Genomic DNA, 288,358 nt, shown 5'->3' on the forward strand with positions numbered 1-288,358 from the left:
ATCTGCACCAGCTGGGACTTGTTGTCAGAGCAGAGCTGGCCCAGGCAGAAGCCGTTCCCCTGAGGTAGATCATAGAAAATGTCCAGAGAGGGCTCCTGGACTGAGTAGAGGCGCCCGACGCGTGTCTTCTCCTCCCAGTATGCCACCACGCACCAATGGGCCCGATCGCCAGACTCCTGCAACGCCAGGGAATCTAAAGAAGGAGACAGAGAGAGAAGATGGTGCTTAGAGCTGTGGGCCACAGTGCAGACATGATGACACTAAATAAAATACAGAGATCAAGAAATAGAGAAAGAGAGGAAGAAAGGAGAGTGCATGAACAGAAAGCACAGGCCACACTTTTGAAGTATTACTACTTCACTACTTCTTCCTTATCCCCGTTTCAGGAAATAGAGAATTTGCTTTAGTCGAGGGCCAAAACTAAACTGTCATTTTAATGCAATTTCTGCAGTACAGAAAAACCATGTTGGAATTCCTGGACTTCAGACAAGAGAAGCAACTCAGAGACACTGGCAGGCAAGTGTCCACACGCAGTGCAATATTTGTCTAGGCATTAAATGCTTATCTTCTGTCTGGCTCGCTGTATTTTTGTAGTGGCGTGGCCAACAATGTTGTGACGTCAACCTCGCTACAGCAGCGTGCTTCGCCCTGCTGGAGGAAATTAGAACCTATCTATGAGGTCATGCTCAAAAGGTACAAGGCCAGGGTAACCGAGCAACAGCAACAAGGCGAGAGACTTTCCCATAAACACATAAACTATTCCCCGTCTACGGCGAAGCACATGGTGTTTAGCTGACGAGTAAGGCGGGCCGCTAACTCTCAAACCCTGGTGTCTGAATCGTTGACAAGCGAGGCCTCTCCAGTCTAAAGTTTCCCCTGAGCGTAAAAGAAGTGTAGCATTGGCCATGCTCCAGTTTCCAAACCCCCCCCCCTCTTCCTCCTCCCTCTGCCGTCTCCCTTTAGTGTGCCTCCTGCGCCGTCCCGCTCCCCCTTCATATCTCTATTCCACAGAAATCTGGCTCCCAGCTACTCCCAGCTAGAAAAGTGGGAGCCAGTCAGGCGCAAGGGAAATAGAGGGAGACAGAGAGAGCGCAAGAGGAAAGAAAGAGGGGGCGGGGTGGGAAGAGAAGGAATGCTTTTCACATATTTTGACTGTTACTTTTGTTACTTCAGTTACTTCTTGCTTCCTCTCCTGATTTTTAAGCCTCTCTTGCGCTTTTAAGGTCGTCACCTAATTGCTGCGAGTTCTATCATCTTTTACACTTCCTCTATTCCCACACACACACTCATATCCAGCCTCGCTGAAAGACACATTCAGGGGTTAAGAAAGCTTGAAGAGGGGAAATATATGTGAGGAAAAAAATTAACAGAGCCCCTCTCAGAGCCATTTCAGTTGCACCCGTCTTTCCCATCCGACCCCATCCAGCCTCTCCCCTCCCTCCCTCGTTTCATCTGGCTGTAGCTGTGAATATAACCGGTAATTTGGAAGGTCCCGTCTGAGACAAACTACAACGTTAATGTGGCAGGATCTCTGCCGGCCTGAGCGAACTCACCGCGGCCTGTCATTAGCCTTCATTAGATGCAGGGGGAAGGAGGGGAAAAGAGGGAAGAAAAAGACAACACTGGGAGAAGAGAGACAGAAACAGAGACGGGGGAGGGAGGGGGGGGAGAAAACTGAAAGCATGCCTTCCATAAAACAGGAGCGGCTGTGTGCTTTGAAGTTGGTCAGAGCCGAGCCTCGGGGAGTTTATCGTAAATCCGTCCTCATGGGGTGCAGGGGAAACTAAGTACCCAGCTATCTACCTAGACTAAATGGAGGGAAAAAAGCATTTATCTTTACGATAAGAGACAGAAAGTGTCTTTTGTGTCTCGCACTGATGTCTGAGTCTTCGATCATGGCCGAGCTTTACTCTCAGGTCTGTTTTACATGTATGTACAGGAACAGCTGGGTTTGATAAGGAGAAAGATGCGTAGGACTTTCTTAACAGCTGACAAAGGGTCTGCTGGTGGAGCTCACCTGTGGGGCCCTGTGTGTGTTTGTTATTGCTGAGAGAGACAGGGCCTGGCGTCAGAGGTCATTAGAGCGGCTGCCTGTCTGAGCCTGTCATTGCAGCCTGAAAACACCCTGCTATTCAGGACTACACTAACTGCCCCGCTTCCCCTCCCTCGTCGCCTCTGCTTTCCTCTCAGAAACTCAGCCTAGTAGCAAGTGAGAACCACAGAGGAGAGAAAAGCAAGGGAAGGATACAAAGAAAGGGTTGAAGAGGGAGAGAAAAAAAAAACAGGGAAACACGAGGGGCAATAGAAAGGGTCAGCTAAAAGAGCTGTGGTGTAAGAGTTATTCCGTCTTGCCAGAGACAGATCATAAAAAGTTGATAATAGGCTGAGATCTCCTGACTTTTAGTTCCTAATATGGGTGAAGCTCACAATGCAACCCTATTGCCTCTTTCGTGAGACTCTTCGTGACTGATAAATGTCCTCATCCTCAGAGAAGGAGAACGTACTTCAATACAAATGACATCAAATAAATACAGTTACAGTATTACATCCAACCCAAACTGTGCTTCCAGGTAAACAAAACCAAAGTTCTTTAGTTCAGCATGTCGGCAGAGAGAAAGCGAGACAGGCTGACTCCTCCATCTGTGGGGCGCAGCCTTGTGAAGACTATGTTCACAGCTTGTCCTGACAGCAGATGAGCTTACACCTCATGAGTAATGCTGCTGAACACAGAACCACACACACACACACACACACACACACACACACACATAAACCCATACTCCAACATGAGTGACCCTGTATCAACACACCTTGTTCCAAGTATAAGGCGCATTTCACTAAATTTTAATTTTTAACACATCGTGTGTTTGTGTGTGAGGTGTCTGTGGCTCATGTTCCTCATGTTACAGCCTGACACTATTTAAGGTAGCTCTCACATAGGTGTGTGTGTGTGTGTGTGTGTGTGTGTTTGTGTGTATCAGGCAGTGTCGTCAGAGTGTCTGCGCCGAGTCCGTCTATCCGTCTGAGCGGCATGTTTCCATCAGCTCCAGCCCGTGAACACTTACAGAGCTGTCTGTAGTCTCTGTCTGTACATCTGTCTGTGTGTCTGTCTGCTTTCTGGACGTCTGCCTATCGAAGCATTAGTCCGTCTCTCTGTCTGCCGCCCCACCTGCTCGTCTGGTCTGCAGCCTTTCAGCCTGTGTGACTCGGGCTTCTCCTCGCTGGAGATAAGCGGGCGAGCTGGCAGCCTGGGGCCATCTGTCACTCCAGCCCTTTCTGCTCTGCTCTGCTCTGCTCCAGTCAGTTGCCTGCTGCTGGTCTGTCGCAGTCTGGTTTGTCCCATGGGGACCACACGTGAACCCCCATCCGAAAACACAAAAAAAGACTTTCCCCACTGATCCCCTACAAAATGTTGATAGATCATTGCTGAAAGATGGTGAAGCACTATGGCGTGGAGTGCATCATGTAATAATAATCGCAGGCCTTGTTGAAATCATTTTTTCGCGGTGTAAAAAAGTGCAAGCAGCAGCTGGTGAGAGCGAATGTGGATGTTAGCCATTAGCAACACTGCGCAAACAAAAACACCATACTGCTCCCATGTTTTCTAGGTATTTAATGGATGATCAGCTTATGGTCTGTGAGGTAGAGGGACTGTAAAAATCTGTGATTAAATGAAGCCCAAATGAAATTAGAACAGAGAGGGCAGATTCAGCAAAATAGACACACAATGCTAGCTCCCCTGTGGATTTTAATGGACGCCACGCTAGCAGAGACAATTGGACTTGGTCGAAGGGAGCAGGGACGTCTGAGAGAGGGGAGGGGCGGTGACAGACTGGGTGCTTCTCTCAGGGCTCCAAACACAGTCTGGAAAGGTTAATCATTACCTCTGTCTGACTCCACACACACACACACACTAGGTCACTACTATACTTAGAAGTCAACACAGTCACAGAACTACACGCCTACACCCTCATGCGCACACACACACACACACACACACTTTTCAACCTTCGCTGCTGGACACAACACTATCAACATCGGTAAATAGTGAGGAGGCTCCTGAGAACTGTCTCGTATTGATCCCCGAGCGTCCTCTGTGTGTCTGTGTTTGTGCTCTCTCGGCTCAGACGTGTAATGACCCTGTCGTCATCAGACACACACACACACACACACACACACGGCGGCTGAGGAGAGGAATGGGGAAGGCATGAAGGAAACAGCTCGAGGGGGAAGGAAAGACTCTTCATGGTGCCTTATTTTCTAAGTCAACACCCTCTCTCAAGCCGGGGAAAGTCTATTCCAAAGGTCAAGGGTCACCCTGGAGGCATTCCTTTTGTTCTCGCTGCCACACCGTGTGTGTGTGTGTGTGTGTGTGTGTGTGTGTGTGTTACAGTCTCTAATGAAAGCCTGTACATTGCTCTTATCGTGTTAACGAAAATATTTGGACTCACTGATTTTAATACACAAGTTAGAATCCTCAACAGCAGGATTGTTGCCTTTTGTCTTCATTTAATTTTCTTCTGCAGCAAGAAATTCAATGACAGACAACCCCTTCAGAAAGAGAAAGGTCAACCGTTGTGAGCAGTGAAGATAGCGGAGTGTCCTTGTCTCACATCAATACAACAACATAGCTTTGTACGTTTAAGCCATCGACGGAGCACAGACTGGTTTTTTTTTTATTTTACTGCTGAAAGGTAAATGACTCAGTCTGCTCTTGGAGTGACAGTTATTGGTTACTTGTCGTGCAGAGGAGCATGCAACCTGTAGCCAAAATGTCATTAAATCAGGCTAAATGATGTTATTTATCAGCTGGACTGCACTGAGTACTCCATTGATTTAGCATTGCACTCCTATAACATTGTCAGACTCAGTTTTAAAAATCGTAATCCACTACAGCACAATCAACAATGCTGACTTTTTTTTTTTTTGTGTGTGTGTCATGCATATCTCTCCTTGGCAAAACCCTATGCCTACATTACCCACGAAGCAACTCAACCGAAAACTCAACTTTGAAGAAGAAATGACATATAGTTCCGCCGTGGTAGGTGACAAGTAGACTGACAGATCGATGGTAGCGGGTTTAGCAGCTGACAGAAAAAGGATATGAAGTCTTTCCCCCCACTTCAGGAAGCCTAAATAAACCCTGATGGCAGGAAAACCACACAAGGGAGTGGCACAGTTTTGCTATCTACAGATCTGACTCCTTGCAGACACACAGATAGAGAGAATGAGTTGCAGACACGCCATCTCTAACATGAACCATCCGGCCACGATCAGGAGAAGATAACGGGGAGAAATGGCGCATGTTTTCCCAATGCTTCCATCTACAGTATAATTTTGTCTGAGTGGAATTTTCTGCTGTAATTGCATGATCCACATGTCTTGATGTTGCTCAGGCACTGTGTTTTTCTCAGTTTGAGATAACAGACAGGAAGGTTTCATAATTAATTGGGCGGCATCTCCCATTTGGATCAACATCACCACAAAACTACAGCACAATACTTTTTCACTGAAGGACATTTTATTCCCCTGTAACAACCCCTTCCAACTCCTGCTGAGTTATTATTCCAACACTTCATCACAGTGACCCGCACGCACACAATCGCACAATGATCCCCTACAGCCCAGATTTTCCAGGGTGACAGACAAATAAACACTAGCTAGTTGGACACAGGGTGCCAGGCAGGCTGTAATGATGACATCAGCGCACTTTTGCAAACACGCAAGTCAGACGATCTCAGTATCTCCGAGACATCTACACACACACACACACCCCAGGAGCTACGGACAGATGGACTGACAAGCCGAACAGTCACCCACATTGTTGTGGTGTTAAAACACAGTGGGAACTAAACTAATAATACAAACAGAGAGGCAGGCAACCGGGAGAGCCTGTTGTGTGTGGCCTGAGAGCTTTTTTTTGTGTTGTTACTCTTATTAATAATCATGTGCCTCTGTATGTGCACTGTGGTCTGTGATAGAGTTGTGGCTGCTGACAGGGCCGAGTCTGTCGCACAGATGAAAAGACATACTTTCACACACATACACACACACACACCTCCAGCCTGAGAACACAACAGACAAACTGACTACATGAATGAGCAGGCGGGAGGGTGGAGACAGCAGCACTGTGTGTCACACAAGAAATCTGACACACACACACAAATACACACAGGTTTACAGGAATGTGTCTCCACTTATTTCCATTTCCGTCTTTCTCCTGCTAAAGGGGGGGGTTTCTCCCTCCCTTCCTCTTTCTCCTTCACACACACTCTCCCTATCTTACGTATCTTCAGACATTGAGGTAATGTCAAAATCCGCTTCCACTGAGTGACTGCAAACCAAAACAATGTTCATCTTGTTCTGGGCTTCCCTCCAGCTCTGGAACTGAGCCAAATCTGCATAACCCACCTTTCAGTCAACCGGCTTTGCTAAGATAATGTAAGAACAACAGCACTGAGCATCTCAATCTGAGAAAATCTTCAGTGAAAAACCAAACACATGCAAGCTAGGCACACTTTCCTCAACCCTTGCGTCTCTTTCCCCCCCTCTCTCCATCCTCCACTGTCTCCGCGTGCTGTTTTTTCGATTTGTGCAGCATAATGACACAGGGTGGGGAACAGAGGACGGCCAAAACCAAAATTAAGTCCCTTGCCAAGAGGCGGCTTGGCTGCTGCGCAAGGAGAGGAAGTGGGGAGTAATGAGAGATCCTGGCCCGGCACGGAGCGGCCGGCTCTGCTCTGCTCAGCTTGCTGGCTAACACACAGCCTCCAAATTACAGAGAACAGAGAAGAGCTGCCGGCCATCCCTCCCTCCACCCAAAGCCGCCATCTTCTCTCCCTCTTCATTCCTTCCTCTTACTGTTCAAGCAACAGGAAAATCAAAATTCAACCAAAGCAGAAACTGTTTTAAAGAAAAGAATGTTCACAACTTTCTGCAACAAATCACCTGGCTGGCTACACGTACACTTCCATCTTTGTAGACGTTTAACAATTGTTCAGTTTCTTTCTATCTTCAACTCATCTCCACCTTTCTGGTTGGGGCACTCCAGTGTTTGTTTTCCATCAAGAAGAGGCCACGGCTGCCTCCCTGTCCGCTCGCCTTTTCCTCAAAGACATGAGGTCATATCCTGTGCAGCCCTTTCCTTTCCCTGCTAACCCAAACAAGGCGGGAATGCCGAGAGAGAGGAGGGAGACTGAGGGTGCTCTGTTTCTGTCTCAAGCTGTTGATTACAGGAGGTTGGCTTCCAAAAAAACCTAAAATTGTGTCTTAACATTGGCGATATGCAATTTAAACCTCACTTCCTCCCAAATAACTCATGACAAACAACACACAGGCCTTTTCTCTCACTGGGTTTGCACCAAAAATGGGCTGTTTCTTCAGGGCCTTCCATATGACAGCAGAACTAGTTTGATTTAATGAGCCGAGGTGCCAAGACTAAATTTAATCTCTGTCAGAGCCCCTGATGAAGGTTATACCTCCAACCGATTCACTGGATGACTAATTGAGTGACTGAAGGCCTGGCCGACTGTCTGTCGAGTGAGGTGACTGGCTGGTGGTATAAGAATACAACTCAGCCTAAATTTAACCTGCAGTGGGAGGAAGCGCCTGTGTGACAGTCGGCCGTGCGCCAGGGCTCGCACCAGGTCATTCTATCTGCCTGCCTGTGTATATGTGTTGGTGTGTGTGTGAAAATGCGTGTGCGTGCGTACGTGTCCCCGCCGCCCGACTGGATCCTCTTACACACAAGCACTCCGGGTCAGTCCCCGATGGCACCAGCAGGCACGCCACCGACACACACACACACACACACACACACACACACACACCAATGCTACACATCCAATAAGAGCAGACAACTATAACTTGCCTTTAAAGAAGAGTACATGCATGTACTGTTTTTTTTAGTTGGACTGAAATGTGTCCAAATCACTATTTACCGAAATAAATAAATAAAAAGCACAGAAATCTGGCTTTCAATGTCTGATCAGAAAAATTATCTGTTTACTTAGCATTTGAACAGAGTCTTCCAGATTCAATTAAAAAATCATGCCAATTTAAGACACATTAAACGTGTGAGAAGGTGGATTCTTTTGTTAAGAGGAAAAAAAAGGCAAAACTTGTCTTAAATAGGAAAAGTATTGTTTCAGTATCTGTACCAAAACATACAGGTCTCTTATTTAAGACAACTCTTAAAAAACTTGTTCCAGACCTCTTTGAGCTTGACAACATGGACTTCTGGTGCTACCTGAGCTGCTCATAAACGATCTGGTCTCTAACAAGCTTAAATATTACTTAACACTCCACAGACTCATAACCAACAATCCAGCGCCCTCTTAACCCTGACCCAATCTCTCATTTCCAAATCTCTCTCTTGATCTCTCTCTTCAGTTCCTGGGTGAATTTAAACCCCTGAGCTAAGCCCTAAACCCGGCTCAAACCAAGATCAGAACTCCGACTCCCAGCTCCAGGCCTCCAGCTATCGACTCCCATCTCTTCTCCTCTTCCCTCCTCTCTGCTCTGTTCCAAGCTGATGACGTGAGCCAGCGAGAGGAGCTTTGGAGCTGGTAGCCTGGCAGGCAGCCTAGTTTGCATTTGTGCTTGTCGCTGTCGCAGCTCACTTAACTCCTTCCAGCCTGGATAGTCTTGGCTTTTTCCAGGATAGATAGATAGATGGGGAAAATAAAAAAGGAGAGATGGGAGAGGCAGATGCTATCTCTAACCACATCACATATCACATCAGCTCCATCTGGATGAGGATGTCTTTTCATTTTCCGCTCTTGCTAAGATACAACTCTGTAGCAGGGCAGCTTTACAATCCACTCTAGCTTTTTTTCTGAAAGTCGACAAGTACTTAGTTATTCTAATACAATGCAAAAAAAAAAAGTAAGACCACAACTCTTGCTGACTTTAAGTCTTTGCCACCCTCCTTCGCTCAAAGCCACCCTCCTCTCTTTTCCTCCTTCCTCTCTGTAAATATGTCTGGAGAAGAACATAAAAAGGGCAGAGTGAGTGAATTAGAAGGTCAGCAGCGGGCCTCTGGGACAGCCATGTTTCTTTTGTCAGAGCCCCAGAGGGAGGGAGCAAAGGAGGGAAGCAGGGAGCGAGGGAGGGAGCTTGAAGGGGGGAAAGGAGGAGAGGAGCAGGCTTTTTCTTTGGCTTGCCAGGGAAATCATGAGGGCAGAGCTCTTCGGCCATCCTGCCCCGGCCTTTCTACCTCTACTGCTTTTACTGAGGAGGCCCATTCACTGGAGCGCTGGCCGCCGCTGCCATGTCACCCTCGCCAGGAAGGAAAACAGGGAAGGAGGAGGAGGGGTAGCATGTACGCCTTGCTGAGGGAGGGAAGGGTTAAGGGAGGGAGTATGGGGGTGTTGTTAAGACTCCAGTTCTTTGGTTTCACAGTTTGAACTGGGTCTAAAATGTGTCTTTAGTTAATGATCACAGGGAGAACCTTAGAGTCCATCTGAAGGTGTGGAGGAGGAGAAAGAGACTGATTTTTAGTTCTTCTGTTCATGTAAGAGCTGCTCCAATCTCTTCCCCCATCTAAGGACACACACACACACACACATGCAGGCAGGGAGCCTCACCCCACCCCCCACCACCAAACAAAGGGGGGGGGAATGGGCAGCCAGCACCAACTGACATAAAACAGGCTTTAAAGGCCCAGTAATGAGAACCATCTGAGGCAAAGGAAAGCAGAGAACAGTACAGAGCAATCTCAGGCAGTGGAGAGCAAACTCTTCCTCTCGTGAACACCATCTTATTCTGTAGCCTGCGGACAGGGCGCTGGGTGAGGAAGGCAATGCTGCCAGAGGGGATTATGGGAGAAAAGCTGAGGAAGCCCGAAACACGTCCTGCATGAGAGATGGAAGAAAGAAAAGCGCCTGTGTCTCGCTCTTATCCTCACACTGAGCCCAGAGGAGAGCTAACTGTCCACAAAGACATCCCCTGTATGCACAAACACACCCAAACAAACACTTGCATGTCAATTGAAGCTTCTTTTTTTCTGCCTTTTTTCCCCCCGCAATACCGCACGCACAGAGCATATTCTTCTCCAAACAACGGTTCGGCATGTTTGTCTTCCATTACAACATAACACGGCAAGGGATGAGAGGGAGCAGGGAGAGGAAGAGGAGAAGAGAGGAGCGTTGTTCGAATAGCCAGGAGGGAGGAATTTATGTGGATGTGGGAGAAATACACCACCCTCCTTCACTGGCCTTTTTATTACAGAGGGGAAGCAGGGGCCCCCACAATCACTGCCTCATCATCACAAGTATGGAGAAGAGATGAGTGCGTGTTTGGAGGAATGCACATGAGACGGAAAGGAAAACAGAAGAGGAAAATAATACAACTGGGAAAGGGAGGAACAGTAGAAAAATACCATAAAAAGGGTAGTTTAAGTAGGAAATCTATTTGTACGAATATTTACCTGAAAGCCCCACAGGGGCCGAGTATGTCGTTCCCCCAGTATCACTGGATGAAGGTCCAGAGTCTGGAGAATCTAATGGAGAGAGAAAGAGAGACTTTGAATTAGCACTGTGTGTGTTCCTGTGTGTGCATGTGTGTGTGAGTTCGTGTGCATAAGTGTGTGTGTGTGTGTGTGTGTGTGAAGGGAGAAGGCAAAGCAGCAGCTGTGAGACCGTCAATCACTCCAGTGAAATCAATGCCTAATGAAGACGCTGACGACGAAGCTCACACTCTCACACACATAGAGAGGACTTAGAGATGAGTTTCTTACACCCCTGATAATCCCCCATAATCCACTGCTTCAGGAGGAACGTTAGCCCTGCATCCCTGCATAGATGGGCTGCTGATCTGGAAGGAGCTGTGTTCTTTCTGCTAATGACTGAGGCGAGGGCTTGGGTTGGAGGCCTTTGATCCCCGCTCAATAATCGAACACAGATCAAATATTAGAAGGCTATTATCCCTGTTCTTGTTTTTCTCTCTAGAGGCAGAGAAAAGAGCTGAAAAACACCCACAAACTTGACTGGTTAAAGCTAAATTGGAAATCTAAGTCTTCCCACCAGCAGCAAAGGTGGATCAGAGATGTTTCAACTTCAAAACGATTGTTTGCGGCTGCCTTGGCAGACAGAACTTAGAAAGACCTTCATAGCTGTTCACCGAAAATGTTCTTAAAACTGCACTAGCAGGCAGACAAGAGAGGAAAACTACTCACTCTCTCAGCATTTGAATGCTTAACTCCCACTAAAACTTGTAATGTAGACTAGTTTCAACATGACACCTGAATGGAGCTTTAACAAAACTGCTGTGTATGTTGAGCAGAGCAGCACGCTGCTGGGAGCAGGCTAGCTGCACTGCAGAGCTGGGAGCTTGGTATTCACTAATGATACATTCCTCTTGCTGCACGTCAACACTAAGTCATACCTTCAATCCGTTGGACCAGCGTGTGGTGGTGGTCACCTCCACTCTAACTGAATCATGACTCTTAAAGTGCAGTTTCTCTGATGGACACGTTACAAGCCAAGGCAATGTTCGCTAAGAGGCAAAAATGAACTGAAGTTGCTTTAACGTGAGGTTCATTGCGACAACTACAATGGATGCAAACTAGAAACTGTGAGTAAGGGGTCAGTATGGATTTAATTCACATATTGAGAAGAAGAGGAAGTTGGTATTTCAGTTGAATACTTCCACTCAATGCTCAGCAAACTAATCGTCTCACAGGCCTCCTGTTTGACCAAACATAGCTGCAGTAGCTGTAAAGCAATAAAGACACAGCGACCAGCGCGGTTTCACTTTGAGCCCTCCCCCCCCTGCCAACCTGGGCCGTCCGGACGCGGCCCGTGCCGTTGTGGTCACAATAACGAGATGCACGGGCAAGGCCCAGCCTGCCTCGCTTTCATTGGCTGCCAGCAGCCTGGCCCTGGTCTCCCGGGCAACAGTTCACAGCTGACCACAGGGCTGAGGGGGCATCAGAGAGAAAGAGCCAAACAGTGTGTGATTTATATTCCCCAGAGCTGAAACAAGGTAGCGTTTTACGTCTCAACTGCTTTCATATTGACCGCTGCTGCTGGAGCGGACGGGCACCCTGACACACATATAACCCAACTTCCTGCTCACTGGAATCATAAAACCATCATCATAAAATCCAACCCTCGCTCGCTTCATGCAGATTTTTATAGCGCCTGATTACCTACTAAAAGTTAGCCATGCAGATTTTTTGAAAGAAATGATGATTTAACACAGCCTGATATAAAGCAAATACAGGGAATGGTATAGAAAATTGTAATAGCCTCTGGTAATGGAAAGGAGTCGATGATTGACAGCTCCCCAAGGCCCTGGGGAAAAACTGCACGATAGGCTCATCTGTCCTGTGGGTGTGCGTGTGTCTATGTCTGTGTGTGTGTGTGTGTGTGTGTGTGTGTGTGTGTGTGTGTGTGTGTGTGTGTGTGTGTGTGTGTGTGTATCCTCCAGCCTGTTCCATTGTCCTATTAATATATTGTCTTTTACCTTCCTTCACCAATAGACGTACACAGACAGACTCCCTTGATCGACCACAACTGCAGCTGCACTGACTGAATACTACCAAATAACAAACAGTGAGAGCCTGCTGCAATTTTTCCCTTAAATATTGAAAATACATATATATTTAAAGACAGGCATGTTTAAAAACTCTACCTGGGAGACAGACAAGCAACCTGATCATATTCGCCTTGTTCTGCTCTTTTTGGCAATTCCCACACAGTCAAACCAATTCAACTTTTTTCACTTTGCCCCAAGAGGGGAAACAGGGTGGTAACACGAGTTGTATAATCATTTCCCTTTGTCTGCATCCAGCTTGCATTTCCTATTTACTGGCTTGTTTCCTTTCATCACTGGAATGCTTCCAACTGAACTCATACAAAGACGCCATGCGAGCTCTACTCTGAGACAGGCAGCACATCAGGAGTAGGTACAGGAAGTGGATTTCATCGATGATCATTTTTAACATTTAAGGAAAAATTGTGTTTGTATTCCAGGAAAAACCAGTCAAACAATATTGCTAAAGGCTGGTAAATAAAGACAGGAGGGAGGGTGGCTTTGAAGAACCACAGCTGCAGCTGCAATGACTTCCTATTGTTTCCACTCACTGAAAGCCACTTTCTCCTGACTTTCTCCTGACTAACTGGCTGGCTTGTCGGCTGACAAGTCATTGTTTACTGAGCTTTTCCTGCACTGACAGGCTGTAAGACAGAGGTAAATGAGCCAAGGAGCGAGGGAGAGATTGAAAAAATTCCAAAACTGAGGCTTTAACAGTCCCAAACTCAGGCTATGCACTTATATCTCTGCCACACTCTGACATTAAGAGAAGCTCCAGTCTCACACTATGCCTGTTATAGCCTGAAACTTAAAACACTTCAAAACTGACTTAATAGGCAATGACATAACCTGATGCCACTTTCCTGCACTGTGGAATAGGATGACAACCACAGCAGCACAGGTGGAGGGAGAAAACAATTACGAAAGACCAAAAGCTTGTTAGGGACAAAAAATGTTGGACAAAATTATACATACACAGATGCTCTCTCTCCCGGTTCTTAGAGGAAACCAAACAGAGAAGTGGGACGGTGACACCCACGCACTCAGTCCCACACACTGACACACAAGACCTGAACCTTAATCTGTTGATTCATTCAGCTGATAAAGGCTGGCTGGCTCCAGAGACGCCGCTGTCTGTGCTCCGATTCACAATAGATAGATGGACACACAAACAAACACCCATACAACTCCCCCTCCCCCCATATGACACACACACACACACACACACACACACTATGCCCCTGGTGACATGCCAGTCAGTCTATAGCTGGTATCTCAACTTTGTGCTGCTTTGCCCTGGCTGCCAGCCATGCTAGAACTGCCCAGCCAGCCGGGCGTGCCACTCCACTGTTATCATAAATCACAACATAACATGGAGCCTTCCTATACACACACACACACACACACACACACACGTATGCGCTGCAGGGGCAGTGTGACCATATGCATAAATAATGTCAGACATATAGACAAAACATTAATTCTCATGAATACAAGATCTTGGGCCTGTAGATGTGTATGTTTTGCAACACAAATGTGTTTCAGACAATAACAATGAACATATGAATCATTGCAGGTCTCTTTATTTGTGTATGTCAAGCTCACCTGGTGGTTTAAGATAGTCCATGGGATAGCGCGAATATGGAGGAGGAGGGGACTCTGCATGGAGGAGAGAAAAAAGCAGAGGCATGAGAAAAAAAAAAGGCAGAGATCTAAACTTTATGATAAGATGTGTCATTCTTCAGGGAAAAGGTTTTGTGTCTGTCAGCTCAGCCTGGAGAGGCAGGCAGGCAGGGAGGCCGGCCGGGCGGCTATTGCCTTTCATTGGCAGGCAGATAAACATGGGGCCGCCTGGCGCCAGGAGGGCCACTATCAGCGTCTAGGACAAACTGAGATACGGGCCTCTTTTGGCCCGGGACGCCAAGCAAGCGCGCGCACACACACACACACACACACACACACACACACACACACAAGCCCTGGAAACTTCACCGTGGAAAGACTGTAAAGCCTGGGATGAGTCGCTTTGCACTTTGGAAATGCCAATTGTGAAATGTTGAAATACCAGATGGGCTGTTTGTTTGAGGAGAGGTGCTCTGGAGTTGGAAATACCCTGATATAAATTGGAATAAACAGCTCATAAGTGCCAAAAAACTGGAAAACAAGGTATTTAGCATTCAAAGACGAAATCGAGCCATAAATCACCTTTAAAACAGATTAGATGGCATTTAGTTATTTCAATGTGACATGCCAAGTTTAAATTTAATGACACCTTGCTGCCGAAAAGATGAAGAGGACCTCCTGGCACGCTTTCCACATCGGTCAAGTTTGACCCTATGGAAACTCTAGACAACCGTGCCAAGAGAGGTGATGTCATTTGAATTAGGCTAATTATCCCTTTAAGAGTCTGGTAATTCTTTGACACAATGACACGGTGTCTGAATGTGTGCTTGATTTAAAATTAGGCCCGACCACCAGAGAATTAAAGGCAATTTCAGAACTTTTGTTGTTAAAGACGAGGTTATTCTTATAATCCAGCTCACCGAGTTCACAAAGTCTGCTCATGTGGTGCGGGTTGCAGCAAACGAGCTCTGGGTTGATTTTCCCGTAGGATTCACAGCAAGACAGCCTCTTCAGCTCCGAGGAATGCCTGAGGTCCGGCCACCTGAACACTTTGTAGAGCAGCATGGGGAGAGAGTAAGACTGTTGACCCACTTTGGCGTCCACTTTGCTGGGCAAGAGCAAGCAGGGGCTTCGGGCACCCCCCTTGGACTCCACCGCCTGCAAAAGCACCTCTAATTGTTTCTCTTTGATCTTTTTCAGTATCGAGTGGGTCAACGCCTTCAATTCAGCCTCCGACCCGGCGTTGGACTTGGCCACCTTTGTCGTTTTGCCCATGCAGCAGCCCCCGGAGCCATGCGTCCCTCTATCCGCCTCCCCGTCGCCCTCCACGGGCGCACGGCTCCTCCAGAGTCGCCGGACGAGCCCCGATCGTTTGGTCCTAAACATGCGGGACGAAAAGAGGGTTCCCCGGCTAAAAAACGAGCATGGTGTCCGCAAATCATGAAGATTCCGGGATCCGAGTCCAGGCAATGACAAGCAGCCTGAGAAAATACGGTGGAAAAACTGGGAGCTGGATAAGCAGAGGAAATCTGTAGCATACGCCAGTCTCCGTTGCCTTCTCCTGCACGCTTGATCAACGAAAACCAGCCGATGTTCGCGGGACAGTCAGCTTCTCCTCCGGGGATGAATAAACATCACTTCCAGGCGTTCAAGGCGAGCCGATAATAATGAATCTAGCAGCTCTGTAGCGGCAGGAGAAATCTGTTGGAACACAGCAGCATGTAGCTTCAGTGTGTTCCAATTATTCACTTGGTGATGTGCAGCCCGGCGCAGTGTACTCGTCCCTTTAAAACACACACTCCGTGCCAATTTACTGCATTTAAACCTAATCAAAACGTTTCTCTGTCTGTGCGAATCTACGCAAAATTTGGGACAATCTGGGGCCTGATTACGCCTAAAGGCTATCACAATTATCCCGTGAAAACCGAAGCCCGTCGCTGCTGTCTTCAAGAGCAGTAATCCACAAAATCCTTGATCCGACTGCACAGAGTAGGGCTCTGTAGCGGGCTTGCAGAAGCTTTTTTATCCGTTATCGTCTAACTATGCCACTCGTCTGCAGAGGATGTGGTCTGCAGCCGCGTCCGAAGAGCCAGGGAGCAAATCCAGGACTGAATCTCTAACCCGAGTTGAGTTGCGTTTGAAAGCCAGGGAGAAAAAAAGCGAGAGAGACCCTCGGGTTACGTCCGCTCACCGAGCCTTGTAACCTATTTTAGCAGCCGAATCCTTTAAAATAAAATAATCCAACCTCGTATCTTACTCGGAGTTTCCGTGTCTGAGTGTGGAGGAAAGCGAGCCGACGAGTGATCTCGAGGGGGGTAAAAGGCTCTCTGTCTGTAAATGAGGCGGATGGTTTGGGTGCCCTTGCTCCGTCTCCAGTCTCCAGTGCGCATTGACGCGCCCGGTCACGTGTGTGTCTAGACACCCTGTCGCTTAAAAGAAATGTGATTGTGTAGCGCAAACAACAGATCAAGCAGAGCCCACAGCGCGCGCGCACACACACACACACACAAACACACACACACATAGACAGGCCCACACACACACACACACGCGCGCGCACGCACGCACGCACAAAAGTAGTAAAATGGGAATGGAAAGTAGGAAAGTTTACATTTCCCAGAAAAAGTTACCAAAGTGTAACGTCGAGAATATGAGGACGATGTTGGGGAACTGGAACAGAAAAACCAAGAGATACAAACTCCATTTAAGTTATTTCTGTTTAACTTATGAATGTTATATAAGTGGTCAAACTTGGAACTTGGACAATAAATCTTGTGGAGGCTCTCTGTACTTTTATTAAAGCTTCTTTTCTACACAACTGTTTTACCCAACGAGCTCTAAAGACGCGAAGATTAAGAAAAACCTAACAAAAAATGTGCAGCTTTTGGAAATATTCGTGCCTTTTATACCTGATCCCCCTGATTACCTGAAGCGTTTGATCAGCGTCTGCTCATACTGAAGCAAGCACATAGTTTTTAAAGTGTGAAGTAATGGAGCCGAAAATCAATTAAATTAACATAAATGTATCATCAGCCCCTATAATCCTGTAATAAAAAAATTGCTACTGTCCTGTTGATCAGTCAGGATACTTTTCATTGGGATTTCCTCCAGGACTTTTGCCCTGAATTTAGCCTGTCAGGCAAAGCTTGCGCCACTATTGTACACGAAATAACACGAAAAAAACGAAGTCACTGCAAAACTTTTGCTTTGACCTTGTTCATGTTAGGGTTTTGTGGCTTTTGTAGCAGGAGACCTAATTTGTACCTGCGAGTCTGAACTTCGGGTGAAAAGTGCCAAAATACATGTCCGAAACACAGACGAGAGCGCGCTGCTGCCGCCCTCTGGGCGTTTAGCTTTCTGGTGGGACAAACACACACTGTGGACGCACAAACACACACTGTGGACGCACAAACACACACTGTGGATGCACAAACACAAGTGTGCTTTTAGTGTGCCTTAAACATCAACACAAAAGTCCCAACCGTCTTTATTTATCCAGTAAAACGGTCCATTGGCTGAGGATCAATTTCCTTTCTCGCCTGACAGTAGATCCACGACAAGATCTGCCCACTTTATTTATTCTTTATAAGCTAACTCTATTTTTATTATGACAGTGGTTTGATATGATCGGTTTATTGTATTATGTGCAGTTTAAGTGACAAAGACAAACAGGAACAACCAGTTTAGTTTGTTTTTTTTAAAGAATCTTTTTCAGCCTACAATCACACATAGAACTAGATTAAAAATTAAACACTGCTCTCTTGTTATAAGAATCAGTAACGATGCATGCTGAATGGTTTGGCTCATAAACCAGAGCCGAAAAGCCAATAAAATACATCAAACTCTGTGGAAATGATCTCGCTTGAAACAACAGAGGAGACCCTTTCAGTCAGAGACGCTTCCACCGTCCCTCAGTCTCACTGGGCAGCATTAGCATTTTTTTCTAATATGTATGTGTGTGTCTCCTCCGAAGCCTAATTGTGCTCCCTAGACAGACAGTAGTCCAGGGTGGGGGTGTGTGGGGGGGGGCAGGCAGCAGTAGGATATGTTAATGTGCCAGTGAGCCAGTGTCGCTGCAGGGCAGGGGGGTGGGTGGCTGATAATGATGATGGGAGAGATGTGCGGGGGAGGGAAGCGTGCGTGCGTGCGTGCGTGTGCGTGCGTACGTGCGCGGATGGGGGTAGTCAATAGCTCATCCCCACATTGTCCCAGGATCCCCCACTGGCGCCGTGCAAGAGCGCAACTCAGGAGCCCAAACGGTTCAGAGGACTGCGCCGCTTTTTACGGTAGTCTGGAAGCAATCAGTCAGGGGAAAAGGTCTGTCAGAGGGAATGTGGAAGTGGCTGCAGACGCACATTGTCCCCTCCCCTCTCTCTACATCTCCCAGCCCTTCCGTTTGTGTGTGTGACTATTCTCCAGACTCCAGGAAGTAGCCAATTTTATCTAACCGTTTTCCATTTCAGTCTGGCTGGAAGAGTCTGTCTGCATAAAGGTGCAGGACAGGATTTTATTTAATATCCACGCTACATTCAGCTGCATGTATATATTTTATGGGTCCTGATGTATATTCACATTAGGGACTGTATAGACAGTATTGTGGTGAAGAGGGGAGTGAAGATTAAATTTCACTTTGTACACAGCCTAAGTAAGGCACTCCCACTGCTCATTAGTGTTTTCTGTGAAGCCTCCTCTGGACTGCCCTACCCTCTACAAAACATGTCAAAATATTATGACAATATTAAAATGGTGCAACTTCTTTAATTCTGCGCCTCTGCCCTACTAATAACCTTTGAACACCCCTGTAGGCCTGGCCAGTATGAGGATATATCCTGTAAGATGGTATAAATCACTCAGCCATAAGAGGTTTTGTCATACTATATCATCCCTTCAATATCTCTGGTATTAGTAGGACTTTGTATTGCAAATCAATATGTGGCTCTGCTTAATGACTTAATTAACTTTCTATATGATTGTCACATCTTTCATCAGCTGGATTTGTCAAAAATGGATATTGTTTTGTTCATACACCCTTTCTCTATATATATTTCTAGAAAATCTACTATATTGCATCACAATATACATTTATACCACAAAATAAGATTATATGTCGTCAGGTGAAACAGGGTTCCTGCACATCCTCCATCCGTGTGCAGCTTTTCCCTACAATATCATTGTTAAATAAATGATTTCACAAGGTTTGATATGTGACATGTTTTTAATTCAGTTCTATGAATTTGATTATTTTGAGTAAAAACATTAAAAAGTGTAATTGCTCCTGCTATAGTCTATCCACAGAGCTGATTGAACTGAGGGCATGCAATGGAGTAAAACAGCATTATAGAGGAAGAGGGGAGATTAATATTCTTGATAGCAGTCCTGGCCTTTACTATAATTTATTGACACAATGACTGCCTCCAGACAAGGGGTCATGCATATGCAATTACAGAGGCTTATTCTGTCTGAACCACAGTGCTCCAAATAGGGTGAAGATGGCACAGAGCTCGTCTTTGCAAAGATAAGAACAATAAGAATAAGACAACATTAATTAAAAGAGATAGAGGAGACTTTTTTTTTTTGCCACTCTCACATCTGATATCTTGTCAAGAAAGAGCAAAAACACCCACACAGGTAAATGGCACTGTATAATTGAAAATTAAAAAATCCTGGGGTGAAACACGAGAAGCTGAATGTGCTTCTGATCTCATTTTATTGTGTTGAAAAAAAATCTACCTTCTGTCAGTGTCTCCGGCACCATAATTACAGAGAGAGAGAGGGGATGGTGTGTGGCACTCAAACCTCGATTTTAACCAGAATTACAGTTTTAGTTGTAGATCTACCTCTCTTACACTCTTTAGCTGACCTTTCTGCGAATAATTGGAGGTCAGAGGTCAGGTAACATTTTTAGCTCCTCTTTCCGTCTTAACAGAAGTTAACGAGTTTCATTTTTAAGTCAGAAAACATAGTTAACATTTGTCTTCTTAAATAGTTTCCCATGAAAGTGAAATTGAGTCAAATGTAATCTCAATAATGAGCAGTCGCTGACAGCTGGAGACGAAGCCCGTGAAGGTCTAAAAGCTCATCTTGTGAGTTCACAATATGAAACATTACATAGTCGAGTGACCAGAAAAGCTGCTGAAAATACCCGTCAATGATATTACACCTCAGGGTGCAGGGAGAGACAGATACTGTAGCTACAAATCACAGAAATTGTCTGAATAGCAGCCTTAAAAGAAAAGCAGTATGCCTAGTGATTGCTTTTCATCTTTGATTAATGGTTTGGTCTATAAAATGTCAGAAAATAGTAAAAAAAAAAAAAAAATGTCCATTGCAATTTCCAGAAGATTGGCCAGTTTAATCCATTTTGATACTTCTAAAACATATTAAAACTATCCAAATGTAAATTTTATAAACTAGCTGAACTGAGTGTGTCAATAAAATAAAAATCATATAAACCTTTCTGGGACCACTTTGATCAGGTCAGTATGTAGGTCTGTTATGTGAGAGATGAGAACATGGAACAGAAACAGATCACAGCCTGCAGACAGGAGTTAATCCATAACAAGAAACACCTTAATACATTAATCAATCCAAACTATTCACATGGATCAAACTCAGACCGATGCAACGTGATGCGTCAATGTTTTTTTTTACACCACTACATATCCCCATCATACATTTATGTACTTGTTAAAAATTAATATTTAGTCAGCAGTCATAGGCGTGTATTGAAGTGTAAGGTTAGATATGAGACTCCTGTCTATACACTGTAGTTTGAAAGCCTTTACACTGTGGAGGACTTTGTATAGAATAGGTTGTTTTACAATCACATTCCTTTTGTCTGGTTATGTTCAGGGATTCAATTTGTGACATTTTATCAAAGTAGCTGGAGGCCTTGGTGACCCAGATCTCTTTATAGGCCATTAGTGTGAAGCAATTTTGAAGATCTGCATACCTGTAATTGGTCTACATACAAGAGTGCCAAGGCCAAATGGTGATTGCAATGTCAGACAGTTTCTTCGTCCATCCACGTCCACAACAAGATATCAGAGATAAGGTTGCTCTTAACTATTCACCTGGCTTCGCCATCATGCCAAAATATCTACTAGTACATAGAAAACATGAAAATGTACAAGGCCATGGAAGCACATTCATGTTCCACAGAGGATAAATCCTTTCCGTTTTGATACTCTCCTATATATTTGAGTCTAGAATCTAGACTGGGTCTGTTGGTCCACCACTTTGCTCTAGAGTCTAGATCAAAGTGGTGGACCAACAGGCCCAGTGCCTCCCTTATAGAGCCACACTGCTACAGTGATTCAACAAACTACATCTTTTCTCACCTCCGCTTCTTTATTCCTCATCTTACAGCTTCTAACTTATGATAGAACGTCTAGCAACCTAGAAAAAATTTGGGCAAAGTAATTTGACAACTCAAAAACAGTTCCTGGGTAAAACACAAGCATGAGATAAGCTGCTGTAGAGGTATGTGACTTTTAAAGTATTTCCTACAGTGGGAGGTTGTTTACCTTCTGTAACCCGTGAGTACTAAACTAAGCTGATATCTTGTAGACATCAGTAGCATCACACAGTCTGTCTGTCTCTTCTTTATATCTCTTTGTGAATTTTGGTTTTGTTTTTCCCAAAGACGTTCCAGCCCATAATAAACTCTGTTTTCATTCGTAGAAAGGAATGACAGTGGGTGAAACTGAGTGTTATCTGTTTATTCTTACATTTCTATCCAACTCTCCGCGCTGCTCTCATGCTGTGAGCGAGCTTCCCCCTTGCTGTGACCTGATCCTAAAACCGTTGAGCCTAACGACCTTCCAACGCTGCCGTGGTGATCTGTCATGTTAATGAGTTCCATGTCACTAGGGGCAACCAGTACTTAGTACAGAGCCACTTCAGCAAACTGGTCTCCATCGCCCTACTTTTTACATCACTCAATAGACGATGATCTGGGTATGACCTCTGCATCTGGAGCCACGCAGCACTGGTAGACTGCCTTGCAATCTCACATAGACCTTGAGGAAAATGCACCACCCTCTAAAGAAAATAAACTACCCAACCCAGAATCCCTTGCTCCATCCATCTTCCTGCTGTCACCTGAAACGGGAGCCCATGGTAAGGTGACCCCCACACCATGAAGGAACAAGGAGGGCCATGTCACTTTGTGAAAACCTCGCCTCAACCATCTGGCACTGCGATAATAGAGCTGGGAGCAGGTGAGAGTCGGTGCACAGAGAAAGAGAGCGTCAGTCTGGATGGTTTGTCCTCGAGCACGCCGTCACAATGTAACCTGCCAACGACCCCGTGTTGAAAATGGGCCATTCTTTACATCAAATTGCATCCATTATATTGTCCCTGAGAATGGGAGAATTTCAGACATGAAAATCAATACAATAGAGACGAAAGGCATGAAATTCTCTTGGGAAGTGGGAGCGCCAGCGACACAGTGGGTGCCATTGTGCCATAAACTTTTCCCCCCAAAGTGGTTTCATGCCTCTGTTTCTGCTGCCTCTGCAGCTATGACCACAACAGGCAACAATAAGACATGAGAGACGCATACAGTTTAATAATACTCAATGATACAGATAGAAACAGCATGTGACAGTTGAGTTTTTGGGCAGATTTTCCTTTTGTGCCGTTTGCTGTGCAGAGTAAGAAAGTGGCAAAGAAACGAGCCAATGAAGCACCGATGAAGACCAAAAAGTATAGCTGTATGTACAAATTCTGCACTAGTTATTGTCTCAACTTGCAAAAATCAACAATGGAGCCATCACTGTAGACCAGTGGGGTTGATGGGATTTGCTTTAAAGGAATTTAAAGGAAATACACCTGGCATTCTTGCAGAGAGTTAGATGAGAAGACATATACCCTTTATGTCTCCATGCTAAATATGAAGCCAGTCTGCTTAGCTCAGAATAAAAACTTGAAGCAGGGGGTATCAGCTAGCGGGGCTCTGTTCAAAGGTGAAAGAAGCGGATGTAGCCACTGCGACACCACCCACTCGTTTATGACCTGCTGTTTTGAAGCCTCGAGTTTGACTTTAAGGGCGTCGCCATTTTGGTTTTTTGGAGCCAGAAGTGATGTTCATTCCACGAAGACTACTCTAAATGGGACCATGATTTATCAAATGAGCATTATGCTGTACTGAAAAAGACTTAAAACTGACGGCCGAGACCATAAACTCACAAAGAAAATGTTTACTGAGTTATGTTTACTGATTATAAATCAAGACACAAGCAGGCTCAGTTTCTTATAGACTTCCATACAATTGGCCCTCTTTTTTGGAGCCAGTGGAGTTGCCCCTGCTGGCCGTAAGAAAGAATGCAGGTTGAGGGCAATTCTGCATTGGCATCACTTTTCAGACCCTGTGAAAGCCCTGTGGCATCAATGTGACAGTTAATGACAATGTAATGATTTGTATAATCTTAAAAATGAGAAATTTATTATTATTCTTATGTCTGTGTTTTTCCCTAAAACACTCAGTACATCACTTTGCTAAATAACCATGTGACACTTTGATTGCTTTGATTAAATATTTTTATTTAAACTCCTATTTCCAAAGTAATATTTGCCACAAAATGACAGCTGTTGTCATATTATATGTAATAATATAAAGCCAGTTTCCCACCTGGGAAGAATCAAAGTATAGTACCATCGTTTTTTTTCTTAGTAGTAGTCATTTCAGTACTACTACACTTACATTTGGAGGGGGGGCTGAATATATATATAAAAAAAAAAAAAAAACCAACATACATGAAAATAAATAATTTAATACAAAGTCTCTAGTTAAACATGCAAATAAAGTGACAAATCAAAGAGACAACTGTAATTATGCACAATAGGACAGGAAGTTTAATGACTTGTCCTAATTTAAGTACTTGCCTTGGGTTACCATCTGGGATAAAATGGAAACGACAAAGACAGGGTAAAGTCAAATAAATGGGCTGGAAGCAACAAAGAAATCACATGAATCAGAGCCACGTGTACCGCTAATATTACCCAGGGACTGAAATTAAGCATTAATTAAACTGTAATTTAATGTGGGTTACTGAAGTGGCCACCAAGCCACACTGGTGGACTCAAATCAAACGGGTGGACTGACTCTCTTTTCATGTCACAAACATTAATCTTTCAGACAAACCCACTGTATTCAGAGAACAGTGTTGGTCAAAATAAAAACTAATTTAAGGGATAATCATACTTAAAACTCAATACCATACAATTATTCGTGTAATGTATGTTGTGTCTTCCAAGACATGTGGCCTGTGTTGAATGGCCAGTAAGTTGGAACTATTTCTTAGCATTCGGTGCAGCTGTAGATGAACGCTCACCAGAGCAGTGGAACCCTTAGGTGCATGTGTTTTAATTGACCTTTTCTTTGTAAGCGAGAAAAAAAAAAACGGTAGGATTATCCATCGCCAGTGTCCTGAGCTCCTCACAATGACAAAATGGTTTACAGAAGAGGTGTAACTTGACATGTGCTGTGGAACCAGGTGAAGCTCCTAAAAGGTTAAATAGGTGTTCCTCACAGGACTGACTGTACATGAGTGGGTGCCACTATGCGAACGGTTAACCAGTACAAATGGAGCTTCACAGTGTAGAAGCAGAGGACTTATTATGGTATGAGGGGGAAAGGGGAGGTTGTGTTGCATAAAAAGGAAGAGACACCATTCTGTACAAGGTCGAGGCACTTTCAAAGCACTGTGCACATACTATAAAGGGCACTGTGCACACACCCGTCCAAACACACACACACGTGCCGTCAGTCTTTTTTCTGTATGACCTGTACTGAGCGGGGGATAAAGACACACGCTGACTGCAGCAGCTGGTGCTTCAGCCAGAGTCCATGCTGAACAGCTCGATGCCATGCGGGCTCCAGTGGAGGCCGACTCCAGAGTTGAAGACCAGGGACCAGACATAGGGGATGAAGAAATCCTCCGGCTGGTCTTCCTCGACATACTTAAACTTGAGCTCCGGAAACTTCTATCCACAGAAAGAGAGAGAGAGCGAGAGATGTTGTTAGGATGCACGAAGGAGGTTGCAATCACAATGTGAAAGCTAAAAGCTATTCGACTGAAATGCATTTTTCACAGCAGACATGTTGACTTGTCATTGCAAGAAAAGCACTTAAATTACTAATAACACTTCTGGTTGCGTTGTAAGGGATTACAGTGTGAACACAGTGTGGGCCAACATCCACAACACCAGGACCCTGAAACTAGAGCAGTTAAATGGAATTCAGCAATAGGTCATTTTATTACCCAGACCTGCGCTTTTCTTACTGTGACGTATCAAATTCTTCAGAGAAAAAGGTGATTTGCCTTGCGTAGCTCAGCCACCTGCACTGCTGCTTCCAGTTACAAAATGGAACCATGTCCAATTTATTTATTTTTTTTACTTCAGTGTTGTGTTTCAGCGCATGGCCATTCACAGCCCACCTAAGTGGCTTTCAATCAAGTGAAAGTCGTGCCTGTTACACATTCTTTTTTCCTTCTCTATTTTAGCAGCAAATGTCGGCATCAGTTTAGTTTTATTCTCCCGTTGGGAAATCAAGTATGCAGTTATGATAAGCCAATCAGTCCACAATCACATCAATTTGACAAAACAATACAAATCAGACAATACAGCAAGATTGTGAGACAGGATTTTACAAAAACTGAAAAATGAACATGGTGACATTTTAACAATTTAATGGCGACCACAGTCCAATGACGGTGCTTTGCGTTGTGGCAAAAGTTGAGCAGGGCTCAACTGGATGATTTAATTATTTATTTTTTAAACGTCTGCACCACTTCATTGAAACTAATGAATGGGCTGCACAGAGATATTGTCAGTCCTAACATGTCCTGAGACATCAGTTCCACCAGGACACTGATTTCAGCTGATGTCAACATCTCAAGCCACATTGGATATTTAGAAAGTGCTGTGACCAAACCTGGTGACATGTTACTCAAATGGACGGAGGTGCTGCTCGACAGGAATTAACCTGCTCAGGCCTCTCGGTAATCACTCTTTGTCAGCTACAGTAGCTCAGTGGCAGGTGTAATTCCATCTGTTTGTGGGGTACAATTGCTTACAGTTGCCTGTGGGACACATATCACTCTGTGGTCCTACCACTGACCTCTTAAAGGGCGGGCTAATGTGCTAACGTCACCTTGTGATCCCAGCAGGCCACTGGATATTGACAGCTACTGTTTGGCGAATAAAGCAGCACGACTATTACTCGTGGCTTGTTCACAAATGACCCAGAGATAAATGAGAAAAGCTCTATTACAGATGGGAGTTGATTTGCCGACCCCTACACACAACAAATGAATACATATGCGTGGAATTTGACAAAGCAATCTGTCAGCCATCGCGACCTCACTGTTCAGACCCTAGAAGTGCAAAGTAACATGATTATTTGGTAATAACCACTAGACCCTTCAAGCTTCAGCTCGTCTTGACATGGCTCGTTAATGGACAAAACACTCACTGAGCTGGATCAAGAAAGGGTATTAAGTTTATTCTGTGTTCATACATATGTGTGTATGTATATTTTTAGGCCAATCTGACATTTTGGGAAACATAGCCCAAATTTAATCGATTGATTTACCGTTTCTTCAATAAAAGGTTCTAAATGCAAATGCAAGTATTTAACACTCGGGCTGCAACTAACGACTATCTTCATCATTACTTAATCCTTTGATTATTGTCTTCAATAATTGTTTTATCTATCAAATATCAGAATATTGTGACAAGTGCCGATAATCATTCCTCACAGCCAAGATAGTCCAAACCCAAAGCTTTTCAGTTTCAACTGATTTAAAACAGAGAAAAGCAGAAAATGTGAGAAGCCAGGATCAGATAATAATTCAGTTGACATTTTTGTTTGAAAAGTGACTAAAACAATTATGCAACTAATCAATGCAGCTCTATTCGACACAATCTCCTTTTTTTTTAATACAAGATATTGAGTGCTTCTCTGAAGTCGTGTCTACAGGAAATACTGGAAGTCTTTTTCCAAAGCTGCTGGAAGCCACACACAAACCCACCTAACAGCAGGTTGGTAGCCGAGGAACAGCATCAATAATACAGGGGTACCTCATTATATCCTCCTGTCTACACATGCATGTACAGTATATGCACACACGCAGCCAGTAATCAGTCTGCGGTGAAAGACAGATGCAGAAGGCCTTTATGTGACGGTCCCAGTCCGGTCTATTGAGTCCCGACTGGCTCTATTCACTGCCACACTATCGGTATCATAATGACACAGACAGGGGGGCTTCGGGGTCACAGGCCATATGCCAGGCTAGTGAGGCTAGACAGCACACACCACCGCCATTGTGATGGCCAGACACAATGCAGGAGTTGCGTTATTTGGCTGGTATTTGTGTGTAGGTGACTGTCTCATAGACGAGCTTACCAACTCATCAAATGTTTATATGACACTGATGGTGACAGTTATTCAACCCAGACTCACATTCTTTCCTCAACAATGAGAATATAGTATAGTTTTCATTTAAGGATGGAAATTATTTTGTTTTTCATTGGGAGCTCTGTTGACTCATAACCACAAACAAACCGAAACAGGAGGCAGTTGAGCTGATAAATGTCCTGCCATAATCATCCTGAGAAATGAAACCTAACCCGTTATGCAAATGATGTCATTTAGACACATTAAGCATTAATCAACAAATACTGCTATGTAAACACAAATGCAAACACAAGTGTGGTATTAACATCACTTCTTTCTGAAAACATTAAGGAATTTAAAGTTTCTCTCATTTATTTGCAAATTTCTGGAACAACGCTCCAAAAACTAATCAGATCATCAATATGAGGAACAAATGCTGTAAGCCCTAAATGTCATGTAGTGTTTTGTTACCGTTTTCATGAGAACAGATCTATAGAAATACATAAGGCACAGTAGCTAAATAATGTTGCATATTAAAGGTTTGTGAAAGGACACCAAAAGGATAATATTTCAGTTTATATGCTCAATCAAACCATGACGGAATACGAGGAGCACTTCATCGTGACCTCTGAGTGCAGCATTCAGCTTACAGGAAAAAAGACACAAATCAGAACTGAATAACCACAAATGGTCTTCTCAGCCACTACTGCGTATATTTTAAAGCTTTGTGCCTTTGTAAATATAGCTGCTAGTGGCCTAACATCAGCAATAAAGGCCGAGAATTCCTTTCAACACCTGCATTATCCAACATTTGCTCTTAAAACCAAGCAGGCTCTTCTTTCAGGCTTGTGTGGTTTATTGTGCCATAGAAAGGTTATTGTTGGGAGATAAAGAAACAACTTGATACACATTACTTCCAGCTCCAACATCTAAAACAACCAAATTGATGAATTAAAAAAAAAAAAAAAAAAAGTATCACAAGGTTCTGGTCTGCTGGCCAACTTCTCACCAAATTCTAAGCATGCAAGTGAATGAGCGCGTTTCCTAAGATGCCGCACTATTCCTTTAATGGTAAAAGCTGTTAAGTGTGTGTGTAAAGCAGGCAGCACATAATCTCATAAACTGTCATAAGACTGAAAAGTGAAAATGATGCACTAAAACAAAAATCATATATCCAAATGAAACAAGTGCCTGCTGGAGAAGAAATGAAGAAGTCCCCCATGTACAGCTGACCATTTCCACTAGACACTGATCACAAAATGAGAAAAGAGAAAAATTATCCTTGAATCAAATGGCCATCATTTTTCCTCCTACTTCTATATTGGACAGAACCACTGAGGGATTTGGTGCTGCGGGAAGTCTTGGATATCACTATGTGCCTCACAGCAATATGTCCCCTCTATGGTTCAGTGCTTTCTGGGAAAAATCTCTGGACTACCACATCCCATTCCTAATATCACCCATGTCCTTTATTCTGCCTATGCTGTGGCTTCCTCTCTGTATACGTCTCCTCTGGCTCTCTGTTGCCTTCCCTCCCTCCTCCCCTCCTCTGTTTTGTTCTCAGTCTGGCAGCTGTCTGGGCCCACTTGGCCCAGGCTGATATCAGTTAGTTATAGGTCCTGGCGGGTCAGGCCCTCGCCCCTGAACACAGACTGACTGGCTGGCCTCATATCTTCACTCAGGACTCTGTGTTCCCTTCCCTCCTCTGCACGCTGCTGTGCTGTCAGAGCTCAGCCAGACAGAGAAGAATGTGGCCGAGGAGCAAATAAAACACACACACACACAAACGCACGCACGCACACACACACACGCAGGTTCATGATGATCAAATTCATGGTCTTTATGTACAAATTCTGTAATTTAAAATATTTTGTCAGTGCTTACAATATTCATTCACTTGAAATAACAGCCAGCAGTCATTTCAGACCATGTTTCACACAGTGGTGATTAAGAAAATGCATCCTAATATTTTCAGATAGTTAAAGTCCATTGTCTTCATTTCCAGTCCACATTTGCAGTTTTATTGAAGTGGTCACTGGGTTTTTTTTTTTAAAATGCCAATTTAAAGTAATGGTGTGGATAAATATCATGTGAAAATGTCTAACATCAGCAGGTTCCAGCTTCACAAACGTGAGGATATGTTGCTCTTCTCCGTTTTCTATCAATGTAAATTGATCTACTGGTTTACCATTTTGATCCGGACTGAAATATTTCTTCAAATACTTGACGGATTACCATCAAATTTTGTACAGATTTGTGACACCCTGACGATGAATCCCAATGACTTTGCTGATCCCCTGACTTTTTCCTCTAGCACCATCATGAGGCTAACATTTGGATGGATTGTCATGGGCTTTGGTACATGTATTCATGTATTCAGTATCTTTGGTGATTTACTGACTTTTCCTCTAGTGCCCCCATCTAGTCAAAATTTCTATTTGTTAATACTTTTTGGTTCATTACCAAATGCTTTCAAAACTAATTACGTTCCCATAAGCCTCTGCTAGACTTTGTGTTTAGTGCTATTAGCAAATGTTAGCGTGCTAATGTGCTTAACTACACATTATACCTTAACATATTAGCATTACCATTTTGAGCCTGTTAGTATGCTGACATTAGCATTGAGCTCAAAGCATCACTGTGTCTAAAGTACAGCTTCACAGGGCTGTTGGCATGGCTGTAGACTCTTAGTCGTGTCACACTTTTCTTTATTTGGTTAATTTATGAAATGTTAATGCAACAATATACACTGATAGAACTGACAGGAGCTTGTTTTTGGTTAAGGGAGCTACAAGGCATGAGAAACTAGAATAGTGTTAGAATAATTTCTACAGTAACCTCACAGCAACCCTGTTATTCTTCTTTGTGTCAGATGTTTGCTGAACGCAGGTCTGAGGATGAGTTGTGAAGACAAGTCGGTACTACACACCCATCGACACCATCTCAAACTGTAGTGTAAAAAGACAAGTGTTGTGCTAAAAGAAATTAAGTTTGCACGCTGCGATATTGATTTAAACACTGGAACTATTGGCATAATGGAGAATCACTGGAACAGCTACATATATGCTGGAGGATGATGTTGATTGTAGTTTTAGTGATTATTCTGACTAAGACTTATATTCTTCACCATGGTTTGAATACATATACTCCTCACTATGATTTTACATGTACTCATCACTGGATTGAAGTATAACTGTGTGTATCCCTCACTCATTGACCCTCACTGTACCACATGTCTGCTTTATGCACAATAAGTGCACTTATATTAAAACACTATGATTTTTTAAAAAGGCAACAGAAGGGAGCTAAGAAATAAGGGTGTAATAAGAAGAGAGATCTTAGAATAACAAATAAGAATAAGGTAAGTTTAGAAGATATTGGTGTAAAGCTTATACGACATGGCATATAAAAAAAAAGGAAACATGCTCGTGCCAGTGCAGGTGACTGGAAAGTCCCTCCAATTCCAACTTTAAGGACTACATCATTTAGGCCCTACACCTGACCAATGAACATAATGGTGTAATGTTACAATACAACTTGATTGGTCATTTTAATGCTGTGATGAAAGGAAAACAGGTGGAGCCCCATGGGAATATAAGCTGATGTACTGCCTGGGAGAGCTCAGAACTCTCTGACTGTATGTACTGTGCAGATAGATTGTTCTCCCTTTGCTGCCGGCATTAAAGGATCGGTTGCTGCTCTGAACTCTGACTCCTGAAGACTGTTTGAGTCTAAACAGCTGAGATTAATTTTCCTGATTATTTTTGACTCAAGTTCTGATCTATTTGCCAAAGTTTTCTCGACCCATTGCGCATTGATCAGACAACTATAAATCTGGCCTAGTGGCTTAGAACCCTGGTTCTTTGTCACGTCAAAACGCAGCTTCTTCTTAAGTCAATCCATTGGTCTGTGTTGTCAACGTGTGAGAGAGTAGTGGTGACCAGCCATTAGACCCAGGTACTGAGCAACAGCTGGTAAGCCCCCCCTACTTCCTTCAGCCCGTCCTGAGGAGCCAGAGAGTCTGTAGGCTATCGCAGCTCAATAAGGCCGATTTCAGCTGGTCTGGCTAAACAACACATTCCACAGGCACTGCCCATGAGAGCCACTCAGCCTCACACACCCTAAAAACAACACACACATACACAAAGAATAAGAGAGAGAGACGGTTGAGTGACGAGGCACTGAGGGTCGTCCCTGGGGTATTTACCACCTTCTTTTAACCCTTTATTTCAGTTGGGGCCTAATTTGCATGTCCACGTCTTTGTGTAAATCCTTTTAAGTCCTTAAAGTAAACAGGCTTTTTGTAGTCTTGTGTCTACATTGTTCCCCTCACCTAAAACAACATGGGTTGGTTTTACAAGGAAAATCTAAACAAAATTATTTACTTTACAACTGTCAACCTCGACCAACAGACGGATTTCAAGGCGGCAAATTTAAGCAGTGTCCACACTAAAGGATAAAAGTTCTATTTAAAAGTGAAAGTGACATGTACTTTTGGGTTCTCTCTTTTCTGTTCACCCTGAAATGCAAAAACAAAAAGAGTTAGGAAAATAGCAACATGTCGTCTTCTTTATTTTTATGTGCACAGCGTGTGTCGTGTGGGACAGACGCAGCTTGGCTACTCTACTTAGGTAATTTGGTCAATGAATGTTTCTATTTTTTCTGGTCTCTGTTGCAAGTAAACCAACAGCCAACATTTTCTTCTTTTGAGTCTTGCTGGATTTACTGGAATGATTTGGGTCATTGTCTTGCTGCATGGCCATATATCCACATCAGCTTCAGCTTCGATTTTTGAACACACGGTCTCACATTTTCCTTAAGAGCCCTCTGAGGCAATACAGAATTCATAGTGGATTCTACAATGATGAGCTGACCAGGCCCTGCTGCACTGAAGCAGCCCCAAACTATGACATTTCCACCCCCATGCTTCATGGTTGGTTCAAATGCCATCTTTGGTTTGTGCATCTTCTGTTACTGTGCCCAAATAATTCAACTTTGGATTCATCTGTCCAAAGGACATCGTTTTAAGAGTCCTGGTCTGTCTAGGTGCTCTTTGGCAAACTTAAGGTTTGCCTTTTTTGACAGCAAACCTCCCATGAAAAGCAAACCTGCAAAGTGTCTCCGATAGCAGATGCATGTACCACAGTTTGTAGGCGTGTTGGACACTTCTTTAAGCATATTGCAGTCTGTTCATGGGCTGTAAATTACTTTCTGGACAGTGGAATGGCTGAATTCTACTTGCTTGGAAATCTATCGAAATCCCTTCCTCAGACTCAGGCTTCGGGGAGCTCTTTTGATCTCGCCATAGTAACACCACTCATTTAGTTTGGTTAGCTCTTGATTATGGAAGTGTGTGAGGTTTAAATAAGGCCGGCTTCACCAAAATCCTGTTCTAATTCTGCTGCCTGCTCCCATCACTCACTTTAAATGTCAAAACAGCCAATGAAAAGGAACAGCGGCTGTCATTAACCTATATTTATGTGATTTTATCACACAAAACTGAAATTATGAAATCATGATTTAGTCAGCCGCGCTGTTTGTCCTACTCAGATGTTGACTGTGATGCGGTTTTGTTGTTTGCTAATTGAAAAGAGAATGAACAGAAAGTGATTCAGCTGTTTTTATGTTTCACTGAGGACAGAGGACTCTGGAAATGCTAATGCTAATCAACACAGCACTTGCAAGTTAATTTAACCAAGTTATTTAACCATTTGTTAACTCATACATGCATTTGCATTTACTTTTGACATACACTGCACTATTATCAAACATGAAAATGACCACAGGATAGAATAACTTCACTAAAGAATGAAATACCCAGCTGAAGAATGTGCATGGCTCAACTTGAGCTCGTTTTTTTTTTTTTTTTTTAGAGCGGAACAAACATCCTTACAGCTCTTTCATGTCAGCTGTCTCCGGGCACACACGACCGTTTGAGATACCAATACTCCTTCTAAGAGCTTTCACTGAGTAATTACCAACTTATCGATGATTCCACACAACATTAATCCAACCTATGGATATTTGTGCTGGGGGATGAATGGCAGAATGAGCTCATAAGATGAAGGAGAGCGAGAGCCAGAGAGACAGCTGTTTGTTTGAGCGATGGTACCATCAAGCGGTGAGGACTTCTCCCTGAGGAGACATTGCCCAGATATTCTCTTTGCTTCATGTCCCCCCTGTGGAGCTGAAAAGCACTCAGATGGTGAGGAGTCAATGTGAGACTCAACAACACCTTTGCACAGAAGCATCGACTGGCACACATGGCTGCACACTCATCGACACGCAGTCACTCTGACACACAAATCCAAGCGGTCTGCAAACACACACACACACAGGCGAGAATGACACACTCTCATGCACCACAGACACACATATTCCAACTACTGCTGATTGCATGAGCTTGTGCTGCAGGTAAACCCTCGCTGAAGGACAAGGCAGGGTTATCCACATGGCTCCATGTGTAATTCTATGGCTCTGTGGTCGATTGCTACATTAACGCTCCAAGGTGCTGAATGAGAGCGAGACAGAGAGAGCACATGGACTCGTGGCCACGCACCATCCCTCTTCCACATCGGCCAGCGAGACAAATGCCTTGCAGCTAGCCGCCAAGTATAGAACATGAAACACATGATGAAACATGCAATTAAGAGCTTCTGTGCTGGTGAGGAGACTGCTGGTTACATATTTCCTCACTGATTAATGGAGGAGCACTGGGAAGGGCGGGGGTTAGCGAACCCGCCAGGAGTGTTGGGAGTGTTGGGTAACGAGGCGCGGTGGCAGATTTATGTCCCCACACCCCCTCCCCCTGATCTTATGTGCCCATGACAAAGTGCCCCCTAGTCCCCCATCCCATCTCCTTGAAATGTCATTACATGTTCGCATGTAGCTGGCCAGAAGAGATGGAATGAAGATGGGCATTAATGCTAATGAGAATTGGGCTTTAGCCTTTTGTCTCGTGTCCCAATGGCTCTTTCCATCTTTCCCTCGCTCCAGTCCGTATCCCTATTGCATACCTTTCCATCTCTCACCTGTCCAGACAAACTAATTCTGTTTTCCTCACCTCCCCAGGACCAATCCGACATACCTTGCAGCCTTTGTAAAACACTTTTTACCCTATACTTGAGCACCTTGATGTCCAATATGTACCACTTCTTTTTTTTTTTTAATCTTACAGCCAGTCTCATATTTCATTATTCCTCGTCTCCATGCTCTCCCATTCCATCTGTTCCCGAACTGTGTGTCACTCTGTGTCTGTGTGTGTGTTTGAGAGAGAGAGAGAGAGAGAGAGAGAGAGAGAGAGAGAGAGAGAGAGAGATTTACCCTCAGTCTGTCGTTGGGCAGGGCCTGGGCTCCTTTCATGATGACCTCCTGAACCCTTTCAACCGACAGGTCACTTCCAGCCTGCTCCAGACGCTGACTGAAGAAGCCGATCACCTAAAGGTCATACGAGAGGAGACAGCCAATCACAATACAGAACTCAAAATACACTTGCTTTAACAGAGATGATATTTTTTGTGCAAACATAATGAATGATTTCTTAGTGAACATTTAAGGAAACATGCTTACATGATTTCTTGCAGACAGTTAGATGAGAAGATCGATACTATGCCCCTCATATCTGTCAGTTCAATATGAGGCTATAGCCATTTATACATATTAAAATTAATACATTAAAATTATTTTTTCTTATTAATCTTATTTTATATTTGAACAATAAAGTGTTGTGAAATATGACAATAACAGTAAATATATCTTTACTTATCAACAAATGTTTAGTTGTGTTCAGTTTTCGTGTAACAAAAAAAAGACTATAGGCTGATACAGTGTTATCATATTGCACCTATTCACAGGTATTAATATTAGTATTGGCCTCAAAAATCCAGTGTTGGTCGTCAGGCTCTAGTCTTAATCTTTCATCATTAAATCCTGTTCCCTTTCCTAAATACACAGGATCTCATGTTGTCTTGATCTCACTGAAGTTTGATATCACCTCCCAGTTCTGGCATGAAGCTCTTTGACTCTTCTAATCCCACTGTTTGGAGCTGTCACACTGATACTGCAGCAGCCACACCCTATGATGACACTGGGTGCAATATGGAGACAAAGTGGTATCATGCTACATACTGAGGGCCTCATATAGCAAGCTGCTTTAACATTTCATCAAACCACACTCCTATCTGTAATTGCATTTTAGATATCCATGATAGCATTTTGCCTGTGCAAAATCTCACTAGTCAGAATTATAATTAAAGATATCCATAATAACATTTTCATTAGGAGAAATTGTATTTTAAGATATCTACATCTTTGATTGTACTAGTCAAAATAAATTCAAGACATCTTTAAATCCTGTGTGTGTAGGTGCCATCGTGTGTAATAGCTAGACTGGATACCAGCAATAGAATTCTTGCTGGGAAAAACTCCTATTTGAAAATCTACAAACAATTTGTTACTAGTCATCACAGAAATGAGCCATTTTTGGATTTATTATTATCTCTGTGGAGATCCAGAGTTGCACTTTTACTAGTAAAATACATTTGTGGCTATCTGCAACTGCATTGTTTCTAGTCATGATTGTAATTGTAGATATCTGAAATGTCATTTTTACAAGTCATAATGCCAAAATATATCCCCAATTACATTTTTATTAGGTACAATGTTTTTTCATTTTGGAAAGATGAAATTATAATTATGGCTAGTAACAAATGGACTGTAGATATCTAAAATGAAAGTTTTTCCTCGGAAGAATTCTATTGCCAATAACCACAACGTTCACTCTGGATATCAGAAATGATGTTGTGGATATCTGAAACTGAAAGCTTAACAGGCATGAATGGGAAATGTGACATCACTATACCAAGGAAGCTAGCTTGTTTTGATCTAATCTGAGACTACATTTATCAGCATCTGCACTGACAGCCAACAAAAAGTTTTCCTAGCAACAGTAAGTTGCTTTGAAAATGTGTCTGAAGTACCCTGGGATACGTAGCAACATATACTATAATTTATATGCTAATCCTACAATACTGAATGAGAATATTTGGAAATAAGTGGGGAAAAGTAGAGGACATTGCTATAAAACTGCATGGATTCTGCTTTTAGAGAGTGGAAATTCAAAATTCTATGAACATAGGCTCTGCTAATATGCCTGTAGGCTACATACTCAGAAAATACATACATACATACAGTATTTCAGATTACAAATTCAGCATAGGGTTTGAGCAAGTTTCATCTAATTTAAAATAAGCACTTCAATCGAGCTCAAATTATCTGATGCCCTCTGGCTTTAAGCCCAAACAAGAGATCAAGGAAACTGCATTTCCACTACTGTGCTAGGTTCTTCCCTGGAGAGATGTTTGATATTTGATAATTAAAAGGACTCTAGGTATTACCAATTCTTTTTAATGCTCTTTTTTGTCAAACCAACAGTGAGAAATGTATTTACAGGCAATGTTTTCCCTGCTCATGATCTGTGGTTGCTTTACAGAATTCAAACACACAAGAGCCTGCATGAGCAGTGTGTGTGTGTGTGTGTGTGTGTGTGTGTGTGTGTGTGTGTCTCCATCTATCTAATACTAATCTCTTCATTAACTCAGAAAGCCTCCCATATGGGGTTAATTTAGAGGAGCAAAAAAGCAACCCCTCATACTGAATCTTATGCTCACACACACGGATTTGCCAGCACAGGAAAGGCTGTGGAGAATAGCCTTAGGGAGACTGACTTAACTGAGGGATTCTAGATAGCATGCTCCCCTCATACGTATGGATAACACCAAAGCCCATGGCCATGTATGCAGCAACCCCCATCCCTCACACATACACGCTTATATACACCAAAGCTTCCTTTCCTCCTTTATATGACAAACACAGCTATGAATGACAGCTTTCTCTCGCTCTGTTCCTTACTCCCCCATACACCAAACACTCTCAATGAATATTTGACACAGAGCCTCTTGACACAAGGGGACTGATTAATTCATCAATAATACTTAGGCTCACAGAGCTCTCAGCATGCCGTACAGTCCGACTTCACACTATGTTAACGATGCAGTTCACAGATGTTCCAGCACTGCCTGGCTTTCTGAAACTTTCCTTGAAGGAGAGTACATTCAGGGAAAATCCCTGTAACCTTGATCTATGGAATAATTACCACATATCAGCCAACACCATGAGCTAAAGCTCTCCCAGGGTCAAGCTTCTCCTAATTCACATCTGATATTTGGATGAACATTGGTGGAAAAAAGCCAACTGACCGTGTCCAGGTTCTGCATGATGTCCTGGAAGGATGGGTGTGTTCTGAACTGCTCAAAAAGCTCCCTCTTGTAGAGCAGCGCATATACAAGGTTGGGGTTGTGGTGAAGAGAGTTGCACAGGCAAGAGTTGATGATTTCCAGCATCATGCGGATCACCTCTTCAATCACATTCAGGTCCTGGGCCTGGGGGAGAGGGAGGATGTAAAGGTTAATTGGTTTCCCACTAGACTGGTTTCACTTATAACTGTGTTTTTAAATGATTGCTTCCTGATAGGTTTATCAGCAGGGGGGAACAGAGAGGTGGAAGAGGTGGCAGAGGGAGGAAGAGAAGGATGAAAGGAAGGAAGGAGGAATGAAAGCTGCCAGCCAAGGTCTTAGTGAGGGACAGATAGTTGACCTTGTAAGCCGCAAATCACAGATCAAACGTACTGTGACATGACATGTCACAGTATGTTTCCTCTCAGGGCAAAGACAACTGTTGCTAGTGACAGGTGACAGTATGGGAAGAGAGGAGTGCGGGACCGATGGAGACAAAGTCGAAGAGGGTAGAGTGGTTGACGTGACGTGGACGTCAAGTTCTTCACGATAAGTGGGCTTGTCACAAGTCAAGCCATTTAGTTCATGAATACAGGCATCAAGCAGAGAAAACAATAAACCACAAGGCTGTAAAAGGCAGGAACATGTACGTATGAGTGTGATGCAGTTGTGCGAGCTCAAGCTACCACCACCAGCGGCTTAGTTTAGCACAACAATTGGAAACAGGAAGCCTGGCTCTATACAAAGGTAACAAATCAACCTACCATCACATCTAGCAACTGAGTCATTGAGGAACTAAAGAAAGAAGTTCTGAGTCTTAAATGAAACTGAACATGCTACAACAGAAGGTTTTTGGGGACTTTGTTTGTGCCTCTGTGTGTATCCCACATATATTGTTCACTAGCAATGCTTGTTGTAGTTTTAGTAAATCATGAGATGGGTCAATCATTCACATTCCATTCAACGACAGTTCCTGTTTTCACCTGTTTGGAAATCATTTCAGCACCCAGAGAGAGCCAAATCGACAAATTCCAACAGTGAGAACGTTTTCTGTGCGGTATTGTAGTAAGGTGTACAGGTCTTTATAGACCTGGTGACCTGATTCCAAAGGAACGAAACACGCAGTCCAAAGAGGCCTGAAGGCAAACAGATTCAATCAAAAATGTCGTCTCAAACAGAAGAAGAATGCCAAAACCACAGAAGACGACGCCTTCCGTCTGGCATCAGGAAAAAAAATCTTCTCTTGTGATAACTATGGTGAACCACGATCATCAGCTCAGATTGAGTCCATTTGGATCCCCTCCAGTATTAGATATATTAATGCACATATCTGAGACCTGCAGCAGCATAACAGGACAATATACATGACCCGATTTGACTGAATATCATTAAGAACTCTAGTCAGGTCCCATTTACTGGGAACGGAGTACACCTGTGAAGACCTCTGGATCGATGGATGTCTGATGGATGTCCTCTTCTAAGAAGTCCATGAAGTTAAACTGAAGAGTAGTCTGGAGATTAGACTAAGATACCAGTTTATTAGGTACACCTGCACAATCTAGAACAATCCAATACAGCCTGTCGATAAATCCTGCATTTACGAAGCTCAAAAAGTTTGATTTTGTGGGCACGGTTAGCTTGTTGGTGCTACAAAACCTTAAACCTTTGTACTACCAATTGTACCTCTTAAAATGGTTAAGCTATAGCCCTATATTACCACTTTAAGGAGTTCTGGTAATTCAAAGAAAATCACTCTGCCAAGTAAATTTAAGCAGCAAGGTATTCTAAAATCTTATCACATCATCTGCTCTATTTGGGGAACTTGCGGTTTAAGAAAAGAGATTCTATCATGCATTGCTCTTTAGTTACTGTGCTCACAACAATGTGTCAACAGACAAAATAGACAGACAGACGCCACTGTGACGAGATAACGTCCCACATGGCACGTTCCATGGTGGCACAGAAAGGAAATGGCAGAGAGACTGTGGGAAAATGAATAATCTTTAAACAGATAAAAACCAGGCAGCAATGAATTGGCAAATAGAGCTCAAGAGATGTCGTCTGATTTCCCAGGGTGTGACAGCTCTGCAAAATCTATCATGTACTGATGGTATTATAGATAAGATCTTTGGATGATGCTGTCAGTTTCTACACCAATCCAAAACTCAAAAACAATGAATAGTGTGATGCTTTATCTCAATAAAAGCAAACTGCTATAAGAAAAATAATACATACTAATGGTTAGTATGTACTATTTTTTCTTATACCCTTTTTTCTTAAAATAGTACAGCTATATTGGGCGGAACAGAGCGAAAAGACCATCAGCTTAGAGGAGGCTGAGACAAAAATTCAGACTAAGAGAATGCAGGAGTCAAGAACGTACAAAGTAGCTTAGCTTAATGCGATGGTGGACTAATGAAATAAGTCCAGTGGTAGAATGACCACCACTGTAACACACAAGGCAAAAATTCCGTTTCAGTGCTGATCCTGGGCCTGGATGATTAGCAGGAACGGCATGACCGAGTCACACTGAAAAGCTCTATGCCTGTGAGAAAATCTGATATTAATATATAGACCAAAATCCTCTCTTTTCCATAAGCACATGACACACACCAACAGTTTTAAAAGAATGCCTTTAACTATTTTATGAAAGAATGAAGACCAAGATATGTGGTGAGCAGGACACTTGAAAGTGGGACAAACTAGTCTTGTAAGGGCTTCAGTGTTTCTAAGTGACCTCAAACATACTCTTTACATTTCAGTATGCAGGCCCTAGTATCAAACATGTCTCTAGTAAGCTAATATATCTAATCCATACAGGAAAAATAAACCAATACAAGTACTACAAATGGTAATCACTTCACTAAAAATATGGAGATCCTCTCATTCTCATTACATTATTGATGTCCACAATTGGTGATCATCAACAAGCTTTTTCCACAGCAGACATTTACACTTGCAGGAAAAGCACAGGTGTTACTAGTAACATTAACAATGGCTCTGTTCTATGAAAGTGTTCCAATAAGCGATGACAGTATGACAGCCTGCACAATATCAGGGTCCTGAAACTGAAGCAGCTAAATGGAATTCAGCCATTATGCATTTCATTATTTCCACCTGTGCTTTTCCTACTGTGACATGTCAAAATGTCTTCTGTGAAAAGTGCGACTTCAAGGCCGGTGCACAGCTTTCCTGCAGTCAACTTACATACAGACAACAGCTGTTCAGCTACTACAAAAATGCAGACTGTGCGCTATTCAATCCTGATGTGACAGCAGCGCCGAAAGGGACGGAATAACAATCATGAACAGGGACATTTAAAAGATAATACTGGAACAAGACAACAAGAAAAACACAACTCGATGACTACATCACTGGAACAATTGTAAGCTTGTGAAAAAAAGAAATAACTTCTTTAAAAGCTTAATTAACCAGTTCAAACAGTTTGCCCCAGACCATTAATTGCCATCTTTGCTTTATAGGAAACTTCGCCTTACTGCACTCATCAGTAACTGTCTCTGAGTGTACATCCTGCCTTGTTGCAGGCTTGTAATCACAAAAGTGTATTCCCTGTATATGTATTGTTCACTGTAAATCCTGTGAAACATTAGCATACGGTGCAATGCAAGCCACTTTAATCTTTAATCCATAGATGTATGAATCAGTAAAGCTTAATAACAAAAAGCCTGTTTCCTTTGGACAGAAAGTGTAATTCATAAAATATTCATAAAAAGAATGTTTAGCACCATGTTAAAATGGAAAAAAAAAAAATCATAGAAAAGTATATGGGCTTTTATGTTCTCCACAGCAAGACATGTTCTAAAGGATTCATTTTCATGACGAACATCACTGTTCTGATGATGACCTGTTTTAACCAAGAATTTGCTAATACCAGCTAAGACCAGATTCAAAACAGCAGCTCAGGCAGACTGCAATGGCAAGCTGATTTGAAGCTGAGATTCCACCTCCAATCTGGGCTAACCATCTGTAACAGAGCTGCATGTGGTAGCATTTTATATTCCATCTTCGGTGCCCTGCTTCGGAAACAAGTCCTTATCTTATAAATAACTTTGCTTGCTGTGTGGCCTTCTTTTTTCTTTTGCTGTAGCCACACATAACCACACACACACACACACACACACAATCACATGCACATGAATACACACAATGTTCCCCTGAAAGTAGGGAGGGGGAATTAGGACGATTGTTAATAACTGCATTCTGTTTCGCGTTGACAATGAATCAGCCTTGCCACACAGATGCAATAACGCATTGCACTGATTTCCACAGGCTGGTGGAGGAAGGTGTGCGGCAATGTGGGGCTGTAACAGGCAGACCTGAGGAGGCAAGTGGAAGGCAGGAGAGACGCCTATAATGAGGATTGATTGTGCGTCTGGAAGCAGACGTGGCTCTCGGGGCTCAGCTCCACTGCCTTGCTAGATCTGCTCTACTCGGTTCTCCTGTGGCAGGCCATAATTAGACAGAAAGCAGGGACAGATATGGGAGACAATTGAGTGGGAGGAAGAGAAGACAGAGAAAGGAAGACAGCGACAAAAATGGAAGCATAGAGGGAGAGGGTAGGGGGGAGTTCATGGAGAAAGTGAACGCGATACAAAAGGAAGAGAGGAAGGCAGAGTAAGATTGAGGGATGTCTAGTATGTTTGTTTTCTAGCTCTGCACCCAGCTTAATGAGATTAGCCTGGCAGGAAAAAAAATGCCACACTGGGGAATTCAGGTCACATGAAAATAGGCTAGCTAGACGTCTGCCTGGCCCTGTGTGTATGTTTGTCAAGTGGATGAGATTAAGAGGTCCATGCTCTACTTGAAACCCAGACAGGATTTAAATATATTGGCTCCTCCTCTCTCACTTCCCACTCTGTTCTTTTGCACTTGTTTTCCCAAAAATGTATCAGCTAGACAGCCAGAAAACACCTGACATGTGTTTTGTGTGACTGCATGAAACCATTACAGCCTTTCCTCTCTTGCTCTCGCTCCCCCTTTCTCATTTTTTCCTCCCCTCTTCTCCTCCAGTCATGTGCTATTTTCCAGCCTCCTGCATTGTCATTTAGTCACAACCACTCATGCAGCTATTTAATGTCTTCTCTCCACCCAGGAAAACATAGGCCTCAGACATGTGCTATATCATTAGTCTCAATGATCCTGCCCCATTTCACTTGCTTCACCATTTACACAAACCTTACAGGGAGCCTGTCTGTGTATGTGTGTGTGCTTGTAAGCTTTTCCATCTGTCTGATTCTGCTGCTAATATTTCAACACCCTGGGAACAAATGTGTTATGTCTGCAGGTATGTTTGACCTTTGCTATCTGACAGCCAAGGAAAATGATAGAGTCTAAAGATGCAATCAATGACTGGGAAGGACAGTGCAGGCACTACACTATCTATGTGTGTGTTTCTAGCTGTCCTATCATACCCATGCGTGCTTTGATGCAAGTGTTTGTGTGTGTGGACAGGGTGTTTAGAGACACAGACATGTAAATCCCTGTAAAGTAGGAGCTGGCATCATTAAACCAATAGCTTAGTGATTCCCTGGCTGGCCCTGCTGCTCACTGCAGGCTGTTGCAGGGCAGACAAAACCAGACATATTAAGAAAGAGTGGTGACAAAGACAAGGGCATGGAGATAAACACAGACAGCTACACAGAGAAAAAACACAAAGAGTTGAAAGCCACACCTAAAAGACCGCTTGAAATCTGTTTCCACTGTGTCAGAATACACACCATTGAACAGAAATAATTGCATTTGTATTATCCTTGATTCATTATTATAACGGGCAAAAAGCAAAGAGGGGTGGTTTGAATAAGAAAGATAGATGAAGGAAAGCATGAAGAGTAGAAAAAAAAAACCACCACATGGACAGACAGAGAGGGTCAGACTGGCTGAGTAGCGGCAGCCTGCTCTGTCTTTTGGGAGTTTTTTTAAATAGGTCATTGTCTGACCTGCATTACGGCACCACGGCCATGTCATAATCACACCATTTTGTAGAGCATTGTGCCCAGTTCAGACTGTTATTACCCCTTAGCCTCACAAAGCATCCTTTGTTGCGCGTGCGTACACACATACACACATACACACATACACACGTACACACACACACGAGGCAAAAGACAGTGTTTGCCCCCATAACTACAGCATCGACAATGTAGTCTGCCAGTCTGTGTCCAGGATCTGTTTAGGAAAAACTGTGTTAGACAATTGCTGCATCACTGTCTATGTGGAGGGGAAGTTCAGCATTTTCACAGACAGACAGACACCTTATTATCTGTTTAAGTAACCACACTACCTCTTGGAGTCTAGCAAGGGGGCTAGCAGTGGGGGCTTGGGGGCAAAAACAGCAGTGATGTTGGCAATGACGTGTGTAATAATGAGAAAAAAAAAAAGAAAAAGATGACGCCAACAGCTGCAACAGCACTCCGGCAGATAGGTGAGCAGTGTTAATTGATCTGCTGCTTGCTGTGCTCTGTTGTACTGTGCCTCGATCGGGAAAAGACCGTGGCACAGCGGGGCTGCCCCAATTACCATTTGGATGCAGGCAATCATTAGGACCCCAGAACACCTGCTGCCTGCAGGGGTGGCACTCCCACTGCCCCAGAATAAACACAGAAAGACTTAGAGAGACAGAAAAAAGATAAGAGGCTGGCAGATGTACAGAGAAACAAGCTAACAAGTAAACTAACAACTAAGTGTAGCATCATCTTCACGGGGCAGGTGAGGAAAAAAATATGAAGATAAGAGACTAAAAGGGGGGAGGGGGGGGGGGTCACTGAGTAAGTCAGCTCTCAGTTCTCAGCAGGACACTGCCTTAATGAGTGGAACACAAGGAGACAGACTTGACATAATGAGATACAAAAAAAGTGGCATCAGTCTGAAAGGTTACTATTATTTGTAAAGCTCAACCTCATTAGGCCATTTTATTCACTGCTACCTTTTATAAAGATCTCCAAAGACTCTGTTATATACACCTCGAGTTCCATTCATTTAGTGCCAGTGAAAACTATGGCTTTATTAAACCCCATTTACTGGGGCTTGTTACGAACAACACCTTAGTGTGCGTTCATACCAAAGTTGCATCCTGCATGGCAGCAAGTGGGAGGAAGTATTTTTTGCTATTCTGAAAGTGGCAACAATCATTTTATCTTTCATCGCAGCAATCGCGAGGTAAGGAGTAGAAATGGAGTTCAGCTTACAAAATAATCAGGAATGTCTGCACAGCAAGGTATATTTGATGAAAGCTGGAGTAACATTAACATGTCACTACTACATTATTTCTTGCAGGCAATCAAAAAGAATGGCTTGAGTTTTGTGCAGTTGTGGAGGCAAAGGAACAAGATCAATTCAGAGGTCTCTAATATAATAGCCTGGTTAATAATACTCGTCATAGTTAGATTCCAGACCTCGAAATAAAAACATTTTTTCACCTGTGGGTAAACACATTAAAGGTTTGAAATGGCATGAAATTGTGAAAAGTAGAATGTATAGGTGCACTTTACTTTCCTTATTTCTCTCCCTTTCCCACTCCACTGGGTATTTTCACATAGAATGATGAGAAGCTCTGTGTGTGTGTGCCCTGTAACCTCTGATTTCGAGGAAAGCGGTATGATATGTACATCAGTCTTGGTTCTTCATCAAAAGAGTTTAAGAAATGTGACAGGATAACGTAACATTCACACTTCAATCATCCAAATCCTATTTTCAGGTACACTATGTATGAAGGGAGACAGGGATCCATTTCCTTACACATGATGTTGTCCAAGAGCCTCCATCAGCACCGTGGAATTAGATGAAATGGACATGGAAAAAGGTAAGCATAAGGCCAGGCGATGAAACTGCCATATTTAACAAGCTCAGAGACTGTGAAGTATAAATTGAAAATAAATGACGTTCCCATTTGTGATTGAGCCATGTGGAGGCTATGCTGAACATAGACCTAATCATTTCAAATGAAATATTTAGAGGGAAATCGAAGACAGAAAAGTATGGAAAAAGAAAGTAGGGCTGAAATAGGAAACTGGTCTAGCTCTACATGGGACCTTGAAGGCCGAATGAATCTGAGGAATATATTTGTATAATCTGCTGACAATGTAAAACGCACTCAAGTCAATGAAAAATTGCAACCAAGCAAAGAAAAAAACAAATTATCTGTTGCAGGCCACTTCGAATGAACTAAATAACCATTTTCAGCAAAAACATGAATGACACTTGATTAAAAACTTAAAAAAATAAAGTACAGTACAGTAATCAAATTTAAAAACACAATTCCTGGTCATCTGTGAGCTATTGGAGCATTAATAGAAAACTGTGTTTTTTTCAAAACAATATTGCAGCCTAATTAGAAAGTAGCAAATTCCTGGAAGGCCTGATAATAAACAGAAGGCATAATGTTTATTGTCTGTTGATATATCCTTGGGCTCAGCTTTTTCCCTAAACAAGAGCAATGGTGCTACAAAGCTAATGCATGCGTTTACTCTGGCTATTAAAAAGAGACCACAGATTGTGAGTCAACCAGCACACATAAACACATAGACAGGGTGGTCCAACATGCTTCTGGCTGTATGGGCGTGTGTGTGTGTGTGTGTGTGTGTGTGTGTGTGTGTGTGTGTGTGTGTGTGTGTGTGTGTGTGTGTGTGTGTGTGTGTGTGTGTGTGTGTGTGTGTGCGCGCGCACACGCGTGCAGGCTTGTCGTCTCTTCCGAGAAATGTGCCTCAGTAAACAGACTAAGAGGCAAAGAAGTAACATTACCACTACCTCTGGCTGGAAGCATAAACAGTGACACACAATGCAATGCAACGCAACACAGAGAATCATGCTTTTTAAGTTTGTGTGTTCGAGCACAAACTGCATGTAACTGTACATATCTCAAAGGAAGAGAAAAAAAAATTGCAATCAGAGGTGCAGAGACTGCAGAGAGCAAAACGTGGGGCCCCTTGAGAGCTGCCCTGCTTGGACAGGGAGCCTCTGGCTGTCCCCTGGGGGCTCCACTCTTTCTTTCCTGACACTAACCAGACACAGCAGCACAAACACATACAAGGATGGGGGGGTATGGGTATATGTATATATGAGAGAGACAGAGACCAAGAGGCAGACATAGAGAGGAAGGCAGAGGGAGAGATTAACACATACGCAGAATGCACCGTGCTTTAGCCCACAGCTTAGAGCATTGGATGACATTTTTTATACCCAGCTTCTCAGTCTCTCCCTCATAAAGAGAGCAATTACATGTCCAGGACTATCCCACATTAAACAAACATTAGTTCTCTCTCCAGAACCAGACTCCAAAGCCAAATTACATTGTTTCCAGATGCCCATCACAAGCCAACCCTCTCTCCAACCCCCACTTCCCCTCCTGCTTGTTTCTTCTCTCTCTTTTGTTCTTCTTTTCTCCTTATGTTTTGCATCTTTATTTCTCTTTATAGTTTCCTAAACTCCCTGACTTCCCAAGTTAAGACGACAGTTTGTATATAATACCAGAGCAGGCTGTTTTCAATTACAGCACTACTGGAGGAGGAGAGGATAGCCAGAGATAGAGGAAACCAAGCAGTCGACATGATAAGACACAATGTCACTTCTCTTAAATCAGTGATGGATGTTAGCCAGTGTGTGAGGTCATTAAAACTGGCTGGATAGGAAGAGCTATGCATAAAATCTTATGTAAATTTCAGTTTAAGAGTCATACTGATGGAAGAGAATAGAAATAATGGGTAGTCAGTATGGAAAAACCTTCTTTTCACATTTGCCATCATTTCAAACATTTAACTGACTGTTCATATCAATGGTGGGATGAGATCATATGAAAAACAAATGAGCAAGATTAGAAATTAGTCTACATTCAAAGACAGTTTAAGCCCTCATTGCTACACATATTCAGAAATCAGAGCGTTACCATCCAAGACAGAATCTGACAAAAACAGTCTCATGTAAACTCCACCATAGTATAATCCGTCAGATTGAATAATCTGCAATTATTCATATAATTGATTAATCATTTCAGACATTTTTCAAGTAAAAGGTGCTGAAGATTCTCGTAAGGATTTGCTGCTTTCCTTTGTTTTCTGTGATAGTTGTGGATATTTTTCATTAGTTTTTGGCATTTTGCAGACTAATCAATTAATCAAGAAAATACAGATTAATTGATGAAAATGAATTCAAGAGATATCAATACAGCTCAAGTTGACTTCTAGCTGTAAACAGTAGCCACGGGAACCCTTGTAGACATGGGAACCAATGTCACATCGAGTTAGTATAGTCTAAGCTCAAGGATAACGATGGTATCAGAAAAGTTGACCAGCTCTGTCTTATACATCTCTGACCCAGACTGGATGTCAGACACTGTTCAAGGAGACAAAAAAAAAGTTGTAAAATTCCCATGAATTGATCATACTGGAAATGTGCCTTGTGCCCTTGTGCAACACACTGAAACTCTACCAAAAGCAGGGGTGCTGTTGTGTACTAGACCTTACACTCTGACTTCTCACTGTGGGTGTGTGCATTTATCTTTTTATTGTTGTTACTACTATTCACTCCGAGCGCAGTCTTCGTGGAAAAAGCTGGCTGGCCTTCCATCTTTAACGGACAAGATTTAATCATGGCATTGCAAGTAACCTCTCTTTATGTTTTTCTTTTCCATTGTCAGACATATATAGTAGGTGCTCATGCATGTATGTAAATAAAACAGGGCATTAAAATACGCCCTGAAGGAAGGAAGCATCAAAACAAAGCTGGATAATTGCATTTTATATGTTTTTATGAGTGTGTGTTTATGAGTGTGCATAGATGTCTGTTTGTAAGGGGCATAATCAGACAGTCGCTGCATGGTTGAAGGAGCACTCAAATGCACTCGTGTTTCCATAACACCTAGGGGCATCTATGGGGACCTCCTAATACATCTACAACCCCCAAACACACACACACACACAAATATGTTAACGCACACATACTTATCTAGGACCATGTAAATCTAATGAGACAACCAGACTGAGTCGGATATAGACAAACCTGAAGGCAGAGGTGCCTGAACACAAATACAGGAAAATATAAACAGTCAATAGTCTACAGAGCGCACTCATTGGTCAGGTGTGGCTACTAGCAAGATCCATAGATACAACATCATGATTAATTTATTGGTTTAGCACCGCCACTTAGTTACTGCTATGGTGTTGTTAAGATTTCAATTTCAGATTAACACTGATGTTTCAGAGAAATTTCAATATTACGTACCACTGTGAATGTCTGAATTTAACATTAATTTTTATAAACACTCAATACCCTCAGCATATATTATTCTATAGTTGGAGACTCCATTTGAGTATAAATGAAATGTGTGGGGCGTGGGCTGGAAAAGTAATGGGAAGAAGACAAAGGATTGCAACAGCTCGACTGAGGCCTGCAGCAACAGGCCTTAAATATGATGCTTTCCAGCGGATGAAAAAGCTTCAAACTGTGCACCACACGCTCAAATGAATCCCAGTGAGTACCTCAACTGATCAACATAACTGGTGCCAGGAGCAAAATGTGGAGTTGTCTCTGTCTCTTACAGTACACTAAGAGAGACATTAAAAAACTTTTCAAAATCCATGACGGAGCAGATGCTACAAAGCAGAGCACATGAAGCGTAGCAGCATATGGCAAAAAGTTTTTTCGGATTTATTGTAGTAATATGACAACAGCTGATAAATACATTGGCAGATGAACTGAAATATATTTATTTTAATTTAGATTCTAAATTAAACTAAGGAAATGAGAGTTAATACCACTGTCATATCTGTATGCTAAATATCAGGCTTGAGCCAGCAGCTGGTTAGCCTAGCTTAGCATTAAGGCTGGAAACAGGGGCCTGGCTCTGTCCAAAGCTAACATAATTCACAGCAGCATCTGTGAAGCTCACCGATCAAAATGTCACATCTTTGTCAGTGATTGTGCCCTGCCAAGAAAATTCCCATACATGAGCATAAGCTTGCTGCGTCTCTCCCCGTTTCTAGTTTTTTTATCCTAAGCTAACCAGCTGCCAGCGTCTTATTTTTAACGTACAGGTATGAGTGGGGTATTGAGCCACTTCTCAACAATTCAAAAATTCATGCCACTACTTCAAGTGCAAATCCTCACACTCACTAAACTCTCACAACTCACTGTTCTTTATCAAAGTAGACGTAATTTGGCAACTACTATTGAACTGAGTGAAGACAGAGGGAGGGGGAGAGAGAGAGAGAGAGTGTGTGTGTGTGTGTGTGTGTGTGTGATACTTACATAGTCGGGCAAGGCTGTGTTGTCTCCCTGCCTGCCTCTCAGAGACTGTGTTGCCTGCTCCAAAACCTTGTTGTGCTTTTTTGAAAGCAAAGCAAATAAACTGCAGGACAGACACAGAGAGGGTAAAAATGGGTGACAGATGAATGATACATTTCTATGAGGACCAAAAGAACCCAAATACACGGTCAACATACTGCACATGCAGGCCAATAATTAACATGCTGTAAATACTCAAATAGTGGCCTTTACTCAGCTTAACTACGGAGAGAACCCTGTATTTAAGGCAGATTATTATTAGAGACCAGCCTATTTTGCGTTCTAAATGAGGCCTTTAAAATAATGAATAATAATTAGTTAGTAGTTAATAATTAGCGCAATTTTTATTGGCCTGTTCAAACCAAACCTTTCGAAACACAAATTTTGTGTTTGCTGCTATTGTAGGTGACATCTGCCATTTGAGCGGCTGGTTAACTGACTTCACCCTCATTCTATGTTTGTGTATGGTTGTCTGGGTGGGGTTGCATAATTGCATGTGATGGATGGACACAGACATACATCAAGGGATCTAGGGTACGCTTGGGTGACCTTGAGTAGTACTAGTGGGTCAACACGTACACAAAAACACACATAAAACACTGTTAATGGCAGTGGTGACACCACAGTAAACTGATTCACTCAACTGACTTTTTAAAAGCTTTGCTATCTTTAGCTTTGAGTAGTTCAAATCAAAATGAACACACATATTTTTGTTTTTGTTGACCTTTTTAGCACATTTTGTATTTCTTTGAGTCTTGTATCCTATTTGTTGTAGTGTTTATTATCATCATTAGTGAACTTCTTTTAATTACAACTTTTTAATAGTCTTTCTAGACCCCTAAGGCTGTTGAATGTTTAATGTGTGTGTCAAAAGAAAAAAAAAAAAAACAAGCAAAGCAGAATAAATTAAATTCAATGACAGCAAAGGGCTGGGGAAAGTCAGATGCATGAACAGAGCTCAGCTAAGCCCCTCAGAACTACACCTGTCCACCTGTCAGCACTGGAAAACACACACAACATCTCTCAGCATTCTTTATCCAGGCTAATTGGCCAAATGATAGCTGAATGGTGATATCTGAGCAGCTATGAGGAGGTCTACTTGTTATCTAGAGACCTAATGTCAAAGACCCTATTAGCCACGGCTATTTAATGGGACCTGTTGTACTATCTTGTCAGTTTTTTCTGTTTCAAATGAGAGACCACCAACCATGTTCCACCTGTGAAGTTTGCCCACAAGAAAGCACTGTGACTAGTTGCTCTGTTGCATCCTTCATTTATGTCGAGGCAGTGATGGACACGGCCCAGGAAACAGCCACACAGAAGGATTTCCACACTGTTGGCCTGATCCCAAAATCAGTTACGAGGCTGGAGTAATGACAGATGTGGTCCACCCTGACACACTGAACATGTAAAGGTGCTCTGTATATACCAGTTCAAAGGATTCTTTTTTCTTCTGGACACACACACAGTGCCTGCTTGTGTGCTGTTCTTTGAAACATGCATTTATATGCATGTGTGTATGTATCCATGTATGTTTGTATATATGAGATAATGTTAATCTTACACAGTGGTTATCAGGCTTGCTTGAGGGACTGTTAGGTTTCCACTCAAGTTCTGCTCAAGTTTAAGTTTTTTTTTTTTTCAGGCTTTCTGGTGGAGTGGAGGTGCAGTGGTGAGCAGCAACGCTACCTGAATACTTTCTCTACAGCAGAAGATGCAAAAGCAGAAACAGCTAAATCTGTTTATCCATCAGATAAAACCATGTCTTTTTCAGTGCTATTTAAAAAAAAATTACATTTCATGATTTTGTGATTTTGTCCAAATCAACAAAAAAAAACATTTTTCTAATGCACAAATTGAAAAAGCATATAAAAATAGATTTGGTTAATTGTGGACCACTGTGGACTACAGCTGAAACGTTCAAATGGTACTCAAATACCAGATTATTTGATTGACAGAAAATTAACAAGCCAGTATTTTGATATTTATTTAGTCATTCTACTAATTTTTAAGCAAAACATCCGCTAGGTCTCTCTACCAAACAAGCCATTTTGAGATGTCACCATGGGCTCTGGGAATAGTTTTTAAGGGGGAGAGTAACTGGTGGATTCATAATTTTGATGGAGAGGGAGAATGAATAGGAACTAATAAGGGAAGATGCAGGTGGTGGTGGTGGTGGAGGAGGCAATTCAAACCCACAATTGTCTATAAATAAACAGCACCAACTGTGATTCTCTCTGAGAGTCAATTAAGGAGCAGAGTTCAGCACTGCCTGGCAGACATTTGGAAATTCCTGGCAGGAAATTCCCTTTATCTAGCCAGCCAGCCAGTTTAGCCCAGCCCTGGCCATCATAGTCATTATCATTATCATCAGACATGGAGTCAGTTGCTCTACATCACTACAGGGCAGACATGTACGCATTCACAGACAGTGTTCGTCTCTGACTCAAAACACCAGAGAGTCACAGATATGGAGAGAGAGACAGGCAGGAGATAAGATGATCCTTGAGTGTGTGTGAATGTGTTCACATCTTCAGGGAAGGAAACATTCCTCCCTGTGTGCCTGGAGTCAACAAACAGACATGAATTACTTGATGTCTCTGTGCGAGTGTGTATGTGTGTGTGCGGTTTGGACCTTGTCCTCTCAAGTCTTCCGTCTCCTCTTGTGCCAAACCCTTTACCTCAGTTACCTCATGTTACATAATGTTCTTCTCTACATGGGCACACCACTCTCTCAATATTTCATTTCTTAGTCTCTTCTGCTGCAACCACTGCCAAGTTACTATGATGATAAATATCTTGTGCTGATTCAATATGAATCATTAAAATGAATGAGTGTGCTTGTGTCTGAATTAGAATTTCCACCCATGTCTGAGGCAGTTTCTGTCTCTCATTTGGCTTCTTTGGTTGCCCTACACAGACGAAGATTGTGTTAAGGCCTAAGTAAGTATACTTTTAAAAGTTCACACCAGCTACATGTATTTCAGTACCTGAAACTACAAAAATGTTTGACAGGTCATTACTTCCCGTGCAATAGCTCTAGTTTGGGCAGGTTTTATTCATGCTGACGCTCTGAGGAAGGCCTCTAGCTCAAACACATTTACTGCTTTGACAGTTGTCTGTTTATTAACCGAGCACCCACTTCCTCTCTCTGGAATGCAAACTCCTTTTATTAAAGATGTCAACCAAATTGTCATTCCTAGGAAATGTTAAAAATCTAAGAATAGGACTGTTTTAAGGCAATGTTTGGTTTTCTGTTTGCATTTTGCATCATTGTGATGCAGTATTTTGATTTGTCAGGTATTGAATTCGCTGAATTAACCAGGAACACTCATTCCTGTCTGTTAAGAATTTCACGATGTATCATATCAAAATATTGTGAAATCATATATACATCATTTATACTGAAGATTTTTATCTTTATCATCCATCTCACCCAGGTTGTAGAGACTGTCAAATGATATGAGGGTCAAGATCCAAATTCAAATTGAAACCACTAAAGATTGCACATTCAATGTCAAACAGACATTGCATGCATAATCAAAACAAACATGTCGAAATAAATCCTATAGAAAATGTATTGATGGATGGAAGAAAGGAGCTAAGGATTAAAATATTAACCTATCATCATCATCATCATCATGTCTGCTATATCAGCTTTACACCTTCAGTGTGTCCTCACCTGATGATGCGCTGGGCAGCGTACTGGTGGAGACAACGAAACTGGGCTGACATGTTTGCAAGTGCAGCCAGGCAGTTGGTGTGGAGGTACTTATCCTGGGGAGGATGCACACACAAGCATAGATATGTTACCTGACGTCATTGTTAAACTGCAAATTACTCTGTTATTTCACTCTTTTTCTGTTTGGGTAAATAAAAGCGTCTACAATTGATGGATTTCTGAATGCATAGCTGTTTGCTTAGCAAGTACAAAAACTGAGTGCATAATTACGTGTTAAACTTACCCTTGTACGTGTCATGTTGAATTGGATGGTGCGGATGACCACCAGTATGAGCAAACTGCCCAGTGAGATCTCCGTCAATGACCTCTCTGTGTACCAGGAGATGTTCTTCAATACCTGCATGAGAGATAGACGCACACAGAAATGAGACATACCCGTTTAAAACATCAGGAATGATTTACGATTATCCCATCAATTCCACGTAATGGGAGGTCACAATGGCAATATCTGAAATGTGAACTATGTGTATAAAACGATTTCTACCCACCACCTCGTGGATGGAGCGATTGAAGGCGTCGTCTTCTGTAAGGATGAGGAGAATAATGAGGGCCATGTAGACATGGTGAGAATTTCTGTCCTCCACATGGTAAAGGATCTCGAGGATGGGCAACACCTGAGAGGAAGAGAGAGGGAGCAGGAGGAAGAGCTGAACATGTGTGTGGGTGTATCTCAGGAATGGCTTTCATTAAACCCTTGTTAAATGATTTCAAAGTGGATCCGCCATTGCAGTTCAAGCATTTGTCTGAGGATATAATTAGCTATGTCCATGCTAGACATGTGCACAAATTTCTACTAACGGGGCGTTTGACATTGCGTATCTTTGAGGAGCAAACTAAAGGGCCTTGCCACAGAGATGTGGAGCAGTGTCAGCTAGATTCCTTATTCCTCAGTTTAACCTAATGTTAACTACCATTGGTGTTTTCTCATTTTGGTGCCTATGACAGTGGTGTGAATTTGAGGATGTTTTGGCAATTTGTGAGCAAGACCTCAACCAGCACATGGTACAGTATGCATATTCAAAAATTTATTATTTGTATTAGTCTATTCAGGACAAAGAAGCTCTTTTTCTTCTGAAGCTTCTTGAAGCTAGTCTTGTCAATTAGCCTAATAGCATCATATTATTACTTGTACTATATAAAGTCCTGTTACTGTATTGTCTCCACAAGTGGTATAAAAGAGACAACAACTACAACAACAACTAAGAGAGTCCTTAATCGTGGCAGCTAAAGTAAAGATGGAGGCAGATGTTATATTCAGAAGTATGTAGAACAGATGGTAAATGAGATCAACTAATGCATGCAAAAGATTGAATTTTCAGAATCCTACTGTCAGAGTGTCAGTAGCTTGCATAGTGAGCGATGAACAAACACAGTTGCAGTGTTAGCTCATTACTCTGTCGAGCGGCGGTGTTTTATTGCTCAGCAGAGAAAGTGGCTAGACTCATTAGAAGCCCCCCCCCCACGTTAAAAGCTCAATCTAGATCTCTTAATGATGATATTTCATTACAGTAGCTATAAATAGGGTATAACATAGAGTGACCATGCTGATTACAGACATGATGGAATTTAACTGATCAGCACGTTTGGCGATTGTCATGAAATTGTAGTGGCCGGCTCTCTGTTGCACTTAGTTTACATGCCGTTCACTTTTTAAACCTGGTACATAGTCTAAACATATATATATGACTGGTACTTTTCTGTGACACTGTGCGAGCCTCATATGTGACTGTCTACACTCTGACATGCTGAGCTTAAGATTTTCATTTATTAAACGCCTCACTACATGACTCTGCTATAAGGAATAACTGGCACTGTCCCACATGGACAGAATAGCACCAGCTGCCACTGCATACATCCTTGCTGGTAACCGAGCCATAGCATTGGTCCTAGATGAAAGGATTTCACGGCCTTACCCATGTATGCGAGGAAGGACTGCATAATGTATTTTGCTGCGGATTACCCAATCACACTTTGATTCATTTTTAACACTGTTCTTTGCATTTGCTTTGACAATAAACATCACCAAAAAAGTGCCAGACAGAAATTATTTATGTGCATGCATTTGTGAACCACACTAAATTTACAACTGTCTTCATTGCTATCCTACCCACCAGATTGTCCATGTCAGTTCTGGAGAGCATGTACGTCCTCATGTTGGCGTTCTGGTGAAGGAGAGTGTACAGCAGCAGTGTAGCCTGGTCAGAGCGCTGCTGCTCACACAGTGCTGTATACAGGCTGTTGAAATTGATCTGGAAACTGTGAGGTTGCTCTGCGGACAGCGACGATGTGTCTACATGGACAGAGGTAAATATTAGCAGGAATATGAATTTATTACACTACTTTATTACCCTCTGATACATCATACACAAGAGCAACGCAAATGTGTACAATGGATTTAAGTAATATATAGCAAAATATATTACCTTGTGTGTTTCTGAAACAAGTAATAGCCTGGCGGTAGGGGTTGGGCCAGTCAGGCCCATCTGTCAGATTGGCTAGGACCAGCAGTAACAGAAGGCTCTGATTGGACAAAGGCAAGGGGTTGTGTTCCTGGTCTATTCCAGCCTTGCTGCCAGCCCCACCCAGTGTGAATACACTCCACAGCCCACCTGGAAGATAAGATACATAAATAACACACAAATAAAACTCATACACACTTGATTGATACATGTTTGGTAAGTCACTATCTATCACTGAAATTAGGTAACACAACAGTGACTGAGCTTATGGCCCGCTGATGAAAGCCTTTGCATTTGCAGTTTTCTTTGGTGTTATGAACCGGCTGTCAGTGACAATATGAAAAAAGAAACAACAAGGCAAACAATCAAAAAAGCAAAGCAAATGTGGTCCAAAAAAAAAACACGGTTTATCGCCATAGCTGCCTCCAAAGAGAATGAAACAGAGATATTTGAGATTGCTACTTCACTACTACTCCCCCTCCACTCTGTGTTTGGGGCACTGTTACCTTACTTGGTGTATGAGCAGTTTGATAACTCCAATATGTTCACTAACTAGTCTGTGATCAGGTAGTGCACAGTAGGTTTTAAAGCTAAAAAACACAAAGGCAATGAGCAGTGATAATACCTGCTTTAAGTACAGAAAAATATTTCATGTCTATACCTCTCTAACCCACCTCTCCTGGTGTTCTTGAGGTTTCAGCACAGAGAGTTTCAAGACTGGCCTGAAACTGCATTTCTCTGTTTCAGTACAACAGATGGATATGATAAAGCCTGATCCAGTTATGGCAGATTGTGTATGTCAACCTTTTTATGGAAAGCACTTAACTCTTCTCACAACTTGCAGCTCCTCAGCCTTTGATTTACGCTTCATAGGGAAATGAATGCAAAAAGAGCATATGCAGGCAGACTGATGTAATCAAGGCCAAAATGGGCACAATGGAGTCACGCATGCTGGTTTAAAGCACCTGAAATTTGAAACAACATAGACGGCGCCACAGAACAAAGAGAAACTGGAGCTACCGGCCAGCAGAAGTGGCATTCGTTTTTCTTGTTGGGGGATGAGAGGGAGCTGAATTTCCTACAGAGCCACTGAAGTGCCGGTGCTTTCAGGCGTCATGAGAAGCACGAGAAGCATGAACACCAAGGTACACAGATTTCAGCCTCTGGCTCCTGCACGTCTAGCCACACAGAATGCATGAACCAAGCACCAGTGAGAGACCGCGTGAGTGTGTTGCAGGCCCACTGTGATCAAGCTACTGAACTTGAGGAGAAGCTAAGTATATCTGTTGCCATCTGGTGGCAAAACCTAGAAGTGCAGGTTCATTCTCTGTATTTGCACACGCTCTCCTTGATGTGAGAATAATGTCACCAAGTCATTCTGAGTCATCCAGCCATGACACACTCACATCATCTGTTTATTTGGTAGCTGAACCAAAAAGATTAAAGTCAAGCGAACAAGGACACAGTAGTTCAAAAATTACAGGGGTGAACGCATGTGCACCGACATCTTCCTAGATTAAAAAATTACTCAAGGAGAAAATGAAAGGTCACATCCCAGCTTAGTCTTCCTGTACAATTTTGAAAGAAAGGAGACAGAACAAAGGAACAACTGATGAAGATCCTGTGTGGTTTTAAACTATCATGCATGGCAAAAATACTTTGGTGCAGCGTTCAAGGTTTATGTGTTGGTTTGCCTCTAAATTCATGAATGGCTAGTTAAGAGGTAAAGAGCAACGGACTATGTGTGTATAAATATGCATGTAATTCCAATGAGGAGGGGAATGAATTTGTTTATATTTGGGAAAGAGGACATCAACAAACTTAAAAAAAAAAAAAAAAAAGAAAATCCCCAAGAGAGAAATGGCATCATTTGCTCTGGTCAGTCCGTCTCTCTCTCTCCACACATGATACCCAACTTCCCTTCTGCTGCTCAGAAAGAGAAGTGAGTGTGAGAGTGTTAGAGAAAACAAGATCTAGAGAGAGAGGGCCAAGTTGTGACGGAGGCCTGTTCATCTCATCACTGGCACCACAGTGACTAGCCCAACAGTGTCAGAGAGCCCAGTCTGGCAGCCACATTTCCTGCACTCTCACACACGCGCTCACACACACTCTCACACACGCACACACTAACAGAGCCCTATTTTACCTTAGTGGGTGCTGTTTGTTATCCGTCTGGCTCGGTTCCCTTTGCCTGTCTGCCTGCCCACCACATAAACCCAATAATGCTACACTGCTTAGGCCGCTCAGGCTCTGGCCAGCCGCCCAATGGAAAAAGAGGGGGAGGACATGAAGAGGAGGAAAGGGAAGGGGAAAGTGAGGAAAAGAGAAGGTCACACACAGACACAGAGGCTGGCATGCTGAAATCAGAATCTGGGCTTCAGGACTCTGAGGCAGTGAAGGCATCCCACTGTAAGACACGCTCCACAGCTGCACCCACAGTCTTACTTTACTTGAGTGTAAGCCTGTATCCATAACAACGTTGATAGCGTTTTTTTCTGTCTCTGAACACTTCATGACCTACAAATTCCTGCTGTTCTTGCAATATTTAAACACCGTAGATGCTTATCAAAACAAGCCATTAATAAATGGTTAAAAACAGACCATAATACAAGTGTCTGCAACAGAGGATGGGCTTTAAATGTTTGACTAAGCCTTGGTTTGAGAACAGGAGGCTGTGATCTCCATATTGTGGTCTTATATAATAATAACCACCACCATCAGGAATAACTGCTGATACATATGCTACTTGTATATTCAAACTAAAATATCATAATCATATCACAATCAAATATCCCCGTAAATTTTACGATGTAGGCAGAATACCATCTCTTCTAAATACACATCTGTTCCCTGACACGTACTTCACCCACACCTGACCCCTTACCAAATCCAGATTTATCTCATGGTAATCATCAAACACACACGCACACACACACACACGCTCCAGTGAGGCACGTAATGATGCCGCTGTTATTAGACTGTTGATTGGGGGAATGTTATTGCTTTACTTTCCTGAGCTGCTGTACTTGTTATTTTCACTCTGAATTAAGATGGTATGTACCCTTTAATAATTGGGGATTGTTCACTTACTTTTCATTTGCATCAATTCACTTGAAGCAGCAACACATTCATATTAACACAAAGGGTCACTCCTCTATGCCTATGATTGTAATTATTATATGCAATATTACAATGGCAGGTAAAGGCTAAATATATTGGTTCCATTTCAATAGGAAATCCATAATAGTAAATAAATGTAGATGTCCATATAGTAAATAACTAATACAACTCGATTGCCTACTAAGCAAACACGGCCATTCTTGGTGATGAATTTAAAGCCAGAGCTCCCACCAAAGATAAAAAGAAAAAGAAAATCTCCAGTTTGGATTGGTGGACAAAATATCATGGCAGTTCAATTCTTTCAATTCAAACGTTTTTGAGATATATACCAAAAGAGACTAAATCTCTGTGAAATAGGCTAAATGTCTGCCATTTCACTTCGGCCACATGCAGCATATAACACTGTGAACATCTCAGTGACCTGTGGAGACACTGGGGAGGGGAGCTGAGGTGGGAAATATTTTCTCATAGTTACAGCTGAGAACATACGCTTCACTGCAGACAGAGATGTGAACGCTTGGTGAGCAGAGACAGACAGAATGTGCTACTTACTTATTTACTTGCATAACAGTGAATGAAATATGACATCAGGGCTTCAGGCCAATGCCTTAGCCAAGAACGCAGATACACACTACACCACACACACACACACACACACACACACACACACACACACACACACACACACACACACACACTGCCAAACTTGTGATGATTATCCAAAAATGCACATGGGGAAACATGGCGTACAGACAATAAACAAACACACAATTCCAATAATCTCACAGAAATCAAAACACATCCTCATAGCACCTTCACCCAAACCCAATCCAAAACCCCTCCAATATAAACGCATACAAAGTATGAAAACATTCCACACGCTTAGAATGATTTTGTAATAAGTTATCAGAAACATATTAAGAAGCTAGGGCTAAAATGTAAAAAAACCAGACCAGCAAAGCGTGTTATACTAATAAGTAATAAGGACTTAATCCATATACACTCACTGGCCACTTCTTTAGGTATCTCTGTTCAACTACTCATTAAAGCAAATCTCTAATCAGCCACTCAGATGGCAGCAGCTCAATACATTTAGGGACGTAGTCATGGTGAAGACGATCTGCTGAAGATCGAACCGAGCATCAGAATGGCGAAGAAAGGTGATTTAATTGACTTTGAATGTGTAATGCTTGTTGGTGGCAGACAGACAGGGTTGAGCATTTCAGAAACATGCCGATTTACTGGGACTTTTCACGCACAACCACCTCCAGTGTTAACAGAGAATGGTCCAAAAAAGAGCAATCATCCAGTTTATTAAGATACCTTGCTACCTCAGAAAGTGGCCAGTGAGTGTACAGGTAGACATATCTGGGTGTTTGTGGGGCTGTAACCACTTCATTATCAATAGACTAGATTGAAACCTCTACCCCTGGACTCTAGAGTTACTGATAGCCTCTCTATGGCAAAAATGTGAAACACAAGGACTGCACACATATTATCTTTATGCATGTCTACTTGTAAGCAGACAGATGGCTCTAACAAATACTTTGTGTGTGAGAGAGAGCGAATAGACATTAATGGAGAGGAGAGGAGAGGAGAGGAGAGGAGAGGAGAGGAGAGGAGAGGAGAGGAGAGGAGAGGAGAGGAGAGGTAAAAGTTCTTAGTTGTCAGTCTGAGTCTGGGTGAGTGTCTGCAGGGGGGATTATCACCCAGACAGCAGAGTGTGTAAAAGCAAGAGCAGGAGACATCCTATCCCCTCAGACATTAAATTGACCAGTGTTTGGTTCTGGGGGCAATCCAGTCCGTCTATGAATGCAATTGTGTAGGCATGGGTGATTTAACATGCTATTTTGATTTCTATAAAAGACGAGCGTATGTTAATGAAGTCATGGTAATGTTGTCTAGTCAAGAGGATTTAAAGAAATTTAGAGACAACAGAGTTTGAGAGGTTTATGTATTTTCCCCTCAGTTGCTGGCAGCCATTGGTTGCCACTAATTCCGAGTAATGAAATTGAAGCACAGACTGATTTCAAACTTTGCACAGCATGACGTCATAACAATAATAGAATTTTGACAAAGAGATAGATTACACAACTTCAGCATGTTTCAAGGGCCATAGACTTATTTTTATGTCACACAGACATTAATGGAAGCCAATGGATGCCTAATGATTTGTGGTGTCTAACACACACTAAAAGCACTGGTGTTCTCCTTTAAAGGGGCAATCCACGATTCACAGTGGACAGATTTAAAGAATGGTCAAAATTTAAGTAGGGAGTGGCCGAGACATACCTCCAAAGATCCTAGATTTACCATTTTGCAAACAATAGCATCTTTTTGTTCGACCTTCACTGCGAGGTAAAAGCCCAGTTTGCAACACATGTTTTTCAGCCACGCTCTCTTCCAAGATAACCCAGACGACATTATAAAGGTTATTTTCTCCGACTCCTCCAGAGCAGAGCCACAAAGGACATTATACAACTGCTTTCACAGGCGTTAAGATACTAGGCACGATTAGTCAACTGACCTTAATATGTACAATTGGTGGAGTTCACCTTTCAGTAACTGACTATTTGCTAATGCTGCAAAGTAAAATAAATTCTACTGCTATTCATTGTTACTATAGAACAACACCTGTGCATACACCCATTTTCAACATTAAAATGAAAACGCTCTTGCTTGTGTACTCTGTCAGTCCCCAATAGCTGTGTGCATACGAGACAGAGAGACAGAGAAAGAAAACAAGTGTTGTTTCTGAGCTCGGAGTATAAGAGAGCTTGTGTCTTTGTTGGTCTGTGCGTGTGTGTATAAGGGAGGCGGCGGCAGACAGACAGGCTCTAGGGGATTACAGAACGGGACAGGGCACCATAACTCATTGGGCCGATCACTGGCCACAGACAGACAGGCTGGGTTGAATGCTGATGGCTCACTGATAGGAATCTGCCACCAACAACCGACAAAGAGCATTTATCTGTGGGGGAAACCCAGCCCTCGTCTCACACTCAAACAACAACACACAAACACACATACATACACACACACTGACAGCACATTACCAGTCTAATACAGACTCTGTTCATTTTTGACTCATCACTTTCATCCACACTGCCATGGCTGTCAGCATGACTCGCACTTTCATTTCTCAGAATAATCATATCTCTCACTCGCTGGCTCCAAGGAAACAGGAAAAAAAACTGATGCTCTCAATCCTCTTTTTCACTGTCTAGCTCTTATTTTTGAAATATGACCATTGCTCCCATAATTCATGATAACATTTCTACTCACCAGCTCAATTTTGTTGAGGGGATGTAGCGACAATAAAGTGCAAAAGGGTTAAAAAAAAAAACAACAAAGAATTAAAGAGAAAGATTAAAAGCAAACTCAGAGTTTTACCATAATATCTAAGCCAGTGGTTACCAAGCTAAGGGTTGCACACTTTAAGGTCTGAAAAATCCAAAGGGGTCGGAGGATGATTCCAAGAATGAGAATATTAGGTTGACTTTTTTCCTGACTTTCTGTTAAATCCTGGGTAATTTCACATCTTCCAGAAAAATTATTTGTTGTTTGTGTTGTTAGTCTTTGATTGGACTGTTCACCAATCGTGTCCTCACTAAAGCCATAACCTGTGACTAGAGGTCATAAGTAGACATCCCTTCATTCATAGGGGGGCCTCAAGCCAAAAAGGTTGAGAACTGCTGATGTAAGCCATGTAGTTTGGAAGAAATCCACTGACTGCAGCCATATTGCCTATTACAGTCATCCAATGCAAAACCAGGTTGTAGCCTTCCAATCATTAATACAAAGTTTAGGTAAGCGTTTACGATGTTCAACTAAATATTAACCTACAGAAAATTAACACAGAAAATAAAACCATCAGTCTACCTGCATCCTAAGATCTGAGCGTTTGTGGTTGTGAGTAAAATGTTATCAGAACAGATACGAATGACATTCTGATCTAGGTTGCACAAAAAGTTGTTTTGTTTTTTTTCTTTTGTTCCTTTGCTTTGTCCTTTTGTTTGATTTGATTGTGGATGTGTGTACACGCACTTGCCACCCCTGATGCCAGGCCGTAAAGAAGGCCTCCCTCGTCTTTTGGCTCAAAGATGTGGGTTGCCGGAGGTGGACATTTCTCCTGCCTGATGAAGTTGTAGAGCAGGGTCTTGACTAGTCGACTGGTTAAAGACAAACTGGGGAAACAACAAGACAAATTGAAAGATAAGGAAAGAGATTTAAGACAGCTAGGAGCATCAGACATTTAAAGTATATTTACTGAAAAGTCACAGAAAATTTTGATTCGATTTCACTTTATCATCATCGAATTTCTCTGAAATGTGTCTCTCGTCTCAAAGTACAAGACATTTCACATAGATTAGCATCTGTAGCGCAATCAATTTCATTGCATGCTTTCACATTCAGCGCTTAGCCATCATAGGTACACAGGTCTTAGCAGAAAAAGCATACATGGCCAACAGCAGATTACCCTCTAGAGTCTAAATTGTGGCTGAAATGTGTTGTATGCAGATGTAAATGCTAGGAAGATAGCCATTGCTGCTTTTTCAGAATGCTTTAATATTAGATGAACCAATGTTACAACTGCTTCTTCTTCAGTAATACAATCTTCTTCCTTTGACGAGGTGTCCACTTTATCACGTATAGACCTGGTGAACCTGCTGAAGCCGCTGAACCACAATTCTCTCTAAATGTTTTCATCAAAATAGGGGTTAGGGATACAGGGAGATTCATTATCCTCCATTCAAGCTGTCTGAGTGGCTGACAGTCCATTTGTACCAGAGTTGTTCAGAGTGCAATAAAAAACAAAGGCCAGACAAAAGTCTTGTTCTTAACTGTGCATGCAGGCGTGTGTGTTTGTGTGTGCATAAAGCCTGAGAGACGGAGGTCCACAGGTGTCCATCTCAGGTGTCAAATTGAAAATTCTACTCTTTCCTCATCACATCAGCTCTCTCTCAATGACAGAAATAACATGTAATTGGTGTGTGCACAATATCCAGTATCAGTGCTTTTCCTATTTTTTCACACAGTCCTTTCTTTTTCAACGGGCCAAATGGCAAAACCATTTTAGATGGCCCTTGAATCGGTTTTGCCAACATAAGCTAATTGAAAGCCTTTCTTCAGCTCAATGGCAATTAATCTGAAGTGCTCTCCTTTGGCTCTTATGCTGTGAGAGCCTTAAAAGAAAATTACTTCCATCATCCATCCACCCAGCTAAGCTGCACCACTAGACTTCAAAATAAATTCAATGTTAAAGCATTTATCAATATTCAAGATTACAAATAAGCTAAGGAAAATTACAATTCCAAAGTAAAGGTAAACATCTGAAGCTAACTGCTGCATTTGATTTACTTTTATTAGCATTTAGTTAATTATCCTATCACATTTTAAATTTTTGCATTTTTAAGTTTATGGCTAATATTATCATGAGAAAAACAGAATCAGTGGGTTCACTTCCCCTTAGAATTACATGACTACAAGGTCACAGTGGAGACAAATGTCTTGGTTGACTATACTAGTTTCTTTCTTTCTCGTTTCGTATCAACTGAATGACACATAAAGACATTGTTTGGAATAAGATGAGACTGCCTGGAAGCTGAGAGAGGCTAACTGTATCACAGTCTGGGTAGAGGAACAGTAGGCTGGATCAGACTGTGTCATATTGGATTGGATATGATCCAAAATGATCTGGGCCGGTGTTCAAAAAAAGTCCACAGACTGTGTACGACCCACTTACAGAGGCAAGTGAGAGTAACTCATAGAGCAGTGGGAATTTTCTGAAATGACTCCACCCGTGTTTCCATGTGTTTACTTTACATTTTGTACTACTATTTTTATACAATCTTTGTTTTAGGGATTAAGGTTTATGTTAACGTCTTGTGTTTTCTCACCATCGCCCCTTCATGATGTGCTGGTAGATTAATCCATCTCGCAGGATGTCTTTGTGGAAGAGCTGATAGGAGAAGAACACCAGCAGTGTGGTCACTGCTTCAAACAGGATACTATAGGTGATGTCGCTGCAAGAAAAGACAGATGCATGTAGAGTTAATGAAAATGAATAATAACCCATTATACTCTCATTTCATGGGTATAAATGTGTGTAATAAGACAATGTGTAGATATGGTAATTACAAACGCAAACAGATAAAAATGCCTGATCTCTGAACACCCTTTAAAAAGAATATCTATTTATTATATTCCCTATAATCTATTAGTTTGTTTTTGGGAAGCAGGTTATTAGCAGCTGTATGTCACTTGCAATGCTGTTTACACTGACGTGACATTTTAAAAGGCGGTAAAAAAGACAATGTGATTCCTGAGTGGAAAGTGGCCCCAGTACAAATGAGTATATCCTTCCATTGAAGCATGTTTGCTAAACTTAACTGTTACCTGCTTCCTGACAATGAAACACTTAGATGAACGGCTTTCCTTCGAGTGACCCGACTTAAAACATGGGTCAAGGGTGTTTTCCTTTCACTTTCACACTTTGCCAGTAAGATCTCATATTGGAAGATCATCACTCGCCTGGGTAAGTCACACATGCACACAAATTTCATGTCTAGGGATTCAAAAAATATTTTTATTACTTCTTAATTTTGATTATTTTCTTATCTGACTCATGGTTTCAGCTCTACACCTGTCAGGGGAACAACTACCACTGACAAACACACAGGCTGTAAATGGAAATGGATTTTTTTTAATTATTATTATTAACCTTAACTATGCCCAAACTTAATATTTGCCAGTCAATTATAACTCTGTGTCAAGGTTTTATATTTTAAAAATATAAGATAAAATAAAAAACGAACTAACTACAAACTAAATCAAAAAAGCTTCCGCAAACCACAGGTTTTTTAGGCTATTAATGTTTCACAATTTAAGCATCTAAACGTCTCAATGTTTAGGTTTAAAATCATATGGCCTAGTCAAAAACTATTGTACTTAAATCTAATTAATTGAAAAATATATATATGTATCTGTGAAAAACAATATGGAACTCACTGTGAATTGCATATCAATATGCATCAACTACCTACCTATATAACTAATGTTAAAACTATCTTGTAAAAACAGGCCAGAAAAGGTTTCTCCCAAAATTACGACCAAGTCTGTTTGGGATTTGGGGGAGCTTTACCAAAAGAATGGTTTGATTCCCATCATAACTGGGAGCATGTACAGAGGAAATGGGCCGACAGCCACAAAGTGGTCGAGGGAAGAAAAACAGGTAGTCTTGAAGCGTGGAACAATGAATAATGTTGGAACGCTGAATGCATTTACACAAGAGCCAGAGTTTGATGTCTGGAGACAAGAGAAGAGAAGGATAAAGGAAGAGGAAGAAAGGAGAGAGAAAGAGAAAGTAGATTGATGGACAGAGAAGAGGATGTGAAAAATGACAAGATACAGACAAGGGAAAAGATGCTGCGTCGAGGAATTAGCAAGTGTCAGTCATGTTTCTGTGACCTTGTTTTAACACTGCAGAGGAGATTTCATCTATAGTGACGTACATACCGTATCTTTGTCTCTTTGTGACAGAGTGAGTGGCAGGCAGGAGATGGTTCTGCCATTAATAAGTAAATACAGTGAAATATTCACTCATCAAAGAAGAGCGTGTGAGTGTGCACACCGCCCACGGGGAGTAAAGGCTGTTACCATTTTTCAATCATTATGTTCCCTCTTCTCCCACTCATTGGCACCACTCCTAATCCAACTTTCACTTCAAGCCTTTTCTCTTCTTCTGAAAAAACAACCAACACTTGCTCTCTTTCGTTAAGTCATATCCCTTTGCTCATCATGTTGCCCACTCAGTGCTCCAGCATGTCAGTCTGGCTAAGGACTCTGGACGTGAAACATATGGATATCGGAGCCCAACCTTGTCCATAATGGATTTCAGCTTCTCTTGGTTAGTGAATCAAGGAGAGAATGAGCAAGTGGAGCACGCAAAGACAGTTTCTGATACAAACATACACAAACTGCTTTTCATTAACTGCTCAGTGACTAACATCTGAGATGCTTTAACAACCAACAAACATGAACAAAAACAAGGAACTCAAACTAGATGACAGGCCGGGCTAAGAAACTGCAAACCAGCACTGTTCTCATGTGAATGTTATGCTGATAATATAATGTTAAACGAGTGATCTTGAACAATTAGCACGGTGACATGAACAACATGCTGTGCGGGGACAGTCTCAGTGTGAACAACCTGACCTTGTAAAATGTCACTTTACGGTGTCTGACCTTTTTAGTGTGCACAAGACACAGTGGGGTGTTGAATTCAACCTTCCTCTCTCTCTCTCTCACACACACACACACACACACTTGTACATATACAAACAAGGGAGATACTTACAGCAGGGGCACCTCAACAATCAGGTGAACAAGGTTGGACAACAGCTCCTCAAGGAGGTCCTGGCTGCCTGTTTCTACACAAGAGGTTAGGGGACTTATTATATGAGACATATACGGCAGCTCCCTGTTGATCACAGTCGGTCTCTCTTTGCTTCTTCGAACTCCCATAGTACCAATCCTTTTCCCTATCCTTCCCATGATTCATATTTCATGCTTGCTGTACAGAGGAGTGGGATAGAGGGAAATTAGCTAATTGGGGTTACAGGGTTACTACAGGGTTCACCAAGTTAAATGTTAAGTTAAATTTTTAGACACATTTTCCCATTATTTCCAAAGGAAAGAATTACAACAATGATCTATATAATTTATTAAGCGAACGCGATAAGGACCCAGATAAGCGGCAGAAAATGGATGGATGGATCAAACAATTTGCAATGATTTTTGCTAAAAATACCCATAATGAGACAGTGAGCTTCCTGTTACTGTAGCTAGCAGGAGTGTAGGGTGGAGGGGGTTGCTAAAGGTTTGATGGCTCTGATGAAACCCCAAAAAGAAACACTGAACAGCCTCCAGTGAACACTATTCACTGTAGCAGCACTGCTCTTTTTCCTTAAGAACCTCTCCCAACAGCCTGCGATCAGACACAAAACCATGTTATAACTGTGTAGGACTTTTGTAAGTTAAATTTAATGTTTTTTTTCATACCTTGCAAGGTCATTTTCTGAGGAAACTATACTCAGTGTTTTTTAAGACTTTTCAAGACCTGTAGAAACCCAGGGGTGGCTCTGTCTGAGGAGGTAGAGCAGGTTGTGTGGTCATGTGGATGCAGATTCAGACTTATTAATGGATTTTCTCAGAGATAGCTGATCCAGGTCAGTAGCCAGAGGTATTTGTGCTCAATTAAAAAGCCAATTTCTTATCCAACTTTAGGTATGAAGGCAAGCGTTACACGTTTGACCCCTGTGACAATAGTTAGTTGAGGATGTTGTTCATAAGATTTCTCAGCAGATCATGTGGCTTTTTCTAAACTTTAGATTTAAAGCACTGTCATTTTTGTCTTAGACAATGCAGCTGTTACTCCACATGTACAACACGAGTGGTGGTCAATCGATATCACATGTAGCTGATTTCATTATGCAATTTATGGCCCCACCTCAAAGTCACACACCATCCTTTTCCATATCAATCTGTGACGGAGCTCACCTCCACAGGAGCCTGGCGCCCTCTCCTGGTAGGAAAACTGTAGGTGCAGCTCTTCTTCATTCATCTCCCTGATGAACACCTTGAGCAGGCAGCGAATCATGAACAGTGCGTTGTGGGCCTGCCAGATAAACAGCTGACTGCAGAGGAGAAAGAAAAAGAGGACACCACATTCGAGGTCAATGACTGTGACAGAAATAAATGCTATGGAGAGGCTGGCTACGTGCGGTGGATTTATGGCCTACATTTACCAAGGAAAGCTTGGCTGACTGTGTATTTTAAAAGCCATACAGGGATGCAAGGTATTCCTGAATAACATAATGATGCTTCCCTTTTATACTTCCTTGTCTTTTATATCTTTTTTTAATGCCTTTCCTGATGTCTTAAATAAAGCAAAGCACTTTGAACTGCTTTGTTGCTGAAAAGTGCTATACAAATAAACTTTACTTGCTTAACATCACTAAGGGCTCTACTGAATATCATATGCATCTCCCTCTGTACTACTAAAAATGGCGACATAAAACTGCAATACAGCCTTTTGAAAACCCAAGAAAACTGTGAGAATAACGTTGCTTTCACCAAAGCATATAATAATACTATAAAAGTTACTTCGTAATCATATATGACAGAGACAGAATTGGGACAAAGTTGGTGAGACACAAACAAATCTGCACGTGCAATTATGTAATGTTTGTTTATGGGGCAAAATGTGAGAAAAATAGATGGGAGTGAATGGGGAGTGATAACGACAACCTCTAATGATGTTTGAAAAAGAGTTCCCACCCAAAGCATTTTGTGACTTGGGCAGGGTCAGTCTCTGTGGAAATGGAGCTTGGCAGGCAGCAAGTGGAGAATAATGTCACATGTGTTGATGGTTATACCTCAGCAGTTTTCTCATGGGAAACTAAAACCACTTCAGTGTTTCTCCCCTATAAAAAAAATAGGGATTCCCTGATGTCCTGTGATCGAACAATAACTGGCCTGCAGGCTCAGTCATTACCGACACAGTCCTCTGGTTTCATTCTCTCCTCTGAGGTTCCCATACTCACTCTTGGCATTCTGTAGAGATTTTCAGCTCTTTGGTTCTTCCCAGGAAAATTCTCACAAGTGCGCCAAAGTTCCCCGTTCTGGGATTGTTTTCAACTTTGGAAAAAAAGGAGATAACTTATCAGCAGCATTACATAAGCTACAGAAACATGCTTATTTGAAAATTTGGCATGCAAACAACAAGAAAAATGTTTATTTTCTTTTTAAAGTCTGGAGAGGTTGATATTCATTGTGACCAAGGTACTGACCAATAAAAAAAAAACACATGAAACATATTAATATCATAGGCAACGTACTGAGGATCTTGGCCAGGGGGATGACAGCCTCCTCCAGCAACTTGGAGTCTCCACTGTTTTAAAGGAAAAACAGAGTAGAGTTAGAAAGAAAAGGGGAGGAAGATACTTAGAATATATGCAAGAGCTCTGCTCTCTATCATCATGCTAGAAATCTGCAATATATTCAAAGACTATAAACATTCCAATAATGTTTGCCTGCAGTGGCTAAAAAAACAGAAAAAGAATCGAGAATTTAAATCATATAAATCCTTAGCAAAGTCTTAAAGGCCGGGTCTGTAAAAATGGAGAAACTAGCAAAAGTAGCTAGATTTTTACATGTATCCAACCGAAAAAATCCCATCTCCTCCCTTCAGGCCTCCATCCAAAGCCACTCCCTCACGACACATGTACACTCACTGCCTGAATACTACTGGAGGGTCTACTATAATGATGACGAGACCGGTTGCCGTCACCATCTTGGCTCCACCACCGGGCCTTTTGTTTGTTCTGTACACTGACTGATAGCCTCTCTTAGCTTTACTAACAAATAAACAGCTCTGCTGAATGCCACGGTCATATAAACACAAGCAAAACAGCCATCATGAACACAATGTTACCTTTAGCTCATAGTTGCTATTCACTCGGCTCAGAGGCTGTGCTTTGTGCTGTTAGCCCACTAAACGAAACCTCTAGTACGTCTGTCATGGTACCCACATTTAAGAGTTGCTACCCTCTAATGTTCTTCGGCTCCGTGGGTGTGTGCTTGGTGCTGGGTAGCTGCAGCTCACATTGTGGCTGGACTTTGTCTGTCAGTGTTGTGCGACTAGCTCGCCAGCTTTATCAGTCTGCTTAGTCTAGTGGAAGATATCGGTGATGCACAATGGCTCACACAGGGAGAAGGAGCGCAGGTACGTAGGCAGACAGGTGGGTCGGCCATCCAATCATTTCATTTGGTCCGAATGAAATGATTGGATGGGCTTATTACAGGCCTGTGACAGCAACAGACACTAATTTTTTTGTTTTGTCAAACCATTTCATTTACTGATTGCAGTAGGGCTGTTAGGAAAACTGTATACCCTGCCTTTAATGAGATGCACAAAGATATACTAGGATGGAAAGCACAATGTTTTCTAATATTATGAGAGAAAAAAAAAAATATACTAATGAAATCTATACATTTTGATTAGAGTTCAGTGCAGAGCCAGGCTACCCATTTCCCTCTGCTTCCTATCTCTGTGCTAAGCTACGCTAACTGGCTGCTGCCTCTAGCTGCACGTTTATCAGGGGTATCAACTTTGGCATCCAATTTCTGTTATGCGAATAAGCGTGCTTCAAAAAGTTGAACTATTCCCGTAAAAATGTCTGATTTTCATTCATGCGGTCTATTATTCACTTCACAGATACTATTAATCCATTTTCAGTTCAGCTATTTCACAGCTATGCTTTATATTATGCAGAATGTATTTACATAGTCTGGCATTCAAAACTCTCAGTGGATAAATCCTTTACTTGACCCTAACAAATCGTCATCTTTCTTTAAGAGTTAGGTAAGATAATAATTCATCTGACAGGTGAATACATAAAGTTATTCTGTGCTACAGCTGAAAAAAGTAGCTGATAAATTGATTAGCTGATCAACAGAAAATGAATCGACAGCTGTTTAGATAATCGGTTAATTATTGTTTGTAATTTTTCAAAGAATAAATTACCATACATTCCCTGGTTCCAGCTTATCAATTATTGCTACTTTCCATATTTTTATGAAGTTTAACCAAGTATCTGCAGGTTTTGGACTGTTAGTCAGAGAAAACAATAATCTATTTATTTTCTGACATGTTACATAATACATAATTACATACATAATTAAAAAAAGTTAAAATAGAATTTGGATAAGGTTGCCACATTTTTGGTTACACCGGGAAAGCATAACCTAAAAGTGAGCAGGATCAGTGCACAAGCTCTGTTAACAAAGTTACAGAGATGAAACATCCTGACTAAATTAATATTTAACATCAGTCACATTCCAGCTGCAAAAGAGAATGCAGTGTCTTTTTAGCACCATTTATAAAAGGCCATAAAGTTAACTTCTCAGCCAAGCTGGACAATAACCCTGCTGGACTCTCATACATTACTTGGATTTCTCTGTAAACATCCCATCTACAGTTGAATACTGACTTCTGGCTGGGTTGTCTGTTGGTATAGCATACTGTGACTCTTGGGTAGATGGTTGTGGAAATTTGTCAAAAATTAAGGAATTTTCAAGAAGCTGTTTGAGAAGTCACTCATTGTTTGTTGTCCCCTAAATATTGTAACACACCGGCGATACATATTTGATGAGAAACACCTCAAGGAGATAAACTTCCCAAAAACCCTTAAGGTCTACAGGTCAGGAAATTTTGCTATTGCCACTACCAATATTGACTTGTTGTTTTAACTTAGTTTGCCTCCCTTCCTGGTCGTGTTCTTATTGCAGCAGTCTGAAAGTACTGGACTGTAATATACTAGCACATAAAAGAACCTGCCTATGTGAGTGTTTGTTTACCTGCTGGTGGGACTGATGAAAGTGAAAGAGATGAGTTGGTTCCAGAACGGATCATTCTCCGATATGGACTCTGTGCCCACCAGGGCCTTGAGGCTGGGGTTATCGGACAGGTCGCTGACCTGGCTGGTGTTGGCACCCATCTCTACTGGCTCCACTCAGCCAGAATCACCACTCTTCACTGCTTTTTCACCAGGCATATGCCAAATCCTAAAAGAGAGGAAATGCTTTCATCTTTGGTGCCATCACAAAGATTAATTATTAATACACAGCACATCTTCCAGTTGTTATTAGCTCAGTATTAACAGGCTGTCACAATATCCAAGATGATCTGATGACCATACCTGCCTTACCAGAGGGTGGTTTTTTTTTTTTTTTTTTTTTTAAATTTGCCCGGCACCCAGAGTTTCTCTCTTAAATACAGGGATCATAGAGGACCAAAAAATGCCCATACAAACATCTGTTTAGAGTAAAAGGCAAGTATGAGATATAGCTGGCAAAGCTGAAGATAACTATCATTCAGATTAAACATCACCTCTAAATTCGTTTTACTAATCTATGGCAAGGCTACTTCACACATAGCAGAGCCATAGTGGGTGCCTTTGTTATATGCACAAATGTTAGGAGCTGATAATTAATACAAGAAGGTATGCTGCACATGGGGCTAATGGTGTGGATCTCTATCAGTGTATTTTTCAAACCAAATTCTTGATTTGAGCAATTAATAGTAAGGGAAATAGATCTCCCCTCACCAATTCCAATACATACATACATTCATGAGAGAGGCCAAGTTAGCTGCAGGATGCTATATAACGAAACAGGATGTTTCTTGAAATGACACGCCTTTGGCACACATGTGTAGCCGGCGAGCCAACATTTGCCCAAGTGGACTGGAGCACATCACAAGCACAAAATGGTGTTAAACCACAGAAGAGTAGACATTGTGCCTCTCACGTATCAATGCATGTACACTAAAAGGCTAAAACATGAGCTAAGAAACATGCCACCAAAACATCTCCATTTTCTGAGACAGATTGTTGTTTCCAGATTCAGTGGGCTATCGTCTTTAGCTGCATCTGCCCAGAGCATGACTGCACTTGTATCTACTGCTTAAGTTAACCATGGAATGTAATCAACTTGCATGACGTTAGCTAGCTAGTCCTGTTTCAAGTGCAGGAAATAGTCTGTCCCTCGGCAGTTTTGACCCTAAACACGGCATACCGACAATCCCAAATTAGCATGAAATTTTAACTAGGTAAATTACTGATTGATGAGCGTATCCGGTTAATCCGTAATTTATAATTTACTGTCCAGAAAGCAGCTAACGTTCACTGCTTGTTTGCAATCAGCTGACCGCTCGGCTTACCTGTCATCAATGCTTCTCGCACTTTCCGTGGCTCTTTCGGCTCCCCGGACCGTTAAATGGCGACTGTTTTCACCATAAACCAGGAATTTTACCCAATTTGTTTACCAGGTGTGATTTGCAAAGGAAAATTCTTAAAATGGTGGAAAATTTGAGACAATTAACTTTACTCTACATACTCCTCTCCTCCATGTTTTCCACGTCGCCACCCCTTGCGTAATGACGACATATAGGCGTTGATCGTGTATGTGACGTTGCAGATAGAAATAGGACTGATAGATACAACTAGCATGATCAAGACTTCCATTTCTATCTCCCACAAGTTCTCTTAAAGGAATTAAAACATTTGGTAACCCCCTCAGGATGTAATAATTTTACACAGGCACTGCTTACACGTTTACTGTCCGAAATTAAATCAATATGAACGTCAAACCACTTTCTAAATAAGTCAGGAAATGATCACTTTTCACATTCATTGATTTATCAATAAGTTTGACTTTGAAACACTATTCCTGTCAAGAGTGGACACATATAGGATCACACAAGTACATGCTGGTTTCTTTTCTCATTCATTCAGAAACACCAACTAAAAAAAGACTGAAGATTAATCTATTCAGCAAAGCAAGCACGGTGCAGTGGCGTAGTTTTTAATGGAATTATTTTTAAGTGTCAGCTGACTGATGCAAGCAATTGCAAACGTAATGTAATCAAAAAAGAGTCTCAGCCTTGTAATCACAGGGGAAAAAAACACCAGTGGAATTATGTTTCTCAAGTCTGATTTACAGTCGAAACAACTTTACCTGAGGGTACCTGAATTGAGCTCCATGTTTTATGGCGATTTTTGTTCACCAAAAGGGAAAGGCCATTATTAACCCCACCTCAAACCAGCCAAATAACTTGAATTTCTGAATACAAGTCAATAAAAATGTAATTTTTCCCCCCAATTCTCTCACAATCACTCGTACTGCACACTGCACATTATAAATCCTCTTTTACTGAAATGTTTTAACCCCTATTTTCCCATCCAGCTTTCCTGTGGTCTGGTATCAAATAAATGTATAATTTGGCCACTTTCCCTATTGCTGAATAAAAAAATTCTATACCACTGTGAAATACACTATATTATAGCAGGAAATTGTTAACAGAGACTTCACAGATTGATAACATAGGTTATTAATCTAATAGAGGCTGGAGACAATATGACAAGATGCAGGAATTCTTACTTGCTACAATTGCAGTAATATTTTCTATGTTCTGTCCATTACTTCTTTCATGGAATTGACTGATTTGCTGTGATAAAAAAACATGCACAAGTCACTGCCTCAATGATACACAATATGAAATTAAGCGTCAAGTAATGTCCCTTTTGCTGTGTTGGTTAAAAAGCCTAAGATATTAAGTTTTTCATCTGAATTTTTTCATTGCTGCATGCTGCACTTAAATTAATTACACTTAATTAAATTACACTTGCCTGCTTCAGATAAACTTTAACTTTTCACTGGAGGTGTTTGAAAAAAAAGCCTAAAATCTTGTTTTCTTTCACATTTATCACTACAAAAATCGATGACAATGTTCAATCACAACCCAATTATACACACGAATCAAATTTCTTTCACACGTAGTGTTTAAAATATCATAAATCACAAAAAACAAACCAAATCGATTCCTTTATAATATGAGGTGAGCAAAGTAGTTGAAGCACAGCTTGGTATGGGAGCAATAAATGAGCATCTATTATTTGAAGGTTTTATTTTATTCATTCATCAAACTGCAAATTTGTCTGAGGAACCATTCCAGACATTCTGAGACTGAATATTCAATACAATAAATGCATTTATAGATTTAATACTAACAATGAAAATATTTCAACAATAAGCGATTTCTTAAAGTTAATGCAAATGAAAAAAAAAAAACAAGGTACATACAGTTTGGAAGGTTAAAAAAACCACCATTCAAAGAAGACTGATAAATTAATTCATAGTTTCTCTATATTATATCAATGGAATATTTACACTGTTTTAGATGCATTATAAACATTTGGAGCCGTCAATCTGTCTTCTTATCTGCTGCTATTGTCGATCCATTGGCAGTGGCCTCCCCATTGCTTTCAGGCTGAAACACATCAGAAAGAAAATGCCTATAAATGCGGAATGCTTTGAAAGAAGTTTAAAACTAACTCCAACATCATTTGTGGTTCAATTACATAAAATTCAATCACTTTAAATTATGTTAAATATGTCAAAATATATTCAGAGTGTCTGGATGAGCTGTGCGGTTCCTATGAAGTGAGTTGTAGAATCATATATAAAATACTTAAAGTTTCACTGTTGTGCAGTACATGAGACCACACACACACACACACACACACACACATATACATATATAAAATCAACATACAATATTGAATTATCGCCCAGCACAACACAAATAAATAAATAAGTGTCCAATTATTAAAATAAAATAATTGCTGTTCCATTAGCTTACCTTGTAAGTCACGTTGCTCTTTTCACTAAGTTTTTGGTCATTAGTGCCGGTCTCCTGGACCGCTTTTTTGGTCCAGAATGTATTGATAATTGGTGAAATGAAAGGGTAGAGGATGGGCTCCAGGAACCTCTTGTACACCCACAACAGGACAGGAATCACTATACAGGGAATGCACACCATGGCTGTGGCTCAGAAAGGCTGCCAAAAATATGAGATCTGAAACTGAGACAGAAGACACAGATTCATGTGGTGTCAAAAAAGTATAATAACATACCTTCATCAGGGGTTGTACATAAATCATGACCAACTGAACAATCTCAAGACACCCCATGGAAGCCCATATGGAACAGAACTCTACATTTTCTTGAGAAAAATGTTGTGATGGTGCCTGAAGAAAAAAAAACTAAACATTATGCTAGAGTGGTGCTAAATGGTTTGCAGGGCATTACGAGATGGTTGCTGTGGCTGTGTTAATGTTTTGAGATAATATATTTATTCAGTGTCTTTACAGGAGGTTGGTGTTTGGTAAGATCTGTACGTACAAGCGAGTCATTCATGAGATCCAGGGGATCTTTCAACACCGTGGACAGAACACAAGGTCAAAGTCAGAACCAAAACATTGTATTTCTAATTATTCAACCTCATCTTTCACATCAATTTCATTTTCCTGTCAAACAGGTGTGCATTAGACAGCACTAAATTGGACTTGTGATGATGAAAAATAGAAGAAAAAACAACTACAGTACTTCCTGTGACCTTTGGAAGCACTTTCTCTGAATTGTATTTAGAAAAATGCCATCTGACAATTCTGTTTTCACAGTTTTAGTACTGTGAGCTCATTAGCCACGGATGATCGAGAGCCAACAGCGGCAGAGTTGCTTTGTTTTATCAGCCATCCACAAGACGTTAGATGTTGAAGCTCCTCCTCAGACTGCAGAGAGTATTTTTGTGTGATATTAATTAACTTTTCTTGTTATTGATCAGTGGCTATTATAATCACAACGTCATCAGACTGCCTGTTAGCTAACGCTAGCTTCCTGCCTTCGCTCGTTGGTGACAGGTTTGAAAAACTGTGATTAGCCGGTAGACTAAACACTTTTACAATCATTCAGATTTAGCTGAGCAATATTTCTCACCTCTGTAAATTACAACACACCAATGTTCACACGTACTGTCGACGTAGAAGCGATGTTTCTCAGGTGTTATGTACAGTGCTGCGAAGTCTCTGGAATGCTACCGCACATGCGCAGAAACTCATTTCCGTAAACTACAAGCCAGAAGCGGAAGTTGTTAGAAACCCGGGGCGGCTTTCTTCAAAACACAACCGTGTGAATGTCTGAATAACACCTTTGTAAGTTACTGACATAGTTGCTAGTAATTTATTTTAAAGCTTATGTGCAGTGGGTGCTACAGAATGTAATACACTGCGCTGAATATAGCATTTTGATATATATTTTATTTTAAACTCCAGCTACACGTGATTAGCTGCCATGTAACTTAACTGCTAGCTAAAATTATGTCATAAACAAACAGTAAATTCTACCTTTCTCGGCTAGGCTTTCGTACATGATTCGAAAACTAAAATGCTTTTAAAGTTGCTATTATTACACTGTTTTGTGCAGGCCGTCCAAACGTTTCTTGCAGAGTTATTTCGTGTCTCTTTTTTTATTTCAGTGCCACAATGCCTCTGTCGACCCAGTCGCAGGCCGATGATGAACAATACGTTTTAGTAGCCAGTTTGGACAATGCTCGCAATCTGTCCAACATACTGAAAGCAATCGCCTTCAAAGACCATGCCATTTTCAGCGCCACACCCAACGGCCTGAAGGTCACCGTGGAGGACTCCAAATGTCTGCAGGCCAATGCCTTCATCCAGGTGTGTTTGCTCCACATGTGTGATAATCCTCTAACTCAGATGAAGTGATCCAGTTGAATGTAGCCCCTCCAATGGTGATACTCCAGGGAACCAACATGTCTTCTGTTTTTTTTACTCCAGGCTGAGATCTTCCAAGAGTTCACCATAAAGGAGGATTTGGTGGGTTTTCAGGTCAACCTCACTGTTCTGCTGGACTGCCTCAACATCTTTGGAGTAAGCACAGTACCAGGTAAAGATAAGGGAAACCTGATTTGGAGAGTGGGCAAAACAATGAAACCAGACATTCAAGCAGCACAGTTTACTAAATTCACCTCTTTAGTCATCATTATTTTAATATCTCCTTCGTGTGATGTTGCAGGTGTATCAACAGCCTTGCGGATGTGCTACAAGGGATATGGCTACCCTCTGACCCTGTTCCTGGAGGAGGGCGGGGTGGTGACTGTGTGCAAGCTCAACACGCAAGAACCAGAAGAGCCAATTGACTTTGAGTTCTGCAGCGCCAATGTCACAAACAAGGTGGAGTATCACTATTTCATACAATAAAAGATGTTTATGAATTAAGCGGTTTAACAGAAACAAACCCATATGAACCCCCATGTGTAGAGGCTACACATAAACAGTAAATATGCACCTTTTCTGCCGCTGTCAATGGCTTGCTTACTTCACAGAACCATTAAGAATACACAAGTGCAAATTTAATGACAACAATGCTTCATTGATTACCATTAATGAGTCTCTGGCTTTGTTTAAAGGCGATCCTGCTGTCAGAGAGCCTGAAGGAAGCCTTCTCTGAACTGGACATGACCAGTGAGGTGCTACAGATCACCATGTCCCCCAGCCAGCCATACTTCAGGTGTGTTGTCAAAAGTGAAATAGCTTTTTAAAGCTTCACTACTTGTTCTACAGTATAATGTTTACAGGACACAGATTTACATTTAACCTCCTCTCAATAGTTAAACCGTCAAATCTATCAACGTGAAGGAAGCTTAAACTTTCTTCAGCCTTTTTTGTTTGTGTAGACTGATTGTAGACCGCAAAACATAGCTCCTGCACAGTCAGTGCTCATGTGAAATGTATCTACTACCTTCATCAGACATTGTTATAACAAAATTCTCTACATTTGCCATTCAGTGTGAACAGAGTCATGACTTCTCCTGCACACCCGTCCCAATGCAAGGGCTCAAAGATGACTTTTTTTTGCATTAGACTGATCCTGAATTCTTGAGTTTTATGAATATTGCTTACGGACGCCTCTGAATACTACTAAATTATTCTTTGGCTTGTTCTTTTCTCCAGGTTGTCTACATTTGGGAACTCAGGAAATGCCCATTATGATTATCCCAAAGATTCTGACATGATGGAGCTGTTCCGATGCACCAAGACACAAACCAACAGGTTTGCATGGAGAAATAAACTTTACTGCTATGAGCCCGACGTGTACAAAGGGAACTGGACACAGTAACTCCATAAGGACATGTAACCCTTAGTAGTGGTATTATTAATTACACATTTGCTTTTCCCACTATGTCATGTCAATTCTGTTGCTTCAGCTGTTGTTTGTTTGATGTTAGAGCTGAGAAATAGTCTCGTCTCTGTATCTGCCCGTAGTGACTTCTATTAAAGCTCCACATTCTGTTGTGTCCTCTCTGACAGGTATAAGATGTCGCTGCTGAAGCCGTCCACCAAAGCCCTGGCTTTGTCCTGTAAAGTCTCTGTGAGGACAGACAGCAGGGGCTTCCTCTCGCTGCAGTACCTGGTCAGGAACGACGACGGACAGATCTGCTTTGTAGAATATTATTGTTGTCCCGACGAGGAGGTGGAGGAGGAGTGATTACAACCTGTTGAATTCCCCTTTTAAATAAGCACCTTAACTTCAGTGGTGGCCTGTTGCTTAGAATGTGAAGGCAAAGTCTGCCAGAGAAAGCAGCAACAGCCAGTGGGCTGCACACAGGGAAAAAAAGGTTGGACTTAATGGACATAGTGGACAAAAGATTTCATCATTTGCCAAAAAGTCACATTTGAGTGGAGCATTGCCTTGAAAGATAATGTCACCTGTGTGTAGTTAGACCACTATCATACTGAGTTCAGAATTTCACAGACAATGTGGGAAATTGTATGTACAGTTACTCTATATTGTCTTAGTTATTGCTATGGAGACCGAGGTATTTTGAGTCCCTCAACATACAAACATTGCCTGTAACTTTGAGTCTAGGTGGTTTATAGTCCAGTTGCGGACATGATCTGTCTGTGTCCATATCTGATCTCATGTTTCTGGAGCTTTTCCTGCCCTTTTCTCTTCACTCATGTAGTGAGTTGGTTGACAGCCCATAAAATTTGACATTTAAGACATGGCACTTTTTCTTTAAATTAAACAGTCAAATTTGTCCCTCATGTGTCCCGCAACGTGTTTGCGGATACTCGGCGTATACATAAGATGATACAAACAGTAAGTTTGAATTGTTTTATTTCCATGACATAGAAAACTGTAGTCACTCAAAACTAATACATTTTTTTTACACTGAAATACTTACTTAAAAAAAAAAAGGATAGGCAAATATTGATTGCAGTATAGCTAAAACCTTTATGGCCCAATACAGCAACAGACATGGCAGCTGTAGATTTATGATTCTCTTGTACAGTCAGGTATGTGATAATTAAATTATGTGTTGCACATAAAGTCTTTTTGTGACCTAACCAAAACAACAATGTTGGACTGCAGACTGACTGTGCGGTTGGATTACCACATTTTGAGAAAATATGGAATCATGACAGCAGTAAGCCATTGACTTCGCTTAATCCAGTCTATCCAATTACCTGCGTGCCATCTGCATTCTTTGTCTTTTGAAAGCTTTGTGTTTGTTCTTCTTCACCACTTTTGGCTCGGGTGCTTCTGTCTGGATGTGGACAGACTTCTCCTCAGCAGGGGTTAGGAAGACATCGGCTGTAACGTCTCTGGCCAAATCCTCCTTCGCTTCAGTCCTCTTCATTTTCTGCATCTCCTTCACCATCTGCTTCTCGCGCACTTTGGCTGCCGCCGCCAGTCGGATCTCTCGTCGGTGCTGTGGGTGTGAGAAGAGAAAGGTCACTGGCAGAATCAGCAAATGTGTGATGTAGCAGGATAATGCCGGCACATTACAGCAGGTGTGATTCAATAAAATCACATGCTTTCAATCTAAACCAGCATGCACTGGATTTTACCATGTTAGGAGACTGGAAGTCTGGGTTTTCATAGAGCGTAGGTCCTCCAAAGCTCCCCTGAAAGACCTTGATGAGGTTGAGGACAAAGCGAGGGCCGACCTCCACTAGAGAGGCATCCTCCTCGATGATCTGAGTGTGGCACAGAGAAATTATTGCAACACATCCATCGCAAATAGGGAAATAAAAATCTCTGAACAGATAACAGAAGATACAATTTACTTCTCAAAGCTGTAAAATATTCCCTGAAAATGCAGATGTAAGCCCAGAAGATTGTGCTAATAAGCGACACATTACCTGATAGTTTCTAAACCATATCCTGTTGTCTGCAATGGTGAATGTGAAGACGTGGTCCACAAAAGGCTGACTCTTAGGGTGGTAGCGTGGAGTGGAAAATGTCTGCAACAGGAAAATGTAATGAATATTTCCATGAATTTAAAAATCTGGATATACATATACATATCTGGTATTACAAAACCGTTGTCAGGATTAATGTGTGCATCTTGTATACACACCTGGGTGAAGAGCTCCTTCAGTAAAGCATAGTGTGGCTCCTTATCAAATTTCTGTAGGAGAAAAATAGACAAACCAACGTTTAGGCACCTGTTCAGGTTATGACAACTTCTTTCCTTCGCTCATCTATCAGCTGTCAACATGCACCAATGTATATTCAATGCAAACAGTTTGTCAGAGCAGCTAGAGAATACAAGAAATAATGTATTATGGAAAACGTGTTCTGGTTTTTGTTCAGAATGCAGTGACATCAAGAACAATGAGCTTGGTCTTCTCTAGTTGTAACCAACCTTTTCATAATAAATTCAAAGTTATGATTAAGCACAAAAACCAAACTTTTGTTGTTACTAGCCTTTCAAAATAAGAGTATTTCCCACTTTACTCGGTTTTATACTATATATCATACAATATTAAATGAAACACCTTCATCTGGTCTCATGTTTGAATGGAATTACAGGTCTTTGTGGCATAAAGCTGCCCATCACTCATATCTCCTCCTAGTACAATTATATTATTGACAACATGTGCCAGAGCTACTCACAGGATCAAACGAGAGCAGCGGCCTGGATCCTTTAAGGCAGTTTCCTGTCATCTTGAGTTCAGCCAGTGTATGAACTGTGCAGGCGACAATAATATAGTTCAGAATAATTCAATTTTTCCCATGGCAGATTACAGGCGTAGACAGAGTGTAGGGCAGATGTAACTCACTGTTTTGAACTAGAAACTTTGCAGAAGGTCCATGGGGGCAGTTTGAAATCCTGTAAACAAGAACATCGTTGAGTTTGCTTAAATTTGCTGTACAACAGCGGGCCAGCTTAATGTTAAGGGAACGCAAGTAAGATCAAATACTCACCACATGTAGAGGTCCTGCTTCTTTTTGGCCTCAAAAAACAGGCATTTGTTGCAGTTTTTGATTTCACACACCTGGGAACACAGCTCATCTTTAGCTATGCTGAAATGCATATTATATACATATAAATATATATAGTCTGACCAAATTGAAATTGAAATAATAAACTCACCTCATTAACAACAAACAACTTGTCCTTCCTGTCCATTTTTGTGTCTAGCAGACAAAAGATAAAACTTGTTATCATCTCAGTCCAACACAAGTAGCAAGCATTAGCACATGTGGCTGGGTAAAAACACTGACCTGCTTTTGAATGAGGCATCAAGGTCCTCAGGTCTTGCATCAAGTGTCTTGTTCTGAAGTTGATGCCTCTTGAGGAGAAAATAAGAACTCTTTCCTTGTTGGTCCATTTACCCTGTCAAAGAGAATTTATTCCATTACATCAAAACAAGCAAACTAAGAGATGTATATTGTTATTATGGGCATTTCCTCCATTCATCCAGATGGCCTAATCCCTTCCTACTATAGCCAGGAAATTAAATGTAGCTTGGTTATGCTCTGAACCTGGTTTCTCTGGTTTCAGACTGGGCAAGTAGTGATTTAACGTCATTTTCGTTAAATTATACTATTAATTGTGTTCGTTACAACTACAGAGTGTTAGCCGTTTTACTGTAGCAATGCCATTTAATAGCTTCTACCCCTGGTGAACTGGTTAGCTAACTAGCAACCAACTTCTGTGGCCAACAACAAACACATGCTCCTACCGACGAGACCGGTGCTGGAATTATAACTTCATTTTTCTTCTCCTCTTCGGCTTCACCTCCACCTGCTACAAATTTTCCTTTCTTTGCCTTTTTGTCAGCAGGAGCTGCTCCTCCACGTTTTCTCTTGGATGCCGACATGTTTGAACTCACGACGCAAATCTCGCGCAGACAGAAGTCCAAGTCAAGCAACACATGTGCGGGCAGAGCGCTGGAGGGTGGCCCCTAGTGGCGCGGAGGAAGCATGACAAATGATTTCTTCTTCTTCTTCTTCTTCTTCTTCTTCTTCTATTTTGAATAAATAATAAATCCTAAACTGGGTGCACCAGACATAAGACTGTACAGAGCAGATACTAAATCACCACTGACTACCCCTTTGTTTGGGCTGGTTTGGGCAATTTTAATTTAAGAAATTTGGAGTTTGTTTGAAGTTTTGTTTGCTTAACCTCTATTATCGATTTTGGCATTTCAAAGTGGAGCCCCTTACCAAAATATACTAATATTTTTCGGGGTTTATGGTTACTTCTACACAGATTTCATGATTAAACCTTGAGCTCCCGAAATAAGATTTATTATTAAACCAGAATCCTACATTTACTTGTAACTCTACATGAGATGTCATACATTTTCCCCACCTCAAAAATACTCTGATCAGGTTATTTAAATTGGTTTTAAGCATAGATTTCAGACATTGTTTGGCTTGACAGGAATTGATCAAATGGTTATATTGTTATTGTAACATGTATATAATGTAATGTAGAGTTTTAGAAATACTGAAGTCATGAGTCCGCATATCACAACCCCTGAACCCCTGCTGAAGCCTGAATCCATTTATAGTTTAAGAACTCAAATTTATTGAGTCACAAAACACTGGATTACCTAAATACCTACCACGTATGTAGCTTTGAAAGTTTGCTATGAAGTTGTATATGCCTGTAAATGCGTAGAGGAGGCAAGCATCCCTCTCACCACCAGAGAGCATTATAGTACAATAAAACTGGTATCTGTGAAACCTTTTAATCAACCTGACATCACAGATTCATAGTGGCAGCATGGAATAAAGGGAGTTAGTTAGTTAGTAGTTTATACTTTATTGTTTAGGCTGGCTGGAGATGAATTTCATGAAATAAATCAGAGCTGTGAATAACAGATGTCAGTGCTCAGTGTCAGTTATGGTGAGTGGGACAAGTCACAGTGATGCAGGTTAGTGATATTATAAAAGCAGAAGCTACGGGGGGCAAGTCAGCGCACAGTCAGTTTTGAACTGTAGGGGGCAGCAATACGTAGTTACTACGTCAAGCCTGCCGAAACCTCAAAGGAAAGAAGAACAATTCTCGCGAGAGTTACCGGCATCAGCCAGTACAGATATGTCCGCGGCTGTTTGTGCTAACCAGCGGTCCTAAAGTAACTTATCGTGCAGAAGTTGCTCGTCAGTGATGAAGGACATTGCGTAGATTTGAACATGTAAGGCCATTGCTTTACATAATTACCGCTATCACATGAGAATTTTTGACTATTTAAGAAGTAACGGAGAAGCTGCCCTGTAGCTAGCATGCTGCCTTTAGCCTCGCACTGTAGTTAGCCTCGTCTGGGACAACCTGAACAACATTTTTTATTGAGACTTTACCCAGAGTCAAATTTCTCCTTACAGTTAGCTAACAATGAAGTGCCACTATGAAATCTTGGGTGTGAAACGAGACGCAGGAGACGACGATTTGAAGAAAGCTTATCGTAAATTGGCATTGAAATGGCATCCAGGTAAGTTGTGTTGGAAACCTAAGGAGTTATTTAGTATGATTACAATATGACAGCGGACAAGTACTTCATTTAAAAAAGGTAACATTTCTGAATTCACTCATAGTAAGTGTGATGATGATGTAGTAAGTACATTATTTGTCTCAGAAATGCAGTGGAAGTGTTGCATTTTTGTGAAATTAATTAACTAAAAGTAAGCGCCCACTTTTGAAATCACAGTTGTTTGCAATACTTTGTTACACATTCATTACATAGTGTTTATTTACTGAGCTCTTCAGGCTCCCCTGGGTGACCTAACTTGCCTTTGAAACAAACTTAAGTGCTCGTGTGTTCATTCTCCTTTCAGGTTTTTCATTCTTGCATCAGCATATAATGCTGTAATCACGAGCCTTACGAAGCTGCCTGTAAAGCTTTTGTTAAAATGTTTCGCTCTTCACTTCAACAACAGCGATGGTTTTCATTCCAGATAAGAACTTGGACAATGCTGAGGATGCGGCGGAGCAGTTCAAGCTGATTCAGGCAGCTTATGATGTCCTGAGTGATCCACAGGAGAGAGCTTGGTGCTTACAAATATATGAAGTTTTTCCTGACTCACTATATCTTCATTTATTTATGTAGAAACATTGTGGGTCGAAGATGTCTGAGTTTGATACCCTTGTTGTCTTTTGTGTAACAGGTATGACAATCACAGAGAGGCTCTGCTGAAAGGAGGATTGAGTGGTGATTATGAAGATGATAGCATTGACCTGCTGCAGTACTTCACAGTCACCTGCTACTCTGGTTACGGCGACGACGAGAAGGTTAGTGATCGTGGTCCTGCGTGCAAAGATCATGTTGCTCACTGCTCACAAACAGTCAGAGCAAACTTTCACACAGGTCTGTTCTGTCTTCTTCTTCACACAAGGAAAATGCTAATACACACAAGATTTCTATCTGCCAGAGAAACATCTCTTAACCATCATTTTGTGCAGGATGAATCAATTACGCTACCATATGATATTTGGTCACCAGTCACCCACAGGGCTGACACATAGGGACAGACAACCATTCACCCTCACACTCACATCTACAATTTGTGACCAACCTGCATATCTGTGGACTGTGGGAGGAAGCAGGAGTACTTGGAGAAAACCCATGCATGTCTGTCTTGATGAGGGAGGAAAAGAAAAAGCTTTTAAGGTTTTAGGAGGTACTTAAAGCTTTTAAAGCCATATTTTTCTTTAATAGAATTCTTTTAGGAAGTACTGTTGCTCAAATGTTAATTCTTACAGGTTTACCCACTATAAGCATAGAGATAAGTGTGACTGACCTATGAAAAAATCCTATAAATGGATCTCAAAACATATACTACAACATACTGCAAAATGTCATTGGATGTCTACTGATTTAAAAAAAGTTGGTATAACCCAGGAGCTCTGGCACCACGCAACTAAATAACAGATCAGGCTGTCTGTCCTTGTTGGATGAGTGTACAAGTAAGAGGAAAGTGTGATAACATTATCAAAAGACAGATAAAGGCCGATGACAACATTTACATCAGCTGCAGTACTGTGGGCCCCTTTTTTCAGTATGCAAGAACACACAGTGACCGCACCAAAACCTCACAAGATTTGAAGAAACCAAGGTGTAATATTTTGATCTAAATTCCAAATTCTATGTTTGGCATTGAGCCACTACAGTCCACCACCTTAACGATAGCTCATCTTGTTCAGGTTGGTATTGGCAGCTTCATCCCTCTGCAATGTGGGGACAGAAATTCTTTGTGCTTCTCAGAACATTTATTTGCTCATCTATCATTCCCTCTTCTTCTCATCCACTCGCCCTCCATAGGGCTTTTACACAGTCTACAGGAATCTCTTTGAGTCCATTGTTAAGGAGGAGATGGAGCAGATGGGCAGGGTGGAAGATGAGGAAGAGGAAGAGGAGTTTCCTCCCTTTGGAGACTCTCAGAGCGAATATGACACCGTAAGCCAGCCCCACATTTAAAACGCTTGTCTTGAGGATGTTCCTCTGTTGTTGATTATGTAAGAGTTCTTTGTATAAGTCACATGAATAAAATAGTAAGCAAGTCATTTTTCTGTGCTACTAAAAGAAGAATTAACAAGATTAAAATATCAATAGTGAATAGAACCAGTTGAGATTTTTAGCTGTACTAATTAGTCTCTATTTCCATGTTACAGGTAGTGCACGTGTTTTATGGCTACTGGCAGAGCTTCTGCACCCGTAAAAACTTTGCCTGGAAGGAGGAGTATGATACAAGGCAGGCCTCCAACCGCTGGGAGAAAAGGGCCATGGAGAAGGAGAACAAGAAGACCAGAGAGAAGGCTCGAAAGGAGCGCAACGAGCTTGTGCGACAACTAGTGGCTTTTGTTCGCAAGCGTGACCGCCGTGTTCAGGCCCACAGGAAGCTGGTGGAGGAGCAGAACGCCGAGAAGATCAAGAAGATGGAGGAGCTGAGGCGGAAGCAGAAGCTTAGCCAGGCCAAGTAAGTAGCAGTTGGGACATTTGTTTTTCTCCGTTTCAAGCTCAGACTCATAATGTGCTGCCGTGTGTCCACCCAAGATTGGCAGAGGAGTACAAGGAGCAGAGCTGGGCGGCCATGTCTGAACTGGAGAAGGAGCTGCAGCAGATAGAGGCTCAGTACGGAGAGGAGTTTGGAGATGCATCAGAGAGTGAGGAAGAAGAGCTGGATGTGGACACAAGGGAGAAGAACAGTGAAGAGGGGGGTCAGTGACGCAACCTTAATTTATATTTCTGTATTAAGAGGTTCTGTCTCTGTTTTGTAACATTGTGCTGTATAAATTATTATTATTATTATTAGTATTATTATTATTACAGTGATACAAAATGGGAAATTCAAGAATTGTGAGTGTTTAACACTGACTGCTGTCTTTATACATAGTAAAACACTGGCAAGCCAATGATGTCAGTAATTCCCACAGATTTTTATTGACAAGTAAAGTTAAATAGAGGTTAATTGTCATTGAGGTATAAAGTACTCACGTGTGCGTGTGATGTGTGTAATTTAAAAAAAAAGCGTAAATATTCTTTCACAGATGCAGAGCAGGCTGATGGAGATGAATTGACAATTGACTACTATGACGATCTGTACTGCCCCGCCTGTGACAAATCCTTCAAATCAGATAAAGCGTGAGTGACCTTCCTCCCAGCCCACCTACCTGCTGTCTTGTGGACCTACATGCTAATTCACTCTGCTAAGCTATGAATGATTTTAGCAGTGTTAGTCAGCACAGGGTTTGAATGTAGTGATGCATCAACCTACTTGGTGCTGTTGAAGCTTTTGTTTGCGCATTTCTTACTCTTTACTCCGTGGCAGTGTACACCACACACAAACTGCACCATTCATTGCTGAGAGTTTAAATCCTTAGTTTACCTTCTCCATGAAGGAATGTTAATGATTATTTTTAATGATTTTGTAGATACTTGTCGCTGATAATTATCCATTTTGTCTCTGTTCATTTAGCCTGTTTCCTTTTCTCTCGACAGTATGAAAAACCACGAAAAATCCAAAAAGCACCGGGAGATGGTGGCGTTACTGCGGCAACAGCTGCAGGAAGAAGAGGATTCACTCGGTTTGAACGTGGATGGAAACCTGGGAAGAGAGGAGGAAAATGAGCAGGAGGATGACGAGGAGGAAGAAGATGAGCAGGAAGACAAGCCAAGGCAAAAGTATGTATTTGGATGTGATAATAGACAAAAACGTACTTTTCACCTGCTTGTCAGAGTGGTTAGAACTTGGTGATGCATCCCAACTTTATACAGTTTCTTATTTGGCTCTGCTGACATTTCACTTTTCACCTACACAGGCTGTCCAAAAAGCAGAAGAGGAAAAAGAAGCAACAGAAAGTAGTACATGTGAGTAATATATTTTATTTCTTTCAGTGGTTGTGTCAGGCTTCATACTCTAAATGCCTGTAAAGTGAATCTTTCTTTGAATCCTTCTCTGTTCTCTTTTTCTGATCATTGATCCTCAATGGCAGAGTGCACAGGGGGAGGAAGATGAAAAACCAACGATGACCGCCTGCGAGGAAGATGCCCCCGAGAAGTCGGCAGATCCTACAGCTACGGAAAAGCAGGATGATCTCCCTCCCACGGAAGTCAAGAGGTCAGTTCAATTTTTTTGCCACCTTCAGATGTGTGAAGTTTTCCTCATGACATCAGACACAGTCACTGTCTGGTTCTCCGGATTTGTTCAAAAGCGAGCTTTTCGATGGTTTTAGTGATGCCGTGATTTAAGCCATGTTGAGCCATGAAACTTGGCTATTTTATGCTAAGGGGCATCAAAACATTTGACTTGGACAGTAAGGACTGATTATACTCCCCAAGGCAAGCCACTTAGCTACAATAAGTGCATTGATTCATTATTTTGGCCACTTGGGGGCAGCAGAAAACAACAACATCAGGCCCAACATTGACCCTGTGTTTAAATATGCAGGTGTCTAGCTTGCTCCACTATGTTCACAAGTTTAGAGACAAAGCTTAACTTTGTCTGTTTGCTGTTTGGGGCTGGGCAGATAATCTACATTTGGTATATTAGAGTGTTTTTGCTGGATAAAGCTACCTGTTGGACACGATCATGACGAGAACATTATATCATGACAGCTGTGAGCAGGACTAGCAAGACCCAACTCTGTGTGATAACTAGGAGATTCAATGTTTAAGTCCTGAATTCAGTTATGCAGGACACTGCGAGTTATTTGATATTTGGGATATTTGATGTTTTCCTTTCAGTTTAGAATTTGAATTTTATTTGTTACTGAAATGTTGTCTCAGCAGCTCTGGGAAGATGAAGGGAAAGAAGGGAGGAGGAAAAGACAACCCGAAGAATGTAAAATCAAACACAGGAGGAGAACAGTTACCTGAGGTTTGTGCAGTAAAACCCAGAGTTTACGAGGATTTTATGTGATTTGTAATTATCCATCAACCATCTAATATTATTTATAGTTACAAATCTTTTTAGTGTAACAGCATCCATTTTTGCTTAACTGTCCCTTTAAGCTATCAAAAATCATTCCTTTTAAAAGGGCATTTACTGTAAGACAATTGTCCATACTCATATTAGTAAATCTCTTTAAATACTAAACCCTTATTTCCACCTCCAGAAGGAAGTGAGCCTTCGCTGTGTCACCTGTAACAACGAGTTCCCCACAAGAAACAAGTTGTTCGACCATTTGAAGACCAGCGGACACGCATCCGTCCTCTCAAACGCTTCAAACAGCACCATGAGCAAAAGCAAAAAAGACAAGAGGAAGAACAGATAACACAGCTTTGATGTGGGCTGGTGAACCTGAACTGAGTCAACAGGGACACAGGAAAGACGCTCTGAGAAGTCTCCCAACTAAAAAAAAAAAACCTTTGAAAGTTGACTTTAATGGACTGGAGTTGCTGTCGGAGAGCCAGCAGATTTTTTTTTTTTTTTTTAATTTCGCAATCATAGTTTGTGAGACAACTGTGTATTTAGGAAAGATTTAAACTGGCCAGTTTGAGTCTTCCACATTATGAGCAGTTTTTCTGTACCTTTCCCAGTAACTTAATCACATTCTCTTAACTGATAAACCAGTGGAGGGAAACCATACAGGAAGTGACAGGATACTCCTTTTATCCCTGTTATCCGATCCCTGTCATGAATTCATCTGTAGTGGTATTGCTGCATCCTAAAAATAAAAGTGATACTGCATGTTGGTAGTTATTTTTTTTGAACTCTGGAATGATTTGCATTAATGCCTCAAGTAACATGTCTAACAATAAACAACTGTATATGTGATATGTCTCTACAAAACATGAACCTGTGCCTTTTTTGTATGTTTTATTCGTGAGACAATATGGCATGTTTAAGCAAAGATGTAAAAGCACAAATGGGATCGTAAGTTATCTAGAAAGATGTGCATACGATTTATTTTTTCCTCATTAGAATACTGGTGTTTGCTTAGTGCATTGACTAATAAGAGTCCTCACTGTAAAAGAAAGATCATAGTTAAGTTCCCTTTTACAAATGACACACAGTCTTCCACAGAATGGTAAAAATGATGAACAATTAAAATTTTTAGATTACAAAAAAAAAAAAACGATTTTGAAATTGCAGTTCCATGCTGAGTGGGTTTCCAGGTTCGGAGCTACTCCTCTGACCCATTCATTTTCTGTCCATATAGTTATGGATGGCCTTGTTAAAAACTGCAAGGAAGAAATCCACATCCTCCTTTGTGATGCACATGGGGGGTTGGATGCGGAAGGTCTGAAGTGGTGCGAAAAACCAGAGGTACAGAATACCAGGTAAATATGTTATCAATTCAAGTGCCTCACTCTGTGTCACATACTAAAGGTAGAGCAAGTACTCAAGACATTTCCAGCACATATGTTATATAGTGCAGATGGAAGTATTCATAAGATGGGTAAAATGGTAAAAGTAGATATCAGTGTAAAGCACAACATTTAGAATTGACTACACAACAGTAGACATACTGTCTCATGGATTGAAAACCGTCATGATCTCAACAACTGAGGGAGGGGCGACTTCAAGGTAAGTGCTGTTACCTGTCCATAGACTCCTCCTTTCCCTATCAGGACCCCCATGTCCTTTATGTCCTCAAAGAGCTCACTCATCGCCTCAGGAGGCAGCGGCTCTCTGCTGGCCTGTGGGTGACAGAGAGGAAGCGAAATGGGAGGATGTGGCTGGATGTGTTATATAAATGATATTCAAAAAAACTCAATGCTGTGACCACCAATTATCCGCTTTTGTCAAAGAAACTAGCCACTTGTGATAAATGGCCTGACGGTTAATCCTTTTGTGAAAGGGATTAGAAATTAGGTGTAGGAATTGCTGATGGAACAGTTATGAACAGAGTTATTATATTTTTGTATCATTCACTAGATTTTATTTTTGACTTTTGCTCTCTATTCAGTTCAATTCTAACCTTGGTGATGAACGCTGCCAAATTATACAATCTAGCAAAGGGAAAATCCCACAAAGCACAAGAAAACTGCATTAGTAAAGAAGAAGCTAGACCCTAACCCAAAATGACTTCACAAGCTAGTTCTATTCAACATCTTCCAGATTTAACAAAGAAAAAAGATCACATCAGAACTTTTTTTTGTTCTCCATTACAGATGGGCACTGTTGCTCGGGCTAATGGTTAATTGAGGCGCTGCTGAATCCATGCCAGGAGGCACTCCACAGACACATGTGAGGAGAGGTGAGTGTCACTTCTGTTACAAACTCAGTACCTTGTCTTTGACCATTTCCACGCCGACCTGCAGGCCTTTTCCACGGACATCACCGATAATCTCATGGTTGTCTCTGAGTTTTGCCAGTTCTGTCATCAGATAGGTGCCCACATTAAGACAGTTCTGCTGTATGCCGTCTTCTTTGATAGTCTGTTGGAAAAAAAAAACGGAAATCACATTCAATCAAATAATTTTTGTATTACTAAGGCAAGGTCACACCAGAAAAGGGTAATGTTGTGACTATAGTTGTTGAAGTGCTGTAGTTGGTGATCTAACCACAATCCACTCAGTCACAATAGCTGTCTGAACTCCTCTATTTTCAAAATGTCAGAAATACTCCTTTTCTTCTCCGCCGCGAGGGTCTTTGTTTGATTGACAGAAGCTGGCAGGCTAAGCCCCAGCAGGGGACAAGAGTCATGGGCAGACACTGTTTTGTTAGTATTTCTACAGATAAATATGAACATACAGGGCCCCCAAAATATACAATATACATTTCTACCTTTCAGATTTTTTTTCCACATACAGGATGTGATTTACAGAGTGAATATGTGGGCTGTAGCAGAGAATAACTTCAAACATTAAAAATGAGTTATATTTCAGTCTGCTTGATTATGCACTTTTCAACCTCAGCTTAGAGGAAATGTAAAACTGGATTTTAATGAACTAATGAATGCTAATGAGCAAGACTGATGTGGGAGGAGAAGATTCGTTCTTACATCGAGCACTGATGAAGCAACGGCACAAGCGAGCGGACTTCCTCCGAAGGTGTTGAAGTGGGAGGCCTTAACGAAAGAAGCTGCAATTTCTGGAAAGCACATGAATAAAACTTACAACTCATCTCAGCGCTGCCTCAAAACTAAAATCCCAGCCAAAAATATACTTTCTCACACCTTATTGAATTACAAATGATCTGTGGACATATCAAAGTGTTTTCATGTTGGGGCTCTGTCAGTGAAGTCTGAATCAGAATCAGGAGTAATTGTGCATCTAAAGGTTGATTACTATTACAGCTTGTTACCACAAGAAATAATTCAAGGACCAACCTGTGATCATATATCCAGTCACACAAATGGACATATTCTTCTGCATTCTACATTCTTACAGTATTATCTCACCTGGTGTTGTAACAACAGCTCCCATTGGGAATCCGTTACCAATACCCTTCGCCATCGTAACCATATCAGGAATGACATCATGACCCTGGAAACCCCAGAAGTGGCTTCCTGTTCGCCCAAATCCAGTCTGGACCTGTCAGGAACAAAGCAAGAAAGTATCTTAATATTGTTTTAATTCAAATTTCATGATATATTGTAAGCATCAGTGCTGAAAAGAAAAAAAAAAGCACTACCAAGTCGGTTGCTATCACAAATTTTACATTTTACATTTACCTTTAAAGCCTTATAAAAGAGGCCAAATGTACCTGAACTTTGCCTTGTGTGCTTTATTTTTGAATACAACACAACTTTATGTGTATCTAACCTCATCAGCAATGCAGACCCCTCCTCTCTCTCTCACAAGCTTGTAAGCCTCCTTTAAGTAGTTTTTAGGGTACTGCACAGCTCCTCCCATTCCCTGTGCAAGAAGAAACACTTTCACAACTCACAGTCACATCTTAATTAACACAAGCAGTCACAGTGAAGAATGAAGGTTGTACATGAGTGGCACCATAACCAAGGAATTCATGTTTTTATTTGTAAATATAACATCCTTGATATACAATCACGTTACGTTAACAGAGTATACTACCTGAATTGGTTCTCCAAAGAAAGCAGCAATTCGACTTGGGACACTGGTAGCAAGTGTCTCTTTGAGCTGTCCAATGTATTGCTCATTTGCCATGCAATGACCTGTGGGATCAAATCAAATTCTTTTGGTGACAAATGAACATGTATTAATGCAATATGTCCAAAGTAGTGCCGATCGCTTTACCCCACTTAAGTCCGAACAATTATTTAACGAATTAGCTTCATTTCTTTACATTCAGTTGTAGTGACGAGTCTCTCACAATACCAAACACAGTTCTATGTTGAAGCCTAGTGCCTAACTAAAATGTGTTGCATCGTGGGATTTTAATAATCGAGAACAGGCACGTTCTGAAAGGTCTCTAGTATTTAGTTCTAATGAAACAATTTGGCTCCATGGAATGAAGTTTGTCTGATTTCAAATATCTTTGTAAATATTCTGTATTCTATATTAAGATAATGCCGTTCCCACTATATAAAATTGGACCTCACCACTACAACTACCCCTGTGTGCCTTGTATTATACTGTATACTGATTATATGTTAAAGCACAACAGATGTGTTGTCCATGTAAATAGTCATGCAGATATGCTTACATATTGATTATTTCCAGGGAGACTCTATGAGACACAAGCATAACATGCAGCTAAAATTCCTGAAACTTTTAGGTGTAAACAATTTAAAAGAGACTCTGAAATTTGTCTGATTTTAAGGATTCAAATCGACCCGTGTTTCCTGCATGACTTTCAAGCAGATTTCTAAAAAAGTAACTGCTGTCAAAACATCAGGTAATTTAAGTAAAATACAATCCTGTTGTAGCTGAACTTACTGTAACTACATCAGTCTGTAGAAACACTGCAGAAGAATTTGTGATGCTTACTTCTGCAAGCAATGGTGGTGAGTTTTCCTGCTCATGAGAGCAGCAGGAGAGATAACCTTGAGTGTGTTGAGCCAATGGTGCATGTGTTTGGGTACCTTGGGCACAGCTACACTCTCTGATGGTCTGCACAGGAGAGTCCCTGCAGTGGCTTCCTCCCCACGGACCTCTGAACACATCAGGACACACTGCCTGTTTATTGGGCGGAAACCTAGTCAGCTGGATCGACCTGACATCAACAGTCACTCATAAGTAATGCAGCACGAGGAAATCATCATGAAACTAGGAATGCTGCCACAGCATTAAACCGTTAACTAGCTTGTTTAACAATAATTCTAAGCAAATTTTGACAACAGTTAGCTAGATAGTAAGCTGCATAGATAGTTTCATAAGGGGTGGCGTTGTGTGTTTGGGCTTTTATTTTCTGATGATGTGTGTAGCAGAATGGATGGAGCAAATGATTCATTGGCATCAACTCTTTGAGAGATTGAGAGATGCTGGCCTTGTGACCTTTGCCATACACTCTTTTTTTTAACCATGAAATAAAATCTATACTGTCCTCTAGAGATGTTCAGCACACATTTATATGACTCACACAGCACATTTTTAAAATGAACTGGCTATACTGAATCACTAGTCACTGAACAAATCAGTAGCTTTTAGCAGATCCTCTCACTGGTGACTGAGAGCACCTATGTCAGCTCAGCCACGGACTTCCTCTTTAAAAACGTAGTAAAAGACAGTGAACGCCACACAAATGTCAGTATCTGACATAGGCATGTATTGTTGACACTGAAATGCAATAACGGATACATACATTTGTGCAGCCTGAACCAGTGGCGACGGGGTATTTATATGGTGAGTTAGATGTCAGGCCCATGGTCTGCTGAGTGCCACCGTGGTATGACCCTCTGGAAGACAAACAAACAATCAGAAACATTTTAATATCTAAAGCAAGCTAATAAAAATAACATTTCTACCTGAAAGTGATGATGTCAAAGTTTCCTGTGTGAAGCCGTGCCATCAACATAGCCAGGTCATTGGCCTCTGAGCCGCTGTTGGTCAGATATATCACCTGGACAGGGAAATACAGGGAAAGACATTTTAATTACAGCCTACATGTCTATTCAGGCTCCTGCCCTCAGGTGATCCAATCCATCACAGTACCTTAAGAGGATCCGGTAAGTAGGACGCTAGTTTCTCACAATACTCATGTAGAGAAGGGTGGACGTAGATGTTTGTAGTATGACACAGCGTCTTCAGTTGCCTCTCTGTGGCTGCTGTCACCTTCCTGCACCCACAGATGTCAGGCATCAGACACAAGGCCACCAATGACTGATTATTACAAACTGTATATCAGAATAAAACGTGCCACGTGTGTGCGACACAGCAAAAGAATAAGGACTTTACGGGTTGCAGTGGCCCACACTGACAGTAGCCACACCAGCAAACAGATCCAGATATCGTCTGCCGTCCACATCCCACAGCCACTGCATGTGTCCCTGGTGGATGAACATTGGTTTCTTATAGTAGGTAATCTTCATGGTCATGGGGTTGCAATTCTGCCTGCGGATCTGCATCATCCGCTCCTTGGACATACCCTGAATAGGCATAAACACACAGGAGAAGAATTACAGTATAGGAGAGGAATGACCTTTTTTTTTTCTCGAATGCTCAGGACAGACTTTCTTAATGAGATATAGGTTGTGTGTGTTTTTGGTTTTGAGCCATTACTGAATACAGAGCCCAACAATGACAGATAGGCACTGTCTAGATGCCATATCATTCTTACCTTGTATTCCTCTGGTTTGAAATTGCATGAGGGCATCTCTGGGAGGTCTGCAGGACGGTATTTCAAAGCTGATTTCTGACATACTGCACCTGTGAAAAGATTTTGATTGAATTTCAGAAAGTGAGGTAAATGAGAATGTTTAGTTTTTTCCTCTGTGAAGCCTGACTGTGACTTCTATCTGACACGTGTTACAATTTGCCTTTACATTTGTCAAGTCTTGAAACGAATTTTTCTTTTTAAGTCAACCGTATATTGTAGTAATTTATTTCTAAGAAATTACTATTTCTAATCAGATCGAGTTGCAAATTCTCAATTGCAAATTCCCGTTCGACGTTGCATTACAATCATCAATGTGGGCAATAATTCAGAGATCTGGAACCAGGCTACTTATTATCTACGGAAAAATCATTGTGGGTGTATCATCTCTTGTTTACGCGACACTGTAAATTATCTGGTAAATATTCAATCCAATTAAATCCTGGTTGACAATTTAACTACATTAACTTCACATTATGCAGCGTCAGAAAAGCTACACTTCCTGTTTTTCTTATTGTAATGTCAGTTGGAAGTGGTGTGGCAAATGTAACATGTATATTATTGAATAAAATGCAGTGCTGTTCTCCCCTGGAGAAACATTTAATTTGAGCACAGAAAAGCGGAGAATATCTACAAGTCTATATAGCATGTTTTGACTCTCACTGTGCTCTGTTCAGTTAAACACTGATGTTTCAAATTAGGTAGTATTTTACTGTAATGTTTGCAGAATTGTATCTTTGAAACATCATCTGCTGTTTTTGAATAGCAGTGAATAGATTACCTAGTGTGGTGCAACAGTTTCTACTCTCATCTAATTCAATGTTTATAATTAATTCAATGATTAATTTAATGGTCATCTGAATCTCTACATTTACTATGACAAACATATACAGGCCGTGTAAGCATCAGCAACAACAAATGATGCTTTTTGTTCATCTCCATGGTAACTCACCACATCCTAGGTGAAATTTGGCCGAACCAGGTGAACAGACGGACTGTCCCGTGAGACCTGCACAGCGGCCCCTTAGACAGGATACAACTTTATACATGTTGAGCAGGTACAGAGGGCACACAGCGATCCTCCTCCCCTCACTGTCACTGACACTGAGCAGCAGACTTACTTCAGGCTTTTCTTTTTCTACAGAGTCACAAGGATGGGTGGACACTGCGCAGCCAATAGTTCCCTGATTCCACCAAACTACAATGATTTCTCTGTAAGGTCACATAGGTAAATATATAACCAGTGGCATCTGCTCACTACAGTTCCACAACATGCTCGCTGAATGGGCGATTAATTTACAAAGAAGGCTACATAGTAGTAGTATGGGGTGAAAAAAAACCCACCATTTTATTCTATTTCCCACGAACTAATGAAGGGTTGAGGCTTGAGATGGGTGTGCGTATTGTAAAACAGATCATTTCTTGTTCAGGAAATGCCATGCGTGTTCTTAAAGGCTATTTTATTTCTTATCATTACTCGGCTTTGTGGAATATTTGATTCCGATTGATGTGCTTATTTAGCCTGATGCAGCCAACTATATATGTGGGAGTACTCTGTCTGTCACAATGTCTTCATCTTCCATTCCCTTAACAGATGAGAGCGGCTATTTGTAGAAAATGGCTCTCATATCTGGTTAGTATTAACAATATTTTAGGCGAAATGTAGTTAAACAGCTACAAACATTTTGACTTATGCATCCTTTTTTTTTTTTTTTTCATCTGACATACAGTATATGTCAGAATCTCCTGAACACTCCACTTCACTTTGAGTTGAGTACTTGTCTCAGAACATTGTCTCTACATTCTCACTGCTAATGTGAAATAACACAAGCTTATGTAAGAACAGTTCTGAACGTAATGGTCTAATGTGTAGTTTTTTTGCAAAGATGAAAAAGATCTCTTCTCATTTTGTAATGACTCAGTAAACCAGGTTTGGAGACACACATCTCCGAGACCAGACAGGTAAAATTAAATGTTGAGCTTTACTTGAAGTCAGGTGAAAGTTATCTAACTAAGGAGCAAGCAAAGGTGACTAACAAACAGACAATCAGGGGTCCTAACAGGCAGCGAAAAAGGATGGATTTCTAAGTAGTGAGCTCATAAGACGATCTTGCAGGGTAACAGGGGTTACTGCAGGACAGGAGGGAGTGTCAGGATCTGAAATAACAGAGGAGTTAATATATGGCAAAAGGCTGAGAGTATAGTAAATGTGACACAAAAATCAGGCTGATGTGACAAGAATCAAGTCCTTGAATGCCCTGGATCGAGCCCAGTGTTTTTAAACCTTGGACTTGTTGCTATAGTCTGGAAGACATGGCTGAGACAGATAAGACAGAACCAGTACACTCCATTTGGTGTGTCTTTGGGTTATGCATTTCACCCAGCACATTTCAGTGCGTCATGGAGTGCTTGTTTGTCAGTCACTACTCTTATTTGGACAATGTGATCCTCTTTCGTACAGTAGAACAGTTAGAGGAAGTTCTCTCTTTGCTGAATATGCAAAGCTTAGAAGTAAATCTCTCAAAGTGTGAAGCAAGTGAGCATTTGACAAAATATTTTCTGTGGCGTCTACTAAAGGAATTATAGATTTATTGTTGTATTTTCCAAGCGTAAGGACTGTTTTCAATAACTGTAATTGCTCATGCAGATTTTCTGGAAGTCATTTGTGTTGGAGATGGATGTGAGCGATGGGGGTTTAGAAGGAGCTCTTTCCCAACAGTATGAGGGCAAGTTAAAATCCATAGTTTTGCTGGAGGGAGTCTTAAACCTACTGAAAACTGTAGCTCTATGAAGGCTGTCAGGTGGGTTTTGCAGCATCTGAAACTGAACGGAATAGCGGTCAGCTCATCCCTGTACAGTGTTCACAGACAATAACCCGTTAGGCCATTTGGGGACTGAGAAACTAGGCACTATGGAATTGATCTGCTTTTAATCTAGAACCAAGAGAAAGGGATAATCTTGTCATAAGATTACGAGATGACAGGATTAAAAACATAATTAAAGCCATAGCTGCTTTCAACTTCTGTGCTGCAAATAGGTAGACCCTTTAAAATGATAACCTGCAGGGGGCAGTGTGAAAAATGTGTAACAGCACAAATGGTTGGTCGTCAGGCTCACAGATTTATTATTATTCTGTTCACGTCTACTATGAGCAGCAAAACATGTGTTCATAAATTACAACAATCATACAACATTACATCCAAGCATGATTCAGCAGATCCAAAAAGAGCAAAAGGAACTTCATCAGTGTCAGTTGTTAGAAACACACTGACTGAAATTATTTTCATTAATGAGGTAGGTTAAGTGTATTAAGTCTTCTAATTGCAACATAGTTTAAAAAGTTGTTATGCAAAGGCAGTTAGTCTCCGTCAAAAGGACAAAATGATTGATACTTCTGAGTAGGTTTCCAGGTTTGGTCCTTGGCACTGAGCAATCCAGCTGACCTTTATCTGACTTTCATCTTCTTTCCATGTAGTTGTGGATGCACTTACTAAAAACAGCCAGGAAGAAATCTGCATCTTCCATCGTGATGCACATGGGGGGTTTGATGCGAAAAGTCTTAAGTGATAAGAAGAAGAGAAAACAAGGTGTGAATTATTATGGCAATATAGTGTTACAGTTACTAACACATACCCCCTATTCAATGTTTTACTTCTAGTATAATAATCAATATGCAACAATTACATGAAATACCTGCAGTATTTTATTTTCTAAAGCCAGTAAAAGCAACCTGCTGTGACTTTCATTATAAATAACCGATAAAATAACACCAAAACTGTTCGGTTAGAGTGGTAAGTGATGAGCAGAGATGAGTCAGAGTCAAGCCACTGCCAAAAGCATCATGGCTCTTTGTTGATCCAGGGTGAAAAAATAAATCTGTTTTTAAAATGCCATGCAAACACTTTTATTTCACTTGCTTACCATGTTTGGCAGCTTTATGACGTAGGTGCCAAACATGCTGATGCATCTAAAAAAAAATAAACTGCCAAGAGGGACAGAAGGTGAGAGCTGTTACCTGTCCATAGACTCCTCCTTTCCCTATCAGGACTCCCATGTCCTTGATGTCCTCAAAGATCTCACTCATTGCCTCTGAGGACAGCGGATCTCTGCTGGCCTGTGGATGATAGAGGATGTGAAAGGTTGAATGAGGCTAGATCTGTTACAGTGGCCATCGTTTGTTCAGTAACTAACAGTTTGAACACTGTCCAAATGCTTGCGTCCAATGATGATCCTATTCTGACCCATGCACCTAACCTGCCATTGCTAATTGTTTTGAGAGGCCGGTCCGTGCATTAGATTTCCACTATTAGTCAACGACATCTGTAATTTCCTGGCTAATTGTAGCTGTTGTGTAAAAAGAAGACAGTTCACACACGACAGTGTCCTCAAGGGATTATTTGTGCTTGTGGTCAATGATTAACAAATTTGAAATATAAACAGTTGTGAGATTCAACATTTCTCCAGTTTGAGTCAACATATCATTAATGGTGTGAACAGGAGTAAAAAGAAAGATCCAGTAACATCTAAAGGGTGTGGACAAGGTCATAATTCTTTTTTGTTACTGAAACTGTCATGAGAGATGTTTTATACACTTTTGAGGCTGTAGTTTGTAGTTTTAGGCTGACTTACTTTCAGCCAGTCTTGGTGTGTGTCCACATTTGACTGCTATTCCTTCTTGTCACTGCATTAGCTATGATTAACATACATTGTGAGATCATGACTCTTTTCTACTTTTAGATGATTTTGTGGCTCACAAACCAGAACCTCTAGTAGAGAGCACTTAACATGTTAGCGAGGCCACAATCTAATTAATGACAAAATACTAACACTGACAAATTATTATTGCCCCAAAAATGTGTGAGTTGATTCAATAGTCTGTGTCAAAACTTTGTATCAACTGCCGTGCATCTGTCTCATTTTATCAGAAGTTTCTGCAGTGGTTCCTTCCTTTGCTGGCTCTTTTCAAACACAATATCTGCCATTAAACTCAGAATAAAAAACACGTCTGTAGTACTTGTACTGCAGCTGAGATTGTTTTGTTCACAATTACAGATGGTCACTGCTGCTCAGGCTAATGGTTAACTGGGGCACTGCTGAACCATGCCCCCGAGAGGCACAGCATAGGCACACACGTTGTTCAAGCATGTGAGGAGAGGTGAGTGTCACTTCTGTTACAAACTCAGTACCTTGTCTTTGACCATTTCCACACCGATCTGCAGGCCTTTTCCACGGACATCACCGATAATCTCATACTTGTCTCTGAGTTTTGCCAGTTCTGTCATCAGATAGGTGCCCACATTAAGACTGATCTCCTGTGCGCCATCTTCTTTGATAGTCTGTTAGTAAAAATGTGTGAATCAGGTTTGAATTGTAAGTCATTGTGCTTTGGTGACTATGAAGTTTTAGTGTTCAGAGGCTGCTAATAATAATGCAAAAATACATTGATATTTGATCAAATGAACAGGACTCATGTACAATGAGAAAATGAGTTCTTACATCAAGCACTGATGAAGCAACGGCACAAGCCACAGGATTTCCTCCAAAGGTGTTGAAGTGAACTCCTTTGGCAAAGGAGGCCGCGATATCTGGAAAACACATCAATAAACAAGCTAACACCTCCATCCACTGCTGCTTCAAATTAAAACTTCAACTAAAAATATATTTCCCGAGACTACATGTGTGCACATAGTGTTTTCATCTTGGTCTCTCTACCTTTATAAAAATGCCACCCAGTAGGAAACAGTGGGGTCTTTGAGTGAGGTTCATGAGAGCTATAGCAACTAGCTACCTCAACAAAGAACACAAGCAACAACTTGTGATCGCACATTCAGTCACAGATATGGATCTGCTTGTTAAACCCGTCACACCAGCTCAAAAAAATCCTGTCAGCGTGATGCCATTTTCTCAGAGCACAATTAAATCCCAGTACAAGTCTCACAGGTCTCCAGTGTTGTTGCGTTAATGCTGTCGGTACCTGAACATTGGTGTGTTCATGATAACTTGTGCATTTTGATACAACATGTCCTTTTTGTCTTCCAGAGAACCTGGCAACCTTCAGGGTTAAGTGGTGAGTCAGCCTGAGCATCTATAATTTTGTTCCCCCACATATATTCAATGGAAATGAACTCATGTACAAGTAAAGGTACAAAATGTACAGTCAGATGGTGATAACTTGCCTACAAATGCTTTTTTTACATATGAAGCTGCTTCATCCCTACCTGGGAAACCAGGCAGAGGGTGACTCATCAGTTCTGACGTATTTTGCCAATTTAATAGCGGAAATAATGAAGGACAATGCACTATGCATGCTCTTTATAACTGTATTATTCACATACAAGATGTGATTTTTTTTTACATGTGATTATTTTAAAACAAGATTTTTATGTCTTACAGTATTATCTCACCTGGTGTTGTAACAACAGCTCCCATTGGAAATCCGTTACCAATACCCTTCGCCATTGTAACCATATCAGGAATGACATCATGACCTTGGAAACCCCAGAAATGGCTTCCTGTTCGCCCAAATCCTGTTTGGACCTGTCAGGTGCAAATCAAATTAAGTCAATTTGCTAAAGAGATGGAAACAAATTATTATATGGTGTTTTGCTTTATATATTTAATTCAAACATTTGATCTGAAATCGCTTACAGTAACTATATGCATTCACCATATTCTCCAATCATATTCAGCACTACAAGAATATGTATATTTTTTCAGATATGGAGTTTCTTTACTTCCACTTTACAGTGGATCTGTTCAGTTCAGTGAGTGAACTGTAATGAACGTAGTATTTTTGTACAAATCAATACAGTTTACAGTCATTGTAAAAAGAAAATATATCTAAAAACATTGAAAATGCATAAATGTGTATCTAACCTCATCAGCAATGCAGATCCCTCCTCTCTCTCTTACAAGTTTGTAAGCCTCCTTGAGGTAGTTTTTAGGGTACTGCACAGCTCCTCCGACTCCCTATACAAATCACACTCAGTCACATCCCACATTGCCATTAAGTTTGATTATTAAAAGCACTCGTTACACTGAACATAACGAAACAATGAACATGGGAGGCATACTAACAAAGGAGTCATTTGCTTACTAATATTATTGTACACATTCATGACAAATAGACCATAATGTTAATATTCAATGCGGCAATGCAACAGATCAGAGGTGCAAAAGCATTTACAACATGTTGACTCTAAGACTGTATTTCTTGTAATGCTCTACAGCAGAATATACTACCTGAATTGGTTCTCCAAAGAAAGCAGCAATTCGACTTGGGACACTGGTAGCAAATGTCTCTTTGAGCTGTCCAATGTATTGTTCATTTGCCATGCAATGACCTGTGGGACCAGACAAAGAGAAGTCCTTTATTCCACACTAGTGGACATTAGCATTTGTACACAAATGGGAAAATTCCAAATCAATTTGCTCATACAAAATCTACAGTATGGTCCGGGCAATTATTCGATATATTATTCTTTATCCACCATAAAATAACATCATGAGAAAATTCTCATTACTACCTGGTTCATAGTCATTGAATGATGAGTTAAAGCTCATCACAATCAGTCACAGTGTGAGGTGCTAGACACATTTTTTGAGAAAGGGTTGCTATTTGATTAATATTGACATTATAATTCCTGAGAGATGAATGGGGCAAATGATCAACAGTAGGAGACTTTGAACTTTATACATGCAGTTCAAAATAATTCTTAGGGTCACAGCTGACCTGCTTTACCCTTATAACTTTTATTTTACTTTTAGATTTTATGGAAAGAAATACAGTTGGTCATATGATATGTTCAAATATGCATCCCTTTTAGATGTCTCTACAGAAACACAAAACTTTGCAAACACTTTTTCACCTTGATTTCCTTTGAGAGAACACTCTCAAAAGTCAAGCTTTCACTCTAACAAAATATGTCTACCTGTAAATACACATGCAATTAAAAAGAAACAAAGTACAAACAATCTCCAGCATGACACATTTTTCTCACTGTGCATGAAAACAACACATTCATTGAAAGTAAGGTTAATGTTTTGTAGGAATGTTGAAAAAGAGAACTTAATGCTTAATCTCACAGGTTGTGTTTTTCTCCATTTATGAGAGCAGTGGGAGTGTGATGAGCCATGGGTGCATGTGTTTGGGTACCTTGGGCACAGCTACACTCTCTGATGGTCTGCACTGGAGAGTCCCTGCAGTGGCTTCCTCCCCACGGACCTCTGAACACATCAGGACACATGGTCTGTTTATTGGGCAGAAACCTAGTCAGCTGGATCGACCTGACATCAACAGTCACTCATAAGAAATGCAGCACCCTTTTTTGAACAACACAGCTCCCCCTCCGTCATCTGTGACATGTTTATTTTTCATACATGCATCTTTCCAATTATATCACTATATCATATATTCATTTTCATTATCAAATTGATATTATAATGTGCATCATCAGTTGGATGCTTTTCTTATGATACGCCATTGTAATAGATTCATGCATACATACATTTGTGCAGCCTAAACCGTTAGCGATGGGGTATTTATATGCTGCATTGGAAGTAAGACCCATGGTCTGTGGGCTTCCACCATGGTATGATCCTCTGGAAGAGAAAAATCATCAGTATCTGAAACGGTCATATTCACAAAGTATACTTTTTCATATTCATACTGAGCAGGAGCTGAAATCATCAACCTTGTAACCTGTTGTTTACTCAAATTGTGAGCTTTTGCCATTAATGCTTCATAAGAGCATCTATTTTTGTACAAACAGAATCTTGAATTAATAAGGGCAAACAACCACAAAACAAATACAAATGTAAGCACTGCCTGTGAATTTTAGTCTTTAGCCTTATAAAACTGTAATGCTACTTACTCTTACATAATGTAATTTTTGAAGCATTGCTATTGGGTTGACACAAAGACGATTTCTGCATTTTCATATACTTTTTAAGTAATTGAAATGAAGCACATAAGCATGTCTCTCTCTGTTGATAATTCGTAAAAAGACTTGTACCTGAAAGTGATGATGTCAAAGTTTCCTGTGTGAAGTCGTGCCATCAACATAGCCAGGTCATTGGCCTCTGAGCCACTGTTGGTCAGATATATCACCTGGACAGGGAAATACAGACCAGCAGACATTTTAATTACAGCCTACATTCAGGCTCCTGCCCTCAGGTGATCAAAATGAAAATAGCCACTAATGTACCTTAAGAGGATCTGGGAAGTAGGAAGCTAGTTTCTCACAATACTCATGTAGAGGAGGATACACGTAGATGTTTGTAGTATGCCACAGTCTCTTCAACTGCTGCTCTGCAGCTGCTGTTACTTTCCTGTGCCCACAGATGTCAGGAATCACATATAAGATCACCAGTGTTTTTCTTTTTATTATGAACTATATACACAGCAAAGAAAAAAAGGACCTTACGGGTGGCAGTGGCCCACACTGACAGTAGCCACACCAGCAAACAGATCCAGATACCTCCTCCCGTCCACATCCCACAGCCACTGCATGTGTCCCTGGTGGATGAACACTGGTTTCTTATAGTAGGTAACCTTCATGATCATGGGGTTGCAATTCTGCTTGCGGATCTCCATCATGCGCTCCTTGGGCATACCCTGAATAGATATGAATACACAGGACAGGAGTTACAGAACAGGAGAGTGTTTCAGAGAGCTGGAGCCTGTAACTGTGCTTGAGAAAATGCCACTGTAAGTGACATTGACAATTATTGCACCAGTATGTTTATATAGTTCTCACCTTGTAGTCCTCTGGTTTGAAATTGCATGGGGGCATATCTGGGATATCTGTCGGAGGGTTTTTGAAGGCTGATTTCTGACATACTGCACCTGCAAAATGATTACAGGTCATATTCATACAACGAGGTAAAAGAGAAAGAGATTCTTTGAGGAGCTCCATGAACTGACCTTTCATTTTTACCCATAGATCTTACAATTCATCTTTCTCTCTACTTTCTTCTGCTATCTACAGACAGACGCACATTAGATATATATCTTTAAATTAGTGTTGATGCTTTTATTGTTTTCTTGACATTCAGAACTGGCTGAATTCTGAATGTCTGGCTGACATTCTAACCCCCAAGTTCACCTTAGACCACACATTGTGCAACACAGGATACAGTGCTGCTTGTTTATCATTGGTTATAAAATGTTAGATAGATGGACCTCTGGTCTGGCTGTAAAACAGTCACAGAAAGAAGTATTTGACTTGTAAACAGCATGAACTAAACAGCGTGAGCTTTAAATATTCCCTTTTCCTGTGCAGCCTCAATTTAACCAGTCCAGGTGACATAATATGGTTTTAAGTATTGCATTTTAACATCTTCTGCTCCAACTTACTTTGATGTCAGTTTTATATAGCAGTGAATAGTGTGCTGCACTGATTACTACTGTTAACCTACAAACAGTTGCCAATTTATTAGATACACCTAACTAGCTAAAACTAATACAGTCCGATACAACAGCCCTGCAATAAATATTTAATTCATGAAGGTTATAATAAAACTTTTGTTGAATTCAACTGCACAGATCCATTTTGGAGGTTGGAGTTTGTGGTGCTGTTGAACTATACTGCTTTATACAGAGAGCAATTTCTGTTAGTTACCCTCATTGATATAAATGGAGTGGACACAATAAAAGAAACACTTGTCAGTATAACACAATACAATTCAACAGCATACAGTCAAATCAAAACCTCAATAAAACAGTTTCTACAAAGGCTTAACATTATAAACAGTGGGATAGCTCTTCTACTAAAGTATAGTTTTACCATACTTAGTAAGTAGTATTTCAATTCTATGCTACTTTATAATTCTACTTCACCACAGGTCACAGGGAAACAATGTACTCCAGCTTACTAGTTACTAGAAAAATGTTGATTTTACAAACAAACGTGATCACTTTCTAAAGTATGATAGTTTAAATGTGCTTCACCTCCACCAGCTGTAACATTAAAATGCTGCTCATATGTTAAAGCAATAATAGTTTAATACTTAACTTAGGTTTATACTTCAAATATATTTTGCTGTAATGCTTCTGTAACAGTATGTTTACTTAAATACATGAGTACTTCTCCCACCACCAATTCTAAACTTCATGTTGGTAGGATTCATTACAAAACTAAGACACTGTTCATTTCCGTTTATAGCTGACGGACGTCAAGATAACTGTGGATTTATTTACATTAATTTGGGCTAAAACTGGGCAATTTGTCACATTAAGTTACATTAGTTAAAACCAGTCGAGTTTTGCTGATTTAAAGAATTATTAGCTAAATCTTATGACAAGGCTAACTTAAATACACCCCGTGTAAAGGTTGCATTAGCAGCACTTACAGATAATAACTAACTAGCTAACTCTAGATTTTGTTTGTCTCCATGGTAACTCACCACTTGCCAAGTGGAATTTGGCCGAACTTAGCCGAGAGAAGGGCTGTCCTGTTAAAACTGCACAGCGGCCATTGAGGCGGGATAAAGCTTTCTGCATGTTGAGCAGATACAGAGGGGACACAGCTATCCTACTAAATTCCAACTAATGCAAGCAGACTCACCTCAAGCTTTTCACTCTCTGAAGTTTCCGGGACTGGCGCTGCCCCCTCCACTGCTACGTCACACGATGCGTGAGCACGTACACAAGTAAACAAGGCGTCATCATAGGCCTACACACTCTCTTCATAATACAGAGGTGAGAAGTAACTAAGAACATTTACTTAAGTATCGTACTAAAGCACAAGTTTGAGGTACTTGAACTTTACTTGAGTATTTCCATTTTTCTGTTACTTCTTTGTAATTCTACTCCACCTCAGAGGCAAATGGTTTACTTTACACAACGTATCTGATCGATTTAGTTAGCAATGACATGAACGATTCAGATTAACAATGTAAAATATGATCAATAATCAACAGCAACAAGAATGCAACCATTTAGTTAATATATAACACTTAAGTTATATCAATTATAATACCTAGAGGAGAATATCATTTTTCTACATGTGTTTTGTGTTTTGAGGACTGAGTCTGTAGAATTAGAAACTTATTGATCACAGGTCAGCATGCTTTGTTCCACATTATTGATAATTACACACAGTTAATAATAACAGGGATGTAATTATCAATATACTAGTAGCCACAAAATACTGATCAACATCCCACGAGTGTATATTGTAAATTTATTATAAGCATGATTTTACGACAAACTTTCCAAAAAGACTTGATTGCCGTTTCATATTGCTTTTTGTATATGGGAGGCTGACTGTTTATAAAGCTATATACATAAACATGCAAGAGAAAAACACAGCAGTTTATCACTGTTAAAATAACAGAGATGGAGTCACTTAAGGTTAGTGTTGTACATGGCCAACCACGTATCATCACACTATTTTCTCATCCAAAAAACTAATCATTTCTGTACAAACATACTTTTTTTTTTTTTTTTAAAAAGAAAAGAAAAATACCACTTAACCAATTGAAGCAGTAATAAATGTGTGTACATAAAATAGTCTCTGAAACAGCTCCACTACTGGACACTGTGTCAATTTTTTTTCCAAACAGCCTATTTTCGGTTGGTTTTGATCAATTTAAAGTGAAGAAATATGCTATTTCAGTTTATTCTCTGAACAATTCTTTTGCGATGGCCGGGTATGATTAGCAGCTCCTCTAACTTTTAGCTGAGGTGAAGGCAAGCAGTCACGTCAGGATAATTAGGTAGAATATCATCCATGGTTATCCTTCAAAATGACCATATGTTTGAAACCACAGCAGTATTGTGCACCCATAAGCGTTTGAGGGGAAACTGTTAGAATTATCATTATTATCAATTATATTCGAAAAGGTAAAATTATATCTCCAGTGTTTTCGTGCTGGCCAGCAGGGGAGGCTGCAGCCCACTCAACAACCCCACTTAGCACTACATTTAGCATGGCTCAAAGATGTAGTGCTGTACAGGGAAAAGAAATGATACGCGGATACAAAAAATGACACAAAATAAAAACATCTGATGTTTGAGCTTTCTGCAGTTTTGATTTTACATAAATAATTGTAACAGATGCTCACATTACACCAGTATACATCAATATATTTCATGAAAGACATTAAAAAAGTTCATGGCATGAAACGTGTGCCTGTGATGGAGAAAAAGATTTATGACAGACATATAACTAATGAAAATGACAGCATTTATACAATCACTTACATTCTTTATAAAGTTGAATGAAGATTATTAACTAGATAATTCAATCATATTGTTTTGGATTCTCAAAATCAGTGTCACTGCAGTGTAATCAGTGACAGTGTGATCCCTTACATGAGAGGAAGATGAGAAATAAATAACAGCGAAATATTGTCCTTGCAACATCCAGTGTTGGTCTTTTTGGTTTTTGTCTCAGTTCCGGCCTAAAACAGGTCTTGCAACGTCCCAGACCTGCCAGTTGGGCCTGTGGCACACCTAATAATTGGGCAGTGTGCCCATGGTGGCAGTATCAACATAACCATTCACTGCCAGGGACAATTCGTCCTGTAGAGGCATAGCAGTGTGACTGCAGGATGTAGGCTTCTGTGTAATGGTAACAGTGAACGATGTGTAGCAGTTCTCTGCCGCTCCATTCATCTCCTCATGCTCACAAGGCCACCTGCCTTCTTCCATCAGCTCTCTCTGGAGCAGCAGCATGTTGTCACTGTTCACCCCCTTCACCTTGCTGTAGTCCTCCCCATGGGGCATCTGGGAGAAGCCTTCGATGTGGCCGCTACCTGACACCACAGGCTGGAGAAGCACCATGTCCTCCTCGTTGACCTTCTGCACCTCCACGTACTCAGTGGACCGGAGAGCGGGCGACTGCAGGCCAGCAGGTGCCTGTTTGCGGCCGATGCTGGAGATGTTGACTTCGCTGTGGGCCTGGAGTTGCTGACGGGCTTGTGACTGGGGATGAAGCAGATGAGGCTGCTTGTTGCTCAAGGAGAACTCCCAGTAGCCCGGTCCGTGAGCCTCCTTGGTACTGTGGCCAGGCTGGGTGAGGTAGGAGGACGTGGAAAGGCAGTGCTGTTTGGCCAACTCAAGTGAGCTCTGTTGGTTCAATGGGCTTGAGCTGTACTGGGGCAGTGGAGAAAACACAGAGGGCCAGGTCTTCACCCTCCCACTGGACATGTCAGGGCTAACCATGTCTTCATGAGCATTGGTCAACACCTCCCCCTCCCAGTCCTTCTGCTGCGTCTGTGCCTCCGTCCCCATTTGACTGCTTTCCTCATCTGTTTGCCTCTCTTCTTCTTTTGCCTCACCACACTTATCCATCAGCAGAGTGTGGCTGTCGCAGCTGCCCCGGCCGGAGTCGCTGTCAGATGTGGAGCTCTCAGATTTGAGGCATCCATCATGTAGATCCTTGCTTTCCTCCAGCATTAGCTCCTGCTCCTCGGGGACATACACTTGTAAATACTCCACCAGCAAGTCCTCATAGTTAGATGATGTGGTTGGGGGGAAATCAGACACCACCAGTGCACTAAAGATCTCCTCAGACTTGCCATTCTACACACAAAGAGGAAAATTCAGTTACAGAAAACTAGTATTACAATCAGGTAGAAGTGCTTTTTCTATCTAAATATGATTACTCGCAGCAGATTTGGAGCATCAAAACATTGTTCCATGTGTAACTCTTTACCTTGAGAAGCTGCGTATCAAATCCTTTGATTTTAGGACCAGGGACTGGTGGCAGAATACAATGCTTCAGACTTCACACATGAAAAAAGGAGACATCTGTGTTAGAGCTTTTGAGCAGAGGATGAAAATCAAAAAATATGAGAGGATAATAAAAATTGATGCTGTATACTACAAAAGCCCAGAGTGGCAGTGGTTATATAAACCTTTTTATTCTATGATCACAAAAAATGGCAAGTTAATTGACATTAATAAAAGATAACTGCTACTCTGTGATGGACAGTTTTAAAATCTTGAAATAACAGACATTGTTTTTCTTCACTAAATACTTGAATTCTGAATTCTAAATTCATGATTTTTTCAGTGGCAGTTAAGTTATAGTCAGATGCTTCTTTTCCTAACTAATTAAAATTCATAAATGAATTTGATCTGTGGTTATCACAACAAAGCCATGACTGATGTCCCTACATAACAATGTAATTAAATTGTTTTCCCTGAGTGATGTGCTCAAAAAAGAACTATGTAAATGCAAAATGCAAATGATCATTGTTTTACCTGCGGCTATTCATGTGTAGCAACCAGGTGAGGATGAGGAAGATGAAGGCAGAAAAGACAGTGATAAGGATCCACACAGACTTCTCCCGATGGAAATCTGGAAGACACAGCATACAACCTGTACTGTCTTACTATCTATTTCCTCCTATGATGATTTATATCATAGTCTATTGAAGCTGCTAATAAGCTAACCATCCTCCTTTCACCCCATTTCCATAACTAAAAGGATGCTGGTTTGCTTTTTTAATGAGACAATTGAAACCACTATGTAGATAAGAGAGTGGTGTTGATCTTCTCCTGTACCTCTAAGTATATCTCCCAAAATGTTGAAATATTACTTTAATGAATGTATTATATCTATATATTTAACTATATACTATATATTGTGTAGAAAATTGTTGGTAGATGACTTACAGTCAGGAACTTTGATGTAGGAGGTGGAACTCCATTCACTCCAAAAGCCATGATCAGGTTTACAGCGCACCTGAACAAGGTATGTACCACCTGACCGCAGGCTAAAAATGTTAAACATTTTCTGCTGGCCTGCAAGATGCACCTGGAAAAAATGGAAAAAAACAACACAGGTCGGAGGTTACAGTCAGCTGCCTCCCAGAGGTTACTCAGGGGCTGTTCAGGGGTTAACTTCCAGGCCATTCCCTTGCAAGAGTAATAAGTTACGTACCTCCCAGTCATTTTCCCTCTCCAGCTTGACCCGGAGCTCGTAGATGAGAGTGATCCAACCGGAGCGGGTGTCAGCCTTATGTGGTGGTTCCCATGAAACCCGGAGGAAGGGCCAGCCCTTGTCCTCCATTACAGTTACTGTTACCTTCTCTGGATGATTAGGCTTGACTGAGGAGGGAGAGAGAACATGTGAACGAGGTAGCCTGTGTTTTATATGTGTATGAGAGAGGAAGGTGGGGGAAAATATTTAAAGCGGGTTATTATGTATGTATCATAGTAACACAATAGGCGCCAACTGTGTCTGTGCAAGGTCAAATAACTACGTCAGTTTCCAGTGTACAAAGAGACAAAGACATCCTAAACAAGATATTGTGTAGGACTGATAACCAACATAAGTCAGTGCAGCTATTAGAGACAAGGGGAAGACTTCCAGATAGGCATTCTCAAGGGCAAGGTGGACACTTTAAGTCTTTTAATTCTATGAGTTTGCACTCCCTTTGGAACAAAACAACATGCTTTTGTATTCAGACATGGTAGGATGGCACTAGTTCCATGTCTCATACAATATTTATTGTTACATAATATAACTAAGATCTGGCCAGTATTTATATTTAATTAGATGTCATATGAAAGACAAAGGCTGGAATTGTTCCACATTTTTCTTGTTGTCAACAAATCCCATGAAAAGAACAAAAGCAGCAGTGCGTTAGTTCATCTCTCCCACCTGTCTGTGGCTTTCATCCCCAAGCCCCATTTGCTCCTACTTTTAAAACAGGTCACAGATGTATTTTTTAATTTAAAAAAGAATGGCTAAGTAATTCCCTAAAGCGAGGCACTGTAGATTTTAAAAAGTGTCACTATGAAACACTATTTTCAGCCACAGATTAAAACGTATTTGGGGTTCTATAGTGAGTATTTCCGGCAGCATGTAATTATAGTGTTAAGGGTCTATGGCACAGAGGAATATATTAGGTGTGGGATAAGTTAGGGGGATGAGTTCATTGTTGTTGTTTTGGTCTTTTTATGGGATTTGTAGACAATTAGAAAAATATCAAGAGATCTATACAAGTCCCTTGATTTTTCTTTTGGTTTGATCATAATCAACCTTTATTCAGCAAGCTACCAAAATAATTTTTTTTAATTTCACTGCTTTAAAATGGTGACCTTGAGTGCAGCTGGAGGGAGGGTTAGTACACTCAGACAGCATTAGCCGCAGTGTAACCCAGTGTGCCATTGAGCAGCTGTGTGGGTGCGTTAAAATACACTTTTTTTTAATCCTCATGGGGAAATTGTGCCGCGAATATCACGCCAAACCACAAAAACAAATGCGACCCAAAAAACAAGAAAGCGCACAGCCTCACCTATGTACACCACATCTATATCCACGGGGTCGGAGAAGGTGCTGCCCAGTGCGTTGGTGGCCACCACGGTGATGTTGTAGTTGACCCAGATAGAAGTGTCGTTCTTGTTGAAGAAGCAGGAGTTCTCCCCCGCTGTGTGGTAGTCGGGACACTCGTACACCACTTCAGAGCTGCAACAGAGGCAGGGGAACAGCATGTAGTTCTCATGTGTGCCTTTGTGCCGTTACATTTCTGAACAACAGCATGCGTTTCCAAAGCTACAATTCCTGAACGTGTGAGTGTGGGTGTGTGACACAAGATGAGGCACACACGAACAGAGAGACATGTTTTTTTTTGGAAGAAAATGCCACAACACAAGAGTGGACAACTACTGTGCCTATTTCCCACACTCTAAATTAGCCTTTTCGTTATGCTCGTTTTATTCTGTCCTGTTACGACTGCACCTTGTATATCATCCTACTGCAGGTTTGACTCATTTCTAGGTTGTTTTGTTTTCAAGAGAACACTGAAAAATAACAATGTGTTATGTGGTATGTCGTGAAATGTGAACTGGATCAAATATTCTCAGTCTCTGTCTCATTCTACGGAATGTAACCCATTGACCATGTTGCTTGGAATAACAGATGTCAATATCACTGGAAAACATGAAAGGCAACTCTATAGGATGCTTACATTTTGTGCAAGGAAATGTATTCTTCTGAACTGGATTACGGACAAAGTACCATCTAAAACCCAGTGGCATCGGACAGTATTTGAATTTGTGTCCTTGGATTATTTAACCAGCAAATTACACAGCAGAGATCATGTGTTTCACAAAACACGGGACCCTTTTATGTCATATATTGATCTGGACATTTTTGCTATCTTGCATAGAGGTGTAATGTGAACTTATTTATATGACGATATTGCAGCCTTATATTGACTGACTCTGTGTTGTCCACCTGTTTTTGATCTGAGCTGGAATGTTCTGTTTTTCTTTGTTTTGTTCTTTTTCTTTTCTATAAACAAAAAATCAATAAACATATATTGAAAAAAAAACAAAAAAAACAATGTGTTATGTATGAGCACTTAGCCACAAATCCCAGAAGACTTGGGTGCTTTAATCAACACAACTGTGAGTGTTTATGTTAGATACAAGGTGAGCGTGTTGCTCTTGCTGTGGCAGGAACTGGTGCTGAATGGTAAGAGGACCCGTTCAGTAGGGGGTAGATCTCGGAAAAATGGTGCGAGCTTCTGCATGCATTACACTCACCCTGTGGTGAAGCTCATTGCTGTGAAGTGAGAGGAAGCACAGGGTAACTACTCTGAGGATGGTGTATTTATAACCTCCACAGACCAACGGCAGATATAGCGACGATAAGAAAAATTCGCAATGGCTTCATTTCAGAGAAAGCTGGAAAAAACTGTTCGTAGATATACAGTACAGTTGATTTGACTCATGAATCATGCTGGACAGCACCTGCATTTTTAACTAAAGTACATTTCTTGTGTGGCTGCACATGTTTGCATTGTTCTGGTGGGAATAAAAATCAAAATTTAAACTGCAAGCTGTAGCTTCAGATTTAACAGACATCTTGTGACTCTGTTAACTCTGACTCTGTGAAAGCAAATACGTGTAGTTCCCAAAATGTTGAACTACTCCTTTAATACATCCATTGTACCTTATCTTAACAATATTTCATACATATGCATATTTCCTAAAACTATGTCCTAAACATTTTCTGCAGCACTAACACAGTGTATGTCCATAGTGTATATCTTCGCCTTCCTTCTTCTGCCCTCAGCTAATGCAGCCTTGCTAATTGGCCGCGTTAAGATTTGAACGCAGCTTTGTAGATGAACAGAAATGTTCCAGTACCTCCTCTCTTCCTCTGCATCTGTGTCTGTTCCTTATCAACCTTGCGTAATTTTAAAACCCATAGCCACGGGCACAACCGAAGCCACATGACTCTCTGCAATCTTTATCCTCTTATACCTATCTGGTGCCCTCAATGAACCACCAGGTAGGGTTCTCACTGGCAACTGTGAACCTACCTAGAGAATGTAAAGATGTCCAATAGCATTTGCAGCAATTGCTACATTGATGCTATTCTTCTACTTCTTCTACCTCTATATTGATGTAACATCCTCACCTTTGCTGACTAATACTGTAGACCTCTTCAGCCTAAACCTATTTTTCCATCCAATGTTTTGTTTAATTTTTCCAAAATTACGCTAAATGAAGAGAATTTGTCTCTGCATGACATTGGAAGCCACTCACTTTTCTTTACGATAGTACAGGGCGTGGGTAGTTGGCAGTCCCCCATCAGAGCCTGGCTCCCACCAGCAGGTGAAGGTCTCTTTTTCAGGAGAACGACATCTGGTCAGTGTGGGCTTTCCTGGTGGGCTGTAGCCTAAAGACAGACAAGAAAAAGAAGAAATCAAAGCAAATACTAGATTACATACTGAACAGTGTGCATTATATATCATAAATAGAGAACAACATGTGAATGATAACATACCAAAAAATATGATGAACACACAGATCAACAACATAATTACTTATCAGCTATGAACTGTGCAGCTCTGTCCTGTTTCCTGTGTGCAGACACCTCTTAGATGTTTTTATTCATTGCCCAAAACTTAATAAAGATTGAGGCTATGTTTCAAGCCTGGCTTCATCCAAGCACTTACGCATTCCCTTTGCATGCAGCGTGAAGAATAGCAGCAACAACAGTGTGACCTCCACGACTTTCTTCATCATGGCACCACAAAGCCTGTTGGATGGAACGAAAAATAAAGAAAGAAAGGTAAGCATGTTGGCATATCACATGACCCGTGAGACAACGTAAAATGGCATCCACAGGTGGGCAGTTTAGAATTAGTAAAGAAAAAAACTCTGTGATGAAATAATGCCATAATTTTCAATGATACAGTACAGGAATAAAAAGCAATTTGTTTGAGAACATTACTGAATCCTGTCATTCAACTTAACTTACAGAGTACCTGGTACCTAAACAGACATGAGAAGTATTAAAATGGCAATAGCTCTGACTACAGACCACTAAATGTGATTAACTGAAAGAGAAAAACTATTCTACAGAGAATGTATGCGATTACACTACAGATTAAAAACCATCCTCTCTGTTTCTGCCTACCTCTACCAGCTGGCACATGCCTCATAACCGATTGCATAACCTTAGTTCGAGCTTTTGCCTCAACAACAGAGAGACACACACAGCGAGGGGCTGGTTCGCCTCTCTGCAGACCAGCCTGACTCCCATTCACATGACTTGGAAATCTGCATTTCTCTAGTCATGTGCAGATGTTTGAATTATTACTCGGTATGACCCTTCATCTCTGAAAGGGGGATGATAAGAGGAGGGGAAATGATATAGAGGTTTAATAGACAGGAAAGCTGATGTTGTATCAGTGAAACCTAAGTACAGGCAGATAGCACTTCCCCTCACATGCTCTCTCTCATATGCTCTCTCCCTTTCTTCTGATTACTGATCATTTGTCGCTGTTGCAGGATTTGACATGTTGAACAGTGAGACTTCTTGACTCTGGTCCATCAAGGTCAGGAAAGAGCTTAATGGACAGATGCCTATTCACATTTCACATTTTGTATGCAATAGAGGCTAAATAAACCCTTATATGTAAATGACTCCTCTACAACCAAAGCTTTAGGCTCTCTAAAAACTGTTTTGCTAAACGAAAGCAAATGTAAAAACGCCCAATGACACATGTACCATGTCCCAATGATAGATGTACCAGGAAATGTGCTATAAGAAATGCATTTACAAACAAGTCAGAGACTATTATGTGACTATATTTGGCTTGCCTTAAGCCACCACTCAAGTCACTATTGCCTCAGAAAAAAATAACAGTGAGCTTGGGTGGGAAAATAGGAGCGCTGTAATAGATGAATGAAAACACACTTTCACAGTACATTTGCAGGAAGCTTGCTTTAAGGCTGCTACACTTCCTAAACATCATAGAGACCTTCGGCAAGTGACTGTTAGAACTCCTCTTTATGGTGCCTTAATTTCAATTTCAGCATCATCATGATCTGATAATTGGCATTAAGGTCAAGGCACTGGATTAGCCTCCTGCTGCATATAGCCTGCTTACGTAACCGGTAGCCCAAACTGAATAAGCTGCTAAGCTGGCAAAGTGCTGGCCAACAGTGCGAAGCTCTTCCTTCACAGATAATATTGGTCTGAATGTTACATTTAAAGTTTATTGTATGGTTTCTAAGCACTTTTTCAATCTTAATAAAACATTTTCCAGTTTCACCACGGGAGCACTTGGCCCCTGATCTTGGGCATCATAAAAAATGAGTGTACTTTTACTGCTTGCTTGCTTGCTGACCCACTGCTCTACAGTTGTGCATAGGTTACCACACAGTGAAAATTATAGATGTACACTTGAGAAAATGATCAAAAAGCAGCCAACTGAAAGTGTTGTAAAGAGCACAGGACTCAAAAAAGATCTTAAAAGGAGCCAGTCAGGGCATTCAGAGGCTAACTTGAATTCAGACTAGTGAATATGACTCAGTTTTCGTCAGTGGATTCCACATTCCAAAAGGCGAGGAGAGGACGTGTCAGGTGACATGTTGAGGTAAAATGTGAGCAGTGAAGCAAGACGATCCCCTCGGGCATTGCTGTACAGCAACTCACCTTAGCAAAGGTGATTCATAAGGGACGTTTCTTTTTCATGCAGGGTCACAGCAATCTGAAGAGCACCAAGAGACACAACTGAGCACTGCAGCAGCAGAGCTACAGCAGTCCTGTTTCTAAGAGCCTGGTTCTCTCTTGCACACAAGGCACACATATCCTCCGTGATGTACTGCACTTTCCTCAAGGCTCGATTGCATCACTGTTGCCACTATACTATTTGACTGCTTCAGTCTATAGACTAGAAAACAACAACAGTTTCTTCTATGGTTTAAGTTCTCAGAACATAAAGATAATGTGCATTACAATTTGTAAATCTGGCCATAAACTGTTGTGCAGCTTGGGTGAAGGGTGAATATGTAAATATGAATATGTAAATATAAAATCTTCCTGTCCAGGCTGTAACAGACTAAACACACCTCAGTTATAGCAAAAAATCAGTTTGATCATCAGCACCAAGCCTTTCTGTTCCCAAGAAGATGAAGACCTGACTTTAATGGCCTCAAGGCCTTTGGTCAATTGTCACCCTCAGGGCAAACCTTTAGGCATGTGTGAGGCAATAGAATTAATATTTGTACACTTATTTGAATGAATAAACAGCAGAGTGGGCTAATCAGAGGTTATTTATGACAAGATGTCATCACACTTTTCACATACAGCTCCCACTCTCCCAACTACATACCATAAACCACAACTCACCTGTTGCCCTTTTCAGAATCAGCTACAGTAACAGTGACACTTTACTGTGAATGTGTGTTCCTGTGAAATTGTACTTCCTCCACTGACTTGGCCGAACAATATCCTGTGCCATTATATGTTTTTTAAGCACTCATGCAGTGAAAAAACACCTTCAAGGAGAGCAGATAACTCACCCTTCGCTACCTGCAGCTATAATGACCCCACTGATCTTCCGGCTGAAACAGCTACCTGTATTTATAGTATACCAATAGGCAGCTTACCACTCCAGTGTTAGGTAGAGCAACGAAATATTGCTCCAATACAGACAAGTGATTTGCAGAGTGGCCTCTGATTTCTCCTAGCACAGCTGGGCTGTAATGGATAGATTTGATATAGATGGCTTTGCCAGGATTTAATTGAAACTGCAGTCGTGTGTTTTTCTGATGATGGGTGTAATTACATCCCAACTCACCTCCATGTGGTTCGTCCTTATCAAATGGAAGCATTGATTAACACAGAGCTGGACTGTGTGTATATGTGAAAAGGCCAGCGAGAATTGACACTTCTTTTGTAATCTAGTTGGAAAAAAAAATGAAGGCAAGTGTGTTATCAAGTAACTGTCTTATAAAACAGCAATAGTCATAAGGTTGCAAAGAGAAGACACCGATTACTATGTGTGTCACAGCAGCAGCTGCCACAAAAACTCGAAACCCCACATTATAAATGTCTAAATAATGGCAATAAAGCTTGAAGATTCTATTTCATTCTATTCTTCTCATAGTACAACGAACTTACGGTTATATCAAATGAGCCTATGGTGTTTGCATTTCAGTAGGTCTAAGAAAAGGCAAAAACCAGCACTACCTTTCTGATCTGATCAAACTGGAATGCACTTTTCAGAATTGTAGTCTTGGATAATTCATTTTTGATACATAAATTATTGATAAGATAAGAAGTTGGCGACTGAGGCTCAGAGGTAGAATGGGTTGTCCCTCATTCGGAAAGTCAATCACCGGCACAAAGTGGATCAATCACCGGCAAGACACTGAACCCCAACTTGAAACCCCAACTGAAAGAATACTCTCCTCCAACTTAGATTCCTCATGTGTGAATGATGTGTGAATGGGTGAAAGAGGATGTAATGTAAAAGTGCTTAGAGTAGTCGAAATGACTAGAAAGAAGCCGTACAAATACAGGCCATTTACCGTGGTAAGCAACCTTTTAAATATATAGGCACAAGCAATGCACCGTGACATGGAAAAGACTCTTTACAACAAGTCTAGACAGATTTTATGCTCCAGTCAGATTGTGTGACCTAATAATTACAGCTGTAGTTTGCATGCAATGCCCGACACTGACTACAGTACATAAAGCCCTGGTGCAAGACTAACAGTGGAAAGAGTCAGTAAGCTGCAGGCACCTAAAATTGTAATCCAGTATTGAGTTGATCAGCTTGGTGCTATAAAAGCCGATGGCCCCTTTCACCTTTTCCTAGCCTGACCATAATGCTAATAAGCGTGCGGGGGAGGAACAGATCGTGATCATGGAAATCCCATTACAAGGCAGGGGACCCCAGCATCATCATCCTCCTACGCTGAAGGAAATAGCCTGCCAATCAATCAGCTGTCAAACAGGGAATATGTCCTCATCCAGAGCAACAAAAAGAGAATCATCACTCCCACTTGTTCTGAGTCTATATTGTGGGAGTTATTACACAACTCAACTTCCCTGCAATTGTCATAGGAATACTATACTTAAACAGGTAAACTGATTCAGAGTTGAATAAGTTGTGACTGATCATGGCTGACATTTATTTGTATGACTCCGTTAATTTCATTTCATGCCTTGTCAGTACAGGGCAAATGAAGGATTCACCATGTGCAAGTTCAAATTTCAAACAACCATTTGACTCACATGATTTGAAAACCTTCTATTACTCCCAAAGGTGTTCATCCAAGAACTAAACCCTCTTTTCCATCTCCATCTCAAACTGTGAAATACATCAGTGCTGCTCGAGTCTTTAACTGTAACAAGAGGCATCAACAACTTTTCTTACGTTTGGAATAAACAATAATGATAGGACGTCCTGATCCTTCAGTGCACTCTTACCTGCGCCTTCAGGCAGTTTGCAGCAGTAATGCACAGATTTGCACATCTGTAACATTCAAAGTGGGACATTACATGCATTCAGGTGTTGTTTTAAAGTCTTTATGGTTTGTACAACCATCAAACGGTCCATCATCTGCAGCTGCTGCTCACCAATGAGTGCAGTGAACTCTTCGTGATCTCAGCCTGGTCCGGGTTATACAATCTGTAGCTACTGGGGAGGAAAAGTGTCTCTTACCAGCAGCTGACAGGAGTTTTCAGTCTCTCCCTCCGTGCCTCAGCCGTGCTGACTCCGCACATGCATTACCGACGGACCCAGGCAGCTTAGCCGTCCAGACAACAGAGAAATCTCAGCACCCACCCCCGCGTCTCTGTGGGCGTGAGGAGGGCGGGGCGGAGGAGCTCAGCCTCCCTGTAAACCCCTCCCACGGCTTAGGCAGCCACACACGTGAGTGTGACGTCCAGCAGAGGTTCCTCAAAGGCGTCACAGCTGAAAGCAAACTGGAAGATTCCCAGTCCCTGACTTGCCCAGTTTGTTTTCAATCACTCATTGTTCCATCTCTCTCTCTCTCTCTCTCTCTCTCTCTCTCTCTCTCTCTGTGTCTTACAGTAAGGGATTGGGTTACACTTCAAGTGGATACGGTTAAGTTAACTTTCCAGAAAATTAACGACAGTCATTGCAGTTTCCACTTAAGTGTGTGTCTGTGTCAAGATGAATAGATCAATTAGATCAATATGGTTGGGGGTCTGCCACACCAGACAGGACCCCTGGTGCAGGCTGTGCAAAGATGCTCCTGAAGCAGTCCAGCACATAACAGCATACATGGGGCGCCATGGACGTACAGGAACATTTGCGTTGGAAGTCCCACGGTCAGAATGGAAGACGCCTCCCAGGGTGGCTGAGGATGACCAAGCTAACCAGCTAAGCTGCTGTGGGACTTCTAGATCCAGCCTGACAAACTGGTGACGGCTGACCAGCCGGAAATCGTGTTGATTGACAAACAACAGAAGAAGGCCGTTGTTGAGTTAGAATTTTAATTTTGCCATAAAATGTCTCACTGTGAGAGTGGACAGATAAAGTCATTCTTCTCCTGTATTGTTATGAGAAGCAGATAGAAAGAATGTACCCGACAGCCCTTGATTGTAGTGCTTTTGTTTTGCAAAACATATTCTAAAGTTTGATTATAGATACACGCCTTTGCAAACAACACCCACAGCTGTTAGATTACCATAGAATCACTACAGGAACGTGCTATCTGTGAGGCACGAACCTAACAGCAAATCAGAAAAGGTTATGTACTTTATGATGTCCAACAAGCATTTAAAAATGAGATGAGTATTGAAGCTCCTCTGACCGGCCAGCCCGGGGGTCCGTCATGAGCCCAGCGCTGCGAGTACTTTACGTGTGACCAGAATAAACTGCTTGTGAGACCAGACTGAAAACCTCCGGCTGAAGTTCTTGGGCTGTCAATGAAAGAATCGGAAAGTTTCTAACACCGTGTTGATAGATAAGAAGCTTGAAAAATACCAAAGGCTGAAAGAGGAGCTGAGGGGTAAAGGCAACAGTAGTGCCAGTGGTGATTGGAGCACTGGGGGCTGTGACCCACAAACTGGGAGAATGGTACAATATCTGAGTTCTTTGTGCACAGAGAAGCCAAACTCCCAGGCCAGGACAACACATGCTGCTACCTTAGTGACTTAACTTGCTCCACGTATGAACAAACATTGTAAAACATGTTGTGACAGTCAGAACGCTGTGACCTGCTGCAACAGTGTTTACCCTCTCACTGGTTCCTCTCACTGGAAGCTGTATACACAGTGTAGTATAATATGGCACTGGCAAGGACAAATTCTCTGCAGAATGAGTAGGACTTCAGGACTTTTACATGTAGTGGGGTATATTCACAGTGTGGTATTGGTAGCTTGATCCCTCCTTATTTGTGCACTTTATTGCAGAAAACAAGCAGTTGCTATGCCTTGCGTTCATGCAGCACACTTGTTTTATCTGTTCCTCGGATAAGGACTGATTTCGGAAAAAGAGCTTTCAGCTTTGCTGCCCCCGTTGCGTGGAATACTCTACAGACTGATCTGAAACTCTCTAAAGTTATCCCACTTGGAGCCTTCCGCTCTATTCTGAGGGACAGACAGCGTGAGTCCATTGAACGGTGCTTGTGTTTTAAATCTTGAAATATTGTTTTGCCGTTGTGTTAAAGCTCCTGCACTTTCTTATTGAAAACATTATTGCACCTTTAAAATTGTATGTTTTAAACTGTACTGTCATTTCTATGTAACTGTTCTTATGACATGTGCTGCTGACCTCTTGGCCAGGTCGCCCTTGTGAAAGAGAAATCAATGGGTTTTTATCTGGTTAAATAAAGGTTAAAAATAGTAGTATAGTTAGATGTAGTACTATTGTTAGTAGTAGGTATTAGTACTTTCACTTATGTAAAGGATCTGAATATTTCAGCACTGACTTCATGTATGACCATGTGTATCTCTGTCTGAATAGCACATAGATAGAAACTGGTGCACATACTCGTACATTTACAACTGTGAGAATGAATGAATGAATGAATGAATTCATTCATTCAGTAATAAAGTCAGAATGCTCTGACCTGCTACAACAGTGTTTACCCTCTCAGCAGTTCCTCTTACTGGAGCTGTAAACATTGTAAGGCCTCCTAGTACTTGACAGTACTGTCCCGCCCTTCCCCAAAGACAGGAACAATTTTCCTGCAGAGTGAGCAGCATACTCTGACACTTTTATTTTGATACTGTAAATAAACTCTGCCTATAATACTTGCATACTGTTACAGTGTGGTACTTTTACTTAAGTGAGGGACCTGAATACTTCCTTCATCAGTGACTTTATGTATCACTGTATATATCTCTTTCTAAATACAACAAACGTAGAAAGTAATGCATATTATAGTGCATTGTCAGCTGCTAGAATGGCTGAATGAATGAATGAATGACAAAGCTTGCATCATTTCCAAGGAAACTCAGACAGCTGGGAGGATACAGAAGGTTCCTTTAGCGATCTCTTGGGATCTGTCTCTGTACCTGATCATTGTTTGCTCTTGGAAGCTGCACTTTCTTGGAAGCTGCATGAACAGAGATCTTACAGACACAAACACGCATATGCATTCAAGCAAAAGACGGGAACTGAGACAATGGAAATTCCTGGAAAATGGTAATGGATTGGACAGCAATGTGTGGCATTAAAGTGTGAACTATTTCCAGGTTGAATCATGAGAGGAAATTTTAAAAGTTGAAGACATCAAGTAAAACATTGTTGAGATGCTCAATACTGGTTGGCCTAAAAAAAAGTGGTAGAGGAAACATTCAGATCCTTTATTTAAGTAAAAGTTAAAATACCAAAAGTAAAAGTCATGCAATGAAAATGTTTGCATACTACTGGATAGCTGTTACATTATTGATGTATAATGTATGAATGATGTTCTATTGTTTATTGAGTTTATAAACTGTTTGCATAATCTGTACCAATGTGTGTTTTGTGTGCAGAATCCTATTCTGAAAAGTAACAAGTAACCGTAGCTGTCAAATAAATGCAGTGGTGGAGTAGAAGAATAAGACGCATAAGAAGGGAAATGCTCATGTTAAATACAAGACTGGCACATTTGTACTGAAGTTAGTTGGTTGAGTTGGTCTTAGTTACATTCCACCACTGCTGTATTATAATCATAAGAGGCACACTTGAGCTCTATATTATTTCTTTTATTCTGGAATAAACTTCCTATCTGCAACCTTTCAATTTTTTTTTCAGTTTATCTTTTTTAAAAGATCATGCCTATGAAGTTTATGATGGGTGCAAACAAAACCCTTGATGCATATAAATAATAGATAAAAAATAAATGTAGCTATTTGGGAGTAAACAGTGAGAGATTCTGTGTTGGTTGAATGATGGCCTTGCATCAACCGTGGCTTGGGAAATCTCTGGCTCTTGTCAGCTCTACTTAGAGGCAATAATGTTATATAATATGGCCATCTGCTCTTCACATTGATTTAAAAGTCCCATTATGCGACATAGCCGTGGTGAACGCCAGTTAACATGTGAACGAGCACGCGCTTCATGGATGCCCTCAACAGACGAGCTTTGATTGCGCAGATTTATTTCTCTTTAGAAATCCTTGGCTCTATGAGTCATAATAAACGTTTTCGTGTTGGAGGCGTGTGTGGTGTATTTTGGGGCTTTGACTGCGATGGCTTGCAGGTCTGTGTGCTGTCTTGCTGTTGCATGAGCGGAGGACTGAGGCACGACCTGCAGTCAGAGATGAAGGGCTCAGGTCCACCTTTTCCTCGGTAATACGGTAACGCGTGACTCCGGTTGAGTCCATGTGACATTTGATCTCTCAGTCACTGGACATCTGGAGTCATCGGGCTGCGGAGACACACGGGGACAGACGATGGAGCGATCATGATTGTGTAGTGACATCTAGCGACGCAATCTGTTAAACGAACCAACTCAAACGCAACAGGAAATATAATGGATATTTATAGGAAGTATATGAATTATAAATGATCTGTACAGAACACTGGGGTCTGGTTTACTGGTGTTTATGAAGTGTATTGTTGCAGGCCTTTAGGTGGCAGTATAGGACGAGTGATGTCCATGAAAGTGATTCAGAAAAAAAAAACATACATTCACATTCATGTCTATTATTATTATCATTATTATTATTGTTATTATCATTATTATTATTTACAGCAGTGTCCCAAACCCAAACCAAAATAAAGTTCTTCCTTGTGAATGAATGTACACAATGATAAAAAGTCTGAAGCAGACTCCAGAATTAAGAAGTCTTCACATACAGGACCAAGGAGTTGTTGTGTAATAATAACTGCCATAACAACACCCAGGGCCACAACCGAGGACACTGAGTTCATGTCGTCAACATTTTTTATCAGGTAATATTTGCAGTCTAGTACGGATATAGTGATTTCATTGAACACACTGAGCACACGTAATTAATTCTCATTTTGGCACAAGTGCTAATCGTTTCGTAACCCAGAAACCAATTAATAAACGAACAAACATACAACAAATAAATAAACTGAATAAATGAAAAAATGCCACGACCCTTGCAACAGAAATAATAATACTGGTAGTAATAGCAATAACTATAACCCACTAGCAATAACCTTATAATATAGGCCTATTTTGTCAATTGTGTTCATTGTTATAAATTATTATTTTCACTTGCTAAAGGTGAATAAATTGGTGAGCTATAGAAAGCCAGAGTTAATTAAATTTCCGATGGTGTCTGTAACTTTTGCCGCTGCATCGACCTAAATTCGAGATGCGGATCAGTAGTGTGATCTAATCTGGTCCTTTTTCTGTTGGCTGGATGGCACAAGGCCCGCCCCTAACATGAACGCGCTCAGGGCTGTATGATAATGACCACAGCGAGTAACCAGACTACTTAGCAGGAAATTGGGATCTTATATATTATATAGATACTTTAAAAAATCATGAAAATACTAAACTTAGTTGATTTGCGAGACACAGCCTCACACACCCTGAAAAAAGGGGGAGCAAACAAACAAACGACACACCCCAGCTCCACGCCCTCTCGTTATCTTATTGGCCAGTGAGGAGCTTTTGGAATTCCACGTTACAATTGATTGGTTGATGGTGACATCAATCACATCTAATAGCCATACCATTGGCTGAGCTTTTAGGAGGAAGTCAAGTGTCAAAACGTTTCGGGGGATAAGCTCGGAGTTGACAAAAGCGGTCTGTCTCACTTGAAACATTTTGGACACTGTTTTTTTAAAATCTCCTAGTGGTGTCCTGGACAGACCACGCTGGCGAGGATTATCTTATTTGGCTGCGAACCAAACCTCCTGTGCCGAGCCAAGGACTTGGTCGCACCGTGGACTTGACCACCACCATCACGGCACAGAGAGGAAAGTGGGACTTTATTGTTCAAGGCTAGCTAGCTAGCTTTGTCAAGCGGCTTGTTTTTGTGTGTAGCGTTGACCGCAGGCTATATGGCTGCGAATTACGAGCCAATATATGGGCTTTCAGAAGATGAGGTAAGGTTAATCTTAAATAATCTTGTGTTATATAGACGACGGCCATGAATAGCTGTCTCTCTCTCACAGGGGGTTCAGCCAGGGATAGCTAATACCAACGTTAGCCGATAGTCAAGCTAACAAGCCCTCACCCACGATTACATTCCATAGTAATGTTCAGCTGTCAATTGTCCTGCCCCCTGTCTGCGTGTCTGTAAGTTTACTCGCCTACATTTCAATAACACCAGCAGTGCTTTACCTTCAGTGTGTTTAAATGAAATCTTCTGGTCCGACCGTGCAAGTTTCATCGCATCGGTGCATCCACTATTTAAATTAATGTATGAACGACTTGTAGCTCGATTAGTACACTAAATGGCTATTGGGCTGCCCAGATGTGCAGATGATATATTTGATTAATTTCTTGGGCGAAGGGCTAGATGGCATTAGAAGCTAACCACTCTGTCAGACTTAAATACCACCTGAGCTGGCCACTCAACGAGTTTGTACTGAAGGCATGCACGTCTGGCACTGTTGTAGATTTCCACTTCATGTGAATGGACTCATGGTGAATTCTCTGTCGCCTTTGACATTCAGAGGTAATGTAACATCAATAATCTAGTAAAAAGTAACGCTGTGATGCAAACGTTGCTGTGACATGGCAGCACGATAGTCACGAGTCAAACATTGGGACACTTGAGTGACAAAATAATTTACTAAGCGAGCAGCTGTCAAATAAGCAACCTTTCAAACATTACTGGTGCAGTTAGAAATAGTAAGGGTGAAGATTTGTTTGGATCATGCGGATGGATGACTAAAAATAGTTATTTCATATGTTCATTCAAGGTTATTAGAGGAGAATAGGGGCGTGACTCTGGTTGTTGTGTTTGTCCTTTTACTAGGATGCAAGAGAGATTTGCATGTGGCCACTTTAATACACATATGCCTTGGCAGAGGTACTGGACATTGAACTTGCAGATATCTGGATAGATATGGTAAAACAATCTGATTGAACATTTTTATTAAGATCAGAACAGGTAATGATCCAGTTTAAAGCGTAATCTAACTCAGCCAGTGTTTGTGTTTTCACTGTTTTCTTGAAGAGGTTTTATAGACTTCTATAGCTCTGTGGTGCCCTGCCTGCCTGTCAGTCATTATGGGAAGGAAGGCATGCTTGTAACAGAAGTCCACCCACTACAACACTGGAGACTTGAGAAAGGGTTGGCTTGTTTATGTTTGATATTACCATATTGATTAAGGTAAAGGTTTTAAGACAGTTGTTGGTCTACATTCCATCAGAAACTGCATTTGCTGTGCCCCAAGGCAAATGCTCAGTAATGCTACACCTTCTGACCAAGGCCATGGCCTAAGGTAACAGCTGGCTTAGCTTGGTCTCCCACTCCGATTCCTTCCTTTGCTCCATTCTCTAGCGCTCACCTTGTATATAACATTGTGACAGAACTTCTTTTTCAGGCTTCATGTAAATATTATTAACTCCACTCAGACAACTCACCAAGAGTGTGTCAATGACCTATGTCAAGTTACAATGAAGTAAAGAAAAGAGTGTATGCAGCTGTAGACCGAGCATGGTGTGAGGTGGTTTAACTCAACCTATTTATTTTTTTCATCGAAGCGTTGGTGTCATTCATGATTCAAAGCTTTTCAAATGCAACTCATCTCATTCCCAGGCCAGTGTTATTGAATTAAAAAATGCTGCAGTTTGAAGTGGCTTGATTGTAAGGTTAGCAGGTCATTCCTCCTCCAGTTTGATTAAATGCTTTAATCCATCATCTCTCTCTTTGCAGCATGAAACGAGAGTGCTGCGGGTTAAGGTCATTGCAGGAATTGATCTGGCGAAGAAGGACATCATTGGAGCCAGGTGAGCACCACAGGACTGTTTTTAGGGCACAACAGAGGTTGCTGTTTTCATCAGAGATTTCTTAGTAGTTACATGCTGCACTACTTTTCATGTCATCATTGTCACATCGGTGTGGATGCCTGGTCACCTGCTGTGGACACAGCTGCTTCATTTTAGGTGCACTGCCCGATATTGCATCTCTTATGGCCAAGCTAGACGTTTGTCTCCCTAAAGATCACTTATGTATTGACATTTCAATAACTGTCAATAATTAACATATAAAATGTAAGAAATGCATTTCGGTCGACAATAAATGATTTGCCAGGAATATTTGAGACGAAGTACGTATCCTGTGGATGTGTCTCAGCTTATGGCATCCTGATTTTAGTCTGTCCTTTCAACCTTGAACAGCACAATGCCATGCACTTTTCACACATTCCTTTTACTTACAAAGACCTTGAACTCTAAATGTTAATCAATGATTACCTACCTGCTCCTCCTATCCCTACTCATAACCCACCTCTATTACAGTTAATCCAGATAAAAGTGTTTTGACTAATAATTATACACACCACATACTTTCTCAAATGCTGGAAGACATAGATGTTGACATAAAACTTTTGGGGGGGCTTAGAAGTGTTATGTTCATCAAGGGCCCTTTGTCTTATGCGGTCTGATTTCCTCTTCCCACATGTGATTCTGTGTTGAAGTGTAACCCACTGTTATCGTAACTTTTACGAGACGTTGCATAATACCGTTCTGTGGAGTTGTATTTTAAGTCTGCTTGGTTATTTTCTTGCATGGCTAAACACCACGACTTCTGCCCTCTGAAGTTTAATTATCCATCTCTCTGTACTTGCAGTGGCAGAACGCTGTGATCCATTAGTAATACACTGGGTGACAATCAATCCCTGCTAAAATGTTAGCATTGTGTTCATGTGCTAAATGGACATTCCTATGAACTTAAATCTTCTTATTCCAGGCCAAATGCATCATTCTGTTAGCCCAAGGCCTAACGTTAAAAATAATTAAATTTATTAGGTTTAGGTTTACTGACTAAATCCATTCACGTACCTGCCTCAGTCAGAATGACCAACCGTCCTTTCTGCTGCAGATTTGTTTTTCCTCCAGGAAGTCACAGATTGCCATTATTTTCCTAGTCACATTTAAAACAGTTCAGTGATATGCTGCTGGACCTCTCATGGTGCTTCCTTGCTGCACTGGTATGTCATACACTAGGCTATAAATCAGCTTAGGTGTACAGGAAGAGAGTAAACTTATTTTAAGCTTGTGACAAATCTGGATGGTATCTCAGAGTCTGTACATGAAAATGTAATGCAAATACATGTAGCAGTATGGCAATAATGCTGTCCCAGGAAATACTCAGAACAGACTGCCTCACTTTTTTTAACTGCATCAGTAACTTCTGCTGGTAAATGACAAGCATAAGAAGGTCTTAGAATAGTCTAGATGAGGTGACGCCGATTTGGAACAAAGCTGCAAATCACCATATGACTAGTGTAACCCTCATCTAAACGTGGACACTGGTGCTACTGTAGTCTATGGTAATGCATTGTACATGAGCCACAAGAAAGCGGACATTGTCAGAGAAAGAGCATGTTTAGCACTGTGTGAGTGCTACTCACATGCCAGAGTGCATGTTAGCATCCTGATGCCCTGCTGGTAGGAGAGCTCAGCTTGGCTCAGGAGAAATCTGAACTGTAGTGAAGAAACACTGAATGAGGTCTTGATGTGTGGCGAGCTACCACAGGAGACATTGCTGACTTGGCAGTCTGTCACCTCATAAGATGCTCAAACAGTGCTGGCTTGTTCTTTTCTTTTCTTTTCGGTCCAAACCTGTCCCTGTCGGTGCTGTATTCTGTAATACAGCTACTTTGTTCTATTCTGCTGTGTTATAATGAAACACCCCTAGGTTTTGTTTTTGCTGTTCTTTTAAGTTGTTGATAGAAACTCGAGGAACTCTCATGCAGTCAAACAACAAGTGGACGGCGCTGCCATGTGAATCCGGCGGCCCATGCTAGCTTTTTATGTACCAGTGTTGACCTTAAGTAGCCCATCTCCGACAGCAGGATTTTTGTTGATAGAGGAACGGAGACGAGAAGGAGTCTCAGTGCAATCGAGATACAGAAGGCCCATTGTTTTTGTTTAGTCACAGCACATCACAGAACCACACAAACTCACAATTAGTGACTGTGGGGTTCCTGGTGAAGTTTATTAGCAATCAAGCAACAGTAGGTGTGCCTGGGGTATGTTTGCACCTCATTTTTTGTAATATTTCCCATTCCTTCTGCCTCTTCCCTGCGCACCCTCTCAACTAAGAATCAATGTAAGGCTGCACTCCAACTGGCAGGCCAAATCTAATTTGGGGTATATCCACACTCGAAATAGATCGCTGCTTATATCAAGTCTAGATGGCAAAAATCCCCTGGAAACTGATTATGGCAAATCAGATTTAAAACACATTTATAGATGGTTTGAAATGTAATTCAAATCAAATTTCTAACTGTGTGTGTGAAGTCTACCAATCAAAATGTATTTTCCGAAGCAGAAAACGCAACACAAAACGCTTACATCTCACCCAGAGCATGTGCATATACATTGATTGAAGTTATATCAGGACACTCAGTGAATGAACAGAAAAGCACAGGGAAATGAAGCGTAATGGTTAAGTGTAGAGGGTTTTATTTTAATGTAGGAATGTTTCAAAGTTACTTATTAAAAATGCCCTGTTACACACACACACAAACACACACACAAACTTGTGAGAAGTTTTTCTTTAAAGGGAGATTTTAGAAGGGTTATAACCTGAAACTGTACCTGGTGTCGCCTGTTGGGACCGAGATCAGTAAAGTAATTGGTGTGTCCGGTGAATAGTACAGCTCTGCCTCTCTATTCAGAAGTCGCTGGAGATTTCTACCCTGTCAGCACCTTCAAATAAACCAATTGGCTGTTTTTAAATAGCAGTCACATACACTCTGCTTACTAAAATGTTTTGCAGGCTCTATTTTTAGCACTCTGCTTTGTCAATAAGACATCATAGTCTTATCTCACAATACCCAAATGCAAGCAGTTTTTTATCTGCTGGGTTGGTTGTGGCAGACTCAGGTTTCAGGTCTAGAAACAAGCAGTGCGTTAGAAATATGGGCCGGAGTTATTGGCTCTGGCCCATATTTCTTGACTACACAGTTAATATGAGGGTTAGGCAGACTAGCCTCCATGTCAGTATAATGTATGTTTTCATTTTGGACCCCCTTTAAGACTCAAAAAGGTGCAGAGTATGAAAAACTCCACTGCAATTGAACCATAAATAATTTTGGCTTACTTTCTTAAAAGGAAAAGTACATTTCTTCTCACCAAGTGGAAAAATATTCTTTTGGTATCAGTGCTGAAATGTATGTATACAGGAAGCAATACCATCTGTATGTATTTGAAATGTAATGGGATTAAAACTCAAAAGATTACAGGGAGCAGATTTGTACCTGTGAATTTGCATGAGCTCTTACAAAGTGAAAGGCTCAAGATCACTTTTGCACCACTATTTTTATATATATATATATATTTTTTTTTTTCTGTTTTGTTCCTGCAGCGATCCTTACGTCAAACTTTCCCTCTATGTTGCGGATGAAAACAGAGAGCTTGCCTTAGTCCAAACAAAAACCATTAAAAAGGTAGGTCGTAAGGTAAGAAGCGGCTTTGATTCATGCATCTGTAGTGTACTGTCACTCCTTCCTGTGTCTTGTGCGCACTTTTGGCTCATAGTTTCAGATTTAATGAATGTGTGTAATAAACGTAATTTAATGTGTTTGCACCATATCAGACGGGGCCACTCCTGCTGCAGTGATCTCCCCCCACACCTGCACCACGCGTTTACCATACAGCCTCTTAAATATGCTTTGTTCATTTCTCTTTTTAAGTCACAAGTTTGAGGAGACCAGATCCTCCTAATCCCAACCCAACACTACCACCACCCTCCCTTTAAACTAAGGTAGTGATATCATCTTGAGAGATGGAAACCACGGGAAATCACCAGAAGGCAATACTTCCTTTCCTGCTAGTAAAGTGTGGAGGGAGACTTTGGGCATGTTCTTTTCCCCCAGTGGCTTATTTTGGGGAGGAAATCTATTCTCAGCAGGGGGAGCTATTACCTGCTGTTAGTGTAAAGTCCTTTCAGAGGATATTTTAATGTCAAAGTGGGCTGTGATTTTGAACCAGATATCCATATTCCTTGCTGACATTGTGGATTGCCCCAGGCTATATGGTTTTAAAAGAGCTGTATGTTATACCACATTATGTTATTCACTGGCTAAGATTTGTGGAAATGCACAATATGCAGGGGTGAAATACTCTGATAAAGTGTCATCTAGCCTGACTCTGCAGGGAGCTTCTTTTTTTTCTTTGCAAATTTCTCCTTTCTTGGTAGTTAAGGTTAGCTATATGTAGCTGCCAGCCAACCCTCTGCTGGAGTCAGGCAGCTCAGGCCTCCATGCAGGCAGACATATGCTGCCAGTGGCCATGGTTGCCTTATTGGATATAAATAGCTGACAATACACTGCTATGTGGAGCACAGGAAGAGGCATCACTGCTCGGCTCTTCTGTGGGCTTTATGTGTCTTTAAGTGGGACACCTTTGATGGCATCTTTGTTGAAGCTAAGAGTATAGCTTGTGGCAAAACAGCATGAAAAAGATGGCAAATATGACACAAAATGAAAAGCCAGTCTGAGACAAACATCAGAAACTAGAGGTTACCCAGAGCTTACACCAAGAGTTTACTATTTCCAATATTTGACAAGGGAGAATTTGATTTTAGTGTTAAATTGTCTTTTTGTCAAAGGCCATCAGGTTCATGTGTAATTCCAGTATGTCAGCAGTGTTTTAACAGAGATGTTATTTTATCGCCGCCGTAAAATGTTGTAAAGTGTTTATTAATCAGAGTGACTTGTGAAATTAAGGCTTCATTGACATTCTAGTGTTTAAGTCATTTCAATCACCAAAGGAATTTTAACGAGATGTGTCACATAGTTCTCAGTCCAATAAAATATCAAATGTGTGAGGCAGAAGGAGCGAGTCTGTGCATCCACATACTGAGCTGATCCATCCAGAAAGTAGGTGAAAGTCCTTGTGGCTGTTAATGTGGGGACTAACGGCAGTCACTGGGACATGCTTTAGCAACATACTTCCCCTAACAATGAAAGAGGATCATTGACGCATGAGATTGAGCCTAATTTCTCACTCGGGCTGTCTTCTCTCGCTCCGACTTGGATAGGTTTCATACATCTGTTCTGTTTTCTTTGTAATGTGTGTTCACTTTGCTTCAATGCACTGTTGATTCATTATTAATCTAACCATGTCTATACTTTGTGTTTCAGACCCTCAATCCCAAATGGAACGAGGAATTCTACTTCAGAGTGAGTTCAGTATTTGAACTCTTTGTGTGCTTTATTATGTGCCAGTACCTTCCCAGTACCCTCCTCTAGAACGGTCTGTTATGGCACTTGTTTACTCTAGAATGGCAGTGTTAGAGTTGTTAATCTTTGGCTGCAATTTAACTGAGAGCTGGGCCCCACCCCCTCCACTATTGTAATCAAACGGACCATGTTAGACTTTAGGTTAGCCACATGCGCATGATTATTTTGTACTTGTTATTTATGAAAGAATCATACTTCAGCCCTGTGATATAATGATTTTTATACCTTGTAGCCTTGTAGTGTTGAATAATTGTGATGCAAAAGCACAATTGTTCACAGCAACTGTGACTCGAAGGCAGTTGTTTACATCTGCATTGGCTTCAGGTGACACATAACCACTGGTTGACTGCTGTATTATCTCACCTCTTATTTTGTTTCCAACACAGGTGTGTCCGCAGAATCACAGGCTTCTCTTTGAGGTGTTTGATGAAAACAGATTGGTAAGTTTAACATTTTACAACCTCTGACTCTTCAGTGCCTCCGTTGCTTGTATCACACATTTTTTGTTAAATTTGTTATTCTTTTGACAGCTTTCACCAGCAGCTGATTTATGTAATTCCGCCCACTTTGATCGTCATGCTTTTTTAATTTACTTCATGCAATTTGTCTCTACTTCAAACTGTTTAGACATTGTCTTGTCTTGATGACATCTCATTTCATTAACAATGGGCTTCCCAGTACTTTATTTTAGCACTTTATTTTTTGGTTTAGTCTCAATCGTACCAATAAAACACCGACGTGCCATCAGTGTGATGATTATTATAATGATGTTGCTGCACACCTTTCTAATTCATTTTCCTGGAATAGTTCTGCTTTTGTTTCACCACATGGATCATCAACCTGGAATGACTTCTGTTGACTTTATTTTAATCCTGTGTCTTCGCAATGTTCCTCTTGTAAGCCTTTTGACATATTATCCAAGTTTGATATCACAGGATTGCATCTGTAAGCTCAGTCAAAGGAACTCAAGCAAAAAAAATTTATTGTTGTATGCATGGAACAAGAGGCAGTGTGTGGTTTGTGTAACTGCTAATTTCAATGCTTTGCTATAAGGAAGTGCTTCAATAACAACTACTACATGTACTACTTATGTCAAATTTGTCAGATTTCTCCCACAGATGAGAACACTAGCTCCCTAGACTTGTGAAATTAAACCTGTTGTAGGCCCTCAGTTGCCATGACAACTACATTAAATCTGCACAATGTCACGAGTTGCAGCAATTAAAAGCGGCACAAGTGGGGCCTGATAATCAATTCACTAATTCATGCTTATGCATAACTTTCACCTTGGCAAACCATCTTCAGGGGAGATTAAGGGGAGTGAAATGGTTGTTGACACAATGAAGACGTTGTTCTGTGGAAGAAGCGAAAGGCTTTCCTGCAGTATTTGTTTCCTATGACTTCTCAGTAACTATGGGGTCTGTATTTTGAGTTTCTTGTTTGATAAAACAAACAGAAGATGCAGCCTAACATAGTATTAATGTTCTTGGCTGGATAGAGTACATTCTGTCTGGGCCTCACAGGTTCAGGGCTACTGCTTTTGTACACGGAGGACTGACGTGGGAGGTTGAAAGATTTTAGCTTGTGGGGTGCTCACATCTTTTTGGAACACCACATGGTCACTTGCATGTTTGTGCATATTCCATGTACTGATAAAACCAGTGCATTCATAAGTGCTTGTTGTAGGTACATGCTCTTCACGCCCCTGCAAAGGGGAATCGCCAGCGTTCAGCTAAGAAAAGGTCAGCTCTAATTTTTCCCCCAGTACAGTAGGAGCTCTCTGTTGCCATATAGAAGAGGATGACACAAGAAAGCCCAATACAGGCAGCCTCAAGCCCAGTCCTCTCCTTATATGTCTGAAGAGGTGCTTTTCTGTCTATCTCTAGATGCATGCCAAGGCAGCTCCTCCACCACTGGCCAGTATTTCTTTGAAGGGACTGCTTGTTCTCTTGCATCCATTAATTTATGGTTTATTTGTCAGAAGAGATAAAAAGTTTGATTTAGCTTTGAGCTATAGCACATATGATAGATTGTGGTTTGCTTATGTGTACTTACAGAAATACTAATGCTCTAGATACACTAAATGTCAACTAATGTAAGTGCCTACAAAATACAGGAGCAATGTATATAAGACTGACAATTCACATAGTATTGAAAGTAATGGGTTGAATAGGCCTACAATACAATGTAGTACTTGTTTGAAACAGGCATGTTATGTCATTTGGCAAGCTGGGCTTGCTGCCATCAGACCACACATTGGCATTTTGTTTCTTTTATACAGAACATTCTCCATAACATTTCACACACACAGTTATTGACTGTGCCTAACACTGTAGGCAGTGTGTCATCACTGTGTGTAACCGGCTGCCAAGCCACGATTTCTTCTTGCAATACAGTCCTTTCCTTTTGGCTGTTTCTGTAGTATCATTCCAGTCAGTATTGCATGTCTCCTTGATGCCCTTGTTTCCACAATGGGGCACTGTCATTTTTTTTTATTTTGGCCTCCCCTTTTTTCCCCTCCCTTTCGCACTGTGATGCACCATCAGTGCCTCAACCACTCAGCTTTTTCCAGTTTGCCTTTTGAAACCGATAAGATGATGTGCTGAAGGTTAAACCATAGCTCGAACAAGTCATAGAAGTTGCCGTAAATGATCATACTGCCTTTGTCAGTCCTGTGAATGGAGACAGACACGTCCTAACGCTGGCCTCAGGGCAAAGTATCCTAAAACCCTAATTTTCACATGCTGAATCACTTTGCTGCCTAACATTGTAAAGAATGCTCCCATTGATATACAGTATGTTATGACAATGTCTCTCTCACTTACCTTGTACTATAGCAAAATAGTATATCACAAATTGTGTTCAGAATTTCAGAATTACAGACTAGGATCACAGCTGAGTCGTATCTTGGGCAGCTTTTGGATGCGAACAGAGTGGCCTATAAAACCAGCAGACAGCTAAGTGTTTGGCTGTGTATGGGAGACAGTGTAGTCTATTCTGTTTGAAGAAGACTTGGATATCTTTCTCTGGAGAGCACTGTGCTGTTTGCCTTATCAAAGCTGCAATCTGTCAGATATTCTGCTCTTCACTCTGCTGCTGCCTTTTTTCTGGTCCATTTTTAGCAACAACTTCCTTATGCATATTTCTTATGTTTCCAAGCTACAAGAAATAAATGGGAAGATTTGTTGGTGAATTTAGCATTTTTTTGATTGACCATTTAGCAAGGAAATCTTTACTTCATGTTGTAACCAGTGTACCTGTTGAAAAAGGATATGGACAGCAGAAATGGTGTTATGGACTTAAGTGGGTCATTTCATTAATGAAGAGAGCCTATAGGGCATATTTACCAGGGATGTTTTAAGATAAGTTGCTTTAGTCATATTTAATGATAGACAATAGAATTTTAAAGAAGATATTTAGTGGTACTACAAGAAACTAAACCACATTCAAATACTTAGAAAGCAGTGAGAAGGTTGCAGGCAGTGGAATGGGTTGGGGTTTGAGAGATCATGTGAATGGACGAAGGGATGGACAGTGGTAAGTAGTATATGTTTGGGGAGCCAGTTGGCACTGGAGGGCAGCATGGGGTTGTAACAGGAGGTGGTGGAGCCATTTGTAGTCACATGACTGACAAGCAACCCACTGTCACCTCGGAAACCAGGAGCACCGTCCTCTCTTAACCAATCATGTCAGGAATGTTGGCCGTCACTCGGCTCAGGCTATTTCTGCTGTCTGTCGCTAGTGCTTGGTAGTCCTAAGAGTCTGGTATACAGAGATCCTTCTTTTTTTTTTTTTTCTCTCCCTCACCCTTTCTGTGTTTAGCCTCCACTCAGCCATTCCTTTGAGTGCGTAGTGTAAAGTTGTCAGCTCTTTTGCAGTAGCAGTTTAGTTTTTGTGGTGTGACTTATTTCCTCTGTACAGTTTACTGTTGGAAGGAAAGTTGTGGAAGAGACTCGGAGAGGGTGGGAGGGAGGGAGGGGTAAAGAGAGTGGAAGAAAAAAAGGGGGGGATCAGTCATCTATCCAGCCAAAGAAGAGAGGTGGGCGACACTAAGAGACTGAGACGGGAGCCAAAGGAGAGAACCAAACAGCCAGTCGGACAGAAAGTGTGAGGGAACGGGAGCTGTGGGACGTGAGGTGAAAATGGCACAACGTCTGCGTTTGTACTTTGGCTCAGGCCGCAGTAACACAGCCCCAGAGATTCTGGAAGGAGACTCCGAGGAGCAGCAGGGAGACAATGATGTGGTCACGCCGCTCCACATGCAGCCGCCTCCGATATCGAGGTCTTCTCACGAGCCAGCTGTGCAGCCTGTCCCACCAAGAGCTTTTGGATCGCGATCTGAGTCTTCACTTAAACGCAGCTCCTCCATGTTCATACCTCAGCTCACAGCCTACTCTGAACCGCGGCCCACCAAGAGCTCCTCCATGCACATCTCCCTCCAGCGCTCTAATGGATCGAGTAATGGAGATTCCCATGGTCATGATGATGTCCCACCACCCTGCTACACTCCCCCTGGACCTGCGCCTGCCTATACTGAACCACAGATCCAGACCGATGTTCCGCGACAGCCGCCTCCTCCATACTGCAGCCCAGATTCTTTAAACTCACAAGTTTTTTTGGCAGAGCCAAACCTGCCCAAACGCAGGGTCTTTAATATTGGTTCAAATGGCCACACTGTGCATAGCAGAGGCCAACCTGGTATCAGTGTTGGTGGTATTTGTATCCAGAGGAACTCTCTTGACGGATCTGACATACAGCATTTCAGAATCCTCCCTTATGGTGGTACTGGCTGGTCTGTCCAGCAGCCAAGCTTGGGCCAGTGCTCTGTTGCTGATGGTGGAACACAGAGGCTAGTGTTTCAGCTCCAGCAAAATCAGAACCAGGATCAGAGCCAAGGCAGGCAACAGGCTGCTGCATCCCAGGAAGAATGCACAGATGTTGGCTTTGCTAGTTCAAGAGGTAGCCGTATGGTGCGTTACCCAAGAATTCGACTGGAGAGACGTTCGTCTCATCAGAGGCTGTTGCTGGAGAATCAGCACCAGAAAACTGGTCCAGATAGCCAGGCTATAGAGGAAAACCAAACGGACACAGAGACACAGAGAATGGAAGCGAGAAATGGCTGTACATTCAAAATCAGTGGTGATACCTCCAGAAGGCAGCCTCATTTCAAGATATATTTTACCCCAGGCGGAGGTGGAGATCAGGATGTTAGCTTTGGCAATGATTCGGCGAGGAATAATCCCAAGGTAAAGATTACTGGAAAGCTTTAGAGGAGTGTTAGCCTGTCTCTAAAAGGTTTGGTGAAAAAGCATGAAATGGAAAAAGATTTTTTAAATATTATAATGACATTTGACAGTGGCATTTCCAAGGTTTTGATGACAAAAGTAATTAGCTCAACACATGATAGCTTGTATGTAGCTTAGCCAGAAGAGGGGGAGGCATTTAGTAGGACCATGACAAATGAGAATCAGGTCAAAATGTATGTTGCCTATATCATGCAAACTTTCACATATTACTATTTCACATCAAATTTGCGCAATTGCTAGTATTTCACTTATTTCACTCACTGACTCCTGAGTCCAGATGAGGTGAGATTTGTTTGGTGCGGGAAGAGGGTGGTAACATTCTGGGAAGTGGAAAGTCCACAGACACGATTGCTGAGCTAAATCACACACACTGGCTTTGTTTCACTTCACAACCACAGGCATTTGAAATTTTACACACATCGGCCAATTCAGTCATGAAAAGAAAACAGGAAGAGGCTTATGGATGAATGGATAATTTCTCCCCATACACTTGTTGCCTTCTGTTTCACAGAAATGTGACACTTAAGTTTAGTAATACCCTTAACTGCAGCCAGTGCTCTTTGAGAGTTGGCTGTTTCTATCTTTAGTCTGTTTCAAGCAGGGTTGTTGATTTTGAGAGCAGTCAGGCGGCATGTCTTCTTTGGCTCTAGGCTGGTATGGATCCATATCCTTGCAGCTGCTCCATGAGTGATTAAGAACTAAGATGTTGTTATGTCCCAAATGACAATCAAGAAATTCAATAAGACGTGCAGTGGAAGCAAGCAAACTTGTGGGCAGATGATAATGAGTATGAGGAGAAAGAGAGACAGATTGTTGATCATGGCACCTAAGAGATCTAGATTGACGAAACAGTAGCATGAATTCCAATATGACTGAACAGACTATCTAGTTTAGGACCACACACAAAAGTGCCCTGAATCAGAATTGTAAAGATCTGTTAGACTGCACCTTTATAATTGTTTCTATGGCTGACTTCCTAAATGGTTTGGTGTAACAAATCACCTGACGCATCAGGTTAAGACTGTGTAAGAATTGGTAAAATATTCCCGGGTTTGTCAGTCATGAGGTCAGAGACCTGAGGCTCGATTAGACCTATGATGTGATTGCCTTGCTGTTGCTTGCTGTTCTCCATTAAATCTACATTTAGAATATATTTTAGTCATAGTTTTGACAACACTTAAGTTATAATGCATTTTAGATGCCTTCTCCTTTCTCTTTTTTAAGACACGTGGTGTTGTGTTACCTCAGGGCATACCAGTTCTCATGCAACAAGGAAATCCTCATTTAGACCATAATGACAGGTCTTCCCCAACTGGTAGCCTAGAGTTGGAGTGCCCCTTCTTAAATCCCTGGAATACTATGAGTGTGTGTTTTTTATTTAGGTGTGTGTGTGTGTGTGTGTGTTTGTGCACACGCCAGTCTGCAGACAGCTATGCCACCGTGCCATGCCCTCGTTACAGCCCTGCCCCGATGCCCCCAGTTGCCATTCACAAAGAGCTCTTGCAAGCCGCTCGGTTTGCTATATTTACCTGAGACGGGATTGTGGATGGATGGAGGGCTCTCTTTTTATTTTAGTCCAGGAGCATGTGAGAGGGGTTCACATTGCTATTGTTGTGATGGGCTTTTCTCTGTCAGCTCTGATCTCTCAGTTGCATGGCATTGTAATTCAGATGTGTCAGCACGGAGCCTGTTGAGTAGGTGAGACAACCTTTTCACACTTCAGTGCCAGCCTGGACTTGTTCCAAGTTTCTGTATATCACAAACTCTGTTTGTCTGTTAACCACTTCTTCGCGTAGCTTCATGGCAATTCAGCACAGCTACAGTTAGCATTGCCAATTCTTCGTTTGCTTTTATTGTAAGCTGTTTTTCCCTCCCTAATAGCTTGTGGTATAACTCGTGGTATCCAGGCATGCTGATAGTTGTAGTTAATTGGTTCAGGTCCAGTTCAGGTGAATGAAATTTCACTTGTGATGCTCACAGCCTTGAAGAATGATATAGTTTCTGGAAAGGAATGTTGTTCCATTTTCTTTTTAGTACTCTGAGCTCCACAAATGAAATTGCATTCCCCTCCATTGTATTATTGTGGCAGAAATCTGAGATGGATATATCTTCATCCAACTAGAAGTATGTGAGTATCTAGTACGATCTGGGTGAACTGACCTGTTTTGTGTTTTACTGCTTTCCTTGTATTCAAGCTAGCTTTATAATCTCCCTCATGCCTCTTTAGCTCTTTGTCTCTCCTCCTACTTGTGGTCGTGAATGGCACCCTCCCTCCCCGAGTGTAACCTGGCCCTGGGAGGCAGCTGCAGGCTCAACTGTGACCCTTTGATGACTCTGCAATTATATCCCCCTGCATACACATACCCACAGCTTAAAATGCTTGTTATTGTTACGGACAGAAAAAACAGCCCATGTGTCCCACATGGGTCATGGGACACATGACTGTGGCTACGTGGGTCCTGTGGGATACTGCCATTACCACTGACTATTTCAACCGACATTGCCACTAGTTTGTATAGGTTCAAGCATGGTGATGATTAAATGCCCATAGTGACTCATCAATGCTAAAAGTCTTGGCTGGTTAGAGATTCCTTTGTAACCATGTTCTGAAAGTGCTTTATAAATAACGTTTAGAATTACAGTAAATGTTGCAAAGAAAAAAACAAATTCACATTGTAGCTTACAGATCAACACATGTAATAGAGTGGAATATGACACTGTCACACACATGCTTTGGTCCAGGTTGCTTTTGTATTGTTCTCTCCTAGTTCAAATGAAGCTTGCGATTCACTGTTTTTAGTTGCTTAGGAGTTATGCAAGCAATAAATAGATGAATTTTGTAGTTTGTTTAGGAAAATGAAAGCACATACTGCTGTAGTTTACACTGTGTGTGTGTGTGTGTGTGTGTGTGTGTGTGTGTGTGTGTGTGTGTGTGTGTGTGTGTGTGTGTGTGTGTGTGTGTGTGTGTGTGTGTGTGTGTGTGTGTGTGTGTGTGTGTGTGTGTGTGTGTGTGTGTGTGTGTGTGTGTGTGTGTGTGTTGGAGAGAGAGAGAGAGAGATCTATTCACAAGTGTCTGAGCTATTAATGTACAGGCACGTAAACAGAGTGTTTATGTGACTAATTTGTAACCTTTCATCATTGAATTCCAGATTTGTTAACTATGGCAGGAGCCCAGTATACTCGCATCCCAGTACTGCTTTTACTTTTTCCTTCTGATAATCAGAATAAACCAGTGCTAAATTCCTTAATTGAGAGGTAGCCTTCAACTGACAACAGTTGGTTAAAATTTTTGACACTATGGCAACAACACTATAATGCATTGTTTCAACTCAGCCTTTCCTGTCAAACCTGTGTCTACAAACAAGCATCATTGTTAGTTAATGCCTGTTGTCTAAATCAGTTGTGTCCCACACACAGGCTACTTCCAAGAATGGCCTTTTCCATCTCACACAGGTAATCACTGCTCCCAATGGGGTCTGCTGCTGTGCAGCTCAATTATCCGTCAATCTACCCCTTTTCCTCTCAGTCTCCATTAATTATGACAAAGGACGGACAAATCTACGGGCTGAGACACAAACCTTCCCTGGTTCTGCCCCTGGTCACCTCTATCCATCTCTCCCTCTGTCTGGCTGACTTGGCTTCATTCTGGTGGCAGTGGATGTTATTTTTCCTTGCTGGGTTCACGGGTTCTTCTCCTATGAAATGATACCAAAGGCCTGTCCATAAATAAGACCCTAGACTGAGCCTTCTGCCTGAGCAGTGGAAATCTGCTTGGGAGAGAAGATAAAAGCATCGTTGCCTGATAAGCCACTACAAACTATAGCAAATACTATATGATCATTTCAGTAATGTGGAAGAAATTTCTCAAAGACAAAAGCACTTGTCTGTTCTGTAAAAATCTGTGATTTTCAGAAAAACGGGTTTATTTCTGGATGAGGCTGTTCCATAAAGTTACAATCTTTGACTCTTTTGCTTTGTGACAAATATACACAAAATACTGCTGGACCTTCTGGTGCATTAGGTATTTCACCTCAATTCAACATTGTGGTTTTCCCCTCTCTTCCCCTGCTGGTGACTCGGTATTCCCCCGACACACTCAAAAAGCTGCTACTTCTAAAATTAAGCTGCTGAAGGTGACCTCCTTGTTTTCTTTCCTAGACCAGAGATGATTTCCTGGGACAAGTTGATGTTCCCCTCAGTCATTTGCCGGTGAGTTATTCTTCACTCTCATTATATTTATATTTTGTATTTACTCTTCACTTCATTATATTTATTGTGTGTGTGTGGCCAGCCTGACTGTTATAACACTGTTTTGAATACTCAGCTGTTTCTTATCTTCAATTTTTGCTCTGCCTGATTAACCTCTGTAAAGGTCAGACTCTCAGTGTGTGTGTGTGTGTATGTGTGTCTGTGTCTTGAGTGTGAGAAAGTGCAAGCCACACAAGTAGCGTGTTGTTGTGATCAAATAGCACACTCCTTGTGAGAAATGGGAAGCGGGCTGAATGTAAACAGGAGTGACTGTCCTGAGGGCGGTCTACCCTTAGAACCAATGGAAAAAGCTACACTTTCAAATTCACACACTAACATGCACTCGCTTGGAAACTGGACTGCTGGAAGATAACAATAACATGCAAAACCAGTGTCTGTTGCTTGGCGGTTGTTACAGTTTAGGTTTCATGTAAGTGAACAGGACCTGAAACTCAAACAAATACACATCCTCAACTGAGTTGAGAGCTGTGCTGTCAGTTGTGGTTGTGGCTCTCTGAGGTTCTTACTTAGTTGTGAACCTTAAAAGCATATCAGTAAAAGGTGTTGGAGTTAATTATTAATGTCCTATCTGGCTCCCATAGGTCCAGGAAATTAGCTGCAGTTAAAAGCCAAAGCTGAGTCATGTTGAGAGATTAAGCCAATGAATGTGATAGAGAATGCTTAGTCCTGATGTCCTGATGTAGCCAATGCTGAAAGTCTTATTTTAGCCATTAAACAAATTCGCTGAGCATGAATAAGCTACTTCAGTGCTTATATAGATGGTGTGATCTGCGTTTTTATATATGTTTTGATTTGATTCATCACTTATACGCATGACTACATATTGGAGGAATTGCAGTCTTACTCATAGTGACTGGACATTACTTCAGTCATCACTTTTCTTTCTATTCTAGCTTTTCTGAGGTACTCCTTTTTTACTTTTCATTCATTAGTCACGTCAGCCTTGCTGACTCATCTGAGGCAATCAGGTAGCTACGTTTGCATTGTGGAAGCTCGAGTTACTTAAAAACAGTTTCATGCATCATACAGCATGAAACCTTGGGCCTGCTCATGTATTTAGCTCTGTTTTTCATGAGTAACACATAACATAATGGACACGTTGCTTTAGTCTACATGTTGGATAGAGAGGGTACACGTTGCTTTTTAGTTGGATGCATTATTCACAAAACTTGATCAATTCTTAATGTCTAAGATGTTAAAAAGACACTTAGATCCCAACAGCTTCATCACATCACATTTTTTCCATTACAAAACTTGCATTCAAGATTGCACTTTTTATATGGAAACTGACAGTCTGATTCAGTGGTAAATTACAAAACAGTCTGTGGTGAGCGGCCACAGTGGACTGGTTTGGCCCAGTCAGAGAGCAGTGCTGTGGATTACAAAAGTCCTTTCTGGAGTTAGGTATGTAACAGGAGAAGCTCACTATTGCATAATGGTCCTGGGATGTCTTTACAGAGGGTTACACTCGTGCTGCAAACTCATGACTCTGATGTTTTGTTACTGTCTAACGTGTATTTGCTTATGTGTTCAATTAATTATTATCAACAAACGCCACCTCTGATTTTGCAGACAGAGGATCCAGCTATGGAGCGTCCCTACACATTTAAAGACTTCCTCTTACGGCCCAGAAGGTAAGTTTCTACCAGATGTGACAAAAGTAATGACAAGTAAACAGTAACTTTTGTTGGTTAAATTGTGTCTAGTTTGCCCCCATTAGCAAGTGGAATAGACAGTGACATATTAAACTCACAGTGAATTTAATCAGGGTTTATAGCACTATGCAGACTGGTCTCGTGTCTCCAGATAGCAGGAAATTCATGTGACGGTCAGTTGAACACTGAAGGTGAAAGATCATCTGGTGCTAATAGGCAGTTTGGAAACTCCCCTGCATGTCTAAGCCTTAGCCTACGAGGGGTTCTGAGGGCACAGGCCACCTGGTTTTGATGTGCTGTTTTAAGGTGGGTCCATTTTTACTGGTGTTATCTTTCTAGTCACAAGTCCAGGGTGAAGGGTTACCTGCGTCTTAAGATGGCGTATCTGCCCAAACAAGGAGGCCACGAGGAGGAGTCTGGAGAGATGAGGGAGGAGGCTGAGGTAAGGCCTTGGCTACTGTTGGTGAATTTGTTTTAACTGCTGACTTAGCATTACCAAAGACATCTTTTTTCACCATCTTCTTCTTAATAACCTGAAGCCAAACCGGATTCTTCTTTCATTCCTTCCTCCCACACAAAGAAAGCACAGTTTTAAGCGTAAAGATGAAAGTGAGTTTCTCATTTTGGACCAATAGAAATGTGTTTTTGCTGAGAGTGAGAGGAGAAAAAAATGGATGGAAAGGATCTTCTTTTTATTCTTTTCTTTAAGAATTCGGCCAGCATCTTGCTGCCAGAATCTGTCGAAAGTGTTTTCCAGGTCAGGGTATGGAAAAACCATTTAAAATACTGTCTGTTATTTGAAGAAATAGGAGCCTCTCCTCTTTTATTTTATGTGTGTAAATTTCAGACAGTGAAAAGCTTCACAGATAAGGTGACATTTAGCAGCCAAAGTATGAAGACTTCAGTGCCACTCAGTTAACCTCCATTCACTGTGAAAAATCCCTCATTTACACTCCTTTTTCTTTACCTCTGTACACTGAACTTTAAAATGAAACATTTTATGCCAGCTTAGTTTTTTCATGGTTATTTCTCTGCCACCCTATCTCAAAAGAGAGTTCAAATGTATCAATGCTTGTACGTATTGATTCACATTAGCTCAGATCCCATGGTTGGACATATCTCACCCAGCTGGCAGCTTGTCTGCCAAAAATAAACACCAGTAAATGTTAACAAAAACGTTTTAAACCACAAAACAGCACTCCGAACCAGCCACAGGTGAATCCAACATCTTTAATGTATTTCCATGCTTTAATCCCCTCTTAAATCGTGCAGTTTGCTGAAGTTCGTGCGTGTCTGAAAGCTGTCTGCTCACTGGGATATCTGTGACCATGGGATCTTTGGCCTGAGCTACCACTGAGTTACTCATACTACCTTGTGTCAAAAAATCTGAACTTTCTCTTTCAGGGATGGGATGAATCTGCGGACTCAGGCTCCCAGCGACCCCAACAGCTGCTGCCGCCACTGCCCCCAGGCTGGGAAGAGAAGGTGGACAACCTGGGACGCACCTACTATGTCAACCACAACAACCGCTCCACACAGTGGAAACGGCCCTCCAATGTGTATGTGATGACCAATGTGATGACCTTATTTGTGTTTTTTTGTTTCAGAATATTTATTTTTTTTCATTTTCTTAACCCATTTTACATTTTGCACACTGCTGGTGACAAACCCAGGCCAAGAAATAGTACTGGACCTAACTCACACTAAAATCACAATATATCCTTCATACACTTTTTACAGATTAAACAAACAACATATGACACTAATTAGTGAGTTTAGCAGGTCTTGATCTTCTCATTTAATTCTTGAAAGGAGACTGAATAAGAAATGTTCTATTCCCATTAGACACAACAATAGCCTCTTTGCTCTTAATGAGCCTGTACAAATTAGGACAAGCAATAGACTGAAATTTGCTAAATCGGCTATTTTACCAATAATAGTTTTCAGTCATTTCCTAATCCTTGTCAAGAATTTAACTGTAATACTATGAAACATATCAATAGCCTTTTGGCATTTTCATATAGCAGTTATCCTGGATTAATCTAATATTAGCATTAATTCTCTGACTTACTATCACCTTCTGTTGTAAGAAATCCCTTGTTCTCCTTCAGGGATGTGATTTCAGAGACTGAGAGTGACAATCAACAGCGGCAGATCCATCAGGAAGCACACCGTGTTTTCCGTTCGAGACGCCACATCAGTGAGGACCTAGAGAACGAGCACCTGGAGCCCAGGGAGCTGGACAATGTGAGAGAGCATAGTACACTCATGCATACAGCACATGCATACTGAGCCACAGCTGTCTCCAGTCATAAAATGTTATTGTTTCGTGGTTGTGTCTCCTTGTTGCTCCTGCAGTCCTGGGAGCTCATCACGGAAGAGGATCCTAACGACAGCATGGCCCAGTCCCTGCCTGGCCCCTCTTCCGTCTTGACACCACAGCACCCGCCGACACCTGTCACCCAGGAGTTCTCTGAAGATTTAAGTCTGAGGCTCTCACTCACTCCCGATACCAATGGCGAAGTGCCAGGGACCAGCTCTGCTCTGGTGAGACTTCAACACTGCAGTTTTCAGTAGTAAACCCAAAGCACTGCATATTTAAATGACCTAATGGTATAAATGTAAGCAATCACATTTATTTCAAGGCAGCTTTTTTTGTCAGACATTAGAGTAACAGGCAGTGCTAGCAATAAAGGTTTTCCTTCCTCTTTTCCCGACTACTTTTTTTTTTTAACAGAGCCAGCTGTCAAACAGACTCCGATCCTCAAGTATGACGGATGGCGTCAGTGATCAGGCCCAGGCTCCTCCTCTTATGGTACATGTTTCTGATCCCCCTACATTTTCCCCCAAATTGTACTCTTTCTTCCTTTCCTCCTCCTTTTTCTTTGTTATATTGCTTCTAGCACAGTGAACATCCTTTTCTTTGTTCTGTGAATGCCTTAAGCAGGCAGGCATTGTTGTTCTATTTGCCTCCGATCTGTCCTGCATGTCTCAGTACTTTGGGTGCACAACACATCAAATCACCATCAAATCACCTTCTTTGCTCTGATATTTCCACTTGTTCACACTAGGCAGGCGTTGCTTCCTCCTCACCTTTCCTTCCTGCTCTCTATGCTTCTTCGATTTTACCGTTTGTTCCTTTCTTTTTGCCTCTTTTGGATTACCACTTTTCTTCCTCCCCCTCCTCTCCCACTACTACTCTCTGCTCTTTGTGATTCACTTGCAGCTCTGTTTAATGTATTGTAGAAGTGTTGGATTTACAGCTGTGTGCCAGCAGAATGACCATTCCAGTAGAAACCATTTGGCAAGTAAGATTAAGGACCGCACCGCATCAGATCAGACATTCCCCTGAGAGTCCTGAGTCATAGCATCAGTGGAGAGTCAGCTTAACAAAACTGTCACAAGATGTGAGTCAGATGTTTGCCACATTGCTGAGTCACAGCAGTGAGCTTGGCTTTGTCAAGGCAGGGAAAAGTGGTTGTTGCTTATGTCAGCCTTTCCCTTGAATGACACATCTCTAAGGACTGGACAATGGTGGCTCTTTAAGAGGCCATCAGAGGGAAAATATAATCAGCATGTGTATGATCAGTTTTGATGATACAGTGATGCAATTCCTAATGATATGAACTGTGTATGTAGGTGAATGGCTGCTGTTCGTACTAACCAATGCACATGAGATTGCCTCTTGGATAAAGGAAGCCTTCACTTGTAAGCAGAAGTTAATCTTAGAGGATAAAACTGGTATTATTTTATGTTACGTATTGTCATCAAACCTCATAAAAAGACCACAACCAACAATGTTTTACACTCCTCTGACATTCAGACGAAAATGTATCAGAAATATTTGGTTTCATTTTTTAAAGGGCTTATTAATTTCCTAAAACAATGGGGCGCTGTAGATTTTTAGCAAACATTACTCAAACAGGAGGAAACAGGGTATTTGTTTGGGACAATTTTCAGCCGCAGATTAATATACATTTGGTGCTCTGGTGAGTATTTAAAGAAGCAGGATGGTGTATGACTGATTCAAAATGAATTACAGTGGCTGTTTTCATATTGAAGGAACAGGTCAGCTAGTACAACAGTGTGGATCGCTGATGTGTTTTTAATAGTAACCTGGCTTTTGCTACACAGACTATACTTGCAAATGCAATCAATTCATTGTCGGTTTTGGTCTTTGGATTTCTCTGTAATAATAAAAAATATAGAATATCACCACACATATCTGACAATAGTAGGCTGTGCATTGGCTCTAATTTGAAAATGGCCAAATACAGATCTGGCAATGTATTGCCACATGTATTTTTGCTTTATTTTATGATTCAGACATTAAGAAATAACAGGTGCTGTAATTCTTGACTCTATTTATAAGGCTGTTTACTGTTTTAGGGTTGATAGTGACTACTGCCAGCTGAACAGCACTGATATTGTCATCTCATTTGTCTTTTGGATTGCTTGGATGAAACTACAATTTCTATTTTTATTTTTTTTTATCTGCACTTGATCGTTTTTCTTACAATTTATGTCTGAGATTCATACTTTTTTTGTGAACTGCCTTTGAACTTTCGGTAATTCACTTGCACTGCTCCTAACAATTTTCAGGATACAGAACTGTTTCCTCTGACTGGTGTGAGTGGTTGAGATTAAAGATGCTGAACTACAAGGAAATGCAAGCCTGATATCTTCTGTGGCCCAGACTGTCTTGATTTTGTTTCCTTGTCTGTCTTAATTTTAAAGCTGATTTACTTTACTCAAAAGATACTCACGGCACACTGCTATAAATTTTCTTAACCTACATGTTATATAATCACGTCAACCAATCACAACTGCAGGGACTTTCCAAATTAATTATCCTCCTGCTACCTGTCACCCTCATGATTCACATGCTTCAGTGGGTGTCCACTCTTTTTTTAAAATTCACAGCCAACACACTTTCTCACCGTGGCCCATAATTGCAACAATCTCCTCCTATTCTGTCACTCCTCACCTTCTTTGAGAATTAATTCCCCCCTTTGTCCACTCACTCAAGTTTTTCCTCACTCAACCTTCACTACTGCCCAAACACTCTCCTTTACCACTACTTCCACCGTAGCAATGAAAACATAACGTATTGTGAACTAAAGATCATCTTCCCCTGTTGTTTACCACCAGCAGGGTTCCCAGACCAGAAGAACAAGAGCTCAAACAGTCTCAGGTGGTGAGGAGCCCATGGTAATATCTCAGTCTATATACAGTTTGAATCCCATCAGTTGTACACCTCTTAATTACCACCAGAAAACTCTATATGTCCCCTGATTAGTTTAGTGAATCCCTTGTTAATAAAAACCCACAATTGTGTTGAAAGGACTAGTCATTACTCCAACAGGAATTATCCTCTATTTACAAACCTTTTCATATAATATGACTCGTTTCCGTTACACATAATGCATAAATAATGGTACAGCAAATGGTCTGAAATGGACAGAAGATGTTTGTGTTTCAAGATTCATTAAAATTTGTTCTTTAAAACAATCAGCCTATGAAGCCATCCCCAACCAAATGATTCCCTCTTTATTTAGTTCTCTTATGGGTCATGTTATGATGTGCTGATGTATTTATGTAGATCAGCAGTTGTCCCAAAGTTTTGTTGTATTTGGTATACAGTGTGTTTGTATACAAGTGTTGTCTTGTGATTTTGCAACCTGGTGGTCAATAATAAGTAATCTGTTAAGCCATTGATAACAAGCCGTAAAGCAGCATTATAAAATGCATCCAATAGGAATCTCCTAATTAAGTCTCTTTGGCCCTGATCCTGATCCGAGTCCTTTTAGTATTGTGTATCAAACAATCCTTTTTTAATATTTACTCACAGTAAATGTCGATAAAATAAACACATTGACAAAACAGCTATAGACTACTACATCTTCGAGGGGTGTTATCTTTGCGCAGTCATATCTAAAATATCACCGCAGTTTGGTTGACTATTCCAGTTGTCTGTATTCTCCAAATGGTTAATAGTTCACTCAGCAAAGTAGTAATAATCCACATGTGGTGTTTATTTTAGAACTGCTCTGTTTCACTGTTTGATGTGTGTGAAGGCTGATGTCACACACAGTCACTGACTTTTCCATCAGTTGGAAATCTTCTTTTGTCACGTTGTTCCTAAATTGTTTCTGTCACTGTCCTGTGCACCTGAAACAGGACTTAAAAACTTTTGTTGTTCTTGATGTTGAAGGGAAAAAAGCGTGGTATTTTTGAATAACTCTTGAATAACTTCACTTTATTGAAAACATCAGTTTCTATCTATTCTAACAGTGATTTTTGTCTTGACTCTCTTTCCCTGCAGAATCATTTAAAAATATGAAAAGATTCCCCACACATGCCCCTACGCATATCAGCCTACTGATTAGTTGTCTTTGCTGTGCTCTCTCTCCACACTTGGCCAGTCTCCCACGGCAACCGCTTACACCTTGACCACCCCTGGCCTGCCCCCTGGATGGGAGGAGAGGAAGGACGGCAAAGGAAGAACTTATTACGTCAACCATAACAACCGCACCACTACCTGGACTAGGCCAATTGTGCAGGTACAGCAGGTCTGAAGGCTGGCTGGACACTATGCATGGGACTGGACCTTACCATGGCCCCTCCTAGGCCTGTGTGTCGGACCTCTTCCTCTATTCCCCATGTGTTTCTCCTCTGTAGCCATAAAGAATGATGGAAAGAGACACAGCTTTGCAACCTCAATGTCTCTTTGTCTGTCTTTCTCTCCAGTTTCCTATTCTCTGCAACTTTATTGTATGTCTTTCTTCTCTTGTCTAGCATTTTGTTTGATACTCTGGATGAAGTGCAACTCTGTATTGGTCATGCCTTTCCAAACCCCTGGCATGGAACTGCAACCACCACTTTTCCCTCCCTTTTCTCATTTGTACCCTGTTTTTCCACGTGTCCTCCCTCGTCTTTTGTCTGCAAATGAGGCCGCTCCACATAGCCTGAGCTCAGGGACAGACTGCTACATGGGTGGTGCTACATCTGGGTGTATGCTTAATGCTTATGTCTGTCCTCTTTGAAATCCACCCTTTCATTTCTGCTTCTATCAGAACACTGTTGGTTGAATTTATCTGTTCATCTGTTGTCTTTCATCACATAGTGTCTTCATTCTCTGATTCTCACCTGTTTTTGTTATTACTTGGAAGGAGAGGACACTGCCAAACGATTTACATAACGATTTCATAGCATTGCTTTGTCTTTGGTACTTAATTGTGGCCCATTGTAAATGTGGGGTTACCCATTGTACCAGCCACTTGGGTTAGGGTTACCAGTAACACTAACTTTCATTTCCCCTGTCTTCTAGTCGGATGCATAATCTTAATCACTGATAATTATATTTCAAGCGACACAAATGATTGTCTTCTTGGGCCTATATGACCCATGCTTTTTGACATTTTAGGAACTTGTTTCCTTGAGAGAAAAGCTTGCATCCAGACATCTCCGTTGGCAGACAAACATGTCGGACAGCATGGCTTATGATGAGAACGATGTTTTCACTGCTTGCCTTATTCCAACCCCACTTAACTTCAAAAGTGCTATTCTTACTGACAGCTGACTGAAGACGGAGCCAGCACCTCAGCAGCAGCGGCAGCAGCAGCAGCAGCAGCAGCAGCACCAGGAGGAGCCTCGGCCCTGGCACCCGCATCCACCCCCTCCTCCTCTTCCAATGCCTCCAACAACCACCTCCATGAGCCCCAAGTCCGACGACCTCGTAGCCTCAGCTCCCCTACTGTCACCCTTTCCACCCCCTTGGAGGTGAGAATTAGCCACCTATACCGCCCCGCTCCACCATACCCACATTCTTTTCCTCCTTTCACTCCCCAAGGACTACTTATTTTTGTTTCCTCTTCGATCTTTACCCTTCCACGCTTTCTTGTCATACGATTCTTCATTGTATCACCCTTTCCATCCTTTAGAAGATGAGCCATTGCTGATCCTCATCAGCCGATCCTCAATTTCCTTTGCACCATCCTAAAATGATCTCTTCTTCTTTCAGGTTAACTCTGCCTTGATGCAGCATTTCTCTCTTTTGATGCTTGCCGCCCCTTAATGGAATGCTAATCTCATTATTTATTGGTTCTCTTTTCTTTTCTTCTTTTTATCTGTCCATGGAGGATGGTTTTCTCTCTTCATACTGCTCTTTTTTTCCATCTTCACTACCAAATGAGCCAATGAAAACTGCTCTATGTTAACCAATGATTAGTCACATGAAATGGTCTGAGCTTTACTTTACTGGCTATGTTATTCATAAATATGACTTTGTTCTGACCAATATGCACTCTTGGCACAGTCAGCATTTGAGTCTGCAGCACAGTGCAGCATTTACAGTATCTGAATGAAGCTGGTTTGGTAAATGTAAGATTGTATATTAAGTTTTTGCTGAGTGAATACATGATTTGAATTGATAACAGGCCCCAAATGACGGTTTAATTTGCTTAAGCAAACCTGGATCAATGATATTGATGCTGGAAATCTCATTAAATCCAGAGGCCATTTAAGTAATTCAAAGGCAACCACTAAATCGATTTAAAAATTGTGTGGGTTGATGTTTAGGGAAGCATTTGAAGATTAACTTACACAACTTTGCATCCTTTGTGACTGCCTTAAAACAACATTGAGTTGAGAAGTTTTTTGTTTTGTTTTTTTTAAAAATGTCTAATACTCACTGCCCATGTAAGACACAACCACTGCATATTTCATCCCTCTTTATCTTTATAAGTGCTACACAATGTCCTGCATCTATTCATATATGAGCTTCCACAGTCAACATTTGCAAAGATCTGGATATCAGAGAGTAGACATTAGTTGCTGCTGTGCCTTCGTCTGATGTATCAACACAAAAAAAACCCAGAAAATGTAAAAATATGTTCACACTAACTTTTCTTAGCATTCAGGGCTAACTCTAACACCTCATGTAGTATAAGTTGTATACCTGCAGCTGTTCTACTGTAATGTCCTTCTAGCCGACAGATATCTAAATGAAAGTAAGCCATGGGGGAAGCAGGCATCAGTGGAGAGCTTTTACTGTGAAGCTCCCACTGTATGTTGTATATTTGTGACTCAGCCCTTGAAGCAGACAGATAAAATATTTGCATTGTTTGACTAAATATCATAATCACAGATCTTAAATAATCTAAATGTGAATGACTAGTACTATCATAGTGTAGCATCACAGAGTAATTCGTAATCATTCCAAAGCATGTTATCATTACCCTTGTCCTGGCTGTATTCACCACAGTGTAGAACACTGTGTTTTTCATGAAGCCAGTTTTCCTACTCATTGGTTACAGGGTTTAATAATCAGACAGTGAAGGTGGTTAATATGTTAGCCACATGAGCCCAAAGGTAATCTTTTAAGTAAGTTTTGACTTGAGCAGGCAAGCTTTTGGAAGCTGTGACAATCTACAAATAATATGGATAATTACAATCAAGTTCTGAAACTTTGTCATCTATCAGACTGTATGCTGGGTGTGTGTGTGTGTTGTGTTTGTTATGTGTTTGGAAATGCTCTTGCCATTGCAGCTTAAAGCAGCTGATAGTCACATTTTAGAAAATTTGTTAAACATTTGAGTTAGTTTATGCATCGTCTGTGCACATTTCTCATCATTACTGCAAAATGCATTTAAACTTTTAAATTGATTTAAAACTTTAGATTATAATGCATGGGTATAAATACGCCACACCACACAAGTTGGCTAATTAAGATTATCACAGTGTATAGATATAGACAGGTAAAAACAGTGGTCTCTTTTTGACCTCCTACTTCATTTAATGACTTTACACTGTGGTGAAGATCCTTTGCAACTACCAAGGGAACAGGCCTTAAGGAGGTTTAATTAAGGTGTGTCTGTGTGTTAACAAGACGTTGTAGAAGTGAAAGGAAGTGAAACACTCAGAGCACAATGTTGTAATTACAAATTTCAAATGAGGTGGGAGGTCTGTGGATTAATTAATGCAGTCTTTAAGCTTGTCAAAATCAAATCAGTCAGTGATAATTGCTGCTGAAAGAGTAAGTGGTGTGGGCACACTCATTCGCTGGAGCAACTTTGGTCTGTTTAAGTGTAGCTTTTAAGATGCCAGAAATAGGTTTCGTGAATAGCGGTTTTCTTATAGCTTTGACAAAGGTCTCCTTGTTGTACAGTTGCACCTCAGAGGGAATCAGTAAAATCTGAAGTCTGAAGAACTTATCAAACATTCATGCATTTACTGTTGACATTTTGAGTGACAATTTGACAGGACGACAAGGTACCCAGCATGGAAGCTGATTAACTCCATCCCTGTTTGTAGAATTTAACCCTGGCTTTCTCAGAATGATATTGTGGTGACGGTGTTGATGGGTTTCCCTAGATATCTTCTAATCTTATTCAGTTTTCTAGCAGAATACCAAGGCAACTCTTGGAAGACTGGTTTCCGTCCTTGTTATCGCTCATTTCGAGGGATCAGTGATGATTTGTTTCATGCTGGCAGTCATCCATATTCAGTTACTACCTTTTAGTCGAAGAGAAGTGATATTACGCCTCATTTGTTTATTTTTCGATTTTGGTTCCAGGGAGCCAACAACATCCAGGTGCGAAGGGCTGTAAAGGACACGTTCTCCAACCCGCAGTCTCCACAGCCGTCTCCCTACAGCTCCCCCAAGTCACAGCACAAGACGCAGCAGAGCTTCCTACCCCCAGGGTGGGAGATGAGGATAGCCCCCAATGGACGGCCTTTCTTCATTGACCACAACAGCAGAGTCACCACCTGGGTGAGCTAACAGAGTGACTAAATTGTACTTTAGGCTAAAACATATATAGAATATTAGAAGAGGCCAGAATTAGTCTGTCATTTCCTACTTTCTCCGAACGTTTCCAGGTAACAACTATGTTACCTATTTGGTGCTAATATATTACAGGGAAAATAAGATACACTTTTCAATTCCAGTGAATTGCTTGCACAACCTCACGGTACAGCAGGTCCACGCTATCGACAAACGTACAATAAAGAATTTCTGAAGATGTGTAAAATTTCCAAAAATCAGTGAGTAATGAACTAGTATTTACTCGGGTTTAACAGGGAAATCCCTCTCAAAATCAACAGCTAGGGAGAAACTCGGCACAAACAACATACATCTTTGGTTTTATTTTCCTTAATTCCTCCTTCCTTAATAAATAATTAATTCCAGTTTACATAGTTTTTCTTTCTAGGAAACGTATTGAGACCCTAAAATATAGTTTTAGTAAATGAAGCTTTAAAATTGATGAAGCAGTTTATACTTTTTGGTTCTGGCTGCTTTGACAGTTTGAGGCTTCAGACAGTAAGAATCTAGGGCAGTGGTTAATGTTGATCTTCTGGGATCTTTTAGTGACATCTGGTGGTGTAAAGTCAATTTCACGCTCACGCTTTTTTTTTCTCTTCAATCTGATTTGGAATAATTCATATGCATCTTCCTTCCCTCCCTTCCTCTCTCTTTTGACAACCAGGAGGATCCCAGGTTGAAATATCCAGTCCATATGAGGAATAAGAACTCAATGGAGCCAGGCGACCTTGGTCCTCTTCCTGTAAGTACAGTCACAATTAGACCGACTGCATATTTAATCTTTTGCCCACAAAGCACATTAACAACAACATCATTGATCCCAATAAATGCTTAGCTTTCTTTACTCATTCACAAGTGCCATCACCAAGATGCACTTTATTATGTGTGCTAAATCAATCTATTGAGATCACCACAACTATGTAACCAGTTTCCTAAGCTAAACTTTGAGTGAGAAAAGGTATTTATTCAGCTTGTTCCACCATCAGTGCCTTTTTGTTGTGGTTTTTGTCTATAGGTTCTCTTAAAAAGCTTAACTCACTGGTCCGTGTTTAAATTTGAACTATGCTGATGTGGCTTTTGCAGTTAAAGATGAGACATGATCATGTGAACAGACTGTATTAGACATTTCCTTTTTAGTCCTGCTAGAAAAGAGGGAGAATGTTACTGGCAAGGATGAGAAAGCGGAGTGTGGGGGCTGTGATAATCCCTAATTAGGAGGTGAAGACTGTCTGTCACCTGCTCTATTATCTGTTTGACAAAGACAAACTCTCAACAAGTGGGCCAAATGATACCGTAGGTAGCTGTTGAATAATCAGAGCTTCATTGGTTTGTACATCTCACAGGCTTGTGTGGTGTGTGCATGTGTGTGTGTTCTCTCTCTCTCCTTCTTTCTCTTTCTCTTTTCTCTCCGTTCTGGTGGATCTAATGTATACTACTTCTTCTACACCTGGCCATGTCTGTTTGGCAGAACCTACCAGAGGAGGTTGGTTGGTGCCTCCCTCCCTCTGCCTGCCTACCTGTCTGGTCCGATCCGATCTGGTCAAATGCCTGCAGACAGCCTTGCGCTTTCATTTTTTTTTTTTTCCTCTCTCTGTCTCTCTCTCTGTCTCTGCCTGTCTGTCTCTCTGTCTCTCTCTCACTCAATCCTTCCTCTTTCTCATGACCGGCATGAATGGACTGTACCTCTCCCTTCCTTTTCATCAGTATTTTACACCACTTCCTCTCTCTGCGCGCCTTCCCTGCACCACCACCACCCCTCTGTCAACGATTTAACATTTGGAGCTCTCCAATATTCTCCTGGGATCCCTCAGACTGCTCCACGTCTGCGTTCCTGTATCAGTGTCTGGGGCACAGATAGACGAGATGGGAAAGAGGAATGAGGCAAGATCCACAGGGCATTTTGTTTAGAGAGAGAAGGAGAATGAAGAAGAAGGGCTGACGGAGGAGAACATGGTTGAATAAGGGGCAGAGGGAGGGATGAAGCTTTCAAGAGAAGCAAAAGGAGCTACATGTATGTTAGAGGAAGGAACTGGCTGTTTGCTGCATGTATTATCAACTTCTCAATCTAGTCTCTTCACTCAAGTAGTAGCAGTGTACTTAGAGACACACACACTGTAGGTACACCCTGTTTCACAGATTGTCAGACTCAGCCCCTGTCCCTACCCCCTTGACTCTCAATCTACTGTGATTTTTTTTTTTTTCGATTGCCTGACTGCTGGTGCTGTATGAATGTGTGTGGCCTGTGACACTGTACTGAGTGATCACCGTGTCAGTGGTGGTGTACTGGTTTGAACTAGTAGTGGTGATTAACCTTCATGTTGTGGTCGTATCCCTGCCTTGCTGATGACTCAGACATGACTCAAATAGGAGAGAAAATCCTTTCAGTTCCTTTGTGGTGTTTGATTGAGCTTGTCTCGCCTGCAGTGCTGGGCTGTCAGTGTTTGGACCATTTAATGGTCAATAAAGTTCAATCAAATATAGATTAAAAAAGGAAAAAAAAAGTGAATGGATTTAAATTACTATTTGAGCATGGCCTGTTTAATTGTGCTATCTAAGAGTGAATGGGCCTCTTTTTCTCACTCTTCCTCTCTTTTTTTTTTTTTTAGCCTGGATGGGAAGAAAGAGTTCATTCAGATGGACGCACCTTCTACATTGACCACAGTAAGACATCATCTGCCTACTTTCTATCTCCCCCATGCTTGTATTTGGTCATGTGTCTTAGTTTCAAGCCTTTTTCTTAGTTACCTTTTATACTGTCTAGTGGTTATAGTTCAGTCACAGATTTTTCAGTGTCAGGGATAGTAAAGCACCTCCTCTATTACAGCAGAAACTCAGTTGACAGGCCATCCTTTTTTAAAATGTTTTGTATGATGGCCTGATGTAGTGAAATAGCCGAGGTTTGAAATGTGTTCTTGATTGATGTGTTCATTTTTTTCTTGGAGTAATTGTTTAGTTTATAAATTGCCCTTTACATTTCTCAGGGCCAAAGGCGGCGTGTTCAGATGACTATTTTTGTCTGACTCAGAGTCCACACATCCAAAGATATTCAATTTACAATGATTTTAGAACAGAAAAAAGCTGGAAACAAGCAAATGTTTGGATTTTTGCCTAATAAATGATCAGATTTAGGTCTTATTATTTCCTAAAGTGTGTTTGTTTGATACAGATACAAAGAACACACAGTGGGAGGACCCTCGTCTGCAGAGTCCAGCTATCACAGGACCCGTGAGTAGTTTCCTCTTAACTGCCCCATTACTACAAAGAGTCTCTGCCGCAGCAGTGTTGCAACACGGAAACAAGTTCTTCTTTTAACGTTGTGGCTCTGTCTGTCGGCCACAATCACCAACACCAATGTACAACAAAGATGAATCACTTTGTTACTGCTGTTATCACCGAACATGCCAACACCTTTGTGCTATTCTGTGTACCACTTCAGATATCGTTCTCTCATTGCCAGCTCCCCTCACAAGTTACACTCTATGTAGTTTTTGGTGTTAAACAAGAAATAGAAGCATATTTAGTTTTCCCGTTACAACTTGTCCACCACAAGTCACATGTTTATAAGAACATCGATCGAATATTGGAGTTTTTGACCATTTCTTGAGTCCCGTGTGCATTGTTTGTTGCCTGTGCAGGCTGTCCCCTATTCCAGAGAATTCAAGCAGAAATACGACTACTTCAGGAAGAAATTAAAGAAACCGGTAAGAATTGATTTTTAAAGTACATATCTTTGTCTTTTCCAGTTCTTGTTTTGCATAACCAAAGTTACATGTGGTCAAAACTTCACAGCTTCTCCTTGCAGAAAAAGGCAGTCTAATTTGTTTCCATTGGTTGTCTGTGATTATGCTTGATTGCAACTTTCGTCACGCTGTCTTGACACTGCCTGAGTTTGACATTTTTATTGCATGTTAAATATTCATTGAATCATTTCACATTTTTTCTATGATTAACACTTGGTAAAAGTGCAGAATTATTAAGGTTATTGTCTGTGTTTAGTTGTTGTGTTGTCTCCTGATGCTGGAATCTAATCTTGCATGAGCATACTGATATTTTGGCTTTTATATGTCAATCTTGTGTTAGGGGATGTTTAAAGTCAACAAGCATGATTAACATACTGAGGGTTATGTCTTTGTTTTCACACAGCAAACACATTTCTTTATTAGATGTACTAATAGGCTTTGCCATCCCTCTAGAAACTAATCAACCACTTTGACTTTTTCTCATTTTTCTATTATCTTCCACTTTACCCGAACCAATTAAAATGTAATTTAATTTTGCCTGTATTCAGCACATTATTGTTTTTCATTTATTCCAGGCTGACATCCCCAATCGATTTGAGATGAAGTTACACAGGAACAACATCTTCGAAGAGTCATACCGTCGAATCATGTCCCTAAAGAGGCCTGATGTTCTGAAGGCACGGCTTTGGATTGAGTTTGAATCAGAGAAAGGATTGGACTATGGTGGCGTGGCCAGAGAGTGGTTCTTCCTCTTATCTAAGGAGATGTTCAACCCTTACTACGGCCTGTTTGAATACTCTGCCACGTAAGTCTGCGCTTGTTCATGTGAGTTTGCTGTAGATTTACAGAGCTGCCTGTAACTGATGAGAGAGGATTAAACCCTTGAGGCATTTAGCAGGATATGACATAGGAACCATGCTATGTGGGCATGGACAAAGCTTTCTCCGCTCGTATATTTATTTGGCTTTTTTTCTCAAAGCTTAGCAAGGGGCAGAGCTGCCCTATTGTTTCCCTGTAAGGCTTGTTAAGTTTCCTTTAACTTTGATTAACTTTTCCTGTCATTCAAAAAGCCATCCTGGACCAAACGTTTCCCACATACAGTACATGTTAAGACAATTAAAGTGCCGTATCTTGTTATTTTCTTGGCACCATTGTTAATAGATGTTGACTCATTTGAGTCTTTCTCGTTTTTGCCATCTAGGGCAAAGGTAATGACAAATAGATAAGTAATAATCGAGCTGTTGAAAGGGCAAGGAAATAAGAAAAATGAACCCTAGTTTGTACCCCAGGTTTGCTTTAAAATTAAACTGCATTGTTATTATTCATCAGCAATTTTTATTATTTAGTTTTAACCTGCAGCTGCAGTTAAATGAAAAGCGTTAGAGCTTAGCATCCACCTCGAACTTTTCTGTCTCCACTTGTGTGTTTTCTCCTGGTTGGATAAAAACAAAAATCTTACTCTTGTGACATGTCACACAATTTTTTGATATTTGAAGAGGCTTTTGCAATATGAGATAAAAAGACTTGATTACAATTAGCAATTTTTTAAGAAATTACCAGATTTTCCACACTAATTTCTTGTACATTTCCTCTTTTCATAGCTTCCATCAGCAAGTAACATTGACCTTTCAGTCAATATACCTCTAAGGTTTTTGTAAGCAAAAGGCCAAGGAGAAATAAACCTATTGGTACTACTCACTCCTCTGAGCATTACTGAATAACCTAACCATTAAACCATGGAAATGTCTGTCTTCCCCTGTGCAGGGACAACTACACTCTCCAAATCAATCCCAACTCTGGCCTGTGCAATGAGGATCACCTCTCCTATTTCAAGTTCATTGGACGTGTGGCAGGAATGGCTGTGTTTCATGGAAAACTACTGGATGGTAAGCGGCTTTATGTTGGAGTCTGTCTTTGATATTACAAATGTACTGAAAAGAATTCTCCTAGTTGTATTTTGCCACACGTACTGTTATAGCACAGTGTTGTCTTCTGCATTCTTAGGTTTTTTCATCCGACCCTTTTATAAGATGATGCTGGGAAAACAAATCTCCCTTAAAGACATGGAGTCTGTGGTAAGGTCTCATACCTCCTAAATTATTTAAAAAGTATGTAATTCGTAGTCCTTCAGTCTCACAATGAATGTCTTAATTGTCTTTCTGTTTAGCAATTAACGTCTCTGCATTGCATCCCTGCAGGACAGTGAATACTACAATTCTCTCAAGTGGATTCTGGAGAATGATCCCACTGAGCTGGACCTGAGGTTTTGCATTGATGAGGACAACTTTGGACAGGTGCGTAAGCCCGAAATTACTCACTTTGAATCCACTAAAATCCCCTTATTTCAATTGTGTTAAAGTAGCTGGGTGCCCTGGCCTTTCTCTTTTTATTGTGGTTTTCTTTCTCAGACGTACCAGGTTGACCTGAAGCCCAGCGGCTCAGATATGGTCGTCACCAATGAGAACAAAAAGGAATACATAGAGTAAGGACATGATCAACGTATTTCTTTCATCCTTTTTGACTTTGTAGGAACACATGCAGGCGTTAGTTTTATGATAGTCATTGTTAAACATGAATCTTAAACCTTCCCAAAACTTGTTTTTGTGTTCATATGTCGATAATCTTCCCACTGACAGCCTGGTCATCCAATGGAGGTTTGTCAATCGGGTCCAGAAGCAGATGAACGCCTTCTTGGAGGTATTTATTTGCAATAATACAGTGGCCACCAGGGGGCAATGTGACCACAGGCTTCGGATTGGCATGCCCTTGGGTTGCTTGACTTAAACTTTTAATCAGAATTATGTTTTAATTTTCTCTTTTTTTAATTTCAGGGCTTCACTGAACTCATTCTCATCGATCTGATCAAGATTTTTGATGAAAACGAACTGGAGGTATGGACTCTTCATTCAATCAGTAGCACCAATCTGAAACCCTCTCCTCCGATTATCATATCTGTGCACATTACTCTTCTGTGCAATGAGAATTCTGTGTTGGGATGGAAAGTGGAAATGGCTGTGAATGCCTTCTGTCTCTGTAGCTGCTTATGTGCGGGCTGGGTGACGTCGACGTCAACGACTGGAGACAGCACACTGTTTACAAGAACGGCTACTGTCCCAACCATCCTGTCATACAGTGGTTCTGGAAGGTACGTCTGTGATACACCCTCACACAGGCTCAGCACATGCAACTAAAACACTCATACACACAACAGGTTTTTTCCACAAACATGCACTGCGGAAATTGTCAGCAACATGTTGCTACACATTAGTCATGGAAGTTGGATATTTCATAAGAAACGTTGGCTCCAAGCATCTTTCCCGCCATCCAGCCTGCTGGCCCCGCTTTTGTAGATCAAAGTCTGTTTGGAAGAACAGGCTTGTTTGCTCTGATGAAAGAGCCTAAAGTAACACCCGCCCTGGTTATCATTTGTCTTGACTTGTCACACACACAAATACAGTCAGATAGCAAACAACAAACACAAGCTGTAATTTGTGTGTGTAGACGTGTGCCCACAAACGTAGACAACAGTGTCATGTCATCTGATTAAAGTTAACTGGCTCAAACAGCTTCTGTTTGAATTTGTGCTGTCATGTTTTTCCTTTCTCTGGTTTTAAGGTTTTCTTACACACACACACACACACAGGTTAAATGGTTGAATGGCTAAACTGCAAATGTTTTGCTGCTTCTCTTCTTTTCTGTGTCGACAGATTAAGCATTTGTCACTCTGTCTCTCATCAGGTTGTCCTATTGATGGATGCTGAAAAGAGGATCCGTCTCCTCCAGTTTGTTACGGGAACGTCACGAGTCCCCATGAATGGCTTTGCTGAGCTTTATGGTACGTAACCTCACCAGATAAGTTTTCTTTATTTCCTGCTCATATAATAGCACCAGTTCTTTACTTTGATAACATGTATTATCTGGTGAAACTGCAAGTGTTGAGCTTTATGTAACATTTACACTAAATTAGCTTTCCGTGGAAAACATGAGGCAACGGTTGCATTTCCAATTGAATGTAGTAATAAAAGTAGTCCTACATCTCATCATAATTGTGTCATCATAATTATCTTTCCTTTTGTGCCAGGCTCTAACGGTCCTCAGCTGTTCACAATCGAGCAGTGGGGAACACCAGATAAATTGCCAAGAGCTCACACATGGTATGTCACTACTACACACACACACACACACACACACACACACACACAGGAAAAAACATCTCTCAAGAGTCTACAGCCATGCTGTAGTTAGTCACAGCAATGCTTTGAGCTAAAGGGAGGATCAGTCAGGGGATCACTAAAGTTATTAGATTTCATACCAAGGGAAACATGAGGAGCAATTTTGTGGCAGTCCAGCCAATAGTTGTTGAGGCAGTTCACAAAGGTGAACTTCATGGTGGCGCTGAAGGAACAATCAGGACATCACTATAGTTATTAGCGTACATTCGAAGGGAAACGTTAATATGAGCACAAAACTTCATGGCAAATCTCATCCAGTAGTTGTTGAGATGCTTTTAGTCTGGATCAAAATGGACAGATTGAGATTTCTGTCCATGGAGCCGTGCTGCTAGCATGGCATATACGAGTCAATTAGTTTGTTTTCAGAATGCAAAAATACAGCTCCAAATGCCGTGTACGTGTTTGTAATTTGTTAATCAATTCTTCTTCCCAGTTTCAACCGCTTGGATCTTCCCACCTACGATTCTTTTGAAGACCTGAGAGAGAAACTCCTCATGGCTGTGGAGAATGCGCAGGGCTTCGAGGGTGTCGACTAAAACAGCAGCCTTTGATTGCATCCAACCAACAATAAAACGAAACAAAACAAAAAGCCACAGGGATGTCAAACCAGCTGCTGTAGCAGTTCTGTGCGAGCATGTTGTACTGTATTGCCCGGCTGTGAGCCATCTCCACAGCATGGTGATTTGAAACTGTACAGCGATTAGTCGAGCCAATATGCCTACGTCTTTATATCTTTTCAGTGCGGGTAGGTCACTCCTTAAAGGTGCTGGGGAAAGAAAGGCAAAGTCGCTGAGTTGATGCTGAAATCTATTATCCACAGGCATGAGCGATGTGTGACGAGAGCTGGCCCCTGATCTGCTGTTTCTTTCCCTTCTACCCTTGTCCTGTGAAAATCTACAGTGCTGGAAAACACTAATGCATTTCAATAGCTCCTTTATGTACACTATAGCACAGTATTCAAGCACCCTTCAGTTGAAGGGTCTTAGCATGGCCTTAATCTGGCTCCTACATGCACTATTTCTCTGAGAAACTGCAATGGCACTATGATCACAACTCTCTCAAATCCTTAGACCAACACCAGATTACCTTAGGAATGCTAGCCAATCACATTTCAGGAAATCGGCCACACCCCTCCATAGAGCCTTGTCTAGATGTTGCGTGATCAGAGATCGCCACTGCAGCCTTTTATAGAATAACCTTTTGTTTTTGTTTTGTTTTTTTTTACCCACTGGTAAAGATTCAAGAATGGGGGATGAAATAATCCCCAAAGATGATTTTTATAGTTTTTGTCATCATGGAACAGATTTTTATTTTAAATCATTGGTATAATCCTTACAGGAAAATACTCTCAATGTATTTGTACTGATGAACAATGTTGTTTACTATTTTGACAATTCTATATGACATGGTGTGTGAGGTGTAAATCTGGCTAGTCTGGGAAGTAATTAATCCATATCATTTGTTACGGTGATAGCAAATGTGTTGAATAAAATGGTTTTTATTGTAGTGCTATGAAAGCAGCATGAAACTGTATCTTGTGTTTGCTTGGACTACATCGTAGTAATTTGGGCGTGTAATCGGTCTCGAGGTCGAGAATGGAAAACTAAAAACTGGGGTATAGTTTCTCTGAGATGTTTGTGTCATGATTATATTAATATTCTCATGCCTGTTGCTGTTCATAATGCTGTAAATTGTTCTCGGAAAAAAACCCCACATTTTAAGTTCTTTCATGATATATAAATATATGTATGAACTACATTTAACAGAAGTATTACTGATCAACAACACTAAAATGAAGCTGTGTGCGTGTGCGGGTGTTTGAGAGAAAAGCTGTGATTGCCACTGAATATAAAGCAGCACGTTTCCTACAAAGAAAAAATGTTTTTTCTTTTTTATGTTTTTGTTTCTCTCTCCTTTTTCTAACACCATTGAACCTAAAGGGCACTTTATAGATCACTCTGAGGTCATGTCACCTATTGTATGTCTTTTGTCATTAACTTGAATGTGATTCTTTTTTTTTTTTTTTCTTCCATTCGGAGCACTTACCTGGTGCAATATAAATAGTCTGTAAATCTGGGCTGCTGCTAAGGTAGAAAAAGTTAACAGCTGTGAAGCAGAGACTTCACATCCTTTTAGTATTCTGTTTTCTCTCTTCTTTTGTCCCTTTTCTCCCTCTTTTCCTCCCTTGTATTTCCTCCCTCCTGTGATCCCACCTCTCAAACTGACTCCGTAAAGAGTAGTCCTTTTTTGTTGTTTTTTTTTTAGACGTTTTTTGTTTTTTAAATGAATTACAGGAAATATCACTTTTGTTAAAGATTCCACCACTCTCTGCAACTCCTTGTGGTTCATTTAACTTCAGTCAAATAAAAATGAAACTTCTCAGAGTTTGTTGTTTCAGTTAATATGACTGGACGTTAAGTGGAAAAGACGTCACTGAAACTGTAAACTATTGATTTCTTTTTAACATAACAAATATGAAACTCTTTTGGTGCAAAGTAACAAATTAACCGCTGCATTTCAGAGCAAAATATTGTACTTTTACACCTTACATTGATTAGACCCCATTAGGCACCAGTTACTTGCTAAAATTCAAACGTGGGATGCATTTTAATGACAAACCTATTCAACAGCATGTATACTGTATATGTAATAAGCTCCACACGAGCAGCTGCATGATTTAAAATGCTTAAAAAAAGTCATGTAGTACAATGTATCATCTTGAATAATATCCTGAGGACAGGTGCTGCTGTTGAGGGGAATTGTTTTAAGTCATGCACATTAGAAATGGATTCTTGAAATCCAGCCAGCCTTTGCACAATGTCCTGACATCCACGTACTCAGCACTAAAATCACTTTTCAGAGCACCTGTCTTGAGACATTACTGAGACTTACAACTCAGCAATGTCTCTCTCTCTCTCTTTGTATGCGTTTGTTGTGTGTGTGTGCGCACGTGGTGTGGTGAAGGGACCTCAGTTCATTCACACAATCGCAATCTAGGAGTTATCAGCTCCAAGGACGAGCAAATAAAAGCCACCCTGCCGGTCCAGGGACATTTTATCAAGTTCTGCTACCCTCAATCTGGTCACAAACAAACCAGGAGCCAACTCTTCTTTAGATCCACCTTCGAACATTCCATCTGCTCAAAGTGCAAATGAGAATACATTTTACCACAAGTCTCAATAGAACTGACCTTACAGAAGCCTGTAAGAAGTGGATGATAATAGGTTGAAAACATTCTAATCATGCTTTAATATTTGTCCCTTTGCTAGGTCTCGTGTGGGCAAACCTGAAAAGGTTTTGCTTTTAAAGGCTTTTTTTTTCATAACATCCGTTAGAGCTTAATAAAAAAGAAATGACTTGCTAAATTCTTACTTGTAAGTGAGCGCCAAGGCCTCCTTTTGAATACCTTTAAAATGTTGCAGTCTAGTGAGTGACTGTCACAGTTGTGTAAATTGCGTTAAAATCTTATATGATTTCCAGCACTACAGTATTACTTCACTGTAGCTAACTTTATGTTGAATGATTAAAATACAGGTAGCTGCAATAGCTCGAAGAGTCAGACACCAGATTATCTATATTTACAGTAATACAGCATATTCAATAAATAAAATGAAAGTAACTAACTAATTCCTGCTTTGAAAGCGTTATTTTATAATGTCCACTTAATTTAATGTGTACAGGTGCGTAATTTTTTGTTTTTGTTCTAGATTTTGAGACCACAGTAGGAACAGAGCATTTTGTGATGAGAGGTTTGCAAATGGAATCTTTTATGAAAATTGAGCCACAGCAATAACTGAAGTGCACACGTAGACCAGGGGGTACCCCTGATACCCCCTCAGTGATTTAACATCAGGGCTTTAGAGGGTGAAAAGTGAGCAGAGTGACACCCATCATAATCTGTCCTAGATTGTTATTCTGAAACGATCCTTGGGGATAGATCCATGTTTCTATCTATTAACTATTAACTAAGAATTTGGACACTCTCTGTGTTTAGTATTCTAAACACAGTACCGTCGCAATTTTTCCTCAACATTCTTTTATTCTTTGATTTACCTAGTGAAATAAACACATGACAAAAATGTAAGCGTGTTGACTCTTTGAATTGCTTTAAATTTATGAGAGTCTACTTTTACTCCAAACCCTGCCCACTGGTTGTGCACCTAGATGACTTTATGGCCCCTTAACTCCACCAAACTCCATATCTTATTATACGCATTTTCCAGTGTCCATATCTGCTGTCAGGAACCGTTACCTAAGTCTGTTCAAATTCGGCTAACGCTGACTTTCAGTGAAACCTTGGTATTAAGGCCCTCTTGCCTCACCGGGGCAGTTTTTCGGTCTCCCCCTCCTCCACCCCTCACCCTCTACCTCTGGTCAGGGTCGATCAATACTTCCCCTGTAGCTTATCACTAATGCAGAACTGGCTGTTTGTCCAAACCCTGCTCTGGCTACATAAAGACTTGGACAGGACAGCATCAAACCCAAACGCACCACATATCACCTCATGAACCTGCAGCCTCGGATGCACTACTGGACTTTTAACTGTTTGGAAAGACTCTGAGACAAAACTTTGCTGGTGCAAGAGGGATGGAGCAGAGAAAAGAGAGTAGTTTGGCGATCAGGAGCAGTAGACTGTCGGTTATGAATGAATGAGAGGATCCTCTTTTGAAACTTGAGGTGAGTTGGTTGCTGTCCTACATTTGTAATGTGTTTAATTTGCAGTTGTATTAGTAAAGTTGGTCATTTATAAACTACAACAAATTTAACAATTAGGAAAAAAAACTTTTTTCTGCTTAGAAATTTAGTTAAAAGCAGAAACAATAAAAATGTATTGAACCTAGTGTGATGTATGGTCTGAACCAACTATTTTCCAACTACATTTTAGAGAAATGAGTGTGGGGATCACCCATGTCTTCTTTTCCTTTGCTGCTCACACACACATTCACATGCACAAATGCACACAGCTGCAGTCATCCCCACAGGCAGAAGAAAAAGACATGACCGGACTTTGGACACTGGATAAGCCTCGTGTATTTACTCAGCATTATTTTCCCTATGTTTCCCTATGTTTCTATGTGCTACATGGATGATCATAAATCATAGCTGACAGTTATTCCAGCCACCACACAACTCCATGTATATTTAAACATCATCTTTTTTTTTTTGTCTGCCTCTACTTTGGTCTTACTTCCCTTCTCTCCATTGCTCTTTATTGACCCCACACGTTTCTCCTTTTTTCACCAGGTCGTCAATGTTCTGTCTGCAATACCAACAGTAAATACTGTCCTCCAGAGCTGTGGAGTGTGACAATGGTGTTTGTGTCCTGTGTATCAAACGCCATTATCACACTAAATAGCTACAGTGTGAAAAGACCCTCAGTGTGTTCCTCAGTTTCCTGGTTTGCCTGTTTTGTTTGTTTTTTTTACCTCTTGTCATGTATAATATCTCTCTATCTTTTTTGTTTCCTCATTCATGCAGTAAAAACTGAAAGCATGTCTGCATGTGCTGGTGGTGCCTCGGCTGGGACACATTACACCATGCAGGAGGGGCAGAGATGAAAATAGACACGCAGTGTGTTGATGCATGGTACATGATGTTGAGCCTCTGAGTGTGACCCACTTCCTTTGGCGTTTGAGGAGCTAATTTGCTGCTGGAGACCCTCTCTTATAAATACAGAACAGACAGCCCCCCCCCTTTTTTTTTAACATGTAACCAGGTCATCTAATTTAAACACTAGTAAAGCTATCACTATATTAAGTTTGCACAGCTGTCTTCATTCTTGCAAATGATGCAAATAAACAATTTGTTTTTTTGTCTGTTTTTATATAGTGAGTAGTAGCCATTCCCAAAGAATAAATAAGACATAATGTTGACATCTTATAGATACCTACAACCCCAGCCCTAACCCTATCCCTAACCACAAACACACGTTTGCATACTGACATAGACACAGAGAAAATTATAATGCAGTCCCTCAAACCTGTGGGTCAGAGGTCCTGTTACAGAAAATATGAATTGATTTAATTTCATGGAAAAGAAATCAGAAAAGCCGCAACATCTCTTTAATGACAAAGATCTACTGTTTGCTTACACACTGGCCATAGCTGCAACCTGAGAGCCATGTAAGCTATTTGGGTTTAGCAGGGCAGCAGAGAGAGTTAGAGACTGCAAATGAATAGCTGGCATGCTATTAAGATCATACAGATAATAAGTATAGAAGATTAGATTATTATTACTGGGTTTAGTTTTACAAGTCTTTCACTTAGTTTGAGTTTGGCCAGCACAGTATGGATCCTCGAAATGATGCCAGACATTCAAAATCAATTAAACAAGCAGCATTGCCCCAAAATAATAAAATGACAAAATCAATAAATCTTCACATTTCAGTGAATGCATTCAAAGGCATACTTTACATGAGCTTTATGTGTACAAAATGTATTTTGTTGTTTCCAGAATAAAAATATGAACCAGATAGTACAATGTGACATTGAACTGAATATGCGTTCATCAAATACCTGTATCAAATCAAACACACCAAAAATGAACCACTCACACTGTGAAACTGAACCCAAAGCAATAAACATCTTCTACTGTGTGTACTTTATCATACAACCTACTTGAAAGACATTTCCTCAAATCAATTAATTAGCAAGTTCATTAATTTAATGAACAAGTAGTTTGAAAACATCACTGAAGTAGAAAAACAAGAAAAACTCTGCACTGATCTGAAAAATCATTGCACCTTTATCAATAAAGAAATCTCTAAGACATCACAGCTCACCACTGTCGACAAGTTCATCATTCTCATCATCATTTTCAAGTGTTTGTTAGTTCTGTCACAGAAGAAAAAAATAACCTTTACAATGAGATTAAGTTTCCTTCCCTAGATTATAGATACTCTACTACTATAATAAAAGAAATTTCTCAAATGTTCAACATGGGATGAAGCAAAAGCTCTTTGAAACAACAGCCACTAGATGCGTGATAATCGTGCCCTTCAGGGTCAAACACGTCTGCCGCAGCCCAAAGCTTTGGACACCTTTCTGACTCCTCTTCGACGGGCCAAACTCTGCATGATGAGGGTCAATGTGAGTGAAGCAAATCATCAAAACCCTTAGTCCAAGATTCTCCTGCTATTATGACTTGCCCTTCACTGTTGGCCCAAATATTTTCTTCTTGGGTGCAGGGAGGGAGGTTTGGGGTCTGGGTTTCGGAGCAGATGCTGGCTTTTTAGCTTTGGGCTGCAGGGATTTGAGGTCCAGGATCTCACAGTACTTGTTGCACTGGTGCAACGCTTTGAACTGGTCAATGAAGGATGTGGCACAGTTTCCTTTGAAGCCGTTATATCTAAAAAGAAATAAATGATTAATTATCAGTTTTCATGTGCCAACAATTTGCATCTATTCTTGGTCTCAAAAAGATACTCACCCTTTTTTACACGTGGCTATTCCCACATCAGTGAGCTTCATCCCCACTCCTGAAAACCACAAAAATCAAACTGATATTTTGTACTGATATATCAAAATATAAATATAAATACTCGCAAGTGATATTTTGAACATGTGTATAGAAGATGCACACATTTCAAATATCTCATTTCCCAACCTTGCATGTCAGTAACCAGCAGGTTGCCCTCAGTCTTTTGGTAGACCCAGTGCTGGAAAGCACAACATTTCTGTCCTGCCTCTGAGTCGCGTCTCATCAGGTTGATCTCTTTGCCGTCCCTGACTGAATACTTGACAAAGTCACCAATCAGCTCCTCCTCCAATGTGGCGTACGGGATGTCGTTGGATGGGCGGTGAACCAGGTAGATGGGAATGATACTATTGGAAGCGGGACACAGAACGGCTTGAGCTACGAGCAGTTTATGCTATCAAGTTTCCAGCTATACATATGTGTCACTCACTCCGGGGTCTCTCCGAAGGCTTCAAAAGACTGAGCTGCAGAGGTGTATGCTTTGATGTACTCTCTTGCTGTGTTCTGGACTTGGCACTCCTACAGAGAGACGTCAATTACAAGACACTTACCTTCTGCATTAGAGTATCTCAGCACACATTGATAACTAATCTAATTAAAGCATTGATAAAAGATTGTGTTTGCTGTGTTTTTCTAAGAAGTATGTAGCACAGAACTGGATGCTTGATATTTTAAAACATAAGGAGATGGACCCAAGTGTTTGTTTTGTACATGTTTTGGTGCACAAATGCGCATACTTTCTATGCAAATTCAAGGCAAAGTTACAGTTTTGAGCCTTAAATGCAATTTGATGTAATATCATCTGACCATCATTTGAATTTATGCACTCAAAATGTAATGACATTGCATGAGAAATATGAGCTCAAAATTGTCATATCTTCTCGCTTGTTTGTCAGAGCAAAGTATTATCCCAGATCTTGCAAATGTACTAAAATCAAGTAACAATTATTTTATTTCATTTCCATGAAGCAATGGCATGTAACGTGGTACTTGGTTCCCAAAAAGCATTTTTATGCATACAATGCAGTTATGGTAATGCAATACTTTGAGCTATGAAGGACTGTTGGGCCTAACATCACAGTCCTCTGACTTTCTTACCTCCACAGCCAAGGTGAAGTTCCTCTGAATGAGCTCTTCATTGTTATTGGTCCCATAGCTGATAGCATTGTGCACTTTTAGCACACAGGAGTGTCCAGGCAGCAACAGCGGTACCTGACCCGCTTGCATCTTGGTCCGGAAAGCCCGTCGGTGCATCCCCTCCCCAAAGTGGACCTTTTCAGTAATGATGCTGGCAGGTTGGTTCTCTCCAAAGTATTGGTGAGATAGAAAGTCCTCTTTGAACATCAGCCTGGAGCAGTGGACATCCTCTTCTTCACTCCCCACCTCTACAGGGGCAGCTAGAAAAAAGACAGAGACCATTTCCTCTGCTATCTGTCAGAATCTAAAACAGTAAAAGACAAAAACACCCTTCTAAAAACACAACTCACATGAGATGGTCTTTGAAGATGGAGGGATGACAATCTCACTGAGAACTATAAGAAAGTCAAAAAGAACACATACAATTTTGTTTTTTGTTAATTCTGTTGAACGCACATTTTTTAACTGCTCATTTTACATGTCTGTGTTCAAGAGAGTTGTTATAGTTAAGTCATGTTGTATACCCTCATATTTGAGCAGGTAGTCCAGGGTGACTGATCCATGTAAACTGGTGAGCCGACACTGGTACTTGCCCAAGTCTTTGTGAGAAGCGTTGGAGATGGTCAGCAACACTCTGCTCTCATCCCCTGCACTTCAGAAAGAGGCAGAGTATTGCAAAATGCACCACAGAGCCGCCGATCTCTGTACATTCTCTGTTCATTCACTGTGATATTTACCTATATACATTACAGAAATCCTCTGTAAGCAAAAAATATGAATTGTGTCTTCTTATATTTGAATGTTTTGGTTGCTTCTCGTCCTCGAGAATGTTTGCCTTGTTTTAAGTATTGTGCAAGTGGAGGCAGATCGATGGATATATGTAGAAGTGTAGGTCACACGAGAGGAGCTTTTACTGCTGTGCAAAGAATGGAAATAGATTGAAAGCAAACTGAAAAAAAAAAAACCATACTTGATCCCTGCAGTCAAGTATTGCGTAACAGACCCTCCACCTACTTATTTTCCTCCCACTTTTTCTCATGTGTAACGCTAAATCTGACTGCCTACTAACATGCAGTGGATCAGTGATTCCCAAGAGGTCAGGAGGCACCACTGCACTTGCCAGAGGGTACGTAGAAAGATGGAATGGTGTAACATTAACTCAATTAATTTGAAAAAGAAAAAAAAAACAGAAATTACGATTAGATTGACTAAAATCCATAGTAATTGATGAACAATTCAAATAATGAGCCAAAACAACTGGATGAAGAAACTGGACAAATGTAATTGCAGTAGTTAGCTAACATTAAGAGTAATGGACAAATAGCTGATATTGCCAAAGGTAATAAATAAATGATTAGCTAAGTAAAGATACACAGTTGAAGTTATGCTGGCTGGCTATAAGTAATGGATTAGTGCATGGAATGCCTTGCTAAAAGAAAGTGGATAAAGAGTGGAAATAGTTGAATGCAAATGTGACCAAACCAACCGAAAAACAAAAAACAAAACATTTTGAATATGAGGCTGTGGGGGTACGTCAGAGACTGATCGATGCTTTCAGGTGTAAAGTTGCTGCTGAGTTATGTAAAAGTATTGCGTAAAAATAAGGGTAACATCTGAGAAAATACATTGTAAAAGTCACGTAAAAGAACTAAATACCTTCTCTTGATCTCAGCCAGGACAATGCCGTCCCTGCTCCATGTGACGGTGTAGTTGGAGGAGACAGCTGCAAACTGACACCACAGGCACAGACTCTGGGGGTCCCCGCTGTCTGACACTGCCTGGATTGGCTGCACCACCTTGGGGTCTGCAGACAATATCATAAGCTTTTATTAAGCTTATACCAACATGCAGCTTAACAGCTGGAGGCTGTGCTGATCATGGAAGAATGAGTAGCAGAAAAATGATTTATGTAATTTACCTTCCTTAGGTGGGATTTTCTGTTTGACCACTTCACTGTACGCCTTCTTACGAGCTGCTCCGGCATCTATCTTGGGCTCCTCTCCATTTGCCTGGACAGAAAAATCTGGCTTTGGTAGTTTAGACTCCAAAGCACCTACAAGCTTCCCAAACTTATCCTCCGTCAGGCGTCGTCTTTTAATAATGTCATCTTTCAGAGGGCTGGTGACGTTTTTTGGTTGGTGGTCTTTATCGTCTGTGTGATGTGGAGGTTGCTCTGCCTGGGAAGCTTTAGCCTCTGTTTGCTGGGACTTTTTCTCAGCACTGCGTGACTGATCGGTGTCCTTTTGATTTTTCCCAGCTTTAGCACCCAGCTTGGCCTCAAACATGTCAATCCTTCCCTTTGCAGTCTTTGCTTTTGCTCCGTTGTCCACCTCAACCAGTGGCTCCCCTACACTTTTCACTCCGGTTGTATTCTGAGCATGTTTCTTTTTCTTTTTGCCATGTGGCTTGCTTGGAGCCTTCTCAGTTGCCACACTGGTCTCAATCACCAATTTAGCTTCCTTCTCCTCAAGCGCGGCTGTACTATTCTCACTGCTATGATTTTCTCCAGTAAGAGGATGAGTTTCTTGCTGTTTGCAGACCTGCTGGGCTGAAACATGATGGGATACATTCTCCTGCTTCTTAGATGCTGGTGTCCCATAATGATAACTAGCTGATTTGTCCTTTTTGGAGCGTGTTTTGCTCTCTGAGGTGGACTTGTGAGTTTTGTGAGGCATCTTTTCAACTGTTTTTTCCTTCACCTCGGCCTTCTCAGATTTTACGGCTGTGGCGATGGGTTTTGCCCTCGGGACAAACAGGTCATTTAAATCTAAGGTGATGAATGCAACGCGGTTCTCCTCTGAGATGATGAAATGATCTGCAGAGACAACAGCCAAGTTTGATAGTTCTCTACTGAGGTCATTTATCTCCTCAATTACTGTTTTTCGCTCAGTGAGGAAACACTCTCCAGTGTCCAAATTGTGTTGTCCCTCTGGTGAAGAGTTCTCAGAAGAGTCTTTTGTGTTTTCCTTTTTATGAATCAACTTCTCATCATCTTCCAAAGATTGTTTGTCAGTAATCCCATCCGAGTTTGACAAGAGAATACAAGGTTCTCCAAGATCACAACAGAGGTGTCCGTTGTCAGTGAGAGATCTTTTTGCACAAGTTTGATCTCCTACCAAACTGCTGCTTGCCCGACAGACGAGGGAGGAGCCGATACCGAGAGGAGCTAAGGGCATAATAAACTTAGGACTCCCCCACCGTGGCTCCAACTGACATGCTCCATCAAGGTCTGGCAAAGTGTCAGACGGCACGTGTGTGTCAAGATTATTATGGAGGCCAGTTTGCGAGTCCACACCTTGCACGTGTGAGTTTGTCACAGTGTGTGTGGTGAGGAAATGAAGGTCTGTTGAAGATTTGGTTTCCTTCCGATCAACTTCAGCTGGCCCACTGCTCCTTTTAGCTTCCTGCTCAGCCACCGAGCCCGGCTGGGAGAAACTGTGTTCATCTGTCACTTCACACACTCCATCTCCAAAGGGCTGCTAATAGAAATAGAGAAATGATAATATATTTCTGAGAATTAGATATTTGGTCACAAGAACTGCAATCCTCATGTGCTTCACTATAAGACTGTTAGACTCCACTAAGACTAGAATATGATAGTAAGTCTATGTAACCATACAAGCTCCAGCATGAATATCACGAAACGGATAAAATATTACAAAAACATGCCATTTAAAGATTTTTTATCTTATTTTTCTGTTCGGCACGTACCTTTCTATAGAGCCACAAAGTCTATGGAATACTATGCTCCTAAATTCAGTTCCACAGTCCATATGTCCGGCATGCAACTGAAACCTGCACTGTCGCCGTTATAGACAGGAGCTCCAGCTATGCCTTGTGCACCTAAGCCAATCAAAAGCAGAGTCTTAGGCCCACTGACCTGTTGATCGTGGGTTTTTAAAGGAGATGCGGTGGGAATGGGTGTGTTAAAGGGTACGTACGAAAAGAGAGGGAGAGAGAGAGAGCAAGAGAGGGTCGTGTTTCACTCCTCAGCTGTGCTCTCCTCTCACCCCTCCACCCTGACACGCCACAGATGCATGCTATTATCATTGAACTCTCTGCTATTATTAGATGCCATTTCTGTCCATCTGAAGTTTTCCTCTCTGGCACTCCTGTTTCCTTCAGCACACATAGCTGTCAGTCTTTGAGATGGGAGCCAAATGACTTATCCAATAATACAGAATCAAACCTGGGTGAAAGTCCTTGGGTGCAAAATGAATGGCTCCAATCCAAAGCAAGGCGACAACACTCTTTAGTCTGATGTGCAGTGACATGTGCGGATTTCACTCTCAGGAGCACTCTACGCACCTCCTGACTGGCTATCAATACTAGGTATGGCAACACCGACAAGGGCAGGAGTGGGAATGTCCCTTAATGCTCTGGCCATGTTTCCAAAGTGCATGACTGATTTATATGTTGGCCAGCGCGACTGATGTGAAGGTGATTGCTGTTAATCATGAAGGGTGAATCCTTCCACTGCTCTCTCTCTCTGCCACACACTTCAGAGTAAGTGAGTTTGCCATCCCTAAGTTTAGTTGTGAAATATTCACTCATATTTCATGCTCTCTACCTGTTCAATGCAAGCCTAAATTTGAATATCTATACAGTGAGCCATCTTACCTCCTCAATTATCAGCTCTACAGGTGCATTTTGTCCCTCCAAATCTGTGTCCTCAATTATATTCAGTATGATTGGATCTTCTTCACTGCTGATGAGAATGTTTGGCTCAAAGGACCCGACATATCGATTAAAATGACAAAGGTCCAGATCAGCGGAAGAGGCAGATCCAGGGATTACATCTACACCGCATCCTCCAGGAGAGGCCCCCATAGCACCGCATGATCCCATAGATGAGTGCTGGTGTGTGGGGCATTGAGCGAGCTCAGCCTGGCTGCTCTGGATTTTTTCCAGCTCCTTTTCTCCTTGTGTAGAAGGAGTTGAATCACATAGGGATTCAACGCTCTGGGAACCTTCTTCGTCTTGGAGTTCAGTTCCTGCAGCTTCGAGACATAAACAGAGACAGCTCTGCCCAGAGATGACAGGGCTCTCTGGGATGTTTTGTGCTTCTAGAGGCTGATCCTGAACACCCATGGGTAGCTGCGATTGTACCCGCACTGCTGGTTCTTGACTCTTTCCTTCTTTAGATGTCTCTGTATCTACGTGAGTATTAACCTCTGCTAGTGCCTGTGTCAAAGCATCTATCTCAGCCCCTATCTCTGTGAAGGCAGCTGTGAAGTCCTCTGGTGGAGACGTGATGATCCCAGTCCAGTCTGAGAGTGCACTTGCCCAGCTGTCCACTGAAGACCACCTCTCAACCGATGGCCCCCAACTTCTGGTGTCATCGCTGGGCCAGCCAATCCCCTCAGTACCACCAGGATTGTAACCTGATACTTGTATCTCTCCTGGGGGAGAGGCTAAGTCTGTGGTAGCCGTGAACCCTCCTCGCGTCACAGAATGACCTGTCTTGTCCGAAACATCCCTATCTTCTGTATCCTCACCTGTCAGATACTGACATGCGTCCAGCCACAGCTCGATGGGGCTGTCACTGCGGCGTGATTGGGGGGTTAAATCAGTGACTTTTCCTTGTCTCGCATCATTCACTGACATCAAGCCTGCCTCATAGGCATCCACAGCAGGTGGTCTTGGCCCTGGTCTTGTATATTGGCTCACGTCTGACTCATAGTCCACCATAGTTAGTTCCTCACTAGAGCCATGATGACATTGTGTCATAACATTTTCTGAATCACACATCAGGACATGTGCTTCACAGTTAGGGTCTGCCTTTATTACTCCTGTTTGTGTTAATGGCTGGTATTCAAGACATTTAATCTCCTGGGGATCTATGTTAGGACTCAATGTGAAGTCATGTGTCTCACTTTCAAATATATAAAGATCTGACACAGGTGCTATGGCTGAATCACTCCCTAAACTATCTGACTGATTTGATAATGACCTTAATAGATGAGCGGCTTGATGTTGTTCATAGCTGAAGCTGGAGAGAGGCTCAGTGACATATGGCTCCATCAAACCCTCAGAAGCAGATGACCTGGCCCCAAAAGGTTGAGGTGTACTATTTTCCTGTATGAGAGGAAAGGAGAGGGCTGGTTCTTGTTTCATGTAACACTCTGAAAAAGATTCAGATAGTGGGGAAATAAGATCATGAGAGAGGTCAGGTAAAAGAGGTAATACAGGATCTGATGAGCTAAAATAGCTACAAACCCTGAAGTCATCACCCTTTGGTGCAGGCTCTGAACAAAGAGACAAACACTCTGCCATATTACAGCTGGATGACAAAGGCTTCACACAGTTTGAGTCTGTGCTTTTCTCCTGAGAGAGGCATTTGGGAACGTTTGATAAAGTCTCTGTGGATTTGTCAATTGGGTCTGACACATCTGACACAGTCTCCGCTCCTGTCTCATATGCAGACAGCATGTTCTCTGCAGGACTGTGCAGAGGAGAAGAGGAGTCTAAATCCCCAGTTTGACTGTCTGTAAGAGCTGGTGGTGTTTGGTCAGCTGTGCAAAGGAGCGATGAATCCATGGGGACTTCTAGTTAAACTGCTCAACGAGATTGCCAGCAGTGAGACTCTGTCGAATAACAACTCCAGGCCACGTTTTGGGATGAATGGAATAAAGGTTTGTGTTTGGCTTCATTTCCTCCCCTGAGCCCAACTTTATCCACATATTTTCATCTTCAGTACCTGCAAAGTGAAGCATGACATTACAGAAGAATTAAAATATTTCACAGTGACATTGCAAAAACTAGAACAGTCAAATCATCTCTGATCTTAGGCTCAAGTGTATATTTACCTCCTTTATCTAAAGTATTTGAAGTAAGACCCACTATCTCCTTCTAACTGTTTATTAGTTGCAGGAGATCCCCCTTTAAAGGGCATGTTGCATCTATTTTAGAAGCTTTTTAAAGGACACTTGACTTATCAACAGGAAACCTTCCTGTTATTGCTATTTTGTAGCTCATAAAGACATCTGGTGTGTAGTGGTTGAGTTTCTGTCGTCAAGTGAGTGTAGAAAAAAATGCATTGTTTGTTTTGTTGTTGTTTTTTTTATTGCAATGTTATCAATATATCATCATATACACTCATATGTATGATATATGTGATTCAGTGAAAACTGTTATTGACCTTTTATACAACTGTGTTCAGTCACTATTAGCTATTTACCAGATAAAAACAATATTATAGCAATATAATATTATAATATGGACTTCAGAAATCCCTGGAGCTACAAGTAGACAACTGTTGAGCATTTTTGGAATATCTAATTAATTCAAAGGGCTTATATTGCAGTAAATGATATGTTAAGGAAATAATTCCATGCTTTTGTTATCATTCAGTTTCAGCTCATTTGCTGCAAAGTCATTCATGTTTCCACTTCTTATTCATTTATTGGTGTTCAATTGAAAATACAGACATAAATAACTGTATAATGCAATTGGAACAAACAACACTTTTGTGGTTCTTCTGATTCAATTTTTTGTTACATTAATGCCCAGAGAGAGAGATTATTCAGCTCTAAATGAATGCCAACCTGAAATGTAATATTTATGAAACTGTACCAATGCTTGATATTTCAGACTCAACAATTTGGAAAATAAGTTGTTTTTGAACAGTTCAAAAGTAATACGTTCTAAAACTCACCCTCTTGAAATGGTGGTAACAAACAGTGACCTTATGAATAATACAAGACGTGTTTCTTAATATTTCAGCCATATTTCCAGTTATTTTTCTTTTAGATTACAGTGTTGATCATTTGGGGACTTAAGGTGAATGCAAAAGCATGGCTGTGCCTTGAAACCACATTGCCTGTGTTGCCCACAACAGGCAACCTGACATATGTGCAGCAGCCTGATATGAAGTGTTGAAGGACGAGGCTTCAAAACATGCACCCTGATATACAAGATTGCAGGAGGGGAACTGGTGGCACAGACACTGGAAAAATACCAGTTCATCTTCACCCATGACCTGCATTTGTCACATTCCTGCCGCAGTGAAGGACACCTAGCCGAGTCCTCAAGCCTGAAATGTTTATTATGGGATACAGGTCCTAATTTTAGTACATCTGGTTGTGTTGTTATTTATTTAGTACACCTGGATTATTAATACATACACATAATACATACACATACATTCACACAAAATTCAGGCTACAAAAAAATCCTTTGAATAATAAAATAATAATAGTATTAAAGTAGTAATGGTAAAGAGATAAAAGTCACTGAACTAATGTTTTATAAACATGCTAATATCATAAATTGTTTTTATCAGTTTTTCTTGAATTAATCTCATCTGTCTGACAGTACACTGACTCAACATCTACATTTGATTATTAAGCCATGCATTGTGGTGAATTTTTCAGAGTTGTAACCTATTTGTTAGGCACTTTGAATTTTTAATTGAACAGAAATCAGTTTTGTTGGTGCGGCTGATTAGTGCATTAGTTAGAACATGATCTGCACTAATACTAAAAAAAACAATAAAGCGCAATACAGCACCTGCGTGACTGAGAGCAATAAAAAGTGTCATTTGATTTCATCTTGACTGTCTGTGCCAAAATAGATCCATCCTCGGTCACACAACACCCCCAAGAGCCTGCTGCATCTTTAAAGGTTCTGTACGTGAGCAACTTGCTTGAAAGACGTGAACTCAAGGACCAACTAGGTAGATCTGAACACAGTTTTAAAAATAATAATAACGCAAACTATAACATTTTCTCAACGCTAACAGCTGTAAATTTGCCAAAATTCATCATACTTTTAATCACTTTAAGGAATCATTTCTGATGCTTGACAAAGTGTATCATGTCCAGAGCAGAGTGCAGAGTGTGTGCGTCACCCTATCAGCAGTGTTGTAACAGACCAAGCAGTGTAGCTGACAACATTCACCATTCCCAAAGAAAGCCACAAACAAGTGTCAAGTGAGCTGAATCACACATTATAAAAGTAATATTGAGACAGTAAAACACCTGTTTGAATCTGTGACTGGGTTTTTCAGCCATGCATGTAGTACATACCCTTTACATCGCCGTGAGGTTGAGGATATAGACCTATGATGTAGGACTTCAGTATGAGCTCAGGCAGAGCCGGCGGTCTCGGGGTGTGAGTCTATTTTTAACTGTTGTCCCCCGCAAGTACAAAGTTAGTTACCTGATATTGTAGACATGTGCCGATCTTGAACATTTAACACTCGATATCTATATTTACAGGCTGTTTCAGTGATGGCCTACTTTACACACAAGATTTTGATTTGAGTTTGTTTTTGACTGAAAACAGTTAAATGTCTCTTTCACTCTTGTCTGTCCAGCTCAATCCAATGTGGCATTAGCCGGAATATTATTTATTCATCTTTTAATTGATTATATAAAAGAAGAGAAAATAGAGACAAACAGGTAGTATTCCATTAAACATAAGGTGGTTCCCTTAAATAAAGGTGCTGTACATTGTCCCGATTATTACATGGCTTTGTAACAAAGAAATTAATAACTTTACATAAAAAAATTTTCCATAGCAACAGTCTGCTATACAGAAATAAGAGATCATAGAATGCTGTAACTGACCAATTAGAATCAAGTATTCATCAAAACCGTATAATAAAACAAACTCTATTTTAGTTGCTGTCCATTAAAACCGTATATGTAAATATCTTCTGTTTTCAGTGGCCATAACAACATTATGAGGCCAAACCATCCATCCATCCATCCATTATCTATACCACTTATCCATCAGGGTCACGGGGGGGGCTGGAGCCAATCTCAGCTGACTTCGGGTGAGAATCAAGGTACACCCTGGACTGATCGCCAGCCAATCACAGGGCCAACATATAGAGACATACAAACACTCACTCTCACACTCATACCTACAGACAATTTAGAGTCACCAATTAACCTTATGAGCATGTCTTTGGATTGTGGGAGGAAGCATGGAGTATGCATGACACTCATGCATGAGAAGATTTACTTCTTAGAGAGCCTGTTTAATTCTTTGAGGGGATTTTAACATTGTCTCTCTCCTAGTTACTTCACCCCACGCTCTAATCCTGCCGCTACTTTCAGTGCCTTACTCCTGCTACAATGCTCCTATACATTACTTTCTTTCACTTTATTTCTCGCTCTCTTCCTCCTTTTGTTTGCGCCATCTCCCTTGTTCATTCTTCTTATGTTTCCTTAGACCAGGCAGTCACCATCTCCAGGCCTCTCCAGGTATTACCGTAACAGTATTGCAATTCTCAACATTCATTTCCCCTGTCTGATAAAAACATTTCAGACTCTTGATTGTTTCCTCTCTTGGTGGGATCAAACATTGTTGCAGAGGTGTTTATGTCCCTGTATATCTTTTAGAAAACCGCTCACTAAATGATGTTTCATAACGCCAGTGAAGGACAGTTTTGTAACCAAGAGCAATTTATGGCTCTTACATCATTGCTCCTGTGACAGGTGAGGGGAGCGGACACTTACTGCTGTAAAATCACCACACTGTAAGTAGTGGTTAACAACAGAGAGCCTCCAATAGATCATAGATAGATTCTAAATAGAATCTATTCCAATAGATTCCAATGGATTCTTTTTTAAAGAAATACAAAAACAGACTATTTTCAGCTACTACTTCTCTGAGAACACTGTGTGAAGTCGCTATTATTAGTGTGTGTACCAGAAATCAGTGACAGGATTTATGAATGAAAACTCCCCTCCCACACACACACACACACACACACACACACACACACACACTCACTACAAACTAGTGTGAATGTAGTATGTAGTTAGTTTACGAGAAAAATAAACAGAAGAAGATGAGGAAACAAACCATTAAAGTGATGTCATGTCCTTTTACTCTTTCCGTGCCATTATGCAATACTGTCCACACACACCTGTTCTCGTGGTGCCTTGTAAATCTACTAAGCAACAGGAGGAATATTATTGGGCTATTGGTGCATGCCTTTGTATGTAGGAGATGATGTGTATTCATTTGCATTTGGTCCCACTGTGAAGTCTTTCCTTCAGGGCAGCTTTATTCCCCTTTATGTTGTGAAATTACTTTGTAAGTTTTAACAACAAATGAGAATGACGTAGTTAGACCACTAAAATTGAGCTCTACTCATACTGTGTCATATCACCTGACTGACCATCACTTTAAATGAGTCATCTTACAATAGTTGGAGAGGACTTTAATTTAGCAGGACTTATGATGTAGCTATTAAAGGATACGTGTGTGTGTGCAGTTCTGTGGCTTCTCAGAAGCCGCACAGTGCAAGCAATTTACAGTGTCTGCAATGAACAGCTAATGGGTTGAGATGGCATGTGGACTGTTGGGTAACAAGTAATGCGGTACAACAGTATGACATATCTCTTAAATGCAAATATAAATACAGAATTATACATTATTATCTGGCAGCAGCACTAATAACATGCAAGCATAAGCAACTCAGCCAAGCTCAGCATTTCTTGTACTATAACTATAGTGATGTTTTCAATCTCCAGTGCCTGAAACAGTGTCGTTCTTAAACATTTGAAAATACTCAACAGTCACAGACATGTTACACCATCTTAAGCATGTTGTTGTGGCTTTTTGGATTGGACATTGGCCCCGTGGACTCTTGTAGTCATAGTGAGCGAAGTGTCATCTTACCAAAGCAAGATATATTTTTACACCATGTTGTTGCACAGTCCGCCTCAGCCTGGCGTCTGGCCTCCCTCCCTAAACTCCCCTGAAGGGCCAGGTGGAAAATAGTGCTGCACATGTAAGAAGTGTGCGTCACACGCTATGTGTGTGACAGAGTCAGCTAAAGGATGCTTTTCCAGAAACAATTAAGGCAGCAGTGGCACGGCAGGCAAATTATTAGATATGCCAAAGAAATAGGAAACCAAATTTGGTATTTATCTAAAGCCACTAAACACATTGTTGTCTAGCTAATATCTCCATCTTGGTGACAAAAAAGATTCATAGAAGAATTCTTAGACCGACATATTATCAACAACTTTTAAACCTCCTGACAGCAGTTTACATGAACAGTGTTCCATCATGCTGATTTTACAACACTGCAATGCTCAAGAGCTATGATGGAAACATAGCTGTGGTGCTTTTGCGTCACAAGAAACTGGAAACCTTTGTTATGATCTGAACAGATGAGTCAGTGTCACTAGTAAATTCTGACACACTGCCATGAAAGATGGGAGGGGAATACAATGGACTTTGGGTCACAAAATGGTCACAGTAATCTTGTTCTCTGCGAGAGGGCGGTACTTTTTGATATCTTGGCCTTTTCCTCTATCAAAAACTTCTTAATTGAAATTAGACTTTGCAGAGGAGCAGTAAAATAAATTGCACTTATGGAAATATTTTCACCATTATCATTGTGAAGGTTGATAAATGTATTGTAACAAAGATCTCATTTCATTTTTGTGTGATCTGCAGGATGTTCTCTATATTAACCTTCTATAGAGCAATACTGGTTACAATGCAACCACACTCTCACACTCTTTAGGAGAACCACGCTGGTTTATTTTCAACAAAAGCGGCATCGAAGAAGAGCTCTGGCAAAGTTCACAAGGCATAAACTAACAGAACATACGATCAGGGGTGTTAACTGGGCTCCTCTCTATGTACTGCTCCATTTTAGGAGGAGGTACGGCTTTTCAACCAGTACAGTCAACACGTAGCTCACCACCAGCGTGAGCACCACATGGCCAAGGAACAGGTACATCTAAATGAGGGAGGAGACATACAATACACTAACTTAAAATAAGCATAAAAAACAGCCAAATGGTGACCTCAGCATTGGACTTCATGAAATTTAATAGAATGTGCTGTCTGATGGACTTACGAAGTTGATGTCTGTGTAGTGGATTGGAGTCTCTTGCAAGCCAATGTAGAGGATGATGAAGACAGGGTGTGTGAGATAGCAGGCAAAACTAATGTTGGACAGAGGAACCCAGAAACCCAATGACAAGAGGCTCTTGATAAAACCTGCAGAAACAATGAGAGACAAAAGAAAATGTAGCACAGATTATTATAATACATATTTCTATTTGTCTAGTTTGTAGTCATGTCACTTAACAATATGTGTGCAGACATGCTACTGCTGCATTTGTATCCATATCTGTTCAACTAAATCATTAATTTGGTTTCATCCTCTGTAGAGTGGTAGATGAGGGTTAAACATGCGTTGCTTTAAGTATTGCTTGGGATGAAAAGGTAAAATCCGCCAATCGTACAGTAGGCTGTATTTTTCTCATATTGCCATTTCTTCATTAATCAGCAAGTCACTGTAGTATAATGTAGTCAATCATTGATGGGCATTATCAATCGTTTTGAATGCTGAAGAAATACATTCTTGAATATTTCTTTAAGAGGCATATTTAAAATCGTGTTTCATTTTTCCCGAGTTTAGGATTTGCAATCTGGAACATCCCTACTCTTGATTTACCTCCATAACCCTCCTCACAGGCCAGTATGATCCAGGACACAGCCAGAGCCCAGAGTGGTCTGTGCAGTCCCTGGTAGAGAGCATGAGGCACAGATGGATAGGCTGGGGTCTCCCTCAGGATGTAGGCCAACCCGACCAGCACAGCCATGAGTGACAGACAGCCGAACCAACCAAGTGCTGCCTGCCACTGGAGCGGGGTTAGGGTTAGGGTTAGGGTTGGGGTTAAATTGAAAATTCGCTTGTATGTGTATAGGGTCTGTTAGGCTTGATAATATCACAAAAGAGCTATGATGTGTTCAGATTTCTTTTACAAGAATAAACGTGTGTAGTGTGTAGTTTTTCTGGCAAGTGATCAGACGTTCTCACCTTTCGCTTTAACAGCTGATCTTTCTTTGTAGTTAAGTATATTCCAGTCAAGATTCCTATTAAAAATGGTCCATATCTTGTGTGGGGTTTCACATAGTAATACAAGACATAATTCTCAGAGGTCCTGCAAAACGAGGAAACAAACAAATCAAACAAATGGAATGCCTAGACAGCCTTGGCTCTCATTTACTTTGGATTTCCCTGTATAAAAAGTAAACTATGTCTTACAGTGTAGACGGCTGAAAGACCGGCAGCTGCAGGAGTGCAGTTATAACAACACTGGCTACAGTGGTCATCAGCAGAAGGCCTCCAGCAACAACTGCAAACACACCTCTGTTTCTGATAAACAAAGACAGGAGGAACAACATTACTGAACTAGGGCTGTGTGGTGTGTAATGGCCCTTGTGGTGGCCATGATTCAAAAATAGATTTTTTCCAAGGTAGAGGACTAAAATGTTGTATTTTTTTGAGGGTCATATGAACGGACATACAGTCTGTAAAAATAGACCAACAGAGGAGTGGTGGCGTAACACTGGAAGTCCAGAGACAGGTACCATGTCCAAGGAATACACTGAGGAGAGATTGGGAAATAAAATGTTAAGAAAGATGTCAGAATAGATTTGGAGCCACTACACAGGTCTGAATTACTGTTTAAACTTACTATCTCATGGACTGGGAGGAGATTGCTAATCAACAGTAAGTTAGCCCACCAGTACGTCTTACAGTCCATCAGTGAGTCTATGAGTGGGAACCAGTAGGGTCCCCACTGGACCACAGAGATGAGCCCAATAGTTAGACACATAATAAACAGATGCAATGGCTGAATCCTGCAGCAAAGAAGAGACAAAGCGAATTTGCATTTAGATCACTTCAGATGGCACATGCAATGAAAAGCCTTTAAATAATTTTTCATTGCAAAAAGCTACAGTGACACAGATAGATTACCATAACTTCCTTTTCATGAAATGATCAACATGTAGTACCTTTTAATCCTTTTGAAGAAGTAGTTGGCCACCAATCTGGGGCTCAGTTTGTCTTCAGCCCTGTCGATGGAGCCCAGCAGAGACCTTGCACTGAGCAGACCCCTACAACACAAAAGCTGCTCTTAGAAACTACTAAAACTCACAATATTTTTTAACAGCAAATCCACCACAATTAACTTTATGCCATTTCATTCTCACCCTAGCAGTAAAAAGGTGTCCACAGCCAGAAAAACAGGTCCACTGATGGTAAACACATACAGGGGGCTGCTCTCAACTGTTTTCTTCCAGTTTTTGTAGTTATCTGCAATAGAGATAATGCAGTGTAAGAATATGTACCTGAATGAATTAGAGACTGATGAGCAGGTGGCAGTGAGTTGTGTCATACCCAGGTTGTTAATTACAGGGAACTGTGCAGAGTGTCCACATATGATCCATAACAGGCTGAGAACACGGATGCCGTTCAGGGAGGAGTATCCTCCTCCTGGGATGGATGAGGAGGTGCTTAAGATACCCTGGCTGGTAGTTTGTAGAGAGAACACCTGAAGGCACCGGTACACACAGCTTCGCGGAAGACACAGTGGCATGTGGTTGGTGCTGTCTACAAAAGACAATATTCAATGAAGCAATCTCTGTCTTGTTTTTCAGAATATGTACAAATGTTCAGTTCAATATATACCCTCTGTAGTTGATCTTCCAAGCATAGCATTGCACCATCCATGTCAAATCTTTAAAAAAAAAAAAAAGTACTTACTATTACTATTTTCTTCTGAAGTGCTGCTATTAATTTCACTACTGGAAGAGCCATTGGTCTTTAGGGTCCCATAAAGGTTGAGGCCGGTGTTTAAACTGGAAGACTCTGCTGTCGGACTGACCTCTCTGTTTCGCTGAAACCTTATAATAGATGTAAACAGGGTAGCCGCAAGAGGAATTGCTACCATTACACAGCACACAAACCTGCAGGAGAAAAGCGTGTTTTAGGGGAAGACTCACTAATGTTCCTTTTTTTTTTTTTTTAAAGACAAAAACAGAGTCCTGAGATGCACGTAAAGAGACACTTTTCCAGTTCAGTTTAAACAGTCATATACTGACAGGCAGGTGACATCCGATGCATCAGGGTCAATGGTGTTGGACAAACAGTGGGTCATGATCATCTCCTGAGAAGACTGATTGACCAGGATGGAGGGTAAAGGAGGAATGAGGGACATCTGCCCAAACTGAAGTCTCCCTATTAAAAAAAACAAGTCACAAATAAAACAAAACAAGTACTGGACTGACTGAATGTGGTGAGTCGAATGAAAACAGATTTTAAAATCACTGACCGTACAGTACCAGCATTTGCACATCGTCTTCAACACAGGAGTCAGGAACACAAATACCCACGAAGTACTGGACTGTTCCCTCCAGTAGTAAAGAAAGAAGTTTAGTTCAAAATCTAATTTTTCTCACCTAATAACCAACTGTCACAATGATATTTTATCCACTATATTTAGAATTTTTGTTGTTACCTGCCTGAGGAACACCTGGCAGTATTGTCCAGAGAAGGTGGGACCGTGGGCTGAGCGACACTGCTGCAGCAGGCCAGGTTGGTTGGCATTACCCCCTTCAACATTGCTACCGATCTTTCCAAATGCATCATACACTAACACACACATGCACACACACACACACACACACACACACACACACACACACACACACACAAAGGTAAACTCAGTGCAAAGAACAAAACGTGGAATGATTCAAACACCAACACAAAAAATAGCATGTAAAATGTGATACTAATGATTGATTATGATTGCACAATAAGAGTGTTAATCTGCTTCCTTGATTCAAGAATAATAATTTCAGTGTCTCTTCAATCTGAACTAATAAATCTTATTTTTTTCTTGTGAAAATATGGGGGTTGTTTTATGAGGGAAAAGGGTAATCTGGGACTCCCTCTATGGAACTATCCACTCGAGTTACCACTGTCATTTTAATAAAAAGAAAAAAGGAATCTTTGTCACATAAAAACACACGGTTTCTTTTTCGTTCCCATTTTTATAATCGTTGCCTGAGCTGGGTGGAACAGCGCCCCTCTCCGCTCTGTGGCCAAACCCGGTATTGCACCTTCACCAAACGGAAGACAGGTGCGTTGAGTGTACTGTGATTACTCGTAAAGTGTCGATGTAATGCTACTTTAAAACCATTGGGCTTGACTCTGGTAAAAAAAACAAAAAAAACACAAAAAACAAAGTCAAAAGTAACATGTAAAGCCATGTAATACCCTGGCCTCACGACTAATACGCCATTTTTTAAATGAAACAGGAGTTTGGTTGTTTTCTAGTGTTGCTAGTTTGCCGTGTTTTTGTGGGACTGGTTAGCTAGCCGCTGGCTACACAAGTGGATATTAAATTGACATAAATATGGACAAACCTACTTCCTTTTCATCGTAAATAACGTAAGTGAGATCACACCGTCTGTCTATCTGTCTGCCTGCCTGTCTGTCTGTCTCCTTTTAACCTAAATGTGTGTGTACAGCTACCTGTAATGTTCCACCGTGTTATTATAGTGTGCTGCTAACATACACACAGTAGTGTAGTAGTTTGACCTTTTACCTGTTGGTTTTATGGAAGCTGAGAATAATCCTGAGCAGAGGGTCTGCTAGTTCCTTCTGAATGTTTATTTTGCTTTTAAGCTGCGTTGCATTATAATATGAATGATGATAATAGGCTTTATTTCCATTGGACCTTTCATACACAAAAAATGCAAGGCACAGAAATGCTAAAGGTGCAGACAGTTGGCTGCATCACTACCATAATCACTGTCACCATCATCATGTTGATAACTGTGGTCCTTTGTGGAGCTTTGCTATTGTTAGTGTTGATAAGAAACTAGTCCAACTTAAGACTCATAGATAAGACTGTGTAAGTCATGTACCTGATACATGCACTGATACATTTTTACATGCATAAACTTAAATCCTTATGCTCATTGTTGCATTTTGATGTGAACACAAGTCTGTTGTCTGAAAGTTAACTAACTGGCATGTGGTTTATTGCAGTACGCTTCAGTGGAACACTACTACAACTCTCACATTGTCCTATTTTAAATCACTTTTTTTTTTTTTTTAGATGGCTTGTCTGACTTCTGTAGTTTAAATGGGCCTGAACCTCCACCTCCCCAGACTCATTTGACCCTGCAACTTAACATACAGCAAGAAAAAGCTTTTCAAAAGTCAGCAACACTTACTGAGAACGGCATATTCCTTCGGCCGGCCCTGGTTAATCTCCCAGAGGAAAGTGTTGGTATCCTCCATACAACTTTGAGACACCGTAAAGGCCTGTGTATTGTCCAGCGCTCCACTGCACCCTGCAAACAGTACAAACACCACCCAACCCAGGGCCATTTTTAGGACTGACTGCATCTTTTTAGCGGGGACGGTGTTTAAATAACATAGGAGTTGACAGGTCACCATCAAGAAGGTAGCATGAAATTCATCTTGCATGGGATGGATTGAAAAACTGTGTTGGCCACTGAAGGTTGTCCCCACCTGGTTTCTATACCAGGTGTCAACGGGATTTGGTTACATGATGGCTGTGATTATGTCACCACACAGGATCAACATAATTTCAGTCTAACAATGGCTACACAAAAAAGTCAGTGTCTGGTTCTGGCCCTGTCTCTAACACTTGAACAACAGAGTTTTCCAATAGTATCAGTGTGATTTTATATATATATATATGTATGTATGTATGTATGTATGTATGTATGTATGTATGTATGTATGTATGTATGTATGTACACATACATATATACATATACACACACACACACACACACACACACACACACATATCTATATATATATATATATATATACATATATGTGTGTGTGTGTATATATATGTGTGTATATGTATATATATGTATGTATATATATGTATATGTGTGTGTGTGTGTGTGTGTATATATATATATATGTGTGTGTGTGTATATATATGTATGTGTATGTATATATATGTATGTGTATGTGTGTGTGTGTGTGTGTATATATATATATATATATGTATATGTATGTGTATGTATATATATATATATATATATATATATGTATGTGTATGTATATATATATATATATATATTTACTTAAGTAGCCACAGAGGCTGTTCAGTCCTGGTTTGGTCTGATCACATACTGGTAACTTGGAATGGTTTAGCATAAATGGCAAACCTCAGCAATTACATTAGGTTCCTCTCCTGAGTTTGTTTTTACTGGAGGAGTAATGGAGAAGCAACACCACAGACAATCCAGTCATTGAGATAAATCAACAATGGACACTAGATGGCGAGCTTGTCCTAAAAACCTACAAAAAGTACCACGACCTCAGGCAACACTGAGCGAAACAACATTCAGTGTTATGTAGATACATTCTAATCAATTCCAGTTTTTGTGGTCATGCTAGAGAAAGGTGATGATGATTTAGTCACATAGAACCCCCAGAGTGCATTTTTCAGTCACTTTTGGTGACAAGAACCTGATTAGAGCAACATGAGTCATTTTAGAGTGTGAATAAAATTTTGCACATTTTGGACAGGAAGGAAAGAGTTAGAAGTTTTATCAGCATTGGAACTTTTACATTTGCCAGTTGGTTGTATGAAAACATTTGAAAAGTAGGCTGAATCGAACTCAAACATCCTGCTGTTGGCACGCACTGACCATCTAGATATCTCTTAGAAATGACTAATATTAAGGTTTTAAGTATAGTGAATGAGCAGCTCCTTTTTGCTTGTACCCATGAATGTACAGACAGCTATCACTGGATTACTTTGATACTGAAGAAAACTTGATGGCTTGACTTTCTTAAGCAAAACCACCACAAGATTAATCATGTCTTAGTTTCCAGAGATGGATATCATAGGGAAAAGAAATGATATGTGTTGTAATTTTGCAACCTTGCAGACACATTCATTAAAAGCATATGCTTATTGCGTTAAACAGGCATGGGTTTGAATGACCATGATTTCCGATATATTTCCATGGAGAAGAGCTGATGTCTCATGTTGTCATCAGATCTTTTTCATCATTTATTGACATAAAGAACAGCTTTGTACACAAGCATCAGAAATGTCTAAAAACAGCAGCAGTAGCAAGACACATTCTAACCAACAAACACATTCACAGACTGCTTCTCACATGCAGTTTTACAGCGCGAGACACTTTACGTCTTATTGTCGGAATAGAAAAACTATGGTTCTAAACTAAACGATCTTTTTTGGAAATGCTTGGGACAAAGAAAGCAATGGGAAACAATCTTGCGATTCTCACAAGCTTCAGGCATTGTACAGTTAACTTAACTGGTTGTCTAGTTTTCTAATGCAGTCACACAGCCACGTTTACATTCGTAGATGTTTTTCCCAGTGTAATCTCTGTCAACGAACATTCATTATGATTTCACATTAAACCTAAGAACCACAAACTGAAAGAAACAAGACAGAAACTGATAATGTTGATGCCACTTATGACATACAGGGTCATTGCAACTTTATGTTTTATTGTGCTGTAACAACTACACTGTAAAGAAGGCTGCTGTTAAATAAAAGGCAAGTGCTTTGTGTTTTTATAATATTCAGCTAAATAGACTTTTTTAAAAGTGTGTAATCACAAAGAGCTGCCATTATATGTTTTAAGACAGGAATGAAACATAAAAAAGTTTCACAATCTTATAAAAAAACATTTTGATAAGCAAATTCAAATTTGGCCCATATATTTGTCTTTAAAAGACTGTTTCTGATGTTAAATGTTTGACATAATCATCCACAAAGCTTGGGGCTTTACATTTATTTTAAATTCATCAGTTTTCAAAATCTTTGTAGTGTATGTATTTGATAGGCAAAAATTTAAAGAACTTGACAAGGTGCTATGGAGATGCAGCTGAACATAGGTTCTATCTTTGTCTGATTGTCTGAAATCGTATGATATTTCATGTAATTTCAGCTCAAAATGAATATAGAGGCTTTGTTTTAGGATCAGCATTTTCATGATGTACTAGAAGGTGACCAGAGCCAGGTTTATTGTAGAAGTCAGGCAGAGCTTAGGGAGAAATATTAGTTATCAAAACTAAAATGTAAAGAATGTTTCTTCATCTCAACTTTTACGTTAACATTGAAGACCTCAGCTAAAGGTTAACATGTACTGTAGTGGGGAAACCGGTAGCCCCCAAAAGTGTTTGTTGTTCTCTGAGACATTCATTGGACATTCGCAGTGCTGAAAATTCAGAATACTGCTCACTGTATGAGGATTAATCCCATTACAATAATATATTCATACATTATCTAGTACTAGTGAGAAGACAACAATGGTTTAAAATAAAAATCGCTCTTCTATAAAAAAGATCTATTCAAGGCCTATAGAAACATCTATGTGTGTACAAAAAACTCTCTTCGACACATAAAGTGATTTTGACATATATTACATATTTTTCTGTGTACTATACTGTATACATATTGCAGTATCTTACATGTACATTATGTATATGCACCATAACCACAGTCAACTGAGATACTGTAGGTTGTTCCAACAATTTAACAAACTATATAAGTTTAAAACAATTGTGTTTGCTTTAGATGGAATGGTTCTAAAAGTGTGATCCTCTCACTTCTCCGCTGCGCTCAGTCTCTTTGACTTTATGAATGCCATCCCATGTGTCCTCATGTGAGTATTCAGGTTTCCCTCCGTTTCAAACATCTTCCCGCACACTTTGCATTTGGTGTTCGGTGTCCCGTCATTGTTCTCGTCTGTGACACCCAGCTGGTTCTCTCTCTGACTCTCATCATCATCCTTGCCCCGTCCGTTGTATCGGGCGAGACCCTGCGGCTCCTTCAGCCGATGGACGATGAAGAGGTGTCGGGCCAGCGAGCGGTGGGAGGTGTAGCACAAGCCGCACTCCTGACACTGGTGGGACGAGCCATCAGACTTGTGCTGGGGAATGTGCTCATGGAATGCCGCAATGTCCTCAGTGGTGAAGCCGCAGACGGCACACTTGTGAACTTTAAGGATGTTCACCTTGAGCCTCTTCAACGGCTGTGAGCCAGAGCTCCTTGAGTTCAAGCCTGGAGGCCCCTCACCCTCTTCTGGTTTCCTTTTGGGGCAGAAGGTCTGGAGAGGAGATTAAAACGATGGTTAGGAATGACAGGAGAACCATGAAATTCACCTGTAAGGTAAATAGATTCACACAGAGAACCTCTTCTAATAAATGTATGCCCACTAATGTCAGCCACTGTACCGTTTCCTTGTCTGACAAAGCTTCCATATTATCAGAGCTGACCGTCTCCCCCTCTGGGTCTTTGACTCCATGCATCAGCTGAATGTGCTGATCCAGCAGCACTCTTTTAGTGAACGGCTGACTGAGAGCTGGACAGTGCCTGTCAAAGTACAATAAAATAACAAAACAATAACATTATAACAATTCAATTTTTATTATTAAGTATTCTATGACGAAGGTCTTGTAACATTAACCAAGTAGTTATTCTAACCCAAACCATGATCTTTTCTTACAACCAAGTCATTTTGTGCCTAAACCTAACCAATCCTTAACCGTAGTTGTGTTGGATCAGAAAGCGCCTACATGTGTCGTCCAGATGGGCATGATGCAGAATTGTATCTTTTTGTTCAATTTGAAGGACTTGTTGTCGAACACAGTGTTTCTGTACTCACGGGCAGGTGTAGACCTTTCGTAGACCCTTGTGTTTGAGACGGTTGTGTCGGCAAAGACTGTGGGAGGAGCTGAAGGACTTGTCACACTGTCGACATGGGTGTTTCTTCAGTATCTGCAATATGAGGAGAATTAGTATTATGCATCAACTAAGCACAATGCATTTCATAGGTGGTTATGGATCATCGTTTACTGAAGTACAATACTTAAGTATGTATTTGAGGTACTTTAGTACATTATCTTGTCATGCCACTTTATACTTCTACTTTACTACATTCCAGAGGAAAGTATCATACTTTTTACTCCGCTACAATTATTTGACTACTATAGTTACTAGTTACTCTACAAGTTAAGATTTTACATCCAAAATTTATGAGTTTATAAAATAAGATGCTTAGATTAAACTCCAGTTTAAACAACTACAACAGTAAAGTGGTACGTACACCTTAATGTACAGGTTATAATAATCTAATGGTCACAGGAGCCATTTTTCTCTATTGAGTACTTTTACTTTTGATACACCAAGTACATTTTCCTGATTATGATACATACTTTTACTTAGCATTTGTCTAAGCAACTCTAATCATAGGCAGAATCTTAATAAAAGACCATGTGACCAATCACAGATGTCCTTATGAGAGTGGTTTCAGACACTCACCTTGCCATGTTCTCTCCTCATGTGGGCCACAAATGCCTCCCTGGAGCTGAAGAGGGTATTGCACTCCCCACATGTGTAACCTGAGCCAGGAGGGCTCTTTAGTGTTGACGATGAGGGCTTCTTTTCTCGCTTGTCTTGACTGTTGACATTTCCTCCATCTTTCTTGTTGTTAGTATTAGTGGGGCTGTTGCTGTTGGTACTGTTAGAATTAGTGGGCTTGGTGCTGAGAGGGAGGTTGATGCCCAAATTTGGTGGACCCTCAATGGTCTTCAGTGTCCCGTGGATAGCCTTGAAAGGAGCCACACATACAAATTTAATTATTATTTATTATGTATAAAGCACTAGCACATGACAAAAAAAAACATTTTAGTATTACTTGTATGATTGGCCTTGAAAATTGATTGACTGAATACTGTGTCACACAAACAAGTCATGAAATATGAGGTTTGATTAGTTACCAGTAATTTGAGGTTAAAAACAGACTCATAAGACTAACTAATTATCTAATTATTGGTAAAATATAATTTTTTGTGCCCACCTTGATATGGTCCAACATGAGCTGTTTCTGTGCGTAGTGCATGGAGCAGTCAGGGCATTTGAATACTGAAACTTTATGATTGCTGACGTGCTGGTCGAAGTGCGTGTAGAGCAGAGACTGTAAAGTGAACACGGTATCACACATGGAACACTTATAGATCACCCTGAAAGACAGAAAAAAAACTCCTTAAAATAAGCACTGTGAAATGTAAGACATCCAATTTATATACAAAGAAATTTGTAATCTTAAATGTTCCCTTATTTTAAATGCTACCATACGTTTCACATGAAGTTCAGTGGCAGTTGTATTATCTCACCTAATGTATTTCTAAACAAACGTTTAGTTTTACATTGTCATACGAACAGGTAATTAAACATACTGAAATAGATGGTTCAGACCACTGATTATTGTTTCACATCTGATGTTTATTTAGCTTTAAGCTTGGGGCACACCTGCTCCTGAACACCTGCATCATCAGTGGTGCTGATAATGGACAGTCCATAAGACAGTGAAAGGTTGCCATGTGGAAAAAAACAGACCCATGTTAAGCCACCATATCTAAAACCCACAAATCCTGCTAGTAATGAAGTAGCTTGGATAATTTTGCTTAGAAAATGAATTGGACATAGGTATTAGGCTATACTGGCCTGTGCTTCTGTGAAAGGTAGAGTGTGTACATGTGTGATGATGTGTAAATTCTTTGAGAAAAAGCGTTTGTGTTGTATACTTTTTATATTTAAACATTTATATATTAGATTTAATTTTGCCCTCAATTAAATTTTGTGTACTTCAACATGTATACTTACATCAACTGCAATACATTTCGCTATATTCTGTTGTAAATGGATTGTAAAACTAAAATGTATTTGGTCCACAGTGCATGTGAAAACCTACTTGGGCTCCCCAGCCTTCATCCCTGGATGCTGTGTGTGCACATGCGAGTGTGTTCCAGACGCAGACTTGAAGGCCATCGGGCAGAGAGGGCATTTGTAGAAGACCTCACAGTGAGTACTCTGGATGTGGGATTTTACTGTTGCAACATCAGCGAAGATCACACTACAGTGGACACAGCTGAAGGGAGAACAATAATGACTTGTTATTGATATGCAGTGAAAAGAATTATTCCCAGACAGGAATGCAAATATATTATATTATATTATCATAACACTGCACAATGTAACTTTGAGACAAGGTGTTCATTTCATAACATATTGATAGACGCAGTCATAATTGAGCCATAATTGGTCAGATGCTGAGTTTTTCACTTTTAATGGCTTTTGACTCGGGTGACGACGCATGAGAATTGTGATTTTCCAGTATTTTAAATTGTGAATAATACCCCTTTCAGTGATATGGGACTGTCAGGCTGAGGCAAACATAATGAAATAATAACTGTAATTAGAAATGACATTAGAAGAAGTGATAGAAAAGAAAAGAATGAAAGAAAAGCAAAAACAAGAGACATTTAAGTATAGCCACTTACAAAGGAAGAACACTGCAATAATAAAAACCAGTGAATTTGATTTCTACCATTTAACTATCCAAAAAAAACTTGTCTTAGCATAAGAAATGGTATGGAAAGTTAAGTTGAATTAACTTGGTCTCAAACTTTAGGAACTACATATCAGCACATGAGAACACTAAAATGCAAACTGATTATGCTATGGTTTTAGTTAAGGTAGACTAACCGGTAGCCAACTCTACGGGTGTAATGCAGGCAGTTCTTGGTGACATGTGACTGGAAATGGACAGAACGGCAACTTGCACCGCACTCAGGGCAGATGTAAGGAGACTTGTGCTGGTGGATTCGCTGGTGTGACAGAAAGCTGCACTGATTTGGGAGAAGCATCTGACAGATGGTGCATGTTTTCTACAGGTGCAGAAAAGAGGAGATAAAGGAATCATTAGTTGCAGTTGCAGTTTTTTCATGACACTGGAATGATTGCAACCAGTTTTTTATGTACACAAGCTTGTACCTTCAACTCTTCATCAAAAAAGAGCTATTTTCTACAGCAGTTGTTAATCTTTAGCAGTGAGGATTCAGCTGAGTGAGCGTCATGCCAGTCTAAGCTGTAGAAGTACAAGGAACTTTGTCAATGGGAAAAATCAATGGGACTTTTTTTTCTGGAACCAGAACTCCCACTTTGGGAGTCTATAATCCACGATACTTTATCGATAAACTTGGCAGAAGTCAGAATTCTTTCACACTGAGAAAAAATAATGTAACCACATTATTTACACACACCTGCCCACTGGACTCCAGTGCCTGTTGATAGTGCATAGCTAGCGAGCTGTCGTCCTGGAACATTTCGTTACACTCCATACACTTGAGGCTGTGTCTGGAGAGCTTTGATGCATCATCATCCAAGGGCATGGCTGCCACGAGAGGGGCACTGCATGGAGCTGAAATGACTGCAGTTTGGGACCCACTACCAGCAGCTCTCCCTGGGATTTGACCTGTGGGTGATTGTGCTTGGGAGGTGGAACTGCTACCAGTGATATTGGGTAGGTCTGATGAGGGTGATGTGGTTATCATCTGATCTGCAGGGATGGGTTTTAGGATTAGATGTGAGCACTGCATGACAACCCCTTTGTCCTTGTGGCCCCGAGCATGAGACAAGAGGCTGCATTTGTTGTAGAACACTAGGCTTTTGGCACAGTGGTTGCAGGTGACCTCGATCCGCACACTTCGACGATCATAGTGCTGTGTTAGGCTCTTCTCAAGAGCAAATGAATCTCCACACTCCAGGCACGTGTAGCCACGTGAGGGAAGAGATATACATGCTGAGGTTGGTGGAGAGAGGTTTGGGACATACACAGGGACAGGATTTATGCTACTCAGGACTTTATTGAAGGCATCCACAACAGAGCTTTGAGAGCTGGTGAACACTTGAACCTTAGAGACTTTCTTTGAGGGGCGGCCGGCAAGAATCGTCTGCTGTTTCAGTTGTGATTGTTGATGCTTCTTGGAAGTGGTCAGGGCCTGTTGGAGTTCACAGACAGTAGAAGATACAGTCTGAGGCAGAAGATTGAGCTTACTAAGATGGACTGTCTTTGGCACTAGTTTTGCATTAGTCAGACTGGAGGCTGGTACCATGACAGTCTGTTGTTGGATGGCATTAGCAGCTTTCAAAATGGCACTGCTGGCACTTTGCACTGATGCAGCGGGGATGACTGTTGCTTTGACTGTAGTGTTGTTAGCTAGCTTCAGGTTGATAACTTGGGAACCAGCTGTCTTTACTGCTGAGACGGGCAGAAAAGCTGTCGCCACAGGTTTAATAGTCATTTGTTTGGTTATTTCAATTGAAGGGCCTCCACTGGTGGCTACTACTGTTGTAGGCAGAGAGGGCCTTGTGGGAGATGAGAAAATTGCGCTGGTTGTTGTCATAACAGATGAACTGTTCTCTCCTTTTCTCAGACCCTCAGAATCATGCTCTGGCAGAAATCGGGTGACAGTCCGCTTGATCTGGCCAGATGAGGTCTTGATTGTTTTGATCCTGACTCTTGGGATGACCGGGGCAGTGTCTGTGTTTGAGGCAGGGGAACCTTTGCTGCTACCTTCACTGGTGACACTAGAAGGGCTGTCAGGTTGTCTTGTTAGCAGCCTCTTTGCAAACTCTAAAGCTGACTCCTGCTCGTGTGGCTTTGCAGGAGCTCTGGGGTTTTCATTGGTTTGGATGGATTCTTTCTGTGTTGTGGGAGAATCCAAAACACCCAAGTCTGTAGCAGTAGCCTTTTTGGCACTGAGGGCTGCAATGGCTGCAATACAGGATGAAAGTTTTGGAGAGGATTTGGCTTTGACCTTTGACATACTAGATTCATTAACAAGCCCTGATGCCTCTCCAGCCTCCGTACACTCCTGATCTTGAGACTTCTCAGGTAATTTTGATTGAAAGTGGTCATTAGACTTGCAACCTCCCAGAGTGCCATTGTTGTTCTTGCTTTGATCAGGTTTTGGGTCTCCATTTGCTCTCCGCTTTGAAACATTGTCCATTGATACAGGAGATTTGGGAGTCTGGTCACCACTCTTAGTAGTGGACCTACGGAACGACTGAATTCCCTGCTTGTCCATGGGATCATCTACCTCAATTTTATCATCATCATCGAACTCTTCGGCACTGGAAATGGGGCTGAACTGATTGAAGGTAGATGATTGGTTGTTAACTGGCTGTCGTTCTTCCCTGGAAGCTTTCGATCCATTCTTTGTGTAATGACTACCTGGTGGTATTGTGGGCAAGAGGCCATTATGGAGTCCATTGCCAATGCCAACAGAATGGGGATGGGAATTACAGTGGAAATGTCCATCCTTCTCTGATATGGCTCCACCATGTTCACTAGTTTCTGTGTTTCGGATGTTCTTGACAATGACACTAACACCAACGTCAGGTCCCACTGGGGGGTTGTGGGCCTCATCTTCATTGGTAGTCACCGCACCACTGGGTTGCTTGAGCTGTCCGTCATGGTCATCATGGTGGCCAGATTCAATAGCGGCTTTAGGATCCACCATGTCAGGGATGTCAAAGGCCGCCAGCAGGTCATCAAAGTCTGGCGTCTTCATATCTCCCATGGTCCTTCTCCTGTTCTAATGAGGAGGTCACCTACGAAACACAGATTAAGTCTAGAGTATGAGTCACGTAAGCCATGTTTACTACAGTTTTTAAAAACTATAACTAATGATATGAGGACTTCTTCAAAATGCTATAAGATTTTACACTTTTCAGTGCAACTCCTCATAGTTTCAGTTGTAGAGTTTCTATCGGATCTGATACATAATTTTGTCATTTGATTATGAGATGTTGTGTGTGTATATCCATAGATCATAGTCTCCGTAATAGATTAGTTCATATTCTTATAAGCATGAATTTTCTCAATAAATGTCATTCTCATTCCCTGCAGACCGTCATATTTGTTGTACAAGTGAAAATTTTCATCTTTCTGTCAAATTCTAAAAGTAAGGTGCAATTGACGGTATACTAACATCACCCTAAAGTCATCATTAGTCCCAAATGAGGCTGTTTGTCTTGTTGATGGGAAATGGCAAGGCAACTCCCATTGAGAGAAATTTTTGCGCGGGTTCAAACATAATAAATTGGTGCAATTTCATGTACTTCTCTCAAAATTTGTAAAAATACTTTTTTCATACTGAATTTATCACACTGTGGCCACTGAATGTGATTGCGTTCATATTTTGGCTTTTGAGTTTTGATCAAGCTGGAGTGTGACATTCAGACATGAAATAAATTATTCTGTCTTAGCCAGTAAAGGAAATAAAACATAATAGTTCTACATAGGTAAAAAAAAACGGATGATATGATGGAGAGGGGGCACATATTCCAGTCAATAGAATAAAAGTATATTAATAGTGCTTGTCACGTTTATTAGACTGTTGACTTTATGAGCTGCTCGACATTTCTTGAATTGGCTGTTGGACACATTTCTTAAAGTTGAGAAAATCATGCTGAGGCTATTCATAAAAGAATAATCACAGGGCTCAGGACGGCACTGTTGGATTCTGAAGAAATAAATCTTAAGCAGAATGTAATACAATAAGTTCCTATTACTCATATATTGTTGTCACTATTGCTAAGCTTGGACACAGCAATAGAAATGTACAATTTATAATGAATTACACACAAGATTTACCAGATTATGGTCAGGATAGATGTAAATTATTCCAATATCCTGCTGCTTTCTGATTTATATTAAACATTTTCCTCCTGCTAGGAATAGCCAATAAATGATTTCGACACACCCCTACTGACGATTTTACCCTAATTTATAGTTCTACAAGCCATGACTGGGAAAAGGGAGAGGGTAGTAATAGTTTTAACAAATGATAAAGGAAAGTATCTTTCTGTTCAGCTTAAGAGCCTCCATATGTTATATTATAGACAATAGCATTGAATTCATGAAAGTAGTGTCTTGTTTGCTGTTGGTTAGAAGGGTCAGATCTACACACTAGTATGTTACTTAGTATATCACAAATTCATATTCATTAATATTGTAGTAGATGTTCATCATATTTTTAACTAAGATGAGGTGGTTTCAGCTCTGTTTCTGTGTTATGTCCCTTTCAACAATACTGGAAAACCTCTTTTTTTTTTAAGACGTAGGACAATGAAATACCAGCTTTTTTTTTTTTTTGGATTGTTTTGCAGTTTCATTTGTCACCACATGGTGTGCCAGTGTCCAAATACAGTACAACCTAAAAATACCATGTTAACCATGACTTAGTCACTGCTTTCGTGAGCTTGATATTAGATTATTCTTGAGTAGACTGAGCTTTGTGCTCTCTCCTGTTACATCTCTGCCAGTAGGTACACACACATTTGTACAGTTAGTCCTCATTTGTCATTGCATGCAGTAACTTCATTGAACTGACTCAGAGAGAAACACCACATGCTGTTCCACACAGGAGGGTAGATGTGACATTTTGATGACATTAAATGTGGGTATTTTCAAGTGGAAAAACATTTCCCTCTTCAATCACTGCAGGCTCTGGATTACTATAATTAGATAAATTAAATGGGGAGGAAAAACGATAGTATGCCTGTGTGCTAATTGAACCTTTTTCACTTTTCCTGAAAAGCTGCTGGTGAAACAAGACAAGGAACTGCATCATGTCCTGACTATGTCAGAGAGTTCCTCTTTTTTGAATATATATTTTCTGATAAAATGTCAGCAGACAGATGGATCTGGCCCAAGTAATTAATATAATAAAGAAGATGAATGTAGTTGTAATTTTAGTTCCAATCAGTGGACTGGCACTTGTCCGCTGGTTTTGAGGTTGTAAATATGATGGATGTAAATATGATGACAAGACATAGTTTTGACAAGGAGATGTTAAAAAGAAACAAGACCGACAAGCAAATACAACATGTTTTGCAAAAATAAATGTTCATAAAATATGTTTTTGTTTGTGAATTCTACAAGCAAAATGTCTTGTGCAGTATCAGATAAACTTTCCCTGCGATGGGTTCTGACTCTTCAGAAACAAACCAGACTTTATTTTCTTTAAATAGTGAGCACCGCAAATAAAATCTGTATGTATGAGTCTGTATGTATCATGGAGACAAAAGGCACAGCCATGGAGCTGCTCTGCTTGTGCAGTACGTGCAGTTAAACCAGTACTGCTCTCTGATCCAAATGCATGGCAAACACATCTGCACATAGACAGACCCACTGCTTGTAGCCTTGTCTTTGACTTCAAAAAGCAACAATTCTCAGTTTTAATCCAGGTGATGGGATACTGGTAAAAATGAGAAAAACATAAACAAAATGACAGAGAGTGGGAGAAATGTTATGGAGGGACAGGGCAGGCGAGAAATGCAGTGAGGGGGGAAAAATGGCTGCTGAGCTGTGTGAAGCTGCAGCAGAGAGAGAGAGGCCTGGTGGAAAGAACAGCTAGTCACAGCCATGACAGCCAGAGCAGCCTGACGTAGGAAGTAAACGAAGGTTAAATACAGACAAAAATGAAAAATACACAACACAGAACTCCTCTCAACAACAACAGTTTAATGTACATGCATCATTACCACCTGAAATCCACACACTGTAAAAGACTATCTCTTTGAATATCTAAGTGAATGTAAAATAACAATGGTGGAAACATGCAATTGAATCAGCCACTCCTCACCCTCTTGCCTCCGTCCCTCTCCAGCCACTAGCCAAACCTTCTTTCCTTCCTTCCTTCCATCCTGCAACAAACACAGTCACAACACTACTAACCCACAAAAAGCCATCCACCCCACCCTGCCTGGGAAAAAAACAGTCCTGTTTCTTCCCCAACCAGGCAAAGGCCCAGAATACAGGGTCAGGTTACATCCAGGGATCTGGTGAGTGGTGGTGGTCCTGGTAAGGATCCTCCTTAGTCATTCTCTGCACCACTAGCAGCACACAGACATACAAACAGACAGATAGATAATGCTCCTGTGTGTGTGTGTGTATGTGTGTGTGTGTGTGTGTGAGCCAGGCTCTAGGCTGCAGATTCACAGACTCCCATCCAGCCACGTCCCCCTGCCCTCGTCTCTTCCCAAATCTCCCTGCCCCCCCACGGCATGAGGCGTGCTGCGAAGCACACCGACGTCCAGCGAGCAGCAGCAGCAGCAGCAGGGTCTGTGCCCGTGCCATGGTAGCCTGTGCTGATCTGCGAAGGGCTGCCATGGAGTAGCCTGGGCTATCTCTATCCCTCAGTGGAGCACAGAGACGGTATTGTTCCTGTCAGCCCTCGGTCTGCCTCAAACCGGTTTCAGCTGGTTCCGGTCACCCAACATAAAGCTCTCTGCTGCAATACAGCCTCAGAAACACACAGGCAGAAGCAGTGTGCCCACCTCCCAGGAAACACTGCAACATTTTTCACCAAACTACATGTGCATATATATGTATGTATAGATTTAGTGACACAGTGCTTTGTAGACAGGAGGCAACATAGGTAGGCAACTCTGGTCTCTTGCACTGCCATAAAATTAGGCCACAAGAAAATACAAACAACAATGAACAAAAAGGTGATTTCTAGGTGAGCACAAAAAAAAAACCTAAAAAAAAAATGTAATGTGCCATACAATGTAAACAAAAATAGGCAGTAAGATTTAAATCATTTAAGGTAAAATGATGTGCAATGTGGACTGATAACAGCAACTGATATTTATCTTAACCCAAAAAATAAGAAGCAAGCTGAAGGTAATCATGATGGTAGTACAAGTTCAATCCAGTACCTTGGCCTGCTTCTCAACCAGGTCCCCCAGTGTTTTCTCCCCCAGACGCACTGCTAGTCTCTCTGAAAACTAAAAAGTTTCATGTAGCACCCAGCAGCATCATACCCATCATACCCAGCACTGTGATGTACAGACAAGACACAGATAATCTGACATGGGCAAACACATACCATTCACGCACCTCCCTCCCCAGATTTTAAACACATGCCACCCCTGCCCACATATGCCACCAAAGACACACACTGAAACGTAAACATGCACGTCCATGCATATATAGAGGTAAACATGGCATACCCTTGTCAGATTGTTTTTCCACTCAGAGAGATTTTCAGGAAAAAACTGTCTTCCTGTAGAGGCCTCAGCACCTGCCTTTACTCAGCCCCAACCATTCCGCCCCCATCCTCCTCCTCCTCCCTTCCCACTCTCCTTCACTCTGTTAGTACTAGATTTTAGTCCCTGTCCAGGCCTTGTTTTCTGATGCCCCCGCCACCACCACTACAGCCGTGCACGAAGGGACAGATGGAGAAAGGGGGCAGTGTTCAGCAGGCGAATCAGGCCTTTTGTCTCTGTCTGTGCAGGGGGGTGAGGGGACTCTTCTCTCTGGCTCTGGAGCAGCAGCGGCAGCTGGTGCAGAGAAAGAAGAGAGAGAGATGGAGACAAAGGGAGGTGGGGGAGATGGAAAGCAGGAAAGAAAAGGAAATGAGCAGGAGAGGAGTATAATAAGCGTGTGAATATGTACAATATGTTCATATTTTAGGCCTCAGCTATATGATGGAGTAGAAAATGTTGGCATGGAATTGTGCTAAACTAATCTGTATCGTGCACGTATTTCTTCATGGATGTAATAATATATTTTAATAACTAGGTCTAAATAAGGTCTAAATATCTGAGGCCTCTGTTTAGGCCCACCTGCCCCTCTGCATGCTGTGCATGTCAAGGTCAACGAGCCTTGTGTCTGCTTTTCTGCTTTTCTTTAAGTGGAAGTGCCCCCAACTTTGATGCCTGCCTGTTTTTAAAGTGCACAGGACAATGCTCACATGCATACATATCAAGCACACATTCATGCAAGACAAGATGGCTCCTTCTCAGTCAAACACAACACACATAGACAACATTGTCTCCTTCACATGCTATTCCACAAATGCAAACATGAGCATGACTAGCCTGATTCGATTGTTCATTTACATACACAGACAAAACACATTAATAACAAGGCAATCAAAAAGTAAAAAGATCACATCACAATATAGTATGTGTGACAAATTGGTAAACAAAACACAATCAAATCAAGTATGTCATAACCTACCTGGGAGACTGCAGAGAGAGGCTTTCAGCTGAATAAGGCTGTCTCTCTTTGGCCTGCTGCCAGTCCTTGATACATCTGGCAGACCTATCAAAGGCAGCCATGAATGCTGCAGCGTAAATTAGCCTTCATTGTGATGGGCCATGCCAGATTTATTCATTAGACAACACAAATGCATGTTATACACTGCGAAGCAGTTGGATTTGTGCATATATATCATAAAAGGCCTTCATGGTGCCTCCTGCCTCTCTACAGTGTGACAGATTCAGTGCAGGAGAGGAGGCTGAGGTTGCTGAGCTCCCCACCCCGAACAGAGAGACACAGTCACGTGACGTCACGCTGTCTCCATTCGTGTCGGCTAAAGGCAGCCAAGAGGAGCTGCTGTAAGCGTACCATTTCATTTTCCTCACTTTCCAGAATGAAATAAGCAAGTTTGATCATATCACTTGCAAGCTTAACTTCAACAGTTTTAAAGGAGACAGAAAAATGTCATTTGGATAGTCATGTTTTGTCATATATTGTTTTTCCCCTAGACAATTCCAGATAATCTTATGGTTATAGAATATCATGGTGTAGTACCAGTGGTATTATTTGGTCCTGATCTAAAATGGTTGCTCTGTAAAAAATGCACTTAATGCATTATCTGGACTATATCCCATTTAATAAAAGGTTACAACACAATGACACAGTGTAGTTTTGATAGGTGTTTTCGCCAGAAGCCTTTAGGCTCTGTTTAAACAGCAGTTCCCAAACTTTTTGACTTGTGATCTTACAATGAAACAATGCAACCACTCGTGAGGACATCCAAGTCAACCAAGTAGTGATGTTATCTTCTTAGATTGTGTCATTTGAGGGATTTTATTGGTAATAGTTAAACATTTTACATGGAAACACAGAAACATCAGAGAAAAGTCATTCTAGTGGAGATTTTGATTTTTGGGAAATGTGTATGATCCACAAAACACCTTGTATATTTGCATCTATAATATTATTAGTCTTGGATTTGAATGTTTAATTCATATGGCTATGGTTAGGAATTGCAACAAGCTACCACAGAATATACGTGATAGTGTTTTCCAGCCTTAAGGCAGAAATATAAGGATTTATTAAAAACTGACAAATGGCAAAGATCTCATAATGGCAAACTGTCTTTTCTTAACTGACACATTCCCACTGAAAGGCCCCTCCTTAAATGGCTTTTAGATTCCATAAAGCTAATTTTCACAGTCATGACACCACCATCAGAACATTTAATGTATCATATTTGAACACTGACATTAACATTTGAAAAGAAATAAATGGTATGAATAGAACATAGACAGGGCATTATTTTCACGCTCAAAATAGAGAGATTTTCAGAATGAGATCTCTTATTGTTCAAATTTTTTGTACATTGAATATATCCTGAGGATCTAACATTATGATAATTGCATTATGTATTGCTATTGTTTGATAAATATGATAATACAGCACAACTAAATTGTAACAATCAATTGTAAATGTCAGTAAAATCAGTATTTCATTCTGTCAGGTACTTTGGGACATTTAACAACGTGTAACTATACGTGTGTATGTATGTGTGTGTGCGCATGTGTGTATCACAAGTTATTGATACAGCTTTTATCACACCAAGACTCATCATTAACATAATAACATTACTGAGCGCTCTCTAAATTCACCCCACAGTGCCATCTGCTGTTTCTACTGATAAATGAAGTCAAGAGTGAAGCAGGACTTTACGTACCTTTTGAGGCATTTTTACTATAAAATCACCCTTTTATACTTTTAATAATGCTTTTAGAGGAATTTTATTTGAAGTCATCGAAGTTATACATAGAAGGAGATACCAACGTAAGGAGAATGGTTTTTCAAAATGATTTTAGGCGAAAGCCTTACAAGCTCATTTTATTCAGTAAAAACAATTACCAGCTTACACATGTTAAAGTGCTAAATGACGCAATCATGCTTATTCAAACTTTCTCTAACAGGTGATCAAGGGCTGGCAATCAGACATGAGTGGCAGTTGTGTGAATGATTAAAAACCCTCTTGCCTCTCAGTGTGTGGTAGCCCAAAGTTCATACCTTCATTATGCAGCATAGGACAAATCTTACTCATTTGTTTTTGTTGAATAAACAGTGCAAAATGGAAATTCACTTCAATAGTATTGCCTATATTCGGATAGCACAGTTTTAAATGAAGCCTAAAATATATCTTTATCAGTATGTTCATGAATGATTTCAGTTTTTTCTTTCAGCAGTACATTTAATATTCCTGAAATCTGGTGATTTCCCAAGACATTTTCCTGGTACATGACCTGGTACATGCAGCTTCTTGTTGTCTCACATAAAAATAAACCAACAAATATTTCAGATGGCACTGCTCTGAACACAGGTGACTCATCCTGTATTGTTAAGGTCATCCTCTTATGAGGACATGATACGTTACGAGCCAGAGATACTCTCTAATATCCTGCTGGCATGTCTATGTGAAGTTGTGACCTAACAATACCCAGAGGAAACCTTCAACCTTTTCAGCACAAAATGTTACTTACCTGTGCGGACTCCTTATCTGTCCTCTTCTATTCTTTTCCCCCAGCGATCTGTCTGTCAACACTGTCATGAAAGAGATCAGTCAAGTATGAGAATTTCATACAGGCACATGCGTGGGTGCCTCACTGTGTTTGAGGACTGCTTAATTCAAGCTGTTGACCTTTCCCGATGGATAAACACACTGTAATAAACTGTACAGATAAATGATATGAGCATACGCTGCATTGTCAAATTCTTGTAAGTGAGCACACGACAGGTGTTGCCTGCAGCAAAAATATTCATCATCGTCTTTCATTATGAATTCTTGTGCGTCATTTCCTTGTGCGTCGTGTTATTCATAGCAATAAAATCACTAAATCAGGTGTAATGCTATGAAGTCACTTTTTGGGGTCTCATAATAATCCGCATTATAGGGCTTTTCTGTTCTGGTCTATTTCATCCTCTTACCTTGCCTGCATGTGAATAAAATACTCATATGTTTGACTGCAGCCAGTGGTAGGAAGTGACATTTAATACTCTGCTTAAGTACACTTCTAAGGCACTTGCACTGTAATCGACTAATCAATTTGTGCTAATTCTACTTACCTACATTTCTGAGACAATTGGAGATATATATATATATATATATATATATTATATTTAAATGTTTTGAATGGACTAGAGTATTTGTACACTGGTACTAGCAGAGGTGGAAAGTAACTAAACAAATTTATTGCTGTACTGAAAGGGATACTCCAGTGATTTAGTGTAGCAGTTTAATGAAGTTGGGAGACGCATAAAAGACAGATTTAAATACAAAAAGGTCAAAATTAAGGATGCGACAGCTTCACTGGATCCAGTAAGTCCTCCCAAACATTATGTTTGCGTTCAAGTGCCAAAGCCCTCCAGCAGCTGTTGTAATTTTAGTGAGGAGCAAAGAAGGATGTCAGGTGACGTTGTTGTAGAGTGACAAACTCCACCAAGTCAGGAGGTCAGTGTGCACAGATGGGACACCGAAAACATGCGGACTTTTTCCCGTTTCAAACAGAGACTAAATGTTGTATTTTTCACAGGCTGTGTGTAAGAAGTGGATCTAGCCACCGTTTTGAAGTCTCAAGTTTAGCATTTTCAATTTTTTGTTTTATTTTTTGGAGCCAGAAGTGGAACAAGAGTTTTTTCCCCCGCCTCTGATTGGTTAATGACAAGGTAGTCCCGCCCTGATGCTTACCTTCCTTTATGGTCTGTTTCACCCTAAATGGGACCATAATTTACTGAATGAATATCCTGTGTATTGAAGAAGATGTTAAACTAACGATTTAGACCATAAACTCATTAGGAAAATATTTATTGAGGTGATAAATTGTGGGAAGTGAGAAGTAGGCCTAATTTCTCATTGACTTCCTCACATTCAGAAATTATTTAAGTAGCCAGTGGAGTCGCACCCTGCTGGCCTTTAGAAATAATGAAGGTTTAATGAATTTTCGCCTTGATTTCACTTTTCAAACCTGGATGCTACGTCCACTTCATTTATACAGGTTATGATTTTTCATTAAAAGCATGACCATGATTGTTGCACAACATTAACCAAGTGCAGATTATTGTAATCATGGCTATGAAGATCCCCTTACCCTGAATAGTAAACATATCATTATGATCATCATCAAATGTGGAAAAAGTTGTATACACCTGTTTGTGGGGGGGAGCTCTGCAAAGTCTGATAAATTGGCTCAAGTGTGGAGTCAGCGTCCGAAAACAATGGAAAACATCTGGAGGTGTGAAGTTAGAAAGAAGTGAGTTTGTCAGACAGCTGGAACCAGCTCCTCGTCTCTGCTTGAGGCTCCAGGCTACACTTGTCCCCATTAACATAACACACCTGAATCTCCAACCCAACTGTTGCATTGTGGATAATGTAGGCACCAGGGTTTGCCAAGGAAGAAGAATGTGTGGAGTAAAAAAAAAAGTCACTAACTCTGGTTCAACTGTATCGATACTGATCTTTTATTTTATTTTTTTTAAATGGCCATCATGAATCCAACAGTGTTACAGGAGTGCAGTACGAAATTGGTGGCGTAGTCCTTTAAGTACAAGGTACCTGAAGGTTAGTTGAGTATTTCCCTTTAATGCTATTTTATACTTTTACTTCAGTACATTACATAAAAACTAAACTTTTTACTCTAACTGATTTATCCAACAGCTACTTGCCTACTTTTTAGATTGAGATTTAACATCCAAAACACACGATGACTTCATAAAATCTTTTATTTTATCTCTATTGATCAAAGTGCCCAGCTGTTGGTAAAGTGGTGAAAATGAGCTTCACTCCGTCGTCTTGCTTTTTCCCCGCGTGCTCGGTGAGACGGAAGCAATTACTCAGAAGTCCCGTCCGTCATCGACAAATGACGCTGACGCCTCCCGCAGTCACCCCGCAATCTCAAGACAAACAATAGGCAGCAATAATAATTACAGGCTAGGTTTCTCATCATCACTCTCTCATCCCGGGTCTGCCGCCGTGCTACTTTTAAAACACCCGCTGACGCACAGCTGTATCAGGAGGGGCGTTTAACTTTCATTAGACGTCTCTAGCAAAGGCTTCGGGAGTGTAACTTCCATCAGCAACCGGAGCCCTTCACAGAAATAAGATAATCGACTATGGTGGAGATTTTCTGAACTTGGATCGAACTGATTAACTGCAGCCAAGGATTAATAAAGCACTGTTTAGATCTGACATTTTCTCTGATAACATGGGCGGAGTGTGCTTATGCTACTCGTGGACTAGCAGACCAGTGTGGCCACTTTTTATAGTTCTGGCTACTGTTCCCTGTATGCTGCTCTGCTCAGAGAGTCCTGCAGCAGGTGTTGGCAAGATGTATCCACGAGGCAATCACTGGGCAGTAGGTAAGAGAAACTTTCCATTTCCAATAGAATGAATCATAATAATAGTTACTTTCTCTACTTTAGTCTTTGGTAAATAGGCTATTTTAGCATATTTAGTTGATGATAATTAGAGTAAAATATTTTAGGCATATTTAGAACTTGAAATCCTGCATGCTTTACAGGATAGTTGCTCTTTTGAACAAATATTTGCTCAAATAATCTTCAGCTTTGATGAATCCTTACTTACCTGTCATTGTAGTAACAGGCAAGTTTTAGACAGGTTCACAAAACATAAAATATTAATTCAGTTCTAGTAAATTGATGCAAATTATGAAAATCTTGGATAAGAAAGCTGTTTCATGGGAGACTTACTGAACGCATTACTGAAAATGTGGATTTTATTTGCAAATTTTAAGCTGTCATGGTCTGCTTTAGACAGTTCAGAACAGTTCATGCATCCCATCACGTCCAACTTCACAGGTCATTTGATGGGAAAGAAGAGCATTGAGAGTCTGCCTGGACTGCAGGAGACAAACAGTGATCACCTCACACCCTCAGAAACCACTGGGGCCACAGAGCTGGACCGCCACGGACATCTCATGGCAGCTATGCTGCAGAAAAAGAACCAAAAACAGATGATGCCACAAACCGCAGACGAGCTGCTTCGGCCGCGCAGCGGCTGGAGAGAAGAGGACAGAAACAAATATCTCAGAAAGGTCAGTTTGTGGATTATACCTCTCCTTTCATTTATCAATGTCTAATCCTTCAAATTATGACACCTTGGAAATGATATGTTATGGTTACCTGTATTTCTCCATTTCATCACCACATTATAGATGACAGACCTGCTTCTTCTGGCTTTGAGAGTGCAAGACAATGACTCCACCTGAAAACAACCTGAAGACACTGCTGGTTTAAAAAACCGGCCATCATTATCTCCTACACATGTGCCCTGTAAACACATATCCACACTGTATATGTTTTCTGCTGTAAGAATACGCTGAAACCCAATAGAAGTTTATTTTATCAATGATTTCTAATTTGCATATCATACAGCAGTTTGATTGCAGACTGACAAGACAATGTTCTGCTGCATAAACTGAGAATACTGAATAAATTTAGCGTTGTGATAACTGCATTGTGGATGTCTAATCATGCTTTGCACACCACAAGTGGCTTTTTATTCTTGGTCACATTCACTGCTCTTGTACGAAGACGGGTGACGCTCAAGAAGTTCACTTCAACTGTAGAATAACCACTTTGCACCACCAGATGGCGCACAATATCCATTCTGAGTATTTCTCTGTTGCCTTAATAGAGTCAGGTGCCAGTATGATGAAGCATGAAGATAATAACAGATGGCAACAGACCACCAAAAGTAGTTTATGGACAATTCAGTGAGATTTGATGCTGCTTTTTTACATTTTTTTTTCTCTCTCTCTCTCTCTCTCACACGTTCTCTCTCTCACACACACACACACACACACACACACCAGTGTCTCTTTAGGACTGTAGGATAGATAATGATGGGGACTATTATTAGCCCTCAGGGGTTGCAAACAATACGAAATGCTAATTGAAACAATTTGGTTACACACATCCTTTTTCTTAAAGCCAAAGGAAAGTTTTCTCTTCCCTCATTTGTCACGGATGATTGGCGAACAATAGAGGTACAAGCCACTTTCACCTCATCATTATGAGTCTAATCCCAGGAGCGAATGGGATGAGGTTTACAGGAGCTAATGAGGAGGAAATAAATGGGCTGACAAACTCGTTCTGTAAAAAAGAGGGAGGAAGTCAGGGAGTTAAAGCTGGTTCTTCATCATACTCTCCCCTTTTTTTTTTTTTATTATTGATGCTGCTTTAAATTAAATTGAATTAAGATGGTATGAATGTCAATACCATAGAGATTTAAACAGATGTTTGCATTCATGGTATGATTTCTGGCCATATTTGAGCCCATTAAATGGTCAAGACTATTTGTTAATTCACTTCTATATAATATAACAGAATTATTCTTGGGAAGTCACAACTCAAATGTCAACGTATTTCCCTGTGCTCTTTTATAAGTTTTATTTCTCTCCTGAAAAATGCTTTTTGCCAACCTGATAGTCATGTTAGTGGACTTCACCACTAAGGGGTGCTGTATTCAATGTTTTGCCCAATTATTTTGGGCTGAGCATTCAAGTATCTCCACTCTGCAGTATGATTATCACTCCATCCATTATCTATACTTCTTATCCTTCAGGGCTGCAGGGGGGCATACCAGGTAACATTGTGCGAGAGGCAGGGTACACCCTGGACTGATCACAGGGCTGACACACACAGAGACATTCATGATCAATTTAGAGTCACCAGTTAACCTAAATGCAGTGTGGACTGTGGGAGTACCCAGAGAGAAGCTGGCCGACAGGCTTGAACCTGGAACCTCCTTGCTTTTAGGCACCACTGACCACTAACCCCAGCACCACCGTGCTGCCCACGGCATGAAAAATGATGCTTTAAATACATATGTATTTTAAAATGGGATATTGGCAGCTCAACTGCAAGCCATGGGTGCTATTCTGCTTCTTATTTCCTCTATCACAGTCATTCATGATGCGCGCACACATACACACACATTTTTTTCTGGCAATGTCTCAAATATGACAAATTGTCTCCGAAAACTTGATCTTACATATAAAGTTTATTATATAGAGAAAATATTCACATTCATTAAATCTTTTATGATGAAGATAAAAAACCAGCAAGGAAGAATGAATGAAAATGAGGAGCGCTCCATTTACAAAAGTACAATAAATACTGCTGGGTATAAATGGACTCTGTATTTGTTATATTGGCGATGTAACACTGGGCAGGAATGAGATTAGACTGAATGAATGTAAAATTTTACAGTAAACACAGCTCATGAAGAAAGTAAAGAAGAAAAACACCACATCGTCAGTGTGCATTAATTTCATATTTTACAGGAGTTTGATAGTTAACGTCACAGGTTTTCAGATAGTTGCTTATAATGGTAACACTTTACTTTAAGTGGCCTTATTTAGCATTTATAAGCAGTATACAAACATGGAATGGTTATAACACATTAGAATATAGCTGCACACAGCTATAAAGACATTTGTAAGTGTTCATTAATGTACAGTATTAGTCAACATCAAAAATGTCTCCCACGAAGACACATTTTATATTACTACAATTGATCTTCTATGTTGTTCTTCATTAGCTGTTTATCCTCCACTTATGGGTTCCCTCAGAATGAGTTATAATCATTGACAAATGCATAGACAAGCACTTACATCTACATACAATTTCATTATAATGTATGTTTATTAATGTACTGCTTATGAATGCTAAATAGGGGGATGTAAAGGAAAGTGTTACCCTTACAAGTGGCGGGGATGTCTCTAATCCTGGATGTCAACTGTAGATTTCACTCTTTAAAATGTCCAAAATAACAATCCTGTCAGCATGAGGATGAAGTCAGTTTTTCAAAAGATGCAGCATGATGTATTCTGGGATTTGACGTCCATTTTTTTAAACCTCCACTCAGCATCACCACGTCTTGCCAATAGACTGAATATGTTCCTTGGCCTTCATCCTCAGTGAGGCAATACTGGAGTTCCTTGGATCCGCTGAGCACTGGTACGCCGGGGGCGGGGGACACATAGAGCCCATGTGGGGCAAATGAGGGCTGTGTCCCAGGGCTGGGGAGTTGAGGAAGGAGGTTGGCAAGGAAGAGGGCATGGACGGGGGAGGAGAAGGGGTGTAAGTGCCCGGCAGGCCCTGCGAGCCCGTGATGAAGCCCGGCAGGGACTGCAGGGAGGTGGAGGTGGTGATCGGGGTGGAGAGCCAGGGGTCCAGCTGCAGACCGGGGCCCAGGGAGCTGCTGGGAGAGCGGCTGAAGGAGAGCAAGGAGGAGGAGGTGTCCTGGAGCTTGATAGAACTCACCTCCAGCTTCTCCTGCCGACGCCACTTGGCCCGCCGGTTTTGGAACCACACCTGAAAAGAAATGGGAGGATTTAAAACTTCAGTACAGCTAAATACGACTTTATTTATCCCAACTTAATTTAGACAACACACCAACACACCAAAAGGAAACAAAATAATTAAAGGCTGTATATATATATATACAAACAATTATTGTATTTAAAAAAATTTGAAATGGGGATGATGAGGGGTGAGATATTTGTAATGATTTTAGCTTTTTTAATGAAGAGCTTTACATTAAATTGTAGTGCTATCAATTAATCTATAATTTGTGGTCATTACAAACATAATATTTTTAAAAGATGATCAATCTTCAATTCCAATCAGTTTTTTTCACAGTTGAATGTTGAGTTTGAAGCAAAGTTACACATTTTGTAAATACATTTGATCTCACCTGCTCTGTGTTAAGATTGAGCCGAAGAACAAAATAGCTTCTTTTTTTTTTTTCTCCACTAGCAGTTCCTCTAAATCTTAAACCTGCACTGTCTTCACGGACCTGAAGAATTTAAATACTTCTGCATGCGCAAAAGTCAGTACGATGTAAAAGGCTTTTAAAGAAGAAACGTTTTACGCCCCTACAAGTCAAATTGAAGTGAGCAAATGAAACTAATCTGTTGTTTCTCTAAGTTTCCCATTTATTAAATGTGGTGTAATAATGGCAGGTCAACCCTAAATAAACTTCAAAATTGAACACATATCTTGAAAGGATGCAGCGTTGGGAATATTCTCAGGTTTTTACTTCTATTGTTGTAATTTTACCAGCCAAAAACAAATGTTTATTGCACAAAATTTGGCCGTAATTTGTTGAGGAGAGCTGACCGTCCTGTGCGCCACAGCCTACCTGCACTCGGACCTCCGGCAGGTTGACCTTCAGCGCCAGCTCCTCCCTGCTGTACACGTCCGGGTAATGGGACTTCTCGAAAGCTCTCTCCAGTTCGTGAAGCTGGAAGGTGGTGAACGTCGTCCGGTTCCGACGGTGCTTCTTCTTGGGGTTTTCGTCGTCGGACAGTTTTCCGTCTCTGTCCGGTGAGTCCGGACACACCGACGCTTCTGCGGCGCTGCTGGCGCAACACACACCTGCGGAGAGAGAACAGGCGCACTGTGAGGGAGGGAGGGGGGGAAAGAATTTAAATCTGAGAGCTGGTGAAGTTTAAATACGCTTCTTGAAACAAATTCTGACATTTCCCATCGTATTTATGAATGGATTTGTTCTTTTTTTTTTTTTGGCTTTTTCCGGAGAGTTTGCGCGAGATTAAGAAAATTACAACCGACTCAGGAAAATTAGAAGTGGATGATTCTCATGAGGAATGAGTGAAGATGTTCTGTAATGTAAAGGTTTAAAGCCTGAACACTACAGATACACCGTGGCATGTTTTCAGCACGTTTTTGCACTTAAATCGGCTGACTTGTAATTTGGAGAAAACCTACTTTCAAAACTTTCTGAGGAATGGCTTTTCTTCATTGGAGCCACGATTACATTCCGCTCAGCATCCTTGACCAGGACCTTTTCTGTCATGCCGTAGGAGGGCGATTTGTGGAAGATGGTGTCCTCTTTAAATCCCAGGATGGCCTCTATGCTGTGGATGGTGGACGGGTTGTCCCCCGGGCTCTGGACGGAGCGTGCGGAGGGAGACAGGCGCTCATCCATCATCATCATCATCATCACTTGGGAAGTTGATCCAAGAAGCCACATTGGTCGGTGAAGTCCGAAAAGAGGGACAAAACTCCACACACGTCGACTTCTTTTTTTTTTCTTCTTTTTTTTAAAAAAATTCTTCCCTGTTTGGTCAAGTTGTGAATTTCAAATCACAGCCGAGGGATGTTGGAAAAACGTGCGCGCAAGGTAGACCCCAGCAAGGCCGTCCTGCTCAGTGCATGTGGAGCATCATCAGAGTGGCCTTTTAAAGTAGAAGACCCCCCTGCGCGTGCGGCACCCCCGCTGCACGTCAGAGAGGGGACGTCCTGTTGGATTTGGCCCTGGATTTAGGGGTAACTGTGCGCCCATGCAGAAAGCAGCGCACACCCTCCCTGACTCCTCCCCATCTCAAGTGCATCAGTCAGTGCTGGCTCTAAACCCACTTACATAAATCTTAAAACCATCTTTCCACTCCTCCAGATGTCATGTTCATGTCAGTCTGTGAAAAAAGAGGAAGATTAGGCCCACAGATTAAGGTACAACAAAATCATAATTACAAGATTTCTGGTCAGGACACGGATTGCAAGATGACAGCTTAATATTTAATCAAAGCGTCAAGATATTGTTGCCAAATAGACGTTTGATTTAGATGAAGAATGGTTTGTTTTATTTATCTAAAGGAAAACTCGTGCATCTTCTGGCACACACACTGAAATAGCTATATAGGCTCATTAAAAACAAATTAAATCATGTGCTAATGAGTCATAAACCAGACGTAAACTACGAGGGTTTTCTTTAGTTTCTTATAGGTGTTGAGTCAAAGAGGGTAACAAAGCCCAAACAATAACAAATTTAGGCTATAACCACTTAACAGCAAACAAAGATTGACAGCAGTGTGGTAATCCTGCTTAAGGGGATTACATTATTTTACTCAAAAGAGTTAAAACCCCTAAAACTATTTAGCTTTTCCTAATTACAGAAGGTGACCTTATCCTTTGTTTGCCTGGGATGGGGGGGTCAGGGGGACAGAGATGCTAACTGAGCTCTGTTCTAATTAGCACCAAAAAGTTGTGACATGCAAAATTTCACTCATACAGCAAAACTTTTGAACGATGTTCTCTTGTTGTCTTAGGAAGAGCTCTGACAACGTTTACACAGAGCAAGATCGTAGGTTCTGAAGCTGCATGACGACACTGACTCTGTGTTTATCCACTTTTATTGTTAAAATGCCAATAGTGTTTCGATCTGGAGAAGGCTGACATTCAGTTTCTCCCTGATTAGCTCAGTGCTCAATTAGCCTTGAAAGTTGTATATTTATGGGCTAAAGAAGCCTCTACATCAGTGTAATAATAATAATAATAATAATAATAATAATAAAGAGATGATGTAGATGTGTTTGAAAGTATGTGTGGTAGAATAACCTCACCGCAAACTTAATCTGAAAGTCTTTTTCCTTCAGTCCAAATAACTTTTCCAAATCGGGTCATGTCACGTCGCTTAGCATAAAGACAGGAAACTGATGAAAAATAAGTCTATATCTTGTTCAACCAAAAAAATTCAGTGTAAAAGTTGTGTCTTGGCAGAACTTCTTCCACATCAAACTGTTTCTCTGTGGACCTCACGTTGTCATGCTGAAACAGGAAAGGGCCTTTACACAAACTGTTTCCACAAAGCTGGAAGTGTCACTGTAACCTGTTGCACTGAAGGTCCCATATAACTATGATAAAAGCCCAACCTCTCTTTCCCCCCCTGTGTGAAAATTAAACCCACAGTTTAGATTTGGCTCTCTTTATGATGTCACGAGGAGATCTTTTGATCATGTTACATCCTGCAGCCCTTCAGCCCACTGAAAACCTTGCTGTCCACCATTACTTCTTCCTCACAAATGCCATCTCTGTGTAACACGAAGACGTCAAAGGAAAGAGCAAAGTGGGAACTCTAAATACAAGCATGAACTTGAAAATTAGAGTGATATGTGACCTTTAAGCATGTGGACAGGCTGGCTTGTGTGTCTGCGGTATCGCAGCCATCGCCCTCTACTGGTGATAGCGCCATCATGGAGAGTCTGTGCCAGTGGTCCAAACCTTTTCTGTCGTAATCTTCGACACCACCTGTCTTTTATCAAATGCTTCCAATATTTTTTTCATTAAATCTAATACATTACCTTTAGCTAACTACTGCCATTTAAACTTCCTACTCGCTAATGAATTTTCATTCATTCTGAACTTGATTATATTACAATTGACATATACTTATTTATTTATTTGCTCTTCTCCACAGTCTTTTCACAAACCCATGGAGGCTACAGAGGCCAGAGGTACCCGCTGGGGTACAAGTATTCCTGGTTAGGAATCACTGGTACCCTCAGCTTCAAATCTCATACATTTGTACTGTCTGCACAGGCATCTTGGAATCTCAGTGGATGAGGAAGTTTTGTTGAGGGGAAGAGGCCCCCCCTGACTTTTGTTTCTTACTTGAGGAAGTGCATGACAAGTCTGTACGGTGCTAACTTGCCTATTTGGTGGCTCAACTCCCTCTTCCAATAAAAAGAGGAATGCAATATCTGGAGCAATACTTCAGTTTGTCCTGTGGTATTCTCATCTGGAGTGTGTGTGTGTGTGTGTGTGTGTGTGTGAGAGAGAGAGAGAGAGAGAGAGAGAGAAGGGGAGGGGGGGCATAGGCTGACAACCTTGGCTATGTTGATCCTATTAGTTGGTAATCTCCAGACTTTATAAATCCACAACCGTTTAAACTTGGGTTCATGTGAAACTCTAAATGTTGAAGATTCCTTCCTCCCCCCACGTTCTGCCTAATAATCCCTAACAAGTGTTTGGATAATGCCCAATTAAATTAAGACCTTCTTTCTTTATTCACTGCAATAGCCCAGATTCAGGTAGATGGGATTAATTATAGTTGCTTAGTTTCTGTGTGGCTGACCATTTGAAAAGCTGCACATTAAGCCCTAGACAGCAACATTACAGTTAATACGCTTTACAAGGTGTCTTTTTCCAAAATCTTGATAGTTGAAATGATTAATCAATGCATTGATAATTGATTTACACATGGAGCTTAGTAAAGACATGAAGACTGAATGTGTGCATTTGGGGAAAAGGTGCTGTTGCTGACATACAAGGAAATTATGTAGAAAAAGCTACAGCCAGCTTGACAACACACAGACACATTTCATGTATTCAATATACATCTTTATTTGAACAATACATGACTTTTCTCAGTTGAAAATACATCCATATATTCCATCAGTGTTTATGTACATTGTTTTTATTTTCATAGAATAAATCATTCAGTGGTTTAAAATCACGATGTGTGCAAACCTGCAAATGTCTCTGCAAATGTTTCAGGCTGAACAGTTTTTATTATGATTAACGTGCGTATGTGGAGAAAATCAAAGCAAATGAAGACTCGTGAAGATTGTATGCTTTTGTAATAACACAGAAAGAAAAAAAACAAATCTAAATATAATTAATTTAAACACAAAAGAGAATCTAGAGTAACCAGCAAACCAAGAGGAAAGTTGAAACACTCAGACAGGATTTAATTTTTAAGTTAAACAAGTTTTTTTTTATGAGCAGGACTTGGTAGATTGTTATTTATTTAGTTGAAATAAACACACACTTTTAGAGACTTAACTGTCTCATTTTACAACAAACGGAGAAAAACGTGAACATTGTATCGCAAGTTATAATCATTTTTGAGAAAGTACCGTGGCCCGTGACCGTGAGAGCGATGTGAAAAGCAATACTTGGCTGAGGAAACATAATGTACTTAAAGAAAACGGTCATGGGGAAGGATGGGGCACTCATTCAGTAACAAGCTAACAGAGAAACATTTACAATACATCCTTCAGTGGATGCAGACAGGTAACAGTAATAATATAACACTCTAGTGTGGTCAGGCTTCATTTTGTTATCACTGAAATATGATTTGCCTTTTTAGTGCATTCAGTCTGCCGATTCCCAGAAAGTGTTGAGATTCATTTTCTTGTGTTTTTCGCTTTCCGCCTCCTCTTCTTCATCTTTTTCTTCATTTTTCAATCATGGACACACCCTCCGGCCGTTCACATGACGGAGCACTTCTCCTCTGCTTTGCTCTTCAGCTCGGTGACGGTGGCTGAGGCCTTCTCCTTCAGCTGGTCCATGTCCATGTTCTGCAAGTTTTGAAACTGGCCCATGAGGGAGTCCTTGCCCTCCTCCTCCGTGGCGTCCTCGTCCACCATCTTGAGCAGCTCCTCGGGTACGTCCACGTCGTCCCCGGCCATCTCAATCATGTTCTCGTCCTGCTCGCTCTGCAGACAACGCCAGGCACGAAACAAGGTCAGAAGCCACACACACTGACATATGACAGCAGAGGATTTTATATTCAGTATGACTATTGATCTCTATTAAGTATCACAATGGTTTTTTTCCTGTGGCGCATCAGTAGATCAGTTAAAATAATTCTACATACTGTCACTTCAGGGCTTTTTTTGTTTTGTTTTACCTGATTATAACACAGACTGTATATTTATAGCACTGAATTATTTGTCAAGGTAAACAACCTAATGGTTGTCTTAAAGGCTTTTTACAGGATTAACATGCTGCCTGGCTGATTGCCACAACATACAGTAAACCCACTGCACACTCAGACCTGACAAATATTGCATGTAACATTTGATTGAAGGTCTATCAGAGGATGGACCACTAAACTGAGCTATACATAAACTTTAAGACTCATTGTTTGACGGCTTTTTAATCAATTATATTGCCCTCTTTTGATTTTACTTCAGTTCTGATGCAAACTGTAAAAACTTTGCAACAATACAGCACGTTGGTCTGGGTTTGAGTTCAAATTATAAGCAAGCAATCAGGCAAACTAGGAGACAAATAGATGAACTCTAGTCTAAATCCACTTTCAAGTGGCTGTACTTGAGGATATTGTATGTTTTCTGCATTTTTGTGAACCAGACTCGAGTTGCCTTTAACTTTACTGTCCTCTCTTCCTCACTTCAAATGCTCATTTTTAACCTTTCCAACGAACTCATCCTGATCACGTAGTATCTGGAGAAGACATGCATGCAATAGGCACTACTGTGACTACTTTAAACGTCAATCTGTGGGATTATCTCAGACCTGCCTTAGCCTTTCCTCCCCGGATCCTAACGATAGTCTAAAGATATCTTCTATAGCATTGCACGAGACTCTAATTCCATTAGACTAACAGCACCAACTTCCAGTTTCAACTCGTACTGCACACTTGTACCATAAGAAACAAAAGATGTTTTTTTTCTATCTCATGCTTGAGAGCATGTGTGTGTGTTCTCAACCTTCTACCCATTAAAAGTAAAGAATCAACATTACATTATCTCCTTAGGTGCCTTATTGTTGTTGAAAATCAATTCAATATGTCACCTCTAATGAAGACAGTCAGCCTTTGTCATTTGTTCTCTATCAAGCTGATTTAATATGTAAACATCATTAGGGAAAATAATTAGATTTATATGTTTATAGTGGGGGGGGTGGACCCAATTGTCTGTTGAGTGACACTACTTGAAAAATGCCTCCAGCAGCCAAGGTCATCACTGCATTCAGATGAATAAAAATCATTCTAATAGACAACTTGTATTGGAAATGTATTTTGCTCATTTTCCATAAAAACACAAAGCTCATTACAATCCAGTTTTCACCACTAGTTACACTTATAGGATTAGAAGACACTCTACTGCTCTTTGTCTGTAAATAGCTTTAATAGAATCCCAACATACCTGTTTTGCTCCTTCCATTACAGCAAATCTTACTTTAAGTGTCCCTTTAAATTGCTCGGTTTACATCCACCAAAGTAGATGGTTCTTTCTCACGGCTAGTTCACACTGCCCAGCGCTCCCTAATGAGCCTGGGACACCTGCTCAGCTGCATTTGGCTTTGTAAGACTCAAGGTGCAATACGGGGCACGGGCTAACGTCTCCAGGACGTTGTTTGAACGTCTTTCTCACTAATCTACTGGCATGGCTTCCACCTCCTGTCACCTAAGCTGCAGCTGCCAGGCCCTACTTTTAAGTAAAGACAACCTCAACCATGAAGTAGCTATTTGTCGCTCTACCTGTGCAGACAGGACGCCTCACTGAACCCTGTTTTTCTGCCAGCCACCGGAGGGTACAGCCATTTAATTATAAGACTGCTGATTATAATCACCAGTTCTTATTACGAGACAGAAAAAGGAGTATATAAAACATTAAGTAAAACAAATACTGTGCATTAGTAAACATTTAAAATGTCCAGCTATGCAGATCTGCTTACAGCGACATTATAGTAGTATCTTGTAATAGTCTTATAGTATCTTATAAACTGTTAACATATTTGCATAGTGCTTGTAAATGCTAAATAGGGGGGTTAAGTAAAGTGTTTCCTTTAAAATAATTAAAGTTCACTGTTGTGCCTTTGTTTTCCTATTGAGATGTTTATAAATGAATGAAATGTTAAAACATGAGTCACACTAGGACAAAAGCTCTTTACCTTTGGCAGCCTGTATTTTTCCCTGAGGCACACCCTGAGAGTGGCCCTCTCTGCCTTCTTGTGTAAGAAATCTGCATCTCTCTCCATCCTGAAATAGAAATAGAAGAAATAATAATATTGGCACAGTAACCTGTATCGTTGCTCTCAAGTACATCCCAGGTAGGTTTAAGTAAAAACTGTTGTGTCCCTTAATCTCTTTTGTGGAAAACACAAAGCTGCAAGAAAGTACTGGGTGAGGTGAAATTTGAATGGCCTCGTGTCTGTGTGCGAGCCGTTATGTGTATCGACAGCTCAAGAGAAGCTTTGTAGATTTTTTTCAGCATTATGATTTTCATGAAAAATAGTTTCTTCACAGTGGCTCAGTCTGTTTTCCTTTTACTGTATCTTCACCCAGCATGATACACACATACACATCAGCCCAATCAGATAAACAGAAGCCTCCAGTTCACCTGAATAGCAATAAAACCCGAAATCATGTTACATTTAACCAATGAATTGTAACATTCAGTTTATTTAAAGAAATATTTTCTATTTTAGTCAAAAGAAAAGAAAGTTTTACCACAATGGGTGTATCTTCATTTGCTTTTCATTCAAAATGGTCCAATATGGCTCCCAAAGGTGGTATAAACAACCACAAATACATGCATAAGTTGTGTTTTTATTGTTACTATAATCATTATTATTATTCAGAATTATGACATCGTACATTAAGTGTCTTGTTATACTAGTTGATGAAAACTAATTAAAATGTTTGACACAATTTTAAAAAGTCTTGTAAAAAATGATTTGGCAGCAAGCATCATTTGGAGCATTTTGCTGGGGTTATTTGGAAAAACAAAAACATTATTTAGTTGAAATTTGAAATGCATGCCCATGCCCCTACATTTATTTGCCTTAGTAGTGTAATAACTTTACTTTCAGTGACTCCAATGTTACGTTCTTTAGAGTGATGGAATAGAAAATACACCAAAGATGTATTCTATGATACACATTAAATTAAATTTTGTTTTGACATAAGTTTCAGAAACTTCTTAGGTTATTAGAAAATAATGATTTCAAGTTTTTCATTGGCAGATTGTAGTTATAGTCAAGATTAATCGAGTTACCAAATCCAGTCTCTATTAAGTGATTTAATTGCACTTTGTAAGACCCTGTGTCTTCCTGCATTTTCAAGGCGAGACTCGTGTACTTTCCCTCAGCCAATTAAAGATGGGATTATTAGGCCAGACTGAGTCAAGCAGATTTGAAATCAAGCCAAGATGCTGCAACTTGAACTGCAGTGAAACAACAACACAGTGGAGTGAGGTGTCTAACAAACCACTGGCAAACTATTCATTTGTCAAAATGCTTGATCTCACCAGACAGATTATGCACATACTTGTAGTTGAAATCTACAATTACAAAGAATGTTGTCATTTTACGTCGTCTTTTAAAGCAAATAAAGTAATTTCGAGTGGAGAGGCTGGATAATCTTGTTATGTAATATAGGCTGACTGGATCTGTTTCATGCTGCAAAATCTACTCTGTATTACAAATTCAAATTCATTTGATTTATCACACTTTCATGATTTCTTTTAGATGGAATTTGGGATGGATAGATCACATTGTTGCTACATGTATATTATACTACTTAAATGTCAGCTTTGGTGAAATGAACTGGAGCATTGTTCAAGACAGACTGAGCACAATGCACTGGTGGACAGCAATATAGTGGTGGACAAAAGCATGCTACCTGCTGCTCATCGTACTGTACGGTTTTAAAAGGCTATCAACAATAAACAACCAGTAGATATTCATTAGACAATAAAATAAGAAAACCAATAAAACGCCTGTCAAAAACATCTGCATCTTTACTGTGGAATACTAGCTGTGAACATACAATAAATATATGTAATTTTGCAGCATGGTGAGTCTTTCTTTTGCTGGGCCACCACAGATCTTTCTTAATTATTTGATTTCTAGCATTTTAGTTTAAATATTCCAACATTTACTGCCCTAAAGTCAGTGTTTTTGAGCTGTCAATAAAACGGCCATTTTACAGTGTACAGTCAAAATGTAACCCATAACTGCGCTTGATGCAATAGCAGATGACAGATTATGGGAGATTATTGATCCAGGTCTAGCATGACCCTGTAGCCTTGGTGGGTTATTATGTAGACCATTCTGGGGAAAGTAAGAAAGACAAGAAAAGATTCTCTATGGTGGTACCTCTGCTGTGACCTTCAGCAACAGTTGCATCTCTCAAAAACATATCTTGCTCATTGTGAAGTCATGACAATGATAAATACATAAGTGCTTTTATTTAGTTAGGTTAGGTTTAGGCTAAAAATGATAATATGGTTACTTGGAGTGCAACAGAGGGAAACAGGGAGCAGTGAAGGGTTGGAATGCAGAAGGAAACATATTTCAAGGTCAGTTTGTACATTCTGCAGTTATACTGTTTCTTCAATGGGCCAATGTCATCAATTCAAAGTGGAGTACTGTCCATGTTGTTACTTACTTCTCCTCCACCAACTGTTTTTGGTACTCTTCATACTCCTCGCGTGTCATCCCTGCTGCTTTGGCTGGATCTGAGGGGGCGGCCTCCTCTTCTTTGTCACCTCCACCACCAAGACCCATTCCTGACAGGGGGTTCCCAATCATGCTCTTGATCAAGAAAGCCATCTTGAGTTGTGTGACTGTTTACTCTGCGAATGAGAAAGTTTTTGTAGATAAAAATGATGTTGTTCTCCTCCGGTTTGGCTTCCTATAGCCGTCAAATCCACTGGTAGCTCTCTGGCTAACCTGCTGCTTGACTATGGAGCCAAGGACACACTGACGACAAGCAACAGACACATACACACTCACGCATGCACACAAACACACACACACACACGCACAGCGTTTTGCCTCGGCCATAATCTGGATTTAATCCTCCCTGCTCCACTATGCTAAGAGGCAGATGGCCTGTTTTCTCTCTATTTTTAAATCACGTAGACCTTTGTGGATGTTTTCCTTTATTAATTTTGACACTTTGTGCATTTTTCTGGAAGAACAAGGTGCAGCGCTCATCATAAAAATGATTTTTGGAGATGGGTGTCCTCACTTTGGGACCACACATATGCTGCCTCCGCCCATTGGTGCTTAATCATATTAGTAAAGTACGGGCTGGCCCGTGTGCAGCTTATACTGCTGAGACCAAGCAGAGTAGAGAGAGAGAGGAGCAGGATTAAAGTCCTGTTTATCCCCCAATGGAGCCATCGTTCATGTCGTGCTATTGTTCAGTGGGAGGATGATTGACAGGAGGATGAGAGACAGGGAGGTGACAGCTCTCATTTCATTGCTCTCTACCACTCCATCACTATCTGCATGCTTGGTGGAGGAGTTGTAGATTACCCCAGTAATGTTGCGCACTCAAACATTTCAGAAATGCTCATCTGCAACTAAATATATTTAGTCGTGTTACATGTCAAGGTATGTTTAGAGTATACAGGTAAATAAAATATTATGGAAAATCTGGTTGATAAATATGGTTATTATTATCGTAAGATTAATTTATGGTCCAAGTTCTTTATTTAGTTACAGTGAAGTACTCATTGGAAATGGCAGTCTTGAATCTCAGTCTGTCCCTCAATGCTCTTACAGATATATAAAAGTAAAAAATAAAATCTGAGACATACAATTATGCAGAAGTTAAAAAATAAAATAGAATACTTTGGTAATATAGTCCTATTATAGGAAGTTTACAATAATGATATATATATATATATATATATATATATAGAGAGAGAGAGAGAGAGAGAGAGAGAGAGAGATGTAAACAAAGGATGAGCTTGAGAGCTACAGAGGGTTTTTCCATATATGACAGTTCCGCCGTGGTGGGGGTTTGCTGTGCAGTTGTCACCACCCTGTGTAATGTCTTACAGTTTAGGGAAGTGCAACTGCTGAACCAGGCGGTAAAGCAGCCAGTCAGGATACTCTCCATGGTGCAGAAGCCGAAGAGTGTCCTGGAGTCCATTATAAGCCTCTTCAGCTTGCTTGGAAGAAGGGCCGTTGTCTTTCTGTTTTTGTGATGGTGTTCGTGTGATGAGTCCAGTTCAAGTCCTCGCTAATGGAACCTGTGGCTGTTGACTACCTCCACTGTTGTCCCATTGATAGTGATGGAAGGGGGCATATCCTCCTTGTCGCTTTCTGTAATCAGCTCCTTTGTTTTTGCTGACGTTGATTGAGGTTGGGTAAGAGTTAGAGTTCCTGGCATCAAGGTGTCAAGGCTCTGACCTCCTCTCAGGGAAATGACCTCTTGGAGGGAAATGAATGTCTTGTTGTCAGCAAACTTGGTGTTGTGTGGTGTTGGAGCTGCAGCATTCTCACATATGTGTGGAGGACTAGGGCGACTGTCATTAGCACAGTCAAGCAGTTACAGCTGATGTGGGGAGCGTGAGGGAGGGATGACATGAAGCAAAAGCTCCTGCATGGATTAGAACCTGGATGCTGTGGTTATGCATCTTAGACCATTAGGGAGCAATGGTGTACCAATGTGTTTGCCTCCAGTCAGCGTCTTTGACGATGATATGCATGAGTTAAATACCTACTGTATCTACTATAGCTGTTGACAGGATTGACAAAGAGGTGTGTGTAAGTGTGCAAAGATAATATAGACTCCTCCGTCTAGTTGTTCTGTGAATGTCATATTCATATAAAAGTCAGCAGCTCCGTATCATGCTGAATCACAGTCACATAATTCTTATCACCAACTGAGCAGAATACTGGTCCAGACTGAAATGTGTCATCAACTGTTGGATGGATCCCATCGACATGCGATTATGAATCCTAATGATGTTGGTGATCCACTGATTCTCCTCTAGCGCCACCATGAGGTTGACACTACTGGATATTAGTGAAATGTCTCAGCTACTATCACATCAGATCTGATGACATTTCCGTTCTGTTTCCCTCTGGATTAATTCTAATAGGTTTGGTGAACAATGTACTTTACGAACACATTTCTGCAAAACTGATGACATTCCCATCAGCCTCAGCTGTATTTTGTGTTTGGCGGTAATTAGAAAACGTTAGCATGCTAACATGCTAAACTAAAGTGGTAAACATTATAGCTGCAAGACATCTGCATTTTAGCATTGTCACTGTGAGCATGTTAGCTGTAAGCAGATATTGGGCAATAATTAATAAACACATACTGTAAGGCTTTGTTCTTATGTGTAATTATACAGTTACATTATATTGTATTATACAAACTGTTTATACCTAAGGAATGGATGCTGCATAAGGAGAGTTGACAAATACAGGAATGAACGCTGTAAATGTACGTAGCAAAATAATCAGTTTATAAATGTCCCTATACTTGCTTGCAACTATGCAGTGTGTTATTATTATTATTAACTATTAAGAGTATATAGCAGTTTATATACTGCTTATATATGTTAAGTAGGAATCAACTAATCATGAGAAATGAATAGACACAGTATTCAGTGTAAATGCATCCTGTGTTGAGTGTGTGATAAAACAAGCAGACAGCACGGAGGAATTTGTGTTCTCTGTTTATGCAAATTGTTCAGTGTGGAGGATTTGTCAGATTCTGACATGTTTGACAGATAAACGGAAGCAGACATCTGCTCTGAGTTATCATCACCAATAGTTCTGCATTATTTTATACAAAATTGCACATTTCAAAACACAGGGTTGTTTTTGTTGTCAGCTCAGCTTCGTGGAATGGGACTGTGGCAGTTTTTCATTCTTTGAAAACAAAATCAAAGGATCTGACCAACCGAAAATACTGTAAGGAACATGTTACATCATGTTGGAAATCGAAACCAACAAGTTTCACAAAAGCATTCATATACAACGACTTCCTGATCAAATTAAAAATCTGCAATTATTTAAAACAAAATTTTTCAAGTACAATAACTTACAATCTGAACATAATCAAACCAAAAAAAATTACCAAAATGGACAATCCCGCATTTACAAACTTCAATTTCAGAAATTAATTTAATCAAAAGAACTTCTTTGCTGCCGCTTCTTGTTGACTTCTACAAGAGAAAAGGAGGAAAGACACAAAGTATTACAGAGTCGTTTAAATGCACAAGCACATGTATGGTCGACTAAAACCAATGATGTCTTACTTGTACATGATGTAGCAGAAGAACAGGATTGACTGGATGACAATGAAGATTGCAAAATGAATAGTGGATAAGCATGAGGGCATGGGAGGCACCTCGGGGCACTTCACAACCTTCTCAGCAGGATTCTGAGTGAAAGCATACAGAGGAGAGACCAGAAGGTTTAGTTAGCTTGAATTCTGATCTGTTTAATTAACTGCTCCAAGTGAGATTCCACACCGATTCATACCTGAGCGTTACGCTGGACCAGGTGCTCCACGTCCCTTTTGACCGTATGCAGATGTTCTTTGATGTCGTTGAAGTGCTGAATGGTCTCATATGTTCCCATACCTGCTGCGTTACCCTGGTGCTGGACTGAGCCGATCTGCTTCAGTGATTCATAAAAGGAGTTTCTGCGAAGACAAAGAGAAGATGCACTGAGCTACAGTTCACAGGCTGGAGAACCAGCAGTCCCTGTAAAAGCATTGTGCAAAAAACATTGATGCTGCAACTTGTTCCCCAAAGGACTGACATGCATCATCTTCAGTGCAACAGCCTTTTAATACCAAATAAATATCTTAGCAATATCGTCAAAATGTTAACCTTTGACAAATTGATACATGTATTGAGTGAATTCATGTTGGGAAACATGATGTCCAGTAAATATGCTGTGTGGTATCATTTATTTACAGTAATACAAATTGTCCAAAATTAATCTTTTAATCCCTATTCGCTAGAGGCTACATATTCTCAAAGTTTGAAAAACATAAAATTACCATCTGATAAAAGAGGTCATGATTGCTAAATTAATCCCTTATAAAAACATGTTCTTACAACAGATTACAAGTACAGGAGGTTAAGAAAGAGAACACAGAAGAGGGCTATCTGCAATATGGAGCCATGATGCTAAAGACTGACCAAAAATAGTGACTGAAAAATATTTTTTGTAAAAGTGGAAACAAACAGATTTGTTCTGCAACCAAAAGAATATTTGTCTGTACATTCAGGCAAGTTCGTACTGTTTTAACGCAGACTGGGAAAAAATGTGAAGCGTGATCCTTTATTAGGAATAGGAAGCAGAGCAATTCAAGGCGGGTACAGAGGGTGTACATTCATTGTCTTTATTGTGTTTAACTGGATTGAGGAAAACCAGCAAGTGCTATTACTGAAACAAATGGAGATCCAATTAAATATGCAGTAGAGCCAGACTGATACTATACTACTGATACTATTATTGAGGCCAACGCCAATATTGATTTTTGAGAGTTTAACTGATGACATACTGGCTCGTAGCTAGTTAAGTTAGTTAAGAGGATCAATAAAGTATATCTATTTTAAGAGTTAACCAACACATCTACTGAATGGGACATTTTGCCAATGAAAAATAAGTTGTAGGTCAAACTATGTAACGGAGATGCTGTTAACCAGGCAAAAACTTACTTTCTGCAAATTTAAAGGAATAGTTTTGGGGGAAACGCGCTTACAATTTCTTGCCAAGAGTTAAACAAGAAGACTGATATCAATCGTGTCTGTAAGCTAGATAAAAAGCTATAACCAGCAGCTGGTTAGCAAAGGTAAAAAAAATCCTAGCTGCCCCCACGCTATGTGCTATTTCCTGACCAAGGCTTTACGATAGATCATAAACCCTTGAATATAAAATCGACTCATTTAAATCGGTTGAGAAACGGGATTGTTACATTGGTTTTTATCCAGAAAAACTGCAGCCGCCATGTTAACCTGTATGTGTTTACAGGCCTCACGGTCTTACCCGCTCCATTATGACAGTGACTTTAAAGTGTCTGTGTATATTTGTGGGTCGTGACCTCTTGGAGTCTTGGCATCATTGTGAGGTGGCCAGACGACCGGTGGACACTCTATTTCTGAAAATGTTAAACTATTCCTTTAAGTATTCTTGACATTAAGAGGAGTAGGATTCACGGCTGAAGGGGTTAAAAGTCACTGCCCTAACATGTCTATACCCTCTATCGGCTAATGGGTTATAGAAATCCTGTTTTATCCTGTGTTTACCACGGACACCCCTGCATATACCATTTCATACCAAAACTAAGCATTTAAATAAAAAAAAAAAACGAAAAAAAGTAATTTCAGATACGTTGACCCATTCTGGTTGACAGTAAAAGCTGGTTTGTCCTGTGTCACTAAATGTGAAGTCTGTAAATCTGTATCTTCGCTTTCAATTTCATCAGTAAATGAACTAAAAATACAATGTAAACCATTCTCAGAAGAGAATGAAGATGTCTGAGTCTGGATCATATTTCTCACCAAAATGTAATTTCTTAAAGTTGATTACTTACAGGGAGAAAGCAATAAGTTCCCCTTATCATCTTAAACACATCTAAGACGATTATAAAGAAAAAAGTGACTTGACAAATGAAAGGAATTCCAGCAGCGTAAGTAGGAAGGCCCAAAGGAGGGGATTGTGGTAAGAAATCAATTGGAGGTAAACCATGTTTTGCTTGTGTATGACAGATGTATTTAAAGACTCCTAATCTGATAAGGTGCTAAGATTTGGCCTTTTCTTGCTCAGCCACATGGCTGAGGTCTGAAAGGATGGACAGGGATGACATATAAACAAAATCTAATTTGTTTCACAGAGAGGGGAAAAATATCCCTTGAGAAAGTAAGTGAGCATTTATTAAACCCTACATCTAATCTTCATCTGCCACAAGTGACCCATTTATGAGCAGAAAGCCCTCCTTGGATATTTAAAGAGTCTGAGATGAAGTCCTATCATAAACTCCTAGTTTAAAAGATGGGTCAGGATAAACAGAGCTTAATCTACAAAGTAATACAGATCAGTCCTCACATTAGCACATTAGAGGGAGCAGCTGCAGCCTTTTGCCAGGGTCTGAACTTATTTACTGTGTCAATCAGCTTACTGTGCATCTTGAAATTGCCACTCTGATAATGTGCTTTCTTAAAAATGTAATCATTACTGAAACACTGTCTTTCCCTGCCACGTATACAGTGTAATTCATTTATAGGGGCCTTTCTGTAGAATTAGCGAATGAGACGTGGAAGTGAGAGTCTGGGTACATGTGAGTTTTGGGTCAACAATAGAATAAAGGAAATCATGTATGCAAAATCGTTGGAGGATGAATGCCCACTTGGATTGAGGGCATACAAACAGCTTGGTTTTTTCTATGGTACATGAGACTAAGAGATTAATGTTACATAAAATAAAATCATTAATATGTTGTGATTCTGATTAATTCTTAATGCAGATGGTGTGTTAAAATTAAGACACAGTCAAACTGCAGTGACAAGACAAATGCCATTATTGAATGCATAAACACTGTTTCTAGTTGATTTTTGAAGAAAATAAAGCACTGAAGTAAAAAAAAGACTAAAGACAAGCCAGAAATACGCAGACTAGTTGGTTAATTTATAATTCCATTACTGAATTAAATTATGAATTAAATAATTCAGTTTTCTCACAAATCTAAAAGAGTGTCTGGTTTTGAAGAGAACTTTTTTTCTTTTAAATCTGTTGCGTGCTCACAATGACTAAGCCAACAAGCACCTTACAAAAGCACAAATATGTTATTGACCAAATACAAGCTCTGAACATGAAAAGATTACATTATGTGGGCCTAATCAGGCTTACTTACTGCAAGTACCAAAATCAAACAGTCATTTCAATCTTTGCCGTGGAAGGCACACCATCATAAAATCTCTTAAGCTGTGTTATCTTAAAAACCTGTGCAGGCTGTCATCTGTGAGTGGTAAGGAGACCGTTTCTGGAATAGCTATAGGAAAAGAACATTACAGCTGGACTTTACTCCACCTATCAATTACTGCGTGTCTCAGCAGCGATAGAGTTCATATTCACAGAGGTGATCTCTGACTTTCTTACTCAGTCACCTTCTGGATTTCCCACATGGCCAAAATCTTCGGGCTGCTTTGTTTGAAAATGCATCCATACTTGTGCGAGGAGGTCCTGCTTTTACATCAGCTTTGAATTACGCAACTGCTTCACTCCTAAAATATAATTAATCTTTTTATTTTATCAGAAGCAGAGACAACTAATGTGTAAAATGGTTTAAAGATCATGGCAGTGTGATGATTATACCATTTACTGACTGACGGTGGACGGAGCCGTTACGGCAGCTGGATTATCACCTGTGGTGTTGCCGTTACTGCATCCTGAGATTAAATATGATTTGACGGATTTAAGCATCAGGATTTTCCTGTGTTTTTCTGGAGTATCACGGATGTGTCTTTATGTTTGCAGCAAAAACAACAGCAAGTTTTTAAGACTGAACCAACTGTCAACAACAACGACGCTGTTAGTACTTACCTCAACTCATTCAGATTTTTGAGAACCTCCTGCTGATTGGCTACAACAGAGCCCAACTGTTGTTGACTGCCAGCGTCCAACTAAAAGAGAAATACAACATAATGACCCGAGGGTTAAACACTCCAGTTTGTTTAAGCTGTCATAAAAAAGGTTTATAAGGGTTATAAGGTTTAACATCAGCGCGAGTGCACAGATAGGAAACCAAATACATCCTATATTATCTCTACATTTGCATTTGTGTGAAAAAAGTGGAGCATGCAACTCTAAATATCATGAAATGATCAATAATCCTGTACCCACGGCTGCGAGCATCTGGTGTGAACCCATCTCTTTGGCTGACAAGCTCACCTGTCCCGACTCAGCATTCGTCCCCCTCTTGGCGACCTCATCAGTGATGATGGAAACGTAACGACGCTGCTCGTCCAGGATCATGGCGAGCTGCCGGTGGAGCTGCTTGATCTCCAGGTGGATCCGGTTCTGCCCTTCAAACACCTGACGGATCTCCCGGTCATTCACGCTCTCATACAAGTCCTCGACTGAAGAGGATACACACATTAGAAAAAAAACGTCATCCCAGGTGCTTAAAAACCCAAGACCATCATTAAAAACTACGAACAGTACAGTACATTATACAACCATGTTATAGTTCTTAAAATAACTGTTTAACTTTTATTAAGTTTATTAATATAACACAAACTGATAACAAAGAGTAGAAATAAAAACTTTAAACTTTATGCCCATGTTTATAATCACTTTATGAGGTTTCATAAAACTAACTTGGCTCTCCTTGGACGTCTGGGTGCTCTTTCTGAAACTCCTCTTTCTTTTTGTCGAGCTCTTGCTGGAAGTTCTGAAATTCCTCTTGGTACTTGTCCTTCTCCTCTTTAGGAATCTCGGATTCAGGTGGGGGCTTCAATGGAAGAAAGAAAAAAAAAACCCTCTCTGAACTCAATAGAGGTTGCTCTGGGGCGACGTTATGCACATGCGTGCATACATGGGCTACACGGCTACAGAAACGCAAACGGCACACACAGGATTGGGAAAGTACTGGGATCTCTAGAAAAATGTAGTTACCGGTTGCTGGCCTGGCTCTGAGAGTCTGAATAACAAGAAGGACAAAACATCGTGGTCATCTGACAGAGGAGAGAGAATACAAGTTAGAACGTATTTAAAATGATGGTGACACTGAACATTAATGCACAATAACAACAGAGTTATAATAGAGTTATTTCAGCTGAGCCTTGAGTGATTTCACTGTTTGACTGTAGAGTTTCAGTTAGAGGACTACAGAGGAGATAAATACTGAGCTTAGCGCTTTTAAAGGTTTTTAACACAGACGATATAGAATCATACCTGCCAAACCACCAGTGGCAGCTGAAATGCCAAAGAAGCCCTCACTGGGAATGATCATGTTGTCCACCTTTGTGCAGAACTCATAGTCCTCTTTATCTGGAGTGAAACCGTTGTTGATCATCACCTGAGGAGGATGTTAGAGCAACAGCTAAACATCAAACATCATGCGATACTGTGAGAACAGCGCCATCGGCTAATGACGAATAATTGCCTTTTTTTCTCTCTATACAGGTGATAATCCTCAATGCTCAACCTGTGAGTGTTCATGGTTTCTCTTACCGTCAGTGTCTTTTTGTAGTACGTTATTTTGGCTCGGACAGGATACGGTTTGTTGCGGAAGTCTCGTAAACATGTGCCGAGGGCTTGTGTGGAGCCGTCACTGATCAAAACAACAGACAGATATGACAATTACATCCATCTTTATTCAGTATAGTGGTCCACAGAGATGCTGGACATGGAAAAATACAATATGATTAAACTTTGTTCAATAAGTGAATAACATTAATGTCTATTTTAGTCAACACTTGTTTGATGGAGTAAACAGTGTGAATTCTAAAACAAATAAATGGCATTGAAAAAGTGATTTAAAGCTTTCACTGGCCCGGGGGAGATTAGGAAAGATAGGGGATTATTTACTTTCCAAACAAATACAATCACATTTCCTAATCTTCTTTAAGTTGTTAAAATTTGGGTTGGTGACGACATCAGAGCAAAGCAAAAGAACTGTTTACTTACTTTTGGTGGTCATAAACAAGGTTGCCATTGTTTCCCACAACTATTATAGCCGGGTTATTTTTCTGGAATGAAGATGAGAAGACGAGGAAATGCATTAATCCCTTTTTCATCCGTAGTCCTGAGGTAGCATTGCTTTTGGGTAATCTTATTAAAAAAATATTCATCCCATACCTGAGCACAAATAAATAATATTCAAATGTGGCATAAACTGAACTGTGGGAGATTTGTTTTGCATGACAGCGATGGATAAATACATAGATACAAAGACTGGATAAAGCATAAACAGTTTATACGTTAGTAGTTAGTTAAAGCTGAACAATTCTTGGAAATGTGAAATTGACACCAACCTTTCCATCATTGTCAAAAGAGTCAAAGAAGATTCCAACTCCGTTCCACTGGTCGGCGGCACCGTACACTGGACCGTCGAGGCCCTGAGCGGTGGTGAACCACACCGCCTGTAGGACGGAGAAAATGTGCAAAGATTAGTTTGTTTAGCGTCCTTTTCCTTTGTGCCTTTGCCTCTTAGGTTTTCTTTAATGCTCACAGCATTTCTTCTGTCAGGTGAGGAAATTAACCACGACACACCTCCTGGAACAGGACTGTGTGTCATTACGGCTAACCTTTATTTCTCACATCGACATGCTCAGCATACAGAAAGGGTTGGGTATTCATCATTTATGAGGTTGGATGTTACTGGGTGTAAGGCTGTGGGTTAACTGCAGGGTAATGCACATAAGGGCTGAATATTGTTTTGATATGATAGATGAGGTTACAATACTTATCTCTTATATTAGCTTGTTTTGACCTATTTTTCCTTTGACACAGCACGCTAATTTGTTCTGCCTACATAAAATATAACAAGTCTAAAGAAACAAAGGTTTACTCATGGGTAACGCCAACTCGGTTGGCCAGTGTGGTGTTGTAGCTGAGTGCATGGTTCTGTCGTAATAGTAATGTAAGCCAAAAACTTCATTTTAATCACATTTAAATCAGAAGTGCATACACAGAAATTTCAGCCCTCCTTACCAAACCGTCCGCTCCCATTCTGCCTCTGCCAGACACTCTGAAGGTCACCTCAGCCTCCCAGTGTTCAAAGTTGACTCTGTTTTTTGTCCACACTGAGCCCCTCTGACTCCTGAGGGATGGCGTGATGCGCACCTGGTCTGCACTGGGAATAGCATCTGGGATGGAGAGGAGAGGTGGAGAGAGCGAGCGGGATTGTAGTGTCACGTTATGTTCGATGTTCTCCACAATAGCGGCCCGTGTAGAGCACAGCAGCACTACAGTGGCAGACGTTTTCTGTCAGGCCTCCTCTTCCACTTGAGTCAATGTGAAAAGGCAGCCAACTTGCAGCACTGTTATTATAAGGGTTATCATCAGGGTGTGCCTAGTGTCTAACCTTATTTGTGCCTCACTACCTGATTGAAGTCAATCATTGATTATTTGTCATTTACCTTGTTACCTTGCTCCAGCTTCTCACTGAGAATTCGCTGCTTTTCTTTGACTTGTGTGATAGTAAACTGTGTAGTTTGGGGGGGGGGGGGGACTGTTGGTTGGACAAAACAAATAACTTGGGCATCCTGGTGGTCTAGAGGTTTAAGACACTATGTAATCACAGCATCTCCGGCTCGAGTGTAGCTGCAGGTGTTTTATGCCATTCCTCATCTCCCCCCCACCCCCAGGTTTCCTGCAACCCATATACTGTACATGTGTGTGTGCGTGTATGTACATATAGACACACATAATCTTAAGTTACAGCTCTACTGGTTTAGAGAGAATGCAGTAGAAGCCCATGCTGCTTGTATTGAGTGCTCATATCAGTAACTGCACAACTCACTGTGTGATGCAACAATCCAAAGGCCCAGTTTTGCAAGAGGAAAGTTCACTTCAGTTGCATGTGTGTGTGTGTGTGTGTGTGTGTGTGTGTGTGTGTGTGTGTGTGTGTGTGTGTGTGTGCACATACACTCAGAGCAGGCAGGGCTGCTTTTTCTTTATGTGAATGAATCTGAGTGCACATGCAGCACAAAGCTTTGGTGCTAAAATGTGTGAATTCCCCGGCGCAGTTTTGAACGAAGGAAGCAAACCGCTGTTTTCTGACCCTCCTGAATCTGGACTGGCCCGAACACCCGCACCAGCTCGGCAGCCACGCAGAAACATTCAGTGTTGAGTTCACAGAGCAACCAGCGGCTCAGTGATGCTGACAGCTGGCTACAAACTTACTTCCAGTGTGGATCCAGAACGGAATACTGCCGTCGGTTTGAGACAGGTGAGGTCCTTTAAAGCTGTATTTGTACTCAAAGCGGCGGTGAGGAGCCTCTTCGGACGTGGTGGCACCCGCGGTGATGTCGGCGACGCTGCGGTGAAATATTAACGTTGTGAGAAAAGTTAATATCAACACATGAGCTCTCGCAGCCGGGCGCTGTGCTATGGACACCGCCATGTTTCGGTATCACTGCTGACGTAGCGCTGAGTCCACGAGCATGACGGGATGCCTGCAGGGCCAACAGGGCGTTTTCTCATTGGACGGTTTTCTTGTCCTTTTCTCTGGCTTTTTTTTTTTTTAAACAGCCATTTATGGTTACAGCTGGGGTTTACTAAAGGCTGTGCATGATGTCGAAAGAATAAATAAGATAAATAAAATATCGGCTTTTTTTTTCATATATATATTTTCATATATATTCATATTCATATTCATATATATGTATATATATATATATATATATATATATATATATATATATACGTGTGTGTGTGTTGTTTGGCATACAAAATGTCAGAAAATAGTGAAAATAATAATTTCCCAAAGCCAGAGGTGATATCATCAAATGACCAACAAGAATACATTTACATTAGTGGTTAATGTGCTGCTAACTTTCCAGATTAATCATTCAGTCCAAAGATTCAAAGCCGACATCCTAAAGTTCGTTGTTTCTTTCCTTTGTTAGAAAGATAATGATAAACAGGAAACACCTTCATAATCACAGGAAACAAGGGGAGAGTGAGATGCAGGATGGCTTAAAAAGTTTCCGGCCAAAACTGCAGAGTTTCGAAAATGCTGAAATGATTTTGAATGAATCACTGATCATCATAACATTTGCCTATTCTATGTCTGTTGGTGAAGACACGTCAGCAGTACAACTGGTAGTAGTTTTCTGTCCATCCCAGACGCCCAGCCCACCTCCCACTCATACTTACACCATTAACGCCAATACAAATAGTGATACTAATATCAGTTAATTCCTGATGCCAGTTATTGCTATTACTGATGCTAACAGCTTAGTAATACTAATGGTAACACCAATACAAATAGACATATAGACATATAGATATACTAATACAAAAACAAATGCTAATGTAATACTAAAAATATGCAAATATGTCTAAATCATAAATTTGTGTATGTCAACTCAAATATTAATCTTGGTATCTTCCACTACTGTGAATGTTGATGAATTTACTCATATTTAAGATGTATTTTTTGGTGGTTAAATGTTTGGAGGTCTTATGTTATATCAATGGGACAAATGAGGTTAGTGTCATTTGTAAAGAAAGTGACAAATATCTGTATCATTAGGATTAAGACTACTACAGATTGGATTTAGACTATATGTGAAAGAAAAAATAAGAAATTGAAACAAAACAAACAAACAAAACCTATATAAAATAGCTGTCTAAGCAATCAAAGATCCACAATGTAACAAGCAACAAACATATCAGCATTAAGGCCTTGGTCCTTTCAGCTGCTGAATAACCGGTGTTGTTCTGAACCAACATGGAAGCCTGTATTAGGTCAGTGAAGAGTGACACAGCCATGCTGGCTGCAGGAGCTTTCACTGCAGTCTGAAAGCCTCAGTGGGAGATGGGAGATGACACAATTACCCTTCCTCCTGTTGCTGCTGGAGGTGCAAGCATCACTTTCTGCGTGGGTCTGTGATTTCATGAACGAACCCCAGAACAAACCAGGCTATAGTAATGACACTAATCCAGGCATTTTGACTATTCTGATGAGGACCCATGTGCGCAGGTTTACAGTGTGCATGCTGAAGTAAATTCACATGCAAAGGATTGAATTTATTTACACTCGTGCAACACATATGAACAGGGATGATCTTTTACTATTTGGGTACCTTTTAGTTTGCTGAACAAAAACATTCAAATCACAAGCACAAAATGTGGTTTCGGAACAAAATAGTTTTTTATGCAATTACTTATTTAACCTGTAATGCCAATCATATTGCAGTTAAAAATGTGATCTGTCATGCTCTGTCTCAAATATCTTAGTCTGCCCTCCCCTGGGCATAGATGTCGTGCTAGTGTTATTTTGATGATATTTTCACACTAAATAATAAAAAAAAGCTTGGAAATGCATATAATTGTAAAAATATATTTTTATAAGTAACATATATTATAAGTGTTTGCTGATGCAGGACGTACATTTGCATAATTTTCACAAATTTGTCGCCCTTTAAGAGTGAGAATCCAGAGAATCAACAGTGGATTAAGATGACTGCTTCGACAATATCGATGACAATATTGAAAAAAAACAAAACAATAAAGAATGAATAACTACAGGAAAAGATTGCACCTTATTCTGTCTGTTGGAAAATTAGGACACAGCATGTGCAAGTAGATACGGTAAAGACTGTATAGGAAACAAAGGTTTAAAACACGCCTCTGAAAACCTTCACCAAACTATGACAACATCAGAAAGGACACTAGAAGTTCTAAGTGGAGTACACTAAATAATAAATTAGATGCAAACTCTTGTGTAACATTTAAAAATCATGATATCTAACAGGTTTGCAATGGATTTAGAGAGCAGAGAAAATAGAGGCCTCCGTGCTTTGTCTGAGGAAGTCCTCATTAGAGAGTTAAACTACACTCTTTGTTGGGAAATGCAGGATTTAAATAACAATAGCAATGCTAATGCCTCCATTTAGGGGTGGACAATGGGAACCTGTAGGACGTTAATGGGTCACTGAGACTGTGAATAGCCTATCACATGAGTCAGCACAAATATTTGCCCAGTGAATTACACGATGCTGTGGTAAACATATCTTGGAAGTGACAGCAAGCTGATGTGATTTTTGTGGTTTAGGCTACTGTACTGGAGCCGGAGCGACTGATGTGTACTTGTAATACTCCTTAGATGAATTGGATCTGCACCAGATTAGTCCATGCTCACACTGAATGTAGTTTGATGTGATTAACTCTTTAATTTCCAAGTTTTGTCCACAATAAACCTCATATCTAAAAGTTTTCTCCCACACCTCCACTGTGTATTGTAGGCCATCTTTTGGATGAGTCGGTATTTAGAGATCCTAAAGTGGCCTAATCGGACAAAACAATTACAGTTGTGTTGTGCATGGGGCTACTTGTTCCTGGAGGATCTGGGCATCTAAAGATGTTTGTATTACCCATGTCGCATTAGGGGGAAAGGGAGAGTGGCTTGTCACCTCCTGGTGTGACACCGTGGCTTAGTTAAACGAAGCCTGTTGCTTCACGGTGTTCATTCATACCTGAAAAGCACAAAACAATCCATTATCCCTCGAACAAAATGTCTGCTGAGACGACAGCATGCTAAGGAAATGTCCTGTGGTTGAACCCGCTGTGCTCTTAAGTTCACCACCGTGATGCAAATCCCTAACTGGCCCAAGTGGACCAGGAGAGGAGCGTGATTGTGATCGCAATGTTTAAATTACCATCCAGTGAGCTTGATTTTCCTCCAGTATTCCCGCATTGTCGCATATGATGGAAGCACATCCAACAGGTGACACACAAGCCTCATTTATCACAGTTAAAACCAGACTTTGGTCATTTCAAACAATATTCCACAAAGATTTAATGATTACTCCACCTCAGAGCTGTATAGACTGGCTTTGCTGCTGTATTATTTGTTGGTTCAATTCTGCACACATAGGCCACATACTCACCCTCAACAATACAGAAGGACTAAACCTTCATTTGAGATTGCTTCACCACGGTCCAGTGTGGTCCAGGAAAGAGAGGGCACTTATTGTCCACTAAGGACTTTGCCACATTCATTTGAAGAGTAGCCCTCTCTCATTATTAACAGACACACTAAACGATGGGCGCCAAACAATACAGAACAGATCCCTTTATGCGCACAAGTGCTCAACGTTTCAGCAACCACTGCGTGCCCTCCACCACCCCTTCTTCTTTTCAGATACCTGCACAGAAGTGAAAGATGTGGAGGACACAAAAGATATTCTCAACTTTCCTTTTCTCCCATTCTGTGGAACAGGCCCATTTTAAAGCTTTTATTTGTGCAAAGCCTCTCATTAACTCCGCTCATGCTGCCTCCCTCGGCTTGCCATTGCTTAAGTACTGGGTGTTGTAAAAAAGCTACCAATTAGTCCCTCATCAGCTCCAATTAGAGGAGACAAAGCCTGAGTAAAGATAACTCAATGAGAGGGAGAGGTGGAAGGGTGAGGGCTGTCTACATGTGTTTTTGTGTGCGTCCAAGCATAGGTGTGTGTGTGCGCGCGTGTGTTTGTGTACATGTGTGTAGCCCAGGCCGGCACAACATAGTTTGTAATAATTGAAGAACTTGTGGCCATTCAGTTTGACCCACTGCAGCCCAGGTCCATTCACTCTCCAGGCTCCTCAGCGGACCCTTTTCTCAGGGCCAAGTGTTGTTGTGCTGGGAAGACAGGCCCCCCAGGAGTCCCAGAAAGAGAGCCATTCAATCCTCTCTACCTGTTTGCAGCATATAAAGCACTTAAGGCCAGGCCGATCTCTCATTATTGTCTCCTTCACTCTCAATACTTCCTTAAACTTAGGCTCCAACGAGAGCAAGCCCTTTTAGAGGGGGAAATAGGGGAGGCATGTTGAGGGCGTGCCTTTCGCCTCATTAGAATTGAATTTGCACTGTCTTGTAATTATGTTGGAGGGCAACAATGTGTTTTTTTTTTTTCCATCATAATCTTCACTGAATGGGGGTTTTTTGGGGCAGTTAATTTGCTGCCCACACTAATGCATTAATTAATGAATTGGGTAACACTAATTTTCTCTATGCTGTCTCGCTGTTTGTTTCTTCCATCAGTTTCCAACAGTTCTGGGCAGCCGCTACTAATAAAATTACCTCATTAAGGCCTTTATTGCAGCACAGTAGCTCTCTCATTAAGTTGCTATTAAACATTTTCTTTTGGAAGGGGGCTGGGTGTGTGACAGTTCCCCATTCAGTGTTGCATCTTTTTGTGGGTAGTTCTAAATAATGAGGGGGACGAGCAGGGAGATATAATTAGGAACAAGGAGGCACTTCAGCAAATATTTGAAATCTTTTAAGGGTTGTCCTTGTATGATGGTGATTAATTACTTCCAGAAGGGATTTTGGAGAAATATATTGCCAAGTTTTGGGGTTTTTTCCAGCTTTTTTTTCCTGGATGAGATGAAGCTTGTTAAAAGGATGTGCACAGGACTTTAATTTCGGTCCTTCTTTAATCAAATGCAAATCATGACGTGCATTGTTCCCAGAAAATGGGCTCACTGTGAAACAAATAACACAACATGTAAACAACGAAGGAACCTTTGACATGCACTGAAAAAAACCCCAAATCTGTTTTTGTTTATGTTGTTGAAGTTATGTTGATTGGAATAGTGATAATATTGATAATTATGATGATGCAATTGTTAGTTTTCATTCACAATAAACATTGTGGATATTGTTTGATTGCAATGTTCCAAAAAAAGTGTAAAAAAAGTTCAGGAAGATGACTGTTTGGCTTCCAGGAACAAAATGTGATAGACGGAGACAAAATGGGTACAGTAATTACTCAGACAGAGACAAGCCAAGTGTATCTAATGTGTCCTTTTCAGTTAATGTCATCACTGTTGGCTGCCGACCATGTTGTCAAACATCTTTGAGAGGAAAGATGTCAAACATTGTTACATAAGAACGTCTAGTTTAAGTCACTGAGCCCAAAAATAAACAAGAAAACACACTTTACCCCCACTGAGTGAACATCACCACAAAGATTTATTCATAATTGTGTTTTGATTATCTTCATGTGCTTGTCTGTGAACTACACCGCAAGGTTTAATGAGTTCACTGAGCACTGTGTGCTGGGCATCATTCAAAGGGACCTGATCACACAGTACGTACTGTCTATGGCTGACCAATGACTGCCACCTAGTGGGTTTACACAGGTACTGAAGGACTATCAAGGCACAGTGTACTGTGGAACAAGTACTCACTAAAGTAAAAAGTAAAAGGAGTGATGCTTCACTATATACATTACAAGTAACAGACCTGCATTCAAAGTTTTTTAGATTATACTAAATATACTGACAAAACATGACATCTGAAGACGTCGTCTTGAACTCTGAGAAACTATGCGGACAATTTTCACAATTTTCTTACATTTTATAGACGAGACAAGCTATCCAAAACAAAACAAAAGAATCAAACGACAAAAAAACAATATATTAATTGATAATGAAAATGTTCATTACTTGCTGCCTAGTTTAATTCATTGAAGAATGGAATTTCAGCTGAAAAAAGAAGAGAACAGCTATTCAATAAATGTAGAGTATAAAGTATAAAGTAGCATATAGAAATACTCAAGTATACTTGAGTACAGAACTTGAGTAAGTGCAGTCAGTTACATTAAATGGACTTTGTTCCATTATTTCCCATCAGGACAAGTTGTCACACTGACATGAGCACCTGCCCACCTGCTAGTAAACCTGCTGCAGGGGTAAAATCTCTCTTCTCTTCACACGTCTTCATGCAGCTCTCCAGCTTTAAGAGCTGAGCAGGAAACACTTTATAGAAGTCTAACACATCTGGCTCAACTCTGCATTACAAGGTGTGAATTTCCTTTCTGTTACATTCAAAGTTGGTGGCACAGGAGCCTTCTTTAACTTTTTATGATCTGTTATGAAGACAAAACAGGATAATTTGGACTGACAGACCCACGATCTGTCTTCTTTTGCCTATGAATGAAACAAAAACTCAGTTATAGACTACCTACATAAAAAATAAGAATCAATAATACTGATAATAATAAATGAGCCATAGAAGATGAAATGACGTGTAAACTAAAAGATATAAACCACGTTATTCTGCTGTAGTCCACACGAAAGCCTTGAACCAGCACTGATAAACCACTTCTTTAGTTTCTTTTTAGATTTAGATGAATTTTACCGCACGGTCTTGTTATTCATAAAAGTAAAAATGGCATCACCTTGTTTAGGTCAAGCTGCAGAGGTTATATCTTGAACCTCTCTTCAACCAAATGAAGGACAACATTAGATAAAACTATTTCCTGTTTCATGGAGAACTCGGCGTTGCCACGGTGACAACGTTTGGGCGAAACTTCAAGAGCTTCATAAGTGAGCATCATCCATATCCTGGGAATGTTTAGACTGAATTTGAAGTGGCTGTAACTAACCTGCTGGGATGGACACTCAGAGAAGAGAACGTATCACTTCCTGTGGCGCAATGAGTGGAGTTCAAAATTGTTCAACTGTGTCATTTCTTTTCAAACTGCCAGATTTCTCCACAGAGCCGTGGCACAGGGCAGACGGGCTCTGGCTCATGTGCTTGCTGCAAAAATGGCCAGATGTGGCTCCCTGGACAGAAAAGAGCACATCGGGCAGGTACACACACTTCACATTGTTTTTATTCATCCTAAATGAACAGTGTTGACACATATCATTTAATGACTCATGAAAAGTAAAGATATATAAAGACATAATAAATGAAAAGACAAAACAGTGAAAAAGAGAAAACGAGAGGAGGAACATTGATAAATAGTTACTCCTACAGGACACAAGGGGGCGCTGTGTCCTCAAAAATGCAAAGCACCTGAACCCAAACTTCTACCTGCACTGTGGAAAAAACTCCCTGAAAAGAACTGATTACATTTTGTTTATGATGAACACATCTACAGAGTTGTTGCTAAACTTTCCTGGCTGGTTGTGTCACTACGCTGCGACGTTTAGGAGCCGACAACAAGTCACAGTAAAACATGAACATTTTTTGCCATAATTCTAACAATTTTTTTGATAGACGGTTTTAACTTGACAACATTAACAACTGATGACTGTCAATGGCAATGTGAGAAAATGATGGCAACTAGTTTGGCCCTAATTCAGGTTCAGTGTTTGGTTTTTTTGGTTCAGTGTTGATGTATCCATCAATTGGCTCTTTGAGTACATCAGTATTTGCCAGTGGATTCAGCACCCTGCTACTCACAGACTTTATCAGGCTGTCAAGAAGTTTAAGAGGATCTACCTGCTCTCCCTCAAAAGCCTTGATGGCCAACTGTACCTCATCCAGCACTGACTTCAAAAAAGTCAGACACAAGATGTTTTGAGGATCATTGTACATGGACTAGGGGGCAGCATGGTGCTCGCACCGCTTGGTGCTCGGGCCCTAATAAGCACCTCAAATTTCCTCATATCTGCTTACAACTACATTATAATGTGTTATAAACATATATTAAACAACTCCAAAGATGCACTTTTTGCTGTATAAAGGAAAATCATGTTTTTGTATGAGCTGTATAATGAGCCAAGATAAACTTTCTTTTGCTTTCCTCTGTCAGTGTAAGTGATGCAGAGCTGATCCTCCATGCAATCAGTGATTAAATAACCTGTGCTTCTTTACAGTGGTTATGTACAATGTAAAAGTCCAGATGGACCTTAGAACACACCCTGTGGAGTATTTAGCCTTGAAAACTGCTCTACACATATATACACATAATTAAGTTTCAACATGACTCCAAATCTTTCTTGTCCTTAAATTGGATGTTGCACTTATACAGCGGAGTGATTGTGTCGCCTTCTTGTTTTCTGCTAAGAAGTTAACGAAGTTATCACATGGAAATTTGGCTCTTTTTATATCGGACTGAGCAAACAGTCAGCAGAGAGCTGTTGTCAGCGCTGAGGACATTCTTGCTTTGAGGAAGTCTCCCTCTAGTGGATAACTATCAGCCACACAGTTTAGATGTGTGACAGATTTAACAGTTTAACAGAGAAGCTTCATCACTGTTTCCACCTATTAAAGCTCTGAACTGATCGTTTTCTGCTGCTCAGGACCTGACTGAGCAATTTTTTAAACAACAGTTGATGTCATCCTTTTCCATTATCCTGCTTTGCAACTCACAGCAAAACAGTTTTTGGCCTGTTTTCATATTGCTGTTTCTGCCAACATCCACAACATGAAAAACATGGTCAGGCTAATAGAGCTAAGTGGACAAAGGATCCGGTCTGTGTGTGCAGAGAAATTAGTCCGTTTGTTACCCACTGTATTTGCACTGTGTCTAAAAATATGTGATGATTTACACATTTTATACATCACATACTGAAGTGATTGGTTGATTAAATCGACGAAGAGAAAAACATTCAGCACCTATTTTGATATATTTTAATTTCTTAAGCAAAAATAAAAATTAAAGACGCTACACATTCTCAGGTTCCAGCTTCTCAAATGGCATTTGCTTCTTTTTAATCATATATCTTTTTGTTTTGGTCAAACTAAACATTTGGATTTTTCCACTATTTTCTGACATTTCATAAACCAAATGATGAGCAGAAGAAATGTTCAGCAAACTAATTAATAATACAAACAGTTGCAGCTCTTCAAACCATTGCTGCTTATTGATTGGTATGACTGCATCAATAATTACAAATTAAGAGAAAAATAAACCTCAGATAGCAATGCAAGAATTGTTTCCATCTTCTCCTGTTATTAGTTTACTGCCATGCCAACTGGAAACTACAGGGCAGGGAGGTGTCTCACAGATGAGGACTAATGGCATTAGAGTCACAGTAAACTGCTGTTTTAATCCAAATCCAATCAAATCACCATTATGGTTTTGGGTTTCTTACCCGTTTCCTGTGACACAGAATAATATGCATGAGCTAAAAACCTCTTTGAGACTTGTTTAATGTGCTGTGAAGGAACCGACTGTTTCTACAAATATAAAAGACAAAACATGCACTTGCACAGTCGACTCATTTTGTTTAAAACTATTCACACAAAACCTTATTTGTCATACAAAAATAAACATCTGTGATCAAAAAGGCATACACTACATTCTGTTAAAAAATAGTTAAATAAAAAAAGCAAACCACTTCAATATTTACATCTGACATTAAGTAATCAAACCCACCATTTAAATATTCCAGTCAAAGTCTGTTCTCTCTCGTGCTGGTTTCCTCTTCCTGTTCCTCTTGGACCCTCCGCCTGTTCGAGGTGGAGGATCCTTGTAGTCCTCACCTGAGCCTGTATCTAGATTGTCCTGACTGTCCCTCCAGCTGTCAGGGACAGCAGGAAAGTCCTCACCCGGAGAGTGTGTTGGACGACCGTACACTTTGCTCTGTAGGTCAGCGATGTCGTTACGGATGTCTGCCATCAGGAGAAGCAGGAAATCAAAGGAGCCTGGAGGGCCCTGAGGATCGAGTTAAAGAAAAAGCAGTTACTTAGCAAATATTTAGTTTATTATGTTACAAATTATTAATGGACATATAATTAAAATGACTTTATAAACAGAAATCCAGCTGATCAATGGACTGTCTAGGACTGGCCACTGACTACTGAGCTTTTCCTCATGATTTGTTAACATTAGTGTCATCAGTGTTTACCTAAGGGGATAACGCTTACTATGAACTGGATGCTATTTACTTTGAGTTTGACAGTATCATCAACTGTGCCGTTTAATGTCCAGAGTCCACACTGGTCTGTTTTGCAGTCATGCTCTAGTTTAGCTGTATTGTTCTGGACAATGTAAACAAGTTACAATGGTGTGGCATCAGTATAGATGGCCAGGATCTTACTGGTGGTCCGACAGGCCCAGGAGCTCCTCTATCCCCCTGAGGAAACAAAACAAATATTTAGCTTAGATGAATTACAGTTTGGGAAAAGCATGAGAAGAATTCATATTATTCTAGTTAGAGAATACATTTAAAAAGAACTGGAGGATGGGAGGGAAAATGAGATCAGGATGAGCGTGACCATAAATGCCTCATGGATTAAAAAGGTAAAAAAATGGAATAAGCAAGCATGTAATTTTAAAGAAAAATTCATTGTAGAAGATTAAAAACAGATTAGATGTTGTAAAGGAATACTTTGAGAGTTTTGCCGAGAGTAAGATGTGATCCAGTGGTGCTGGTAGGTGTATTTTTGAACCTTGGACAGAGCCAGGCTAGTTGCTTCTCCTTGCATCCTGTCTTTATGCTAAGATAATGGATCCCTGCTCTAACTTCATATATCAGTAAACACAGATGCATGAGAGTGGTATTGATTTTCTCGTCTAACTGTTGTCAAGTTTCCCAAAATGTAGAACATTTCCTGAAACTGCGTCCTGTGTGTGTGAAAGCTAAAGAGTTTTTAAACATCCTGTACATGTAGCCTGACTGTGAAGTATCATGGCAGCCTGCTGACTTATGGTAGCACAAACACACGTGTTGACCTGACTACTGTGGTTGTTAGCCAGGCTCTGGGTCACACTGGGGCTGTAATTGTTTTGGCAGATGGTTTGGATTTGTTACTCGGAGAGACAGATTACTATCACCCTCAAATCTATCCAGACAAACATCCCAGCTATACTGAAAGAAAACCAAGGTATTATGTCAATAAAGCAGATGCACCTGAATTGTTCCATATGTGATCCACAAGCTAAGCAAACACTGTTATGGGTATAACAAGATCCAAGAGCCAATGTGGGGCCAGAATCTCTTCAGTGTGTTTTGATACCTCGTGCTTCTCTTTGTCAATAGGTAGTATTGTAATAAATTAGTTTTGATTCCTGTCTAATCACAATCACCTTTAGGTCTGATAATGTCTCCATCTTGCTGGATCACAGAGCTGCAAACTTGACTGCACAACTAACCTACTTTCAAACCAAAGACGGACTAAAAGTTGACCTGCTTACTCAATAGGCCTCGGCTTTGAAGCTCATCGTTGTACCACCACTGTTGCCACAGTCTCAAATGAGGTTCATGCTAGCTTTATCTTCATGAATGAAGTGAATGAGTATAAACACATACGGATGAGAGAGAACTATATTCAAAGTCAACTGCAACTGCTCCAAAGCTCCAAAGCACGCTGCAGAAGGCTGAAGGCCAAAACATCTGCAACATCCCGTCATATTTCTATTACCTCAGTTGCTCTTTGATTTTCTTTTTAGGCATATTACAAAATAAGAGGGTGCGAGCAAAACTGGTTAAATACAAAACAATTTGAAAAATGCAAACACAAATCTCACTGTAACAGGGGTGGACTCTGCTTTGTGCCTCCTTAATCTGAGGCTTAACCATCTTTGCCTTAGGCTTCCCAGGGAGGCAAAACAGAGGCAAACATTCCAGTTAGCCTTTTGAAAACGGTTACTACCGCCCATTAGCCAATATAAAGGCACTGCTCACAAACTCCACGTGATATTCCAGACAACCACAATAGCCTGCAGGTATCCAGAGTCTTCGCACTGGTGGTCGGGAAGAAGTGACTGAGTTGCCACTTGAGCAGACAAGCTGTTGGCCTCAGCTTCTTGTGCACTGGGTTAATTCTGACCCATGCTGCAGATGAGAGAAATCATGCTCATCAGAGATTATATCCTGTGTAATCTCAAGGCTGATTAAGCAACTACAAAACTGCCCAAGCTTGGCACGAAATGTTCTTGCATCAGGTGCAATTATCTGAACCTATACATGGCTACTCAGACACAAGATAACAACGATGTGTTTGTGTTTATGCCACATCATGTTCCTTTAGTCTTTCTAATAAGTCCCAAGAGGAGCTTTTAAATTGTATAAATGGCTGTTTGGCACACCGGTTTTCCTTTCTTTCTCAACTTGTAGTAACTTGCAGTGATCCCATTAAATGTTTGTGCAGTGTCCAACTGAGGATTTGTTAGAATCCTGGCACCTGCTTTGTCGTTTTCACCCCATATAAATTTGGTGAAGTTGAGAAGCAATTTAGCTATTGAGAAATATCTTTTGATTTCAGATGTGGTGTTGGCAGATGATCAGACCTCTTTCTGATGAGAGGTCATGTTCACTGAGCACAAAGTAAAATTTCTTTGCTGGCAACATGAATGAACAGGCCTGAGGGGCAATGCACTGGACCCCCGTTCAACTGATGTGCCACTGAAAAAGAGTCTCTTGTCTCGAACTGTTGCCTCTTGAAGAAAAGTCATGCCTTAAAAATAAAAACAGATTGTATTTAATGTGACAGAACAGCATCTGACCTCACCTTTAGGCCATCTTTTCCTGGTGCTCCTGGAGGCCCCTGTTAAATGAAAATACATAACATTAATTTCACATCTGTTTCAATCACGTTTGCATATTTATGTCAATTTCCTTTCACTCTCCAAAGACATACAAGTCAGGCGGACTATATACTGGTGATAGTGATTCTCTGCCTTGCACCCAAACAGAAATGTGTTAATGGTCATTAATACATGGTCACTTCATTCATTTTCATTCATTTTCACAGAAAATAAATATATTCTAAATCTTTTTTTAAATTCTTAAATTCAAAACTGACATCTTCACTGTGTACTCAAAAACGATTATGCAAGAATAACTGCCTGCCTCCAAGCCATTTTGTCTTTGAGTGTCTTCAGCTCTATGGCGGAGTTCTTTGATCTCTTTCCTGGGAAAATCTTCATTACAGAAGTGTGAAGACATTGTGCAAGAGGTAAGGCCAATATTGAGATCAGTACCAAGCCTGTGAGGCACACAGTCACCCACATTCATCATCTCTGCAATCCTGATGTGCGGTCGAACACATGTGACCTGGTGGCCAAACCTCATGACTGTGCTCAGAATCTTTGTATGTGCAGTGATTAAATGTATTAACAGATCATGATTATAAAGAGTTGTGAATTAAAACACACATCCAAATGTCACCTATGTACACACACACACACACAGAGCAACAGTTTTAGACGTCTTGGTTTGGCATTATGGAGCTCTTGATGTGACTAATTGCAGGGGTTGATGGGGTTGTCTGATTTAGCAAAAACAAGACTGTATAAACACTCAAGCTTTAAAAACTAGAAATATGCCTTCATGGCCACATCCTGCACATTCTTGATTATGATCCCACTCCAACACGAAGGGTTCACGCTCGCTGTCAAGACTGAGCGAAGCACAAAACCACGGCGAGCCAAAGAAAACAACTAAAGCTGTAAATGGATTCAGCCCTCTCTGTTGTTATTGCCATTACCACGTGTCATCCCTTTTCACTTTGCAGACATGTGGGTTTCTTTAAGAGGGTGTATGGCAGGATGGTGTCTTTCCGAAATGTGACAGTTATTTTAGCTTTGATGAGTATAATGTGGTGTTTTTACCGTCAAAAGGCAGATTTGATTAAAGGGCAATTACTTATAACTGTGGAAAAAAAAAGTATAAACTGACCATGGGTCCTCTGGAGCCCCGTTTGATGTGGGACAGGTCTGGTGTGGGTCCAATGGGTCCCATCAAGCCCCTAGGACCAGGAGGCCCAGGGGGCCCCAACAGTCCTGTGAGTCCTGGAGGGCCCTCTGGCCCTGGATCTCCTAAAACAATCCGGCCTGATGTTAGTGAACTAAAGACCACAGATCACATAAAAAGTTCAGACACAGAATATATTATGATTTTTGCAGAACATGCTTTTTAGCCATGCCAGTGGTGGTATGTCAACATTTTTATCCCCTGACTATTCCAACAGTGCCAACAGCAGGTTGAAGTTTTCTCTTCCTCGGCTCCCAGATAATGAATCCTAATTACTTTGGCGATCTTGTGACTTTTCCTCTAGTGCCACCATTAGGGGGGCGTGTGGTTTTGAGTAAAATGTCTCAACAACTGATGACCATGATTACCATGACATTTGGTGCAGATATTCATGTCCACCTCTTGATGAATGCTAATACATTTTTTGATCCCCTGCCTTTTCATCTAGCACCAGGATCAGGTCAAATTTTTTATTTGTCCAATATTTTGGCTTATGACTAAAGACCTGCAAAACTAATGAGATTCCCATCAGCCTCAGCTGTACATTACATTTAGCGCTTCATACCATCCTTGCTGGATGCAGGCCAGTTTCCTTATGCATGTCTGACACTGCTGTATTATTTTTAGCTTCATGTGTTTTACCTGGAGGTCCAGGGAGACCTGGAGGCCCTGGTAAAAATATGGGCGATGTCAGGATTTTCTCGCTGGTCATCTGCTCAGGGACCTCAGCACTGTTTGACAGCATGGCCATCTTGAATAGGGATGCAGAAAATAATAACTGACTGAACAGCTCAATGAGAAGTCAACTATAAATGACTGAATGGACGATATATCAAATAAAGAACAACAGAAATAAATATTTCAATATTTGGTTGTCATGTCTAAAATGGGTTTAGATAGAATGATTCATAAAGTCCTGCACTGTCAAACAGGACAGGAAAATTACACACTGAAACTTCAAGTAAAATTATGTTAAAACTGTACGCCCTGCCAAAGATGAAAGCTGATCTCCCATCTGCACCACACTACAAGCTGCAGCCTAACCCAGACAGATGGAGGGCCAGGCAACCCCTCTGCATTATTCAGCATGACCAGGAGAGCTCCTGCTCTGTATGCTAAGTGGCATCCTTGGGAAAAGTTATCTTTGATCTCTGTATAACATCATGTGGAACTGGCAATTCCAGAGGGAAACACGTGAAAGGCCTTGCTATGCTGCGAGGGCCTACAAATCAGAATTTGTGCACACAGACTTAGAAGCATATGCCCATACACACACAAGGTCATGGTTCATCTGCTGATCAGTGAGCATTATGCAAGACTGTAACCTGTGACCTTGGGCACAGGTGTTTGAACCACAGTGTGATCCTAAAGTTGTACTCTAACCTTTCCATGATATGAATAAATGAGACTTTCTCTTATACTGTAATAACATACAGTGAGCATTTCATTTTTTTTGCTGATATTTTAACATTAAGAAAAAAAGAGTTATATAGAGTGTGTAGCTGCAGGGGCACCTAGACCACACAGCTGGAAGCAATACATAATGTGTTATAGTCGAGGTGTTGAGTGCCACTGTTGACAGACTCGTGTTCAGATAGATTCAGACGCCTGTGATTAGGTGTAACCCCACTGCTGAGTTTCACACAACTTGCCCAACAATTCCAACTGATGGAAGAAATCTAGCAGCGACAGTAGAGGAAGTTTTTTCAGACATTTTTTATTAGGAAATAAAGTGCTGCAATAGATCTCAAGAGAGTTGTAAAAATCTGACTTATTTTTTTCTGAAATACTGTCAGGTATCCAAGCTGTCCTTGGAGATAAAGGGAGATCTTTAGTTGGTGATAAAGAAACAGTGGAGATATTTACATTTGACTGAATCAAGAAGGTGAGTTTAATGCTCACTGGGGCTTTTCTGCAGGGTTGCAGGACGCAGGATCACAATTTCAGATAAAAAATAGTATAATATAACAGGTAAACTGTGCAGATTAAATTTCATGTTTGCAAGACAGATGTGGGCTTTTTGTTCTTATTTTCGAAGCCTCACCTTCTGTTTAAGCTGCAGCACAGACATCTTGATTTGAAGGAAATCGTCACATGTGGCTGAGCAAGTTCCAGCATTCATCACATTATCAGACTCCTCAAAGAGATGCACTGCTGGGAAATGGGAAAAGAATACCAGGAAATATTCATTTCAGAAAAAGGAAAAGCACAACATCTCCTTGTATCTAAATATGTGGACAGATTTAGCATGGTCTTAAAAATGTTTTTGTTAAATCAAAATTTAGTTTCTTTTAATGTAATCATTTTTTGTCTTAAACTATTTCTGCAATGACTTACTTTCAAAAACCAAAAAATACAGAACTGTAAGGGTTAATATTCCTGAGTCACACAATGCTGGTCTGGTGATAGTCTGATGATAGTCTGATGGGTTCACTGGGGCTTTTGTAAATTGTGTGAGCTAAATGTCTGTTTAGGGGATGAGTGACTTATACAGTAGTGACTTATGACTCTAACACTGGGGCGTTGTGGGTCACTTCAAATCCTTGACTTAGACAGGGAGCTGGTCTAGCAAATGTGTGTTGGGGAAGACTAGTGTAGAACTAATGTCTGACTATTGGCTCTGGAGGAGTTAAAAAAGTGCAATATAATTACATATTTCCATATTTAAACTTTTTGACAAATAGATAGGGTACTGAGGATAAACTTTCTGCGATTAAATATGCTTTATCTAGAAACATATCATATTAAAACATTTCACTTTAAGCAATAAACTTGCACAAGTCCTATAATGAGAAAAAAACAACATGAGAAGCACACTCCTGGTTTTGTTTCTGGCCTGTAGCAGAATGGGTCCTGCTCCACAAGTGCATATATTTCATGGATGAATGAAAGTGTCTGGACAGTATTTTCCCCACTATGTTACGAAGCAGCAGGATATAAAGCAGGAGCATGACTATATGTACCATAATTTCTCACTCTGCAGCTTCTCCTGATATGTTATAGTATGTAATGGAAGAGAAACTCAAGGGAGGAAGTAGCAAATCTACAGCGGCTGACCGCTTCATTGGCAACTGAATCTGGCTAAAAAAAAAAGACTTTATTATTGCCTGAACCATTTGTGACATTTTTCTCAAATGCATCCAGCAAATCAGAAAAGACCAGGAGTCACCGGGGCAGCGGTATGTTTGGTAGACAGAACTGTTCTGACATGCATAAGGTTCTGGGATGTGTAATGACTACCAGGTGTCTATGTTTGCAGTACCCCCCATCTCTTTTCTCACTCTCTCTCTTTCTCTCTCTCTCACACAGACACAGACACAGACACACACCAACATTGTGTGGTCAGCTCCACATCAGTCATATGTGCCCCTAAAAAAAAGGGAAAAATGTCTGAATAAAAATACTCTTCTCACCTCTCTCCCCCTTGGTGCATGTTTTCCCATCTTCTTCCAGGAAATAGCCTTTCTCACACTCACACCTGTAGCTCCCCACAGAATTGACACAGATCTGAGAGCATGCACTCATGTTCTTGTATGCACATTCGTCGATGTCTGCGTGTTACGGTGACAGACAGACAGAAGAGACAAACGTAAATTGATGAAAGGCAATGTCGGTTAAAGCAACTTCGAGTACATAACCAACAGCTTGTAAAAATAGTGCATCGTGTATGAAAATCAACCAGCATTAAGAAAAAAGATTAATTACAGATTCCACACATAGGACCATGACTGACAATATGATACTGATCAGATTTATCAATTGCAGTGTACTACTGCAATAGTATGTTTCCTAACTGAAAGGCCAACACTGGTGCCGTCTAACACTTTCACTTTGTTTTTAAAGGACAATTAACAAGATGTGATGTTATACAAGGTCTCACCCAGACAGTAGGGCTTATCTCGATTTCGGTGGCGTTCACGATCATAGCGGTAGCCGGGGTAACAGGTGCACACCACACGACCAAAATGGTCAGTGCACTGTTGCTCACAGGGGGCGCCAGAACACACATCATAGTCTGCAGATATAGATGAGGCTTTTCATCAGTGACAACACAAGAAAACACAAAAAACGTTTCTCAGTGTATCAGTGTTGTACATGCAACATCACTGTCAGGATTATAAAGCATTCAGAGTGGTTACAGCAAGAGGAAATTAAGGGAAGTACATTAAAAGGCCTTATGGGGCATAATAGGATGGTATTTCAGAAAATATCACAAGCAAATACACCAGACAGACATCCAAACAGTTTTCCCTACCTTCAGGAATGCACTGGCCCAATACAAACTTGAAGCCCTTGCAACATGTTTTTCTGTTAAATGTCAAATACACATGCATGTTAGAGGACAAAGCCAAAATACTTTAACATTCACATAATGGTCCCATAAAGGTCCCAAATTTCCTTGTAATTTTCAAAATGTTTGACGTGTAACACACACACACAAACACACACACACACTGACTGCAATCTGCAGGTCTCATTGCTGTCTTTGGCCTGCTGTTGCTTGTTCGTTCATGTCTGATGACACTCCTCTAAGTTAAAGTTAAAATTCTTCATCGGTTTGACTATGCTGACTGTGGTATTTTCTATTTCTCCAAAATTTCCCTTTTGAATTCTTCATTATTGACTGAATTCCACTTTTCATTTAATCTGTGTTTAATCTGTGTTTCTTTCCTGCTCACTTGTATAATTCTTTCCTTTCCAGTTCTCAAATTTCCATTACTAATTCATAGATCTGCAGTTAGTTTTTACAGAATTTCAGAAGCCCTGATGAGTAGAATCAGTCTTTATCACAACAGTTAGCATGTCTGTTTGTAGGTGACAGAAAAAAAACCCAATTTGGCAAACAAACTAATGAGCTGTCCTTAAACATCTTCTCTGTTGCATCATTTCTTCCTACATCTGTGCTCCATCTCCATGATAACATATTGTTGCAATATTTTATCAGCACAAGTCTCATCATCATGAGGTATTATTCATCCCTCACTCGCACTAAGCTCAAAGGAAAAGTGCTACCAGGTGTTACTTTCATACAGGAGGTGATAAAAAAAAATCCAATTATGCTATGAAGTCATGGCAATATAGTGCAGTCCCACTCACTTTAATAGTGGCACTGGAAAATAGATTGCTCAGTAATGCTTTACAGCTTTTGTTCAGGAGTAGCTATGATGATGGGGGCAATGCTTTTCACCTATCTGGACAGACCAATAGAAAAATCTATTTTCTTAAGAAATTAAGAAAATAGATTCTCTATTTGGGCAACATAAATGTTATCTTAGATCTTTTAACTCGCCAACTTTGTTTCTAATTTGTAAAAAGATTACAGGGGAGATTATTTTCCTCACCGGCCAAAGTCGATTCCTACTTTGGCGGTAACGCCCTTTCAGTTTTCCAGCAGTTTCCAGAAAATAACACACGCTGTTGCAGTTGCTCCTCAAGAATGTTGATTTACGTACAGTACGTGAGAAAATAAGGTAATGTTAATTCTGTTGATACTTTTTTTTTTAAACTAATAATAAGAACTGATAAGAGCACTGTTAAAGTATCTGTTATAGGCATTATTAATGAGAGTAGCAGTACCATTAAAATCTTAATGACACCCACCCAGAAAATAATTTTGAGGGAATGTTGTGGAAGAGTAAGAAAAGCAGAATATGTTATCAGATGACAGATTTCAGATTGATTACTGAGATCCCTCTCTTAAATACCCCATTAGAGACTTGGAACAGAAAGATGGTGTATCACAGTAACGCTTATTAGAGTAAGACTTTCCATTTACTACTTCAAATGTTATTTATTAATTTCAAATGACCCATCTATAAAAAAAAAGGTCAGGCCTTCTACAATAACATTACAGAAACATAATCCTGGTAAAACAAAGTAAATCACTGACTCTGCACCACTGCTATCCAATGGGCCATCCCTCAGCAGTCGACTGCTTTTACACCCGTTTTCATGAGTTTAGCAAATACAGAGTAGCCAAATACTTATTCACCCACACTACCAAATATTACATTATATTCATTACCTGAAGAGAGGCTATAAGAGCGTCACTTGCTGCCGATGAAGAATGTTAACCTGCAACAATCTCATCTCAAATCTTGACACCTAATGCTGCCGCTCCTGCAGGTGTGGTTGATGTAGAGGAAGAACAATTAGGAGGCCCTAGGTGAGAGCAGGCCATGTGTATTTATATACTCTGTGTGTGTTTGGGTGTTTGAGTGTTAGTGTGTTTCAGTGAGTGCATATGCATGTGTTTATTATAGGCTTGTATTATGTGATATGCTTTTATTTTAGGCAAAGGTAACTATACTATGAAATGTAGCAGAGCATGCAAAACGGTGGAAAGCCGCGGTGCTTTTGGGTGAAGGAGGCTACAACTTGGACACCCCGAGAGAGAGAGCTGGTCTGAGTTTCCTGTGTGACTCAATATTTCATGTCACAATAACATCCCCAGGAGGACAGAAGGCACTTATAGCAAATAACCAGCTTAGCAAAATAACCAGGGTTGGTTGAACAATCATGAGAAAACAAACATCTGTGTCCCTCTCCAGAAGATCACGAAAGAGGAGACAACATCCCATGGAAACTGGATCCACATCTGTGTTGAAGTTCATTTTTACTGAACTGTATCTTTATTAAATTACCATTCAGGGAAATGCTTCTTAGCCCTACCTCATTGTACTTTCTCATTTCTATTATATCATTAAATAAACAAGTGTCAAATCTACGTGATAGTTTGTTACTTACTTTAGATTAAAGCACTTTGAAAACTCAATTTAAGTATCATCTGGCATTTTCCATTTATACAAACTGATTGAATTTAAAATTGTTGATATCTCCTGTTGTCCCGTTGATAACCCTTTTATATTTTGACACGAGGAGATGAAAACAGGCAGACCAGGGGAGGAAGACACCCAGAACCGATAAGAGAATGATAAGACCTGTCTACAAGTTAAAACAACATGCCCGGTAAAGACTATGCTGAAGATCAGTGCACTAAAGCAAATTATAAGCTCAAACCGACAACATGATTCATAGTCTGAGGTTGAAAACCTGTCAGGCCTTTGATATGGATGGTCTCAAGGGAAAAGTGCTGATACATGAAAAGAACATTGTCATCACATACCAGATGTATAGCTATGGACAACTATGTGCCCTAGTTGTAGGAGTTTCATTGATAACAAAATGCTAATAGTTGAAATTAGAGCTGATATTTGACATGTGTTTTTTACTGCCTGGTTTAATTTGTTATAGTCCAGTTAGAAGAGAGTAATGCACTATACTATTGCCTACTTCAGACAGATATTTACCAACTTACATGTTGTGACAATGGTTAAGGCTGCAATTAGTGTCTTGCAGTCCAAACACACCTTTCCAGAGTGGCAAGTGTTCAAGTTGCTTGGGGTAAAATTGTAATGTTTTTCCATGGTGGAGCCGAGTTAAATATTTAAGAGGTAACTTCTCAGAAATGCAGTGTGTATGAAACGTGTGAATGAAGCACAGCCTCTGCTGGAGCGCACAGATGCTTAAATCAAAAAGGATACCCTTCTTTCCAAACAGATCTGTCTATATTTGATCAACAGACTGAATCAATATCCGGCATTGATTCTCAAAAAGCTATTTAACAGGCCCCAGCTCCTGTCACACTATCTGAACAGTAGGAACAGCTCAGATCTGACTCACTCTCCACACTAGCACACTAGGGGACAGTCTAAGAGCATAATATGAATGTTTCTTTGTTGTTTTAGCATCTAATATAAACACTATCTAAAAAATGAAGCATGGGTAATTAGAGATGAAGCTCTTTATAATATTCAGTACACTAAAGAAGGCCATGCTGAGGGGAGGTTGCACAGGGCCCTTAGCACCTTTCATAACAACAGCTAAGAATTCAGTCCTGCATAAGCTTGTTAGTTGCTTAAATTCAAACCACATGTGGAGTTCATTCATATTCATGAGTGACAGAACAAGGGGGAAGATTTCCCAAATGCATTCATGACACTTTTCTATTAGAATAACAATGAGCAGAGTTTGCAGTGTCACATGCCCACACAAACACACAACACTAGCTTGTTGACATGTGACTTCAGACATAATACACTGAGTCCAGCACTTGCTCAGAATGAGCAGGACATCACAGATAATCTGATTGTTTTGCCACCTGTGCCTTTTCTCACCTAAAGGTTATTTCATTTTGCCAGTGATCCATATCATTTTACAGGGGCCCCCCTGAAATTTAGACATAGATTAGTCTGACCTCAGTTACTCGGGGTGAACCAGAAGCACTCTAATTACCTTATAAACAGTGGACCTCCCCCGAACCAACATGGAGAACCAGCCTGGCCTGGCTTTGTCTTTTAATGAAACACACGAAATAACACCAGCACGCATGAGGCAACTACAGGATGAGTCTGACAAAGGATGAAGACAACGATGCATTTAGTATATTCACCTTTCATTACACTACAATTACAAAACTAAAGGATGTCACACACACAAACACACACAGCTGTGAGACAACACATGCACGCCGCTTCGTGGAGGCTTATTTGTCCAGCATTGCTGCCAGTGATATACAATAACATGTCTGCATTCCACTCAAGAGAAGATGTTTGTCAAAGTGGAGAGGACACCATTTCTACAGTTGTGTTGTTTAGACTGCTCACGCTGATTGTTGCACATGGAGTTACATAAAACATGCATCAGTGAGTAGAATTCAATGATTTTGATCACATCACCACCATTTTTCCAACAAAGACGTCAAATATTTTCTAACTCTAGCCTCTCAAATGTGAGTTGCTTTTGAGTTGTGTTATGATCAGAAAAACAAGTGATCTGAAGACGTCAACCTTTGGGCTTCAAAAAGTAGTGAAAGTTGTAACTGATACTGAAAATAATCATCAGTAGCAGCTCTAATTATTTCAGCTGTCCACATACTGTAGATTTGTATTGTAGAGGTGTTACATAGCTAATAAATTTGTTGCAAGGTTCCACATACTGCTGTGTACAGTAGCATAATGAGCATGCAGCTCATTTTTTTTTCAGCTGAATAAAATGGCAGTTTGTCAATCTTCAGTCTCTTGTCTGGACGGCTGCAGTTCCCTCCAGCATCCAGTCCTTTTCGCTGCTACTTTCAAATCCAAAACCTCGGCACTGGCATTCTTGAGTACATGGTAATCTACGATTGTTCATCTTTTCATGCATTCTGCAGATATACTGCCAACTTAGTATTCTGTGCTCTCCACTAGGATAATGCGTCACTCACTCTCAACTCTACCCTGCTAAATCACTCCCTATAATCTGTCCAATTTTCAAGAGCTACCGTCATACCTCACCCGAAATGTATTACAACATTACAACTCACTCTGCTGTCAACAAGAGACTACCATCCAAACCTTTACATAATAGTTCTGAAGCTACACTCAGTGGCTCTTTAGCTATCGTCATCTAATGGTGGACAAGTAATAGAGAGTAGACATTCTGAAAGTGTGTCACAGATACACCAAAGTGATTTTCTTGTTTAATCCTTATCTTGAAGAAAACCAGAGCCAAGACAATGATTGCCTGCTATGTCATATATTCTGGTTAGCGGTTAGGAAAACACACAAGGAAAAATGAGTCATAGGATAATCACAGGTACTGTGAATATAAATGATTCTGTTCTATAGGATGCTTCATGTTTAGAAATACAGGGGGGGGTCTAAAAGACACCTTTTTCGTTGTGGGTATTAATTTCTCCAGGAAGCTAAAAACTACTGCCATTTGCAGTCATCAGCACACTCATACTCAGATGAATGAGTCAGCCAGTTCTTAGAGGTTATTGATTGTTCTGTGAATATGAATAAATATTTACCCAGACAGGAGCTGAATTTAGTGATTTGCTCTTGAGACAAGTCCTCTCCTCTTCTTTAAGCCAAAGACCAGTCAACATGTGTGCTCTAATGTTTGACCCTTACAGCTGAAGTTTCAGTTTAACAGCTGCTGATGCTGTTGCGTGTGCTGCAGATACAGATATTAGAAGTAACGGAGATACAAATTCATCTGCAAACGGTGGTCAATAATCTAGCAAAGGGCATTTTCTGGTTGGATAAAATTAATCTGCAACAATTATCGTAGCCCTTTTAATGTTTTATAATAGTAATCTGAAAATCCTTGGGTTTTGGTCTGTTAGTAAGACAAAATGGCACATGACCCAGATGCTTCCATGAGCTCTGAGAACTTGTGATGGGAATTTGTCACTATTTTTGGATATTTGATAGGCAACATAATTGACTACTACTCAGTTATGCTGTACTATCACTGACTGCATATAAAGATGGACGACATGTCTCTACCTCCTCCCTTTACACAACTGTGAAGCCAAACCCCATATAAGGCCGCTGCATCTTGCACTGGTGATGTCATTTGGAGCCTGAGGTTGCACAGTAATGATCACGCTGGGTTTAAAATCGATTTTAATTCTGTATTACTGTAATCGCCTAATTTCATTTGCCTCAGTACTGAAATGTTTAAATCTAGATTCAACCACGCACTTTGTAACTTTGTTTTTGAAAAGTAATGTAGAATTGTTATTATTATTATCCCTACAGTCTTGTATCCCAAGGTATTACCATTTATCCAAAACATTAAAACAAAAACAGACAAGTTAAACTCACTCACTCCAGTCAAAACATGTTCCCGTGACTAAATATTACCACAGCAAAGCATTAGAAGGGAACCAAAAAGTTGACTTTTGATAACTTCAGATGCTTTAGTCATCATGGATTCCTCATTCTGTGACATGTACATACTGCTACCTAAATGCAATAAATAACAAAGACATTCACAGGATATTTAATATTGTATGCTATTAACAATATATTCAAGTGATATTTAAATGCTGTCACTTTCATATAAACTTTCCAAGTTACACTAACACAAGCACACACTTACACACACGCACACACTCACACATAAAAACATCAGCTCCCTCTCTGCAGCTTTGGGGTCACCGAAGTGTAATATAAACAATTGAACAAAGGTGCATTGCAGTTTGTGAGGCCTCCTTGTTTGGACGTTTGTTCTGCAGATTCACATTATGTCACATAGAAATAAAACTCCTGCAGGACAAAATGTGGCCTATTTCTCTGAGCACATGCTGGTTGTCAGGACAAACAGGAGATAAAGTTAAGCAACACATTAGCTATTCCACATCTAGACAAAACCACAGTATATTAAGAAGGACAGTTACTTTTGCTTGTGCATTTTCCTAAAAAAACAACCCCTGAGGAGAACAGGTTTATAGGAACATAAAATATATATATATATATAAAAACAAGTACTGAAAGTACATCTTCAAAATGCCTGGATACCTTTGTGTTTTCCAAACCTCCAGACAAAAAAAAAAAACACGCTCTTGGAAAGGTCATTTATTCTGCTAAAAATACTACACACAGAAAAAGAAGGAATCAGACATCAGGGATTGCTGCAGACCATAATTTTCTCTCTACTGGCAGACTTTCAGCCAGAATGCACTAGCATTACTCTTTCCAATGTGTTGCTGTCTGTTCCTTCAGCTATGCTATGCTATATTATGTCCCATTATTGTCAGTAATTATAATGTCATTGCAGACGATTGTTTGAGGATGCCATAAAAGGTAAACGATATTGGAAAAATATGCTTTTCCACAATCTGATATCTGTCCGTTGGAGACAAGCCATTACAGACAACAGTTGTAGCAATATATCCCCAAAGTATTTAGCAATATAACTCAGCCTGAAGACTAAAGGAACATTTCATAGACTGACAGGGTCCAACAATAACTCAGCGGTTCATGAGTTTCTTGCAAGCATTGAAATTTATAAGAGACGGGTGGAATGGGCTAGTTGTTACTGGCACAAAATATCTACAACACTGATAAAATGTGTAGTAGTATTTAACAGTATCTGGTCGACGACACCAGATAGAATGTTTTAGGAAGTATTGATAAATGTGCAACAGTGATTCTTGCTTTATTGTTCCCTACCCATACACTGTATGGCAGTTCACATGCACCTCAATTTTCTCCTTAGTTACTACTTGACGATTCACATGGAAAAAACTGGGTATTAAAACATTTTTGGCCAGCGAGGGACAGAATACCTCCAAGACGAGATACACAGCCCTGCATTTACATTCTAAAACTGTTTTGGCTGACATTACCCTACTTCCACACCCACAATGCACACCGCAACACCAACCCACTAGAATCTATAAAACCAAAACTGTGAGCCAAATGAGGTTAAGAATTTTGATAGAATTGCATGTTACAACTCTCTTCACTAAAAGCAACCCCGTTCACATTACATGATTGAATGCTAATATAAAAAACAGCAAAAAGAGTGTTGACCACACAATGACCCGGTCATAAATCTTCTTACTGGAGGGCTCCGACTCTGCTGAAGCACTAAGCATCCAAAGGGGGCAGTGTACAATGAAAAACAGAGAGATAATCTGTATCTAATTGATAAGATAGCAAGGGGAGACAATTTCTAAAGCACATGTAGACCATAATGTAGTAAATAAAATGCAGGGAGGAAGCAACGAACAGTGCTGCTTCTATTTGTATCCACCTAAAGTGTAGGTGTATGTCTGCCCAGAGAAGTAATGGCGCCCCATTTGATCAGTAGAATGGTACATTAACATAACCTATTGGTTAATGACTGTTTGAACTCCGTGTTCACAGCCCGTGACAGTTACACAGCTTTGGTACGATTCCCCTTGGTAAGGCCTCTTGTTTAAAAAAAACACACACAATCTGGTTTGAAGATTGTGCAAATGCATCGCTCAATTTAATGTCACTAATTCAAAACACTGCTTTTAATTCTTGCCCTTTTGTTTTCAGTTTCTCTCTTGTGGCACAGCGGTAAAGGGGCGGTAAATGTAAAAAAAACACAATATAGTCACGAGTTACAGGGAACTGTTGCTGCTCGTTATGCTGAAGTCTGTCATCTTCGTTATTACAGTCTATTACAAGAGCAGTTCAACATTTTGAGAACATTTATTTATTTTAATGATCTTTTTCATTTATGTCATTCTCTTATCATAATCTGTGTTCTGTTTAAAAAGACTCTCACAGTGATTGAATGAACTACATGTATGACTTGGGCGTGAGGTTCCTAACAGAGAGCCCACATTAACAGCCCAGATCTAGAAGAGAATCCTGCCTGCCTGAACCGCATGCACCCATATAGAAAATGCTACAGAGCATGGCGACTGAAAATTGCTTTGTTTTCGTGTGGCCAAAATGGGTCAATTCAAATATGGGCTTCTCTCTACATTAGCTTTCCAATCTACAGACTCTGCTGTTAGCAGCTACATTGGCCATGTACAGAGCTCCTGCTGTGCTGGCATCTGCAACATAATCCAACAAAACTGTCTGTTTTTTTGATGAGACTCTCTACAGTAAAGCTTTACTCAGCTTTGGCAGACAGCTGGAGCCAAAATACTATCTGCTGTAAGAGAGGCAGCCTGGGTCTCTGCCTCTCTTTGTTGGGTTTCCTCAGTGGTGCACCAGGCTCCAACAAATCGGATTTGACTCTGACCGCAAGTTATAAAGTGTGAAGTAATCGATAATGAAATCTACCTTTTTTGTGTCACATTTTGAGTAGAGAGACTCAAATTTTCATTATATAAAAGTTCATTTAAAGAGCTGAGGGCAAGTGCAGAGGTGTGTGCCATGTCTCTGATACTGACACTTCAGGAAATTATACAGAGCATGGCTGTCTGTGGCCTGTTACAGTAAACTGTCATCAGCTCTTCCATGTGTTTCTAACTCAAACCATTCTACTGGACACAAGCCAGATATTATCAATCTCCCTCAAACACAGAGGTTACTGGGAAAACATGCAACTTCCACTTCAGGGAAATGTTAAAAGAATCTTGAAGGGATTATTAGTAATTCAATTCTGTGTTATTATTCCCGGATTTAACAGCTCATTACATTAACAGTGTGGAAATATTTGCTACAACACGACAATATGAACAGCTATACTATGCAAATGATACAAAAAACTCTAATGAAAAATGGATTTTAAGAAAACTGGTCCCTGAAGAACTTTAAATATGAATATCTTTCATTCCAGTGTAGAAATGTAAAGTTGACTACAATAACATTCATAAAGATTTAGATATTAAAAGCAGATGTTCTTTTTTTTCTCATGGAAGACCTTTCAGTACTTGGAGTTGGTCAATCATGCCACTCCGTCCACTTGATAACAAGAACTATATAAAGTGCTCTATATCTAAAACTATTGTGAACAGCTACTGGATGGACAGAGCCTCTGGCCTGGCTGTAGACTCTTAGTGCTGCTGTTCTGTTTGTTTAGGTAGTTACTGTATTATATTTTGACTTTTACCTTTCATATGATCTCATGAAATGCAGTGTGTAAGGTAACTGACATCTGTGGCATGTTAGCCCACTTGAGGCTTTGTGGTTTTCGTGTAATTTTAATACTCGAGTGTTGCAAAATCTAATATTCTGTCCACGAATGTGCATTAAAATTAGCCAACAAATGACAAGCACATTTTATCATTATCATTATTCAAACTAATGCTTATCAATATGTGTGTTTCGTATCCGCCCTTCTTCAATGGAGAGAAGAGGTTGGGAAGGAAGATGAAAATCTATGTAATTTAAGCAGACTGGCATGATGTGGCTCTTTAACCGCAGTATGACATGGCCTTGACAGGTAGACAACCACACTGATGGTGGCAGTGGTGGTGAATATTGTCAAACTAAATCACGACTGACTCACAAGTATTGACATTTAACAGCATACAAGCAAAATTCTCAATTGAAAGGGCAACATCTGTGCTGCCAAAAACCACCAAACTTGAAGCCCCTTTTCCAAAATATGTTATTAATATTGAATGCTGCAGCTGTTTACAATTTAACATGACTTGTATGTGGTGGCATGTTCGCTGGTGCAGGAAAACATTTCCTTTGGCTAGCTGTTGTCCTTCAGGTCCAATAAATTAGTGGCATGTTCTTTTCACTAATGGGAGAATAAATTATAGCTTCAAGCGGCCCAATGATGAATAACAATTAACTATGAAAAAAGTGCACATGGAGTTTAAACCCACTCGCAGTTACTTTCAATTAGCTGATTAACTTGTCAAGAAGTTCCTGTTTTACAGTAACTGCTGTACTGTCTTTTACGCAAAGTGATGCCATATCATCTTCTATATTAACATGTTGAATACAAGGACTACAGCAAAGTCTTGGACATACAGGGCACAGACATGGAGGCAGAAAACCCACAGCCTGTGGTTTACATATCACCACATCTCTTAACCGTCGCAAAAACCACAGCATGACCAAAGCGTGACCACACTACAGTTCCCCATGGAAAGAAACAGATGGGCGAAAGAGCATCAGCCAAAAGAAACAAGAGAGGGGTTTAAAGAAACCAAAATATCCCAGAAAATGTTGATGGATTAAAGAAGGAAAATGCATGTGATCTAAAATGTAAAGTTGAACGTGAAACAGACCACACAAGGTCTCGAAGATCACCTGACACCATAAAATCTTGTAGTTCAATTAACTAGCACAGTCGCAGTTCAGGGCATAGTTGTTCACAGCACACAGTCATTCGGAATCAGTGCCCCTTTAGGCCACTTGTTTGGCTCCTGGAAGTCCTACTTACTGCATTGTTCATCTGATTGACTTCACATTCAGGCCAGGGCTCTGCAGTGTGTTTCACTTGCATTTGACCCTAAAAATAGATAAGTCTGAACTGGAAAAATAATTTATGAGCACAAAGATTTCAACCTACTGTAATCTCGTAGACTCGTAGCTGCTAACTAGGTTTTTACAGTCCAGACCAACTGTACTGTGAACAATACAAGATGTGTGCTACAACCTGAGCTTGTCTAAGTAATGTAACTACATCTGTTAGCATGAATTTTTCTGTGGCTGCAGCAACGTGCTGGTACGTCTTCCACTTAATGGAGAGACACACTTTGACAACACACCTAGTAGACTGTCACACACACCAACCCACTTTCCTTAACAGGCGCAGGCTCAGCCGCTAACACCTAGGTGCAGTCAGGCTGTGGGTGTGCAAACAAGAGGTGGAAAAGCATTCAGCACCAATACTTAAGTACTAATAACCCACTTCGAAAACATTACTCTCTAAAAATTATGTAAATAATTAATGAATCTTACTGAAGTCAAAGTCTGTAAATATTATAGCAAAATGTACTTACTGTAGTCATAGCGCAGTAAAATGTTGCCAGTCAGTGTTTTCCTATAATATCTGATGCTTCTGGCTCAATATTAATGCTGCATTAATATGTATGTTGAATTTTACTAATGTAGATGTTTAAGACTGTGCTAATTTAACTACTTTATATACTGTTGAGTAGTTTAACCTAGAGCAATTCATCATGGTCTACAGACTCATCATATGTTTGTTGTGTTGCTGTTGTGTAACAACTAGGTATCTCCAAGTCCACTTTTCAACGGAAAAATTCCCTGTTTTCATCTTTGAGACTATTTTTTCTCTCTAATGCAGTGGGTCTTATAATTGCTTATTTAGCTTAAAACGTAGGAGAACGTTTTAAGCTAACGTAGGAGAACCCAAGAGAGACACAAGGACATGCATCATAGGTCCATGTGTGTGTGTGTGTGTGTAAGCACACAGAATTAGTCTGTGCGCGCACACACACACACACACACACTACCACACACAAACCCACACTGCCCGCCCACACAGCATTTACATTGCGCTCTGAGGTGACATGCCAGTGGCACCATGACATCATGCCTTGGAAGATGTGGAGGCTTTGACAGAGGAAGAACATCCATCTCCATTTACAGCCTGTCCTCCATACTGTTTAATAACTACTGTATAGTGCTGGAGTGTGTGTACTCTGAGCAATGGGTCAAACTCATCCATACAGCAGTTGTCAAACTATTCTGAAAAAACAACTGCAGGATTTAGGAGACATTATGGAACAAGAACTGTGAAAGTCATGGTCTTTCTAGTAAAGGCATGTTTCATACCATGTTCTTCTGTCAAATGGAAACAGATGGCAAAGTGCATTTGTAAGGGACCAAATCAAACTAAACTCATACTGTAAATACTGTAAATGTTCAAATTATGTCTGATTACAATCTGACAAAAAACGATGTATGTCATTATTCGAAGAAAGAAACATTAAAGAAAGGAGTAAAGAAAAAAACAGGGAAGCAAGATGCTGGACCATATTTGTTAATTTGTTGTCCTGATGCTTGACATTTATCCAACTGTGAACTCATGAAGTGCAGCAAAGGACATAAGAGAGGAGATAGAGAGAGGATGCTTGCTGCTGCTTGTACTCTACATCAGTCACTAAGGAATGCTCCTTAACACTAACATGTCCTCCCCTGCTCTCACTATGATAACTTACACTGCACTGCATCATCCTCTGTGCTTTTAAGGGGCAGGATGGGGATTCGTCCTTTACCTAATAGGGCATATTACCACTTCAGCTGAGTTGTTGACAAGACAGTGGCTAAACAGCTCTTTCACATCTCATCTAGAATGAAATAACAAGCATATGCTAATAAAATGCTTTGTAAAATATCACCCCCCATGGGAGCGAAGACGGATGACGAACGCAAGCCCAGCTTGAAAAACCAGCCTCCACCTCCCACTCAGTCTCTGCCCAACAGGATGCTTTCTTGGTATATTTTAAAAGAATTAGGATGTCAGTACAAAAGATGAACTGCACCAACTCTCCCAACTCCCAACTCTTATGTTACCATGTGAAACATCTACCATGGTGCTGCACAGCAGTAGACACACAGGTTTGTCTGGTGAACTTGTTGAAAAAAATGACATATTTCAAATGAGGTCTATAGACCCAGAACTGCACATGCAGGTGCAACCAATCCCACCTGTTCAGAGTATTTAATAAAGTGGGACATGCACATGGGCACACAGGCAGATAATCAATCAAAAGTGTGAATGAGCAAATAATAACAGCCAAACAATTAAGTAATGCCCACAATAACCGCACTGTTACAATTGCCCCTGTAGGCAACAGCTGGCACAGTGAGTTCTTTACTGTGTAGAGCGGAAGTGTCTGTGTCATTAAGAACCTGTTTTTTTAAATTAGAAAGTGTTTTATAAAAATATGAAAAAAAAACAAACACTTGGATGATAGATGACGAGGAAAACCTAAGCCAAACGTCCCACAAGACAAGCCTCTGAATGACCCACTAGTGTCGGTAGAGGTGGGAGATGAAGTGTTGTAAATACAGTAAACCTGATATTATTTCATATTGAACTACTAAAGTGAACATGGTGATGAATATTTGCAACATCTATTTGCAAAGCTTCATGCTCTCTTCTTCAATCAAATGCATGGATAGGGGGCTGTTGCTGCCAGAGAGAGAAAGGTGCAATATTAGAGAGGCTGCTTACATGATATGACACTCAAAACAGCCTGCTCACTAACAAGTAGAAACGCCTCAGGTGCATTGGATGTTTGTGAATGAAGATACAGAAACTGAACGCGGTTATGGGCCTGAAGGGCTTCAACTATTGGGCTTTACCACGGCCTGTAAATACAAGGCGCCAAATCCATAGGGCCATAACAAATCTGAGCTTCATGAATTCTTTTACACTGTTGACTGACCTACTAAGAATGTAATATGCTAGAAAAAGGGTACTGTCCACCCAAGAAATAAAACGGTATCAGTTGTGTCCCAACACCAGCATATGATTGCGTTGAGGTGACGAATCCTTCATTTTTTCCAACAGTGATTTGTAACAGTTTTAGAAGGCACAGACAGATGCTGTGTTCCTGCCGATAAAGGCAGATCAGAAATTAGTTGTCTTTTTCATAGTATTTTAAATCAGTCAGACTAGGATCAGTGGCTTAATTTGACAGCTGACCTCCTCCTCTTTGGCTTTAGATCCATTTAACATGTAACTCTGTGGGAGCTGTCATTAAAGAGCAGCACCAAATGCTCATGTGAACTCCTTGAATCCACAGTACAGTCTCTGTAATGCAGCAGTCTACTTCAGTTAACAGGCTGCATATCCTCTTTCTGAATATTGATAGAAAACAGATGCTGGTGTCTTTTCTTTGACAGGACATTATGTATTATTTCAGGGATTTGGTTTATGATGAATTATGGGAGGTATCAGACCAACATCTTATGGTTCTGTTGGTTATTTAACATATTAAGCAGTTTGTAAAAGACAAAGAGTTTATTTACTTTTAATAAAAGACACTTGTGTAATGTAAAGGTGTACATTAGACCAGCAACATTCCCGCTTACATTTTCTCTTCTTACTCAGTACATAGTATCAAAACGTTGGGAAACAGTGTCGGGAACTGTAAATCATTTCAGGCATTTTTTGATTGGCATGATTTTCAGCTGTTATCTGATTCTGCATCTACTGGGGTTAATTCCAGTAAACTCTGTTTCACTCAAAGGGCTGTTGAGAAACACCTTGGACTCATTCCATGCTCCTTCCTCAGTCAACTCATTGACTTGATCATAATGCTTTTTTTTGTCTCTTCAAATGCTAAACTGCAATAGCAACAAAGTTGTCATTCCTAAAAATAATTTGGGATTTAAACTTAATCTAAAAACCTTTGGTTAGTAATTCCAGATGTGGTTTCAATAAATCAAAAATAGGCCTGCTTTGGCACTTGGTCTGTGTTTTTGGAAAGCCTTAAGTGAAAACTACTAGAACACTTATTATTATTACTGACTAACAGCTACAGCAAGTGTAGTATTGATTTGCTATTTTGCTTTAGTGCTTTCTTCCAAAATCTTTTGTCATGAACTGTGCTGCTGTCTTTTTTTTCTGTACAATCAAGTAGACAAGACCTGGCAGGTACACTTATCAAGTCTCCGAACTAGTTCTCTGACGCCTATCCAGTAGCATACATGAGGTGGATGATAAGTGGGTTTGTAAGTAATAAAAAACACATCTATAGGGAATGTCTGAGACTGAGAGTAATTATTTTAAATTGCCTAATATTTTCCAACTCCCTCATGTGCAGTCAGCAGATTTCTAGCATAGGGTTCTCTTTCTTTCATCCTTCAATGATCACTGTTCTTAATGACTAATTACACTGTATGAGTGTATGTGTAATTTCACCTAGAACCCCAGTATGTGCACACATTTAAAAATAGTGGAAAAATTAAGTTTGACATTTATTTAAAGGATTCTAAACTATCAAATGACTACTTGACAATAATGGATGTGTGCCCGTGTGTGAGTGTTGACATTCATTTATTAACATTATGACACGGGTGCTTTCCTGAGTTACATGTTTTCCCAGCAAGAAATTCTCCTTAAAGGATGCTAATTATACAGTGACCATAAATCTTAAGTCATTCCACATTTTAGTGTCTAACATTTGTAGTTGTATCAGAAATGTAAAAGCCCAAAAGGACAAGACATAAGTGACAGGGGCCTGCTGAACACCTTAAACTGTGCCACAGTAGATCCTTCATGGAGCTACGCTCACTAGAGGGATGACAGTATGGCAAAAAGAGAACCCCCAAGTGCATTTCTGGTGTTGAAAACTATTTGAATCGGGAGAGGGAACAGAAGTCCAGCTGAGAGGATTAATCCAAGTTGCAGAATACATTCAAATTTGATGTGAAAACCAGATTTGGAAACTCAGGAAAGAGAGACTTATAGCTTCTGTGAGTAATCACACTGAAGTGATCATTTCTCTAGAACTGAGCAGCACCCTACAGCCAATCACAATATAAATCAATTACTCATTTTGCAGCCAATGGAAAATCCATGATTCTTTGACAAATTTCTGGGCCAACTGATTCACTACAATACGATGCTGAAATGCGCAAATCTGAAAAAAATTCCAATGCATTTCATTGGGATGAAGTGATGGGGACATTTACGGGACATAAACAATGCTGTTCGGATCGGCCAAGTGCATGAGAAGTATCATGGCTATCATCTCTCACGGGGGGGCTGGAGAAATGTTATCCTCAGTTTCCTTACTGCATAAACCAGAGTTTCTCCTGAATTCCACAGCAGAGGAGGTGGGAGGAGAGGAGAGAGGAGGGGGGGAGGGGGGTGAACACAACTAAATGGTTAGTACCACAGAATTATTTGGAAAAATAACAAAGCAACAATTACACATGCCACACATCCATTATGTGTAACTGTTGCAGCTGTAGAGTGGAGAGACTCACTCGGCCTGTGTTCTGCTTCTTTTCCAGAGAAGCATTTCCTTTACAGAGTAGGTAAGGCCGACATCGCATACACAATAAATCAAGCCAGTGTAATCACTGCTTCATGTACCCTCCTTGGAAAACTTATAAACAAGGAATATTAATGTGTCTCCATCTTATGATAGTTAACACCTTGAATCTGGCTCTCACCTTGGACTTTCAGAGCTGTCAAATAATATTTAATCATCCTGAGTAAACTGTGCAAAATGTAATGAGTTTGATTGAATAGCATAAATATTGCATAACCCAACACCGGCTCATAAATAGCTGTTCTGTCACTCTACTGCCAACTGATTAGGTGATTCTGCCAAAAGTAAAGTAGTTCATGAAAGCTCAAAGATTTGCTCTTTGCACTGTCAGGAGAATTTTCCCCCAGGGGGTCAGTCTCACAAAGCAGGATTATGAAGTTAGCTAGTAAAACCCAGAAGCTCAAATGTGCAACATGGATTCAAATAAAAACTTCCTCTGGGTTATGCTCGGTACATTTGTCCAGATAAGTCGGTAATTGTGCTGTGACACAAGCCACAAAAAGAACATTCTCTGGACGCAGAAACTGATTGGGATTATGTTTCCAACCACAGCAACTGTTTGGAAAAAAATGCACTATGAGGACAAAGAGGTTGGCATGAATAGTGATAACCACAACAGCCAAATAAACAAACAGCAACAGCAATAAAATCAGCCAACCTAACAATGATAAGCCACACTACTGTCCATACTGATTACAAGCTGATTATTGGAAGAACTACCGCAAAAACGCAACAGCAGTGACTGTAACAGTCAGTAACACCTGAGATGTTGCCAAATTGGAACAACACCTCACACCTTATCAGTTTAATCAAATACTCCTTTGGTGTTTAGGAAAGCATGTATGGCACAATCACAGGCATTCATGATTGTGTGTTGAGGTGCAACTTCGGGAACAAAAACCCTGCACAGCCTTTCACGTCTTATTATCTTATTATGAGCCGAGCACATTTAACCCTACAGCCTGTAAAGAAAACACACATAAGTATATATTGTGAAGCCTGACACACTAGACCTGGAGGACAAATATAGAACCAAAATATGACAGTCTCCATGTAAAACAGAGCAGAAAGACAGCGAGAGAAGAATGTGCCTGCACTGACAGTGAGACAGACATGGCCAGAGCAAGCTGAGGCCCTGGTACTTCCCTGGTACTGTGACATATGCTCTCTGGGTCTCTGGTGTGTCCCCTCATGCTGTTTCACAATATGGTAAATCCTCCAAGGGTGAGTGTTAAACTGTGCAACACAGTGAAATGCCAAGACCAAAGGGTCCTCTCCTCACACGCTAGAACTACTGACCACTTAAATTCAATAGCACTAAAATGTTTAACATTTTGGGAAATAAGCGCATGTGTTCTTTTGCCGAGTTAGATGGAATGGTCGGTGCGACTCTCACACCTGTCTGTTAAATATGGAGAGCTTAGCTTGGCATAAAGATTGTAAACAAGCAAACCTGGCTCAGTACAAAATCCATCTTCAAGCACATCTAAAGCTCAAGAATTAATAAATTGTATATATATATAAAATCATATTTGTTTGAACTGTACAGAAACCAAAGTATGAAGACAAAAATAATTTTTTTTTATGACAGCTAATAATGAAAATGACCATGAACTTGAAGGGACCGCTCATGCCATACGCACTGTAGTCTCTAAATAGTTCTCATGACAGTGTTGAAAGAAACTGTTTCTAAACAGGAACAGGATGCTCCGAGATGTGCAGACGCACTGATACTCTGGAGAGAACCTGATGAATGCCATAAGCCTACATCTTACTTTGGCAACTGAATCTTGCCAACTTAAATCTCACTTGGTTTTCTTTGAAAGACATCTTAGTCATGCCAAGGAGCAATTGCTTCGGTATAGGATGCCATTTTGAAAAAAAAAAAAAACAGCCACATTCATCTTATCAACTTCAGATCATTAATCTGAATCTTTGGCGATACAATACAACTTCTCTACTAACCATCACAAGGCTGATGGGCAGTCATCAGCTTGCACCCCGCAGGTGAACTGAAATGCACCCCGGACACATTATTTTGGCTCTTAGCTGAAACAGTTTTTCTTCTTTAAATAAACATTGTGGGAAACAACTGTGGCCGCAGCCAATAACCATAAACCAACATAATTATGTTAAGAATGTGTTTGAGATTTGAAGATCAAACAGGATGTCACTGTGTGCTTGAACCACAGCCAGCAGTTTGTCAAGTGATGCGGAGATGAAACCTTACGAAGTCTACATTTGGAAGACTTCTCAGGGAAGATGTCCAGCAATCTGGCTTGTCTTTAGTTCTCTATACACTTTCCCGTAGAAGTACATACAGAAATAGGTTTGTTATGAAAGATCTTGGACTAAATGTTTGCTATCTGTCAAACTTTGCTGCTGTGAACTTTTTCTGTTCAGTTTGTCAAATAATTCTAATGTGTGTATCATGATTTTTTATTTTTACAAAAATGAATGGCTTGGCCTTAAAAGAATAGCACAGTCGATTTCTAACTAAAGTCAGTAGATACACACTTTGTTCATTGTGCCGGCGAGGTGGCCCCATGCAATGGAGACAGATTAGGTTCTAACAACTTAATCCGTAGCCTCTGACAGGAGTTTTGCTGCGAGGCACCGCTGTGTCCACTGTGTCTGTGAACTGTCATAATTAAAGCCAATGTCAGAGGATAACAGGGCAATCTGGAGGCTTGTGGATATTTAGATCGCTATGATCCCTTAAGTTCTTGAAGGATGAAGAAAGGTTCTCGAAGGAAAACTCACACTGGCCCATCTCTTCCCAGAAATCCCGTCATTTCAACACATTAGAAACATTATGCCTGTAATAATCAGCCTTTCTGGGAAACATACACTTTACTACTCAGAAATTGACAGTGGATTCATTGGAAAAACTAAATTGCATGCATGATATAAAAGAAACACTGGGAGATGCTTTATTGCCTTCTGATTTTTGTGTTAAAGCTATTAGGAGCCTCAGGTAGTAAGATTTAGTTACATGCATGTATTTTCAGCGCTTCATAAAGCAGCACTGTGCCCAGTGTGAACATTTCACACCTTTTAAACATTATTATACTGAATAGTAAATGTCCAACTGTATCATGTTAACTTTTCCAATCACTTCCGTGGCCCTGAAACACACCGGATCGTATCTTGATAACTTCACCTTTCACTCATCCTTTCAGTCTGACAGTAACACAATTTGAACAACATCCAACCACATAAATCACTTCACTGTACCTGTAACACGTTGTAACTTCTCCAGTCGACTTCACGCAGGGGTACTTTGTTGTGGAGATGTTATTTTCAGAGCACTCTCCACTGTGAAAGAACAACATTTTGAAGCAGAATCTGCATTTTTTTTTTTAATGCTTATCTCATGCAAGGAGTCCTCGTATCACTTAACATGTCACATAGTTACCCGTCACTGGCATCCTCCTCTTGGTAGGACCAAAGCAAAGCTCCTGAGAAGCACATGCAGGTGACGGTGAGCAGGAGGGGGCTGCTGCTGTGCTGTAGTATCATCTCACCGGTCCAGTCGCTGTCAGTAAACCACACTGGTGCTGATGCCCTCCTTACTGCTACAACTTCAGAGAGACGGACCCTCCCACTTCTTCCCGTACCTCTCAGTAGCTAACGTGAATGAGCTGCTGTCACCACAGAGGCTAGCTTAACGTTAACGTGAACTTCCCCGCCTCTGCGTTACTTTGGACAGCACACGTCAAGAAACCGAATGAATATTTTAAACTTTTTCACCTCTTTAATGTCTTTTTTTTTAGTTTCATTAGTTCTCTAACTTATAAACCTACTTCTTCAAACAGTTTTCCTTCGTTGCAACTGCAAAAAATAGCTAAAAACGTGGAATTGACGCTTACTCTACTCACTCCGCATACACGCTCACACACGCGTTACCGTGGAACGCGCTGCGTGCGTCATGACGTTTGAATCTTTGCTACCACCGCGTGGCTGTTAATGAGATAACATGTACTCATTAATAAATTTAACATCTTTGAATAATTACATCACATATGCATGTTCATCGTCTGTGAGACACAAGTCTGTTCATCTCTGTGTTTCAGTTAAGCTGAGGACACTCATTAAACCAACACATTAAAAATGCATTAGCAATATGAGCTCAAATACACTTTGTGGAATTCTTTTATTGTACCTCTATTTGAAGTTGTGAGCATACATTATTCATAAATTGATTTAACGAGATTAAAGGTGCAATACACAGACTATGAAAACTCAGCCTATGAAAACAGTTGATTCTTTGGGGAGAAAGTTTTAGAAAATGACCATGATAATAACAAAAAATCAACAGAGTCAGATCAGATGATCTCCTTAAGAATTGCAGCATTCATCTCCACCACTCAGGTAAAAGTAGCAATAATACAGTAAGATTACTCAACTATAATAAAAATTCTGGCATTCAAAAATCATAAATATAAAAGTATTAGCAGCAAAGTCTACCACAAAGTACCAAAAGTAAAAGAACCCATTATGCAGAAAGAATGGACTCTGGCAGTGTTATATAATTATTTGTGACATTATTGGATTATTAGCACTGATGCTTTAATGTGAGCAGCAGTGAGAGGTTTAGCTGGTCAAAGTGGAACTAATAATAACAGTGTTATATACTCAAGTAAATGACATGACTTAACATGAACATGACGACAACATGAAGCTGGCAGCCAAGCAGCAGCTAAGATGTAACCTTCAGGCTCTGTTCCTGTGGGTCAGGTGATCGAAAGCAGCCGATGAGAAACCCTACGCTAATATGCTGGTGACTTTTGTTCTGGTTGACCTTGACCTCTGTGTGACCTCTACCAGTGGGCCTGATCTGAGCACAAACACTGATAACTGGCACCAGCAGAACACTCTGAGTTCTTTAGTTTCTCAGGAATGCAGTGTGGCATTACAGAGAGCTGGATAGCAGAGCCACTGAGGAGCCTGTAAAGGATATCCCAGTGAAACAAGAGGACTGCGGTGTCACTTACAGCCACTATGGGAGCTTTTCAATCTGTGAGGTCAGTCTGGTATGATTTAACTTCATTCAGAATATGACATTAGTCAGAATGTCTATTCAGGGGAAATATAATACAATATTTCATATTACAATATTTCTTGTCAGTTGAATACTGGGAAATCGTGCCTCTCGCAGTATAATTTAGCAAAAAATAGTGCATTCAGCCTGCTTCAAAGAGTCTGCTCAAGCATGACCATTTCTGTTCAAGGTAAAGCGGTGTTTCACCGGTCTACTCGCTTCATTCCAACAGAGCCTCTGTGGCTCTGCAGCTGTCTGGAGGTGTAATTCAATTTCCAGCCACTTGATGGCCCTTTCAACCAAGAGATCCCACCCCCACCCTTCTTTCGCCACTATCGTCATCATTGCCCACAAAATGGATGACAGCTTTTAGAAATACCAGGGTGCGTCACGACTCTGAGGTGCACATGCTGTGCCATTTATGTTCCACCTGTTTTGATGCATCAGCAGCCCGAGAGGCAGAGAAGGATCATGCCTGCAACAGCACAAGTGCCCAATTAATGGTGCAGGCTGATACTGTATCAAAGCTACGGGGCTCACCATAACATCTTTTGCCTTAGAGATAGGAAATAATTATCTGTGACTCTTTTGCCATGTCATCAATTTCCAGAAAACATCACACAGAACAACAAAGGAAGGATTATTACCCTTTACTCTCTTGATGTACTTTTATTGTCTCTTTCTAATAAAAGAGTTTTATTATGTTGTCTTAGTTTCTGGGTCTGAGTAGTTAAAGCTTGTTTGCTGGATGTTGGCATCAGCTCTCCCTCTCTCTGTTTCTGTGTCCATCTGGCTGCCACATTCCCACCTTAAGCACCATGGTCTCACTATATATTTCCTTTTCTCACTGTTAATTCCAATCAGTGTGAGCGTTGTTGGTCTAAGCTGGTTGTTTAATGTACTAAAAGGACACATCAAGTGAAACTCTAATCCTATCTTTACTGCCTCAACGGGGAAAGAATCTGCACCATCAAGAGAACAAATGCACCCGAAATTAAAATCAGATGAAAGAAAAGTGATCCAAGGAGAAAGGACACAGTTGGCAGTGGTTTGAATGGGAACAAACAAAAGCCAAAAAAGACATAAACTGTCTGTGTCTGTGTGTGTCTGTGTGTCTGTGTGTGTGTGTGTGTGTGGGGGGGTTCTTTTGATTAGGGAGCTGTCCTTGAAATCTCTGCCAGAGGCTGAAACTGCCTGAGTTGAACTGGAGAAAGGTGGAGCAGAACTACTCTGCCGATCTAAGAACAGTGGTTGTAAGAACTGGAATGCACCCAGTAGACTTGGTTTGGTTTATTGGCAAGAGAAAATCAGAAAAGAGGGAGTTGTAGTTCACTGACAAGCTGTCGAATGAGTATATGTGCTGCGTAAAAAAATAAGATTCAGTGCCTTGTAGGTTGCTGACATTGACATTAACCTTTTCATGCTTAATGGATGCTGGGCAGCAGCAATGGACTACACACAAACATAGCCTTTTATCCTCTAAATGCTCTCTCACACATGGGATGGCAACAAGAATATTGCAGGGAATGAGCACCCCACTGTCAAAACTCCTCTCTCTCTGTCTTCCTCTCTTTTCACAGTGCAGCACTGCAGTGCTTCTCTGCACATGCCCAGACAGACTGGGAGAGAGCCACAGCAAGTTGGAGCTCACTAGAAATATTAACAGCCTGCATCACAGACACATCCATGTACTCCTGCGAGCTGTGTTCACATTAAAAAACACAAGTCAAATTTAACGCGACTGAAAAGATGACATTTTGTTAAAGGTTAAAAATGGTTAAATGCAGCAACGTGGACAAATCTGCCGTCAGTAGAATCAAACCTGTGACTTTCTCTTTACAGGGCTTTCTTTGGTCTCAAGGTCACTCTACCTCCCACAAGCTTTTAACGCAAACTGTTCAGTGCAGAGTGAACACAGTCAGTGCAGATTTAATATTACTGCATCATACTACCTCTCTTTACTCAAGTCATTAATTAATAATGTCAGTTTTTTTCATCACAGTAATTAATTTTCCTTCACCATCTCTTCCACAGTGTTTTAGCTTAATACTATAACCAGGTAAAATCAAGTAGGTATGAACAGGGGGAACAATTAAACCATCCAAAAACTCTTTCAATGTACACATCAGTGTTTGAAAAGTGACTTGAAAAAAATATGAGCCTGTAGTTTAATTTACAACCAAACCCAAAGCATAACACATAGAGTTGTCCTCCTGTCATCTTGGTGAGAACAACTCCTCCCACCCCCACTCTTCACTTGCACCAGCTGTTCAAAGGTTCACTGGTGAGTCACACAAGGTGTAAAGAGATGTGATCTGCCAGGAAGTCTTGCTTTTCAGCCGCTCTGAACATGCCCCATCCACACAGAAGTGATCCTGGAAACGCCAGCGCTACGTGGATATATGGAAGATTATGAACATGATGGTTGTTCTGAGCCACAAAAGCATCTGGACCTTCAACTGCACGTCCAAAGTACTTTTGCATGGTAGAAATAGCATTTCATTTATTTATATTTGTTAAAATCCTTCAGTGTTTAAAGTTCAATCTCACAGATTCACTGTGGAAATAATCAAAACTGGACAAAGCCGATTTTAAAGCACCCCCATCCAACCTCGATTACTACACAAAACAAACAGCAACAATTACTTTGAGATTGGAATTTACCTCTACTACAGTATATGTCGCCATATGTGTCCCCTCAACGGTGCTGCAATCAATAACATAACCTCAGTGGAGTGTCCTTGGAATGGCCACAATTCACCGCCCCTCCTCGCCATTAAGTCTCTCCCCCTCCTCTGGATCCCCTGGCTCATTATTACAGCACACCCCTAATACTCACACATGCTCACACACATGTACAGTCTACTGCGTCCCTCCTTGAATTCATCCTTTCTCTTCATCCTCCTATCAGATCCAGATGTTCACTGATAAAGAAATGCACTGGTCTGTGTCCACTGCTCTCTGTGACAAAGTGTGTTGGTGTGTGTGTGAAGTGAAGTGGGGCCACAAGCAGCATTTGGAGTTCATAATAATAGGAAAAAAGTTAGGAGTGAAGTGCGCATTGCTGACATGCTTAACCTTTAGTAAGATGTCTGACAGGAGTGTAGGCAGTTTCCATATCACATGGATGGCTTAATTTCTTTAGACATGGAGAATGTGCTGCAAATTTCTTGATCTGGATGCACTGAAATATACAGCCAGGGAGCAGATGGTTGGACTGTGGCAATCCATGCGGGAAAAATGGGAATAAGAAGGGAGTCTTTGTCTGTGACTGGCCCTACTGTGACATCTCACGCATCTAAAATAATGCATTAGGATTTCATCAAAATATGATCTGTATGAAGGCACAGCTATCATCTCCCTAGAAAAGTTTCTGTTGTAGTCATGCAGTCATAATAAGTATTACCTAAAATGGTGACAAATGAGCTTCCTTCATCATGTCCTCACTGTGTCTTTCCTCTACCTCTTCCCCCCTCTCTCTCCTGGCCTGCTTCTCTCAACTCTCTGTGTTGAGGGGTAGCAATGGTGTGGTAATATGGCTCATCTTCATTTAAATTAGTTCTGAAGCATTAGGCAGGATTGGCCCTGGGTATCAGGCAATTTATGGCCCAGTTTTGGCAACATGCACCAGTAGACAGAGCCATATTGTTTAGCTTGCAAGCTATTATCATACCCATTCATTTCCTTCCACTGTCACAGGGTATTAGAATTTACAGCAGTGACAGCCATCATTGATTTTCCACACTAGCAGCCTTTACTTTAATTTATTTTAAATTCAGGTAGATTTGTGTGAACTTAGACAACTCACTGGATTGTTTGTCTGAGAAGAGTGTGACCTGCGTCTAATGCTGACTGACCTGCATGACCTGCACGTACAGTTCAGTATAGACACAATGCAGAGGTGCACCTTTCACTGTTACAGTGATCATTCTTGGCAAGCTGTAAACACAAAGGTGTGGATATCGCCTCTGGATGGGTTACTTCCTTGTCTGCCTTTATCTCTTGTGTACTGCTTTCACTGAACCAGACACCTACTGTAGGAACATACTATATATACATTTTTTTTCTTTTTTCTAATTTTCTGTATGTATGCATGCATGTAAACAATCTTGACGTTCACTCCTGTGTGATACTTTCGGTGCATTGGAGTGTTATGAGAGTTTGTGTTTTTGTTGACATTGGCTTTACATACACTCTGTTTGTGGTTCCAAAGACCTAACTTATGTGTAATAATAATATTAACAACATTTGTTTGCCAAAAGTCATTCACAGTCAGAGGCACTTGTACTTGATCAGAGGACATGTGTGCTTTTTACTCCACTACATTGATGTGACAGCTTTAGTTACTACTTAGTTTGCAGACTTAGATTAAGATAGATTATAAATCGACTAATAAATGATGATTTATTCTTATAGGTTAAGATAGCCAGCAGTATATAAAGGTTGGATTTAAAGAAAATTAGTTAATATCAATCAAAATAAACAATTTATTGTACGCAATTATCAAATAATGACTTGGCTAAATGATTTGGCAAAAACACAATTAAAATATGTTAGGGGACTACTGGTTAATGCATTTGCCTGAAGACAATTTAGTCCCCATGATCTATATTATCATTTTACATATCATACATTGTATACAGTATATCTGTAACAATTTACTTAAATTTGATTTAATTTGCTTTTATTTTGCTGGTATTTCATCTGGCCTTTCTCTAATGTTGGTGTAGCTTGACACACAGAAGCTATTGGATACAGGCTAATGGTTACAAGCATGCAAGCCAACTACTTTGGTTGCCAAATGCCTAACAAATATAGGAGCAACTTCACATTAGTCTTCATTTTCTGAGTGGTAAGCCCAATCCACCTTTAAAATGTCTCACAAACAAGGGCTCTGCTTTTAGACTTTATTACGGAGGTGCTTTGCAGAAAAACATGTCCTCCCACAGTCTGTATATGTTTACTTTGTGGGTTTTTTTCCTTTTCAATCAAATGTTTGTGGGAGAGATGTTAATGAAAGCAAAAAGCAAAAGACATATATATATATACATATATAGAATAATTGAAATTTCAGCGACAACTTCAATTCATACTGTCAGGGCACTTACAGACCCCTGACAGTATAATTAATGCAGTAACCCTACGACTTCTACTGAATCAGATCTTTTCTCACCAGGTGTCTCCTTGTTCAACCTTATGTGTAGTCTTTCTCATTAGATCTAACAAAACACACTTCAGTCCTGCGGCTCATGCAGACTGCTGCCACACTGTGCTACTGACCTGTCTGAGAGGTCATTGGCTGATTGTATCATCTAATAGTATTCCATGTGAGCTGGCCAAGGTGTCAATCAAATATCACATCCTGCAAAAGCCCTTGCAGTTTTCCCCTTTTGATCGATTTACCCTTCAAAAATGTCACTAATTGGTTAGTCATACATTTTAAATGTCAGTATGAAGGCAACAGTTGGGAGAGAAGTAAACAGAAAGTCAAGCTGACTGTGTAGGTGGTGGCCACGGCTCAAAATTGCTGGGGATCTCACACTGTGGGTTTCTGTCCAGCTGTATCACAGTCTTTGGATCTCTTTATCGTTATGCTGCTTGGATTCAAATGGTGAGCATCCTCAAGTGCATAGCAAGTGCAAGTATAAGTTTTTCTTGTTGCAACAAATAGTCCAAATTCAAAAGTTTTGAAGAAGATGAATCTTCCTGCTATCTTTATACTACCCAAACACACACACACACACACACACACACACCTCCGTGCCACTTCCTGATAAGGTTTCCCCATCAGCCAGCTGCAGCCACAGCACTCCGACTCCTACGGGACACAACATTTCCATCCTTGAGAACACTTAAGCTGTACTGTATCTTTGGCATCTACGTACAGCGCTGATGCACTGATATTTTAGTGTCACTCACAGCAGTCTCATGTTGATCAGTTATGACGTGGCCTCAATGCAGCGTTACTGTCCCTGTGTCGCAGTAAATAAGACATGTAATGGAAACATAAAGCCAAAATGCTTCCATTCTCACTGAATTCTCTAATTAAAATCATTCCTTTCCCCATTATTGTGTTATTTATTCATCATCTTAACCCTTTGGGGTAAAAAGAGGATTCTCCTGACAATGGACCTAAGTTGTGCATGCATTTTTACAAGTGGCTTTTTGAAATTTCCAGCACTCTAACAAGTTTTCTTTTCTGTTTTTGGCACCCATTTAAATGCAAAAGCATCAAAAGATTCTAAAAAAAACCTACCCTCCTGTTTTACCATGTTGATTCTTCCACAAGACAGTCAGGACACAGACAGAATTACCTTATGGAAGAAAGCTTTGTGTTCTGAACAACAACTTTATCAAATACAGTAATAGCAAGCAAAATGCCAGAACATCAAAGGCTACTCTCTGCATTTCCTGTTGCAATGTCAGTGGAGTTTCCTGACCACATAGCTTTGGAGTCTACTGCATTTTTGTTTAAATGAATTTGTGTAAAAATATTGTGAAGATTATAGAAAACTCCAGGATATCTTTATATGGGGACAAAAAGTCTGCACGTCATCTTTATCCTATATATCTTTGTTTCCCATGTTAGTGTCTGCATTCCTATGAACAGCTCAACAGCTCAGCATGCTGACAATTACAATGCTATCATGCTGATGTTCAGCATATAGGATGTTTAATGTGATTTGTTACTTAGTTGACTGATTCGACTACTATGTTGGGGCATACCTCTGGTCAGCTAATAGACTGCTGCAACAACTGGAGCATAATGATTAAAGGGAGTCTTATTAGACTTGAAGCAAAGATACTGGAAGCAAAGTGACCTGGATCTACTGTATATCATATATATGTGTTAAACCCTTCTGGATTCCATACAATTACTGCCAATCCTTTTTCTTGTGCAAAAGACAAACATTACCATTCCATGTAGCCCTTTACACCTCAGCTGTTGATGTACAAATGTGTTGATTGTGTTGCACAGACTGTGTTGCACAGAAGTAACCAATACCTTATAACTCTAACGTCCAGTGATGAATTTTGCTCACAAAGAGACATGAGCACCATTAGCAGAGAAGCATACAGAGCATAAGTAACTGGCTGCTTACTTGATGCGCATAAACAACATTCTGAAACCATTTTCACACTTCACACATGGTTCTCCATGGATACTTGTGTTGTGCAGTTCTGGGCAGTACATGCTGTTTCAGTAAGTGCTTGCACCCTCAGCATTCTGCCTCTCTACTGAATGAGCACCTTTAAAAGTACCACTGTTAACTAGGCAGTGAATCTGTGTATAGATGTATGCATTTAAAGTATGCCGTTGAAGCATAAAATATCAAACTCTTCTCATACACTGTATATTGTTCAGAACACTTAAAGCCCCGAGCCTTTTTAATAATGCATTAAACAGTAACTTCCAGGTCAATGTGGGGAGGCGGTGGTGGTAAATACAGCATCAATATGGATAAGTCTCACGCAGCCTCGTTGCTTGAGTCTTGGCCACTTCGCTCCCTCTCTCTCACCTCAGCCACATGGTCATCTCTCTCGCTCACACATACTGTACACACACATACACACTGGCAGGGTGTGATTGCATAACACTGACGCTCACAGCTGCTGGTTTATCATTTATTAATGCTTCTTTCACTGGCATAATTTTCTGTGCTCTGTATAGGACAGTAATAATTCAGGTGATGTGTGACGGACCAGGAAATGGACCTAACTGAATTTTGGAGCGGTAAAGTCTTTTCTTTCTGT

At 40.7% G+C, this 288,358-nt stretch overlaps 17 protein-coding genes across 25 annotated transcripts in view; 4 read left to right on the forward strand and 13 right to left on the reverse strand.

Moving 5' to 3' along the window:
• Positions 1–16,530, reverse strand: part of smad7 (SMAD family member 7) — a 17,170-nt gene extending 640 nt beyond the window's left edge. The window contains exons 1-4 of the mRNA XM_070850985.1: positions 15,081–16,530; positions 14,143–14,196; positions 10,430–10,501; positions 1–193 (exon numbers count right to left, since the gene is read on the reverse strand). The exon at positions 1–193 is cut by the window's left edge and continues 640 nt beyond it. Of these exons, the coding sequence (XP_070707086.1) occupies positions 1–193; positions 10,430–10,501; positions 14,143–14,196; positions 15,081–15,546 (785 nt within the window). The 5' untranslated portion in view covers positions 15,547–16,530. The remainder of the gene's footprint in view (positions 194–10,429; positions 10,502–14,142; positions 14,197–15,080) is intronic.
• A 7,164-nt stretch (positions 16,531–23,694) lies between these two features.
• dym (dymeclin) lies at positions 23,695–74,482 on the reverse strand. The gene is made up of 17 exons (XM_070850090.1): positions 74,258–74,482; positions 72,895–73,101; positions 70,374–70,426; positions 70,080–70,173; positions 69,034–69,170; positions 67,832–67,904; positions 65,373–65,498; positions 63,520–63,659; positions 56,317–56,502; positions 56,005–56,183; positions 54,382–54,507; positions 54,117–54,230; positions 53,834–53,928; positions 50,116–50,215; positions 37,822–38,004; positions 34,889–35,002; positions 23,695–25,149 (listed from the first exon to the last, which is right to left on the reverse strand). The coding sequence occupies exons 2-17, from the start codon at positions 73,032–73,034 to the stop codon at positions 25,000–25,002; spliced, it is 2,010 nt and encodes a 669-aa protein (XP_070706191.1). The 5' UTR covers positions 73,035–73,101; positions 74,258–74,482; the 3' UTR covers positions 23,695–24,999.
• On the forward strand, positions 73,216–80,998 carry rad1 (RAD1 homolog (S. pombe)). Of its 2 annotated transcripts, none has more exons than XM_070850101.1 (7): positions 73,216–73,250; positions 78,413–78,614; positions 78,735–78,843; positions 78,973–79,130; positions 79,367–79,467; positions 79,911–80,009; positions 80,268–80,998. In XM_070850101.1, the coding sequence occupies exons 2-7, from the start codon at positions 78,420–78,422 to the stop codon at positions 80,443–80,445; spliced, it is 840 nt and encodes a 279-aa protein (XP_070706202.1). In that variant the 5' UTR covers positions 73,216–73,250; positions 78,413–78,419; the 3' UTR covers positions 80,446–80,998. The 2 variants fall into 2 exon arrangements, with proteins under 2 accessions (XP_070706202.1, XP_070706201.1); XM_070850100.1 differs by lacking the exon at positions 73,216–73,250 and adding an exon at positions 77,875–78,089.
• A 131-nt stretch (positions 80,999–81,129) lies between these two features.
• Positions 81,130–84,087, reverse strand: bxdc2 (brix domain containing 2). The gene is made up of 10 exons (XM_070850099.1): positions 83,937–84,087; positions 83,476–83,587; positions 83,345–83,388; positions 83,176–83,246; positions 83,031–83,080; positions 82,864–82,937; positions 82,325–82,375; positions 82,107–82,208; positions 81,813–81,941; positions 81,130–81,673 (listed from the first exon to the last, which is right to left on the reverse strand). The coding sequence occupies exons 1-10, from the start codon at positions 84,072–84,074 to the stop codon at positions 81,425–81,427; spliced, it is 1,020 nt and encodes a 339-aa protein (XP_070706200.1). The 5' UTR covers positions 84,075–84,087; the 3' UTR covers positions 81,130–81,424.
• A 1,207-nt stretch (positions 84,088–85,294) lies between these two features.
• Positions 85,295–91,482, forward strand: dnajc21 (DnaJ heat shock protein family (Hsp40) member C21). 3 transcript variants are annotated; one of them, XM_070850093.1, is made up of 12 exons: positions 85,295–85,691; positions 86,155–86,248; positions 86,365–86,488; positions 87,519–87,653; positions 87,869–88,173; positions 88,251–88,414; positions 88,745–88,838; positions 89,196–89,378; positions 89,516–89,564; positions 89,690–89,814; positions 90,483–90,573; positions 90,812–91,482. In XM_070850093.1, the coding sequence occupies exons 1-12, from the start codon at positions 85,595–85,597 to the stop codon at positions 90,968–90,970; spliced, it is 1,620 nt and encodes a 539-aa protein (XP_070706194.1). In that variant the 5' UTR covers positions 85,295–85,594; the 3' UTR covers positions 90,971–91,482. The 3 variants fall into 3 exon arrangements, with proteins under 3 accessions (XP_070706194.1, XP_070706196.1, XP_070706195.1); XM_070850095.1 differs by having other exon boundaries at positions 90,815–91,482; XM_070850094.1 differs by having other exon boundaries at positions 90,486–90,573.
• LOC139218510 (alanine--glyoxylate aminotransferase 2, mitochondrial-like) lies at positions 91,478–98,482 on the reverse strand. Its single transcript, XM_070850097.1, has 14 exons — positions 98,330–98,482; positions 97,342–97,430; positions 96,960–97,150; positions 96,717–96,840; positions 96,530–96,624; positions 96,367–96,460; positions 95,648–95,741; positions 94,677–94,777; positions 94,410–94,502; positions 94,046–94,178; positions 93,647–93,735; positions 92,931–93,080; positions 92,241–92,339; positions 91,478–91,941 (listed from the first exon to the last, which is right to left on the reverse strand). Exons 1-14 carry the CDS (start codon positions 98,424–98,426, stop codon positions 91,840–91,842), a joined length of 1,551 nt encoding a protein of 516 aa, XP_070706198.1. The 5' UTR covers positions 98,427–98,482; the 3' UTR covers positions 91,478–91,839.
• Positions 98,483–100,463: 1,981 nt separating this feature from the next.
• LOC139218511 (alanine--glyoxylate aminotransferase 2, mitochondrial-like) lies at positions 100,464–109,017 on the reverse strand. Its single transcript, XM_070850098.1, has 14 exons — positions 108,784–109,017; positions 107,136–107,224; positions 106,803–106,993; positions 106,584–106,707; positions 106,392–106,486; positions 105,885–105,978; positions 105,533–105,626; positions 104,620–104,720; positions 104,254–104,346; positions 103,782–103,914; positions 102,874–102,962; positions 102,564–102,713; positions 101,393–101,491; positions 100,464–100,935 (listed from the first exon to the last, which is right to left on the reverse strand). Exons 1-14 carry the CDS (start codon positions 108,878–108,880, stop codon positions 100,834–100,836), a joined length of 1,551 nt encoding a protein of 516 aa, XP_070706199.1. The 5' UTR covers positions 108,881–109,017; the 3' UTR covers positions 100,464–100,833.
• Positions 109,018–110,664: 1,647 nt separating this feature from the next.
• prlra (prolactin receptor a) lies at positions 110,665–122,386 on the reverse strand. Its single transcript, XM_070850092.1, has 9 exons — positions 122,314–122,386; positions 117,303–117,389; positions 116,894–117,019; positions 114,634–114,803; positions 113,274–113,440; positions 113,006–113,147; positions 112,592–112,688; positions 112,041–112,110; positions 110,665–111,907 (listed from the first exon to the last, which is right to left on the reverse strand). Exons 1-9 carry the CDS (start codon positions 122,373–122,375, stop codon positions 110,837–110,839), a joined length of 1,992 nt encoding a protein of 663 aa, XP_070706193.1. The 5' UTR covers positions 122,376–122,386; the 3' UTR covers positions 110,665–110,836.
• A 5,433-nt stretch (positions 122,387–127,819) lies between these two features.
• On the forward strand, positions 127,820–167,866 carry nedd4l (NEDD4 like E3 ubiquitin protein ligase). 5 transcript variants are annotated; one of them, XM_070849965.1, is made up of 32 exons: positions 127,820–128,135; positions 129,917–129,990; positions 133,577–133,670; positions 135,357–135,395; positions 135,842–135,895; positions 144,179–144,214; positions 144,920–144,970; positions 146,603–146,664; positions 147,025–147,127; positions 148,090–148,244; positions 148,797–148,932; positions 149,044–149,232; positions 149,423–149,500; positions 151,837–151,896; positions 153,111–153,248; positions 154,264–154,467; positions 157,262–157,459; positions 158,175–158,252; positions 160,117–160,171; positions 160,677–160,735; positions 161,146–161,211; positions 161,826–162,055; positions 163,015–163,136; positions 163,255–163,325; positions 163,449–163,544; positions 163,659–163,732; positions 163,887–163,947; positions 164,082–164,141; positions 164,288–164,395; positions 164,989–165,085; positions 165,332–165,404; positions 165,916–167,866. In XM_070849965.1, exons 1-32 carry the CDS (start codon positions 128,091–128,093, stop codon positions 166,016–166,018), a joined length of 3,069 nt encoding a protein of 1,022 aa, XP_070706066.1. In that variant the 5' UTR covers positions 127,820–128,090; the 3' UTR covers positions 166,019–167,866. The 5 variants fall into 5 exon arrangements, with proteins under 5 accessions (XP_070706066.1, XP_070706067.1, XP_070706068.1 ...); XM_070849966.1 differs by having other exon boundaries at positions 133,577–133,658; XM_070849967.1 differs by lacking the exon at positions 144,179–144,214.
• Positions 167,867–171,527: 3,661 nt separating this feature from the next.
• On the reverse strand, positions 171,528–183,185 carry alpk2 (alpha-kinase 2). The gene is made up of 11 exons (XM_070850450.1): positions 183,125–183,185; positions 178,716–180,220; positions 176,014–177,571; positions 175,752–175,899; positions 174,620–174,747; positions 174,446–174,490; positions 174,057–174,355; positions 173,389–173,477; positions 173,088–173,305; positions 172,911–172,959; positions 171,528–172,829 (listed from the first exon to the last, which is right to left on the reverse strand). Exons 2-11 carry the CDS (start codon positions 180,210–180,212, stop codon positions 172,619–172,621), a joined length of 4,242 nt encoding a protein of 1,413 aa, XP_070706551.1. The 5' UTR covers positions 180,213–180,220; positions 183,125–183,185; the 3' UTR covers positions 171,528–172,618.
• A 3,478-nt stretch (positions 183,186–186,663) lies between these two features.
• oacyl (O-acyltransferase like) lies at positions 186,664–192,270 on the reverse strand. Its single transcript, XM_070851039.1, has 15 exons — positions 192,114–192,270; positions 190,388–190,521; positions 190,202–190,280; positions 189,972–190,107; positions 189,640–189,836; positions 189,268–189,480; positions 189,081–189,183; positions 188,883–188,984; positions 188,561–188,726; positions 188,391–188,470; positions 188,128–188,238; positions 187,900–188,023; positions 187,534–187,720; positions 186,931–187,073; positions 186,664–186,810 (listed from the first exon to the last, which is right to left on the reverse strand). Exons 1-15 carry the CDS (start codon positions 192,268–192,270, stop codon positions 186,706–186,708), a joined length of 2,037 nt encoding a protein of 678 aa, XP_070707140.1. The 3' UTR covers positions 186,664–186,705.
• Positions 192,271–194,630: 2,360 nt separating this feature from the next.
• On the reverse strand, positions 194,631–205,459 carry znf532 (zinc finger protein 532). Its single transcript, XM_070850403.1, has 9 exons — positions 205,408–205,459; positions 200,017–202,369; positions 199,460–199,641; positions 198,666–198,842; positions 197,772–197,934; positions 197,234–197,521; positions 196,578–196,690; positions 196,147–196,285; positions 194,631–196,019 (listed from the first exon to the last, which is right to left on the reverse strand). The coding sequence occupies exons 2-9, from the start codon at positions 202,336–202,338 to the stop codon at positions 195,516–195,518; spliced, it is 3,888 nt and encodes a 1,295-aa protein (XP_070706504.1). The 5' UTR covers positions 202,339–202,369; positions 205,408–205,459; the 3' UTR covers positions 194,631–195,515.
• Positions 205,460–213,055: 7,596 nt separating this feature from the next.
• On the forward strand, positions 213,056–214,257 carry grp (gastrin-releasing peptide). Its single transcript, XM_070851117.1, has 3 exons — positions 213,056–213,212; positions 213,672–213,907; positions 214,028–214,257. Exons 1-3 carry the CDS (start codon positions 213,059–213,061, stop codon positions 214,079–214,081), a joined length of 444 nt encoding a protein of 147 aa, XP_070707218.1. The 5' UTR covers positions 213,056–213,058; the 3' UTR covers positions 214,082–214,257.
• Positions 214,258–216,746: 2,489 nt separating this feature from the next.
• Positions 216,747–218,874, reverse strand: rx3 (retinal homeobox gene 3). The gene is made up of 3 exons (XM_070850936.1): positions 218,610–218,874; positions 218,023–218,258; positions 216,747–217,193 (listed from the first exon to the last, which is right to left on the reverse strand). The coding sequence occupies exons 1-3, from the start codon at positions 218,872–218,874 to the stop codon at positions 216,747–216,749; spliced, it is 948 nt and encodes a 315-aa protein (XP_070707037.1).
• A 4,018-nt stretch (positions 218,875–222,892) lies between these two features.
• cplx4a (complexin 4a) lies at positions 222,893–227,987 on the reverse strand. The gene is made up of 3 exons (XM_070851072.1): positions 227,824–227,987; positions 225,324–225,411; positions 222,893–223,120 (listed from the first exon to the last, which is right to left on the reverse strand). The coding sequence occupies exons 1-3, from the start codon at positions 227,985–227,987 to the stop codon at positions 222,893–222,895; spliced, it is 480 nt and encodes a 159-aa protein (XP_070707173.1).
• Positions 227,988–230,844: 2,857 nt separating this feature from the next.
• On the reverse strand, positions 230,845–240,271 carry lman1 (lectin, mannose-binding, 1). The gene is made up of 13 exons (XM_070850337.1): positions 240,051–240,271; positions 238,857–239,011; positions 238,178–238,285; positions 237,831–237,892; positions 237,375–237,474; positions 237,096–237,219; positions 236,817–236,875; positions 236,520–236,652; positions 236,091–236,278; positions 235,743–235,822; positions 231,672–231,834; positions 231,446–231,570; positions 230,845–231,352 (listed from the first exon to the last, which is right to left on the reverse strand). Exons 1-13 carry the CDS (start codon positions 240,268–240,270, stop codon positions 231,316–231,318), a joined length of 1,554 nt encoding a protein of 517 aa, XP_070706438.1. The 5' UTR covers position 240,271; the 3' UTR covers positions 230,845–231,315.
• Positions 240,272–249,851: 9,580 nt separating this feature from the next.
• On the reverse strand, positions 249,852–279,098 carry ccbe1 (collagen and calcium binding EGF domains 1). 2 transcript variants are annotated; one of them, XM_070850843.1, is made up of 11 exons: positions 278,978–279,098; positions 278,797–278,877; positions 258,550–258,602; positions 258,175–258,309; positions 257,708–257,845; positions 256,339–256,445; positions 254,937–255,045; positions 254,220–254,359; positions 253,051–253,086; positions 250,638–250,673; positions 249,852–250,252 (listed from the first exon to the last, which is right to left on the reverse strand). In XM_070850843.1, exons 1-11 carry the CDS (start codon positions 279,079–279,081, stop codon positions 249,977–249,979), a joined length of 1,215 nt encoding a protein of 404 aa, XP_070706944.1. In that variant the 5' UTR covers positions 279,082–279,098; the 3' UTR covers positions 249,852–249,976. The 2 variants fall into 2 exon arrangements, with proteins under 2 accessions (XP_070706944.1, XP_070706943.1); XM_070850842.1 differs by having other exon boundaries at positions 256,339–256,448.
• Positions 279,099–288,358: the final 9,260 nt, after the last annotated feature.

The sequence above is a fragment of the Pempheris klunzingeri genome, chromosome 19, assembly GCF_042242105.1.
Source record: "Pempheris klunzingeri isolate RE-2024b chromosome 19, fPemKlu1.hap1, whole genome shotgun sequence".
Classification (NCBI taxonomy): Eukaryota; Metazoa; Chordata; class Actinopteri; order Acropomatiformes; family Pempheridae; genus Pempheris; species Pempheris klunzingeri.

Coding starts and splice junctions, on each gene's coding strand:
- grp (XM_070851117.1), top strand. CDS start 213,059: ATGGGCGGAGTGTGCTTATGCTACTCGTGGACTAGCAGACCAGTGTGG. Junction 213,213..213,671: donor AGGCAATCACTGGGCAGTAG/GTAAGAGAAACT, acceptor CCAACTTCACAG/GTCATTTGATGGGAAAGAAG. Junction 213,908..214,027: donor GAAACAAATATCTCAGAAAG/GTCAGTTTGTGG, acceptor ACCACATTATAG/ATGACAGACCTGCTTCTTCT.
- LOC139218510 (XM_070850097.1), bottom strand. CDS start 98,426: ATGTATAAAGTTGTATCCTGTCTAAGGGGCCGCTGTGCAGGTCTCACG. Junction 96,625..96,716: donor ACTTACCGGATCCTCTTAAG/GTACTGTGATGG, acceptor TTCCCTGTCCAG/GTGATATATCTGACCAACAG. Junction 95,742..96,366: donor CTGGTTCAGGCTGCACAAAT/GTATGTATCCGT, acceptor CCCAATAAACAG/GCAGTGTGTCCTGATGTGTT.
- lman1 (XM_070850337.1), bottom strand. CDS start 240,270: ATGGCGGTGTCCATAGCACAGCGCCCGGCTGCGAGAGCTCATGTGTTG. Junction 231,835..235,742: donor AAAAATCTGAATGAGTTGAG/GTAAGTACTAAC, acceptor TTGTCTTCGCAG/AAACTCCTTTTATGAATCAC. Junction 231,353..231,445: donor TTCTGCTACATCATGTACAA/GTAAGACATCAT, acceptor TTTCTCTTGTAG/AAGTCAACAAGAAGCGGCAG.
- dym (XM_070850090.1), bottom strand. CDS start 73,034: ATGGGTGCCAACACCAGCCAGGTCAGCGACCTGTCCGATAACCCCAGC. Junction 63,660..65,372: donor CACATCATGAAGGGGCGATG/GTGAGAAAACAC, acceptor TTGTTTCCCCAG/TTTGTCTTTAACCAGTCGAC. Junction 38,005..50,115: donor ACACAGCCTTGCCCGACTAT/GTAAGTATCACA, acceptor CCTCTCCCCCAG/GCCCAGGACCTGAATGTGAT.
- dnajc21 (XM_070850093.1), top strand. CDS start 85,595: ATGAAGTGCCACTATGAAATCTTGGGTGTGAAACGAGACGCAGGAGAC. Junction 88,415..88,744: donor GAAGAACAGTGAAGAGGGGG/GTCAGTGACGCA, acceptor ATTCTTTCACAG/ATGCAGAGCAGGCTGATGGA. Junction 89,565..89,689: donor AGCAACAGAAAGTAGTACAT/GTGAGTAATATA, acceptor CCTCAATGGCAG/AGTGCACAGGGGGAGGAAGA.
- bxdc2 (XM_070850099.1), bottom strand. CDS start 84,074: ATGTCGGCATCCAAGAGAAAACGTGGAGGAGCAGCTCCTGCTGACAAA. Junction 82,938..83,030: donor AAAGTTTCTAGTTCAAAACA/GTGAGTTACATC, acceptor TCGCCTGCACAG/TTCATACACTGGCTGAACTC. Junction 81,942..82,106: donor TATGGTTTAGAAACTATCAG/GTAATGTGTCGC, acceptor TGCCACACTCAG/ATCATCGAGGAGGATGCCTC.
- rad1 (XM_070850101.1), top strand. CDS start 78,420: ATGCCTCTGTCGACCCAGTCGCAGGCCGATGATGAACAATACGTTTTA. Junction 78,615..78,734: donor AGGCCAATGCCTTCATCCAG/GTGTGTTTGCTC, acceptor TTTTTACTCCAG/GCTGAGATCTTCCAAGAGTT. Junction 80,010..80,267: donor ACCAAGACACAAACCAACAG/GTTTGCATGGAG, acceptor CCTCTCTGACAG/GTATAAGATGTCGCTGCTGA.
- oacyl (XM_070851039.1), bottom strand. CDS start 192,270: ATGGCCCTGGGTTGGGTGGTGTTTGTACTGTTTGCAGGGTGCAGTGGA. Junction 187,074..187,533: donor CTGTGAGGAGGGTTATGGAG/GTAAATCAAGAG, acceptor TTGTTTCTGCAG/GTTTTATCAAGAGCCTCTTG. Junction 186,811..186,930: donor ACTACACAGACATCAACTTC/GTAAGTCCATCA, acceptor TCCCTCATTTAG/ATGTACCTGTTCCTTGGCCA.
- nedd4l (XM_070849965.1), top strand. CDS start 128,091: ATGGCTGCGAATTACGAGCCAATATATGGGCTTTCAGAAGATGAG. Junction 151,897..153,110: donor CAGGTGGTGAGGAGCCCATG/GTAATATCTCAG, acceptor ACACTTGGCCAG/TCTCCCACGGCAACCGCTTA. Junction 160,172..160,676: donor CACCTTCTACATTGACCACA/GTAAGACATCAT, acceptor TGTTTGATACAG/ATACAAAGAACACACAGTGG.
- ccbe1 (XM_070850842.1), bottom strand. CDS start 279,081: ATGATACTACAGCACAGCAGCAGCCCCCTCCTGCTCACCGTCACCTGC. Junction 258,310..258,549: donor GGGCCAGTGCATTCCTGAAG/GTAGGGAAAACT, acceptor CTATATCTGCAG/ACTATGATGTGTGTTCTGGC. Junction 255,046..256,338: donor TGCTGCAGCTTAAACAGAAG/GTGAGGCTTCGA, acceptor TCCCTATTCAAG/ATGGCCATGCTGTCAAACAG.
- cplx4a (XM_070851072.1), bottom strand. CDS start 227,987: ATGGCTTTCTTGATCAAGAGCATGATTGGGAACCCCCTGTCAGGAATG. Junction 225,412..227,823: donor AAACAGTTGGTGGAGGAGAA/GTAAGTAACAAC, acceptor TTTCTATTTCAG/GATGGAGAGAGATGCAGATT. Junction 223,121..225,323: donor AAAAATACAGGCTGCCAAAG/GTAAAGAGCTTT, acceptor CGTTGTCTGCAG/AGCGAGCAGGACGAGAACAT.
- alpk2 (XM_070850450.1), bottom strand. CDS start 180,212: ATGAAACAAGAACCAGCCCTCTCCTTTCCTCTCATACAGGAAAATAGT. Junction 173,478..174,056: donor ACTTCACCTTGGCTGTGGAG/GTAAGAAAGTCA, acceptor GTCTCTCTGTAG/GAGTGCCAAGTCCAGAACAC. Junction 172,960..173,087: donor GCTGGTTACTGACATGCAAG/GTTGGGAAATGA, acceptor TGTGGTTTTCAG/GAGTGGGGATGAAGCTCACT.
- LOC139218511 (XM_070850098.1), bottom strand. CDS start 108,880: ATGCAGAAAGCTTTATCCCGCCTCAATGGCCGCTGTGCAGTTTTAACA. Junction 101,492..102,563: donor TGGAAATGGTCAAAGACAAG/GTACTGAGTTTG, acceptor TATCATCCACAG/GCCAGCAGAGATCCGCTGTC. Junction 100,936..101,392: donor AAGGAGGAGTCTATGGACAG/GTAACAGCTCTC, acceptor TTATCACTTAAG/ACTTTTCGCATCAAACCCCC.
- rx3 (XM_070850936.1), bottom strand. CDS start 218,874: ATGTGGCTTCTTGGATCAACTTCCCAAGTGATGATGATGATGATGATG. Junction 218,259..218,609: donor TTCCTCAGAAAGTTTTGAAA/GTAGGTTTTCTC, acceptor CTCTCTCCGCAG/GTGTGTGTTGCGCCAGCAGC. Junction 217,194..218,022: donor TGCCGGAGGTCCGAGTGCAG/GTAGGCTGTGGC, acceptor ATTTCTTTTCAG/GTGTGGTTCCAAAACCGGCG.
- prlra (XM_070850092.1), bottom strand. CDS start 122,375: ATGTGCGGAGTCAGCACGGCTGAGGCACGGAGGGAGAGACTGAAAACT. Junction 117,390..122,313: donor AAAACTCCTGTCAGCTGCTG/GTAAGAGACACT, acceptor TCCATCCAACAG/GCTTTGTGGTGCCATGATGA. Junction 117,020..117,302: donor CATGCAAAGGGAATGCGTAA/GTGCTTGGATGA, acceptor TTTAGGCTACAG/CCCACCAGGAAAGCCCACAC.
- znf532 (XM_070850403.1), bottom strand. CDS start 202,338: ATGGGAGATATGAAGACGCCAGACTTTGATGACCTGCTGGCGGCCTTT. Junction 198,843..199,459: donor ACCCGTAGAGTTGGCTACCG/GTTAGTCTACCT, acceptor TTCTCCCTTCAG/CTGTGTCCACTGTAGTGTGA. Junction 197,522..197,771: donor TCATGTTGGACCATATCAAG/GTGGGCACAAAA, acceptor GCTCCTTTCAAG/GCTATCCACGGGACACTGAA.